Genomic DNA, 243,433 nt, shown 5'->3' on the forward strand with positions numbered 1-243,433 from the left:
GAGGCTCTGTGAGGGTAGAAACCTGTAGGGAGGCAGCTGACTGGAGAGGAGGGAGTCTTCTGGAGGAGAGACACTGAGGGAAGCTCTGGAGAGATTTAATGAAACTATTGCTAGTTTGAAACACTGAGACTGTGCAAACTTACTTCTATGTGTGCACTGGCTATCACAGTCTGAGCATCGATGGAAAGACATTTCAGAACAGCCAAAATGTCAGTGTCTACTGATTGGTTAGGACAACATCAAATCTTACAGCTACCGAAAATAAACAGAGAAAAAAATGTAATTTCAGACTGACTGGAATGATAACACAACAGCAGTTCAGTCTGAGCAGACTGTATGATGATTATTGTGTCCATTAAACTACATCAAATTATACACACATATGCACCCATATCCCAAACTACTTTTGAGTATTGTATGATTGTACCTGTTCTCAGCAGAAAGTTTCTCCCGTAGTCCACAAACTTCTTGAGCCACAATGGCAAAATCTGAGTAAGAGTAACCACAAAGTTGTGTCTTGAATGTTCATCAGCATTCTATATCAGTGTGACGTTGACAGCCTCAGGTCTTAGAGCGATCCATGTAAATGTCTTCAGATCCAATGCCATGAAGTCTTCTCCATCATAACAATACTGCATGAAACCTTTGACCTCTCCAGTCTCATCATCCCACTCAATTCCATCCACCACTTGTAAAACATGGACACCTGCAATTAACAATGATTTACAGATGAAACATTCAGTGGAAAGATTATCTTAAAAATATTGCATATTGTGTGATGGGCTGTTTATTATTATCAGCGCACTTCTCCGTATAGGCTAAACGATGAAACTTAATTTTATTTTACAGACTGAAAGTTACAATGGCTGCTATTATCTTAGGATTATTGTTAATTATGTTTAATATTATCAATATAAATGTGTCCACTATGTGGAACAGTGGGTGGTGCAGTGGCTGCACCCCCTACTTGGCATGTTCTGGGTGGGACTCTGATCAAACATCTGAAATTTTGGATAGATTGGACCATTTACACAGAAGTTCTAACAGCTTCCTGTTTACTGACGAATAATTCCTTGCTACTGCATCACTGTCAAATTAAAACTCTGAATATTCACTGTATACCATCATGAAGGCCTTGAGAATTTTCTCACCAAATTTGAGGTGGATTTGGTCAACCTGCTAGCAGGAGAACATAGAAGTAAAAGACATGTTATTTCCTGTTGACACTAGGAGGCGCAAGAAAAATTCGGCATGGTAATGTGTTCAGGCTGGGACTCTTGTCCAACGTGTAAACTTTGGGGCGGATTCGATCAATGCCCTTCTTTGAAAACTCACAGTCTTATATCTTTAATACTGTGGTGGAGATCAGTGTTTTCTCAACATGTTTGAGGCGGCTGAAGACGTCATTTTTTTGAAAATGTCATTTCCTGCTGCCACTAGGGGATGCTGTGACTGTAAGCAAATATTAGCATGTAAATGTTTTCAGAACTGGACACTTCAAGCTTTCAACCTCAAGCTTTTAAAAACTTTTCATCACAAAGGTGTCTAGATTGGAGTTTGTTAAAATTAAAACATGTGCAATTGGCACTAAATTACAAATGGCTGACTCTCTGTTGGGTTTAGGTCATCGTAACAACTGACGTTTTTGTAGCTCAACATGCGATACACATGTACCAAATTTCATTGATGTATGTGAGACTAGCCGTCGGGGCTGCTCTCTGGGGGGTGCTAGCACGCCCTTTTGCCCCACCCTTTGGCAAAACCCTGTAAACTTCACCACGTATGACACGTGTGCAAAGTTTCATGAATTTTTGTGAATATTTAGCCCTTGAAAAAAGCACTTGAGGTAAAGAAAGAAAGAAAGAAATAATTCCTTGCATTTCAAGAGGGTCGTCACACGGTTTGTGCTTGGACCCTGACTAACAGCTGATTTATGTTGACACAATGAATGACAGGTAGTGGCTGGACCACAGATGGCAAACTGATATGATGGTTTGCTTCACATGAATCTCTATTTCAGGTTATGTGTAAAATGATGTTAGAGTTTGAACTGATTGGTATCTTGAGGCCCTGGGTTACTTTACAACTAAGATGCAGAACAGTAAAAAGTTAAACAGGCCATAATATGTTACATACTGTACCTCCACTTTGGTTGAAGAGACTCATCAAACTGTTAGTGAAGGCTTTGAAGTTGTATGGCAAAACCTGGAAACACCTTTGTCTGTACTGCTCCAACACCTCAGGATTCTTTGCGAGGAATGCTTTAGCAATGTCCTGTTTTACATCAGCCCTGTTGTTGCTGTCACAGTACCCCATCAGAAGTTCATCAACTTCTAGTGTTGCCACAAACTCTGGGAGGTTTGGGATTCCAGTTGATGCAGTTGTGAAATGCTTTATGGAGTGTAGCACTGCAGGACAAACAAAGGAGCTTATAAATAACACTAATCATAAATATGATGCTAAGTGTGGGGACCCACAGATGAAGTCGTTCATTGTGGATTTCAAAATGGACTCTGAACTGAACTCAGTTTCCCAGAATTCTCCAGTCTTCGCACTTAGGTGCAAATTCAGCTTTGAGCTACTATTGGTTAGGGTGACAGACCCCCCACTGACCAAATAGTCAAAACTCCAGCTGCTTCCTTTTTTCTCCCTCTTCTCCACCTCTCTCCCCAGGGGCTGCCTGCCCTCAAGTTCTCTTCTCCTGGATTCTTCTGGGCCTAACAGCTGCTGAGAGTTGCCAGCTGCATTTCCAGCAGGCCCGAAGAACTTCTCCTTACTGCAGCAACACAAGGTCCTGCTAGTATTCCAGATCAGTTAGCATCAGCAGCTGCAATGCAAAGCTTACCAGCTAACAACACAATCCAAGGAACATCAAGCAAATTAGCACCGAGCTGCTACCCTTGCAAAGGAAAAGAGCGACCAGTTTTCTTCATCTGCTGTCTTTCATCAGATTTTGCACAGCAAGAACAGCATTGTTCAACATTGGCATTCCAACCTTCTCCTGCTTGGCTCATCAGCCAAGGAACCAACAGCACCTTTTCTTCAAAAACTGGTAATGTTGAACTGGGCCTAGATAGCACACAGCATAGCATAGCATAGCACGGCTAAGCACAGGACTTTTAACTCTGGTTGATGTGATGCACATGTGTTCAATCTATGTGTTTGTTCACTGTTTGGGTGTTAGTGTGATCTCTGTGTTGTCAGTTTATTGGTAGTTTGCTTTTGTACTTTCCCTTCGTCCAACGCACTCAACCCCTCTTTCCTTTATCCACCTACCTCGACCCCCTTCCCTACCCTCATCAAGCCTTCTATCAATTCAAATTAAATTACCTTTACGTTAAACGATGGCGTCATCTTTGTTCGTGAATTTATCTTTAATCAACTGTTCCTTGTCTCTCTGGTCCTCTTCCTTCATCTTTCTTCACCCACTTTGTCCTATTCCCTCGTTCTCCTCCACCTCTTCATCTTCTTCCTCATCCTCCTCTTTCTCATTCTTTTACTTCCACCTCCTCATCCTCCTCTCTGTAGATCATTAAATCCAGTTGATCCACTTTCTAGTTCTACTGCTTCTCTACATTTTATTTATTTAATCATTTTAAAGCCAGAAACTTCATTTAAATATTGTTCCCCAGCTTTTGATATAATATGAAATGTATTCAACTTTTCAGTCACATTCATAGTAATGAACTCTTTCCCACCCTTTGCCAACAGTGCAGGTTTATATTTTCATTTTTACAGGATAGTATTTATGATTCTTTATAATCTTCAGATGTGTTAGAGCCACCATTTCAGCTTTTCGACAAACCTTGTCGAACCTTGTCTTTCATATCATTCACACATTTATATTATTTCACTTTTTTACAGACACACACACACACAGAGAGAGAGAGAGAGAGAGAGAGAGAGAGAGAGAGTAAAACTTTAACTAAACTGGAATGTGAAGTTTAAACAGTTTAAAGGTTTAAAATGTAATCTTACCTGGTGATGAAACGTGACAGAGGAGAAGCAACAACAATAACGTTCTCATCTTGATTTGATGAAGACGAGTGACTGAAGGACTGAGCTGGACCAGCCGTTTACTGTTGTTTGTCCTCGCGGAGGGAGAGTAGAGTGTTTCTGTCCTGGGAAGAAAAATAGTCCAAACTTCCTACAAGTGATCCAGTCCTCACCAACACCCCTCACATACAGTAAAGTATTAACAGTGAATAAAAATTAACTGGGAAAATCCCTTATCTTCAAACAGACCCGACTACAGAGCCCAGAGATCAGCTTTTCCAGTGAACTCCCTCACTTAGTTTTAGTGATTACACAACTATAGTGATTTAAAAATAAAATAAAATAAAAACAGATCAAAATAGCTTCGATTCAGAGATTGGGTCAGACTGAAAGAGTTTTTTATTTTTTTCTGAGTCTTTCTTTGAGTTCAAGTGAGTGACACTTGATGGCAAGACTTGCATTCATGCTGGTATCTTTTAAAAGTGAATTAGTTATAAATCACCCTCATGCACAAACCATACATCAATAATTGTTTGATATTACACATCAACAATGATGATAAAGATACAGAGAAATAGAAATACATGACAAAAATAGAATACTGTCAGTATTTTAGAGACCCCCCAATTTCACACAAATCATGTTAAATGAAGCTCATGTCAAGTCAAGCTCCTCCACAGTTCACCTCCATAAGTTCATACGAGAGACGCACTGGCTCCACGATAGACCAAACTCCATATTCTCCCATCTATAGAGTGGTGCAGCAATAACATATTTTTGGAAGCTAACCCTGAAGTTCGCATCACTCCACAAAAAGTCTATGGGATTTTTTAATTGGATTTTAGAATATCGCTGAGAATAATTTCTGTGACAAACTCAAATTTATGTATTTAATAATATTATTCTATTTCCGTATGTTTTTTGTCCGGCTTCCCCTCCTACAAATGTTGAGCTACAGAAACCATTCAACTATCAAAATGTTCACCTTTTTAAGGACATTATGGCTTCCACTTTTGGAAATATTCATTTTTTTCTGCAAAATTTTGCCCATTCATTCTTATGGGGAATTTCTCCAATTTCATTTTGCTACTTCAGCATACGTTCAGCTAGAGAAACCGTTCAGCTATCAAAATGTTCAGCTTTTTAAGCCCTTTCAGCCTTGTACTTTTCAGCCTTTCTGTCTTTTCAAATATTCAGCATTTTCCAAAAAAAATTCTACAATGGAAGTGAATGGCAAATTCTTCAAATCCTCTTCAATCCGACGCAACTTTCAACCTCTTTTCCTTCTTCATAGTTTGATGTACAGACATCATTCCAACTTTGAAGAAGTTACAAGACTTTGAACGATTCACCATGTATTCAGCTGTTTAAAATCAGAAAAAAAAGGCATGAATGCGATCGTCTACTTGTCCTCTCACTCAAAATGTTAAAATATTACCAATAGCAGTAGTACTAGCAGCAGTTTTTCTGCCTTCTTTAAGTGGAGTTTTTTCCGTTTTTCTCCACATTTCTCTCTCAATGACTCAGTGATTTCCAGCCTGACCTGGGAATTCCGCTGGTTGCACGTACGTTGCGGAACGGCTTCGCTGCAGTTTTTCTCCGTGCTCCCTCGTCTGTCGAGTGAGCATGAGACCAGGGAGTTCCTGCGATAATTACACAAACACACACGACTGCAGCTATACGTATGTGTGTGTAAACACAATAAGAAAAGTCAAAAGGTTAGTGTTTCCACCCGAAGGATTGGAAGAAGTGCTTGAATTTGTCTCCTTTTTTTAATTATTGTGCTGGCGTCAACATGGACTGTTTTAATCAGAGAATTAACCGGATGTTATGTTGTTGTTTCCATGTCTGACTTCTTGTCTGGTCTGTGCTGAATTCAGCTGAATTGATGCGCCGTGCTCGGGCAGAAACAGAAGCCTTACATATCTGCTACGGAAGGGTCAAAGTGACCTCCACCCGGACTTCCGCCTCTCCAGACCCACAGTGGCCCATCTTGTCCACGTCCTCCGCTGTCTGTTTGACCATGGCTGGGGTCATGACCACGAGGTTCTCGTCTTCTTGTTTTGGCTGGCGAGTGCGACATCCTATCGTGTTATGTCCAGAGCGTTTGGCATCCTACGATCCACAGTACATGATGTCATTCACAGGGTTGCTGACAAATAATAAAAATAAAGAACAGAGTCATCTGCTTTCTGCTCCCTGATGACCTGCAACAACTTGGTGCTGGCTTCGCATGCCTGGCTGAATCACCAGCATTCGCCAGGGTTGTGGGCAGCACTGATGGCTGCCATGTTTGGATAAAGCCACCCAGTGCAGATGCTCAGTGTTATTACAATCGCAAATTGTTCTATTCCATCCAAATGCAAGCTGTGTGCGACCACCAGTGCCAATTTTTTTACATTTTTGTTGGGTATGCAGGCTCAGTGCATGAATCTAGAGTCCTGAAAAATAGCCCTCTTTATGTCTGCAGCCTGTATCCACCTGAGGGCTACTGCATTCTTGGGGATGGTGGATACCCCTGCATGTCCCAACCAGTTGCCCTTGTAACCCTCTACAGAGAGCCTGTGAGAGGTGTGGTTGCTGGAAGGTTTAACAGGCGCCATGCTCTGGAGGTGCGCCCTGCGTTTGCCGTCAAGGTGATTGTCTGTTGTGCCATTTTGCACAACCTCTGTATCAGGGATGGGGACATACTAGAGCCTGTGGAAGCGGTTCCAGATGATGGAGGTGAACAGCTTCAGCAGGACCTGCATTGTGGGGAACAGCTGCGTGGACTGTGACTCCTCCTGTGTCTCCCCATTGGTATGTTTGGATTTTGACTCCTTGATTCTTCATTTGATTGGTACTTTGCTTTTGTTGGACTTTGTTTAAGTTTTATGTTGCTACTTTGTTTTCGGGCCTTGTGACTCATTTTTGGTTTGTCTAGTTCACTTAGTTTTTGTATTTTCAGCTTTATTTAATTAAAGCATGCTTCTGGTTCCCCTATTTCCTGCCTCCTGTGTGTTGTCTGAGTTTGGGTCCTCACCTTGTTTAGACAAGTTGTAACAGAACAAACTGACCATAAAAATGGACCCAGCAGACTATGGCACACTTGTAGCCATTCAGGACACATGGTCTGGTGGAGGCACTTCAGGCCTTTTTAGCTTTTGAAAAAGTACTGGTTGATAGGCCCTTGTTGAGGGAGGTTCCGGGCACCACGGGACTTGTATCAGAGGCTAAGAGACTTAAAGGGCTGGTGGATGAGTGTGTCTCCCTCAGAGTCAGGGTGCTTGATAGTGTGACAGACCTGCTGTTGTTCTTGGGGAAGCTGCTGGTGGTCAGAGTTGTAGGTAAGAAGGACATCAGTGTATTAGGAATATGTTCAAAGTTTCAGGAGTTTCTTTGCATCAAATAGCTTATAGGCTACTTAAACTGTACGTGTTTTGGCTTCTCGTCATCAGCGGCTCAGAATCGATGTACTTGTTTCCTGTTGTGTTGCTTGAAGTGCTGCTTCTGGTGTCTGGAGAAGTCAATCAAGTTCCTCAACAAGAACACATACATCATGGTGAGCACAACATATTATTGTACAGTTGTTTAGTAGTGTTATTTTAGTTTTGCAGCTCTCATTTTTTGCAGCTCTCATCTTAAATCATAGACAATTCTATCAGAAGGGAAAACATGTGATTTGCTATAAATCATCATATAAGTCATCATGACACAGTTTATATAATGTCACCTGATTTGTCACTTGATTTTGTTTTTCTTGACAGATTGCCATTTTTTGGAAAAACTTCTGTGTCTCATCCAAAAATGCTCACATGCTGCTCATGAGTAGAGCTGAAATGATTACTCGAGTAACTCGAATAATTCCATTAAAAAAAATGGTCGAAGCAAAATCTCTGCCTTGAGGCTTCGTTTAATTCATATCACCCGCGTTATGTGGCCCGCTTAGCTCAGGGATCATTTTTCCACACGGACTGTTATTGCAGACACACACCACTACGTTCAGAATTGGCTGTGTCCGAAATCACCCCCTACTCACTATATAGTGCACTATATAGTGACTACGCCATTTTGTAGTGGTGTCCGAATGTTTAGTGATTATTGATATTCACTATATAGTGCAGTCATTGTGTCCCAAAATGCACTGCGAAATGTAGTGAACATCCGATGGTCACTAACCGAAGCAAGATATCCCATCATTGCCAGAAATTCTCTGGCATTGCGCTGATGGGAAAATCGCGGATGGGCGGGAGGAAAATTTAATGTATAAATGTAAGTATATTTCCGTTTAACGTTTGATTCCGAAGTTTAAAACAGTTTCTTAATATGCATTACTTTTAAATATTTAAAAATTTACTTGCGGCTGCGCATTAAGCCATTACGGCACCAATCATGGCTAGCAACCAAGCTCAGTACTACAGGTAATGCTATTTTTCATGTTAAGCTAGAGTAAAAATGGACTACAGCCTATGATAATTAATAAGTAATGTTAGCGAGAGCGACGGGAGAAGCTCGTCAATTTATTTTAATCTTGCAGGGACCGACAACGATGTGGCAGCCTTGATCCGGCTGAGGAAGGACAACGATCGCCTATTTTCAGTCAAACGTTTCGCCTCCGCAGCCAGTTGGGAGTGAGTTATGTCATATTCTTGTGAAGCAGTAACGTTATCTTATTAAGATGAAAACTGAGAACAACTGTAAAATGACACGGACTTTTGACTAAATTACTGTTTATCATCAGCATTTGATACTGACAGCATTAATGATAGGTTAATTGTTGTTGTTTTTATCATCCTGTACTTGTTATTGCATTTTGTAGAGCTGTACTGAAAGAAATGGGGCTGACTGGGGTGGTGACTCCTGCCCGGGCGGCAAAAAAATGGGAGCGCCTCAAGAAGACATACAAGGTTAGGATGCATCATAATTAACTACAGCTTTATTTTGTGAAAGCATAGACTGGGCATGTCCAAACTATTCCGAAGAGGGCCGAGTGGCCCTCTGTGGAGTAGTTTGGACATGCCCGACATAGATCAAAGTACAGTGACTTTTAACTTTGTATATTTTCTTTGCTGTGTTTAGCATTATAAACGAACACTACATTAATTGCACACATCAAATGTGTGTATATTGCAATGTGTGCAGGAGCTGAGGAAGCCACCAACTGGGAGTGGCACTGCCGGGACTTGGAAGTGGTTCTCCCTCATGGATGAGGCAATAGGTGGGAGGCCTTCTATTCATCCTCCTTGCCTCCTTGCCTCAGCCTGGAGGGAGAACCCTCCAGTCTCAGCATCAGCCTCCCCTGATTCAGTGCCACCAGAGCCAGAGGGTCAGGGTGCAGAGCAGGACTCGGAGTCTGAAGAGCCAGCTCCACCAAAGAGACAGCGGCGTGACCCTGTTTTAGAGCTGTTGGAGAGGCAGGAGAAGAGGGCAGAGGAGAGGGAGAAAAGGGAGGAGGACAGGTAGGAGAGGCTATTGAACCTCCTCGAAAAAATAATCGAGAAAATATAAATTAAATGAATAAATAACAGATAAGTAAATACATGTCTCACAAATTTGTTTTCAATTGAAATACAATTCTTTATCAAACATGGGTGAACACTGACTGGATGGAACTACTTGTAAATTATAAGATATGAACATTTCTTTCCACTGGGTTAAACAAAATTACAGAGAGCATATAAAACAGAGAGCATATAAAACAGATCAAAGGCTACATTATTAACTATCAACAACTACTGAAACTATTTACATGAATTGCAACTTGAACCAAGAGAAGAGAAGAGGGCAGAGGAGAGTGACAGGTGAAATTAGGTTAGAGAGAAGAGACTTAAATTTGTAAGAAGAGAGAGAGAGAACATCTAATCTATTCTAAGCTTAACCTATTAACACTTGTGATTTGATTTCTTTATGTCTTTATCTTTATCTCTCTTCAATAATCATGATCCTGCAGTGCTGCAGGGTTGTTGTTTGGTGCTGAAACTGCAGCAGCAATGCGACCACACAGCCGTTCTCCACATGCCAAATCTGGCTGGACCTGATTGCCACCATCATCTGGCCCCAGTGCCTCCTCCACACGCTCCAGAACATCACCGTCTTTGAGGCAGAGATTGTGTAAAATGGCACAACATGCAATGACTTTGACAGCAAAGTGCGGCTTCACTTCCAAGGCCTTGAAAAAAACTGAGCGCCACCTGGCTTTCATGATACCAAATGCCCTCTCAATTACAGAACGGGCCTTGGCATGATGCCTGTTAAACCTGGCCTCAACAGGATTCCTCACTGGCTCCCTGTACGGAGTGATGAGAGCGATGGGATGGGACGTACAGGGATAACCACCATCCCCCAGAATCTGGAAGCCTTCAGGTGGGTATAACTGCTGGACATAAAGGGGGCTGTTTTTTAAAACTCTAGCGTCATGGACAGAGCCAGGGTAGCCAACGAATATGTCCAGAAACTGGCACTGGTGGTCACACACCGCTTGAAGTTGAATGGAGTGGAATATTTTTCTGTTAAAATAGCACTGGGCATCTGCACTTGGCGGCTTAATCCGGATATGGCAGCCGTCAATACTGTCCACAACCCTGGCAAACGCTGCAGATCCAGCCAAACGTTCGAAGCCAGCACCGGTTGTCTCAAGCTGATCACGCGAGGGGAAACAGATGAGCCTGTTTTTCAGCCTGAGTACTTGTTCGGTGACCCTGTGAATTATGTCATGCACCGTGGATCGTGGGATGGCAAATGCTCGTGACACAACACGGTAAGATGTTGCGCTTGCCATCCAGAAGAGGAAGACCAGAACCTCCAGGTCATGACCCCAGCCATGGTCCAGTGGAGAGCGAAGGAGCCGGATGAGATGGGCGACAGTCGGTCTGGAAAGGCGGAAGTCTGGGCGCAGATCACTTTCACCATCAAAGTAAATGACCAAGACAGGCACGTGGCGGTTCAGTCGACAATACTGTGATGGGGGACCACGCTGTAAAGAATAATTAAATCTGATAACATGGTGTCATGAAATTAAGTGTATTAAAGCTATATGACAATATAATCACACTCATTTGGGTAACTGTTTATAATAACCATCATTAAAAATTATATTATATTGATAAAAGTGATGACAAAAGGCTTTCCTGTTTATCAATGATAATTGTTTTGTAAATCATCTATAAACATTATTTGGCTGCTTGTAGAAAGATGCAACTATCATTGATGAATAGTAAATTAATATTTAAACTTAAGTAATAGAGATGGTTGCAGCTTTATCTAGAAAATGTACATAGATCGTTCAATAAGTAAAGCTTAATTCGCCATTTATTAATGATGGCTAGTATAGTGCGTGACTAAAAGCTGAGTGAAAAGTGACATTACCACTGTTTTTGACAAAAGTACAGAAGCCCTAAAGGGCCATGCATTCATACATTTTAAATTTCCTCCGTTTTCCCGTGATAACGAGTTAATTTCATTTGTTTTCTCGAGATCTCGAGTTATTATCTCGAAATAACACCTGCTGTTTTCCCGAGATAATTTTCTCGAGATAACGAAACTTTGTTTTCCGAGATAACGATATAATTAATTTGAGATCTCCTCATTAACTACATAGCTGGTCAGCTGTGTAGTTAATGACGACATCAGGCTCACTTAGATTGCGCCGCCGATATAGCTGAAGCCTTGCTAACTGTCTTTTTAGATTATGCACACTAATGTGTATATTATCTGTAATAGCAAGGCATAATGCTATTTCAGCCTGTGTCAGGCCTTGATTGAAAAGATATGTGACGCGTTGATCGATATGCTCCTGCTCCTCTGACATTGCTACACTGAATGATATTTCCTGCAATGATTTAATATACTACACTATCGTTTCGTTATCTCAAGATCTCGAGAAAATTATCCCGTTATCTCGGGAAAACGGCAGTTATTATTTCGAGATAATAACTCGAGATCTCGAGAAAACAAAGAAATTAACTCGTTATCACAGGAAAACGGAGGAAATAAAATGTATGAATGCATGGCCCTTTAGGGCTTCCGTACAAAAGCACTGTGGTAGGCTATGAAAACCAATTATGCTGTGTGTAAAAGTTTTCGCCAGCAGGGGGTGTTGTTTGACGGAGGATAGTTTATTGTTCAGAGAATTCAAAAACGGTTTATATCTATTCTAAATAAAAAGGCACTAAAAAATGGGCTATCACTTACTATTTGACGACGTCTTGCTAGTCTTACAAGAGCAGCACGTCTTGTCCTTTCTCTCTCTCTCGCAATTCTAATTCTCCTCCGTATCATCAATAATTGAATTATTGTTAAAAGAAACATGGCCAGATTGATATTAGATGGCATATCGATAGAGCTACGGGAGCTGTTTTCTAAATAACGGTACGTTTTTTTCCAGTGAATTTGCTCGTAGTTAGCCGTTGGATGACAGGCGCGAGACAAATTCATGAGTTGTGGAGCAGTACAACAGTCACGAGGCAAGTTTATTCCATTGTTTATTTTATTAAACATTTCAAAATAAGGCAATTTAAATGGCTTCCTACATTCATTTAAAAAAATTAAGTGTAAAACGAACAGCATATAAATAAACATTCCAGTAGGTTACAATGTAATGTGCTGTTACTAAAGAGCCAAGAGAATAAAATATGAAAATATGCTTAAATAGAAAACAAAATACGAAAATAAAAATTAGAGGACAGTAATCAAAAGCCTCTAATTTAACAAAATGCAGTAGTAAACAGAAAAGTATTGTGTGAGACGACATTTATGTGGTACGTTTTAATTGTGCGACAGCGATGATGTAATTAACGGCGCCAAGAGTAGTGTCCGAAAGTGTCCGAAAGATTTTCAGTTGAGCTCACTATATAGTCCACTACATTTATCTCCCCATGTAGGGAGTAGGGAGTAGTGAATGAGTGAGTGATTTCGGACACAGCCCTAGACTACTGTGAAACCTGTCAGCTCTGCTGCCATGGCGGAGCAGAGATGGACCGAACACGGATCTGGTGGAATTTAGGGGTTCGACTGATCGTCCAATCATGTTGTTCCTCTGTTCTGATTGGTGGACTGATGTTAAGCTCTTTCTAGTGAGTTTACTGTTAATAAAGGCACTATAAGTTCCCACTGGATGCATGTCTGTTGCGTTCCGGCTCCAGTACGGTTTTGCTCCGTCATCCGGCAACCCCCACTGACTACGTTTTGAGTCCAGCACAGCGCAGCACTGCCGGACAGCTGGAGTTGCGAGACCGAGGAGTTCCCACGATAATCACAAAATCATGAGCGACCACAGTTATAGGTATGTGTTATAAACACAACAACAAGAAGTGTTCCCAACCAAAGGATTAGAAGAAGTGCTTGTATTTGTCTCTTTTTTTTTTTTTGTGCTGGCGTAAACGCGGAGTGTTTTATTACGAAAATTAACTGGATGTTATGTTGTTGTTTCCATGTCTGACTTCTTGTCTGCTCTGTGCTGAATTCAGCTGAATTGATGCGCCGTGCTCCAGCAGAAATTGAAGACCAGATGGCGATAGATGTCTTCTTCAAGGCTCTGGCGGTGCGCCCTGCGTTTGCCGTCAAGGTGATTGTCTGTTGTGCCATTTTGCACAACCTCTGTATGAGGGATGGGGACATACTAGAGCCTGTGGAAGCGGTTCCAGATGATGGAGGTGAACAGCTTCAGCAGGACCTGCATTGTGGGGAACAGCTGCGCGGGCGTCTTTGTTCTCCCTAATGTTTGTCAGTTCATTCCGTGTTGTTAGATGTTACTCTGTCTTGGTCAGTCTTCCCCTGTGTTGCCTCCAGTGTCTCCTCCTGTTTCTCCCCATTGGTATGTTTGGATTTTGACTCCTTGATTCTTCATTTCATTGGTACTTTGATTTTGTTGGACTTTGTTTAAGTTTTATGTTGCTACTTTATTTTCGGACCTTGTGACTCATTTTTGGTTTGTCTAGTTCTCTTGGTTTTTGTATTTTCAGCTTTATTTAATTAAAGCTCGCTTCTGGTTCCCCTATTTCCTGCCTCCTGTGTGTTGTCTGCGTTTGGGTCCTCACCTCGTGACTGACCATAAAAATGGACCCAGCAGACTATGGCACACTTGTAGCCATTCAGGACAGGTTCCGGGCACTATGGGACTTGTATCAGAGGCTAAGAGACTTAAGGGGCTGGTGGATGAGTTGCCCATTATTTACATCTTTTCTTCAGCCAAAATCTTAACTGTAGCTGCTCAGCTAAAAGAGTGACTCTTATTTTACCTCCAGTTCTGTTTTATTTCTGAAGTTTCAATACTGCGTACTCGTGGAAACATGTCTTCAGCGGCTCAGAATCGATGTACTCGAGAAGTCAATCAAGTTGCTCAACAAGAACGCTTAGACAGTTCTATCACAAGGGAAAAATGTGATTTGCTATAAATCATCATATAAGTCATCATGACACAGTTTATATAATGTCACCTGATTTGTCACTTTGTTTTTCTTGACAGATTGCCATTTTTGGGAAAAACTTCTGTGTCTCATCCAAAAATGCTCACATGCTGCTCATGAGAATTGTAGTGAGGTTTGTGTTGAAGTCATTTTTCCTATTTCAAGTACCTGTGTTCTCACTGCTTACCGATGACATGTTTTTATGCTTGTCCATGTCCTCATGGAATATATTTGCATGTGTTAGAGGGACTCGGTGAATAGTGTCATGTTTCTCTGACTGCGTGTCTCCCTCAGAGTCAGGGTGCTTGATAGTGTGACAGACCTGCTGTTGTTCTTGGGGAAGCTGCTGGTGGTCGGACTTGTAGGTAAGAAGGACATCAGTGTATTAGGAATATGTTAAAAGTTTCAGGACTGGTTAGCTGCACATTTACTGTGAATGTCTGCAGTGTGTTGTATTGGTAGATGAAGAGATACAGAGCAACGTGGCCATCTGGTGATTGGTCCAGTAGTCACTATATTTCAGCTCTGGTCTGCTCTAAACCAACTCCTGGGGGAAATATCTGGGTACGTTCAGTTATTATGAGTTATTTATGTTATTACCACAGAATAACAAATGTTTTTTCAAGAAAACACGATAATTTACGCGGGATCTTGAGAAAACAAAGGAAAACCAAAGAAATAATATGGTTTATTCATGACCGTTTAGGGCTTCTGAAAGAGTCATATCCCCCAATTCATCATTCATAAAGATGTGTTCTTACAGTGAAGCCCAACAAACATTTTTCATTAATGCAATGAAATCTGAATCTTCCTCCAGGCGTGTTGTCCTTCTTCTTCTCTGGTCGGATATTGCTACCAGGCAACACCTTCTGCTCTGAAACCCTCAACTATGACTGGACGCCAGTTATTGTGAGTAACAAATTGTCTTTCTCTGTTTTTGATGGAAGTCATTCAGATTAATCAGACTAATTGAAGTTTATCATAAATGTTATGTTTGTTTTGCCTTTGCAGACGGTGATGTTTGGCAGCTACCTCATTGCACATGGCTTCTTCAGTGTGTACAACATGTGTGTCGACACACTCTTCCTCTGCTTCTGTGAGTTGATGTTTACTGAGTGTTTAATGGTGTTGTGAAGACAGCTTTACTGAGAAAATATGATTTAATCTATAGTAGAATGATCACTGTGGACTGATCAGCTACACATTTCCCCATTTGATCACTTTACTCAATTTGTCTCTCACCCTTACAGTGGAGGACCTGGAGCGTAATGATGGATCTCTACAGAGGCCTTATTTTATGTCCAAAAACCTCATGAAGATCCTCAACAAAGAACCAAAAACAGATCAAACTGACGATCATGTTCATGCATGGAGTTCATGAAATTAAAACGGAGTCACATTGCAAGGAGCAAACAGAAAAATTCATCACCCTGAGAGGCCAGAACAACCACCTTTTTACAGGGGCAAAGCATACGGCGGCTGTTGGGTGGAGGTAAGGCAATAATAAATAGCCTATTTGTCAGTGTCCTGATGTCACTTTTGGTGGTGTCTGTAGCTCAAAGTATGAGGGACAAGAATAGGTTGAAAGTGGATGAGTTTTGAAGAGGATTTGAGGATTTTCCCATTTGTAGTTTTATTGAGTTTTTATTGTGTTATAGGCTTGTTTTTCCTTGTTAACTGTACACTGCGCTGTGATTTATACATTATCCATACATCAAGATGCTTTTTCAGCGGTTTGGATACCTTCTTTTAACTTTTTTTGTACTTGGGTCTCTCCTGATGACTTGAAGCCATGTTGATTGCCCTGAGGCCCCCAACCCTCTTAGCCAGGGAGAGACCCACAATACCGGAGGAGCTAAGGTGGAGGCTGCAGAGCAGGGGTTAAACGGAGAAGGAAGAGTGGGAAGTTTAAACCCTGCATTCCTGCAGTTATTACGGGAAATGTAAGGTCCCTGGCTAATGAGATGGACGAACTGGAAGCGCTCACCAGGACGCAGAGGGAGTACAGAGATTGTGTTTCAGGGAAACATGGCTACACAAGCAGATACCGGACTCCAACGCGAGCCGACAGAGACACCACTGCGACCCCAGGCACATCTCTGTGAAAGAGCGCACCTGCAGCCCGGACATCGAGCTCATCGCCATCGGACCTCGTCCATATTATCTGCCACAGGAGTTTACTTGTGTCATAGTCATCACTGTTTACATTCTGCCATTTGGGAATGCAGAAGCAGCGTATGACATCATCCATGCTGTGACTGCGGGACTTTAGACAAAATACCCCGGAGCCTTCATCACCATCACAGGTGACCTCAACCACGTCTCTCTCTCCAGACTCCAGCAACTCCCCCATTAGCCACAATGTTAGGGAAAAATCTTCAAATCCTCTTCAAACCCACCCAACTTTCAACCTCTTCACCTCCATCATAGTTTGACCTACAGACATCATTCCATCTTTGAAGAAGTTACAAGACTTTCAACTATTCAGCATGTATTCTCTCTCAATGACTCAGTGATTTCCAGTCTGACAGCCTGGAATTCCACTGGTTGCACGTACGTTGTTGCTCCGTGCTCCCTCATCTGTCGACCCCCACCAGCTGCGTTTTGAGTGCAGCACCGCGCAGCACTGCCAGACAGCTGGAGTTGCGACAGAGGAGTTCCCACGATAATCACAGAAACGTGCGACCGCAGCTATACGTATGTGTTATAAACACAATAAAAACAGACAAAAGGTTAGTGTTCCCAACCGAAGGATTAGAAGAAGGATTTGTCTCTTTTTTTATTAATTTTTGTGCTGGCGTCAACACGGAGTGTTTTATTATGAAAATTAACCGGATATTATGTTGTTGTTTCGGTGTGTGACTTCCTGTCTGCTCTGTGATGAATTCGGCTGAATTGCTGCGTCGTGCTCTGGCATCCGGCAGAAAAAGAAGCCTTACGTATCTGCTCTGGAAGGCTCCGGACTGCCGGAGCTGGGACAGAGCAGATACGCAACGCAGCGGAGCCAGTGGAAGTTAACAGATAGACTAGAGTGAAACCTATCAGCTCTGCTGCTGTGACTCAGCGGAGCCGGACCGGACACATAGCTGGTGGAATCTAGGGGTTACGTATCTGCTACGGAAAGTCCGGACTGCCGCAGCTGCAACAGAGTAGATATGCAATGCAGCCGAGCCAGTGGAAGTACACACATAAAGGCCCTTTCACACCGCGGACGTAACGAATAAACGACACGAAATTGCGAAATATTCGCTGCCGAATATTTCGTATCAAAGCCATTCAAACCGGCGGCGACGCAAATAAGCGACAGATGCGACAGACGCGCCGCGCCAGTTCATTCAGAAAATGATGGATTCAGCAACATCATCAAGTGACGATGAGCTTGTCCTCCGCCTCCTCACCTACAAAAAAAAGAGGAGATTTTGGATCCATCCACTCCTACAAGCCAGGGAAAGAGATGGGGAGTTCCATTGCCTTGTCCAAGAGCTCAAGCTGTATCATGGCCGGTTCCGGACATATTTTCGGATGTCCGTGGGACAATTTGAGACGCTTCTGGGGCTTCTAGCGCCGCACCTGAGGAAGCAGACTACTAATTACCGGGACCCTGTCAATCCCGAGCAGTGTCTGGCAGTGTGTCTAAGGTAAGGTACAAAGCTGTAGCTAAAATACTATAGTGTGCCATATTATATTGTATTATATATTATTATCAGGGTTTTTCCTGGGGTTTTTTTTTTGTGTTTGACACCGGCTTCCTTCTCCTTTCAAACGGGGCAGAGCTCCATGGGAAACATTACTAGAGACACAGCATTATATTATATTATATTACATTACGTTATATTTATTATATTATGGAGACGTAAATTATAAAGATGAGACAGGAGAGGGGGGTGAGTTGAGTTTACGCTCCACAACAATTGACACAAACAACTCTGGTAACTAGGCAACCGTACAGGCATATCCCATAAACCCTTGCTCTTAAAGGTATATGGATCCATAGACATATAGGCTGTGTCCAAATTCAGGGGCTGCATCCTTCGAAGTGCGCATTCGAAGGCCAGTTACGTCACAACGCTGCGCGAAGGCTGTCCAAATTCGAAGGCTGCTCCACATGCAGCCCACAAATGCAGCCTTCTTTTCCCTCTTTTTGGAGGACGGACCGCTACTATCCTTCGCGGCCTCCCATATCCCAAGATCCTTTGCGCGCCGCTGCTCAGTCCCGGGAAAAGAGAACAATGGCGACATCAAGTGGCGCGGACATGACATATAAATGTAAGTAATGGGTTTATACTCGGTTTTTACTCATTTGAACATCCAACGCCAGATATGTTAAACTTCAGATGTAACTTAAAACCTCCAAATTTTAACTTTCAGTTAAAATACGTGACGCTGGTAATGCATTAGCATACGGCATAAGTAAGGCCGGCAGAAGTAAGGCCTTAAAAGCCTTCACTTTCAAAATGTTAGACGTTCAGGTTGACTTATCTTATTGTGACGAGATTTTATTTTTACTTCGTGTACATAAATGGACCAAGATGAACAAATTTAGATTAGGCTGTGATCCCTGCTTTATTTCCAAACTGTAAAACTGTAAAGTCTAGTTAAACGTTTGGATTGAATGAAGAGCTAAGTTTAGGATCATCATCATCATCAATTATAATAATAATTATTATTATATTTTTGCTGTATCAGAACCCTTTTGTCTGTTGATATAACACAACACGTGTTTTACATGTCATTTTGTTTTAGGGAGCAAGGAGCAAACAGAGCAGTTTATAAGGGTCAGAAGTCAGAACGACCACTTGTTCACGGGAGCGAAGCACTCCGCTGCTGTTGGGTGGAGGTAAGGCAATAATAAATTGCCCATTTGTCAGTGTCCTGAAGTCACTTTTTTGTAAATCTTTGCATCCCTGTGTTAATGTGATTCTGTGTTGACCTTTTCTCTTGCTTCTCTCTGTGTTTAGAATAATTATAGAAAAAATGGGCCTGCAGGGAAAGGTCGAGCCCCTGCAGGCAAAAAAAAAATGGGATAATTTAAAGAAGAAATATAAGGTAGGTGCAGGTGTGAATGATGATGTGGAAACTACATTTTATTTGTTTTACCATACAATTTAATAAATACTTTGCTGAAAATTGCTGACGTGATTGATTTCCACTGCCTTAGGATTGCAAATATCCAGCGAGTGGAGAGGGGGTCGGCGGGAAGCCAACCGCTGCCACTTGGCCCTGGTTTGTCCTCATGGACGAGGTGTTGGGACAGAGGCCGTCCATTGCCCCCCCCCCCCCCCCGTCCTGATTGCCTCGTTGCCTGAGGACACACCAGGGCCAAGTGGAGTGGTTGAGCAGGAGGAGGATGAAGATGAGGAGGAGGAGAGTCAGCCTGGGCGGAGAAAGAGGAAGAGGGAGGATGACTTGTTAACCCTAGTGAGGGAGGACATGAGGCTGCAGAGGGAGGCAGAAGAGAGGAGTAGTGCCAGGATGGACAGGTTGCTCTCGCTCCTTGAGCGCTTGGCTGAGCGCTGATTTTTTTCTTTTGACGATCATTTATTCTGTTCATTTGTTCTAATTGTTCAATGTTCTAATTGTTTGTTATTTATTTTATTAATTAATTAAATATTGTCATTTTTCACACGTTGTCTATTCCATTTAGTATTCACAAGGTTTTTAAAACATCAAACCTTTCTTTCACTTTCTGTCCCATATTGCACCTTCAGCATACTAAATATAGTTGTTATTCGCCAATGGGTTAATGTTTATTTTGTAATGTTGATACAGAAATGAATGTACACAATAGATTCGAAACAAAACAGACTTTAATGCAACAAACATAAAAACATTAAACATTAATCGGCACTGGCCAACAAATATCTCATTTTGAGTGAGAGGGAATAGTCTGTCAAGGCAGTGTGGCACACAGGCACACTTCCAACAAAATCTCCTCACTGAGCAGGAGTCCCTGGCAGTGCTGCTGGGTTGGATGGGATGCCACAATAAAGACCCTGGTGTCAGTGGGACATCATCTGGGGTGGTATTCAGGGTGTTTGGGGGGTGTAGTCTCCACTGTCCACCGCATCATCCATCAACAGGGTTTGCAGGGCTGACTCGATCGACGGCTGCCATGTCACTAAGAATTTTTTAAGAAAGAGGAAAGAATTATGATTTCATAATGTGAGCATAATAATAATAAAGACTTACAACAAACAAATCTATCAACCAAACACTTTAAATTGGAATAATGCCTTTAAGATTATTTTACTTGCCAACTAAAGATAGTCGTGGTCGGGGATCACCTCCTCCAGGGCAGACACCTCCGCAGACAGCTGGTCCCGCCATGGAGCACCACTGGTTGCCTCCAACATCCCCTCCCCCTCATCCTCCGGCATGACGTCCTGCAGCTCATCCTCTGGGGGCATGATGTCACCTGCCCCCAGGCAGATGTTGTGCAGGACCGCACAAGCTGTTATGACCTGAAATGAAAAAAAAAATTCATTAATTTTCATTTACTCTGCTTCAGTACTCAAAGAAACAAAAAAAGACTCCTGTTGTGTTATGACGTACCTGAGGTACAAAGGTGTGGTGCACCTCCAGCGCTTGCAGGAAGATGGACCTGAACCTGGTCTTCATCATTCCAAAGGCACGCTCAATGATAGAGCGTGCCCTGGAATGATGGACATTAAAGCGCTGGGGTCCCACACCTTGTACAGGCCGCTTGTAGGGAGTGATGAGGGGGAGGGGATGTTGGAGGCACGGGTACCCGCCGTCTGCGAGGATGAAGTGCCCTGGAGGAGGGTAGATAGCCTGCCTGTACAGTGGGCTGTGCCGGAGTACTCTGGAGTCGTGCACCGACCCCGGCCAGCCCACGTACGTGTCCATGAAGCGGCCCTGATGGTCACATACTGCCTGCAGGATGATGGAGGAGAACAGTTTTCTGTTCTTGTAGCAGTGACCATCAGGGCCGCTTGGTGGCTTGATCCTCACATGGCAGCCGTCGATCGCTCCAGCAGCTTTTAAAAAAGCTCTATGTCTTGCCAGCCCTGCAAACCCCCGAGTTACTGCAGCCAGGTCTTCAGCGGTCTTTGGGAGGTGGATGACCTTGTGGCGAATGGCCACCACCTCCCCAGTAACTCGGTGGACGATCCAGTGGATGGTGGAGCGAGGCATCCCAAACACCCTTGAGACCACCCTGTATGACGCCCCACTCGCCAGCCAGAAGAGGAACACCAAGGTCTCTATTGTGGCACCCCATCCGTGTCTCCGATCCTGCTGGAGAAGGTTCAGCAGCACTGCCAGGGACTCTCTGCTCAGCCGGAAATCCTGCCTGGTGTCCCCGTCCTCGAAAAACCTGTCGAGGACGGGAACAGCCAGGTTGACCCTGCAGTACAGGGGTCTGGTCTGGATTGGGAAGGGAGAGGCAGAACAGGGGAAGAAAAATGGTTAATTAGACAATAACTACATAATTTTAGTTAATAAGATAATTCTAGTTCATTTTAGAGCTTTGGTAGATAATGCTGAATCTGTTTATCAATCCACTTATCAGTCTATCTTCTCAATCTGGTTTTGATGATTCATGACAAAATATTTAATATTAAATTAAGCTCAGGGTTCTTTAACTATTAATCAATTGTCAAGGTTATATGGCATTAACCATATGTGCCGTTCTACAGTTTATATGTCTAGCATTAACGTAATGTATTGGTATGTTAATGACCCCAAACTGTTAGCTAGCTAATAATGATAATAATAACATTACCATTACTCAGCCGGAGATACACCAGCCGCCGGCGGCGCCGACGGAGCCGACGGACCCGCATCACCTCTTCCTCCAACATGAGGAAGATTAAAAAGATTAAAAAGAAATGTAAAACATCTAAAGCCTCAAACATCTTCGTCTCCAACTCTTCTGTCTTTGTTAATTATCTGTCTTTCGCGGGCCTGGGCTGCAGAAATCGTGACGTAAGGGTAAGGGCGGGAACATCTGGTGACGCAACCAGGAAATACTCCGAAGGCTAGACCGTCCAATTTAACAACAGTTGACGCGGCCGTCGAAGGACTCTCCGAAGGACCCGGCCTTCGGAGTCCACAAAGGCTGGGTCCTTCGAAGGATGCAGCCCCTGAATTTGGACACAGCTGCAGTCTTTTCCTGCTCTGACTGCAGCTGGGAGGGACTGTTGCGCGAGGACTGGGCCACCTGTGAGTGCTTTGGGACGGTCCCACGGCAGCACCCACTGCTCGTTGAACGATACATGCTTTCACGTTAGAGTCTCCATAAGTCTCCAAATACACCAGAAAAAGTCGCTAGATTTGTCGCTAGTCGCTTCAGAGCCACAGTCTGCTCGGTGTCCCTATTCATACATTTCACCACCATTCGAAAGTAGTCCCGTGTCAGAACTTCCAGGAACTTATATTCACTGGGCATGTTACATTGAGGTTGGGTCGTAGGACCCAAATGCAGAGAACGGAGACATGAAGTTAGTGAGTAAGGATTTATTGGTACAAACTAGTTCTACTTGAGGGAAACGTAAACAAGAAGACCAGGTTTGCAGGCAGGCAGGCAAGCAGGGTTGAATGGATTCGGCGTAGAGGAACTCAGGAGAGCAGGTGAGCAGGAAGCAGAGCAGAAAGGCGCTAGAGGTTTCTGCAGATGAGCCGACAAGGATAAAAGCATTAACACAAAAGCAAACACAGAAACAAGAAATACTTAGGGCTATCTAGAAATAATAACGAGTGGCACAACGTAGTCACCATACGGGACGTGATAATCTAAATTTGAAAATTTCCCCATAAGAATGAATGGGAAAACACCTCCCAAACTCCTGCAAGTCTAGAAAAAAGTATAATGTTTCTGGCCAAAATATAACAGGAGTAACAGTAACAGGAGACATTGCTGAACTCTGCGATGTGTTTTTTATTTCTGTAGAGTGAAAAATGAGGGAGCTAGAGCGAGAGACAAAACAGGTACCATCTGCTCTCCTCCAGAAATTTAGGCTCAAAATTAACATTGCGGCTTATGGGGGAGTTGCTAGAGTGCTTGTCGCTCTAGGGCTTCTACAGCCAAAAGTGTAAGTCCTACATCTGAAATAAGACCTTCAACTGAAAGCCAACAACATTTCTTACATGTCTATGTATATATTGTTTATGTGAAGTAAAAGATGTGGGACCCAAATCAAGCTGAAGAGAATTTTTTCAAGTTTTTCCAGCTGCTCTCCACTCTAGCAATCATGTGACCCACTCTAGCTCACGCAATACACACCCACTATAAAATCTGAAGATGAGCTAACAAACCTTAAAACTAAAACTGTGGTGATTTCAAAACCGTAAGAGATTTCAAAAAGCTGAATACATGCCGAATAGTTCAAAGTCTTGTAACTTGGAGAAACTAGAAATTATGTCTGTAGCTCAAAGTATGAGGGACGAGAAGAGATTGAAAGACGGGTGGTTTTGAAGAGGATTTGAAGGTTTTCCCATTCACTTCCATTGTAAAATTTATTTATTTATTTATTAAAAGCTGAACAGTTACAACGCTGAAAATTACAAGGCTGAAAGAGCTTCAATAGCTGAACAGTTTCTCTAGCTGAACGTATGCTGAAGTAGTAGCAGAATGAAATCTGAAAAATTCCCCAGAAGAATGAATGGGAAAAATTTTGCAGAAAAAGCTGAATATATCCAAAAGTATAATAGATAGAAACGCCAAACATAACCAGCCAACAAAAAGCTGAACATTTTGATGATTGAGTGGTTTCCGTAGCTCAAAATTTGTAGGAGGAGAAGCGAGCTGAAAAACGTACGTTAGAAGAATAATAAAAAAAACTTTAATACATTTTTTTTTAAAAACTGGAACAGTCTCTAACTGTGTCTGTCTGCTGTTTGGTGCAGAGCAGGTAGTGTACAGTGTTTCTCTGTGAGCTTGTCTCTACAACGGACACATTTCACATGATTTGATCCACCTGCTCTGCACCAAACAGCAGACAGACACAGTTGGAGACTAGCTGGTGAACATAGCGGAGCATTCAAACATCAACATGATTACAGTCCATCACTAGCTCATATCTGAAACTACATTATTTGTGAACAAGAACTTCAATTTATTTTGAGTTTAGCAAAGACCAAAGACCACAGAAAAAACCTTTTGAAGAACTTTTACCCCTGTCTAAACCTCTCATCCCCACTGGGAGGAGCTAAAGACAGTGAGGGAAGGCAGGAGGCGTGTTATCCAAAAACAGCTCTTCCCTTTATTCACTCCACTGACTCAACTCAGCTGTTAAGTGGATGAAACTTACTTCTCATCAAAACATGAAGATCCTTATTCTCTTGCTTCTCTCGTGCCACTTTGCATTCTCAGGTAAGATAACTTTCCTTGAATTACTTCCTGAAAGCAGTTTATGAAACACAAAACAGTTCACCAGTAAACTAGTGACCTGAAGCTGGAGGCTGCCTATCTTTATATTTCAGATCAACGAGTCTGCCCAGCTCAGGGTTCAGATAATATGAAAATGTATTAGGATGTGCCTCTATAGTTCCTAAGAAACTTTGATTTGTGTTTAACTTTGGAACAAGCACAGATCCAAGTCTATTGTCAGGAACATACTATAGTCCTAAAGCCTGTATTACTGTGCTGTGTTACTGGAGGCTGTATGTTGTAAGTATGGGGTTAAACATAGGGGACAGAGGACTTCAGGCATCATACCAGCATTTTTCTACAGTTTTGATATCTGTATATGTAGAATATGTCACAAACACGAACACATGTGGTCAGTTTATTTCCAGTGCACTCTCTTTCTTTTACTTTCACTTTCTCTTTGTTGAACCCTCTCGTTCCCCCTCCAGCTTCCTCACTCTTTCAGCAGGGAAAAAATAAATTACGTCATCATGTGTTTCTAGAATTATCTAGAAAGTCAAACTCCATGTAAACAGACACGGCAGGCATGAGCAACGCAGCTGCCACGCAGTATACAGGCATCCAGTGTGTACAGCCTGTTCAGGTCGATGTGGACTGACATTGTTGTCACAGAATTGTTCTTTGTTTTTTATGGGGTGCAGGAAGAAAAAAAGCTTCTTTATGACGAGGCAGTTATAGAAGACGATCAGTTTTATTGCCCTGTCATAGGATCGGAGCAAATGTCATGAACAGTAGAGACAGTATTCACAGCATATCTGTATATACATATTAACCGTGTAATCTCTACTGAAGGTCACATATTATATTAAAATGTGGATACTATTTTTATACCACTTAACCAGCACCACCACAATCATCCTCACTCAGAAATAGTCATGGATATAGACCAAGTCATGAAGTGAAGTCACTGGTAACGGCAATATCCCAGACACCCTTACAAATCGTGTGATATTAAGAGTTGTTGCATCATGAGGAGAAACTTAATCAACCTTGTGAAATGGTTATGGTAAATTTTGAATCACTGCTGCCTTCTTGTAAATTCCGCATTAAGTACAATACATTAAGATGTTTCTTTCTTTGTCAGAATCTCAGATTTTTAGATTAAATAAATATTTAAGAGACCCATGGGAATGAGTAAAAATATCATTAAATCTCATGCATAGATTATTAGATGGTCTTTAGAATCATTTACCAAAAAGTGTCCCAATTCAGCTGATTCTACCATCACACAGTTTAACCACAAAACCCAGGGTGTGAACTGTGGAGGAGCTTGACTTGACATTAGACAATTATTGATGTATGGTTCATTCATGAGGGTGATTTATAACAAACTCACTTTTGAAAGATAGTGATGAAGTGATGAAGACAAAACCAAACAGCAGAGAAGGTGTTAACATGCTGCATGACATAGCATACATCAGACAGAAATCACACATGTAACATATCCCTTTGCATTCATTACAGTTACTGTAGCTTCAGCATTGATCAGCTCAGCTGTTTACACAAATGAGCAGTGGTTGTGGTTAATCATAATGTACACCTGCGTTAACAGTAGGATGACAGATTTTTAATGAAATAAATCAAAATCAATTTTATTTATATAGCCCAAAATCACAATCACAGTCAGTGGACTTTACAATCTGTACAGTGAACAACCTCCTCTGTCCTTAAATCCTCATATCAGTATCAGCTGTTCTGTTAGCTTCATAGCTTGTTCAAGATCACACTCTAAATCATCTCTCGAGCATGGCTCTCTTTTAGTCCCTCAATAAGGTCTTTGCACTCAGACACTGATAATGTTGGGCTTTGTAAACCCTGTGTGTCAAAAATCGTTCGTCTGAAAGAATTCCCCTAATGTTGACGAGTAAAAATCTAAACTTTGTTTGTCCTGGATGGAGCTCTTTTTGCACTTCCACAAACCTTGTGTGTCTGCTGCTGCCTCTAATGAAACTGTGTATATTGTTCACTGTATCAAAGAATGTGCTAACGTGCTGAGACACCTTTGATGCTGTACAAAGTCCCAAATTCAGTCTGTGAGAGTTACAGTGGACATTCACGGCTCGAGGAAAAGATTGTTTTAGAATCACATGCACACCTCCCTTTTTCCCTGACATAACGGAGGTGCCATCAAAACTAAAGCCAACGCACAAAGATGGGTCAAGTTGGAGTGGATCAATCACCTGTAATATCTTCTCTGAAACACTTGTGTCCATGAACGTGTCCATGATGAGAAGCACCTTGATTTTCCATTCTTGACAGTGTGGGCAAATACCTCCAAATTTGGCTGTGAAGGTGGTTCATCAATTGCAGATAAATTGGCTGGTAAACCTGCATCAGGCTCTGGCTCAGGGGAGCAAACGGCTGGGCCAACCATCTTGTGAGTGATTTAGGCTGAAGAACTGGGCTGGGTGGACTCGGTCGATGGAGGCAGGGGAGTGTTTGTTCTCATTAAAGAACTTTGTTGTGGCAGTAACGTTACATCAGCTGAATTCCAGCTACCTAGCTGGCCGAGGGCAGCCCAGAGAGGCCAGTCAGAATCATAGCGACCAATTTCTTTCCTGATCAGAGGCTTCCTTCAACTTGTTTCAACAAATTAAACACACACAAGTCAACAAAAAGTGTATATATTTTTTTCATTTTTGTATTTTCTGTAATAAAATGTATTTTGATCAAACTTGGCTGGGTGGGCAGGTCACCTGGTATCATATTTATGATTAGTGTTATTTATAAGCTCCTTTGTTTGTCCTGCAGTGCTACACTCCCTGAAGCATTTCATAACTGCATCAACTGGAATCCCAAATCTCCCAGAACTTGTGGTGACAGTAGAAGTTGATGAACTTCTGGTGGGGTACTGTGACAGCAACAAAAGGATGGATGTAAAACAGGACATTGCTAAATCATTCTTCACAAAGAATCCTGAGCGGTTGGAGCAGTACAGACAAAGATGTTTCCAGGTTTTGCCAAACTTCTACAAAGCCTACACGAACATTTTGATGCGTCTCTTCAACCAAAGTGGAGGTACAGTATGTAACATGTTATGGCCTGTTTAACTTTTTATTGTTCTGCATCTTAGTTGTAAAGTGACCCAGGGCCTCAAGATACCAATCAGTTCAAACTCTAACATCATTTTACACACAACCTGAAATAGAAATTTCAAAATCAGTATCAGTCTGTCACTGAAGGAGCTGCCCAGTGCTGTGATAGTGAGCTGCAGGGGGTGAGACTCCTTCACCAGCAGCGATGACGGCTTATCCATCATCCTGCTCAATCCCACCACCTGCACTGGGTCAAGAGGGCATCCCAGGATGGAGCTGGCCTTCTTGATAAGTTTTTCATGTCTTTTCCTATCTGCTGCCGAGATGCTGCTGCCCCAGCAGACTACTCCATAGAAAATGGCTGATGCCACCACAGAGTCATAGAAAGTCCTCAGGAGTGCCCCCTGTACTCCAAAGGACCTGAGCTTCCTCAGCAGATGGAGTCTGCTCTGACCTTTCTTATATGTTGCTGCAGTGTGATCAGTACATGAGATTCATGTAAAGCATACCATCATAGCAGTTTGCCTTCAGTGGTCCAGCCACTAGCTGTCATTCATCATGCCAACATCAACCAGCTGCTAGTTTGACTTGTTGCTGAAGCTGTTAAACACAAACTACTGATAATAATCTGATGATTCATGAACGCACACAACTCAAAAAATAGCAGTCATCACACAATGTGCAATGTTTTTAAGATCATCTTATCACTGAATGTTTCATCTGTGAATCAGTGTTAATTACAGTCTCTGTGTCTGTCTCAGGTGTCCATGTTTTACAAGAGATGGAGGGCCTTGAGTGGGATGATGAGACTGGAGAAGTCAAAGAATACACTCAGTGTGGTTATGATGGAGAAGACCTCTTGTCATTGGATCCAAATACATTTACATGGATCGCTCTAAGACCTGAAGCTGTCAACATCACACTGAGATGGGACGCCAATAAAGATTTAACAGAAAACTATAAGATTTTTTTTACTCAGATTTATCCAGAGTGGCTGAAGGAGTATGTGGAGTATGGGAGGAGCGTTCTGCTGAGAACAGGTAGAATCACCTGACCTGATGTAGTTTATTAGACACAATGATCTTCATATAGGCTGCTCAGACTGAACGGTCATTATTAATTAACTAATTATTAATCCAACCTGTCTGACATCACCTTTTTTTGTAGTGGTTACATTTGTTTGAGTCCAAACCAATCACAGACATCTTTGGGTGACATTACTCATCATCAAAGCTCAGACTGTGATGCCACAGTTAGCTTAAGGAAAAGTGATTTTACAGTTTCAGTGTTTCAAATAGAAATAGTTCCACTGAACATTGACACTGTGATTGACGACCTTACTGTGATTCATCAGAACAGACAGACATTGTTTTTGTCTGACTGTAGTGAGTGTCTTTAGAGGTGGTGTAGTTCCCTCCTCTGTCTGTATACAAATCATGTGGAGGCTGTGTAGCAGATGTGTTGTTATGTACCTGTCATTATTACACTGTGGTCTGTATACATAGATCACATTACTGTCCTCCTGCTTTTCAAAAAATTAATATTTAGTCGGCCGACGGATACTATTACAAACTGTCACAATCATTTTTAATGTTTTAAAAAGTTTGCAGATGTTTCTTAAGGAACAAAATGCATCCATTACATTTGTTCGACATCTGCTTGGAAGCACTTTCACACCTTCTGTTTTTGATTCCAAATATAATTTCTTCATCTTTCTTATACCTTGTTTATTTTCCTCTCTCTCCCCTCTTTAATATCTCTCTCTTTACTCTCCAGAGCTTCCCTCAGTGTCTCTCCTCCAGAAGACTCCCTCCTCTCCAGTCAGCTGCCTCGCTACAGGTTTCTACCCTCACAGAGCCTCACTCGTCTGGAGGAAAGATGGAGAGGAGCTTCATGAGGAGGTGGACCAAGGAGAGATCCTCCCCAACCACGATGGAACCTTCCAGATGAGTGTTGACCTGAACCTTTCATCAGTCACACCTGAAGACTGGACGAGGTACGACTGTGTGTTTCAGCTCGATGGTGCGAAGGACGACATCACCAAACTTGAAAAATATAGGATCAGGACCAACTGGGGTAAGAGTGAGATCATCTTGGGGGAAAAAACAGCGATAATAAACTAATTAAATGTTTTAATTTGTTCTGACCTGCTTCATTTGCACCAGACTTATTGTATTTTATTCAACAGTGAAGCCCAGTGACATGACCGTCCTCGTCACTGCTGCAGTGGTTGTTCTTGCTCTCATCAGTGCTGCTGGATTCATCTTTTACAAAAAGAAGAAAGGTGAGAGAGAAAAAGGAAAGATTTCAGTACTTTGATTTCAGTCTTTCAGTTGATTTTTTGACTCAAAAAATTCTCAGGTCAAAAAATTAAAACAAGCATCAGAGAAAGGAAATACAGTCAGCACTAAACAGACTCAGTATAAACAGATACTCAGTTTGAGTGAGTAGAAGTACTACTACTGTTTCCTGTATTTATTGTTTATAAAAGTTGAATACAGAATGTTTGTTTCTGACCTACAGGTCCTGACAACAGCGTAGAGCTCTCTGAACAGCTGAATCCAGAGACCTGAATGACAAACACACTCAGTGACTCTCCGGGTGTCACTTTATTTAGCTTTGCAGAACTAAAAGACAGTAAAAGATGGCTTTTTGCAATTACAGCGAAGTAATATATGAAACTGTTTTCTTTCCGTTACAAATAGTTTGTTTTTAAGGAGTTGTTAATGACCAATTAAGCTAAAAAGAGATGCCCATCCAACCGTTTCATTCGACCTGTATGAAATGATCAGACAGGCTACATCGGGCCTCTTCAACTACCTTTTTAGGACATTGAAATGAAGTATTTTTGTGACTAGCAACGGAAAAAACTAATGAATGGGCTAATTAGCCACCAAAGAAAATGATCAAATGGCTGGAATGAGGTTGTTAAAGGGCCACATCTGGCCCACGGGCCACCAGTTCAATAGGTCTGGGCTACATGTTTATCTACCCACTGCTAAAGCTATAAGCAAGCTAACAAGAATGGCAAAGAAGAAGCAGCCAGAATTTCCCAATGCTAACATGCTAGCTTGACAGTGGTGAGTACTGACATTAGCCATGTTTGTTATGTTACGGTCATCTAACTGTAGAGCAAGGAATATCTGTCTGTTTGTCTGTCTGTTTGTATGTAGGCTAGGCTATATGTTATTCGCATCATCTACTTCATACTCAGCAGGTTTGTTGCTGGGGACTGAACGAAGTGCAGTGTCAAAGTTGTAGAAATTTGGACAAACGACATGTTCAATATCAAAACATTTTGAATAAACTGCAAACATCGCTGTGTGCAGCAGCGGGGGCGAGGATTCAGATCTCTGGCTTCATGGTTCTGCAGACTGAGCAGTTACAGTGTAGATATAAGGCTGGGTCATACTGCAGAGTTTCTGCTGTTTCTTTGTTTCTTTGTCTGTTTGTTTGTTGTTTGATTGGCTGAGTGAAGGATTTAAAGGCAGCTTAAAGATGCTTAGGTCAGGGTTAGAGAATAGTGTCTCCCGTCAGAGGGCTCAGTAGATTTGTAGTGGCACAGTCTGATACCCACTGAAGTTCAATGATGGGTCAAAACATCATTTAACATGAATTCTGTGCAACCAACTGTTGGCACATTTTATTGTGTATTGATTGTTGATGAATTTTCGTTCTGATCTGATTAACCCAGGTGAGGAAGGAGATTCAGGAGACGTGATGCCTCACGTTGAAGTATTTGATGAAACTCACTAGTCTGTCTTTAAAGGCCGACATTAGTTACAAACTATTCTAACTCTAACTTTACAACTTATACACTGATCAGTTTATAGAAAACATGTATAGTAATTGTGTAGTAAGACATTTAGTGATGGTCGACGTTTAAGTCATGTGACCGTGATGTAGTCTCTTTATAGCTTAACATTAGTTTTTTACTAATAGAGATTTAATTTAGGCTTTGGAAATCACAAAATGTGTGTTCATCTGTGAATATTATCTTGATGAACAAAACATGTAAGAATCATAAACTTGTGTTTGTCACTGAGATTATTTTCTGCGATATTCTAAAATCAAATTAAAAAATCCCGTAGACTTCTTGTGGAGGGAATCAGGACAATACTAACTTCAGGGTTAGCTTCCAAAAATATGTTATTGCTGCAGCACTCTATAGATGGGAGAATATGGAGTTTGGTCTATCATGGAGCCAGTGCGTCTCTCGTATGAGCGGTGAGCAGAGTGGGAGATGTATATGGACAAATTTACAACTATGAATTTATGAGACTAAACATGTAAATTCCTTTACATTGATGAACATGAATGAATGTTAAACTCAAATGTGGTGTTCTTTCTTTTTGTGCTGATGTGTGTCTTTTCAATAAAGTCCTCAAATTTTTAAAAAGTTTGGTTCACATGCTCATTTGTGACGACACTTCAATATATTACCTGAACATTCAGTATTCTCACAGAGGATTTGAATGAGAAGATTGATATCAATGTTACATTTTGTCTAGGGGAAGGAAGCTGCATGTTATCTTGTTGTTGGTAAGTCAGAAAGTAATTGTAAATCCAGTGTTTAGGCATTCTGTGAGTAGGGTTAGTTGAAATATTTAATCTTGTCTACATACCTTTTGTGTAAATTCTTGGGAAATTGTTGATGCTGAGTGGCCATTAGTCAGTTTTGGCCAACTCAGCTGTGGCGAATAGGCTTGATTGCAGGGAGGAGCTAACCCTGCATGAGGTAAATCTAGCACATAAGGGCTAGTCACTACAGCGTCAGCTGCAGCGTCCGGACAGCTGAACGAAGACTTAGGGAGTCTCTCTGTGGAATTCCAGCAAGGGAGTCCAAGTAATTCACTGTTCACCATCCATCGCAGCCATGAGTCCAACCCAATCCCAGTTAGGACATCAAACCGGGGAAGATTCCCCGGAGACCCATTGCTTGAGGCTGTAACCCAGCCAATCTCTGTTACCCAACATTCTCCACCGGTACTGAACTCAAAGTACTAGGGGGGCTATGGAGCTGCCAGTCTGCAGTCAAGAAGGCGGACACCATTTCAGCCTATGCCTCCCTGCAGACTCTCCACTTCCTGGCCCTTACGGAGACCTGGATCACCCCAGAAAACACTGCCACTCCAGCTGCCCTCTCAACTGCCTACTCATTCTCACACTCCCCAAGACAAACAGGTCGAGGAGGAGGAACTGGACTCCTCATCACTTCCATGTGGTCCAACCAGGTCCTTCCCCGTGGACCACCTACTGAGATCTGCATTTGATTTCCATGTTGTCTCTGTCACTCTTCCTTTCAAGTTCAACATTGTGGTGATCTGTCACCCTCCCAGTCCTAAGCTGCTCCCCTGATGATGGCACACCACTCGTTGTCCTGGGTGACTTCAGTATCCCCCCAGAGAAGCTGCACTCATCTGAATTCATTGACGACTTCTCCACATTTGACCTCACACTCTCCCCCTCTCCACCCACCCATCGGGCTGGGAACCGACTTCACTTTGTCTTCACAAGGTCCTGTAGTACCTCGGCACTCTCTGTTACCCCGCTCACTGTGTCCGGCCACCACTTTGTCACTTTCTCTCTACCCTTGAAGTCCACCACCTTCCTCGCCCCTACACCTCACACGGTCACCACCCGCCGCAACCTGAAATCCCTCTCTCCTTCCACTCTCTCCTCAACTGTTCTTTTCTCACTACCATCCACAGAACAATTCTCTCTAATGTCCACCGAGGAAGCCTCCTCCACTCTGTTATACTCACTCATCACGTCATGCTGATGACCTTGCTCACTACCACCACCTCCTCTCTGACATCACCTCAACTGTATCAGCAGCCAAATCTGCCTTCTACCTATCAAAGATCAACTCCTCCCCCATGTTCAACGTCAATACATTTTGACTAAACAGAATTATATTAGAAAGAACAAGAACTTTCACCTCATAATGAAATAAAACAGGGATGGATTTATGGGAGCTCCCATTAAAGCAGTAAAGTCACACACATGTGGCGGTCTCTAATACATCACCAACAACCATTATTTAATCACAAATAATGAATTTCTCAATTTTATGACTCTTTTTACATTAATGATATAAATAGATAAGTGTGGTGAAAGACATGGAGCAAGTAATTAAGTGAAGTCACTGGTTTACGGCAACATGCCAGACTCTCTTACAAATGGAGTGATTTTAAGAGTTGTTGCATCATGAGGAGAAACTTAATAAACAGCTGCGGCAAATTTGAAATCATTAAGGAATACATTAAGATGTTTCTTTCCTTGTAAAAAGTGTCATCATCGCTGTAAAAGCCTGTTACTTCTCTGGAGACAGAAGAAAGCGGAGAAAGTCGCCGGACTCCCTTTAAAAAAGCTCAATTTTGAAACATGTTGCATTGGGAGAAACTGTATACATTTTGTGAAAAGCCGTATACAACACATTCTTGAATATTTGAGCGTACTTGTTAATTAGGCAAATGTAATACATGAAGATATTTCTTTCTTTGTGTAGAAAAAGGTTCATATCCATTTGTTCTAATGAGCACTGGTGACTCAAGACAAAGCTAGAACACCTGATGAGCCAACAGTGACAATGGGCTCAACTTCACCAATAAGACACATTAAAATTTCATGTCAGCAATTTTTCACAGGCTTCTTGGACATTTATTCATTATTTTATTGTAACAAATCACACAATAATATCTACATGTAATGCAAAAGTATGACAGATTTGATGATAACACACAGGCTTCTTGGACTTTTATTGCTCAAACCGTTCAAATCAAAGAGTTGTTGTGGTGTTTAGACTCCAGTCATAAAGGGCTGCTGTATCTTTTCAAGCCACCAGATGTCAATATGCTGCAGCGTGTGAAGCCCAAAAGCTCCATAAGGCTTCATCCGCCTATCTCTAGTTCAGACTCAACTGAATTAGTGACTGTACACAGGGGCGGTTCCTCGTATGGACAATATGGGCAGCCGCCCAGGGCGCCATTTGTGGAGGGGCGGCATGAGCGCCAGCAAACCCAAGGTGGCAATTTAGATGTAAGTGTGGTATCAAATGTAAAGTACTGGAAGAATTTCATAAAGCCTATCATATCATCTACAGTGCTGTAGAACTGTGCTTGTCTATCATGTTCAAGCTTTTTGACACGTTCAACAGAATCATATTAAACAAAGGAGGTCATTTCATATTACTGTGAGAGCTACAGGTTACCACCTACGTCATTGATTTTTCACACAACCCACCACACTTGTTCTCCCTCTCCACTTCATGACATCAAGGTTGAGTTTGTTGTGTCTGCTGTCATGAGGAAGAAGCGTTTCAACAAGTGCTTTTAGCAATGTATTATTGCTGTGTAGTGGCATCATTTAACTTAATCATACAGATTTACTGTCTTTTCTGTAACTATACAGCTTATAAATTCAGACAGCCTGGATCATCCTCGTAAACATGTACAGAGGCTTAGTCCTCAGCAGTGGCCTGGGTTTAATTTCAACCTGTGGCCGTTTGCTGCATGTCACCCTCTCTCTCTCTGTCCCCCTTATTTCCTGTCAAAACTCTAAGCTATACCATCTGAATAAAGGTTAAAAGTCAAAAACAGAACATGTCTATGTATTTTTAGCGTTGGTACACCTTAACCAAATGTATTCCAACATAAACTCTCCGAGCCTGACCTTTCCATAGAACAATCACTCTCTGTCAGGAGTAAGCAAATCAGTAGTATGACTTTGCATAAGAGAAAAACAACATTAAACACCAAGTTGGATGGCAGTATCAAAACCTGACTGCAGAAAGTAGTATATAAAGTAGTATATAGAGTATATAAATATAAATATATATATATGTATAAATATATATTCTCTGATCAAGCTCAAAAATATAAATAATAATTGTTTATTTTTTATCAATTTACAAAATGCAAAGTGAGCGAACAAAAGAAAAATCTAAAACAAATCAATATTTGGTGTTACTACCCTTTGCCTTCAAACCAGCATCAGTTCTTACACTTGCACAGTCAGGTCTATGATCAACCAATTATACCAAAAAGGTGCTAAAGATCATCAGTTTCACATATAGGTTGAAACACAGTCATTCACTGAAACAGACACAGCTGTGTAGGAGGCTTAAAACTGGTTGAGGAACAGCCAAACTCTGCTACCAAGGTGAAGTTGTGGAAGACAGTTTCATGTCACAGGTCATACACCATGGCAAGACTGAGCACAGCAACAAGACACAAGGTTGTTATACATCAACAAGGTCTCTCCCAGACAAAGATTTCAAAGCAGACTGGGGTTTCAAGATGTGTTGTTCAAGCTCTTTTAAAGAAGCAAAAAGAAATGGGCAATGTTGAGGATCGTAGATGCAGTGGTCAGCCAAGGAAACCTAGTGCAGCAGATGAAGAACACATCAAGCTTATTTCCCTTCGAAATCAGAAGATTTCCAGCAGTGCCATCAGCTCAGAACTGGCAGAAACCAGTGGGACCCAGGTACACCCATCTACTGTCCGGAGAAGTCTGGCCGGAGAAAAAGCGATACCTCTGATATGGAAACAAGGCCAAGCGACTCAACTATGCACGAAAACATAGGAACTGGGGTGCAGAGAAATGGCAGTAGGTGCTCTGGACTGACGAGTCAAAATTTGAAATTATTGGCTGTAGCAGAAGGCAGTTTGTTCACCGAAGGGCTGGAGAGCGGTACAGTAATGAGTGTTCGCAGTCAACAGTGAAGCATGGTGGAGGTTCCTTGCAAGTTTGGGGCTGAATTTCTGAAAATGGAGTTGGAGATTTGGTCAGGATTAATGGTGACCTCAATGCTTAGAAATACAGGCAGATACTTATCCATCATGCAATACCATCAGGGAGGCGTATGAAACATACAGCCAATGTCATTAAGAACTATCTTCAGCGTAAAGAAGAACAAGAAGTCCTGGAAGTGATGGTATGGCCCCCACAGAGCCCTGATCTCAACATCATCAAGTCTGTCTGGGATTACATGAAGAGACAGAAGGATTTGAGGAAGCCCACATCCACAGTGTCCACATGTGGCTGTGGTTAGTTCCCCAAGATGTTTGGAACAACCTACCAGCCGAGTTCCTTCAAAAACTATGTGCAAGTGTACCTAGAATGATTGATGCTGTTTTGAAGGCACAGGGTGGTCACACCAAATATTGATTTGATTTAGATTTCTCTTCTGTTCATTCACTGCATTTTGTTAATTGATGAAATAAACTATCAACACTTCCATTTTTGAAAGCATTCTTAGTTTACAGCCTTTTTTCACACCTGCCTAAACCTTTTGCACAGTACTGTATATACAGTATATATTTATATATAGGTATATATAAATAAAGTGCATATAGTAGAGTAGAAATATGAACACCCTCAAACATACTAAATTCTGGTCACAAGCAACTTCTAGAACAACTAAGCCTCTAATGATGATGAGACAAAAGTTTCTTTGGTTTGCTGCCTACATCCCTGATTTCTCTCTCTCTCTGTCCCCCTCATTTCCTGTCAAAACTCTAAGCTGTCCCATCTGAATAAAGGCTGTAAGTCAAAAATAGGACATTTCTATGTATTTTTAGCATTGGTACACCTTAACCAAATGTATTCCAACATAAACTCTCTGAGCCTGACCTTTCCATAGAACAGACACTCTCTGTCAGGAGTAAGCAAATCAGTAGTATGACTTTGCATAAGAGAAAAACAACATTAAACACCTAGTTGGATGGCAGTATCAAAACCTGACTGCAGAAAGATCAGAGTATACATATATATATATATATATATATATATATATATATATATATATATATATATATATATATATATATATACATATATACATACTGTATATATATGAGTAGAAATAAAGTCTAGAGTAGAAATATGTACACACTCAAACGTAATCATTCTGTACGTACAAAATATCAACGTGAGGTGACTATGTTCATGGTGGCGTTGTACAATTACAGCAGAGTTAAGCAATTCAATTGAACTGAAACTTGCCCCATGTAAAGATAAAGATCAAATTTTCTTTCATGTCCTTCTGAGATCCTGCATCCTCATATGGGGGAATTACATTGTGGGTTTTATGCACCTTAAGCTTCAGTCTGCTAGACTTTGACCTATCGTCCCCATTCCTGTACACCTCTTTCTGTCACATGGTGGTAGTGAAAGCATAATAGATTAATCAGTGCAAAAACAAGATAGCTGCCATCTCAGCTAGGACTTTCAACAAGCAATGCCAAGAGAAAAGTGGTACAAAATTTCATCAAATGTTTTGGCTGATACTTGTTAATTTATGCCAAATAACAACTGTATTTTGATCAATCTTAATAGAAGGTAGTTGTTTAAGGACATTGGGATTTTATTATCATTCATGTAAAGAAAAAGTGAAGGAAAATCAACAGCTTGAGAAGATTTGTGAAGAAATCAACAGTTTCCAAGAGTATAAATAGTTTTTGCATGTACTACAAAATAGTCTATATTGATTGTTATTCTTATATTGCTACGATACATTTACATGGCATATTTCTTTATCAAGAGCAGAAAGATTGTTGAATGCATTAGTTAGACAAAACTCTGAGGTGAAGGATTTGTCTGATGTGATGCTGATGATCCTGGAGTGGAACAACTAGGCTGGACACACTGGATGCGTCTCGCCTATTTCTACCGCTATACGCGACCACCATAAGACCTGGTGAAAAAGCAAAATAAAACAAATATTTTAATTACACACATATACATGAAACCTCTCTTTTTTAACCCTTTTAACTTAGATTATTACTGGCAATCTCCCTACTAGAGTGCTTTATGTTATTAAGTATGTAACTTTACATATTTATTTGCGTTTTAAAACTTTAATTATAGAAAAAGGCGGCATTAATATACAAGAAACACATTTTATAGTTAAGCTTCTTTCATATTACATCTACTGCAATAATTGCAAATTAAGTATCTCTCAGGTAAAAATGTTAATGATAACACCAAACTCTGTATAGTCACGTAATGCTAAAGCAAGGGCTAATCAAGAAGAAGAAGCACCACTCAAACCCATCATCAGCAGCATTAACTCAGTTACCTATAACATATCCAAGCATCTAGCCAGTATCCTAGCTCCTTTGGTCTGTAACACTCAACACCACATCTAAAACTCAAGGATTTCGCCAACAAGGTGAGAGAAATAACACACACGAGAAATAACAAGAAGAGGTTAAGATGGGGAAGAAATGCCTGCTACAGGACAGCACTTTGTCCGGCAGAACCAACTTCACCCGAGATCACATTTGTGCCTTACTTGACCTCTGTCTGATGACCACCTACTTCCAGTGAAGTGAAGGTTTCTACAGACAGAAGCATGGCTGTGCCGTGGGCTCACCAGTGTCCCCAATAGTGGCCAACCTCTACATGGAAGAAGTTGAGAGCAAAGCTCCTTCACAGGAACTGCTCCTAGCCACTGGTTCAGGTATGTGGACGACACCTGGGTCAAAATCAGAGCAATGGAAGTGGAAGCCTTCACAGAACATATAGATACTGTGGACAATAACATCAAGTTCACACAGGAAGATGTCAGAGGAGACAGTCGGCCCTTGTTGGACTGTACAGTACACATTGAAGAAGACAGAAGCCTCAACATTGAGCACATCAGGGGATCACTTAAAACCTGTGGCTACCCAAACTGGACCTTTGTCAAAACCGCTAAAAGATCCAGAGCACACAGAGAGGAGGAGATGGACAAACATAACAACATCGTCGTTCCCTATGTTGCAGTAACATCTTAGAAACTCAGGAGGATCTTTAATAGACATCATATCCTAGTTCACTTCAAACCCACCAACACGCTGAGGCAGAAACTTGTCCATCCTAAGGACAAAACACCAAGGTATAAACAGAGTAATGTAGTTTATGCTGTTCAATGCAGCCAGGACTGCACAGATTTGTTCATTGGGGAGACAAAACAACATCTTCATAAACAAATGGCACAACACAGGAGGGCCAACTCCTCAGGTCAAGACTCTGCTGTCCACTTACATCTTAAGGAGAAAAATCATTCCTTTGAGGAGAACAATGTAAACATCTTGGCCAGAGAAGACAGATGGTTTGAAAGAGGAGTAAAGAAATCCATCTATGTCAAACTGGAACGAACGTCTTTGAACAGAGGAGGTGGCCTAAGACATTACTTATCACCCACCTACAATGCTGTACTGAATTCTCTCCCCAGACAGCTTAACAACCATTCACGGGTTAAGTCAAAGACCCACAAGTGGCCCTAATAACTCTGAAACTCAGAGCTCACACGTGTCCTTAACGACTCTGTAAGGACACTCCCACACAGAGTTTAAAAGCCTGCAACTCCCCTCCAGTTAGTTAGAACTGAAGAAGCCTCTTGGATGAGAGGTGAAACGTCTTCAAGGAACTGAAACAAGTCCAGTTGCCTACGATACAGCACTTAGAAACACTCAGTCAAAACTACTAAGACACACATTATGCAGTAACTCAAAACACACACAACATTGACAACCCGTGTGCTAGGGTTGGGCGGTATCCAAATTTTCATACCGTGATACCTTCTCCACATTTTACCGGGGTATACGGTAATATACCCCCCCCCCCCCCCCCCCCCCCCCCCCGCAACTCGAAAATCATTTGTTGTTGGTAACTCAATATTATAAAAGCTATGACTTAATATATGTATTCAAAAAACATTATGCTTTCAAAATTAAATAAGTGTTCAATACAAAAACCTCAAAACAGCAGCACCACACTGTTGTGTTTTTACCTTCCTTTTTTTCACCTCAGAATGTTTTTGTTTTTTTTAAATAGCCGATCCTATTCGAATTTATAATCTTCCAATTTAGAGCTACAATTTTAAATAAACGAACACAAATAACATAGGCCTACACTTTGATTAAATAAGCTTTAATTTATTTCCCCAAACCGCAAGGAGCGAATAAAAGAGCGATGCGGCTCCGGAGCTGCGGTTGCCATAAAAATGCCGGCTTGCGCTTATATGTTCAGAAACAGAATAACAAGCATTATATAGGGCTAAGAATATTGAAAAATAACAACAATCCATGTATAACATTAACAACTTTTATTAACAAATATTTAAAAAGTGCAAATGCAGCAGTGAATAAAATATCAAATAGTATAACGGGCTTAAATCCACTTACAGTGCAGTAAGACACAACACGGACCTATCATCCAGCAGCCTACTTATTGGCCGATCAAATAATAAAAAAGAAAAGGAAATGCTGCTTTTTGGTTTATTTTAGTAGTGTACCTTCAGTTTGAAAAGTTAAAAGTCCACTGTTGTCGCAGAACACGCTAGCCTACTCCCTGAAAATGGAAAAAACTAACTATAGCAGCATCCTATGCTCCGAGTCCACATCAAGGTTTTTCGCCAGAAAAACCAACATGTTAACTTTCTCCGGCTTCAGCTGGGCACGCAGCGGATTTACTACATGACCCGCGGTGCTGAAAACACGCTCTGACGGAGAGCTTGTCGCACAAATACACAAGTATTTACGGGCTACCCTCGACATCAGAGGGAACCGCTTCGCTCCGTCACTTTTCCACCAAAGAAGCGGGTTTTCATCTCCCTGAACTGGTTCGCGACAATAAGCAATTGTTTCTGCTCCTGCTCGCTCCTCTGGGGTGCCGACTGGACCTGCCGACGCAACAGCTTTTCTCTGAAGGAGGCTACCCAGTGTCATCTTTTTTTTTGGTGGTCTGGGTTGCACTTCCCGCTCCTCCACTCTGCTGGACACTGGGTCTGCTGCTGCCTGGCCCTCCAGTGCCACCATCTCTGCCTCTAACGCGGCTCTTGTTTCAGCCAACGCGGAGTCGTCATCCTCACATCCCCCGCGGTATCGAGGGTCAAGAAAGGTGCATTTGCGCATCAATTTGCGCACTGAATCGCTCTCATTTTTTTTTATTGACGGTAATGAAAATGATACCGTTGCTATTTTTGGATACCGTGGTATACCTTATTACCTTATTACCGCCCAACCCTACCGTGTGCCCTCGTCAGCCAGGTGCTAAATAAGACAAAAATATGACGTTTAAATTAGTTTAGCAATTGTAACTTGCATACCCTCTATCTTATTTATGTCCTGTTTTGAACTACTGGTTTCCGGGTCACTTACAGACTATGCTATATCAATACATCAGTACTTGTGGATGCTCCATCTACTTGCAAAGTGTATTTCTGTTCTTAATAATAATACATATATGACTGCATTTATTACAAAAATTGTAAGTAACTGCTGCTTAAAACATGACGATAGCTTATACAGAATAAAATGATGGTGATGGAAGCTTTGATTTTTTTCTCTCCTGCAACTAAAGAAGTAATTATCTAAATTAGTTAATTAATGCATGTAATAGTTCACAACCCCCCATATGGGATAAGATCTCCAACTCTAAAATAAATCATTGATGTAATTATTATGTACTGTAGTTAATGGCAAGCAACAAATACTTTTGAATTGTGCCATGAATCACACATATGATGTTTCTCAATTTAAAAGATCATTTTTCAACTTGAGAAAGTCGGTTTGTCATAAAATTAATGAAGTTAAAGACTGAAAATAAGTAATTACAATATCTCATTTTACACTAACTGAAAACCACGACTATATTAGCTACCTCACTGTAGTGCTTCGTGCAACATTAATAATGAGTTTTGGGTTAAATTTGGCTGTCAAAAATAATGATTATCAGGGATATTTATTACTTATGATAAATAATAAGATCCAATTTACATTAGAACACCTCGGGGCACCTTGAAGAAGGGAAAAGATAGCTAATTCACCAAATCGGTCTCATAAAAAAGGTACTAAACTATCACTTGGCGACTCTGATTAGTAATTAACTAGCAACAACTAGTAATGGTTGAAGAGTTTTGGAGTCCTTGACAGAGTAGTGGTTGGCTACATTCACTCTTGCACAATATTAAATAGACAGCATGAAGGTTCATAAGTCTTTTATTTAACACAAAGATGAAACCACACAAACTAACTAACATGTACTATATACAGGCGTGTGTGTGTGTGTGTGTGTGTGTGTGTGTGTGTGTCTGGAAAAACAAAAGCAAAATGGTGGCTAGGATTCAAAGGACAACACCGCACGGCATGGACAAAGGATGACTTCAAACAAAACGGCTGATCAAAAGGTTGGATGGTGGTGGTTCACCACTTGTTTGATAAGAGAGAACAAAAAAACAATGGTAGTGCTCACATCATGTGCTCACTGATATAACATGTGTGATATGCTCCAGGCTGAAGGAGTGTGTGTGTCATGTGATGCCAAGTTAGAGAAGATGGTTAGTTGCATGCAAAGACCCTGAGTCTGTGTGAAGCACTTTTGAACTAACGTCAAATTAGCTGTGTAGCAAAGCAAACTACTAATAACCTGACGTGAGATCACAATAACACCAAAACAGTGAACTAACGCATAGATTGAACAGATTTGCATTACATCAACCAGAGTTAAAAGTCCTGTGCTTAGCTGTGCTATGCTTTGCTATGTGCTATCTAGGCCCAGTTCAATGTTACCAGTCTTTAAAGAAAAGGTGCTGGTGTTTTCTTGGCTGATGAGCCAAGCAGGAAAAGAGACAGAACAAAGGAAGCAGTTAGAGTGTTGACTATTTGGTCAGTGGGGGGTCTGTCACCCTGACCAATAGTAGCTCAAAGCTGAATTTGCGCCTAGGTGTGAAGACTGGAGAATTCTGGGAAACTGAGTTCAGTTCAGAGTCCGTTTTGAAATCCACAGTGAAATACTTCATCTGTGGGTCCCAACATCAAAGAACCACCCAACTCTCCTTTTGTGTAAATGCATCTGTCAATATGGCTAGAATTATATAGTGCTTTTACACAAAACTAAATGGTGTTTTGCTATCTTTACAACATACTGTGACTTTCTTGACTTGCAAAATTATCTTTTTAATCGACAAACATCATGTGTGATTCATGGTACAATTCAAACGGGATCAAAAAAATTACTTGTGTCTCCCTATTAACCATCATATATACAGTATTTTTTCAGTAATAGAGTGCTGTAGGGATTACTTATTTTTGTAGGCCAACCTGGAAGTTATCATCGCCCTAGTTCCCTCGACAAAAAGCCTATGGGATTTCTGAATTGGATTTTGGATTATTGCAGAAAATAAGCTCTGTGGCAAACACAAGTTTATGATACTGACACATTTTGCAAGATAATCTTCACAGATGAACACCACTATGTGATTTTCGAAGCGGGGAAATTAGATTGCTAAAAGTAAAAAGCTAATGTTAAATAAAATCCATACCAAGTCTATAGTGTGTATTTAATATGAATCATCATAGAATACTATTTTAGCAGAATAGAAAAATATCCACATAATTTAGCATTTTATATTAGCAGAAAATCATAAGTCTATAGCACGTGTGGTGACAGATGTCAACTGACAATTCAACTTGACAAAAGACATGTATAAATTTAGCTCTGAATTCCTCCTCCAATTCTTTTACACCTCGCCTTGCGGGAGAAGAGTGTGCAGTCAGCACTCACAAGACATCATAGTTGAGTTTGGTGTGACCTGTTCCACTGAGGGAGGGTTTCAATTACTCTTTGTAGCAACATGCTTGTTTAGTGGCGTCACTTTTAGCTTCACTCCGAATCATACAGATGGCCTGTCATTTCCACAAGAGTACCAATAATGCTTCAAACAAAACAACATCATACAAACACAGCACCTACAGTGTACAGGCACATTAGAATCATAATCAGTGCACAGAAAGATCTGGGTATGATTGATATAAAGAAGTGCACAATGCTCAATGCTAATACAGATTTGTATTTTGTATTGTAGATGTATTATGTAACCATTTTCTCTGATCAGGATCATTTTTGGAGTTGACTGTTTATCAGTCTGGAAAAGCTCCTGAGGCAGCATTTATTAACATGATCTTGGCACACAAAATTATGGGAGTAATAATCCCACATTACAATTATAAAACATGTTAAGCACAGCTCAACATAATATACTACAGTATTTTAGCAGTTAGTGTACAAAGTATCAGCATGCTCTATTATTACAGGAAATCTTACAAAATGTGTGATTGTGGATGTGAAAGTGAAACTTTGGAAAGCTGCTGATTCTGATGTGCTGAATCTTTTGATAAATGTACCAAACACAAGAAGTCTGATGAAAAAGCTTCATTCTAGAGGTCATGGTAGCTTAAAAATAATTCAAACAATTCAAGTTTCCGTCTCTGAACAGGTTAGTTTTGGTCCCACACACATATCACCATCACCTCACTTAAACTGGCAATAGACGTAGTTTTCTGCTTCAATTACTTCATTAAACTGCAATAGTCCAACACCACCATGAAAAACAGCATCTTACCCCAGAGCTGTCAGTCAACACTCATCTTGGTAACACACACACCGATTTTATTGATGCTTTGTTGCTTTGCTGCTTTGCTTTTTATTGATGTATATATATTTCTACTCTGCCTCAGTGTTTAATGGGATTTTGCTCTCATGCAAAGTCATACTACTGATTTGCTTACTCCTGACAGAGAGTTTCAGGTCTTTGGAAAGGTCAGGCTCGGAGTGTTTACATTTGAATACATTTGGTTAAGGTGTGCCGATATTAAAACAAGTACAAAGACACGTAAGGTTCTATTGTTTGCTTTTAGCCTTTATTCAGATGGGACAGCTTAGAGTTTTGACCGGAAATGGGTAAGAGAGAGAGAGAGAGAGAGAGAGAATCCAGGCCACTGCTGAGAACCAGCCTCTATACATGGGTACGAGGGCGCCCCAGGCCCTCTGAACTTAAAAGCTGTATAGCTACAGTGTTTTTTTTCTCTTGTGGAAATGACAGTAAGTCTGTATGATTCAGCTGATTAAACAGCACCAAATACATTGCTGAAAGCAGTTTCTTCTTTGTGAAAGCAGTCACAATAAACTCAACCCTGATGTCATTAAAAGGCTCAAGGTTGACACAAAGGACAGAGAAGACACATGTGGTTTGAAGTAAAAGTGGAAATAATTTATTAAGATTAATGATTTACTAAATAAAACATTGGCATTAGAAAAATCATGTTGTGGGGGTACACAGAAGCAAACCATGAACTAAGAAACATTTGTCTCATAAAAACGAATAAGATAACTGATATTGTCCACGGCAATAGAGCAACAAAGTCCAAGAGGGGCGGAGATCACGGTTGAGTGTTGGGTCATACAAAGGACCCTCACAAAGGAGACTGTGGCTCATATTCTGTGTGAAACCAAACATCAACAATGTTTTCCCAAAGTTTACCAAGTCATTTCAGTGCCTAAACCTGAACAAACTTTAAAATTTCACATTAACCAGGTGTCATAAAGGCTATTAAAGGGTAGCTTGTGTGTCTGTATCAGATGACCAGAGGTGTGACAAAGTGGCGTTGCTACTTGACGACTTCAATGAGAACTTTTTGGCTGTAGATTGTTTTTCAAGAAATACCCTGATCAATCTTTGCAAAGGAAAGAACAATGTGGCTTACTTCCACCTCCTTTTTTAAATATGATTCTGATTAATGTGTCAAAGGCCTTAAGCATGATTGACAGGCACAGTTCTAATGGATTGGACATGAGATGGTTGGTTGTATTAAGCTCTTCGAATACTTTACATTTGGTCCCACACTTGTAATTACCCTGATGTCCCTCTCTATAGCTGCTCCATCTCCACCTCGAGAACCTGAGTTCCCATCACCATCATTTTATTGTGAAAAACATGAATATATTGATAGAAATAAAAATGAATACCTCTACTTTTGCATCTTCTGCATGCTTCATTCAAACACTTGACAATCTCCCAATTTTTGCCATGAATCAACAATATGTGATGATTACATATATGATATATTGACAGCTCTGAACTTTCCCCCAAAAGTAGCATTTTCAGTGCCAAGAGGCTTACAATGAAATACATTCTGGAAGTTTTTACTGATAAAGAATCATATCAAAAGAGATCACGTTATAATTAGGGACCATAAGAAATGTACCTAGAAAGTTTTAATATGCAATCGTTTCTGCTCTTTAGAATCGAACTTGTGGGTTGTAGAAATGATTATTCCACTGAAATCCCACCTCGCGCAGACAACGCCTAAGCTCTGCGCGGACACACCTTATAGCTCTCTCTCTCTGTTTGCATCTGTGCATGTCTCAGATGTTTTTTCTACCTGTTCTCTCACTTGTTTGTCATTTACATTTGTTGTCAAACCAAACAAATTCCCACATGATCTGCAAGGAGCCACTGGTGTTCCTCTTCTGAGGCTAAACGACCGACACCTGACCCGCTTTGGAAGTCTGATGGTTCCATCAAAATGTGTCTTCTTCTTCGTAGATGGATAGTCAGTTGGATAATCTGGAAGCAATCACAAATGTTAACAAGCTTACTGAGTCATACTTTGTGTTTACAGAGTGAATTGATGGACATTTATCATAAACGCAGGTGTCATTTAACCTTCAGTGGGGATGCTAGGGATCTGGTCCCCACCACTTCTTGTAATGTAAAGACTAGATCATTTGATGCATCCAGTGTCGTGATGAGCTGTTGAAGCCGGAGTAACAGTCAACTGACAGCCAGCAGGTTGTTATTGAATTCATTAAATTTGAAGAGAGGAATAATGCTGGGTTGTCAATAAATATGCAATAACCGCAGAACCCACTCAACTGACACTTTTTGCATGCTCTTAGTCACGTGTTTTTTTTTTTTTTCATGTTGTAAAAAACTAATTTCTATCTGGTAACAGCATGTTAAGAGAACACTGACGGTGCACAGACAGATGAGGGTCTTCTGGACACAGTGTGTCTCATTCTCCTTACACGCTGTGCACAGGCAGGCTAGGGTGACCAAACGTCCTCATCTCAGGGGACAGACACCATTTTTGGCAACCTTTCCCTAGCTGGAAATTAACCTGTTTTTAAACTGATGATGAAAAACAGACCGCTGTGGAAAAGTAGGCCTGCAGCTACCAGTGGTCTCTTGGGTTATCAGTAAAATGCATTGACACAGAGCTGAAAACAGACTGTTTCTCTCTCTGTGTCGGTAATGTCACAGAAGGCCTACTCCTAAAATGCACTGACTTCACTGATACCAAATATAACTCTAAACTAAATTTAAGAGTAACTATCTCTAGCTAGAGTTGCCTCCGGGCTGTGCTGTGCTTTCAGTGTCCTCTCTTTGTGCTGTTATCAGTTCTACATTTGATTTTCAAATGAGAAAAGTGACGTGTGACTTGTGACTTGTGGTAGGTAGGTAGGTAGGTAGGTAGATGGATAGATAGATAGATAGATAGATAGATAGATAGATAGATAGATAGATAGATAGATAGATAGATAGATAGATTATATATTCTGCTATATTCTTCTACCACCTTCACCTCTGACAGGCCAAACTGCTTTTTTCAGTCCATACAAAGACAGGAAACATGCTGAGGTCCACAGAATAATTTCCCATATTTTAAAGGAAAAACAGGAATCAAAGTGCAACAGGAAGAGCAAATAATTCATATTCATCGGTCATAAGGCCTATTCAGTGCTCATGAAAATACACTTTCTGTCTTCAATTTAATGATTTAAAAACACTTGGAAAAATGATAAAATACCACTGTAGGGGCAATACAGATCGTTTTGGCCATGTGTGCTCAGGAAGAGTAAAATGAGAGCCCTCCCTCAGATTCAAGAGCATTTCCCACAATTCTATATTTATATATGCAAATTCGTACATTTAGAGCATAGTTCAGGGCTGACAACTTTTCAGTTTAGTTTTGTGTGAGATTGGGTATGGGGGAAGTCAGTGTATTTTATGAGTCGTCTGTATATTTGGATGAAAAAACACCATTATCTTAAAAAATAAATTATGAAGTAGCAGAAAAGAAGGTGGTCTTGAGGTTTTGGATTTAACTATCTTGAATAATAATTTTAAGATTAAGTGGGTTATATCATTTTTCAAGAATCCCAAAAGTATTTTGAGTAGTATTTCAGCTCCTGATCATATTTAGTAAATTCTTCATCCATTCAAACTGCCCCCAAACCCTGCTTTCATCGGTTCATTGTTAAATTACTCTGATTGAATATGTGGAGAATAAAAAAGCTTCACATTTCAGTTGTATTTCAAAAGGAAGTACATTTGTATGTACTGTACTAAGTATGAACTGTGTGAATTTTATCCGTATTTTTTAATTTTTAATTTTGTTTTCTTTTTTGTATGACAGTTGTTACAGGCCTACCTCTTTGTTGTAAATAAAGTACGTATGGAGGAAAACGCACTTCGGGCATGAACTGAGACGATCTGCAAATATTTATAGTGCGACCCACACTGTGAAAACACAGGTACAGGGTGTGGCAGACTGAAGGCTTTTATATGGAAACTGTGGTGTGAGTTTCTATTCTTTCCCTTGAGGACATGATGGCGACAGTCTGCCCTTCAACTGAGGTAGCTACTATTATTTGCATTTGTGTAATAAAAGTTAATGGTGAAGGGTTTTATCCCACTTTGAATTTATATATCAGATTTAATTTCTGTTAAAAACATTTAACAACATTGACGGTGATGATGGGAAAAAAACTTACATTGTTTTGTGCCTGTTGTGTAGCTTAACGTTAACAGGATTGTGCCAAAATGTGATTAGTTTTTACATTTGAGATTATTAGAAAAAAACAGGTTGACGTCGTAGCTGTTGTTAGTGGTTTAACAGGAAAGGGGGAGGGGGAATATTTGTATGCTGACTACTTGTTGTTAACTTACACCACAGAGCCGATACAGTATTGTACTTTTACACTAAAGTTTTGGGGGTTTCCATTCAGATTCATACAGCCTCAATGTTATTATGCTTGTGAAAACATAAAAAGGTTCATCTACAGTCATCTACAATCTCGGCAGCTGCTGTTCTGTGGGAGAAGAATTAGACTGAAGTAATTATAATTTCCAGGAAAAGTTGCATTTCAAATACACATTTTACAACTAGTAACAAATGATACTGAATTAATGCCACTTGAAAGTTGCAGAACGAAATCGTTCCTAAAAGCTTGTGGTTGGCAACATAGGTTGGTTGTGGTTGGCAACTAGTAACAAATGATACTGAATTAATGCCACTTGAAAGTTGCAGAACGAAATCGTTCCTAAAAGCTTGTGGTTGGCAACATGCAGCCTACAAATTGTGAAATGAGAGAGGAGGAGAAATTGTGGTTTCCTAAATGTTGCGTTTTCACCAGCAGAAAATAAATAAGGCTCCAGGAACAGCTGAAAGACTGAAACACAGCAGATGTTTGAAAGTAGCCTATTAACAGGACGAGAGAAGCTAAAAGGATTCAGTTAGAAGCAACAGTAGTACTGAGAGCTGATCACAGATTTTAAGAAGTCTGTCTCTCAGGTTTCTTGTACAGACATGTGCAATGTCAAACCAATTTTAACCCGATTTAAACCTGTGTACCATTAAGACTTCTTATCAGTGCAGAATTGCTCAGCGGGTCTCACAGCTCTGTTGCTCTAGGTTTATATGTTTTGTTTCTTTTAATTTTGAATTAAAACATCTCTGTTCATCTGTTTAAATTAAAGATTTCAGCACAGAGTAATGCCACATCTGCTCTCAAAATGGATAACGGTCCAAGCAACAGAAAAGTAAGCAGCTCCTGTTGGTTTGCTATTTTCAGTGCTTTGATATTCAGAACAAATCTAAATGTTTTAATTTAGTAATTGGTCAAATGTTTAACAATGGACTGTACCTTTTAAATGTTTTATAAACAGATCATTTTTAACATTTCACAACAGGTATTTTTATTTAAACATTGAAATGTCATTAGGTCAGCAACATTATTTTTGGTATTTTTTATAAACACTTGGACAAAAATGGCAAAGGGTGTGACATGCAATAAATGCATCTATGTGGAACCTATACATGGCTATGGCACACATTTTAACTGTAGGCCAACTGGACACCAATACATTACAGTATTACTGTAAACTGTAATATAGTATTTTGTTGTATTTCTATTATAATGTACTTGAAAAAACATGCCTACGCTTTTCCAGCCATTAAGGCCTTCATCAGGGCAGTACAATATCGCTGCCTTTGTGCTCTTGAACTTATTGGTTAGCAGACAGTCACATGATCAGTACAGCAGGCAAGTAATAACATAATTGGTTAGTCACATAGTCAGTGAAGACAGATGAGCAGTAACATGATTGGTCTAGACAACCACATGACAGACTATGCAGGTAGGTAAAATGTCACATGATCCGTTTGAGCAGGTTGGTAGTCACATAATTAAGCAGTTAAAATAAAAAAAACTAGGCATGTTTAGCAGAAATCACAAACAGTAAGCAAGATGATAGGAAAATATACATGCACAAAATCTAAACTAAATATTTCATTATATCCAAAAAAGCATCAATTAGTCATATGCTGGCAGTCTGGCTGAGAGAGGAGAGCCCACAGGAACTGGGAAGAGCCGGCCTTAAACTCCTGGCTTCGAGGCAGGAACCAATCAGCTCCATGGACAACCTACAATCACTCAAACACGCCTGCAACCAATCACACACACACTCAGGTAACAGAGAGGGTTATTTAAGCAGAGAGACAAAAGAAACATATACGACCTCTGGGGTCGTAACACCTCCCCCCTTAAAACTGAACATTTCTCCCCCAAAGAAATGTTCAATTTCAGGAATGCAATAGGGTGTTCAGCTATCACAAGTCCGTCACTCTGTCGTGCTGAACCACACAGTCTACATAAAAGCGAGATTTCAATCAGTGAGTGCCACTCCCACTAACAAAATGGCTACCACCATGAGGAGGTGGTAGGAACAGGTGACCAACACAACAGTGGAGTGCAACAGCCACAAAATGAAAGGGTCACCTCGCAGTCACCACTACACACAAGTGTCGCCAGCCTACACCTAAGCTGCAACCCCAAGTGACCCAACAAAAGCAAACTGCCACTACCACGACACAAAATGGACACCCCGTGGTCTCCAACCACACGTTACTGTAATGGAGATCGTAATAAAAGAAACAAATTGGGAAGCCACACCCACCACTCAAGATCCACTGATCTGTGGAGTACCTCCATCCCAAACACACTAAATGTAATTAAATAAACTAAAGCAGTAACACCTACATGACCACACCAAAAGTGGACTGCAACAACCACCACACAAGAAGGCGTCACTGTGTAGTCAGTACTACACACAAATGTTGCCAGCTTACACCTAAGCTGCAACCACAAGTGACCCAACAAAAGTGGAGCACAGCCACCATAAAGGTCACAAACCACCAGTTACTGCACAAAAGTATTAACCACAGCCACACATCACAACGTGACTAAAGTAACCAAAACAAAAGCAGCCATCTCACAAAAAAAAACAAGTTGCTGTGCAAAGTATAGAACGAAGGAAAACAAACTGCAGAGACACCCAAACTTTACCTGCCTACCAAGATGGCTAACTCACCTAGCTAGTCTTCAGTGGCTTGCCGAGCTCGAGGCATCTTTACACGCTGAACTCAGTGCATCACCGAAGACCAGGATTGTTGTCAACTGCGATACACTGAAGCGTGGCCCCACTCAGGATTACCACCAAAAATAAGAAAGGCAAAATAATAAGGTGGCAAATTCTTGAATTTGCCCAGCAGCTATCTAGTTAGGGTGCTCAGTCAAAAACACAACTTGACATGCAGCAACAATGACAATATCTAACAAACGAGATGACCACTACACTTAACTAAAAGCCACTAATACAGACAAAAACTGAACCACATTTACCTCACCTCATGGGCATTCAGATCCTGGATGAGCCCCCAATTGTTACGACCAGGGCCAAGTGGAAAACCCTGGCGCAACATGAAAATGAGACTCTCCTCTCTCAGCCAGACAGCCAGCATGTCTGTTTGTGTGTGAGATGTGTTTTTAAATAAAACCTTTAAAAATGCTTCTCTGCTGGTGGTGCTTGGGTGATGGGAAGAGGGGAGTCTCATTTTCATGTTGCGCCAGGGTTTTCCCGTAGGCCCTGGTCGTAACACCTGCATAGTCTGTCATGTGGTTGCTTAGACCAGTCATTTTACTGTCTTTACTGACTATGTGACTAACCAGAGCTGGCCCTTGGCATAAGCTGTATAGGCAAATGCTAAGGGCGCCGTCATCCACGGGAGGCGCCACAAACGGGGATAAAAAAAAAAAATTACTATCTATTGCCAGTGCTGTTACTACTATTATTTCGAAATATTATATACGCCCACAGCAACATGACTTCATAACAAAGCCAATTAAATAATGGAGAGGTCTTTTTTGGGGGGTTCCTGGCTGGCTCATTGCACTGTACCTGCCCTCTGCGAGGGTAGGGGGCAGGGTCGATAGGCGAGTTGCCTGAATCTGACCGGACCGTGACCCCAAGACCAAGAGAGACATTTATTGATACTGTAGCGGAACCACATTGTCCAAAATACTGACACCATCCGACGCCCAGGGAAGGAAAAGAAGGAAAGAAGAGGACGAAAAACATGATTAAGATAGAGGTACAGTAACGTCAATGTGATTAAGTGAATTAAATTAATAGTTTAATGCATCCCGTTGTTGGAGCACAGTGTTAACTTGCTAGCTTACTTCGGACGATAGTAGCATTGTTTAATAATCAGTAAATAGCTAGAGTCGACATAATTTAATGTTACTCCCGCCTTAAATTCATCAGCACACACCAAGCATCTGTTTTTTTATTAAAATGTAACATGCAGTGGTCACATATACTTCTCTTCTCTCTTCAGATGCACTTTTAAAATATATCACCACCACCCCCAGTGACACAGCATCAGGTGCTGTTTGTGCAATGCCTTATTTATATTGGATTCTTAATTTATCACTTGTTTCTTCCTTCAGTTTTTATTTGGTGTGATATTTTTGACTTAAAAGAAATAAAATCTTGAATACATACATGCAGTTTCTGTGTGAGTGTATGAAAATTGATTGTGAAATTGACTGCGATACAAGGGGGCGCCAGCTAAATCTTGCCTAGGGCACGAGATTGGTCAGGGCTGGCACTGTGACTAACCAATCATGTTATTACTTGCCTGGCTGTACTGATCATGTGACTGCTAACCTATAAATGTAAGAGCCCATAGGTAGCCATTTTGTGCTGCCCTGATGAAGGCCTAAATGGCTGAAACACGTAGGCATGTTTTTACTGATGTTGTGATTCAACAGCCATGTTTAATTAAAGGCTTTTTAACTCATTACCCTCATTCTCATTGACAGAAAGCCAAAATGGCGAATGGTCCGGAGAATAACACTAGGTAAGAACCAATTTTCTGATCAGTACAGCTTACTATTACTATTGCTATTAAGTAATACATCCCTTTCCCAGGTATCTTGTTACAGTGCATTTAGTGACTAGTTTGAATATTTGAACGAGTTTAAATGTAAAGCAATGGTTAGATGCTCCCAACGTGCCATCATCATGGATTTCATCACCCCCCTGCATCCCCCAAAACTCAAACGCAACATTACCTTCAGGAACATTAAATCCATCTCCCCCTCAGCTTTTTCTGACTTGCTGGCCAACACTCTGTCCACCCCCCCTTTAACTTTTAACCCCACTGACCTGGTCAACCATTACAACGACACACTGTCCCTCTGCCTCAATAACCTGGCCCCCTTAAAAACCAAATCAGTCTCTTTCACCCACTCAGCTCCCTGGTATACTCCCCAACTCCGTCAAATGAAAATCCGTAAGCGCCAGCTTGAAAGACTCTACAAGAAAACCAGTCTCACAGTCCATCTCAACACTTACACAGACCACCTCTCAGACTACAAAAACGCCCTCACTGCTGCACGGTCCACCTACTACTCTCAGCTTATACACTCTGGCTCCAACAACCCCAAGACTCTCTTCTCCACCATCAACAAACTCCTCAAACCCTGCGACAACACCCTCACCTCCTTCACAGTCAACAAATGCAACTCCTTCCTGGCATCCTTTCAGTCTAAGATTGACACTATCTACAATCAACTTAGCACTTCCCCCCATTACAGCCTCTCCACCAGCCTTCGACACCATCAACCACTCCATCCTCCTGTCCCGCCTACAAACATTTCTCAACATCACCGGCTCCGCTCTTTCCTGGCTCAAATCCTACCTCTCAGACAGACAACAGTTCATCCATGTCAACAACTGCTCCTCTTCCACTGTCCCCCTGCTTCAAGGCGTCCCCCAGGGCTCAGTGCTTGGTCCTCTCCTCTTCATCATTTATCTACTCCCCCTTGGCTCCATCATCCGTCGTCATGGTCTCCGTTTTCACTGCTATGCCGACGACATCCAACTCTACATCTCCACAAAATCCATCACCCCTGCCACCCACTCTACCCTCACAAACTGCCTGTCAGAACTACAATCATGGCTGCAAAAAAACTTTCTCAAACTAAACTGTGACAAATCTGAAATCATAATCATCGGCCCAAAACCCCTCACCACATCGACCCAGAACTTCTCCCTCAGCTTTGACAACATCACCCTGTTTCCCTCTCCCTCCATCCGTAACCTTGGCATTATCCTGGACAGTACTATTTCATTCGAACAGCACATCAGCCGCCTCACCCAAACTGCCTTCTTCCATCTAAAAAATATTGCCCGCCTCCGCCCACTACTCTCCTTCTCTGCGACATTTTACGACAGACTAATTGTAATATAATTTTTTTTATCATACATCATTTCAATGAGGTGTCCAGAACAACATACTAAGAGTCCTAAGAAATCCTAGTTGGGGAAATATGTTTAATTCTCATCAATCCAAGATGTGTGCCAATAAGGCCGGACAACAGTACACCCCAATGGGGCTATTTTTTTTTCCTTTTAGTCCTATCACAATGAAACTTTACACAATGAAAGTATCCATGAAAAGTAAAATTTTTTGTATTACAAGTTTCTTTGAAAATGAATTTGAATATGCAAATGAGCTATACACTAATCAAATAGGCTTATTTTTTTCCTTTACTTCTACCACAATGAAACATAAGCAAATTAGCTCAACACTAATTTAATATGATCAAATTTCATAACACGAAAACTGTCTTTCCACAAAATGTATTGTAATTAAAATGTTTTTGTTGTGTGATATCAAACACTGATCAGATTTTCATGAACAATTTCATCAAAATATTGTTGTTTTATGGAATTATGTCAAAAAGTTAGCAACAACAGGGGAGGTTTTTTTAAGGTTTTGTATTTTTAAGATTTTTAAAAAAAAAGTTTTTTAAGTTTTTTTTTTAGGATCCTCTGGTCCTTCTCTGTATCTCTTGGTTCTGGCACCCCCTGGTGCTCCGTCCCCTTGCCCCAGGCTTATTTCCCCTCCCCAGATCCTTGCCCTCTGGTACCCCTGCACCTCCCTGTTCCCTCTCTTCTCCTAAATGTTCCTTAATTGTTGTCCTTTTATATGTAAGCCCTCATGTTCCCTTTGTCTTTGTGGGCTTATTTTGTGTGCTATGCATTTCTTTGTTCTACTCTAGAGTACTTCCCTGTTCTTGTTCCCCTGCATTTTGCCCACATCTCTCCTAGTGTTAGCCCCTGCAAGTCCTTGTCTGGCCTTATGTGTTTAGTGTGTTAATTATCATTTATGTTTATCATTGGTTTATTTGTAGTTCATTTTAGTACTTGCCCATGCTTTCTGTTCATGTCTATCCTCCCCCGTCTGTTTATTATTTACTATTATATCTCAGTTTAGTATTATGGTATGTTTCGGTTGCTGGATTCTTCTTTGGTTCTTAGTCCCGCTCATAGCCCTCTGATAAATCAGGCAACTGGGAGTTTGTACAGCTAGTACCACGACATTCTCCGCATATGGCAGTGCAAGCGAGTCCATATTTTGAGTACGCGTGGACGTCCATGGAGTCAATTACGCTCGAGTATGTGGGGGCCTTTAGTTGGCAATAATGACTTCTGCCATCTTGTAATCTTACCAACAATCTACTAACCAACAATTTGTAAATTTACCAGCACAAAATGTAATCTCACCACGTTACTAACGACTGTGATGTATTCTGACTTTCTTCTGATGTTCTCTGCAAATTGGGCATATTCCACTAGTGTATTGCTCATTTGCATATTCAAATTCATTTTCAAAGAAACTTGTAATACAAAAAATGTTACTTTTCATGTATCCTTCATTGTGTAAAGTTTCATTGTGGTAGAAGTAAAGGAAAAAATTAAGCCTATTCGGGTGTATTTTGGGCATATTTCGAGTAGTGTATAGCTAATTTGCATATTTAAATTTGTTTTCAAAGAAACTTGTAATACAAAAAATTTTACTTTTCATGGATACTTTCATTGTGCAAAGTTTCATTGTGATAGGAGTAAAGGAAAAAAATAGCCCCATTGGGGTGTACTGTTGTCCGGCCTTATTGGCACACATCTTGGATTGATGAGAATTAAACATATTTCCCCAACTAGGATTTCTTAGGACTTTTAGTATGTTGTTCTGGACACGTCATTGAAATGATGTATGATGAAAAAAATTCTATTACTATTTTTGGGTCCAAAATGAGCTAGATTGCCTGGACTAAGAGTGATAAATTGCGAGAGATGGTCTCGCTAGGAACAGGGACCATTATGAAAAACAGAATCCCTGCACTGTGCAAGTCAAAGATGTCAGATGACACCAAGCTACAAAAGCAAGGAGGTTGTCAAAATGGCAAAATGGTTGTCAGGAAACCATCAGAGGTTGCCGTGACAAAGTGGCAGGACAATAATACTGTTCTGATGGCCTCCAGTGTCCATGGGATAGCGCCCAAGGACAGCTGCATGAGATGGTCATCAAAAGAGAAGCGCCATTTTACTGTGCCTAGAGCTGCTGTTGTGACTGAGTACAACAAAAACATGAGTGGAGTTGATTTGTGCGACCGCATGATCAGCTTTTACCCAATGTCAAGCCGCACAAGAAAATGGACCATCCGTATGGTTATGCAGTTGTTTGACCTGTCTGCCACAAACAGCCAGATCGAGTACAGGTCAGACCACCAGGTCTCTGGGCCACCAGAGAATGAGTGGCTGCAGTACTTTGACTTCAAGCTGCTGCTGGCTGAAGAAATGATTGCTCAGGCTCAGGGTGGTCGAGGTCAACAGGTTGACAGGGTGGCCAATGATGATGAGATGAGCACTGAAGACGAAGAGTACATCCAGACAAAGAAGAGGAGGCCTGTTGAACCACAGCCCAATGGCAATGTTAAAAAAAACGGGGCGCTCCATTTGCCAAAGATGGTGGAGGCAGTTCATGCAGCACGGTGCAGGAGAGAAGGATGCTAAGGGAAAACATTTGTCAAGCGTATTAAATGTAACATGTTTTTGAGTGTTTCAAAGACCAAAAAACTGCTTCCTGTTGTACCATGCATGATCTGTTGTTGGGGCTATGTGTGATGTGACCTAACATCCCAGCTTTAAGTGACTATCAAGAATGCAGTTAAATCAAAAAGCACCACTATGAGATGTTTCTTAAAATAATGTTTTAGTGTTCAGATGTGTTTCCTACATCTAACTGTTTTACTGTTCATGAAATGAAAAGAAATGTTAACAGAAATCCACAGGAAAATGAATGCAATATCATTACATTGCATCATTACATTTTGTGATCAGACAAGACCCGATGTCCACTACATGGGACAGATGATAAAAAATCAATAAATAGCATTTTTGAATTTTTTTTTTTAATGTGACATCTTTCTTTCAACCATGATACTTAAATTATCTGAAAAAATCCAAATATCAAATCCAAATATTTTTTCTTTTGTTTAAAAATGTTTATTCAACTCTTTATAACTTGTTTATATGGTTGTATTTCACTCTATGAAAGGACATATTGAGAGATGATTATGTAGTTATTGTCAAGGTGAGGAAACCAAATAAAGAAAAAAATGTTTAAAAAAAAAAAAAAAAAGATTTTGAGAAATCCAAATGTTTGGAGTAAAGAATGTGCATCAAAGAGCCACAACACCTGGACTAAAACTTCCCTCTGTACCATGAAGACCTCAGAAGAAGACAGGAGGACTATACTTCCACAAAGGAGAGAACACTCAACAATATTATTCACACAGAGGGAGAAGAGACAAGAAGAATCGGATGAAATGGTATTGACCGACAAAGTATGATGTTAACAGCAATGGAGCCAACACTGGCTGAGTGTTAATTAGATGTTGTTGGATAATTTAACTTAATTTGTGTAGTGTATTCTTCTGGTAATTAAGTCTAAGTTAGTCTAAGTTACATTGTGACTCTTAAATTTCGCTTCTGCTTGTAGAAACTTTGAAGTCTTGGTTTAAAAGTAATATTTGATCTTGGTTTACAATTATATTAGTTTTGTCACTAGTATGCCATGGTAATGGTCATACTGAAGAGGAATTTCAACTCTAATACAATGCCTGCTGGGATAGCTTTGTTATTTGGTGAGGTGTCAGGATTTCACAAACAAATCTTATATTACCATCATGCAAAGAAATTGGAATTTGTTGAATTTATTGAAATGAAACATCTAAAAGTGTTTGGAATGAAGAATGGGGATTAAAGAAGATGTTGTCAAGCATTGACAGGACACACAAGCTTGTGCGCTCATTTGTTAATGTCTGTTGAACACACAAAGAAAGTTTGGGTGGTGCTGTGATTTTCAGAATGTTAATAAGAATTCTCTTGACGTGAAATGTAATTACTTTGGCATTCGGTACTGTATATAACCAAGAGCAGAGATCAACCTGTGGGAAGGTTAATGGTAACAAAGGTAACGGAAGTTCTTGTCACCATAAAAATAAAAAAAACTGAGAGTAAAAGAGTAAAAAGATGGGTTCATATTTGAAGGATTTAGCTGATGCCACCAGGGAGATCATTCTTAAACTGAGCCAAGTCACCACTTTGCCACTTTTGCATGTATATTTTGTCTTATGGTCATCATCACTATGGCATATTCTTCGTACAGTGCCAAAGTAAATATTGCTGAGAGTATCAGCACTTCTCTAATCTCTTTTTTGTAAACTCTATCACTTTTCTTCTTTCCAGGCAAACACCTCATATACTGCAGAGCATGATAAAACCAGGTACACATATATTTGCCTCATACATCATAAAACCTTGCTATGATATTTTTTTTCCATCTCCATCAAAGTCCTTTTACATGGTATGTGTCGCAGGTCCAGATTACCTGAAAAATGTGTCTAACCTTGTGGTCAAGGAGAAAGGCCAGTCTTACAGCTTAAAGAATCCAGTTGGTGCCAAATGGAAGGTCGGAGACCTGCATGACACCATTTATAGTGAGGAAGATGATGAGGTAAATGAGTGGGGGGAATTCTACCTTCCCAAGGAAGTGAGCATGCAGGTTGTAGGTGTTGTGGAGGGGACGTCATGTCCGTGCGACCAGCTCGTTCTGATGACCTGTGAGGACAGAAAGATCTATGCTTACGATGGAGAGGAGCTGCATGTGGTGGCTTCAAACCTGGCGCAGCTGTGGGAGAGGGGAATAGAGTATCCAGCAACCGAGAGCTATTACAACGGGGAGGCCTTCAAAGATATGGTGAGAAGTTACATTTAAGTTGCTGGGGAAAAGCGGAGCTTTGTTGATTGATCACTTGGTACTGACAGCAATTTTTTTTGTTACATTTTCTGTTTTTGTAGACCAAGGAGGACTGGGCAGTAGTGAGAAACGATGCTGTGGGGAAGAACTTGGAGGAAGAGCATCATAAACTGGAGTCCACAATCCTGGAGAATCTCAAATCCACCAGACAAGCCATGAGAGTATGGGTGTCATGATTCAGTGTCTCGTTTCAGGTCACTTGCCCTTCCTCATGTGTCACCGATCTGATTGTCTCACCTGATCCCTGATTGTGTCCACCTGTTCCCCATTACCCTCATGTGCTTATAGTCTGCGTCTTCCCTTTGTCTTGTGCCTAAGTGTTTCGTCCTGGTCCGTGCACCCAAGCCCTTTACCATAGTCATAGTCAGTTTTGCCAAGAGTGTTGATTCGCCACGTAAGTTGTTTTCTGTTTCCTCCTTTGAGAGTGATTTTTCGTTTGTTAAAGTTTTCAAATTTAGTGTCTGTTTTGTATTGTTTTGTAAACTGTTTTCTGTCCTCCCTTTTGGAGTGATCTTTTGTTTAGATAGTATTAGATAGTTGTAGAGCCTCCTGTTTAGGTGAGCCTTTTTCTTTTGTCCCGTTCATCAGTAGTTTTGGTTTTCCTCCTTCGGGAGCGTTTTGATTTGTTATCTAGCCTTTTGTTTTCCTCCTTCGGGAGCGATTTATGTTTTAGGGTTTTTCCTGATTCTAGTGGTTTTTTTGTCTCTCCTTTTTGGAGATTTCCCTTATTAGGAAGTTTTCTTCCGTGAGTCATCTTGCCAGGCCTTAGTCTAGTTGAGTGAGTTTTTCATAGCCCAATTGTTTGTCACTCCTCAAAGAAGGATCTGAAATCAATAAAGTGTGCTTGTACGTGATATCATCTGCATCTGAGTCCTCATTTTAGTCCAGGCCTGACACTAAAAGTGTGTTCATATGAATGAAAATTAAATAATTTCAATAAATTATTTAATTTATCCAAGATTTCTTTTTTTCAACATAAGTAATGTGGCCTGTTGTAATACCTGTCTTAGTACAAGAGATTTAAATAAAAAAAAACTGATTTAACAAAATAACTATTACAGTAAACTTAATCAATGGCTTTAGCAAGTTTGTTTCAATGGGAAATATGGCACCACCACTTACAATGCGACCAGTAATACATTTATTGACATATTTTGTAAGTCAAGACTTCAAACTCCTTGAAATACAAAGACAGCACTTTGAAATCAAATACAGAATACAGAAAAAAGATGGACCAAAGACTTTACTGCACTTAGTATGTATCAAAGCTCATTTCTTAAAGTATAAGAAAAAAAATTATCCCCATAGTAAGACGTTATGAGCTTCTTAAAAAAAAAAAGTGTCAATATTAGAATAGACATTTGAAATGTCATAACCTCAACTTTTTCTCTCATTTAACTTTTTTTTAATCTAATTTGACTTTTTATCTTATAATTAATTAGTAATAACTAATTTAGACTTTATCCCACAACTGAAGTTCTATCTCATAATTTTGATTTGGTTTTTTTTAACTCATAATTTCGATCTCATAATTAAGACTTTGCATGGGGAACTTGAAATGGGCTTCCATATGTCCACAAGTGCTTATTTAGTAATGTACAAAACACAAAAACGAGCATTTGAATAAATTGTGCAAAACTTGAACTTCAACAGCAAACTTTAGAGTTTTAACTTCAATATGTGAAGTTTTAAACACTCCAGGACAAGATGAGACATCTGAACACAACCTTTTAAGGTTTTTTCCGCAGGAGTTTATTTCTTAAACCATGCACAAGTGAGGAACACTGTCCTCCACCAATGTTCATCAGGACCTTCTGAATGACTTCAAATGTGTACTTTTGTTCCTTCGGATAGTCTATGTTGACTGCAAAAAGAAGACCCATCAGCAAGGCAATGGCATGCGGGATGTCCTTCAGGTCAGGCAGGATCACTCTTTCTTCAAGGACCACTGACGTGTCAATGATGTCTTCTCCATCTTTCACCATCACAACACCAACTTTCATCCCCCGAGTGAATGCGTTTTCATCATCTGTGGCCTACACAAGATATCAAAGACAGCAAAAATATCTTACCATCTTTATTTGTTCTTGCAGTAATGTCTATATGATGGTATCTACAAGGGCCACAGAACAAAGTGAGTTCCATTTGCTGTTTAAACCAGCTGATAGATCAAACATGGTGTCAAATTTGGATCAATTTTGGACAGATGGACTGAGCTTTTCAAAGTAGCTTTTTGTTATGGAATGGAATGCATATTTGTGTCTAACATCTACAGACAGCACATTTATTAGTTTATAAGGTATGTTTGCGAGGGCATCACTTTGCAGGACCTACAGACCATTTTAAATTAACTTACTTATTCTTGACCACTGTAACAACACATTAAACTATGCTTACCTCGACAGTCTTAAAAAAACGTGAGGAGTCCTCCTTAAGGAAGTGAGGAAGGCCCAGCAGAAGAACTGTCCTCTTCCTTTCTGTGCAGCTCTGATTAAAAAGGAAAAAATAAATAAATACCAGTTGTTTATTGAGCATTATCAGCCTGTAGACAGTTAAAATATTACTAAACTGTGTTTCAGCATTCCATCAAAATATAATCAAAGGAATATCAAAAACCAGAACTAGGCCAGTCTTTTAATATGCTAAATATTACCATTTGGTCACGCGAATTAGAACCTGCAAACAGCAAATGGTATCCATTCTACAACAAATTCTAGAAATGATAAAATACTGTAATCCTTGAAAGCTTAGTGGTAGGCAACTGGACTTGCTTGTTTTCTTGAAGACATTTCAGAACTGACACAGTCTCTTGGATGAGAGGTGAAACCTTAATCTCTGCAGCGTTTTTAGAAGTGGAACATAACAACATCTTTGAAATGGGACAACCTTTTTTGTTCTGATCCCAGACACCCACTCTGAGAAATGGAGCTGAGTGGACTAAGGCTGTGTAAGGCATCTGTTACCAAAGTTATAGTGTTTTCATCAATGTTACAACTGTGCTGCCTTAACACCTTTTTTACTGTGTACTCATTTAGTTCACCGATCAACACACCAATGTCATAAAACTCACAGACTATTTCTTGAGTGGCTAATTTGGAAACATGCAAGACTGCTTGCATTCGCAGAAGTAATGATGCAAGCCTTTCCTGAATTTTTTGAGGGGCGTCATGGTACTCTGGTTCAACATCAGAATTATCAAGTGGCACATAAAAATCATTGTTATCGATGTCTGTTTGTGATTCAGCTGTTTCACATTCTGCCAATTCCTCAGTTTCTTGGACAATAATCAGTCTTCAAGTCTTTTAAAGTACATTGTTGGTGACAACGAGATTTATTCGATGTCAAACTAGAGTAAACGTTTGATTTGAAAAGACAGTGATTAAAAGGACAGGTAACAGTTTCCCCATTCCTCAGATGCTTCCCAAGATGAGCAATATATTGTTTAAGACTAACAGCCTCTTTAAGTCACACAACAAGCATTTTACTTTAAAGCCAACAAGTCCACAACTCTGTTCTATGAGTCCATGATCTCTCAAGTGGACCTGTAGGGATTTTTTAGATCTGAAATACTGTGCACAGTCTTTGTATATACAAGGTAGAGGACAATTTCTTCCATAATGTCTGTGGCTACTCTGGTAATGTTCAATTATTCTCTTACGATTTCCACAGAAAAAAGTACAACGTTTACAAGTCCACTTCATTCAACAAAAAGAAGCAAGAAACAGGGAGGAGAAAAAAGGCTACAGTTGTCATCATGTATACCTATGGAATAAAATATGAAAAGGAAAGACTCAGTTATGAATACTATCACAACCACATGCAATGCTAAGCCATATTCAATATCCAACTTTTTTCCTTCATCACATTTCATGTTCTGACTTTTTTCTTTAAAAACAATATTGTTCTACAGTTTCATTTCATAGTACTTATTTTAACACCCTTTTTTTTATAGCCCCCTATGATGCCCTCACAACAACCACTTAATAACTTTACAGCCACAACTACTACTTTAGACAAGTTAGCAGAACCAAATATCTGGACAGTCACCTGACTTTGTTTGCTTCTTCCATCATCCAACTTCCATCTATGAAACTTTCCTTTATGTATATGTTAGTTTTTTTTCTTACATTAGTACATCCAAAAGTAGCACAAACGCCTGGTATTTTCTACTATTTTAAAAGTCTACAGACATGCGAGAGCTCCTGAACTTGCTGTTGGAGGGAGGGAGGGGGTCGGAGCTAGAGTTTAGTTTCTCTGCCCGAGCCCGAACTTGGGTCGGGTCGGGTCGATATTCCCCGCCACTGTCCTCTGGGCTGGGCCCTTGACCAAGCATTTGTGTTTTCTTTTGTTTTTTTAATCATGACTTTATTAATTTGCGATCCATTCTGTTCTGAATAAACAAACAGCGCAGTTGACATGCTTCGTCCTTGTTGCATTATTCATTAAGATAATTGTTAACAGATTTCTGTAGTTAAAACACCTCGGAATTGTAGTTGAGAACGTCAGTTATAACAGCCCCACTATAGCGTGGGCTGGTGAAGGGGAAGGTGATGGTCCACTTTAGTGCGGGTAGCTCCGGTTACTCAAGAGACGGCTGGCAGCACGGCAGTTTTATTCATAATACTGACCATACCATGCTCTACGACACTAGATGTTACAGGCATACATGCAAACGAACACAGGCCGAGGTTCTTGCACCAACACTTTACAAAATAAAGACAAAATAAAAAGGGGAGTCTTCGCTCTGTCGACGGCATCCTTCCTCATGGGGAGCAAGTGTACACCTGCTCTTCTTCATCATACAGGCTACATTACCCACTAAACAAAAGGAGGCGCCACCTAATGGCGCTACATTGAATAACTCTGACAGTTACACCACGTATTTTAAAATTGTCGGGTTTAAATCGGGGTCGGTCTCATAATTACAGTTAGTGTGTCGGGCCGGGAGAGGCACCTGGCTGCAGGCCTCCACTGTGAAGTCGTTTCCGGTGCAGGCTCCACTGTCAGGACACCTCCACTGTCAGGACGGGAAGTGACGACATTTAAATCTGGATTTCACCTGCATTTTCATTCGAGAGAGACCAGCGAGTGAGCATGTGTTCCGAGTAGCGGTGAGTTGCTGATTTTTATTATCCACAGAAAGTAAATGCATGGTTTCTTGTGTTCTTCGTCAATATAGGTGCCGTAAAATAATAACGTTATAGAAGTCATTAATGATGCAAATTACAAGATGTTACATGTCGGCTTGGGTTGTTGTTTTGAAGCTAAGTTAGATAACGTCAAAGTTAACTTTCACCAGTGGTGGTTAGCATCAACACCGTAAATTATCAGGGATTATTAACTGTATAGTGCATAACGTAAAGTAACTGTTCGCATTTGGTTGTATGTAACGTTATAAAACATTTTTGTAAACTCTCCTTGCATTAGCTGGGCATCGTCACAAAGTTGAAAACGTGTCTTTCTGAACTCAAACGTGATATGTGAGACAGCCAAGCTACCAACACGATGCAACACACCACGATGTTTTGCCAGAGGTCGACTAGCTAATTAGTGATATCACCTGTTTAAGTGCACAAGTGGAATCAAAATGTGGCAGGACTACATGGCACATTTTTACTTTTTTATTTTTCCACCTCTGTTGTAAACTACAGTATATAAACAAAACGAATAGTAACTGAAATACTGAGAAGTAGCATGCTTCAGCACTTTTATTTTTGATACTGAGGAAGGAAATACACATTTAGAGTGACGTCTGAGAAGGGCCCTCTGACCTCCAGACTGACTGATGGGATCTTTTCTTTTTCTTTTTGGAGCTTGTGTTTTGAATATAACAACTGATCATTTTGCTTATCTATATATTTTCAGGAAGAAGAGCAGCAGGCTGAGGTCTCAGTCAGACCTGCCGATGTGGACACACCAGTGGAAGGGGTAAGCTTTTTCACAGTATCTATTGGTCAGATACTGTTGGTGCAGCAGCTATGAACAGACATCTTTCTTTCTGTCTTTTCCATAGGACTCAGTTGCAGATGGCATTCTTCACGATTGCAGACATGCAGCAGAGTGGGTTGAGGCCAACAGACAACTGTTGTCTGCTCAAGTGGACCTGCCTGATGTTCTGTGCATGGGGGAGGACAAACAGGCTGAGGCTGCTCTGCAATATGGGAGGGTGTGGAAAGAAGAGGTGGATGAGCATGAAAAGGAAGCAATCTTGGAGCCCTTCAAGTTCACGTTTTACAATACTGAGGACATGTGGAAATTCTGTGAAGAAATAATGGACAGAAGAAATTATTTGGCCTATTGTGAATGTCACACAGATGAGTGAGTTTGTGTTCAAGAATAAAGGGCTACAGAACATTTAATCATGTTGTGACTTAGTGTGTTTTTGTTTTTCTCATTGATCCCTTAATAATTCACTTGGATTATACTGTAGATATCAAGAGTAAGTGTAGTATTCAGTGGTACTTGGGTGTTCCAGCAGCACAAGAACATAATTAGCATAGACATAGAACCAAACATGAAATGTATGGTGGTTAAGAATAAAAATACAGAATAATACAAATCTTTTTTGAAAAAATATATAGAAAGAGCAGTGCAATAAAGTCAAAGTTAAATGATAATGAAAAGGCAGTGAAGTACTGTATATACTGTATAGTACACAATAAAATGTATAGGCAAATGACATCTTATGAGATGTTGGCTTATGAATATGAGTAATAACTCATACTTAAAAGACAATTTGTGCACTGAGCAATGTTATTCCTGCCCTCCATTGTTTTCATTTATCAACTATTTGACCTCTTTTTATTTGGCTGTAAAAATAATTTCAACTTTGAAGAAAGCCTCCTGGTAGCCGCTGAGAAAGAGATAGGCGGGGCCAAGCGCAAAAACGTGATGACGCAGGCGTTTTAAGCCACGCAGCCGCCTAACTGACCTCCACGGTCAAGTTGACATACATTACTGATTCAGCTGGACATGCAATTTCAATTTAACATTTATTTTGTAGTTGAGACGTTTTTAACTAGAAATTTTATGTTATTACAATAACTTCAGTAATCATTAGTCAAACTGATATAAAATTATACGCTGACATAACAAACAGGCAAAATCACATTTTACAGTGCACCTGTTCCTCTTCCCTCCTCACTCCACCACATGATTCCTCGTTCTGTGTCCTGTGTAAATCCGTGAGTTTCGTGTTGTTAAAGGAACTTGGGGCAGGATTTGTGAAAAAATAATCATGCACTTTAAGTTCAATTGCTAATGGCTGGTGAAGCATGTAAAGTCGAAAACTTTTGATGGTTTCAACCTTTGTTTGTGCGCTCATTACCAGACTTATAAGATTAATTTAACAAGCTTTGTGGCAAAAGAATAACAGGTTTATTACCTTGTAACTTTTTTGCTCAAAGGGTTTTGTAAAGATGGAATGTCTGATAAAAAATGAGGTGGCTGTACATCCAGCGTCTGACAAAATAGTCTCCCAGGAACCACATGTCTGTCATATGACACTGACTCACTACAACTGTAGGAAATTGTCAACCTGGTTGTCTAAGTATAATGGCTTCACAGCAAGGATGAAATTTTGATTTCAGAGGTGGGGGGGACACAAGTATTTTTAATAAAACTCTAACTCATTCAGTTCACTTTGTTTTCTAGTAGTTCTTCTAGTTTTCTATTGCTACTTTTAAGTTTACTGTTCCCTTTTTTGGTTTGACTGGTTGTAAAGCATGTAGCAAAACATTATCACCCAATTCTGTGTTTCACCTTGTTAGTCAACTTCACTCCAACTCAGTACCACCAATTTTACACTTATTTTTGGAATATATGGTAAACAGACCTCATTTACATAACACCACCCAGTGGTGGGCAGGTCAAACTGGCAGGAATATCACAGGTGGGGAGAAATTGAATAAAATGTCCATAATTCAGTGTAAGTAGTCAAGTAATCAGTTTTATTTGAAATGAGTGTAACAGAGAACCACTGTCATTTTTAGGCAGGAAGAAAATCCTATTTTTGATGTAAATGAAAAGTGAACAAGGGTCAATTTGACCCAAAGACCACAGAAGGGTCAACATAATCAACTCATCCAAAGCTTCCAAACACATGTTGTCTTCGATCATTGGCAGAGATAAATTCCTGGCAGAGTTTCTTCCTGTCCAAGACATAAACACTTTCTTGGTGTATGTGACAAACTGCCACATTGTTCAGGCGGTTCTGCTTCATGCAGTTGCGAAGCCAGGTCTTTAACCTCCTCGGTGCGCTGAACCTTTCTCAGCTTCAGCAGACGATGTTGGAACAACCAACAACAGCCTCACAAGGACCTCCACCTGATCAAAAAGACCTCTGACTTCAGGCAGCATACCTCTCAGGATGTCTGCAGCTTCTGTGCTTGATATGTAGGTGTTCTTTGACTTGAACATGGCTAACTGCACATCCAACATCCTCCTGTTAATCTCTGGATACTGGTCCACAATGGCATTAGTTTTTCCAGTTACAAGCACATTCTCCAACTTCTGAAGAACTTCAAGGCTTGTTTGATGAAACTGCTCTCTGAATTGCACATCTGCTGTGTCAAGCATCTTGAAGAACTCCCTTCTGAAGTAGTCAACAGAAGCTGCTGGGGCATGTGCTGCAGCTTCACCAGCTAGGCGTTTCGGTGGCCTGCAGATACGAGGCATTTCAATTGGGCTGATGTTTAGTGAGGTAACCAGCTCTGTTGCACTGTCAAAGATCTGTTGGTATCTTCCCTCTGTTCTTTTCTCTTGCAGAGCTGTCTTGACATAATCTACTGCAGCCTGCATGCCTGCAACTGTGATGGTTCTCTTTTGTAATGATTTGTTGAGGCATTCCATTTCCTCAAGAACTTCCAAAGCAAGATGGAGTCCCAGCACTGTGTTCCCTTTCTGGAATCTGTCAAGGAGACCATTTGCCTTCGTAGCTGTTTCGGAAACACCGGCTAAAGCCATCTCCTCCAAACTGAGCAGCACTGCCTCATACTGTTTTAGGACTGAATGGACTGCTGCGACTCGCACAGTCCACCGTGTAGGACACAGTGGCTTCAGTGTGGTAAATGATCCATTTTCAGATGTGGCAATGTTGCAGAAGATGGTCTTGAACTTTTCTGAAAGTCCAAACAGATGCTCCAATTCATGGACCCACTGCAGTGCATCACGGACGACAGATGAGGCTGCACAAGTTGCCTGTGTTATCAAATTAACACAGTGAGGACCACAGTGTACGAACAGTGCCAGTGGTTGTGCTTGTGTAAGATAGGCCTGTGCACCAGCATATTTTCCGGACATATTTGCTGCTCCATCATATGTCTGTCCCCGGAGCCCATCGAGAGACAAATTGAGATGAAGCAGCACATCTTTGGCTACATTTGCTAGGTTTTGTCCAGTTGTGAGCAACACTTCATATAAACCAACAAATACTTTATGAGGCATTAGGTCATAGTCAACGTAGCGAAGACAGATTGATTCCTGTTCGGTCCCAGTAATGTCCTGTGTTCCATCAATAATAATGGAGAATTGCAACTGTGGTTGTGATCTGATTTCAGTATATCTCTGACAATGTAGTTTGCCATTATGCTCAACATCTCATTTTGGATTTTGGGGCTTGTGTAATCATGAGAACGGGAATTAAGCCACTCGAACAGCATGGAGTCATCATCTGATCTCAACCTGAGTGACTGAGAAAGATTTCCTTCCTCAGGTTCATTGCCTCTGAGAGCAAGGCCTTGTCTGCCTAGGAATTACTTACTAGAGGATGTACCTCCTGCGTCAGCTCAGGAAGTTCAACCTTTCCCAGGAGCTGCTGATCCAGTTCTACACAGCAATAGTCCAGTCTGTTCTCTGCACCTCCATCATCGTCTGGTTTGGATCAGCCACCAAACAGGACAGGAACAGACTGAAACGGACAATCAGGACTGCAGAAAAAATAATTGGTGCTAAACTGCCCACAATCCAGGACCTATACTCATCCAGAGTCAGGAAACGGGCAGGAAACATCTCTGCAGACCCATCACACCCTGGACTCCCCCCCTCCGGCAGGCGCTACAGAACACTGTACACCAAAACAACCAGACACAAGAACAGTTTCTTCCCCCAGGCCATCACACTGATGAACACTTGATCAGTCACCCAGTGTCAGTAACCCCCTGACTCCAAAATCATCCACTTTGCACTTTATATGTGTATATATATATATATATATATATATATATATATATATATATATATATATATATATATATATATATATATATATATATATACGTATATTTACTACCTGTACATAATTGAACAACATAAATCCTCACTGTAAATAGTATAATATATATACTTAAATATATATTTAAAATAGACCAGACCTTTGAACGTTTTTTTAACTTACTGTTCTTTGTTGTTCTTGTTCTTTCTAGTTGAATGTTTGTTATGTTATGTTCATGTTTATGTTCATGTTTACGTCTATGTACTCCGTGTGCGAAAAAAACCCAAAGTGAATTCCTTGTATTTCATATACTTGGCCAATAAAGCTGATTCTGATTCTGATTCTGAATTGCACACAGCTCATGATCTTCATCAAGCATGCCCTTGCCTTTTGCTGTGATGCTGCCAATGCACTAGAAAGCTGAGAATTAATTGGATTTGCTTTTTGACAATGTGTAGTAACTGCAAGCTTATGAGACTTGCTTTTTGTATGATCTGTAAATTTCTCCACAGCCTTTTTCCAGTTTCTGAACCCAGCAGAGACAAATGCTGAATCAGTGTTTTTCGCCAGTGAAGACTTGTCAAGTTGAAATGCTTTTACACAGTAAAAGCACAGGACTCCATTCACACTATGACTGTAATGAATCCAAGGAAATTCTTTAAACCATTTCTCTTGGAAATGTAGGGTTCTGTTTGCAAGTTTTTGAACTGCTATTTCTTTTGGATTGGGCTGATATGGCTCAGTTATCTGATCTGGCCCTGTTCTTCCATCTTGTGCTCCTTTACTGCCTGAGCATCCACTGACCCCTGGCTGCTGCTGATCCAGCTAAGATAAACATAACAAAAGGTGGAATATCTATGAGCAACTTATAATTTAATTAAACAATAATGACAAAATATATTGAGAAATAAACTAGTTTATGTCACTCCCTCCCTACTGTGGGTTCCTGACCCAGCTCATGAACTCACTGCTTAGTCGCTACTATTTCTTACCAATAAAATAATACATTTACACATTTACACAGACTTTTTAGTACACCGGCCTCAATATAAAACTGTACCTGGCCAGTTTGCTTCTTTCATCTGACAAAATATATAGATGCACGGTGTTTGAACTTTGAAAGCTCTGATACAGATTATCATCACCCTAACATTTGTCACAATGCTTAATCTCATGACTAACATATGTTTATTTTTTCAACCTCACCTGTGAGCCTCCAGCCTCTCCTCCTACATCTCCTCCAGCTTCTCCTCCTCTCCTCCTCCAGCCTCTCCTCCTCTATCTCCTCCAGCTTCTCCTCCTCTACCTCCTCCAGCCTCTTCTCCTCCATCTCCTCCAGCCTCTCCTGCTCTCCCTCCTCCAGCCTCTGGGACAATTTGGGGTGCAACAATCATCAATTTTGATGATACAGTTAACAGTCAACATAAAAATAATACATGAAAATAAGTGTATCCCTTTGGCATTAAATATAAGCTTTTTAAAAATCTGTGCATTGTTGAGGCTCTACAGTTATAATAATAATAATAACAATAATAATAATAATAATACATTTTATTTATCAGCACTTTCACTAAAACTCAAAGACACTTTACAAGATTATTGAGAGCTAAAGGGCTAAGGGCTTGTCTCACAAAACAAGTCCAACTTGCACAGGCTGTTTTTTGAGGTATCTATGAGCTCATGCATGTCAAAGAGGCAGGGTTTGTAACAAGTATCCAATCATTATGCTACATCAATAAATCTACAGTAACTTTTAACCTAATGGATAGTTTACTTGTTTGGCTATGTTAAAGAAGCAATTTGCAAGATACAGCCAGAGTTTTAGTTGGAAACATTGAAAAAAATGAACAGTGTAAACTTGAAGATTGGAAGACATTGCAGCAGCTGTCAAGAAGGGAAGCTGCTATCCTTTGACTTTAGAAAATAGTTTCAAACTGCACATCAAAGTTTGTAGGTTCCTTTGTCTCTCCCAGTGATGACTCATTTCTTCTTCTGTGATTTGCCAACACGCTAGCATATTGCTAACATGTTAAGGTTTTCTTTTAATGATATCCTCAACATTTCTCAAGCAAAAATACCAAAGTGTTGATAATTCAACAATGCAACAGGTTGATGTAATGGCCATGATTTCTCATTATACCTGCGCAAATGATGAGATTCTTCGATAGCAGAAGGATAAATTAATCATGATCTTCAGCCAGTTCTTCTTGCCTTTTCAGTTACTTGCATATTTTATTCTGTTTTTACATGGCCACAGGACAATCTCACAATTTTAGAGCTATTATTGTGAAACTAATACTTCTCGCGCTGTGGACCGATAGCCACTTAGCTCAGTTATGAACCGCATTCTGATTATTAAACATGTAAAGCACAACTCAGAGTTTCTTAACCCATGGTTAAAGTAGTTGTTGTTATATTACCAGAGTTGTCCATTGCTGCTGACAGTAGGTCAGCAATTTTTTACCACTATTTCCTGGAATTATGTTTAGCCCCCCCAAGTACATTGACAGCACCTATTTTCTCCAGCAATTTATCTGCTCTACATTCTTGTATGCTATGTAGTACTCAAATTTTAATTTTCAATCACATCTGAAATGAAAGAAGGTGTGGTAGAGTGAGTCAGTGGGCAGGGCTTCATTTTCTTCCGTCTCATTTTCATTGACTTACGATGGTGAGTAGCTGCCTTTAAGTTGTTTCCTTTGCCAATATTTCATATCATTATATTAAACTCATTTAACTATTTAAACTCACACATTGCTGATTTCATTTCTGTTTTTGGTGTAATGTGTGCAGTTGAACCAGGCTGCTGCACATGAGACAAAATGAGTCAACTGATTTAATGATACAAGTGGTTACTGCTGCATTCTGCTTTATAATTCCATAAAAAAAATTATCTGATTTGATTTTCATTACTTTAGAGGGAAGGGAAAAAGCAACACTTCCAAACAAATGCTGGCAAAATTATTGACCGGGTGTTGATACTGCATAATTCCCCTATACCTGAGGCAACGTCGTTAGTGGATGAGGTATGTCTGATGGAGACTGTGATCAACTTAATCCCACATGTTTGTTTGTTTTAATATTATTTTTTGTTGACATATTTTGAAAATAAGATATAAACCACACAAACATCAATACCCACAGCCGAACTTAAACATACCCACACACACACTTCCAGAAGTAATACAAATAACCAAGTGCAATTCATCTTAGCCATGTGTCAAGGGCACTAAGGCTCACAGTTACGTGCCATCATTGTGTGATTGTTTAATACAAGTTGTATTAAACTTGTTGTTTTATTATGTTGCATTATACAACATTTAGAAACAAAATCAGAAAAAGAAAACAGAAAAAGACCTGATCCATATATCAATACAAATGGAGTCAAATTGAGTCCAAATGTTGCAGTAAGGGACCCCAGGATTCCTCCCATTTAAATGACATTTTAAATTGTGTATAACTGAAATAAGTTCATGCAACCTTTTCTAAAGCACAACACAAACAATTTTCTGTTTTGGACATGTTGCACAACTTTGTCATTGTTTATTTTCTGCAAATAATGCTTGTCAAAACAGAAAGTGATATCTCTTGAAATTTGTTTTCGACTTTGCAGATTCTTCATAGCATCTTCTTTTGGGGAAACATCCACGATCCACAATGTAGCCCAGAAGAAATTGTAGATAATCCCAACACATTGAAAGAACTGAAGAACACTTACCCTCGACCTTTTCAATACTATTCCTGCCAACTGCCTAAACGGAGTCCAATTTCATGTGTGCTAGACATGGTAAGATCATAATTTGTCAAAAGATAATACATTTCAAATCAAATCAATTTTATTTATATAGCCCAAAATTCCAATCACATTGCCTCAGTGGGCTTTACAATCTGTACAGTGGATGACATCCTCTGTCCTAAGACCCTCGATTCAAGTGAGGAAAACCCTTTTAACATGGGAAATAAAGATGGAAGAAACCTCAGGAAGAGCCACAGAGGAGGGATCCCTCTCCCAGGACGGACAGACATGCAATAGATGTCGCCTGTACAGAACAGAATGACAAAATCACAGTTTACAAATTGGAATCAAAGAATGCATACTGTAATATTTCCTTGTAGCAATTCATGTCAGTCAGGCACTATGTCCCTGACTAACCATGTTAACTAGGCTAGTAGACTCCACACCAGCATTGACTGTATCACTAGCAGGCTCTCTAGTCACCTGCGACCTGCCGAGTGCTACAACCGTAGTGTCAAACCTGCTTCAAACACCTGTCTATATTGCTAGACAAAAGAGCAGCGCCAACTCCAGTAGGATGAAGGCCGTCTGCTCTCAGCAGGTGGGGGCGACCCCAGAAAGAGGGCCAGTTATCCACGAACCTGTATCCCTGCTCCCTACAGTGACGCGCCAGCCAGCAGTTCATAGCTGCTGTACGTCTCATCATTACCCCGCTGGGGTAAGGGACCAGAGACAATTAATCGATGCCGACACATCTTTCTAGCAGCCTGGAAAGTCCTGGCTAGGCTATCTTTAGTGATCCCCTACTGCTTCTGACAAATATTGTTGGCGCCAGCATGAATTACAATGTTGCTGTAGCTTGTGGTGCTGTGTGCCTGAGTTCCGTTTCTCCCTGCGTGATGCCAGCACCCTAAGATTAGCCTCTATGTCAGAAGCTCTGGCCCCAGGTAAATAGTAAACAGTAAACAGTGGCTGATGACGCTAACTTAACGTTGCGGGTAATGGAGTCTCCTAACACTAGCGTGTGGAGTTTAGCCCCGTCAGCAGGGGCTGGGGAGGCACGCGAGCCAGCAGGACTTAGAACTGAGCTAGCGAGGACAGAAAACTGGTTAGCAGTTGGGAGAGGTGACTGCTGACCAGGCCACACAACCGGTGACCTGCTCCTGCGCCCTCTCCCACGCTGCGACCGAGCGGGGACAAACTCCACAGCAGCTGCCGACGAGACTGAGCTAGTGTTAAGGCTAGCAGACCTGCTATCAGGCCAACACTATCTGCAGTGCCCGTGTTTCTAACTGAGAGAAGCTGCTCTAGCTCACGGACATGTCTCTCTAATAGAGACACCCTGTCTGCAACTGCAGAACAGTCAGCACAAGCCATCATAACACTTGTTTATCGAGGCTGTGTTGACTGCGTTGAAAGGCAAAAACAGTGAGCTAGGCTAGGTTGAGGAAAGCTAACCGGGCAGTAACAGACTACCCAGTAACAGAAGAGTGATTCGACAAAATACGTACAAGTTATAAAGTCTAACGTTAGCTGCGGTACAAAGCCAGTGTGACTATGAAATACTCAGAAATCGAAGAATAAACAGCTAAGATAGATAGAGAAGGAGAGAGACACAGTTAACAACAGCTTTCGATGTCACGGAAGTCCCGGTATGCGTCACAGGCAGCGTCACCGCGTATGAGATAGGGGGGACAGCCTTCCATCCCGAAACACCCCCGTTCCAAAACACCGCTGTTCCGACCCTCCCCCAAAAACACAGCTGTTCCGTCTTTCAAGTTCAAATTACTTCCCAATAGGGTTAGGGTTAGGGTTAGGGTTTCCCCTAAACATGTAAACATGGCCGTAGCAAGCTTTGAGGTCACCAAGGTCAATATTTCCTAAATATTAAAATTTAAAAAATGGCGCTATATAACTGTATAATCAGGAGTTGAAACGTCTGATCAGTCCTTTAAGTGCCTGTGTGGCAGCTATACTTTTATTAATCTATTATTTTGTGTAGCCTGATGAAGGGAAAAGCAGAGACCAAGTTATGCACACGAAAAAAAGACAAACTAGTGATATAATGTTTCAACCACAGAGGGTCTTCAGGTAACAGTGAGGACATGAAGTCAGATGAGTCATCTGGTATGAAACAATTTTCAGAAAGATAACAGACTGAAATAGCCACATCTCTAAACTAACTGTCTTCATGTGATTGGACAGACCAGATGTGGGGGGTCACGCTGGGACTTGGGACACCTCTACTGGATTTATCAAAGTTTAAGTACACTGTAACATTTTGACACTCTTTATATTTATTTATTTAGTTATGTATTTATTTATTTATTTATTTATTTATTTATTTATTTATTTATTTATTTATTTATTCATTTATTCATTTATTTATTCATTTATTTATTTTGGCATAACAGACATGGTCTAATATGCACATACACACAATTTGCTAATTTATTTTCCGGATCATAATATAATATAGGAGACAACAAGCAAACAATATCATTTTAACTTCATAGAGTTTAATAATAATGTAATATTTTGTTCACACTTGAGAGATACAAACTGGGAATATTGTCCTGGTGTATATGTGGCATTTGATCCAACCAGGGGATGATCATTTGTCATTTCATCACAAATAAATGCAGACGTCTTTTCACCTCTTTACCTTTACCCAAAGAAGACCATCTGTGGTTGAATTCATCAGATCAGTCAGATTCACATCAAATAAAAGACAGTATTTTTGAAGTTACTCACAACTCAAGTCATTTTTGATACTTTCATACACTAGTTGAAGGAGCGACTTTGATCACCACCTTTATTTCTACTTGGGTAGGCCTATTTGTTTTTGTAAAGTAACAAATAGTAACTAATACTTAAGTAAATTTTTTGGCTACTCTACTCCACTGTCTCTGTATATTTAATTGACAATTCTCAATTAGACAGCTAACTGTGCGGGAGAGACTGAATGTATAACAGAGACAAGGAAAGAGGAAGGAAAGAGAGTCTTAACAGGTATTAACAGATAACAGCTCCATTTAAAAAACAAAAAACAGCTTCATTAAGAAATAATTTCTAAACCCCAGCTCAACACTGACTGTACATATTAGGTCCTGGGTTGAAGTTTTGTCATAATTTCACACCAGAATCAGCAGCAGCCAGTTTCAACATACTAATGTAGATGTGCTTTATTTGTTAGTTAACATTTAGTGGTTCAGGCAAAAAAAACAACATTTTTAACAATTTATGCCTTTTAAAGTGATGGGGACAAAATCACATAACAAGAAGTGATGGGGACCAGATCCCTAGCATCCCCATTGTAGGTTAAATGATACCTGTGTTTATGATAAATGTCCATCATTTCACTCTGTAAACACAAAGTATGACTCAGTAAGCTTGTTAACATTTGTGATTGCTTCCAGATTGTCCAACTGACTGGAGAAAAAAATGAACAGAAAATAAAAGAGGAGCTGCAAGAGTTTCAACTGACGCTGAGTAAAAAGTTTATCTCCTCCACCATCTGTGTCTCTCAGAGGAACGCTGCAGAAGATTCAGTCAGGTACTACGGAGTCTCCATGTCCACTTCTGGCCGTAATCCTGGGCGAATCATTCTTGCTGCATCCTGTCTCAGCAACTGGGACAGTTATGTAGCTGATGCAGTGATGACCTACTATCCAGCAGAGAAGGAGAAGAAGGAATATTTTGATGGAACCATCAGACTTACAGAGGAGGTCAGGTGTCAGGCGTTTAACCTCAGTGATGGAACTGAAAAGGCCCCTTGCATATCATGTGGGAATATGTTTGGTTTGACAACAACTGGAACAAAGAAGTGGGCCTACGGCAACTGTGCTGAAGCTGAAAGTCTGAGCAACTTGCTCAAAAATGAGAAAGAAATAAGAAAGCAGGTAAAGCAACCATCTAACACAGATGCAAACAGGAAGAAGGCTGTAGAGGATGTAGAGAAACTGCTTAAGGGTTATCTGCGCATGCTGCATTTTAAATGGGATAATCATTATTACACCCCAAAAAAGTATGTTGTGGACTAGTAATGGAGAATACTAGTTCACATCCTGGGCATTGCCGAGGTGCCCTTGAGCAAGGCACCGACCCCTAACACTGCTCGTTGGGCGCCGTTGCAGGTGGCAGCCCTTTCACTCATTCTCCTCTATACACTGTGTGTGTGTGCATGCGTTTGTAATGTGAGTGATAAAAAGAATTTCCCCTTGTGGGATTAAAATAGTATAATAAATTAAATTAAAATGAACTGATGGTATATTAAGTACTGATGAGTACAATTTATTATAAAGTGACCAGATCGATCTCAGTGGTTTTGATTATCAGTAGAAACTTCTCTGTACCCCTCTCAGCACTGAAATTACCTGTTTGTGGACACGATATTCATGTGATCAGAGCTGTAAATATGTTTTGCTTTATCATCGCATGTATCATCATTTATTATTTTGTTTATGCTTCAGCTATTGCTACTGTAACAAAATAAGATACAATGACATTAATTGCAAAAACTGTTTGAATGAAACATGCAAAAGATGCAAAGGTTGATGTATTGATCATGTTATTCACACTAAAATTATGATTATGTAAACTTTACAATTTATTTTCCTACACAAAGTTGTTTTCCCTACACATATGGGGTGTTGTGCCCTGTAGGCAATATAAGTGGGGATGCCCTCCCCTTTGTTAGCAAAATGACCAAAATGTATCCCCCTTGTTAATCTGGCTCTGAAACCAGAAGAATAGTCGATAGTTGTGGGTAAATGAAATGCATCTGGTCCAGTCCCTGTTAAAATTGACAAAAATCACCTAGTGGATTCACCTACGTTTGTAGATTAAATTACATAAGTAACATACTTAATTTAACCCAAACCATTAACATTACCAGGTAGTTTTGTTGTCTGAACCCAAACTGTGACTGTACAACAAAGGTTTGGTCAGCCTGTCGCTGTTCCGCTGCAATAATCATGTTGTCTTGGAAATGGTAATATATGTGGTTTTGACAGTCTTTAGGTATGAGGATGTGTTGAAACAATGTGGGGCATGTTCACAGTGTACTATCATGCCCTCATTCCCCCTACAATCCAGTTTCGCACAACAGGTTTTCTGTGCATGGTGGAATTTAACTGGGATAATAACTTCTACACCCCACAACAGGTTTGATTTTAAAAAGGGGACGCCAAGTACGATTCTTATGGTCCTTAATAAACTAACCACATATATCTTGCTTGTTTACATTCTTGATCAGTAAAATCTTCTCTTTAACCCTCACAGTACTGAAATTACTACTTTTTTGTGTGCCTGGAATTCATGTGGTTAGAGCTGTAATATAGCCAAACGTGTTTCAACTGTTTGAACATACTATGCAAAAGATGCAAAAGATGATGTCTTCTTGATGATCTTATTCACAATAAAATGATGGTGGGGTAAAATCAGGTTCAAAATCTGGTAATTTTATCTCCTGAAACCTCGTCTTAAGAACTGTAACAACCCTCCATCTATCAGTAACACCTCCAGTTCAGAGATTAGTCAGTAATGGGCTGTTGGGGAGGAGGTTCAGCAGCAAAAGAGAGGGACATCAGAGGATAATTAAAATGACTATCTTCAATAGACAAAGACTGAGAACATAAAACTGTTAACTTTTACCAGTACGCTTCTTGAGAATACAGTGTTACAGTTTTTAGTGATTGGAGTGTGGGACCAAGTTTGAGAATGATCAAGCAATAAATCCAGTTCTTAAGAACAGTCAAATCTCCACAGCTTGTTGCAGTAGCGACAGCTCATATTTCAACATGTCTCAACTTGACCAATCAGTGAATTGAATCATGTGAATGTAATGAAAGGAAGCAATCACACAACACGTTAATGAATAAGTGGCAGTACTTAACTACAGTCCCCGATTACTTATTTTATGACTTTCAGTTTTGATTTACAAATATAACATCTGTACTGTAAAAAAAGAAAAGAAAAGAAGACTTCCAATTTGAAACAAAACTATCCCAGTTTTCAACAGAATAATATAAGCTTCACTACAACCTGTAACAATGTAGAATTTTAACTTAAGCTTCATCCTTACATTCTACGAGCTCCCGCAGGCTTCATCCCATAGAGATTTGTCATTATGTAACCAATTCTCTTTCCCAAACACCTTAAAGGGATGCAGCATTTCAATATTTTAAGAAGACATATTCTGCTTATGTTCAGGATCATACTTTATCTTGGGTCACTACTTGTGTACTACCTGTCTCTTAAAGGCCCTCTGCCCAAAAAGCCCAGTTGGCTCTGATTGGTCAGCTCACACAGGCCTAAGCCAGCACCGCTTACTGTCATTGTTGCCAACTTGGAGATTTTGTCTCTAGATTTAATGACATTTAAAACTGTCTTAGTGCTTTATTTCTAAAAATTGACTAGCCACAAATTTAGTGATCTATTTATACCATCCTGGTTCCGAGTTGACCATCTCAGTCGACACCTTGCCAGAACACCCTGAATTGGCATCGGCCTGAACCTCAGTCAATTCAAACTTTTTTTAACGGCAGACTGCTGAGGAGGAATTGGGGGGGTCTCACAACCTGAGGAGAGAAGCTGCTCTGTAGTCTGGTGGTACGGCACTAAAATAAATTTTGCTTTGCTTCACCATCATCATATTACAGTTCCTAATCTTACATAATCATATAGACAGATGAATTACCTTTACGCCATGCAACTGTGTTTAAAAAAAAAAGAAAATGTGTTGCTTCTTTCTTTCACTCGTTTCAAATCAAATGCATGCGCCAGCAGAAAGATCTTAGGACATAAGCCCCGGTCTCCTGTGTGAAGGTCCTGTGTGTGACCCACCGCCCGATTTCATCCTCTGCCCTTCTTGGGATCTTTTGCTCTATTTACAAAGTTCAGTGGAGCAGTTGGTCTGATTGTCTCATATTGCCGTGGACACTACATGTTACCTTCTGCATCCATACGAGACGGTGATGGACGTGACAAAATGAGCTTGACCTGCACAAAAAACAACCATATTCAGTATGCATTGTGGTTTGAGTACATTCTGTTTTGTCACTTTTCCAGTGTGAGTACGTTGCATACTAAGAAGCTGCTTAGTCATGTATTATGGATTTGGCACATAGCGAGGTTTACTCGGGCCGAAGTCGGCCTGTTCAGTCTCTCTGTCAGCTCTTGCATGGTCTCCAGTGTTTCAAGTGTCGCATACAACATCTTTCACTTATCTCCCCCATCACAATTTTTTCACATACCCTTGCTTTATTGTTGTAAAAAGCTTTTTTTTTTTTTTTAAATGTGAAACGTGAACATGTTATAATCTAATTGCAAGATGGCTTCTGGTAATAAAATATTTTCAATCTGACTTCAAATCGTGTGTTCTCCATCTTTTGTCTGAACCTTGAGCCTCTTCATGACATCAGGGTTGAGTTTGGTCTGGTGAGGGGTTTCAACTGCTGTCAGCAATGTTTCTGTTTATTGGTATCATCCTCATCTCCACCCTAAACCATACAGATGGCCTGTCATTTCCACAGGAGAGCGATGAAACTGTCATAGTTTAGCTTTTAATTGCAGAGAGTAACGCCGGCTGACTCAGAGGGTTTAGCATCTGACAGTTGTGTCTATGCCCTTATTAGAGCATTGGCACACCTTTAACGATAGCATTCCATTGACAACATCCTGTGCCTCACCTTTGAAAAGAACAGACACTCCCTGTTAGACGTAAGCAACCGGTAGTACATTGCATAAAACCAAGACGACAAAATGATAACATTAAACACCTACAGTGTATGGGCACACGAGAACCTGATCGTACTGAAAGATCTGAGTATGATTGTTCAATTGTTTGTACTATGTGTGTGTTTTCTGAGATAAGATACTATCAAATAAGAAGATATTACAATCCATTCTTACACAGCTGCTATAAAGTTACATTTTAATGACTGTGTTTAAGATATTAGAATGGAGAAAACACAGTGTGTGCTTACTTCAGACACTGTCTGCCACTGAAATGGCTACAGTCTGTATCACAACTACAGTGTGAGGTATCTTCATTAGCCCAATGTGACAAAAAAGGCCCAGAGACATTAAATATAATCATATCAAGCTGTTGCTCTTCTTCTATTTACTAAACATAACCTTATGATTAACACTGAAACGTTGCTTTGGCATGTGATGTCATCTTAGATCCCTCCTCCAATGTCTCAGTGGCAAAGATACGGCACTAGATGGCAGCACCACCATGTCAAGTTAAAATCTGCTATGAGCTCCAAGTCAAAGTCATGATTTCAATATCTGTCAAACAATTCAGTCCAGAAACCTAATCTAATAACAGCAGCATCTTCCCATCACATGCTGGAGTTGACTGGAAATGTAAAATGGAGTCACAGTGAGCCTATGACTACACTGTACCAGCTGTTTTGGTGTGATCCTATACGACTCATCCTCATAGGTGATCTCCTCTCTCTACCACCTTCACCTTCACCTCTGACAGGCCAGGCTGCTTCTTTCAGTCCACACAAAGACAGGAAACATGCTGTGGTCCAAGCAATGATTTCCTATATTTTAAAGTAAAGACAGGAACCAAAGTGCAACAGGAAGAGCCAATAATTCACATGCATCTGTCATTAGGGAACAGTAGCTTGGGCCGTTTCAGAGCTTGTGGAAAATATACTTTCTGACTTCAAATTAATTATTTGACCAAGAACACTGATTTAAAAAAAATACGCAAACAGCATAAAATACCACTGTAGGTGCATACACATTATTTTGGCTAAGTTTGGTCAGGAAGAAATTCAATAAGGACAAATTTGGATTATATTGCTAATACCCGCTGCTTCATTAAAGCCAAATGTCGTCAAACTAATGTATCATTACGTAGGCAAGTCTGTACTTGCTGATTTTTGCCAAGAAGGTCATTTCTGAATCATAAGTCTTGAGATCCAAACAAAATGCCATTCTTCAGGAAACGTCTGCTAAGTGATGTGAAATGCGATTTATTTTCAGTTGCCACGTCACAGGCGCTTTGTCTGGCTTTTCCTGTGGCCCTCACTCCAATAACATGTTTGTTTTCAGGTCTATACTTGTGTAGCCAACTGCTACCGATGGGGGGAAATCCTGTCTGACCTCTCGGCCTGTTCTGATGAAAACACTGGCACTTGGTGACGTCCAGGAGACGGAATGTTAATTTTTCTTTAAATCTTATGTAATTCAAGGCTCTAATCTTTGTTTGAACAGGCAGTCCTCGCTGCCTCACAGAATGTAAGGTCCTAGCCTGGATGCTGGTGCCTTGGTTGGACTCTCAAACATTCTTTACTATGAGAGCACACACAGTACGCACACAGATGATGAATGCTGCATCCCACTTGCGTGCACACACACTAACACACACAGATGGTTGCAGTTAGACTGTAATATTTTCAGTGAAGTTGCCCTTGGTGTTTCATGTCTGGAAAATCTGAGTAATGCTTGTTTGACAAATCATCTCTGATCTAATGTAGGCTTTGTTTAATCACCCCATAATGCATTAAAGCATGTTTGTAAGTGAAACAGATGCTCGGATAAATTAACACACATCGTCATCACTACGCTCACATGTGAGGGTGTGGTTACAGTGTGATTAATTGTCCAGTACACAATCATTCTCTCACAAAATGGTCATTCATTCATAGTAATTCCCAAATGTGTAGAGAGAATTTAGACTCGATTAGATGACAACTGAATGAAGCTAGTAGGTAGACCTAGCTAAATCTAGTACAGACCATGAAACAGACTTGCGCTAAATCCTACCTTCATGAAGCTTATGATGCGTAATATTGGAGAAACACTGAGTGAATCCAATGCCAGAGTGAGACATGATACAATGCCCCCCACCATAACATCTGTGGTTGATATATTAGCATGCTAACACAAGAGTTACAGACTGTAGGTAGTTACCTTAAATGCCTTGAAGTGAGCTTCAGCGATGTAATGCCTGGAGTGTACGGGCATGACATATGTTGCTGTGACAATGATTATTAATCATGGCCAAGAAGTTGCAAAAAGTAGCTAGTGTTAGCCTCCAAAAATACATCATTGCTACACCACTCTATAAGAGCATGCTCCAAAAAATAAAAGGTATTGGGATGTTTATTTTGTCAGAATTTCACATCCCACAAAAAGAACCAATATGATTCATCCTCAATAGTTTTTTGGGGTTTTTTTTGTTATTTTATTTCATTCGGCCTGTTGAAGTACAGTCTCTGCTGTTTGCTTGCAATCTCACAGAAATAGCAAGACTCCAGTCCAGGAAGTCATTTTTCCAGGCCAGGATGTACCCTATCCAGGACAACGGACAGTATTTTGTATGGATTAGGCTAATGATACATATAATGTTGATAATAAGCTATAGAGGTGCTATTAGGTGGATTTTAAAAGGTTCAGCCTATGTTGGACAGAGCCACACTGGCTTACAGACATGAGGGTGGTATCAATCTAAATCTTTGCATGTCTACTCACTATTCTATAAGACTGATGTGTATCAAACAAACCAAACACTCAATGATTAACCTTACCATATGCCCCCATGTTGACATAAATCTTTTGAATATGTATTTTAAAAATGGTTTCTATAGACCAGCTGAATGACTTCAGATCCTGTCTGCTTAGAAATATACTTTATGCAGGTCAGAGCAGTCGATTATTCTGCTACTCTGTGTACAGTACCTTTTGTTGCTTTAATGCTAAGCTCTTCCTGGTATGTACCAATCCCTCCGACCACCCAATCAACAGTATGTTTGTTTGGGCGTAAACACTGAGAACTAGAGAACTGTGTTTTGTGTATTTTGTGTGTTTTGTGTGTGTGTGTGTGTGACAAAAATAGTATCGAAGTAAGTTATTTGTTGTTGGGACAAACTGAAACAGGCCAGTGCTTGGTACACACATCCGGTGTGTTTAACAATAGCTTTTGTGAATGAATATATGTGCTTGTGTGTGTTTGTGTGTCGTGTTGTTGCGTCTGTCTGCAACCACTGATCCAGGCTGCCAGGCAGGCAGTCCCAGGCCAGGCAGCAGCGCAGCAGGGGGCCACTGCCATCAGACCACCACTTCCCATCATGCCGTTCAGTATGGCCAGTTCTGAATGGGTGACTCAGCAAGCACTTGATGGACATTTTCATGTCGCTGCTCTGTAACAAAGAAAGGAAAATAGCACAATGCTCCCCAGTGTATGTGTGTGTGTGTGTGTGGAAGAAGCCAGGTCTTCCCCACCAATCAGAGTCCAGCTGTTGCTTTTATGGTCTCTAATGAAGACTGAGTGTTTCTTGTGTATTCGGCTGTGATTGTGTTTGTTTTCCTGCACTGATGTATTTGTATGTGTGCCACCGCATGAATACCATTCTCAAGCTCATTCATTGTGGCACCACAGAGACGCTGATGGAGTTTTGTTTCCCGAGCAAAATCCTTATTTTTTTCCATGCGTCACGGTTGGTCAGCCTTCCCTGTAGGGACAACTTCATTCTTGTCACCGGCAAAAACACAAATAAAAAGTGACAATGTGAGGCATGAGTGTGACTGTAGCCAGAATGGGAGGACTTTCTCCTCTCTTGCACATAAAACCTGACATGAAATCATTTATAAAGTGTTGCTGCTGAAAAAATACAGCAAACGAACCAGCGTCAGTGCCGGTCTTATATAACAGGCCATATACAGAGCAAATGGGCCCCAGCCCTAGTGAAGCTGTCATCTGCTGGAGTAGTAAAACAATAGAAGTGAAGGGTGAGAGATAACAGAGCACCACCCCTGCTGTGATAATAACACTGTGCAATGGCTATATTTAGGGGCTCACTTTGACAAAATTGCTTGGTGTGTGTGTATGTGTCTGTCTGTGTGTGTGTGTGTGTGTGTGTGTGTGTGTGTGTGTGTGTGTGTGTGTGTGTGTGTGTGTTCGTGGCAGTGTAAATTTGGCTGCCCAGAGCTCAGCACTATGCAGCTCCACAACAGCGTTACCAGTTAATTCACCCTAAAAAAAAAAAGATAGGTGAGTATTTTCATTTTACAGCAAGGAATTAATTTGTATGTTCGTCCCTTTTGAAACTTCCTCATATACTATATAATATAATGTCTACTGTGAGTTTTCCTCGTAACAATTCATGTCAAATCGAGGCTTCAGGTATGGTTGTGTTCACTATCAGGTCCAAACAGATACACTCACAGTTTTAAATTTGACCTTTTCGTAAAGGGACATTGTGGCCTTTCCCCTACATTCTCAGACCGAAGCACACCACTCATTAAACCGGCACCAGAGCTTGCTACCAAGCCCTTACCTCCAATAAAAACAGCTCAGGCCTGGACAGCAGAATAATGACTTTTCACTAGTTTTTTACTCGGGTTTGAGGCCAGCTGATGCATTTACAGGAGAGCTGCTTTCCTCTCTCCTCTTGTGCTCTAAAGTAACCCACACTACTGTTGGCTTTTTTTTGTTTTACACTCAGACTAAATAACCACGATAGATTTTTCTTCTTCAGGTGTATTAATAATTGGTGAAATCCATTTAGGTGCTACCTGGTATTGTGTATGCTGGCTCACTGTCATGGCATAATGGGACAGTTCAAAGGGAAATAATGTTATTAGTGACTCCTGCCCTTTTCCTGTTACATGTCAAAATGTCCACTATAAAAAGGGTCTATAGACTATATTCACGCAGCAGCCATTGGGAAGCATGTTGTACTGCTGTATTCTGGCTGCAGTATAAACATAGGCAATCTGACAATTTGTTATCATTTCACTGTTTCCTGATCGATTAGCAGCTCCAAAGGTATCGGATAGTTTAATCTGAAGGGACCATATTTCAAAGTGAAACCACAGGTCTGATGTCCAATAAGCTTCCATTAGCCAACAGCTAACATTAGCATACAACCACATTCTAGCTAACCTTACTGTTTGACACTCTACTGTTTTGACGTGATACGATTAGGAAAAGTGTAAACTAATTCAGAAATATCAACACACATCTTGGAGACATTTGTCTAAAACCTGCAAGTGAACCACAAAGGATGTAGAGGCCTAATCATACGGTAATGTTAGCGAGGAAGTTTTTGAATGAAGACAACAGTAAACAAGTTATCAAGTATGTAGTTTACTTTGAAATGTGGTCGAATCTGCCTCCAGATTTTCACTATCCATCATTTTTTAGTTGCTGATCAACTGGGAAGCTGTAAATTGACAACAATTTGTCACATTACCTACGTTAATACTGCTTGTAACCTGAAACACAGCAGCATAACATTATTCCAGCATTCAAGTTTCGAGACGTAGGAAAATGGCCGCCGTGTGGATAAGGTCTATTGACAATTTAGGTATAACTTGGTCGCAGTAATTTAGAAGCAGTTATATCTAAAGGCTCAACACACCCGTGGTACACTCCCACAGGTGTTTCACTTGTGGCTGATTAAAGCTCTACTCTGTGCTTGATTGACATCTCCCTCAATCTCATAGGGTTTGTCCAATATCCACTAATTCTCATTTTAGTAAATTGAGAATACAGTTGGTACAAAACATAATTTTGCGTCAGCGATGACAGATGCACGATCTGAGGTTTTGGACATTTTGGTGACCTCTTATAACACAGAGCATAACGTTAGCTCTGTACAGCCTCAGCTTGAGTGAGGTCTCATCAGATAACTGAGAACACCTGTGTGGATGTGCAGGGCCTTCACTTCACTCCTCCTTAACTGTTTTCAATACCCCACCAGGTAAGTGATGTGCATTTATCTCCTATTTTGAATTAATCTAGCTTGTTTAACCCTCTGTCTCAGCTAACTAGCATTAGTAAGCTAGCTAGCAGCTACTGTGGTAAAGCCTGCATTAATCGATTTTTGGCAAATTTTTGGGGGGCAGTGCAACAAGCCATAAACAACTTTGACATATTATCACTTGGTAAAGCCATGAGTTAATGCGAACGCTAGTTGCTTACTTTGTCTGTCTGCCTTTTGGCTATCGTTGGCTAAAGTAGAGTCCATTTTTTCTGAGCTTTCCTGCTTAAAATGGCTGCCAAACTACTGTATGAGAGCCATTAAACCAAAACCATGAGCTGAAATACGCTAAAAAGCTACTACTCACACCTTTAAAGGTTGAATCTATGATATTTTGAACAATTATATAGCTGCAAACAAATATTTCTTATGTTAAGATAGAGGAGTAATGGTGCCCAACAGAAAATTACATCACGCTCCCTTTGTGCTCCTTATAACCTGAGCTTCTCTGTTCTTTTTTATTTTATTTGTTTTGGTAGCTGTGATGTCTGAGCGTACATGGATGTGAATCCCTCTATTTCTGCCTTGTCCATTTCAACATGGCAGCCTGGTAAAACTACTAGAATATGTTTCTGAAACATTGGAGGTGAGAAATTGGCTATACAGCGACTGAATCTTGATTCATATTTAATCAGCACTGTCTAATTTTACATTTATCCAAGTTTTGTAAGAAGTGTGTGTTCAAATCAAAGTTTTTTAGTGTAAACTTGTAGTTAGCAGTCTGACAAATTTTATACAGACCTGGGATTTTTAATAACGACAGTGGTGTTGTACTCAAAAACTGTGGAGGGCGCCAAATCGCACAAAATGCCAATTTCTACATAATGTTGCATTAAACATGTATGTAACACTGTGATCCTACCCTCTCACTGAAGTTACATAATGCAGAAACAAGTGATAGGGGGGCGGAGTGGCTGAGACAGAGACACCATTCACCCTGTTACAAGACACTGTACCATCAAAATGATTTTGAAGCTGGGATTTTACGGTAAAAAGTTACATACAGTTGTGTTGCTTTAACCTTTAGCTTTCTTCAGAAGATAAACAATATTAGGATACTAATAATCCAATCAGTATTTGGTGATTACATCATTACATTGTCCTAATTGGTTTGGTTTAGTTGCCCAGAAGCTTCAGACATGCTGGTTAATTATTTGAACCTATTTCTGATGATTGTAACATGCATTATCCCAACATTTGATTAAGACAGCAAAAATGCACGTGAATAACCTCTGCAGGGAGTGAATAGGTCTAGCATGTACTTTCAGACAGGCCAAATCTAGCCCTACTATACAGTGACCAAGACCTCAAGATGTCACTCCTCACGGGTTCACTCCTTTCCTGTGTCTCAGCACAACATGTTTTCTTGCCATTGATTGGGGCAGACTGTTCCCTGCCCTGTTTCTGTTGGCTGGCAGCCAGGGTTTTTGAAGCCATCATGAAGAGATAAACCAATCAGAGTGGCCAGGGTAACGTCAGGGTTATCAACGCTACTGTTTACTTAACCCTGTTCACCGAAGATACTCCACACGTGTGGATGTGTGTGCATGTTAGCAGCTCGCTTTGTGCAGTAGTGTTTTAATTGTTATTATATGAAACAAACCATCACAGGAGCAGAGGTATCACAGGATGTCCCTACTTATTAGATACTTATTCATCTAGACACCCAACACACACACACACTTGCACACTCTCCCCCTCCTCCCCTCTCCCTCCTTTCTGTCTTCAGATTCTGGACAGATGTGTCAGGGTTTGGGCGAATGCCAGTTCCAGAGATACTAGAAGTTCAGACACAGCCCTGCAGAACAGACTCTCTGTCATGCACACACATGAATGCACACACATACCCCCCCCCCCTTCCTGTTGGATTTTGTTCCCGCTGTTCTGAGAAAAATGAGGCTTGACTTTTAAAAGGGAATGTTCTGGACCTTGTCAGCAGGGTTTGGTACCGGTCATCCAGTCATGGTCGGCTGGGACAAGTTCACAGTCTTACATGTTACATCATGTTCTCCAGGTTTGCTCCTGTTTGACCTTTCCCTGCCACCTTAAACGGAAAGTCCTGCTGTGCTCAGACAAAGTAATAATCTGGACTTCTCTGAAATTACTCAAAGAAGTGACGGTTGGGCTGCTTTGCAAAGTGTGGAAGCAGAGTTTATTTTACTTTGCTGTATGTCCTCCTCATGGTTAAGGTGTGTGCCATTCCTGGCAAGATTCTCTGCACAATCCTTCACTCACCAGGCCAACAGTTTGCACCAGAGCCAGATCAGCTCAGAGTAGAAACTTCAGAAAGCAACTGCCACCAAAACTGACTTGACTGAGATTGTTGATGTAAATGAAACTGGATATGCACAAAATCTGATTAATTTTTCATGTCTGCTGAGGCCTGTGCACTAGATGTCACTGTTTTACGTAGAGACACCCTTTACATGCACCACCCCTCTTACTATAATTTGATTTATAAGCTTACAGCAACAACTTTTTCAGCATAAACGCAGTCAGTTTACACACTATAAAGAATAACATGTACTCTTTTTGTTGGATGGATTTGACACTGAAAACTGACATTAAAAGAGCTGTAACTTAAATCTAGTTCAAAATAATAAATGTCTCTGATCTAAACGGGTCGTTGGAGATTAAATGGCTCAAAAAGCTTTTGGCTTCTCGGTCTTACAGTTGATCTTTGTGCTGCAAGGCAACCCTCACTCCGGCTTGGCTGGTGTTCAGCAGCGAGACTCCAAGTTGCTGGCTGACGCATGTACAGTTCACTCGCCGTCACCAAGTTTAAATGATTAACCTCTTCAATCGAGTTTTCCATCCGAAGCAGTTAGAACATCGGAGATCTGTTTAGTTTATCTCTCATTCCTCTTCTTTTCGCTGCCAGAGTCATTTGAGTTTCTCTGTGCTGTTTAATGGACGCTGAGCTCAGCCTTGACCTAAACAAATGTGGTTTAGATTCTGGGAGTGTTGCTATTAATATCCAGTCAGTCTTTTGGCAGCAGATAGCTGATACTTAAAGAGGGAGACAGGGCATGATGGGAGGGAACTGCCTGCCTGCATGGTGCACAGGGGAAAGTCTTTGCATAACCTAAGAACACTTAGTTTAAATCTGTTTCACAGTCAGTAGCTTAATATATCAGGAATCTGCAATTACACGGCAGCATTTCCAGCAGTACGGCAGGTTTTAGTCACAGTTGGAGTTGATAAGCACTGACTGGAGAGCAGTTTCTCCACTTGTTTAGGGACAGGCAGTGTTAAATGATTGTGTAGTCTTCAGTCAGCTCTGGCAATGTGTTGATTTTTATCCAATATCACTGGTCATTTGGCAGTTATGATTGTAATCCAGACACTTGAGATATGATTGCAATCTATGTTGTAATCATAGACATTCATTGTCTAAGAATGTGAGCACTTAATGACAAGCTGAAAAATAGCTTCAGCTTATCACTCCTAAAATCTCATTTACACTGCTCACAGAGTGTTTGTTGTTGTATTTCTCTTTTCACTCAAAAAGACTGATTATTCATGCCAGCCTCACTCTCTGGATTCATTTGCCCGGCTCATAATGAAAATCCCTGGTGCCGGCACAGACTCAGTTTCTGAGGTGCAATGCAAACATTCCAAGTGATTTAGCCGAGGCAAAATTAAATTCCTCGAATGATTATTGCTCAAGTCTTTTTTTTTTTCTTTTTTCTTTTTTCTGATGCGCTCATAAAAGAAAAGACTTGCAGGTGCAGGAAGAACATTCCTCTATCATGCTATCGCTATTGAAAGGGGGAGTTGTGTTCCCTGCTTTCTCAGTACTCTATTCCTGTAGCCTACGGAGCCCGAGCCAGATGGAAGGGTGGCGTTCCACCACACGGCGATCCAACCCAAACATCTGCCTGGCAACGGCCGAGGCCTTTTCACTGAGACAAAACACAGGCCCGCTCTGTGCGATACCATTACAAATGATTTCTCTGTTTGATAGGGAATAGCTGCTGTGCACTGCTTCCGGCAGGGAGATGTTAGGTTGGAAATCTATGGGTCTCAGAGTGAAACTCAAAGTAGGACTGAATGTTTCACCTCACCCTGCCTTCATCCAGCTAATGTAGCCTTCAGTCAGTCCTTATCAACCTTTACCCACTTCACCCAGCCCTTGCCACAGACTGTAAAAAGGCATGAAAGTAGTAGCACAGCAGAGGTGTGTTCTCAAGTTGTATTATTCAGGTAATGATTCTGATTACTTTGGACGTTACAAACCTGAATTTGATTTTTGACACCAATGACTTTACTTGGACCTTGGCCTTATTACTTAGAAATGACTCAATATCCTCCATAAGTTGTAAAAAAAAAAGTGTGCAACCCAAATCTGCAAATCTTCAAACTCTTGACAATGGATATCCAATGAACCAACCTGGAAAGGTGCATTGGCTATTACAGAGCAGCAAGATAATACCTCGGATTATCACATTCATATGAAAAAGACTCTGTGGTCAACAAAAAAAAAAAAGGACTGCGCTGTGCAAAGCACACGGCTCATAAATTTCATGTGATTGTAATTGTGTCACAAGAATAACATACCATGGCACATGGACTAATGGATCAGATGACTACACCCAATGTTAAATAGGTCACTCATAGTGATAAATCCAGAGAGAATTATCACTCATGTCTGCAATTCCACTCAGCTCGAGGAAGCATTTAGCCATTTTAGCTCATGGGTTTGCTTTAAGACCAGCAAATTCTTTTTCTTTTCCAGCAGCAGCAGCAAGCAGCCGCTTCCAGAAAACAAGCTCTAAAAACTCAGCACACTTTCTGATTAACAACAAACAGATACAGTCGGTCACTAGTTGATAGAAATAGTGGAATGCTCAGCAGCTAAAGAGCCAGATACGTATACGCCTCGGGAGTACAAACAACAGCTGTTTTTGTTCGGGAGAGAACAAAAACAGCTAAAGGAGAGTGAAATTTGAGCTCACATTGGCAGGTGGTGAGAAACAAAGTTTCAGGTGAATGCTATTGTTGCTCCATAACTGCTGTTTGTGTAAATAAGTATTTTTTTTGTTTGAGTATCAACACAGTGTGAAGAAACAACAGTGTTGACGTTATGTTGTGTCTATTGTGTTTCAAAGATGTCTACTGAAGTTAGCAAGCTAACCAGCTAGGCCCAGCTCATCCTGTCTCGTAAAACCAATTCGTACCTCAAGAGGCGATAGTCTGATAGGTCGTGGTCCAGGCAGCCAATAGAGCCACTTAGCTCCATGGCTAAGGGAACAAATAAACTAACTATACGTTGATGAAGGTTCTTAGTCATCCAGGTCATTGTAATTCTAAGTGCTGTATTGTAGGCAACTGGACTTGTTTTCATTTCAAGAAAATGAAAACAAGTCTAGTTGCCTACGATATAGCTATTAGAATTAACTAACTGTAGCTAGCTACAGCCAAGGATTGCTACTGTAGCAAAGAGCAGCCGCCTGATACTCTGTGATCTTCACTTATAGTTGATTTGAAAGTAATAAATACGAACAAAGTGCTCATTCCTTCAGTACTTTTACTCTAATAACTGTCTGGAAATTTGAAAAACCATCAGATTTGGTGAAGGGCATATAAACCTTTGTTTGGAAGTCCCTTCGGGACAAAAGCTTGAATTGAGACCTGTTGACTTGTAATCTGAATCAGAACTCCATACCCAAGACTATTTGTGACTTGCAACAAAAAGCAATCCACCCCTGCCGCTCACCACCATCTGTGTCATTTACTGGATCCAGAAAGTCCAAATTTTCCCAGCATGATGGACCCTGGGTGCAGCTGACCCTGTCAATCAAGCACAAGAACTCCCAAACATACCTCTCTAAAAGCCAAAATATCCACAAAACCTCACACTTATAATATTTTCCATCAAAACATGAGCTATTGAGAGCCTAACATCTTGTGTAAGATATTGATTGGCTTTGGAGAACTTGCAGGTTATCATAAGCAGAGACGGAGTCGTTGCCAGTTTGAGGAAATTGTTGAAAACTTGAGATGTTACATATTTTAATGGGAAACTTAGTACAAATCTCTTATATTTGTCGGGCAATTCCACGCAAATAAAGGTGATAATTGGGAATTTGCTATAATCACAACATGGAGCTCCTTCTTTGTCTGTGATTGCCATTTGATTTAAGTAATGTCTTTTACCTTTAAAGGCAGACAAAACATCATTATAGTAAACTTGCTTGAATAATGCACATGTCACACAAGGGTGAGACACATGAAAGCTCTCTGAAATAATACTTTAACTTTTTTATATTCACCACTCCGTCAAGTGCAACAGAAAAGTCCCGGTTGTGTAGACATTCGATGTTTTGTAGCTGTGTTTGAACTTAATTTTCCAGTGATCAGGTTTGAGGTCCATGCTGGTGTGACTGTAGAGGCTCGGTGGCACTGACGTACCAGGCAGCCGGAGTGAAAAGAATGTTCTGTTATTAGTGGAAAAGCTCCTGTTATGTGGATTAATCTACAGCTTCGACTTTGATCTCCTGACTCACACTAAGCGACTTTGGAGGGGAGTTGGGGCCAGCGCACATTTTAGACACACACACACACACACACGCACACACACACACACACACACACACACACACACACACACACAGTGTACTGCAAATGCTGCAAATAATGTCCATCATGAGTCACATAATCTTGGTTGAAAATGTCATTAAGTCTTTCAAAACAAGTCAAAATAGTCCGTGAAGTTTCACACTGTTTCACACTCCAAGATGTTGAATAATCTATTGAAGTTTTCTGATCAAGCAAATAAAAGTCTTGACCCAATTAGAAGAAAGGGTCCCATGTTTTTGCGCTGCCAAAATTGAATGTAGATTTACTGTAAATAATGAGCAATTAAAATGTACTTGCCTGCATGTGTGTGTGAGCACATGCAGTTCAGGGCTTATCACGCCCAAAAGAACCAAAATCTCTGAATGCCAGCACAGTGTTCCAAGCTCTTAATAAGATTTAAGTTTGTAATGTAGATGCCTAATTATATCCAAATCCCATGTGGAGGCCAATGACAGACCAAAATTATTTTGTTACTAATTTAGATTTAATGATTACTAAGGTGTTAAGGGATTAATGATGCTTGACAATATAACAGCAACGACTGTAACCACAGTTTTAATCCAACAGTAAAGTCCAGTCTTGGGAAGTAATGAATCTTATATCGCTGGCTGACTTGGGGAAACATATAGGATACAATATAACTTTGGTTAGGGACAGAAATTTAGAAATGGACACTGATTGTCAGTATCAGATAAAAATAATTAGGTATTCTAAAAAAAATGTTTTAGCATAGCATACATGACTTAAAATTGCTTTTATGGTTGTAGAAACACAATAAAAGCATCACCAAGACTAGAGGAGTGTTCAGACAGGGCAAAGTGCAGAAGTTTAGATATGGTGTGATTGCATGTAAAGTCAATGGAAAGATTTACCAAGGCTGTTGGCACTGACTTTATGTCTTAAGTGATTTTAGCTCTCAGGATGCATCAAAATGCATAGATTTGCACTATAGTCATAAACATGACTATGACCTCATACTCTGACGCCTGACCTCAGTATTTTTAAAATACTGGCTACAGCCCTGAATTTGCCCCAAGGGGGACATGAATACCTGTACAAAATTTTACACCAAGTGGTGGACTGACAGCTGAATAGAGCAGCATCACGAGCACGACTAAAACAGAACTAATCATCCCTACTACCTTACTTCACACAGGTGCTCTCTCAACCATTTCTACCATGTCTGCACCAAACCCCAACTCTGTATTATGCTTGGAGGAGTAGCAGCATTCCAGCTCGGATGTGAACATCAATAAAAACCAGTAGGTTGTCAACAATAGGTCTCAGACCACCCAACCACAGACACGTTGTCCACACAGACACACCCACAAACACAGACGCACACGGTGAATCACCTACAAACCATGCCATGCGCACACAGTCAGGATGACCCAGTTCCATGTGGCTGGACTCAGCTTTGTTTACGCTCAGAGGTTTCAAAACGGTCACAACACACTGAGTCTGTGACCCAACCATTTATGGCATTTTAATTGTCTCACACATCAAAACACACACTCAGACAGGGAAGCGCTTTGATGTCACTCTTTAGCCTGTTATGCATGCAAGCACACTGTACACTGTATTTACAACTGGAGACAACTGAGCCTATGGTGTTTCATGCGTGTGACTTGACCTCCTAAGGCCTTGACAGACTCAGATTCCACCACATCTGGGATGCCTAACTATTTCCCAACGAGGATCAGTGGAATTTTTATGTAACAGCCATGCTTCTCCTGTGTTTTCAAAACACTGCGAGTCCATGTGTTTGTGCGGCTGACCCATTTCAGTGGGAAGCATCAAGCTGTTTCTGTTGTCGATTGCGTAACTCTATTAGACTTAACCTATGAATGCAAACAAACAGAGCAGTGGGACTCACTGGTCATCGGACCAAGCCGGGCCTGAGCCTTTAAAGTTTGTTGGCTTTCTTAGAAGGCACTGTGCTTTGAAGTGTTTCCACCAGCTCACATTGTTTTATGTGTAAAGCCATATTCCAAGGTGAAACCTGAGATATTTCTAAAATGTATTCTAATTTAGCCTGTTATAACTTTATTTGCCAGTTGGAGCTACTTTCAATTGCTTCCCAACACACATAGCTTCTTTAAAAATAATGTTGAATGAAGGAACAATATCTTGGATTGGCTATATACTGCATTCTTTCATGATACTGACCCCTATCTTTAGACATTTATTGAAACAGATGATGGTGCAGTATACACCAAACAGCATATGTCCTTTAGATGACTCAAACCAGAGGTCCATAATTTAAAGTGGAATTCTGCTATTTTTAAATCTGGGTCTTATATTTATATGTTTTGGTCTTAAAATGGTTCATACTTGCAGTTTTGGGATTGGTCCAGTAGATCAGCTCAGCTGGCAGCCCCAACACTGCTGTAATGGCTGCGACGTAATCCTTTGGGGCAACTCCGACTGCCAAAGTTACATCCATTAAAAGTGTTTATTTTGTCACTGACAGGCTGAGGTTGTTATTCTACGTTATTCTACGTCTGGCAACGTTACTAAAATTATTTCTATGGGGTCTGACCTGTCTCTTTAATAATAGAATCCTTATTGCAACCAGAAATCAAGGTATCGCTTAAGGAGAACAACGGTGGAAACGTGACACAGTGGACGTAACTTAGAGGCGTAACTTTGACGGTCAGAATTGTTCTTTGTTTCCCAACCATATTTAAGTTGATCCAGTCTACTGCTTCACATTTTCCAAATAGTGGTGATACATCAGTGTAAACAGGTGCAGGATTTTGTCCATGATTTAATGGAAAATCCAGAAAAAATGGTTTTGCTTTGTTGTGTTGTACAGTATGAATTGTATTATAATGTATGACAGTCACTCTGCCCAAGTAAACTTGAAGGTAGTTGTACAATAACAATAAGGTTTTGCAATGTTTGTGTTTTCCTCACTGGTAGAGATCAGCAGCTATCATCAACTTGACGTAACAATTCCTTTTAGACTTCCCTCGACTGGGTTTTAGGTCGCTGATGATGCCGTCTCCATTTGCTCCTTCGGGTGAAGACAGTCGCTGCTCCAGCTGCTTTAAACACAAAGCTACTGCAAGTGTAATCTAACCTAAAAAGATCATCATACAGTGATTTAAATGTTCGATTTGACATGGAATCACAGTCTGTACTTTACTGAGTACAAATGCTAAAAAGGTGTAAGGGATGTCAGAGATGCTCCGCCAAGTTCTGTAACTGAGTATAAACACTCCCATGTTGTATTTCCAATGTACCTCCTTGTGTTCCTTTTGTAAACAAAGCACATTCTGGAAATTGCCTGCACCTTTAACCTAGTAGACTTTTTCCTGAAAAACTGGTGATGCCTGACATGCATGTGGCCTTGGGCTCATGCATGTCCAGGCTCATTTTTGGCTTTGGCAGCCTTACACATGTGTCCAAGCTGGATCTGCCCTGTCGCTTGTCTGTGCTACAGAGGAGGCGCCACTTTAGGTTTCCATTGACGTCTAACCTTGAAATGAGTGAATGTTGTGCTGTTACATGAATAGCTGGGTTCAAATAAAGTATCCTCTCTCCTTACTGGATCCACTTGGCCAAGCTTCCTCCTTATCTGCTGTCAGCCCCAACATGTGTCCTCATACGGCAGGTCTGAAAGCAGATAAGGTGAAGGGTTGAGTTAACCTGTGAGTGGGTGAAACCTGAGTTTGTGAATGGCTGCTGGATGATGGATAGGTGAAAGGGGAGGAGGTGTCAAGGAATATCTAACACAGTACAGACAATTTATGGCCTGTAAAAGAAGTTAAACTGTAGTAGAGCCAGCATGTGTCCATAGTATTGGTGGGAGCTATGAAATTGTACAGGCACTGCTATAACCTTTATCATGATTAGTGGTTTGGGGTATGTGATAATGGTTAGCTACTTAGGCCAAATATTAAAACTGCAGAATTCATAACATAATACATTTTATTTTATTTATAGTAGAAACAATCAACAAGAGGCTAGTCTACAGCCAGGCTAGTGTATCTGTGAAGCTGTATTTAGACACAGTGGCAGTGACAGTGCTAACATGTGTGCAATGTTTGCCATGTGGGAAATGTTTACCATGGTCACCATCTTAGTTCAGTGTGTTAGCATGCTAACACAAATGTTAGCTTACTAATCAGGACTTAACAAAGTAAAGTAGCTGCAGGAATGTCTTCAGCTTTGTAGGCAACCCATCATTAGAACTAGAACCAAAGAACAAGACACATTTTGACAAACTTTTAACCTGATGTTGGCAATACATGAAAAGTCAGGGGGTCACTTCATGATTGAAAAGTATACTATGGTGAACATGTCTGTACCACATGGCAATTCATCCAATAGTTGTCAAGACAATTTCACTCAAAAGCACAAACTTCAACCCCATTTTGGCTCTAAATGAAAAGTCGGGAGACCACCAAAATCAATTTAATTGATCCTCTGGGGACCATGAAATTTCATAGCATCCAATAGTTAGTTGCCATTAAAAAGGGTATGCCGAAACACTGGGTATATTTAATGGGCAGATTCCAGTACTCTTTGTACTTGCAAAAGAAAAAATTGCATTATTTTGATATATATATTTATATTACAATTTATATACAATTATATTTATATTGTTATGTACGGTTTATGATGCTCAGTAGAGCATTACTGGTACTTCTTTTTATACCTTTATGGTTTTAGGTCAAATATTTCTATAGTGCTCACTACCGTACTCACAGTTTTGAATATCCTATTACGGTCTGTTTATGGTTCTCAGTCGGCTAGTAAGAAAGTGACCTTAACCTGCTATATTTTTAACCCCTATGGTATGGCTGTTATATGCCTCGAGGAACTTGTGAGTTTGGCTGTTTTTCAGCCTGTTGGTGTAAATGTGTGATTAGATTTGACATAAAGGACATATGCTGCAGGCTTCGGTGCATGCACATACTGTACACCTGCAGTGCTGACACCAGATGGATGGATGACACTAATGACTGTGTCACTTCAGCTCACAGAGGAGGCCTCCCTCTACTCGAAGGGTTAAAGTCAGGTCTTGAACACACTGCAAAAAATGTCAACCTTACAGTTATTTGAGTGGTAAAAACAAAATCAAACAAATGTCAAACAAATCGACAATGACAACTTTAGAAGGTGAGTGAAAACCCTCAGAGGACAGGTAGTCATTTTCTTACGTGTTTCGCGTATCATGAGATTTGTGTCCTGGAAATCTGGCTGTAAAAAAAAGTTCATTTTTTGCAGTGTGCTAATGTGTACAGGCCGGGGCGGAGAGAGGAGGTTTCCTTCAGAGAGAGAGAGAGAGAGTGTGTGTGTGTGTGTGTGTGTGTGTGTGTGTGTGTGTCTGAGGGAGGGGGGGGAAGCATGTGTGGAGAGAGAGCGAGGAGAGTCAGCTGGTCGAGAAGTGCAGGTTGAGATCAGTGCATGTGTGCGTGTGTTTTGCGAGCGTGTGTGTGCGTTTACGTGTGCGTACGTGTGCAAGGAAAGCTCCTCGGGGGGGTGGGGGTGGGGGTGTGGGGGGGGGGAACAAGGTGAAGACAACAGAACAGCGGACGGAGTTTTTTGGGGGGAAGCAGTTTGTGTGGAGATCCAGACGAGGACAGTCGAAGCGCCGGCTGCTGCTCTGCCGCGCGTCCTGGACACGATTCCTGAGCCGCGTCCTGCGCTTTGATTACCGTAAGCACTTGGGTTACTTGTTTGGAAACTCAGTATAGCGCGCATATGGTTGAACTGAGCGTCAAACATTGTTCTTTTAGAAGGTTATTGCTCATGCACAGGGATGCAGGGTAGACGCTTGTCTTCTTACTTTTCCAACGTTTTTTATCGGCAGAAATAAGACTTTACTGACATTTTTTTATGATATGATGTTGAATAAGCTCTAAAAGTCACTGTTCTTCTCTAAAAGTCTGTCAAACCACTGCAGGTAATGTAATCCATAATGAGATTGACATTTAAAGGGTACAAAACATGCGTCTCAGGGGAAAAAAAAAAAGATGTTACGGTGAGGATCATCAGGTGCAGGTGGAGCACAAATGTTCATTTCTATCACTTCATGCTCAGACTGTATTATGGTGGAAGGCTGCTTGAGTTTTTCCAAGACCAAAAATGACAACTTGTCCTCAGTACTCCAGTCAGCCTGGATGCTTCATCAGTGTCAAAACCTCTCTGCAGTGACTGTTTCATCTCCTCACTCTAACTGTACTTTGCTTCCACTAATTGCTACTTTGTAAGGGAGTTATCTGAACCCACAGCACATAGAGGCATGGCTGCATCAAGGAGGATAAGCTGGCTGAGTGTGTACAGTGTGCGCGCGCATGTGTGTCTGTGTGTGTGTGTTGATGGTCTGTCATAAAGCTCCATTAGCTGTGACTTAATGTAGGCTAATCTCTGCATGCTGCTAAACTTCCTCCTTCCTTCCTTCCTGGTGTATAAAGAAGACGACATGTCTGTCGAGGATCAGGTAACATTAAGGCCCATAAGAGGCTCTGAATGGCAGTTGTACTACGGTGTGTAAGGTGCAGGTGCAAATGGATAGTATATCATCAGAGACTGTCGCTAGTGAGGTTGCAATGCAATTCACTCATAATCACTAAAAACCTGTGACTGAAATGCACTCAATGTCAGCATCTGAGCTAATTTGTACTTGGAAAGATGTAGGAGTGTGGTGTTTTATATCCACACATGCACACACACACACACACACACACACACACACACACACTCGAACATACGTGTGGCATTATTAAGTTACTCCCTGCCCCTTTTTAATTCTCTAGATCTCCTTGATGACCAGTAAAGCTGAATTACTCCCTTTCTCTGCAGGAGGAACCACAAATGTCAGCAAATGTCAAGCAGTTGGAGCTTTGGCTTTGCTTTCAGGCTTATTAGCCACACATACAATCAGCCCCGCTTGCCCTTTTGGCCAGCAGTTTATGTTGTAAACACAGACATAAGCCTATGCAAGAAGGTGTGAGATATAAAACTGGGCACAGTAAAAAAAAAAACAGAAAAAAGAAAAAAAGTGCAATTATCAGGAACGGAGAGGCTGTCTTGTGCAACTGTGCACACACATTTAGACACAGATTCTCAGTCAGCAGAGCGACCTAAAGATAGCAGAGCCCCAGTGGAAACAGTAATTAGTGGGGTGAAAAGAGAGGGAGAGGAGAGAGGGGGAGGAGGAGGTGGAGGAGGAGGAGGAGGAGGAAGAGATATTGTTTGAACCATCTGATATCTGTTATATAATGACCTGTACAATGGAGACATGCTGGGAGAGAAAGTGAAGAGAAACGAGCAGAGTCAAAGAGTGAGAGGAGCTATTTAGTGAGAGAGACGCAGAGTTCAGTGTGTGTGTGTGTGTGTGTGTGTGTGTGTGTGTGTGTGTGTGTGTGTGTGTGTGTGTGTGTGTGTGTGTGTGTGTGTGTGTGTGTGTGTGTGTGTGTGTGTGTGTGTGTGTGTGTGTGTGGATTCAGTTTGCCGAACCTTTGTTGGAAGCCGTATCGGTTGCAGCACTTCCCTGAAATTTGTATGTGGGCTGCAGAAGTATCTTAACAAATCATGTCTTCCTGTGTGCAGCATTCATAATTTTCTTGAATTGAGAGAAAAATCCAGTTTCTGAGGTTGACATGTCTAAAATGTTGTTGCAGCCGTCTAGGAAACTGGGTGGGCAGATAGGACTTGTTAAAGGGAACAGTTGATTAGATTTCGATGGTGATCTGGGATTTCCACCAACAGGCGAGGATAGGACGTTCTAGCCAAAACAATGAAACAAATGCAGATAGAAATCTGATTCTGAAATGACTTCACGTTGGCCCCAGGAACCCATTTATCTTCATAATGAAGTGGCTGTAACGGTTTTGGGGTGTAACTGCAAGTTTGATGATTGTTTTTGGAAAGCAACAGAACTGTCCCTCTCTTCGACAATGCAGCAAAATAAATTGATTTGCATTGACATTTTATGCTCCGTAACATAACACTTATAAACAGCCTGAAATGGAAATTTATTGCGGTGTGTGTGTGTGTGTGTGTGTGTGTGTGTGTGTGTGTCTCTTTCCAAACACAAACACACACATATGCACAAGTTCCCCCTGCTTACTCACAGCAGATAATGCTGCACAATGCTGTGGCAAGAGCCGACTCCTATTTCAAGTTCCTTCAGAAAGCCTCTCCCCCTCTTCCCCACTTTTGCCTTCCCCAGCAGTCTGCAGGTGGTGAGTGGTCATGTGTTGCAAGCTTGGAGAGGGTCTCTTATTTAGTCTTAAGCCCCAGGCTTTGTTTGGGAACTGACTTGTGTGTGTGTGTGTGTGTGTGTGTGTGTGTGTGTGTGTGTGTGTGTGTGTGTGTGTGTGTGTGTGTGTGTGTGTGTGTGTGTGTGTGTGTGTGTGTGTGTGTGTGTGTGTGTGTTGTACACAATGGCTGTGTTTACATTGGATTCAATGTGCACATGTTCATCCATGCATGCACATTCACTCGCACATGCAGGCTTTGTTTTCTCCTGAGCAGAGAGAGGGGTGTAGGGTTTTTGTCTTTAGGCATACCAAATAGATACCGGTTTACAAAGTTGTTGCTTGGTGTTAAGCACTGGTCCCAACACCCAGTCAGTTTTGTTAATTCACACTTTGTGAGCTGCCTCATTACTTTTCCGTCTTTAATTCAGCTCTCGGCTCATTTTTGTGAATTTGTGTTTTTCTCCTGTAACCTCTGTTCAGTTGGTTTAGTGATAAGTGCTTTGTTTCCTCGTTTTCATTCAGTCTGTTTTGTGTGCTGTGTCCTTCCTTCATGTGCAGGGTGCTAGTGAGACCAGAGGGTGCCATTCCCTACAGAGGGAACACTGAAGGTACATCATGGCCTTAGCGGGATGTCCTGACTACTTCTTACGTCACTCAAACTACCAGGTAAATATCATTTGTGTTGTACAGTATGTGCGCTGGTTGGATGGGAGCATATTAATCAGTGTTACAGTAATCTTACTCTATTTTCTTATTAAAATGAGTGTTAATAGCTCTATATTCCAACAGTCATCAGTTATAGAGTTTGTTTAGCCACCCACATCTCTCCTCCCCCGCTCATGCAGTTAAAGAGGAAAGAAATGTTCTGGTATCCCTGCACACTTTATCCAATCAGGACAGAGAACCCCATAAAGAGGCGGTCCTGTGTGCTTGTGGACAGTCAGAGCAGGATCCTCCTGTTCTGGTACCAACACCAGCAATGTTGGAACAGAGCAAGCTAACAATTCCAGCACTCCCTGTGGCAGCTTATACTACTAAACAGACCAAGTGATGACAAATGCTTGAAGAAAAGAAAGAGGCAAAGAGAGCTGCCTCGAGAAAAATAAAGGAGTCGTGCAAGTGTGGTAACGTGGAGAAGAGGGAGGGGAATGCTAACTGCAAAATGGACAGGAAGTTAGCTAAAATGACCACAACGCTTGCAGCAGCTTTAAGTTTTCATGAAACAGAAAAGCTCATGACCTTTCTGCTCTGGATTTTTTTGTCAAAGCAGGACAAGGACAGGTGTAACTCATAACTCAAACAAAGGCTTCATCTTCTTTAGCTTTGGAGCTAGCATATATAGTGCCAATGCTCCCATTATTAATGTGATTAAATCGCACCTGTGATTGACAAGTTGGTTCAGATAACAGCCCACTGATGATAAAAGCAAAATACCTTGACTATATATGTCCCCGTTGTTCACAATGGACAACAAACAACAATGGAAAATGAGTCAGAAGCTATTGTAGCTAACAAATGACAACAGAAAGTCATGCAAAGGTTAACTGTGTTGATATTAGAAGAATTTGACTATGTTTTGTACTAAATGTCAGTTCAAGGCTTAGGGTTGGGTTAAACATCTATCCTAACTTTTTAGGAGTTTGCCTACTTTTCATTTTAGCCCAGCATCCATCTGTGTTTGAGGTGCTGTCCTGTGCTCATGTTAAAGCGTACTTTGTGTTAGAAGTAATTAGAGGTGATAGGGATTATCCACAGTGGTACCTTTGGTCAACAAATGTTGGTACCTTTATTTGACAGCATTTATAGTCTGTAAACAAACTGGTGCTTATTATGGTCTCACATTACACTTGTAATCTCAGCTGAGTTACTGTGTAATTAGGAAGCTAAATTAGCTGATAGCTAATCGTGTACTTTCTACATTGAGCCTCGCAAGTCATCGCAATGTCACCTTTTTCCTCACATCTAAGCAATTAAGTTGGTGAGTAATATATTATCATAATCAATATAAATGATGGCAATTTCTACAAAAATAAATAAATTAGGTAGAACTATCTGAAAAACAATCAAAAAACAACGCTGACATACTGCCATGGTAAAAAGGTGTTAGGACTACCATATTAGCAAACAGTCTATTCACCTACTCAGCAGACACAGAGCTAAATTAGCATTCATTTAGAATATTTCTTGTCTTGTTTCTTGGCCACAGAGGCATATAAGTCCAATATTTTCTTTCTTTTAGCTCTGTTTGAAAGAAACTATGGTTCTTTAGCTGCTAGATGCTTCTGTGTTTACAAGCTAGTTACTAACTTTGTCTGTTGTTTTGCGCTAAGTTTTTAGCATACAGTGGGGTTCATTGTTATCAATCAATGTTTTTGCTATAAAAAGAAGCAGCTGCCTGCTGAGCAGTGTGAAACAAACATTAATTTCGGGGGCTGTTAAAGCAAAACAACGGGCTAAAAGATGCTAAAACGCTTTATAGAGCTGACTGGAGTAACACTGTTTGCACACATACTGTATATATCTGCAGCCTTGGGTTACATTTATGTTACATTTTGTTTATGGGTGTCGTAAAAACTAGTTCTGACAAGTATAGTAATACAAACCTCTCTGTTTGTATCAACATGTGTACCTTTGCTCTGTAAGTGTACTTTCTTCATAGTGAATGACTACCGGCCTAGTTAGGTGAAATATGGTGTCTCTGCAACACAACAGACCCACTTCCACTGTCCAACTCCTGCAGAATGAGCCCTTTGTTTCACTGCTTGGATTTTCTCCTCTCCAACCCTGCAGAAACCTAAAGAATTTGGCTAAAGAGCATCATGGAGGTCTATAAATAGAGCTCTAAACAAACAACAATAACAAACTGTGGGCTTTGTTGTGTGGCAGGCCTGAAAGCATGGGATTGATGGTATGACGTCTTCTTGGGACCAATGGGATGATGGAGGTGACGTAGCCTCAGCTGCCTTATTCCTCTTAGTGGAGGCACAAAAATGCAGATCTCTGCTAACCCAAACCGTGGGACCGCTTGAGCTGACATGAAGTTGGATTGGTTCACGTTAGCTTCCAGGAAAGGGTTTTGCACCAGTAAGACTGCAGTGAATAGTGAATTGAATCCCCATAGAAAACAACATTCCTCCACCCTGCATCTAGCGGAGAAAAAACAGAGTTTGATAGTTAGAGGGAGAGAAGTGGGTTACAACATTGCTGTGTGTGTGTATGTGTGTATGTGTGTGTGTGTGTGTGTGTGTGTGTGTGTGTGTGTGTTATGTAAAGCTTGTCAGTTGACATGACACAGCATGGCACACACACACACACACACACACCCCATGGAGTCTCTCTGTAGGCAGTGACTGTAGGTTTAGTGTGTATAGATAAGGTGCAAATGAGCCCTCTTTTCTGCATACTTGCATAACGCTATACATAACGCTGGGCATGTTTGGGAATCTGGGCAGAGTTCCAGGCCTGTCTCTCTCTCTCTCTCTGTGTGTGTATGTGTGTGTGTGTGTGTGTGTGTGTGTGTGTGTGTGTGTGTGTGTGTGTGTGTGTGTGTGTGTGTGTGTGTGTGTGTGTGTGTGTGTGTGTGTGTGTGTGTGTGTGTGTGTGTGTGTGTGTGTGTGTGTGTGCGTCTGTCTATCTTAGTGGATCTGTGCCAGAGATGTCTCAGAGAAAGCAGCCAGCAACTCTTGCTTTCTTTCTCTCTTTTCCCTTCCATCTTCTCATGTATGAGTGTGTATTTGTTAATGTGTATACACATGAACTGCAGCGCACTAAAAAAACCACAGTCCACAGACTCAAAGCTCAGCTGAGTTATGACTTTAAGCGGTCAGAAGAGCCGAATGAATGAAGCATTTATCAGATTCTGTCCTCTGAACCTCAGTATTTGGGCCAGCAATCCTGAACATGTCTGTTCTGTATGAGAACATGGACTACAGTTCGTTTCTTTCTTTATGTTCTGAGAGGTCAGAGGTCAGCGGCTGCAGGCAGCGGTCACCACGTCACTGGGCACGCTCAGTCTTGTGCTTGTGCTTTCGAGGAAGCGTAACCTTTGATGCTCTGAGAGAAAGTGTGTTGAAATGCGTACGTGTAGATGTTAATGCTGTGGGCTAAAAAGAGGAAGTGGAGAAGTTTGGTAATGATGAAAGGGATGTCAAGAGTTGTCATGACTACTCGTGGACAAGAGAAACCCAAGTGTTTCAAGTTAAAAAAAAAACTCTAGGCCAAAGATTTCCTCGAATATTTTGTGGACTCTAAGAAACATGACATTGGTCCAAACAAGTGAATCAAGACTCCAAAAATCCAGGACGAGAAATAACTCACTAAAAACCAAGAAAAGCACAGGAAATTACTACAGTGCTACAGCAGAGAAGTAAAGGTCCTCGCAAAGAGAAAAGAACAAGCAGGAGACATCATTTAAAGCCAGCAACCTTGAGCAAAATCTTCCTGCACTCCCTCCAACAACCACTTTAATTAGCCTGTTAAGGTTTTAGGGAGATGTAATTTTGAAGGACTGTTCAAAGATGGTTTTTAGCACAGACCTATCCCTAACCACATTAGTCCACCAAGAGGACCAGCAGTGTCGGGTTTGTGTGGTCTCACAGGGGAAAATAAGTTTTGTCAACCATTTTATAAAGCAGTTTGTCCCCAACTTATATTTTTATGGTAAATACAATATTCACCCTCTTGTGTTATGTAGAACTTTAAGCAATGTGAGCGTCTCTAGTTGGTCAGTCAAGATTCAAAATATCTGAAATATCTCAACAACTCTTGGATGAATTGCCACAGGGCTCCAGTTCAACTGTTTCCACCACCATCCTGGAAGAGTCCCAAAAAACTATCCTTATGTCCCGAAGTGAATGTAATCTGTCCCTAAATTCAAGTTTTGCTTCTATACCTATAAACTTTACTCAGCTGAGGTAATCCAGTACATTTATTTAATGTAAACTTGCTTCACATTCCTCTGAACAGAAACACTCAGTCCTGCTGTGTGTTTAGCTTTTAGCTCCATAGCTCTTAGCTCCTTTAGCCAAACATGCTGCAGAACTCAGCTACCTAGCTCTCCTCCTGCCGACTTCAACGCGGGTTTATTGTTCACAATGAAGCATTATCAGGAAAAAGACAAGGTGCATCCCCCATCGATAGTGAGTTTACTGCATCTTTCAGATTTTAATGCTTCATATTTTTCATACACGCTAAGTAGCCAGACACTTATTGTGATGATTGATGCAGTTTGTCATTTTCTAAGCATACTCTTAATCTAGTTCGATCAGCTAAAGAATCATCTTCAAGCTTAGTTATAGATATGATTATACATATTTATGTTACAGCTCATTTTTTGGTAAGTAGAACAATAAGGACACATGTTTAAAGGTTTGAAGAACCTTACCTTTAAATAAATGATGGAAATATATTTTTGTCATGTTACTTATGAAGATACATTGACTATTAGGTAAAAATGTTCAATGACCTCAGTTAATTGTAATGAAAACAAGTCAAATAAGTTCATTCACAGATGATAAACAAAGTAGGTCGAATGATGCCGTTGTGTAACTTAAACAAAAGAATAAAATGTTGACTCACAAGCTATAAAAGTTTAAGAAGAAAACCTCCCTTCATGTACTCTACCACTTGTACCCTGAAGACTAGTAATATAAAGAATGTTGTTTTGAACCATTGGCTCATTGTGCAAAACAATCCACATCTGGAGAATGCTTCACTGAGAAAACAATGACTACTTTTAAGTGAACCATGTCTTTTACATTTGTCATTTCAGGATCTAGCTGACCATTGGGGCAGCATCAGTAAGCTGTCTTCAGACTATAGAGTTAGAGAAAGTGCATTATTGGGGATTCACAGTGAGGTTTTTATGAGATATGTAGCCGTTAAAGCTGACTCTTTTACTGCACAAGTGCTGCTGAGGGGAGGGGATTTTCCCTGGGTTTACTTGTAGCTATATATTAACACTGGTGCAACTAATATATGTTACGGGAACTAGGACACCGCCCCGCCTCCAGCTCCACTCAGCATATACACGTACCCTTGTATTTCTAGGAAAAGGCAATCCCAAACCTGACGGTGCTGAAAGAAGAGTTACAAACACACAAGTCTTGTGGCTGCAGTGTTTATCAAAAATGAATGTAAACCCTTTTAAAGTGTATGTTCAATGTTATGTATGCAGAAAAAACAAGCATAAGCATTCTGTATTTGCTTGGACCAACTCTTCATTATAGCTACGATTTTAGAAGCTAAGTGAATTACGAAGATGCTGTATCTTTATGGCTGCAGCATTACATTTAATATTAGTACAGTATGTCTTTGCATCATTTCATCCACATTTTCCCATAATACAGCCTGACATATATGGTATCTTCTAGTCATCATTAGATGAGCACTTAGACCTATTTGCTTTCTTGCTGAGAGTTGTATGAGAAGATCTGTACCACTCTGATGTCTGTCAAATTAGGCTCCAACCAGAAGCCAGTTATTTTTGCTTAGCACAGAGACTGGAAACGGGAACAGGAACAAAATCTCCCTACCACTGCCTCTAACGCTCACGTTTTAGATCTCTTTACTTTAATCTGTAGAAAAGCAAAAGTTTAAAAACGAAAAAGACAATTCACCATTTAAGGGGCTTCATGTCCAGGACTATTTCTTAGGTTTGAGCAGTTTCCAGGCAACCAGCAGAGACTTGATGAAGTCACCTATTTTCGACAAGTTTTTACATTCCAGTTTTTTTTTTTTTTTTTTTTTGTTTGTTTTTTCAGCCTTATAGGTGCTGGTAGCTGCATTGCTTTTTGTTTCCAGTCTCTGTGCTAAGCTAAGCTAACTGGTCACCAACTAGCTACGTACTCAGTGGATGAATATGTGCATGTCATCGATCTTCTCATCCTAATTGTCTACATGAGACAATAACAGAGCAGCCGAAGCAGCTTCAGTGGTCCATCTGTAGCTACACAGGATGCGCGTTTAGACACAGTACTAAGCATCGGTCATGTGTGTTCTGGCAGTGCTTGGAGGACGATACACAATCACTGTAGTTGTGCACGTAAAATAGAACAAAATAGGCTTGAAGCATAAAAATACGCTTCAGGTCGTGTTTTTGTGTATAGTGAAAATACAACGCGGGCCATCAGGCGACAATCTAAACAGCTGAATTGTTTGAAATGCAAGCAAAACTGTTCCATCAGACATGTCGACTGAAAAACGTGGCTCAAATCCTTTTCTGGGCTTGAATGGTGTTTCAACATTAGTTTGTAAGGATGGACCTACCAGTGGATGCAGCAGAGTTTATGAGGTTAATGTGAATTACTTTGTCTGTTTGAGCTTTTCTACTGTTCTGTGCACTTGGCGTAATGCTCATTGTTATTTGCATGTTGGCTTGTATTTCTCTGACATGCTGAGTAAGATATACTGTGTATCGGGGAGTGTTTAGTGGACAAGTTGTTTTATCTCTAGCTAGTCAGCTCTAGCTGAAGCCTGCAGGCTTTCTTTGTCAGCCCACAGGCCCTGCAGCCAAGTTGCCTTCCTTGGAAAGCTTTTGGCTGCTGCTTCTCAGAGCTATAAATCTTACTCTGGGCATTCATGGGTGTTTTCGAAGCACCGAGGGGAGCTGGGAGTGTGTGTGTGTATGTGCATACATGCACAACAGGACCCCTGGCCACGAGCAGTTCCTGGAAGCAATGCTTCCGCGTTCTCCGTTTTCCTGGAAAAGGGAAGATTGAAACTTTCTTTGGCTTTTTTCCCCATCTTTCTCCTCTGCAGCTTTCTTGCCTCGAGGCTGCATCAAATTAGACAACGTGTGAGGAACTTGGCAGTGTGTGCGTGCATCTCCAGACGTGTGAGATTGTATAAGTGTGCCTGAGCTGGTATGTTTGCCCTGTAAAAATGATTGATGTGTTTTTTTTTTGTTTTGTTTTTTTTAAATCAGCACACCTGATGTAAGTTCCACAAGTGTGAGTTGGAAACAAGTAAGTGTGTCTGAGAGAGAGAGAGAGAGAGAGAGAGAGAGAGAGAGAGAGAGAGAGAGAGAGAGAGAGAGAGAGAGAGAGAGAGAGAGAGAGAGAGAGAGAGAGAGAGAGAGAGAGAGAGAGAGAGAGAGAGAGAGAGAGAGAGAGAGAGAGAAGGGTCAAAGTGTCACAGCTCTCTGAACTTGAGGCTTGATGTTCCTCGACAGCAGAGGCATGAAGCCTCCCTTTGTCTGACCCTCTGAACTCTGTGGAAAAAAACACGTCGTCTTACCCTTCACTAACATTTCTAGAGTTTGAAACACTGCATGGTTTTTACTGCATGGTCTTTGGTCTTCACCTTTTTAAAAAAAAAAAAAAAAACTCTTTCTTTTCTCTGCCCTTTTCAACAGGAAAACATGGACCGCACTTCCTCTCGCAGGCCCGAGGAGCTGATTGTTCCAGGCTTTCAGCGCCCGGCCAATCAAAATTTGCCACATCACCATGGTAACTTTCCTCTGCTCTCCTCATCCTGCCCATGTCAGATGTATTCAGGGGTTTGAATTAGAAAATACAGGCTTTATACACATATCTTTATCTCCTCTTTATGTTGTAAAGGTTGAATGACACAGTTCAATCTCTATTTTTTACCTTTCTTTATGGGATCTCTCCACCGCCAAAACCTATTTGTTGGCCCACCGAATGTTCTTCCTGTCTTCCTAGAAACCCCCCCTCCCCTTCTCCTTCTCTATCATCTCCATCTAGGACATTTTCTCCCCTCATCACTGCGGGCTCTGCTCTCCAGATGGAGAGGTTATAGACAAGTATAGACAAAATGCCCCCCAGTTTTTTTGTACTTCTCAGCACTTTTTTATAACCCTCCCTGTATACATACACACACACACATGCGCTAGCCTTCTCTCAATATATTCCCAGAAATCCCTTCTACAGCCATCGTGGAAAATCTTGGGAATCCTTTTGGAAAGCGGCCAACTTGAGGAGAGGAGAGGTTGTAAATTCCCCCTCCCTTGGCCTCTTTCCTCTTTTTCTCTCTTTGGTTGGTGGTTTAGTTGTCTGCCCTGCTGATGTGTGGTGGTCATGCTCTGTGAGTGCATTAAATATGGCTTCACGTGAATGGGGTGAGTGGATGGGGTGTTTATATAGGCCTGTAGGTCACCCAGTGCCGGGCACAGGGGAGTTCATAGTAAGTAGGCCATAGGTCTGTGGGGCAGGGGTGATAGATAGTAGAACGTATGCAGGTTCAGACCCCAATACAGGCAGTGACACCACAGTCTGTCCATTATGGTTCATCCTGCACAGACTTTTGTTTTTAAAGCTTACATGATATAGCATCAGGTTGTGTAATTACCGCTGCAGAAGCAATGGAGTCTAATAGCAACAACAGGTTCAAGTGATCTAAAACATCTGGTTTGTGCTTCTTTAAGGAGCTAACTGATATTTAACAATTGGAGAAGAAGACATTGTGACTTTTTTCTCATATTCATGAGACAAATATACAAACTAATCACAATCACTGAAGCCTCAATATATCAGAATGCAATGGAGGCATTTTTTTTTACAAGCACTAATATTACTCCTGATCTTTTCACCAACACACATAAATGTTCTGAGAAATTTCATATCCACTTTGTGGTAGATGTAAAGGAAATTGTAAGACATGAAAGAGCATCAACTAAGGCAGAAGCTGATGTGGAAATTTAACAATTCTTTATCTTCAAAAATTCACAGACCACACTGCATTAAACCACAAATTGATGATAAGGGTATTACCCAAGTCCTTTTAGTCAGGTCTCACAACTCAGCAGTCATCTTAGCAACAGCACCAGGCAGCTATTTCAGGCTAACAAGAATAAAGGGGCATGATATGTGTGGTACAATCTCTGGTGTGAAGGACTTTCCTATTTAAAATGCTTTAGGTGGTTTGTCTCCTTTCTAATAATTTATAACTTCTTTATTAAAGCAACATTATGTAGAAATTGGCATTTTGTGTGATTTGGTGCCACCTCCACAGCTTCTGAGTGCAACACCACTGTCGTAAACACAAATTACGACAGTGGTGTTCTAACAATTTGTCAGATGCTATTTAGGTGCTAACTACAAAACTCATTACGTCACAACAATGTTATGTCTTGAAAACTTGTATTACGAGTAGTGAGTTAGTAGTTTAGTTTCAAATTTGGTGAGTAGACAGTGATCAATAGATTACGATGAAAACTATATCTGTATAAATGAATGAGATGTCTGATTGATGACTTCAGTGAAAAAGCCAGCAGCTGCTGTTTCATTCTGATTTTGCTCTCCAGAGAAACATCCCATCAACCTCACTGACGGACGTGCTGTATATTTAGATCATGCCCGGCTCAGGTTTCTTGCCCTTCATTTATGCTAGCCATGTCTTTTTGATGATCTGATGACATGTGTCTTGATACATACCACAGGGCTGACTGCATGTAAGCCAGCCTGTGTACCGACAATGTACCAGAGGTTATGTTTCGCTCATAATATTTATAATGAATTTGTTCTCCTCCAGAGTCGCCCTGCCTCACTTTAACAGAGTTAATCCGATGCTGGTTATGACTAAAAGTTTAGTAACCTGCAACACAGTAATGACACTTGATCAATCCACATTTACACATCATCTGTGGTGATTGAAATCCGAGATCTTACTTGTTTCACTTTCACTTTATCGTCCAGAAATAAAAACCATGAGCTTCCTCCAATGCAAAATGTGAATACACCGACAACAAAAAACAAAACGTTCTCGGTACAGAAAAAAACAAAATGTACCGCACTCTATTTTATGGCATATATAACTTGAGTATTTTTATGGCTTTATAATGGCTCTCAATTGCACTTTGCCCTTGAACATTCAGCTCTTGTCTCTGACCTCTTCACTGTTGTCAGGGATCGATGATTGCAGGTTGTTGTGGCCAGGGACCGAGTGCACTCACTCAGTGTATTCTGGGATCTTACAGGAATGAATTTGCCACAGTCTTATGGCGGGTTTTGTCGTCGGATGCTATAGCTAGAGTGCTGCAGCAGTTAATCTACATTCAGTTATAGTTCGCAGAAGATAGGGAGGAGAAGACATTTCATGCTATATGTCCTCTGGATTTCCAGAAGCTGAAGCCAACAGTGCAGTGAGGGCCAAGCCAGCAGCGGGAGGAGGGAGAGGAATGCCAATGATACCATCATTACCCTCTTAAAGCCGCACTAGGCTACATTTTTATGTAAAACTGCAGCCGGCTTATCAGCCTTAATCACAAAGTGGCAACAGAGAAGAGCTGCAGAGAGAAAACCTTCCCACTCCCAAAATGAAGAGCATATATTTGGCCTTGATTACATTTTGGTTTCAAGTGTAACCATTGAAGGAAATGTTATCTGTGCATAGAAAATGACAAACTGGAAGTCTGTGGCCTGTTCAAAGAAAGATAGACTCTCTAATGACAACTTTTAACCATTAACCAATGATTCTTTACTATCTCCTCAAAGTGAATTTTCCCACAGGGACATTTCGACCTAGAGCCGCAGTGTTAACATCTCAAACAAATCAGCTGTTTTTAATAAAATAAAAAGTATTCTTTAGAAAACAAATAAAATCCACACCGAGGGGAAAATGGATGTCTGTACCAAATTTCATGGCGATCCATCCAATATTTGTTGAGACATTTTACTAAAAACAACAAATGTCAATCTCATGATGGCACAAGATGAAAAATTAGAGAGAGAGTCAGCAAAAATTTCACTGAACTCCTTCCAGTAGTTGTTGAGATATTTCAATCTGGCCCATAGCGGTGGACCAGCAGACTTTGCCATCCATACAGCTTTGCCTCCAGCATGAAGCATATAAAGCCCTTGTTGACTCTCAGTACCTTCCTGGAATCTGTTTTTTATTTTTCCACATTCATCTTTTTATGATTTCTGGAACAACTGAAAGAATAAAATTTAGGCCCCAAACTCTGAGAAAATAGATTTTTGTTTTTCAGAAATGTCACATCACAAGATGTCTGCATATTGAGGTTATGAGTTAAATTAAATTTACTGCTCCCCCTGTGGACATCAGTGTGAAATAGACCCGTGTGCAAAGAGACATTTTGACATGGTACAGTAAGGAAAAGCACAGGTGAAAATAATACAAGTAAGTGATGTCTGAATTTAATTTCCTGTTATTGTTCATGCTGGCACACTGTCACATTGTTAATACTTACTGACACTTGTATAGGACAGAGAGCCATGGTTAAAGTTATCAGTAACACCTGTGTTTTTCCTACTACAGTCAGATAAGTCCAAATGTCTGCTGTGAGAAAGGTCTTCAGTATATTGCAGCTTTACATAAAAAACAACTCTGGCTGTCCTCATGTGCTCTCTTGCTCTTTTCCAACTGTGTGCGTGTCCCCCCTGTGTCACCCCGACCTCTGTCCCACTTATGAACTCCGACATCACATGACCCTGTGTCCCAGACTGTCCTTTATGTGTGCTTATGTGTGTGCACGTGTGTCATGCATACCGCTTTGTGATCTGAGTTCAGACGGGGCAACTCCTGCTGCCTGTGGTACAGCGGCTTCTTTTTCTCTCAGCAGGATCATTGTGTATGCTCACTGTGCGTGTGTGTGTGTGTGTGTGTGTGTGTGTGTGTGTGTGTGTGTGTGTGTGTGTGTGTGTGTGTGTGCATGCAGTACAATGTGCTTTTTCTTCAAATTCTCCTGTATAATTACATACACATGCTCATCAGCACTGCATAGCGTACATGGTGTCCCAGGCTCTTCTGTGTGTGTTTTGGTGCCCTACTTTGTCCTGATCATTTGGCCACCATATGCCATGAACAGGCTGGTGAACGTTCCCAGAGTGCTGTAATTTCTTCCTACAGGAATGTCAGGAATTCTGTGTGTGGTGTTGGGGTGGGACGTTGGACCAAAGGGTTTTGGACACACATATGTACACACACGTACAGAAACACATGGACACATACTGCACTACTAAGTCTTGCACTTATTCACTTATTCTGCCCTTAACCTGAAACTGGCTTTATTAGAAAAAATCTATACCGATAGTACACTTTACCCCACTAGCTGGTAGTACACATTAGCTTGTAAGTTGTGTAGATCTAGAAAATTAATTCCTGTAGGCCAGGAAAATGGTAAATAATTAGTGCAGTTTAGGCCGTCTAACAAATTTGCAGATGACGACGCGGCGGACTCGGGGTGTGCTACAATGTATTAAAAAAAAACGCTACTAAAGCGCCCCCTATGGTAGATAAAACATGATAAGGTTACCCTTCCAGAGGACACACCTCTTTTCACTATGAATGTATCACGACTTTCTGCACGCTTCTTTCCTCAATTTTGAAATGCACTGTAAATTATTGCCAGACTTGAAACAGCCAATCAATGTGCACAAGTAAAAGTACATTTTGAACAATTTAGTGGCATCTAGCAGTGAGGTAGGCAGCACAGTGAGTAGCACTGTTGCCTCATTGCAAGAAAGTCCTGGGTTCTGGGACAGGGCCTTTCTGTGTGAAGATTGCACGTTCTACCCGTGCCTGCTTGGGTTCTCTACGGGTACTCTGGCTTCCTCCCACAGTCCGAAGAATAATCGGTCACACTAAAATGGCCATAGGTGCAAATGTGAGCGTGAATGGTTGTGTGTCTCTACATGTCAGCGCTGTGATGAACTGTCGACTTGTCCAGGGTGTTCCAAAGTCAGCTGGGATCAGCTATCCTGCAAAGGATATGGATAGTGAATGAATGAATAGCAGTGAGGTTGCAGATTGCAAAAAATGAAATACCGTACATCTCAAAAACATGAAAGACCCTCTCAAGAGTCAGTGTTTGGTTTGTCCGTTCTGGGTAAAAGCTCATTCTGAGGTCAAGAAAACGCAGTGACTCTTAGTTTTACTTGATTATACATGAATGAAAACATATTTTTGATTATTATATTCTATTTCTCCCACAATACTGCATTAAAGATTCTTCTTTTTTGGCACTAGCTCCTCATCCACCATGCTGCTAGCTACCACATTGCATTTTTTATAATACATCACACAAGGAAAAGCCTCTTAAAGTAATTTGTCCAAACAGCCATCTAGTTGGCTACATCGCTCCATTGGTTTGTTCACATAGCGCAGATCGCCTAGTCAATGAGGTTGTGTGAAGTTTGGAAAGAGAAATAAGAGGACATTAAATTCTGCGATCTCAATGATCCACCTGAAAAGTAGATTGTGGACACCTTCAAGATTGATCACCACTAAGTAAAGTCTGTGAGTTCATATCATATATATATATTGTCCCTGAAGGGTAATTGACTTTGCAGTTTTAAGTACTATAAAAGGTCTACTGATTCAACGCTGAAGAAAACACTAGGTCTTCCAAATCCTGGGCCGACATCAGTTAATTAATAACAGGCAGGTTAAAAGCCAAGCACTGACTGGCAACCGTGTTATTGACTGTCCTTAGACCCTTTAAGGCGGGTTTGGTTTGGTTGGTTGCGGGCGACTGTCGGTTCCAACTTCCAGTGCTTGATAGACAACTCTGCCCTGTGAATGACAGGTTTCACATAACCTGACCAATGGCAAGCCAGTGAGTTAGTGTACTACACAGCCATTGGAAGAGATCCAAGCCAAAGTGAAATCCAACACGAGGAGGAGTGAAAACCTCAAAACAAGGCTGTCTGCTCTCTCTGCTCTCATGCTCGATGGTTCAGGGCCACGATGTACTTCTGGCAATATTTCACTGGTGACCATGTTAAAGTACAACTAATTAAAGTTGCTAGTCAGAATGCTGTGTCGTTGTCACAGTGTGCAGGCTGGGAGCCGTGTGTTCAAAGGAAAGCAGGATATCTGGTCATCCTTTATGAAGCTTCCATAGTATTCACTCTTTATTACAGAAATACACATCACATCACTTCATCGGAATGTCCATAATCAGACTTCATAGTTTGTCTTGTTTTACCTTTATTAAGCCTTTAAATTCAGCTGTGAAGACTGCTGAGAGAAAGCATGAATAACTGCAGTCACTCTGCTTCTTCTTTAGCTGTGTTATTCATGATTTGCTAATGTTTCATATCATTTGCCGAGAGTTAGCACCACAATCTACGAAGGATGATTTTTAAGAACGATTAGCTGGTTTTTAAGATAATCTGTCAAACCCACTGAGGCGACACCTAGTGGATCTCTGCTGTCCTGCAACCTTTACTGTTACTGTCACTCATTTTCTTCTTCCACCCTTCTCCACCTCTCCCTCCACAGACGATGATGTGGACCTGGAGCAGCTGGTGAATGACATGAACTCCTCCATGGAGAGTGTGTACTCTACGCAGGCGGACACAGCTCTGCTCCTGAACAACGGCCACGTGCACACTCCACACCACCACCACCACCATCAACACCACATGCATCCTGCCTACCCGGGACACAGCCAGGCCCACCGTCGTCACACCCCACCCCTGCCCTCTTCCTCCCCCTCCAGGGAGAGGCTGAGGCACTCTCAGCCCATGCACATCCGGGCCGTCAGGTAGAGCCACACATAACTTGCGCTGTGCATTGATTTTTCCATTAAGATAAAGACAGCTGGAAGCACTGTTCTTACTAAAATTTAATTATGTTTACAAAAAAAGACAGCATTGCCTGGGGAAGAACAGTTGGTAATGTTTTCAGTTTGTGAGTCATCATGGCAAATTGTGGCCCTTGAGACTCCTTTTGTAGCCGGAGCTTACAAAGAAGCGATTTTTTTAATCTTGTGGCAGATATTAATATGTCTCTCTGTCTGTGGACAGATTTTGTCAATACATCAGCATCACAACTGTGCACAAAATCATGTGGCTTGCCCCCTTACACTTACCCTTACACTGGCCCACATGTGTAGTTGAGATCAAAATGAGTACAAGCGTAATAATGAAATAATGACTACTGAGCACTCAGGTTCAGAAAGTCAACATGTTGATGGGTGACGTGGCTGATGTGATCCCATTGCAAGTAGTCTCTAGTTTTCTGTGTGCTTTTGTCAGATTGTTTGCATCAGAAGCTTTGAATATTATTTTTTTGCACCTAAGCTACTTTCAGCTGTCGGGGTATAGATTTCACATAATGACTGCACGTATTGCTAAATACTGCTGAAAAATGTAAATTAAGAGACTTTGAAGATCACATAGATTAGAAATTTGTGATTATTTGTGATGTTACAGATCGTCAGTTTCCTAAATCATGATGTTGTTGTCAAGTTTCATCATTTAAAAAGTCACTCGGCAACAAATCCCCTTAACTTTGAAGACTTCTCTTTATCTTTGTGATTAAATATTATTTTACATGGTAGCAGCAGCGAATTTAGGTCAAAATTGAAACAATATTACATAAATTGTCGACTGTATGTTAATAAAAAAAACTTAACAAGACTTTGCTATTCAATGTGAAACGTTTAACTTAAACCAAAAATGTACCCGGCATCACACGGTATGTGTACAGTAATGTCAGTCTTTCATTGGTCAGTGAGGACTGTGACTAGAGTGTGTGTGTCTCCCTCTGCAGGTGCCTGCAGGAAGAGCAGCAGCTGCGTCCAGCCTCCCTGCCAGCCATCCCAAACCCTTTCCCTGAGCTCTGCAGCCCAGCAGGCTCCCCTGTGCTCAGCCCCATACAGACCTCTGAAAACCACGTAAGTACACCTACACCACCTCACCTGCACTCATACAAACTCTCTAAAAACTTTACAAAGAAACTGCCTGGAGGAGGCAGGTGCTGTTGAAAGGTTGCTGACTGATGGGCTGCCTTTCAGTGCTTGTTTTAGGGGGAAAAAATGTCAGCAACTTTCTGGTATATTTGAATAAAGATAAATAATTACATGGACATGTCATTATATGTTCCATGTTGACTTCTTTCTGTCCTTTACTTGACCACTCTCACCTGTGTGTGTATCTGTCTGCCTGTGTGTGTGTGTGTGTGTGTTTTGAAACCAGCTGACTGGCCTGTTATGTTCAGGTCAGAGCAGCATGTGTTGACTTTGGCTGCGTACAGCCTTTCCTTCCATTACACAACAGCTCACCCTGGGTTATCTGACTGTATGTGTGTGTGTGTGATTGTAGAAGCATCATTATCAGTCACATGTGCAGACACACACACAAACACACACACAGTGACAGACATGTTTTGCTGTGGAGAGAGGTGAGCGATGTCTCCAGGATGCTGCAGACAGAGTGCAGACTTCCGTAGTCAAGCTGGGAATACGGCTGGGAACGTCTGCAGGTCGGATCCCTCTGAACCTTCTGAATCCGTCTGCCAGCTCCGGCAAGACAGGCGCCCATTTCCGGTTCACACGCTTCAACCCTGGCTCTTAGCGTATGTGTGTGTGTGTCATAGCCTTGCCTTTCCTTCCCCCGGTAGAGCCTCCTGTCCCAGGAATGTTCCACCCCTCTCAAAGATGTTTTCAGGATGCCCACCCTGAACAATACAAGTTATTTTTGATGCTCACCCTTTTTTGAGCTCCCATCCACACACACGCATACACACACACTGATACACACATGGTTGGTATTATTCAGTTCACACACACACAAACGCATGTGATAAGGCAAAGCATTATATTTGCATTTGGTTGACATCATCTCACAAGGTTTCGAGTCAGAGAGCAAGTTTGCAGTTTGTACAAAGGAGCTTTTGTGTGTGAGAGAGCTGACTGGATGTTGCATCGTGTCCTTTTCCCAGAACGTCTTCGTTCGGCCCCGTTCATTTAACTATTGTCATGTGTGTCCGAAAAGGCAAATAATCACTCTTGTTCTAGCGAGGGAACGCATTTGTGTTTTGTTGTAATAAGTAGATTTAGACCGTTTTGACCGCAGTTTTTTTAAGCTGCTTTGCATATGCCTTGTATCTGACATTGATGACCCATTCCTGCTCTCATTTTTTAAAAACAGATGATGGGTCAGAGGTCTGGCAGCATTTTGCTTCTTCTTTACTGCATTTTTCATGGCATGTCACCAGGTTAGGGTGGGCAGGAAATTCTTTGCGGCTGCTTAATGGCACAAAAACAGGAAGATGGTAGTATTCTTCCAGCACGAACAGCGATAAAGCCTGAGCTGGAAGGAGAGTAAAAAGCACATGGAAAAATCACTTCCAACATTCCATCATGTTTATCATCGTCAGCAAAAAAACTTTTTGGCTGAAGAAAGCAGAGGAGGTGGCTAGGAGACTGATGAATGTGTGACTGGAGGTGATGGGGATCATGGGAAACCAAACCACCAGTGTAGACAAACATCTCCACTGTAATTTGATTAGTGCACCGTCATTAATTAATATGACAGTGATACATTAATTCTTAACAATGTTACACAACTTTGTGGCAGTGGCGTGGTTTGAGGGACGATAACGTTGGTCCAGGCTGAAATATACCAATAACTATTGGATGGAATACCTTGAAATTTTGTGTAGAAGTTCATGATGTATCAAGGTTCATTTATTTGTTATTCTACAACACAGGGTTGTACAATGAAATGGAAGTTCAGGAGTCTCACAGCCTGAGGAGAGAAGCTGCTCTGTAGTCTGGGGGTAGGGCCGCAGATACTTCTGTATTTTTTGTTAGATGTCAGCAGGGTGAACAGACTGTGGCTGGGGTGGGTGGTGTCTTTTAGTATCCCTTATGCTCTGTGCAGACGTCTCACTCATATCACTGAGCTACTTGGTAGATGGGTACCAATGATGCTCTGGGTGGTTTTAATTACCTCACCACAGAGCCTTCCTGTCCTGGGCCGTGATGAATCATCTCTTACTCTAGTGCCACCACAAGGTGCACATTTGTGGTTTTGAGTAAAATTGCTCAAAAACTACTGGAATGATTGCCATGAATTTTGGTGCAGAATATAAGGATAGATTTTAAAACATTCAAAATGTTCAATTTGTCCAATACTTTGATGTCTGATCAAATAAACTAATGACATTCCCATCAGATCCAGCTGCATGTTGGTTATTATCATGAAAACACATTAAACTGAGATGGTGAACATGGTAAACATTACCTGCTTAACTTAAGCATGTTAGCAATCGTCACTGTGAACATGCTGATGTTAGCATAGACTGCTGGAGGGGTGATGCATTTTTGTAGGCTAACCCAGAAGTTAGCATCATCCTGGTTCCCTCGACAAAAAGCCTACTGGATTTTGGATTATTGCAGAAAATAATGTCTAACACAAGTGTATGATACTTACACAAACGTAAAAGCAATCGGCATATGTAAAAAACTAACTAATCTGACTAGACAATCAATCTACAAGTTGGAGAGTTAGACTGCTTTCAACTAAAGTCCGTCTCTAAACACGGACGAGTGAGTTGATGAGTCTCTGTGTTCGGCATGATGATATTAAATGTCCCGACAACTTCTGTAATCTCATTTAGCCACTTGTTAGCAACTGACTTTTTGCAAGACACTTAAATGCTTTAAAATTCAAAAGTTTGATATAAACCAATGTAATTTATGTTGTAGAACAAAATGCAAACATCTCTTTAGACCTTGTTTCAAGCATCTAACAGAAAACCCATTGAGTTCACGGCAAAGAGGAACCAGAAGTGCAAAAATGCTAACTTATTTCCGGGTTTCAGGGCTCATTTCTGAAAGCACCACAGAGCTGCCAGCATGGCTGTTGACTTTTAGTCTTATTTATAAAGTTATATGACTGTGTAACATCTCTCCTAACCAGCCCCTGTATTAACTTGCCTCTTTCAATGGATGCGTGTAGAGCCGTCATTTACTTTAATCCGCTCTGATACTTAAAATGAGACATGGCGAGCCGTCAGCTGATTGAATGAAACCTTCACTGATCGTATCACTTAAGTTCAGCAAGCGCAGCGGCAAAATGGCCTTTCGCTCCAGACGTCAGTGCTTTTGTTGGCATGCAATGTTGTGTAACGTCATATGTAAGCTAACAGGAAGGCTATTTATCTAGGTGTTGAAGATGTTATATGTATGGATGGAAGTGTGCAGGCCAGTTTAGTTATCCTGTCTGAAAAGCATTGAGGATGACTTACACAACAATGCAGACGAGACTCTCAGACGTGCCGTGCGTTGGTCTACAGACATAGTTGCATTGTATTTGCATTGGCATGGTTTTATCAGAGGATCTCTCTCCCTGCAGCTGTAGAGTTGGAATCTGAACATTCTTTACTAAGCTTCAGTCTTTTTCAAAGGGATACACAGCTTATATTATGAGCTAGTAAAACTGTGTATGTGCGTGACATGACAGGTTTATGGCCTGCGTTGCCTTTAATAAGATAAATGGATTTGTCCTCAGGGTATCATGAACAGGCTACCATGAGCAGATAACATGACGCTGCATCTCCATCCGATTTAAGAAACAAGCGTAGGGGAATGCCCATGTCATGGTAAGTCCTGTTTAACTCTTTACATGGGTACCGATAGCTGCTAATGTTAAAGCTAATTTAGTAGTCTGAGCAGTTTCCCACGCAATTTGTGGCAGTCTTACACCATACGGTTCAGTGTTGTTACCCCAGCTTTCACAATGATTTTGTCAGATCTGTCTGTCATCACTGGCTGAATGGGTTTGCTTTGGCATCATGACTGCGGCTGTAACGCAACTCCTGCTTTTATGTGTGGCCAGAGACACAGCATTACTAACATCAGGGATAGCAGGGAGCCCCAGTGGTTAGAGAGAGCATCTCTCAAGCAAAGGTCTTGGGTTCAAGCCCCCTGTGTTGGCAGGCATCCACCCTGCTGAAGAAGCTTTGAGCAAGACACTGAACTCCTTCCAGCTCTGGGTTCACTGTTCTTTAAATGACCCTGACCTCTTACCTCCCTGTGGAAAAAAGGCAAGAGAAAAGGGGGTTTTAATGAAAAAAATGTGATGTGAAAAAGTCTATTTCTCATGGTTTGTTATTCTGTGCCGGGTCTGATTACTGAAATATTCGGTGCTTGAGAAATTTTACACAAATTCATCATAATTTATCATACTTGCTGTCTACAGTTTAGACGATGGGGTGTTTTTCTTTTTTAGGCATGCCAGTAGCTCAATAGGGATAGGTCAGTTTGGTCGGTTCACCACTTTGATCCAGACTGACATACCTCAGCAACTATTGGATGAGCTGCCATGAAATTTTGTAAAAACATTTATGTTCCCTAGAAGATGAATCCTGATGACTCCTGACTGTCTTGTGCCAACATGAGGTTCACATTTGTGTTTGTTAGTGAAATGTCTCAACAACTATCGGATGGAGTACCATAACATCGGCACAGGTGTTACTGGTGACCAGAGGATGAATTGTCCTTACTTTTGTGATTTGACTTTTCATCTAATGTCATCATCAGATTTGGACGATATGGCCAGAATTTTATTTTAAAACATTTGAAAAAATGAACGAATATTATAAAAAGAGTGTAAAGAAACAACAGTGTTGACATTATGTCAAAGATATCTATGTACTGTGTTACTGTGTTGCAGAGATATCTACTGAAGTTTGCATGCTAACCAGCTAGCCCTGGCCCGTACTGGCTCATAAAACCACTTTGTCTGCGTCACGCCTCTCCTGTCCCCGCCTGCTGTGTCTTCTTGTCTCCGGAGTTATAGTCCTGGTCAGAGCCATTGTAAATCACCATGGTACTGTCTTCAGTCCTCAGGTCTCAGAGGCTGTGTTCAGTTCCAGTCTGGTGTCCAGCCGCGTTCACTGGGAGGCTAGTTTACTGAGCCCCTTTGACTGCAGTAACTTCCCCTGTCATCAGAGGTAGTGGTGCAGACTCCCATCCGCTAATAAAGTCATTTAGCTACACGGCTACCTAAGCTACTTGCTAACGGCAGCAAGTCGCTACAGCCAAAGGTAGTTCCAGCAAAGAGGAGCATTACATAGTGAGCAGCATTAAATGGTTGTGCTAAAAATACTTGCAAAAATTAGCTGCGTCAGCTGCACTTTATAATTTGGTCTAATTAGCAAAAGTTAGTATGCTAAAACAGATGGTGAACATAGTAAACATTACAGCTGCTACACATGAGGATGTTAACATAGTGCTTGTGAGCATGTTAGCATACTGTTTTTCGCCTTTAGCTCAAATCACACTGTCATAAGACACCCTCACAGAACAGATAGCACTGCTATCTGTAGGCTCTTGTTTTCAGATTCTCTGATGTCTGATCCATGTTCATGACCTGTTTGTCATACTAAACTTTACATTAAACAAGATTTGTCCCCCTGATTTTGGCATTAACCCCTTCTGGATGTGTTTATATTTATAATATACTTTCACAACTGTTCTCAATAATTCTGAAAACAACAGCGTTGTGTGTTTAGTGGTTTGATAATACTGTTTGATTTTAACTATGTATAATAATGGTGTCACTAATTGCTTGAACAAAGTTTTAATAGCTGACAAACTATTTATTTTGCATGATCTTCAGCTGTTCATACTGTAGCAGTGTCATTAAAAACAAATTGAAGACTGAAGCTCTGAGTCACACACACTCTCTGTTTAGGACTCCTACCTCCCCCTCTGTCTGTGGTCAGCTGATGTACTTCTGCACGCAATGGTCTGCTGAACCACTGCAAATCAGGTGCATGTGCGCGTGTGTGTGTGTGTGTGTGTGTGTGTGTGTGTGTGTGTGTGTGTGTGTGTGTGTGTGTGTGTGTGTGTGTGTGTGTGTGTGTGTGTGTGTGTGTGTGTGTGTGTGTGTGTGTGTGAAGATGGCAGTGAAAGTCTGTTCAACAGAGTAGACTTATAATGACATGGGTATATATGTTCTGTTGTTAGATAGATACTAGGTCACTGTGATTTTTAATGTGGATATAGATGCATTATGTTTAATTTAATTTGTGTGTGTGTGTGTGGTGAAGATATACAGGACTTTTGAGTTTCTGCCAAGCAGTTAATGTTTAAATGCTGGCAATGTGATGACACAACTTTTTCTCAGGGAACACAGGCTTCACACACACACACACACACACACACACACACACACACACACACACACACACACACACACACACACATATTTTGAAGCGTTATCTGCGGATTACATGTGTCTTTACTGCCAAACAAAAAAATGCAGTTTTCCTATACAAATTATAAAAATGCAGCCAGATAATGATTAAAGCTGATCATTAAGGGAAGTCAGAACTTTGATGTAATATTTTCTCAGTTTAGGAGCCAGAAATGGTAATTGTCAGGTTCTGATTGCAACACTGATAAAGCCATTTTTATAACAAAGCTTCTGGAACAGACATGAGATGAAATTTTAATTCCTGAAAAGGGAGTTTAGACACAGTCTTTGTTTCTTGGGATTGTATCAGATAAGATGAATGATATCCTGTACATGGCCAAACTATGCAGCAGGCATTCATTTTGCTGTGGAATTGGGGCTGGAGAGCTTTGTCCTTTCTGCTCAGACAAATTAGATGAAAGATGATGGATGAGTGGATGGGATCTTTGCATGGAAAAATAAATCCCTGTGTAAACTTTTCTGCCAAATCTACCCAAGTTCTTTATTTTTTTTAAATTTTAATATCTACCAGATCAAAATTGGATTTATCTTCTGTTTTACAGGATAGATTTCAACAACGCCCACATGACTTTATTTAGCAAACCTCTGGATGACACTAACCCGTGAAGGGATTCCTAGAACTGACAGGTGGAGGTCTTCTTAGAGGCTTTCTATCTGTGTGTGTGTGTGTGTGTGTGTGTGTGTGTGTGTGTGTGTGTGTGTGTGTGTGTGTGTGTGTGTGTGTGTGTGTGTGTGTGTGTGTGTGTGTGTGTGTGTGTGTGTGTGTGTGTGTGTGTGTGTGTGTGTGTGAGAGAGAGAGAGAGAGAGAGACGGTGTCGTGTCAGTGTTGGGTCGTGGGGAGGTGGGGAGGTGAAGCCACTCAGTGAAGCTTTGTCGTGGCGCTCCAGCGAGGTGAAATTAAGTTTGGCCTGTCTGCAGAGCTAATCAGCTCTGTCTGGCTTGAAACCCGACCACTCACAGACATGAAAGACAACTGATGCTGTAATAGACCGGGGTTGGGAAGTCACCACTAACCAGTATTCAAATGCTGACATTAGTGAAGGGTGTGTTAGTCTATGAAGGAAGCCTCCACCAGACGGCCTGCTATCATTTGGAGGTTTGCGGCTGGTATTATAATTTCTACAGTTGTAGGATAATGTAAGAATCGGATGCTAATTTAATATCTTTATCCATTAACACATGAGTCAAGTTAAAAGGTCACCCCATTGACAATTGAAGAACTGGCACTTCATATAACCCTTTACTATATCATCGGGAAAAAAGTAACTAATCAGATTTATTTTATTGATCTGTCTCAAAGTCTTAGGTATAAAAGATTTAGATTGATAATGGAAAAAAATTAATAAACAAAATTATCATGAGAGTCCTCCCTTATGGCCCACTTTGTTTCAGTTTCACCACTCAAGTTCTGATAAGTCTGCCGTACCCCACCTGCTCAGCACCAAACGGCAGACAGATAAAGTTAGCGATTAGCTGGTGACCAACCTTTATTAGCTAAAGAGGTGGTGGTTGGGAGCAAAACATAACATCTGTCACTTTGACTCTGTCCCCAGAAGTGGCCAAAAAAATCAATCAATGTACACACTGTGTACATTTCCACTTTGTAGTTTTAGTGGCATCTAACGGTAAAGGTTCAGATTGCAACCAACTGAATACCCCTCATCTCACCCTCCACTACAGTGGTTGCTAAGAACTCGGAAGGCCCTCCCTAAAACCAGTGTTTGGTTTGGTTGTTCTTGGCTACTGTAGAAACATGTCATGTACATAAACCTGATTGCTCTGTGGTAACTCATTTTATATATATTATGTTAAAAGATATAAAACTGACTAGTGTCTTATACTGTATATGTTCTTGTGCATGTAAAAGATCTTGAAAGTGAAAAAGATCAAAGTCCGACATGGAACACAGCTCCTTAAATGCCTCATCAGTAGTTCCGCCTTTTAGTTCTGTGACTTTGTGGCGTCACATTACGTCAACATGTCGGACATTTGCCTTAGTTTATGCCTAGCAGCTAGTCTGGCACGTAAGACTTGATGTAGCACAGCTGCTCTGTTGTTGGGTGCAGTGCTGTCTCAGGCGTGTGTGAGCTGACCAATCAGAGCAGACTGGGTATTCGGGAGGGTGGGGCCTTAAAGAGACAGGAGCTAAAATAGAGCGTTTCAGACAGAAGGGGAGCACAGTGCTGCAGCACTGGACAGTATGAGAACACTGATTTGTTTTTTGAGCATTAAAGCATGTAAACCTACTCTAGTAGTAACCCAAAATCTAATTATGAACCTGATAATGAACATAATATGTCTCCTTTAAAGGTGTTCAGTGATGCAAGATCATTAAACTAAGAAGCGCTGGGCAGCACATAACCACCACTCACTGTACTTTAAGTCCTGGTCATGTCAACGTGGTTTTGAGTGGAATTTCGCAGTGAGATGTGTCACTTCCTTGTTGTTTTTTTTATCACAGGGTCGCCATCCTTGGCCACCTAAAAAGATTAATCAACATGCATGTTAAAGTTAGCAGGAAGCACATGAACTAATAATCCGCCAGAAACACATGCTTCTTTTCCCGACACTACATTCAGCATATTTGTAGCTAACTACAAGTCATTATTTTTGAAAACATACCATATTTTTATATTCTTAAATTTTACACCTAAGTAGTCATTAATTTTCATTCATTTTGCTTTGGTACAACAAAAAAATTGACATTTTAAGATTTTTGAATGCAGTATTGCACTCAAAGGAAGCGTTCACATCTTCAAAACGTGTTTCCTATCAGTAAGTAGCCAGTAGTCAGCATAACTAGCATTTACCTTTAAAAAAAACAGAACAGTTAGATCCATGTTATCCTTTTCTTTACATTACATGTTAAATTAAGTTGTTAAGACGTATGATGTTTAAAAAAAAAGATAGTGGCCATCACTCCCTCTGCCCCCACTGCCCCCTCCACTCTGAATGAATCAAGATTGCTTTTACAATCAGCGGGTCGTATTACTCTGGAATAGATCTGCTCTGGCTTAGAACAACCAGATCACTTGTGTGCGTGCGTGTGTGCGTGCATGTGTGGTGTGTGTGTGTGTTTGCGTATAGCCTGATAGGTTTAGGGGCCCATAAACCTCTTGGTCAAGTGGGTCTGACCCTGGCACAGATTATTGTGTTTGACCTCTGACCCTGCCCTGTACATACTGTGCGTATGTGTGTGCATGCATGTGCGCCTTTCTTTGTTTATAGGCATGCAGGTGCCTGCCCATGACCCTTCAATCCAATATGCTGCGGCTCCAAGTCCTCTCAATGTGTGTGTGTGTGTGTATGTGTGTGTCGCTATAAGCAGCATAGGAGACCAATAACCCTGTACATTTCCACCCCTCACCCTCCTCTGGTGGAGAGAAAAAGGAGGAAGTGGGGGAGGGGAAGACAGAGGGGGGAGCAACAAGCCAAGGTGAGTTGAATTTCATCATGTAAAGATAAAACTTGGTAAAAAAAAAATAAAGAGACATTGGCCGACAATTTAAAGGAGTGTGACATTAAAGGAGGAAAAGTTGGTGCGCAAAGTGAGCTTGTCATCTGTCCCTGCACCCACCCTGTCTTTCACATATGCTCATCACATACATGAATGTGCATTATCCTCACACACACACACACACACACACACACACACACACACACACACACACACACATAAACTCACTAAGAGCCCAGCGGTACACTGCTCCCGAGACGGCTACAAAACTGCTGCGTGCGACTGGAGGAAAAAGTCCAGCAGTAAAGTCAAAAAACTGCTGGAGCTGGTTGTCATAGTTAACATTTTGTCTTCTTCTTCTGAGTGTGTGTGTGTGTGTGTGTGTGTGTGTGTGTGTGTGTGTGTACAGCTCATAGTTCTCATGCACACTGTATTAGGGGCCAGCTGGGTTGGCCTGCGCTCTACACATGAGCCTGATTATGACTCAGTATTGCATTACTGACATTCCTCCATAGCTCTCCCTCTTTTTTCTTTCTCTATTCATCTCACCCTTACCCTCCCCTCTTTTTCTTTATCTCCTTCTCCCTCTCCCTCTCTCCGTCTACCTCTCCCGAGGCTGGGCAGATTTGCTGAGCAACCACCTCCCCCCCTGTCGCTCCCTGCCCTCCCCTCCCCTCCCTCACTACCCCTCCCTTGACCCCCTCAGCAAAGCCCAAACTCCCGACACGTGATCCATACAGCTTCAGATCGAATCACCCCACTGTTTTCTTTCAACTTCCTTTGCAAACCCTGAAGCCACCAGTGTGCGTTACACATGTTGCTCTGGTCCTAACACTCTCGAATAGTATTTCACATGCAGCTGAGGAGGAGGAGGAGGAAGAGGAAGAGGAGAAGGAGAAGAGGGAGGGGGTAGAAATTAAAACCGTCAGGCAGCTCAAAGAAAATGTCAGTGGATGCATAAGAATAAGGGATGTTTGTGTGCATGTGTGTGTGTATGTGTGTGTGTATGTGTGTGTGGGGGGGAGTTGTGGGCGTGTTTTAGGGAGAAAGACTGTTACTTTTGGTGCGGTGCCATCAGTAAAAGGAGCTGTTGGTGATCTTTTTTTTGGGGAGGTGGGGGTAAGGGGATTTGAATGCAGCCCTGAAGATAAGAGTGTAGAGTACGTGACAGGTAGCAGCTCACCGTTTAAAAATCCCACACTGGGTTAATCCAGTGTGAGGAGGAGGGGGGAGGAGGGAGGAGAGGAGAGGAAAGAAGAGGAGAGGAGCGGTGGCTCATACCACTCCTCGCAGCTCAGCCTTTATGCTGCCCAGCACGAGAAGAAGGGGCAGACTGTCTCTCTCTCTCTCTCGCTCCGTCTCTCTTTCACTCTCGTCCTTCCTCTGTCACTTCCTCCCTCCTCCCCCCCTTCTTCCCTCTTACCTCTCTTGCATTCTCCTTGCCAATCTGTCCCTCCCTCTCTCCCTTCCTGACTTCCTTCCCTCCTCCTCCTCCTCCTCCTCCCTCTCCCTCTCCCTCTCTCTCTCCCTGTCTCTCTGTGTCACTGGAGAGCGTCTCAGTGTGAAAATGCCATCCTGCTCTCCAGACTGTTGCCTCTTTCAGGCTGTGGAGGTAAGAGACTTGTGTGTGCGTGTGTGTTCCTTTCTTTTCTGGATGTGCTTTGTGAGCTGTGTGTGTGTGTGTGTGTGTGTTTGTAGGTGTGTGTGTGCGCGTGCGGTTATCAGTCTGCAGGGCTGAGGATCTTTGCATTTTTAGCCCTCGATGTTTCCAAAACTTTTCTCAAACAAACCTCATGCGTCACGAAATTACTTTTTTCTTTTACGGGGGCGTGTGGGAAGAGAGGAGGGAGTCTTGGGGCTCTGCAGGGCACTGAGCGCTGTGACGTTGTTTCTGGTTGGATTTCGTAGTCGCTGTGCTGGTGCTTCTGGTGTTTTGTGTCATTTCTAGGCCAGCGCTGCTGTCGTATTTTCGGTCTTTGGTGTGTTGCCACCTCGCAGTGCCATTGTTCGACTTAATTTTCCGTACCCCCCACCCTCCAGCTCTCGCCCATCACCAGCTTTGTGTTTCATGTAATTTTCAACAGTTGCTCCCTGGTGGTTTTGTGTGAAGTACAGGGCAGCAGAATCCCAGCTGTGGAGAGGGGTGTGTGAGGATACATACAAACATACACATACATACAATTTCTCCCTGGTATATGGAAGATCGGAGATCGGAGTCTGAGTCTTTGTGGTTTGCAGCCACTTTCCGATGTTCATTTTGTCATATCCATGCGTCTTTGTGTGTTACACTGCATGTAAGAGTGACCTCTCCATGTTGTGTGTGTGTGGTTGTGTGAATGTGCTCATACAGTGGTGTGAAGCAGCTGGTCCGCGGTTATCTCTGCAGCAACACTCCCAGAGAAGGCAAAATTACACCCAGTTTAAATGTCGCTTTGGGCACTTGGCTAAACTGGTTCAAAATGGCGCAACAACGGGAGGTCCTCCGGCTTTGAACCGTACCCGCGTGCTGCTCCAGGCGCTGACATTTTTAAGGACAAAATGCAACATGTGTAAATGCGCGGGGTTATTTCGCTGTCCAAGTGTGAATATGTGGTACTTTTCCGAATGTGGATTTTCTTGCATGTGACAGGAAACGTGTCATTTTGGTCTGTGTGCAAGCAGGTTTACATGCGTACTCGTGGATGTGCGTGTAAGTAAGTTTGGTTGAGCTGTGGACAAAAGGGTTGAACTGAGAGCGCAGGGGCCAGCCGACCTTTCATGGACGTCATCCTTTTTTTTTTTTTTTTTTAAAGCGCTTCCCATGTTGGAGTGATAATGTGAACAGGACTTTTTAAGAGTGGACTTGACAAAGCACCTGGTTATGGAGGTAAATGTAGCTACTGATCTGTTACATTCTCCCTTTTCTCGGGCCGATTCAGATCTCCGAACGTGAGTCAGGAGGAGTCTCGCCTTCGACTGTTCTTAGACTTTCCCCAGCCTGAGAAAACATGACCATCACTGCTTTTATGAACATACCCTCATCATTACCCCCGTTGTGTTTTCAGATAGTGAAGGTGTGGAGCGAAGATGGGGCCGGTAAAGTGGTGGAGATCCCCGCGGACATGACGGCCAGAGACGTCTGCCAGCTCCTGGTCTACAAGAGCCACTGTCTAGACGACAACGCCTGGACACTGGTGGAGCACCACCCCATCCTTGGCCTTGGTAAGGTTGTGTTTTGTGTGTGTACAATCTTGCACGGATTTGGCACACACTCGTGTCTATGTTGATGCTATTCATTCACTGAAAGATTCTACTTTTGTGCATTGGTCATATGCAGCGATGGAGCAATTTATTAAAGAGTGGTAAACAGCAGTATGACTTCCTGTAAGGCTAACCTACACTAATGTGAGAAAAATCATTACATTATCAGTTATATTTTCCAATAAGAGCATATATTTTTGCTCTTGAAACTTGTCTTGCTCTGTCATGTCTTTCTTTAGCAAACATGATTTTTACACCACACGCTGTTATACATACCAAGAAAATATGTCATGAAGATTCATATTAGCTTTGAGAAAGTGCATAAAAGACATTCTGCAGGTGAAAAGAAGAGTAAAATGCAGACTTCCTCTACATCACTATATGGTTTTCTGTCGTGGGGTTTTAGGAGTATATGTCAGTTGTATATGTGTGTCTGTGTCTGTACCTCTTTTGTGTGTCTCTGCATGGCTGGCTATACTCTCTTGTGTATACCCTCAGTGTGTATGTTCACTTGGGCATGGCACGAGTGCTTGTATGCCTTCTATACAGCTCCGGGAGGGAGGTGTGGTGGTCGTAGGATTAACCATTTTCCATGTTCTGCTCGCATGCCTGTTCCCTCCCAATAATTCACTTGGGGGGGGGGGGAGAAAAAAAAAAGAAAAACACAAGACTCGTGCTTTGTTTCTTCACTTTTGCCGTGTCTCCCTTTGAAGCTTTATTTATTTCTTAATTTTTTTTCTCCCTGGGTCCGTCTTTGTCCTCGATGAGGCTTTCCTACTCCTGAGTCGTATTTTTAGAGTCAAAGGATCGCTTTGTGCTTTGCTGCTTGATCTGCGTTTCTGGAAAAAAGTGCACTGGAGAGATGGAATGTGAGGTGAGGAGAGGGAGGGAGGGAAAGAGAGAGAGATGAAGGGAGAGGGAAAGAGAGACAGAGGGGGGAGAGATCGAGGGGGGGGGGGAGGGCGGAGAGAGAGGCCTGGACTAAAGCGTCATACCAGAGCTGAGGGGAACCAATCGTGGTTCTCCGTCGGACGAGCCCCTAGCCTTGCTAGCCAATCAATCTTTCCTTAACCCTCCACAGGAAATTCCCCTGCTGGCAGCCAGCGCGTGCACACACACACACACACACACACTCAAAAAAGTCTGTCCACCCCGAAACTGCAGCCAGAATACATTTTTAGCAAGAAAAGTGACCACAGTTTCACCAAAATATATTTGTATATATAGAGTTTCTTCCTGTCTGTGTGTGTGTGTCTGTGTGTGTGTGTCTGTGTGTGTGTGTGTGTGTGTGTGTGTGCATGCGTGTTAATAAAACCAGACTTTGTGAGTTAATCTGAAAGGCAGAATTAGTACTAAAACCTTCGTTGCTCTTATTTCACGTGTGTGTGTGTCCATTCACGCAGAACATCCTGTCACTATCAATTTCTAATCGGCCTTACTCTGAGATCATATGCCTTCAACTTCAAGAAAGAGGAGAACACAGACGCACACACACAGACACACAGACACACACACACACACACACACACACACACAGAGAAAGTCATCGGTCCTGGTCCAGGTTAGGCCTGTGTGAGCTCTTAATGTGTGGTTGTGTGTTTGTCTGTGGCTTGTACTTTGCTTATGGCTTCGCCGCTCTCAGCAATCAGCCTAAATACATGACATCATCTTCCTGCAATGCCCCCACCACCACCTCCTCCTTCTCCTCCTCCCCTCCTCTCCATCTCATACCACTTCTCCTCTCCACCTTCACCTCCCTCCTCCCTGCCTCACTGTGCTTCTTCTTTTCACAGCCCCTCCTCAGTTAACCTCTTACTCCCATGCTCGTCTCTTAGTAACAGGCGATTTATTCTTGCTGTGTCATTGTATTACAGTAGTGGAACCGGTTGATGCAGGGGTAAATGAAGGAAGAGGGTGAACTATTACCTCCAGCTATTACCTCCAGTAATGATTTTAATAAATGAATGCCAAAAATCAAATAAACACAAATCTGCTTATGCTTCATTTTAATGTTCATGCAATTATCTATTAGGTATACACTGCTAAATATGACTTCTACTATTTACTGTCTGAATTTAGCTGGAGGTGATAAACTGTGTACTAGACAGCATTTTTCAGATTTATACCAATATCCTTTGAAAAATATCCACATTTATAAAGTAGATAAGGACTAGATAACATTCAACTGATTTTTATTTGGACTTTATGTCCTAACACATCAAAAAGTTGTTGTGTCCTGTTGTTAGAGGACACCGTTCGAACAGTTTACATTGAACAAGGTCCTCTGTTGACAAGGACATCTCAGAATATGCTTGCAATATTAAAAAGAGAAGAAAAAATGAAGAGAGAGAGGAAATGCATGCCAAAGAGCTGCTTGTTATGCAGCAGATCAGCCCTAAAAAAAGAACAATGAACAGTGGAACTATAATTAGCATGTAAATTGTATTTTTGAAATGCTTACATTTGGATTTCTGAATAGATTCTTTGAACCCAGTTTCAATCAAAAATCCAAATGAATTCCAATTTTTAACGCGTGAATAAGCCTTTAAGCAGTCGACATTGATTTAAAAATCTGATGTGTTTTTGCCTCCAGCTACAGTACATCCCTGAGGACCATACAAAGATAACCCTGTGACTAACACTGTGTGTCTGTGTCCTCATACAGAGAGATGTCTGGAGGACCACGAGCTGGTGGTTCAGGTTCAAGCCTCCATGAGCAGCGACAGTAAATTCCTCTTCAGGAAGAACTATGCCAAATATGAATTCTTCAGGAACCCCCTGGTGAGTCTCTCGCATCCCTTAAAACAAATTTCTGCGCCTGCTTCGTTTTAGCACGCAGACCCACACACCCACACACTGTTTGCCATACACACACACAAACACACACAGCTGGGGTTCAGCCTTGATATTTTTGGACTGGAGCTGCTGATAGCTGAAATTTCATGTTGACATTCAAGACCTAAATATTTGATTGTTTTTAGCCAAAAATTACAGCTGCTCAGTGTTTCCACCAGAATATTTTTTCTAGGTGAAGTGGCGAACTCTGTGTAGCACTCCAAAAATTACTTTTCCCTCTAAATATTAGTTATTTTTAGTCACAAAGACTAAGAGTCTACAGCCACGCTAGCAGCTGTTTGAGGCTCTGTTTGGCACAATGGTTCTTTGAGCTAAATGCTAATGTCCTGCTCAATGGCAATGCTAACATGCTAATGGTTGGCAGGTATGTTCACCATGCTCGTTATCTGTGTTTAGTAATTGTTAGGTGAAGCCATTAGTCAGCTAGTTGCTCACAGTTATGACATTAAGTAAATTATTTAAATGTATATCTTTTGAGGCGCACTGTGGAAGTGCCCCGCCTGTTAACAGCAATGCTAACGGCAAAAGTGGTAATGATTCTGTGTGTGTCATACAACCAGCAAGAAGACAGTGGCCCAAAGCTCCTGTGCTAGTGGTGTAAACACAAACAATCCCCTTGGTTAGCTGCATGGCTAACTAAGCTAACTAGCAGCTAGAGTTAGCAGTAGTTAGCAACATCCCTCTGATACTTTTGTCCAGCCTTGACGACAAGGCACAGCTCCTGAATGCCCAATGAAACTAGCTAGCATTTTGCAAATTGCTGGCATCCTGTGTTCATTGTCATAAAGCTTTGTAGTTGTGTTGGTGGCAGTGAGGGAGATTTTACTTTAAGCCATATAACAGGAAGGCCAAATACACAAATCTTTAGCCGGATCACCACTAACTCACTACAGGGGAATTATATATTAGAAATAATAAAAAATCTGCAAAAGTGTCAGAGTGAGAACGTCAACGTAACCTAGAAAGTCACGATAACTTAACTCCCACTCCTGCAGTGTCCTCCTGCCACACCTACTGACAGCCTTGGTGCAGGAGGGGAGGGAGAGACCCCGCTATTGTCGGCAGAGGAGCCGTGGCCTGCTTTCTCTCTGCTCACTCTGAGCAGCATTCATGCGAGTGAATAACAATAATATCTTAGAATGTATTTCTTGCATTTTCCCCCGATGGTCTGAATATGTCACTAAAATTGTCGCTAGTCGCTTTTTAGAAAAAAAGTTGCTGAGAAGGTTAGAAAAGTCGCTAAATCTTGCAAGAAAGTCACCAATTTGACAACACTGGTTAGAGAGTTTTCTTTTGGTTTTCCGTGACTAAGCGTCTCAATGAAAACTTGGGCGGCAGCCCAAGCTTAGGTCAATGTGAATGTTGTATGTTGAAATGCTGAAATTTGATCATAAACTAATAAGTTAGTTTTAGGGACTGATCATCAAAAACAATATTTAAAGACTATTGTTAACTTTGAGTAAATTATTATCCAACTGTAAAACAGTATACATGTTTATACATGTTTAGTATGTTTGTTCATTTCTTTCATCTTTCTGGTGTTGTGGAAGCTGAAGCTCATTTTGCACTCACTCTAAGTCTCTTTGGATAACAGCGTGAGCTAAAATCTCAAATGTAAAGCTGTCATCATTTTAAGGACACAAACCTGCCTGTGACAGCCAGCGAGTCAGCGATAGCCGGTTTGCGTGGCATCTTTTGCTGATGTGGACTCAGCATGGGGCTCTGCCGTTACGTGCTGGCCCGGTATAGGGTGACATTATTGCCGCGGTGATTTAGGTGTGTGTCAGAGCCAGCAGGTGACCTCAGCGCTGTGGTAATGAGCACAGTAAAACACCAGAGTGCTGGCCGCGGCCTGTCAATCACGCTAAGAGTAGCGCTGCTGGCTAAAGGGGATTACATCAGCGGGTGAGATCATACTGCATCTACTCCCAGGCTGGAGTGCCCTCTCTCTTACTCTCTCTCTCTACCTCTCTCGCCCCCACCACTTTGTCTCAGAGTCCTTGTGCTCATCAGACTCACACACACACACACACACACACACACACACACACACACACACACACACACACACAGAAAGAGAGACGTATTCTGCATAGAGAAACACTACCCCACTCTGAGCTTGCATATGCACTAAGTGGTTTCTAGTGCCTCTCTCTCTCTCACTCATTGTCGGCCTCTCTCGCTCTCTCTGTGTTTTTCCATTCAGAACTTTTTTCCGGAGCAGATGGTGGCTTGGTGTCAGGAGTCTGATGGCTCAATCCCTCAGTCACAGCTCTTACAGGTGAGACGATGACTCAGTGTAGGGACACATGCATTCATTCAATCATTCCTCAATTCTTAATGTAAAGACTTATTTAATCCTGCATCCTAACTCTAAAGTAGCCACCCTGAAAGATAGAGAAACAGAGCGAAAATGCTCTCACTAAGGATTTTTTTTTTTATCGTTGTGAGGACATCTGTTCGTCCAAAAATATGCATGCACACACACACACTTCCTGAAGTCTGCTAATTACATTCGCTCAGTGTTGTTACTGCGATCTCCGGACACGTTTTTTAAAAATGGGTTTTACAACATCTATGAGCGTATAGTTCCCAGGATGTTGGATGCAGAAACACAAACACTTATGTTATGTACATTCAGTTCCCCTGTAGCACTGTTCCCTATAGATGCTGTTTGTGTGTTTTTGCAGAACTTTCTGAACTCCAGCAGCTGTCCAGAGATTCAGGGCTATTTGTACTTGAAGGAGCCTGGACGCAAGTCCTGGAAGAAACTCTACATGTTCCTGCGACGCTCCGGGCTCTACTACTCTACTAAAGGAACGTCCAAGGTGATGAATTACTGCTGCATTGATTTTGAAACCGGCACGAAGGAGATCAAATGTGGTGTGTCAGATGACACATTTCATGATTGACAAGCTTTTTGTGTAAAATATGTGTCTGTTCATTTCAAAAGCCCTCAAATGTAATATTGCATTTGCTTAAGTGAAAGAAACATTTAAAACAAGTTACATTATTAAAAGTAGTCTGTCATTCTTTTCTGCATGCTCTTGCTGATATCCTTTTCCCTTTGCCTCCCCACAACTTAACAGGAGCCCAGACACCTGCAGCTACTGTCAGATCTGGAGGACAGTAACATCTTCACCATCATCACGGGCAGAAAACTCCACAACGCTCCCACAGATTACCAGTTCTGCATCAAGGTAACACTGCAACCCGAGCAAGTAATCCATGCTGGAGATTGCCTCAAATTTACTTAAGCATTTTCCTTTATTTTAGTGTCTGGTGACTCCCTCAAACCCCATCAAGAAACTGTATCACCCAGCCATTCTATCAGAGGTGGATGACTGGGTGTTTTGTGATCTTCCATAAAAGCTGCTTCCCCTCTGCGTATGTTGTGTGTGTGTATCAGAGGACACGAGGGTTAAAACCACCCAGCGGGGGTTCAAACACACATTCAGCACTGTGTGTCCCACTCCAGGAGTTATCTGTGGTGGGTCACCTGCTGATCTGGGATAAACCCAGTGGGATAAGCCGGGATGGTACAGGGAATCTGGCCCGCCTAACCCCCTCACCTCTCTCTTACACACATACACACACACACACACACACACACACACACACACACACACACACACACACACACACACACACACACACTAGACGGCCGGCGTGTCAGATGCTGTCAGCGGGGGTGACAGTGCAGGATTTGGTAAAGGGGTTTTACTTGGCAGCTGGGGGGTGGCTGGATTGTTGCTATGGTGACATGAATAAATTTATCGGTGAGGGGTTGCATCTGAGGAGCAGTGTGTGTAACGTCCTTGTTACTGATGGAGGGAAAAGGAGAAAGTCTTTGCTGTGATGCTGGTAAAGTCCTTGCTAGTAGGACTTTAGTATAATATATAAAATGTCATTAATTGACTGTCAGAGCAGCTGACGAGCTTATAGTCTTAAAAATAATGTCTGAAAAGCTGCTCATGTGAAGATGTTTAAAATGGGGTCATGGCCTAATCCAGACATTTTCTCTTTATTGTTATGAGGACATTCTCATTTAGACATTTTTATTATCGACAATAGTTTCATGTAGATGGAAAAAAAGCTTATAATTTAAGAGATTCCATTTCGTGCACTTATTGTACAACAATAACTTTTTAAAAAGTAAGGATGGTGAAGCTTTAAAACACACTTTTTGCACTTTTTATGCCAGAGGAAGAGTAAATACAGAAATCACTGCTGACACAACGGTATTGTCAAAACACCTCAAGTGGAAGACCGATTTATTTAATGCAGTCATATTAACATGGTTACAGTCAGCATGTCATTGAGCCTTTTTAAGCCATGTAACATTTTAAAGTAGAAATAACACATTCTTCCTTTTTCAAATGAAAAGCCTAATTCATAAGCAGTAAAATGCACCCTTGTTCAGTTTAATACACTTAGAGGTTTTGCAGCTGTAGCTGTATTTGGTCTGGTATGACCAGTAGCTTATGGTGGCTAAAAAGGTTCTCATGATACCAGAATTTAAAACTTCAGTACAACGTGAGCATCAAAAAACGATACTTGATACCTCTTTTGATACCAAGGAAAAAAGAACAAACAAGGAAGGAAGATGGTTAGCAAGCCTACGACATTACTTATCACCCACCTACAATGCAGTACTGAGTTCCCTCCCCAGACAGCTTAACAACCATTCACACCTGGGCTCACCTAGCCCTAACGACCTACATGATGCCGGTTGGGTCAACAACCCACAAGTGGCCCTTAGACTCTGAAACTCAGAGCTCACAGTGTCCTTAACAACTCTGTAAGGACACTCCCACACAGAGTTTAAAAGCCTGCAGCTCCCCTCCAGTTAGTTAGAACTGAAGAAGCCTCTTGGATGAGAGGTGAAACGTCTTCAAGGAACTGAAACAAGTCCAGTTGCCTACGATACAGCACTTAAAATAAGGAAGGAAGATTTTTATTTTTATTTTTTTAACAACCTGCACACAGAGCTGGTACAGAACACATACCAACACTCAGTACCCAAAAGTCCTACTTGAGTATAAGAAAAGATGTTAAAATATTACTTTGGTAAAACTGAAAGTCACCCATATGAATAGTACTTGAGTAAAAGTTAAAGTATCTGATATTAAATGTAGTTAAGTATCAAGTACAAGTAAGAGTAAATAATACATATATCACATGTGTGTATATATATGCTGTATACTATGGTTTGACTGATAATTGGATCAATTTTCAGCATTTTATTTGTCCAGTTGTTGATGAAATTAACTAAATTAAAACTATGTTTTTTTGGGCTCTGATGCAGCATGTAATCTGTAACTAGTATCTAAAGTTACCTAAGAATTGTACATTTGTGCATTAATTGAATAAATCTACTTAGTTTCTTTCCGTAACTGCCAACACATTTGTACTAATGTTTATATGTGTGCCGCCTTGGGTTGGAAATATGATTGTGATTTGTTTTTTTTTGACAGCTTCAGTACTTTTGATGTCATCAAAAGTGGAGATTGTATCATTTCAAACATGTGGTATAAAGAAAATATCAAATTATCGACACTTTTTAATGCTAGCTTACAGTAGCAAACTATATCGAGATAATAAAGTGTAACTGACGTTAGAGTGAATCTCTTTGATCTGTGCATCTCATTAAATAAGTGTTGTGCTGTGTTTGATTGACAGCCCAGTAAAGTGAGGAGTGACTGTAAGGAGCTAAAGATGCTGTGTGCTGAGGACGAACAGAGCAGGACCTGCTGGATGACTGCCTTCAGACTGCTCAAAGTACTTCCTTTACTTTCAATTGTTGTCACCATGAATTGATCTGTCAGCTCATGGAGTCACGAGTTGATGCCATCTCTCCTCTCTTGTGTCCTCACAGTATGGGATAGTACTGTATCAGAGCTACAACGTTCCCCAGCAGAGGAAGTCTAACCTCTCACCTTTCACGGCGCCTGTGGTGAGGATCTACTCTCTGACATCATCACCTTCTTACAACCCTGCTCTAATGCCCCCACTCAGCGGAGACCAATCCAGATTGATCCATTAATTAGCTGATGGTGAATTGGGGACCAGTTCACTTTGTGGCCACCTTGTGCCTCGCTCCTCTTAAGAGGAAACACATCCATGGGCTAGACTACTTTTCCATTGAACATATGAAGGATTTGTTAAATACTGAAATGAATTTCTATTCAAACAATCATTGCTGCGGTTGACCGTTAGTTAATGAGGTAGAAGTGGTGCCCTGTAGTGAAAGCTTATGGTCCAGATTCAGGTCAGACACAAAAGTACATCCGACACAGAATGTCTTATCCCAGAGTTTATTAAAGAGTGAACGTTTACATAAAGCTCAGCGAACAGGAAAATGCATACTTGTGTGTTACACTTCACACTAATCACCTCACACCAGGAGGTGTTTAATGTAGCATGTCATGTGTGTTTAGTCCAGTTTTTACTTGAACTTTTTGAATATTACGGATTTAAAGAGCGGGTTAAGTTCAAGGACTTATGGTCATATAACTGTACCTTACTTTAGAACTTTGTAGCATATACTCACAAAATCAGCATGTCTGAAGTAATTAAATGAGGGCTACCACTAACAGTTATGTTTACTATCACTTAATGTAATTAAGTTATTATTTTGATTGATTAGTCTGAAAAATAGCCCCAGAAGGACCCATGGTTTCAATAGCAATACAAAACACAAATATTTTTGTACAGTTCAACATTGAATTGTTATATGTTATATGTTGTTATGATATATGTTATATATCATGCAAATTGTGTTCAAAAAGAGGCTTTTTTCAAATAGTTTTCAAATAATTGAAATTGTTGACTTAACTCTCAGATGAGGGGAACACATTGATAATTAATTTGAGCAGGAGACTAAGGAGAGGCTTGTGCTTTTCGTCAGAGGGGCATGTGTGGATTGAAGTGGGTCTCTGTGCAGACAGGATTTGTCATGCCTCAGTGACTGTGTCTGGCTTGTTTGACCTTTGACCCTTGTCCACCCCCCCTCCACCAACCTTACGTACCCCCTCCCCCTGCTCACCACCCTCCACCTACCCTCCCACCCTGCCACGTCTCCTTACAGCGGAGCGTATCTGAGAACTCCCTGGTTGCCATGGACTTCTCCGGACGGACCGGTCGCGTCATCGACAACCCAGTCGAGGCCCAGAGCGCTGCCCTGGAGGAAGGACAGACCTGGAGGGTAAGAAGGGGGATGGATAGATCTTCAGGAAGTTATCCAAACATGAATAGATTCAACACAGGAGATTTATCATGAACTCTCCCTTGGTTTAGTTTTGTATTGGACCCCTCCCGTACTGGATGTATCCAGATCACAGCTTTTTGTTTCACAAATATTGTTGACCAAAATCTTTTGCATGTTTGAGCAATCTGTAATTTCTTTCATGGAAATGTTGTGCAGAACCCTTTTTCCATTTAAACTCATTTGTCATTCCCGGGCATCCCTTTTCTGAGTAAATTCAAGTGTGCAGCAGCTCCACTTATCTGTTGCTGAGATCATTGCTCTGACAGGGCTGAAGAAGAAAAGCTGCTCACTTCCATGTTTCTGGTTGAGGGTGACTGCAGTGCATTACAGTGTTTGTTCACTGTACTAAAAAGAACCAAGTTCAACGAAATTCATTGTGTTTTGGTTCCAATGAATGTTTAAGCTTATTTCAGTATGAAGGTATTATGAGTCAAATAGTAGGTCAAGGCTCACAGGTGGGAAGCTGATTTAAGGAATTTAATTTGACACCTCGTGGTAAATACTGCACATGTTTCTTCCACATAGAAACGGAGCCAGCGTATGAATGTCCTGGGCAGTCCCAGCCCCCTGCACCCGTCGTCTCTGAGCACAGGTACACCCACTTCAAACCACCAACAAATGCAACATTAATCACCTTGTACATACTGTGGCTATGGTCCAGCAACAACTGAAAAGCTGAACTATATGTCTTGGAGGGAATTCAGACCTGGTATCAACACGTCCTGAGTGATCTAATTACAAGTTGTCAGCTTTAAGCCCATCAAATCACAGATGACGACATGCAACTTGACATGCGTCTGGATCTCACTTCCCCACAATGTATGCAAATAAACGTGTACATCACTGGAACGAATGAACACAATGTTTTCTGCACAAAGAAAGAAATATCTTCATGTATAACATATGCCAAATGAACAAGAAGCCTCAAATAGTTAAGAATTTGTTGTAGATAGCATTTAACAAAGTTTGTCCGATAACTTGTAATCCATTACAACATTGGTTTTTGATCACCAAGGACGCATGTTGAAGTGTGAACAGCCTCCCAGTGTGTATTTTTGGTTTTTTTTTTGCTTGTCCAGAGTTGGTAAAAAAATTCTCAAAGACTGAGTCAAAGATGTCTGTCTTCCAGTGATACACAGGACACAGGTGTGGTTCCACGGTCGCATCATGAGAGAGGAAGCCCACAAAATGATCATACAACAAGGCCAAGTAGACGGGTAAGACCAGCTGTATGTTGAGCCTAATTTAGGAGTTCTGGTTTGATGTTATCTTGTGGTAAATGTCGCTCATTTGAAATTCAGTAGAAAGCCTCAGAAAAGCGAGTCAAGTGAAGATTATTTTATCCAACTAGAACTACATGAATAAAAAATGTGAAAAATGTAGACATCACTGCTGCCAAGATAAGCTTAGATCTGGAAAATGTCGGTGTCTAAAAATGGCCTTTTGGCTCTTACACAGTGGATTAAGATAAGGTTGTCACAGCTGCTTCAACTCATGCAACAGCATATCATCATACATTTAGAATGTAATATGATAAAAACAAACAAACAAACAAACATAGGGATGTATTGTATAATTGGTTAGTTTCATGAAACAGTTGATTCATCTCTCTCTTAATGTTCTGTGTTTTCAGGTTATTCCTGTTGCGGGACAGTCAGAGTAATCCCAAGGCGTTCGTGCTCACCTTGTGCCACCACCAGAAGATCAAGCACTTCCAGATCCTACCGGTGAGTCACATAACACATTACAGTAACATCCTGCTAATGAAATATCCTCAAATAAGGCACAGTGAGGTTGCTTTTCTCTTACAAATTATACAACTCAAAAACTGTGCTGACAAATAGATTTCTTCAGGTTGATAAAATTACATTCTGTTACATTTCATGCTGTATCCCAATTACTAAACTGCAGTCAAAGTCTTAAAACCAGCTGTTGTGGCTCGTTGGCATGGCCTGCAGAGACACAGCTTAAATACAACATAATCTTATAATGAAACCTACAAGATTCATCTGGCCTGCTACACTCACTTAACGTCACTACCAACCATTTTCCAAAGCATGCCTTGCTTTTTTAAAAAGATTTTTTAAACATGTTTTTCCTTCCTCCCAGGCAGCCATCTGTTTTAATTTATTTTGTTACAGTACAGGAATCAACTTGAGCTGGTTTAAAGGGCCTCTTCACTCAAATTACAACAGACACATACTTTTTCACTTGTCGCTAGAGGTCTTTAGCCATGCAGAAAGTGAGGTTTTGAGAAAAATTGCGAGAAATACAAGACTGCTGACAACGTAAGACGATACTGCAGAGACTCTCTGCTCTGACCTCTCTGATGATGTCACATGTTCTCTCAGTAGTTATAACACGTCTTTGTCACCTGATGATCAGCTGTCCTCTCTCCTCTCTCTGGTTGTTAGTGTGAGGAGGACGGTCAGGTGTTCTTCAGCCTCGACGACGGCGCCACCAAGTTCACCGACCTCATCCACCTGGTGGAGTTTTATCAGCTCAACAGAGGAGTGCTGCCCTGCAAGCTCAAACACCCCTGCACCGCCGTGGCCTTGTGACACTCCACACCCCCAACACCACCACCCCCTTTTTTGCACACCTCTCACCCTGAGATCCCACCCCCCCTATCTGCCCCTCCCTCACCAGCGCAATGAGGTCGAGGAAAAAAGTTAAGTCAAGTTTCGGGGATGTGAACAACTCAGCAGGAGCCGGCGTTAATGCGCCCGTGCATTTCTCCGCCTTACAGCTGTTTGGATGTTTGAATAGCAACCGTTCGGACAGTTCAAGCGTTGCAGATTGTGGACCCAGCAGCCGCCCGGCTCCTGCCACGTTAGCATGGAGACTCGGTTGTTTTGTCATTGCCATTTTGACCCTGGAGAGAGACCATATGTTAGTGACAACACAAGACAGCTAAGGTCTGTCCTCCGATGGATCCCTTCCTCAGAGTCCCTCACCCTTCAGCCCCCGACCTCCCTCATCCTCCAGGCCTGATAAGCTGTGGTGCCCGCCCCACCCACACCCCTTCGCTGGCGAGGTGGGCGGGGAGCGCCACCCTCTGACTTCCTCATCGATCATCAGGGATGGACGGGAGACTCTCTGGGTCTTATCAAACTCGATCCAGGAGTTTTCTCAACCTGTGCAGTCCAGTCTGGATAAGCTGACACCCTGCCCACCCCCCTCACCGCCACCACCTCCACCTTCACCTTCACCGCCACCTCCACCTGAGCGGACTAGATGCAGCCTCTCTGCTGCGTCCCATCCCGCAATTCCCTGGTGCAACACCGATCCCCCCTCTCCTCCTCCACAAAAGCTCAGAGAAAAGTCGGGAGAGAAAAGAGAAGTAGCTGAAGGCCAGATAAGCAGAGCAGTGGCGAGGGTTTGCTGAAAGGACAGAGGAATGTTTATCAGGAAGGCTGAAACAAGCCTCTCTTGTAGAGTTGATTACTTGATGTCATTTTAATGCTGTTTTATTACTGTTGATTCAATGCAGAACTAGTTTTGCACTCCCGGGCGGACAGACGACAGCTGTTCTCTTTAGCTAAATGAAGCTGCCTGCTCTCCGTTCGTCGTCCTTCTCCTCCTCCTCCTCCACCGCCCCCCACCGCCCCCCACCCCCGCCGAAAAGCATGCATGTGAATTTCCACCAGTTCTGATTGGATTACAGTGGCGTGGGAGCAAAGAGAGTCACGGCTGATTATGCAGTGCCTTTCAGACAGGTTTGGGAACATCTTGGACCTCTGTGGCTTGAAGCAACGTAACCATGCTTTGGTTAAAAACGAATGTGCTCTTGTGTCTCAAGAGCATGAGGAAGAGGAGAAAGACTGTTAAGTAGACTCCTGAAAAAAAGTGTCCGCCCCCAAGCTTCTACCATTTCAGTCTTTTTTTTTTTCTTTTTTCTTTTAATCGAAAGGGTTAAATCTGTTGGTGAATTTATCTTTGAATGTCATTTTCTTCTCCGAAGTCTGTTCTGAGCTCACTGCTTGCACATTTGAATTATCACATTCAGATTCTGACCACTGTTCATTCACATTCACTCCAGAAGAGACAAATCAACAAAAGCACTCCCATTATGTTTTTTTTTGTTTTGTTTTAATGTGGAATTGAACAAATAACTTGAAATGTGAGCTCAGGTGACTGTGTACCAACACAGTCGAATGAGATTCACTCGCCTTAAGTGATAATTGTGAGCCTAAGCTATGTTAAAATGCACATACAGTAACACATTATAGATGTTAAGAGGATGGTATAACATCAATACTGTTAATGATTATGTTAAATGGATAGTTTAACATTTTTGGGAAAACTCTTCACTTTCTCACCAACAGTAAAATGGGAAGATCCAATACCACTCTCACTACTGTACTGTAAATATGAAGTTACAGCCGGCAGCCTGTTAGCTTAGCTTAGCACAAAGACTAGAAACAGAAGGAAACAGCTAGCCTGGCTCTGTCCAAGGTAACAAAATCCACCTACCAGCACTTTTAAAGCTCACTAAGTAACACATTATATCATGCTGTTTGTAGTTTTATCAGGGGTTAGGAAGTTACCATTAGCTTCCTAAGCTAAGCTAACCAGCTGCTGTACATTAGCTTCCTATTTGTATATACCACAGTGGAGATAAGTCTTTATTGTGTTATCTATATGTGTCACCTTGGGTCCTCTCTCTCATTGAGTCAAACTAAACAACAGACACAACGGTATCAATCTTCTCATCTTGACAAGGAAGCACAGAAGTCTGTTTCCCAAAATGTCAAACTATTTTTTAATAGCAAAAATCCACTTGAACACACTTCAGGAAAAAGGTACAGCTGATGCCGACTTGCATCCCTGGGCCTATTTTCTCGTTGGGTGCTGTATTTATCTTATTTTTGCAGATTACTGGCTGAAATGTAACATCATGTCCGGATATTTCTACAAGATATATGGGAGTTTGCTAGCACCAGTGGTGAACATCATGATGTGGTGTCAGTCCCTCACAATCAAACAGTAAGGACTCCTTTCTTCGACAGCCATTTTGTAACAATCACACGAAGAGAAATTCATCTCCACACCAGCAGCAGCCACAGTAGACCAGAATGCTTTGCAGCCATCAGGTGTGTGGTCCAGAGGGAGCATTACTAGTGTTACTGAATCATTTTAGAGCTGAAATGAATATTGATTAATCAACACAAAATTAATTGGCAACTATTTGAATAGTCAGTAATCATGGCTCCAGCTTTCAAATGTGAGCATATGCTGCTTTTCATGATATTCAGTTCATAATAATTTAAGTAAAGGCTTTTACACTATAGCAAACTAAATATCGTTGGGTTTTGGACTGTTGCTTAGACAAAAAATAAATCATTTTTCACAATTTTTCTGACATTTTATAGACCAAATGAGTCTCAGATTAATCAAGAAAATCAACAGATCTATCATCATTTGGCTAGCTAGCGCAATTTCTGTGGCTATAGGCCAATAATACATTGAAAACAACATGGGTATGTTTATTCTGGTGGTTGCTGAAAAGCATTCTGGGAGATGAAGTGGAAGGAAGGTATATTAGGGAAAGTTTATCCACCAAAAAAGTAGACATTAATACTTAAATCACTAAAAAAGAAAATCTGTCTGTGAGCATGTTGAACTTTGTTGCCCCCTTGTGGTAGCATTGAAAAACACAACCACATGCTATATTCATTTAAAAATGCCATACATTGTGGCTTTCAGAGATCATCTGAGTCGATGTTTTCTCTCTAAATTTGTCCCTGACTGCCCTCTTATCATCCCAAAAAAAGTGACGACCATATTGTAGGAATATACAACAGGAAAGAGGTTAGAGAAGAAGTCCTTTTCCTGCCCTGTCCTACTGTCGCGTGACCAGCGAATGAAAAGCTGCAGTGACATAACACCTGCTTAGCTTCGCCCTCCTGTTCTCACCTGCACCTCCCCTCTGTCCTGTGCCAGATTCACAGTCATCAGGGTTAGCATGAGGCCATCAGACTCCCCGCCAGGCTAACTAAACTCTCTCCAAGTACTGTCATCGACTCACAAGCCACTGCCACACCATTCGACCAATCATGGGACTTGACTGACTCACCAGCTCTGCGCTCCACCAATCAGGCCTTTTTTAGTCAGCCAGGGCAGACACTCTCTCTCTCTCTCTCTCTCTCTCTCTCTCTCTCTCTCTCTGTCTGTGTCCCTCTCTCTCTCCCGGGATTGGATAATGCTTGAACCCCCCGCCCCCCTTTCCCACCTGTGTCCAGCCTGTAAGCTATGACCCTGTGGTGAATATTTGTATGTGGATCGTGTGTGTGTGTGTGGATGGCCAGACTGTTATATTCACTATTCAGGATTGCTAAGTCTGCTGGTTATCATAACTTGCTTGTTGGTCGGGTGAAGTCAAGCTAAGCCGTGGATTTAGAGGAGTTGGGAGTTTAGCTGGACGTATCCCAGCATTCCCAGTAGTCAGTGGAGGTTCTTTCCTGTCTGTCAGAGAGGGACGCGAAGCCACACCGCTATGGGTCAGCGGGGACGAACCACCGTCCTCTCCTCCTCCCTCCATTTTTAATCACTGTGCTACAATGCAATCCTATACACAAGCCCAAGTATATGAATATACCAGTATACAGTATCATTTGTTTTCTAAGTATGTGAAGCTATGGAGAAGATGTAGATCTAACACTGTACCTAGGTCACAGATCACTATGTATGGGGCGTTATGCTTTTGCTCATAACTCCGTGTAAAATGAAGAATGATTTATTTTGTCCTTTTTTTCCATTATTTGATTGTGTGTATATTGACATTATTGTGTATTTTCTTTGGTTTGCCACAAAATTACCTTTTATATATATAAAAAAAGAATATACCACAGTATATACAGTATTAAATTAAGCTGTTTTTTTATTTTAAGAGATCAAACTGGATTTTTGGCATGTGTCAAATTTCTGAACATCAGTTGTGTGTATAAGCTGACAGGCTGACAGAGTCCTCAACTCTGCCAGCGTTCAATTCTGATGCCATTTTGTTTTAAAACCACGTTGAATATCCCCTCTCAGTCTGTCACATCTGATTCCACCCATTTACTTTAAGTTTCAAGACAGTAAATGTTTAGATAGTCACCTTACACACACACACATACACACACATACACACACACACACACACACATACACACACACACACACACACACACACACCATTGGTTTTCATCGAGAGCGCACACACACACCAACGCTTAACCCTCGGGGATATTCTTAGCAGCTTTCATCGCAAGTAGTGCAATTATACGCTGTAGCTCAAGAGGGTTGTGCATTTCATTATGTCCATTTACTCTGATTTTAAAGGTGCATAACAAAGTTTTTTAAATTCCTTTTTCTTGACTAAGCCTATTCTTGCAGCAGGTGCCTCTTGTTTGTAACAGTATCAAGTCCTTAGTTGCCATCCGTCCACTCACTGCGCTCATTTACTGTTAGCTGTAAATGTGAAACATAATCCTACTGGAACTAAATCCTAATATCAGGTCAGCATCGCATACAAGTCCCATCGACACTGGTGACTCACAGTGTAGGTGCACGTGAAGCTGACTCAGCGTCGGCTGTGTTTTAATTTTTGGGTTGAAGTCGTCATAAGCTGAAGTCAAATCAACATTTCAGGGAAAGAAACAAAAAAGAGCAAATGAACCGTAATCAGTTTTTCAGAGAACCCCACTGTGCTTTGCTTCATTCTGTCTGTACGGCTCCTGGATCTACATTGTATCCTGTTCAGGTATTTTTGTACAAATAAGGGACTGATATATTCTCTGTTTATTGGAAATTAGAATAAAAGACAACATTGCTATAAACCAAAAATCCATGGCCTGGTGCTGTTTTTTTCTCCTCTTCCTTCTTTTTCTTAAACTTAATTAAAGCATAGTGAGTACATTTACAAACTGTAACCAGTGCATTACAGGCTCTTGTTGCATGAGTTGTAAGTAGCAAAACAGGAACATTAAACAATTCATACAAAACATTAATTCAAGTCAAATAATTCAGTAATTATGCTAAAATAACCCTACACAAATCAAATAAAATGAACTGTTCCTCAATTTAATTTTTTATGTTTTATACATGAACAGCTCATTAGTCTTTAAATTCAAAATACCATGATTTAGGTTAATAGAGCATTGAAGTGCTCTGGAGAGGGATGGTTGATTGTTGATTCCAAAGTAGTCAAATACCAACGCTTTGGGTTAGTGAGTTGTGCCAGCCACAAACCCATAGTATCAGTATTTGACGACCTGGGAATGAGACTCAACAAAGAACTGTCTTACCTACTGCACCCTGGTGGGTGCTGTTTTCATACATTTGTATTTGTCAGTTGGTGAAAGAAACTCAGATCGTTGACTAAAGTAAACCCCCACAACATAATAATATTCACTTACAAGTAAAAGTCCCGCAGTTAAGATCCTAAAGAATAAATTCAAGCAAAAAAATGTAACTCACTTTTTTTGTCATTGCCTCATCCTCGTGTTAATGGAAAGCTTCACAGCAAAGCAGTGTTGCAGCATTCTCCTGAACAACTGAAGAAGATGGGGACTTGTTTTGTTTTGCTCCATACAGCTCGTCCCGGCGTAAACAAAGTCACTGGAAACCCAGAGATCCCAAACTGATTTGAAGACATTATTTACACCCATCTGGACTGTGCACTGACTTCAGACGGGGCACTCGCTGTGCCTTTAGCATGGTAGCTACAGAAAAGATTTTGGCTTTAAAAGGGTGTGAGTGAAGTCTTTTCAAATCAATTTTGGATCTTGGGGCGTCCAGAAAACCTGGATTACGAGGTTACCAGACGAGCTGTACGGAACCATCTTAAGTTCTACTTCAGTTGTTTAGGAGAATGCTGCAACACTGTTTTGCTTTGAAACCCCCAAAATGTTTTTTGGACTACAAAATTTGACCTGACTTTCTATCAGCATCGAGGTGAGTAGATAAAGACTGGTTTTTCATTTTTGGGTGAACTGTTCCTTTAAGTAAAGGTAAATAAGTATTATCAGCAAAATGCAATTAAAGTATTGCTCTTTTTGCAGAAAATGTTTCATGTGACTGATATATTATTATTTATGACATCAGCTTGTAAATACAGATGCATGAATGCATAAGTAGCATTTTACTGCTGTAGCTGCTCGAGGTGGAGCTAGTTGTAACCACTTTAAGTACAGTTAGATAGTTTAGTAAAGTGGTTCCCAACCAACGGGTCAGGCCCCCGCAAAGGGTCACAAGATAAGTCTGAGGGGTTATGAGAGGGAAAAAAAAGTTCTGCTACACAAATTGGTATCCATTTTTTGGACTTTTCTCTAATCTTTGCTTTTACTTATTTATTTTCACTTTGGGTTTCAGACTTTTGAAATGTATCTGAGAAGATTAGAGGGGGGATGTCTCTAATAACTAAAACTAAAAAAAAATTTACAAGACAGAAAGGTTTGGAAAACCTGGTTTAATCTCTGAAAATTGATTTTTATCACAGCAGGAAACCCACAGGTGGAATAAATGACCTTAATGATGGCTCGGTTCCATTTAGTGTACCAGGAGGTCTGTTCAGTGAGTTCAGCACCAAACCCTCAGACTGACTCAGGTACAGTAATGGAATACAGCCATTGTTATTGTTAGTTATTCCACCTGTGGTTTTCCTGCCTCTCTTCTGAACACCTGCCTCTTTAGCACCATGAAAAAGGTCTGTTGTGTATCTTTTATAAGCGTTTTTATTTAAATTAGCCAAGTGTGAACTAGTTACTCAGAATGTAGTGGAATAGAAATGACATATTTAACTGTAACATGTTATAGAGTAGAAGTTTAAAGTAGCATGAAATCGAAATTGTGGAGTAAAGCACAAGTAGCCTACATCTACACTGCTCCTGTGAGCGCCAGCTGTACACATTTCCCAGCAGCCCTCTACAGCATGGCGGCGTGTTTAAAACGCGTCACACTCAGCCGGGTCGCTCTGCACACCTGAGACCTCCGTCATTAATCACCTCATGTCACTCCCGCTACTCTGCCACTGTTCATTTAAATGCATGTTAGCCCATGAGTTAGCTAGCTCGGTGTAAACATGTCAAACTACAAACAGTCACTTTAATGCGATGTTGGAGCTGTCCTGTCCTCTGACACTGAAGTCTTCACCTCACTCAGGTAAATATTTACCACTTGTGTCCCTGTCTGCTCTTAAACTGACGCTAACTATGAGCCGTGTCGTGTATTTATGTTGCTGCAGTGCACTCATTTGTTTTGGTGATTGTTTGGCACATATTTTTTTTTATAAAATATGGCAAATCTGGTCTATATTGAAGAGTAACACTGTACTGGCTTTAGGGATGTCTTGTACTGTAACACAGCCTAATTAGCTGATTGTTTTTATTATGTAAGTTAATGACCAATAACATTGTTTTTTATTCAACAGTATGAAGCTCTCCTTGAGTTAGTGGCATGACCAGATTCACTTCTAAAGGGTTAAAAAAAAGAAAAGGCCAAAATGTGTTGACATTTTAATGTGCTTAGTGTCATTTTGTCTGAACTAGTACAAAGAGGATTATTATCTCTCTTATGGGGATAATTTAGTCTCAATTTTGATAATAGATGCCAGTTTAGTGAAAAACAAATAAAAACAAGATTTACAAATGTGTATGATCTGCTCTTCTCAAATGCACTGTCCAGTGTGCACAAATGTTCAAAAGGTTTTTTTTTTGTGGATCATGAAACAAACTTGAGACAAAATTGAGACTTAATTCTCCCTGTTTACATTTTCCTTCAAACTAAGAGAAAGTGTTTTGTCCAAAAGAGAGACCTGAGGCATTTTCAGTGTGTGTTGGATGCAAATGAACGAGAGACAGATGCATTAACAGCAAGAAGCGTTTGTGCAGACTTGCAACAGTGTGAGAATTTCTGGTTCATAACAATTATTAAGATCAATTGCAATGACCCTTTTAAAGAAGACAGTTTTTTTGTTGATCAAACGCACTATAATTTCAGAAAATACTTGAAATGTATATATTTTTAATAACACATATATGGAAGAATTCAATACTGTCGATAAGTAAATTTGTTGGAAGGGCAGATGTTCTAGGTGGCACAAGCAAAGTCAAAACACTGGAACTTCCCATTGCACTTGAATGCTTCAGTAGCAGAAAAGTGAGTTCAGTTCCTGGACTGGATGCAACAAACTGCTAATGACTTATCACATCTTTATAGTTAGTATAGTGTTTAAAAGTAGAATGTGTGTAAAGTGTAATGAATATTTCAAAGTTTGAAACACAATACATTTGAAATATCCCAATTTCAAACAGGCTGCACTGAAACTGCTGGGTTTTTTTTCTCTACCCAGAAACACATGAGATCTAAGTATCAGTGTGTCTGTTCTGAGACATGTGAAGGAGGTGTTTCAAGAGGGAAACCAAACAGACTTCAAGGATTGTGGAAAACAAGGAACGCAGCAAGTCCCATGGAGTCAGAAGAAGCTCAATGCAAGGTTAGAAAAAAACATTTTTTTGTCTCTGGTGTCTGACTGGTATGTTAAATATAACAACATAAAATTAAATATATATAAAAACATTCCTGATTATGCCCATACAATATCATTTTATAGCTCATCTTCTTTGAGACATGTAAAGTAATCTCTTCTCACTGTGAGCAAAGAGCCACTTGAGGGCACTGCAGACCATATTTTTGACTCAAACCAAATCACTAGATAACAGAAAGCAACTTTTCAATGCCTATTTTAAATACTTATGTAATTTAATTGGAAAACTTTGCTAACTGCTTTACAACCACCTGTCAAAGATATTGATGTTTGAGAGTTTAAGAAAATGTGATAATGATATAATGGCTGTCATTATGTTTTTGAAATGAACATATAATATAAATAATCATCCCTTTAAACATGTTAATAACAGAAAAACAAAGAGCAGCAGAGCATAATGGGCTCACTTAACAGTTTGAATGCTACAACACAGGAGCCAAGACAAAACACAAAAACATAATTTGAAGGATTGTCGGAGGTGCTGCACAGTGCACATCTAACAGAGGGGGCTTTGCACTACTGCATCACAGGTGTCAGAAGTTTGTTTTCAGTGAGTCTGACCAAACTTGCACAAGGTGAATTGACTTGACCGATCAGCTCTGGGTTTTTGATAAACAGCAGCGTGTGTTGTGTTTGGTTGGAATGAAAAACAAACAAATGCCCATTTTAACTGTGTGAGATGAAGACTTTAAAAGTGAAGTGAGACCTTTTGAATCCAGCGGGCATCGCTGAGTTGAGGCCCACTGGCATTAACGTCTTGACATTCTTACTCTTAGTGGAGTTAATGTTGAATTTGACATAATCTACAGTTCTGTAAATGCATCATAATATTGAAAGGCCTGTTTTATTGTTAGGAGATTGTATGATGTAAAAATGTCTTGATCAACATTGACTATGTAGTAGGTTGAGCTAGATGCTGTGACTACAATATTTACTTGGCACAATTTTTGAATAATCAAATTTAACAGAGCTTTAAGAGAAGTTTGTTAAACCTGACTTTACTGTATTCTGTTGTCACAACACTCATTTTATTGAAAAATCCAGTGTTACCTGTGATGATTGAGTAGAGCCATTGTCACGGAAGAGACTTATCCTTCGTTACATAATCTTTCTGACTTAAATACAATTATATCGCTTCATAGAAATGAAGTGATGACAACCACAGCCCTCCTCCTTATTTAAACCAAGCTACAGTAATGTTACTTTACAGATTGTCAGCACATTGAAATGTCATCCACTCATGAAATATGTCGGTGGGGAAACTGCTTATATCTACTCTCATCAGAACTCACATTAATGTTTATGCTCGTTTTCCATTTTAGCTTGAATTGAATCACTATAAAATGTAGCTGTCCAAATAATATAACTCGAAAACAAATAATAAAACAATATTTAAAAGAACAAAATGTAAAACAGGGTACGTGTTCATTATGTTTAATTTCCAAATAACTGATGGCAAAATGAGAATATTTACAAGAGAAAATATGTATGATCTGTACAAAGAAATATACATGCAAAGATAAAAAACATAAAAACAAACAGCAAACATGAGACAAATGAAACTGGAAACAAACATGACAAAAAAGACAAACAACAATGGAGGAAAAAAAAAAAAAACCTAAACTGAGGTATCCAGTCCAAGTTTCCTTGTTTTTAATGGCCTGTGCACACCTTTCAAATAAATAAAAAGGTAACGGAGGACGACTGATTTCTGTTCCCGGTAGGATCAGTTTAAACGTGACACATCCTAACCCCATATTGGATTAATGTATAGTTAAGTGTTATAGCATTGCCATCCTGTTTATTGTTTTAATATGAAAGCAAATCAAAAGCTATTTGTTAGTTGCCGTATTAGGGTAGTTGTGTTTTTTTGTGTTTTTTTTTTTTTTTTTAAAGGAAGAGGAAATAATGGAAGAAATATTTTGGCAGCAAGTATCTGTACATAAAGTTAGAACACCATTTAACAAACGATGTACAAAATCTTCCATTTAACTCTTGAAATGAAACTGCGATGCTCCACAATCTGTGAGAAGTACACTTCTCTCTTTAATCCCCTGCACAGGTGACTAAATAAACTGTTCTTCCAACATAGTGTTAACTAGTGTAAACAGTCATTTCACATGGTCATAGATAACCTAACTCAAGTGAAAAATAATCACAATAAAACATTTTACAAGTACTATAAAGCTAGAGCAACTTTGGTGTACCAATACTACCGAGGCATACAGTACAAAACTTGTTAAATTATTTTTGTTCAAACCATAATGATTGTAGATTGTGACCTCTAACCTGGCCTGGCCTGGAAGTCCCAACACTCAGAGATCAAATAAAACACAAACTACCAGCAGTGCTTGCAGTACCAAGTACATGCTTTTCTCTAGATTTATTACAGATACAACAGATGTCTTCATAAATAGTTGCATAAAATGTTAAAGCCGCAACATTGCACATGATAATCAAACATAACATACAATGAGTGCATTTACAGTAATTTGTCTTCCTCCGCCTCCACATTCACTCCCGTCCGATTGGCAATCACTGCTGCCACTAAGCTCCGACAGTCTCATGTCCAGAGTCCACTGTGAATGTGAGAGGGAAGAAGGCAGAAGTCTATATACAAGGTAAGGCTTAAACATCTCATATCTGCGCAACACAAGTTTTGTTCTAGGAAAAGCAAACGATGGATGTCTATTGTTTCTTCTCAGATTGGACAGTGCAGCATTGTTACTCGCGACATGGTCATCATGGTATCTTAGATTAGGTACATTATATAAGCGCAGCCATCAAAAAGCTCTGATCAGACGTATAAATGTCTCAATAAAGTCAAGAACCTCAGTCACTGTCTCCAGGTGTCTACAGAGTCCAAAGTAGCACAGCAACTTTTAACTGATGAGCATTTTCTACAATTATTCTTTTTTTCTTGGAAATGTAGAGACAGTACTTTTGTTTGTATACATTGTTTCTATAAGAAAGGGCTGCTTCTCAAAAGTCTTTGAGTTACAGTTTTAGTGTAAAAGAGCAAAAACACGCAACGTCTGTGTCCCTCGAGCAACACGAGGGAGGGCAGTTTGCTCTGAGCGCTATCACTAGCTTTGTGGGCATCACTTTCTCCTGAAAGCTCTGCGCCTGTGCAGTGGTGTCAAGGCTCGATCAATTAGCTCCTCTGATCAGCTTTAACTCTTGCAAAGGAAAATAAATTACTTCATGTTTTTTTTCTTTTTTTAGATTTTTGTTCGCTTAACTACAAAATCTGTTTTGAGTTGAAACCAGCAAGCAGCAGTAGACAAAGGGCATCCATTAATTTAGGTGATTGGTGAGAACTCTGTTCTCAAGGGCTCTGATTGGCTGAAGACCCTCAACAGGTCTCTGGTTAATTGGTGAAAGGACTACAGGACTTTAGTAAATCAGCATTCTGTGAAAGAGGATAAGATCTGCATTCATTATTTCTCCTTTTACATCTAGACCACCAAGATGCTCAACTCCAGAGGAGCCTGCAGCCCCTCCAGCCTCAGCACTGATCACAAACTGAAGTCTGTCCAGTTCTTCAGCTTTTGTTTGCCATGATCCGACTGGAGGCAGTAGGGAGTGAGGGTTGTTTGGACTTGTGTATCCCATCCTTTAAACTTGGGGCTGAAGGCGACTTTGGATGAAGCTCCTGACTCCTCCGATGGCCCGGGCATCAGTCTGATGTTTCCTCCTGTCTATGAAGGAGATGAGGCGGGAGGTGTCCAGGCAACCATCTGCTCTGGCCCGGCCGTCAGCCGGCCCGGCCTGCAGCCACGGCTCCTGAAGGCAGAGCCCGGCTGGAGGCCTCCTGCCTGGGTCGGTCCTCAGGAGCAGGCAGATGAAGTCCCGGGCTGCCTGGCTGACGCCCTGAAAGTAATCCCTGGGGAAGCTGAAGTCTAGCCGGCAGATGTTCAGGCACGTCTCCTCTGCGCTCTCATCGAGGAAGGGGGAGGCGCCGCTCAGCAGCACATAGGTCACCACGCCAAGGCTCCACAGGTCAGAGGTCAGCGACACCGGCTCTCCAAGGACCATCTCTGGGGAGGCAAACTCAGGGCTGCCCAGCAGAGGGTGACTGTAGTGGGCACTGTTGAGCTGGACAGCGTCACCAAAGTCTGTGACTTTGACCGTTGGCTGACCACTGGAGCTGTGAGCAACCAGGAGGTTCTCAGGCTGGGAAAAGAGATCAAAGTGTCACCATTAGTCTTAAATACACATATACTACATGACAACCAACTCAAGATCAGGTAAGTGTTGTAGGTGTTCTGAAGGTAAAATCTGTAACGTGTAAAGGTAAAAAAGTTTAGCTTCAGACCACTCATTATTTCAGTATATTAAGGTTTCAGGCCTGGCTACATCTTAATGGAATAGCCTGATATTTAAGGAAATGTGCTTCTTTGCTATATTGCACAGAGTTGGATTGAAGGACAAAATCTAAAGTGTAAAAAAAAAAAGATTGAAGTTTTACTGGGTGATGCTCCAGGCTCTTTGTGCTAAGCTAACCAGCTGCTGGCAGTAGCTCCATATCTGACACACAGATATGAGAGTGGTATTGAAGGGAGTTTCTAAGATTTGAGGACTTTTGGGGCTTAGACCAGTTGTAGTGGTTTCCAGGGGGATACTCTCATTCAAAATATGTGTCTTAATCAAAAATTGAAATGTGTATCTCAAAAAATGTTGCTATGCTAACTTTGCTGTCAATGTGTAATGATCTAAACAAAATGGGATTGGTCATAAAACTTGGCTTGGGTGTTTGTAGCACTACGAGACTGAGAGTAACATGAAACTAGGTTTGGTGTCTCAAGCCTGCTTCTGCTTCAAACCTTTACCAGTTTAAAAAAAAAAAAAAAGAATCTGTATATATTCATTTTTTCCTCACATTGACTGACTGTGAGCTAGCTAGTGTTTGGAATAGTAACCCCATTAACTGAAAAATGGACAGAGACCTGTCAGTCAATAAGACATAAGTATTTCCAAAATTTTACTTTTAAACCCGCTCTGATTGGTCCTGTGCCTCTTCTTCATTCTATGGAGATAAAAAACTACAACACTCGCCTTCTTTAGTGACAAATTGCTCAAAATGCAGAAATATTCAAGGCTAAATAAAAACGTTTTCAGAGTCCCCGGATGCCCCAGTCAGCTGATGCTCTTGTTGGTATGGATTGCATACTGTAGCAGCAAATGATTCTGTTTTTACCGAAACTGACAGCTCTGGTCAGTGATGTACAGTTCTCCTGTGCTGCTGAATGCAATATCAAGGAAAATAATAAAAAAACAACATTAAGGTGGAAGTCCTTACTTTTATGTCCAAATGTACTATTCTGCTGTTGTGAAGGTAATGTAAAGCTTCTAAAATGTCCCGAAGGTAGCAGGCCACTTTCTCCTCCGTCAGATTCCCCCAGCTAACAATGTAGTCCAGCAGACGACCTTGGTCCGCCCTGAAACGTAAACACCACAAACACAGAGGTAAAACTTCAGATGAAGAAAATGCAGGTTTATCAATGCTGATCAAGCTAATAAGTTTAATTCCCATCTAATTAAATTGTGTTTGATTTGTTCTGTACTCACATCTCCAGGACGAGGGCGTAGCTGCTGGTGGTTTCATACGTGTCTATCAGGCTGACTATGTGAGGGTGTTGGAGCCTCTGGAGCAGATTAAGTTCCTGAGTCACCCGGTCCCTCCTCATCAGCTTCTTGTTGACGTGTTTGACTGCCACCGTACGCTTGGTGCCCCGCTGGTCACAACGCTTGACAACAGAGAAACGACCCCTGGTGAAGAAAGAGGATTGATGTTCAGAGGTCAGTTACTTCACTTCAGACAGTTGTTTTGGTTGTTGGATTGTTTTCATTATACGAGTCAGATTACACCTCATAAAAAGCCAAATAAATGTCTTTCAATCATATCAGGAAGAAAACAGTGATTGTTTAATTCATAGCAAGAGGCTGCAGTGTTGTTGCAAAACCTGTACATTGGTGTAACCATGGGGATAATAAGGAGTCTATTACCTGCCCAGTTCGACCACCTCGGTGTAGTGAGCCTCGAAGTTGTCCTTCCAGCTCACTCTCACCCCGTCAGTGGACACAGCTGAGACAAGTAACAACACATACAATTAATCCATGTCCAGACTTGTCAAATAATCTCTGTGGAGCAGTTGATACAGTGTATTGTTCTCTTACCTAACACTCTGAGGCTAGCTGATGACGTTACGCTGCCAAGCTCATTTGTGGCAACACAAGTGTAAATGCCATCATCCTCAGAGGCCACGCCGATTATCCGCAGCGTTGCTTCGCCTGTATCACTGAAATAAATGCACACATGTTAATATGCTGTACATCTGATTTCAACACTAAACTTCTTCACTTTTAAGCACCAATTTTCTTTTGTACTACAACAAGTGTTATAGTAAACAGTCGGGCAGTGATACTCAGATTGTGTTTTCTCACCTGTAGGCGATGCTGAAGTGTCCATTGTTGGTGAGATTGCTCTGGTTGGGTCCCTTCCAGGTGACAGCAGCCCGCGGTCGACCGCAGACCTTACACCTGAGGGTGACGCTCTCTCCGTTGTCACAGGTCACATCACTCAGAGGTACAAGGAATTCTGGGGGAACTGAAAGAGGGGGGTAAAGTTAGAGGTTTAATGCTGACATCTTCAAAAATCATCCTCAAACACAATTTGACAAAGTAGCACTTACCATCATAGATGTAGTTTGGATTTAGAAGCTGAAAAGAAAAAACAAAAAGCACGTCAGTGAAAAATGCACTTCAGAGGACTAGAGGCAGGACTTAATAGCAGCACTACAGTGTCCTCAGATGTACTGATGAACTTACCTTTACAGAAACTTTATTGGCCAGGCCATCTCTGGACTTCCTGTAACCGTTTTCCAGCTTGGTCTCTTTCTTTGCCTCCTTCTCCTTCTTCTCAGACTTTTTACGAATGCGCAGGGACGTGTGCCAGGATGATGACTTCCTACTAGGACAAGAAAATCAAACTGTTTAACTAAACAAGTAGGTGAAAGTGTGACTTTAAGGCCGACACTGAGGGTAGACAGCTGAAATGAATCAAACACTGGAATTCCTTTGTAAAAATATACGAGTATGTTGAACTGATGTTGGCTGATGTTATTTTTAAAAATCAGTTCAGGACAACATCCTTCAAAGAGTGTGGATGAAGGTTTGATTAATATGAGACAGTAAAAATAATGTATTCTTGAAAAAACTTCTCAGAGCTCTTACTTGATGGGTCCCTCTGGGCAGTCGGGGGCGATGGCCGAGGTGTGTCCCAGCACAAATCCGGGGATCCAGCCCTCGGCGGCGGGGCCCTGCTCGGTGGCCGCCCTGAACACCAGGAACATGTTTTGCTGGTTGCTGGCCAAGATCTGGACCACCTCGCCCTGAATGACACTGATCTCATCCTCCTTCACTGCCATGTAGTCCTGGGTCACCAACATGGTGGATACGCTACTGCTGCTGCTACTTTCACTCTGCACCATGGGAAGGAAACAATGTGGAAAATCGTTAAGTACAAACTTGTATGGTTCATTGTAGTAAAATCATGAATTACAAACAGTTTTACCAGAAATCGGCTTATATAAAAGTTGACGCTATCATCAAATTTTTTTAAGAAATCCGATACTTTTGGTGAGGAAAAAGTAAGAGAAAAGTTTGAAGCAGAGGACAAACACTGGAAATAGATGTTCGACTACTGTCCACTTGATAAAGTCTTCAGAAAGAATTAGGGTAAAGTGCAAGAAAGACTTAATAACAGCATTTCATTATTTTTGTCTTGGAAAAACAAAGAACTGGATGAAGAAAAGGCAGGAATAAGATGATTTCCATTTCACTCGTCTTTGCTCTGCAGCTCCAGGCAAAGACGAAAGGAGGAAGGTTAGATTGAATGAGAGGATCTCTGTTGAGTACGTTTGCAGGTGAACCACAAACGCCAGAGGTTAGTTGCAGGAAAAGTACATTTCAGTAACACACCATGAAGACAGCAGGAGGTGAAGGACGGCCAAGAGGAAGTCAGGTGTTAGTATAAGCTTTGTAAGACTTAAGACATCTACAGACACCCTTGAAAGGAAATCACTGGAGAGCTGATTGAGGTCCAATAGAGAAATTCTGAACCTGAAAACACGTAGAAAGTGGGAACTTGTGCTAGAGATTGTCTTGAGAAATGTTCTAAAGCTAGAGAAGATGACGTTGGAGAGCAGTGAAGGTTGTCAGAGATGTGTAGTAGGGGACAGATTAGTAGAGCTGGCTGCAGCAGGACAGGAGACAGCAGGCAGACAGGACAGACCAGGCCTCCCTCTGCCTCGGTGTTAGTCGGTGCAACACTGCGCAGCAGCTAGTAGTCTTACCCCGTTACTCTGGGTGGACTGGATGGACTGCTCGCTGGCCGATGAGCACGTACTCATGCGGTCGGCTTCCTTGCTGTGCGTGGAGTGTCTGTGGGTTTGGCTCCCAGATCCAGAGCCAGTCTGGATCTGGTTTGAGTTCTGACGGACCGGAGTCTCTCCTGCCTCGCCAGGGAAGGTGAACGAGCCAGGCCTGCTGGCTGGTGAGCCCGGCATGGAGCTCCAGAATCCAGATCCGGACTTGTGGCCTGGGCTAGGAGGGGGAGGAGGCAGGCCGTCCTTGCCAAAGGCAGGAGTGGCCAGGGGCGGGGCCATAGGGGACACGGCTCCTGGCCGTGGTTTGGAAGTGGGTGTAGAGGGCAGGGGCCCAACTGTGGCACGGGGAATAGGGGCTACAGCGCTGGCAGGAGTGGGGGTCTGTGTTTGGTCCTCTGGGGTCTGGATAGGGCGCTTGCCCTGTGGGCTACCCCCTGGAGGGAGTAGGGAAGGAGGGACAGGACAAGGGGACGAACCTGGATCATAAGTGAACCAAATTCATTCCTCAGTCACATCTTTTATTTTGCCAATCAAACAAAATTTCACAAATACAGATAAATGTTCCATACCTGACATCTTGTTGGGGCCGTCGGGGTCGCCGCCCGGATGGTGGCGTAGGGGCTGGGGCAGGCGGGATGGCTGGGGGATCCTGGAGGGCCGACGAGAGCTGCCCTGGGGCCCTGAAGGGATGGCGCTACCCTGGGAGATTCCACCTCCGACTCCAGGCGGCACACTGGACCCACTGCTGCCTCCAGCTGGAGCTCCCATGCTGGGCACACATGACCCACCACTCGCCCCAACATGGTTCCTCTGATACTCTATAGGTGAGGTCAGAGCTGTGACAATGTACAAAAAAGACGAGTGTAGCCATGAAGCAGAAAACCTATAAACCTACCCTGTGTGTGTGTGTGTACGTATGTGTACGTGTGTGTGTACGTACCATTGAGGAAATTGCGTTGGCTCTCGAGTATCTGGCTGATCTGAAGGGTCCAGACCTCACGCACCCCTGGATGGGCGGAGTGAAGCACAAAGGACTCCATGGTGCTGTTGGTCAATCTTGAGGTAAGAATGAACTTACAGGGATCGCCTTCCACGTTCTCCTCTAGACCCAAACAGCTGACCTACAGAGTGCAAAAGGAAACAACAGAGAGGGAGTCATACTGTTGCATATCATACTGGTTTTAATACTAACCTTTAATTGTTTTGTTGTCACATTCACATCTTAATTATTTTTAATGATTTACATCTTATTTTGTTTTAAAAAGTACAACAAAAGAAGAAATAAATAAAAATATATTAAACAAATAAAAACTCCCATAAACAGCAGTGGAGATTCTCTCCCCATTGCACACCATGTCTTGTGTCTGACTTACCCAAACAAGTTTACACAACCTATTTGTTGGTTTCAGCTTGTTAAATGTAAGATTTGCTGCTTTTATTCATTCATTCATCAAAGTGCTGAAAAAACATTAACAAAACAAAAATGGGTTTATAGACTAAATTACCTGCAAATTAAGGCTACGACAAATGTTTATGTACAATATCAATTAATATACTGATGAGTTTCACAATAAATGATTGCTATTTTTAAGAGTGCAAAGCCTGTAATTCTGAGAAACTGATTTTTCATAGACTTCTCCACCAGAGGGAGCTGTAAGCCCTCTAAATGACAACCATTCACTCATCCTATATACTGCTGGCCTTTCCTGATAATGTGGTAATGCACACCCTTGCCAGACTTTGACATCTGTTACCTTGATGCTGTTCTTGTAGAGGAAGCCTGGCAAGGAGAAACCTTTCTTCTTGTCAAGGGGCTCGCTAAAGATGACCAGCTGCTCAAAGAGGAAGACTCTCCTCTCCTTCATTCGGCCGAGCACACTGCCCTCTGGGTCAGACACCATGAACGTGTCTTGCAGTAAAAGGCGGCCCTGAGCCACAATCTTCCCCTGGAGAGAGAGACGGGCAAAGATGCAAGATGGAGAAGGTGATAAAGTTTTTGTTTGTACAGTTACAGGTTGTTAATGTGAAGTATTGCTTCAATTCGTAAGTCAGTTTGATTTCTTACATCAAATCCCTGAAGTCGACCAACATTCATCATATCATTGCACCTTTTTGGCACAATGCACATGACCTCCACAGCTTTCTATAAGACACAAATGACCACAAGGTTGATAACTGCACATGTTTGGCTTGATGTTAGGTGATTAAGAAGTGGTCTCATTATCTTACCTCCAGCTCCATAGACTCCAGCCCAGCCTTTTTAGAGTGTTTCAGGAAATCCTAAAACAGGAAAAGAAATTGTCAGAAAATATTAATGCAACAATTTAAACTTTTAAGTATCAGTGTACATTATTGGTAGCTATGATTTATAGAAAGCAGGTGACAATATGGTTGCCAGGTGTTACGATGACTCGTTAAAGGGGAGCAGACGCAGCAGCTGAAGCTCTGGCGCCCTCTGCTGTATTGCAACAGACCAACCTTAAGCAGCAGCTGGTACTTCATGATCCTCTGGACTGGCTTGATGAGCAGGTCTGAGATCTGTAGCCTGTGTCCCAGCCGCTGCTTCAGGTCCTGCAAATTCAGAGGTCACTTGAGATGCTGATGGCTAGATGGAGGTTTGAATTATCTGACGTGTGTCAGAGGGTAAAGTGCTCAAAATAATGGGCTCATACCTCAAAGTAGGTATCAATGTACTCTGAGACGATGTGTTCCGACTTGGGCTTGTTTTGACAGTAAACTACATACATGTTGAGTCTCCGTTCCTGGATACAAAAAGCATAAAACTTACAACATGATCAAATGTATAGCAAGCATGTACAATTTAAAGTAGAATTTGGAAATCCACTGAACCTGTTTGAGAAAGAGTGGTCCCAGTCGGTCAGGGTCCTCCAAACATTTCTCCAACTCCCCAAGAAAGAAGCTAAGAGAAACATGAGAGTGGGAAGTAAGCTACTGAACCGGTGAACCTGAACAGAAAAGGGTCTATATTCTCCGTATCTGTCACATACTCCTTGTGCCAGTCGTAGATCTGGTGGATGTTGCCAAACACGATTTTGTCTTTTCCCTTCATATCATCAGGGACACCCTCCTCCTTCATCCGACTCATGTAGCCCTTATGATGAGACACACAAACACATTAACACAAATTCACACCAGGGAGTCTGTGAAGGTCAGCAAATTAATTCTAATACTTTCAGTGACATTTTAAAATGATAATCTTGCCACCTTATTATTTTTGGATCCATCACACAGCACAGTAATGTATGACTAATGAAGCAGCTGGTACGACTAATGAAGCAGCTGGTAAAGCATGAACTTACCTCCACCACCAGGCCAAGGTCTCTAACATAGTCTCTCTCCGTCTCCACCAACTCCAACAGAACGTAACTACAGCAAAGAAGAAACGGACTCAAAATTTAAGAAATAAGGAAAAGTCACAAAAGATTTGCTAAACCAAATCAACGTGTGTCTGTGATACAGATGAATGAAGCAGACGTACTGTCTTTTCTTTAGGACGCTGGTCCTGCGTTCGTCCATCTCTTCGATGGGGGAGGAGGAGGAGAGGAGGGAGTTGTCAGAGGGGTTGAAGGATGGAGAGCTGCTGTCTCCCTGTTCTACCGACAGTGAGCTGGGTCTGTCCTCCAGAGCCTGCACCAGAGAGACACACAAGGTAAACTAAAGAGTGTGAAACACAGCACAATATACAACAAATGTTTATGTCTGTTTAAAGAGAAGAGCAGCATGAATACTGCAGTTAATCATGCTAAGTCCAGGACATATGTACAAGTTATATTCACATCCTCTCCTGATGCCATAATCCACATGCCCATGTATCACCACAGGGGCACATTGTTTGAAACGTTTAATGCTTATAAAATGTAATATAACATTTAAAATGTTTAATTTTACTGCAATAAATATCACTGACGGCCCTAAATTGATCTATGACAAATTCTGACAAATGAAGCTTAGTGTGTTCTTGTTTTCCTCTGTCATCCTACCATCTTGCTTTTGACCAGCTCCTCGATGGCGCTCACCAACTCGGCAGCACTGGGCGTCTCTGAACTGGATGGACGGACCGACAGACGAGAGGAGCTCTGGGTAAAAATGGAGAGATGAGAGCATTGAGAAAAGAAAAAGAGAGCATTAGAACATTATAAAACCTTCAATTTAAAACCTATTTCTGCGAACTCTAACTCTGCTCTTTGGCTGATGTTGATACAAGTCTTCTAATTGCTGTGATGAGTAATTTTGTCATCACTAAAACAGACAATAAATATTTTATCTGTTTTCTGCGAACATTTCCATGTGAACCTACGTGTACTGAGTTGTAATCGTCCACAAATGGACAGCAAATGAAACCGATTATCTTATTTGAAGATAAGCTTTTGTTGAGCTTATTTCTTTGATAGTTTTATCATTAGTGAATGTTTTGTTTTTGTTATCTGAGTGAGCAATGACTGAGTGAAAATGTCTGTTAAATGTTCAATGCTGTAATCTGAAGAGAGATCCAAAGAGATGTTTCCACAAGTGAAACCCCAATGCTCGGGGTTAACTGTATATCTGAAGGTTCAAAGAAAGTGAAAAGGAAAAGTATATGAAATTTAAATGAAAAGGAATAAACATGAGGCTGAAAGTGGGAATGACCAAAAGAAGATATGAGGAAAAAGTGAAAATGTCAGAAAATGGTGATGGGGAGAAGGTCTGGTAAATAATAAAAAGGGGGGGTGATGTCTGAATGGAAGATGTTCCGGTTGCTTTCTCAGGTGATGATAAACAGCCTTTGAAATAAAGTAAGGATGCTAACAGAGCGAGAATGAAAGAAGGAACATGTATGTATGTATATATAGTTGAGGAGACTCTCACCCTTGCTGTGCTGTGCTTCAAGACTTTCCCCAATTAGGTTTTCTGGGTGAGGCTGTGTGCCCTTCTGGCCTCGCCAGCGTTTAAAGATGCCAATTACTCGCATGGGTAATGAGGTTAACGCACAGAGGGTAAAAGGGAGATGAGGACGAGCGGGCAGGGCGGGTGAGGGAGGGGGTTGGAGGATGATGGGAACAGAGGGGCTTTTGAATTTTCACCTCAGTGTTGGGTCATATTTAGATAATTATCCAGGAGGGCTGACGGGAATCTTACCGACTTTCCTCTTTGCGTTCACATTCACATCTACTCGTTTCTTTTAAACCTCACTTAGCCACCAAACTTTTCACAAACTATGAATGATAAACATGCAGAAAAAAAGCTGCTGTCCTTAGTTATTCCAATAGACTCAGGGGATTACAAAATGTCCCCAAAATGTGAAGAAGTTGACGCAAATTAGTCCTTTAAGCCTTCTGACCTGCAGCCAAACCAACGAGAGAAAACCTCCACATTGCTTTCACATTGATTTAGAGTAAAGAGCTACATGCATCCTCTCTTCATCTACATGATCCCGTAGTGCCTTTGCTCATCTGCCAGATAACTCTGCGTTAAAGTTGTGTGTTGTAGAAACAGGGCAGAAAATAAAATAAAAGATAAACTAAAAAAAGAAGGAAGGAAAAATTCTGCTCTAAAGAAATTCAGGAATGTTTCAGAGTTCAGAAAAATACAAAAATTAGGAAGAATGACGTTTAGGGGACAGAGAAAGGTGTATTTTATAAAGAGGGAAGTTTAAAAGTCTAAAAAAGCTGCTAGCTTCATTTCCTTTCATCTATAAACTGCTGTAGAAACCAAAGAAAAGACTTTAGCGAGTAGCATTTAAAGCTGAAGAGAGGGAAAAAAAGAGATATTTGAAGAATTGACTGAGGTAAAGAGACAGAGGGGGGAAGAGCGGGGCATTTCAGATGGACAGGTATGGAAACTGAGACAAAGCAAAGACAGGACATAAATCAAGGTAATGCTACAGCATGGCAAACAGCAAACGATACAACCAGGAAACAAAACAAAAGAGAAACAGAAATTAGTGTCAGAGGGGTCTCCACTTTAGTCGAAGAGGAGACTTGGAGTGCCTGAAACTTGTCATTGATTTCTGCTTTAGAAGAGAGGGGAGAATATGATGCAACATGCCAAGATAAAATGTTATGCATAACAAAAACTAAGGAGTCACTTAAAACTGTGTCAGGAAATGCCCTTTTTCAGGAGGAAAGTGGGAGACTGAAATGAGCGAAAATGTAACCTGCAAGAACTAAAAATCATAACAATGAGGAGAAAAAGAGCCTGTATAAAAAGTGTTCAAGAATATGTATCTTTTTTTTTGGGAGGAAAACTAGTTAATTTTTGAATCCCAACCCCAGGTCTCCGAATATTGATGCTTTGGGATGATCGCCCAAGCAAACAATCTATCTTCCTCCAGAATCACTTAAAGTTACAAAGCGTTGCCTTAAGATCAAAATAGAGAGTACTTAGATTAGCTTACATTGTTACCCAGTCCCTATTGTCTAATGCAAGTTGCCCCCTTACAGTATAGCTACTTCAATCTTGGACCAAATGTGATTTAGTTTCAGTCACTGATTTGATTTTTAAAAACTGAATTATACCTACTCATTAGATATGGAGCTGTGAAAGTCGTCTCCCATGTTTACTTTTTGTATATTTTCTGGTAACAAAGAGCCTCTTAAGTTGATGGTATGATCAAAGTTGGTGACAGTATGCAGAAATCACTGTACACCCCAACATGTTAGCTATTAAAGAACCAGAGATATTACAGAATACTTCTGTCAACTTTAAACAAAATATATATCGAAAATACAGATTGGAGCTTTTGAAGGCTTATTAGTTACAAGCACACCCTGAGAAACACTACATCTGGTATGTGAAAATAAACCGGTAGAGTTGGTGAATGTGCATCCTATTTAGATTAAAAATTGACAAATATGTTCACTGTGTCACTGATCTGTAATTAAAGGGGCACTATGTAGATTTAGAGAAGAAATTCAAACTCAGAATTTTAATATTTACAATATTAATGAGGTAATAATACAAAAAAAAGAGATTTCTTTTTTCCAAAACTGAATAAACAAGCTATTCTCCGAGGAAAATAAGGTCCACAGGACACTGTTTGGAGCTAGAAAGGTGGCAGGGTCTGCCAAATATAAACAAAGTAAAACAGTTTGAAATTGTTTTGTCCTTTTAAGGTCAGTTTGTTTATTCAGTCATGAAAATGAAGAGTGATGGTTATTTAGTTTGTTCAGACATATAAAGAAAATCAGTCGATGAAGATCTTTCTATTCTGATTAAAATTTCTTCCCACTGAACACTAAATCTGTGTTGCCATATTGAGATAAAGAAAAACCTCTGATAGCATCCAGACTCATGTCACTATATACAGATTCTCCCAGCTCTAATTCCACAAGTACATGTATAACATATGTCTTCTCTTGACCTAAAATTTTGCATGTGTGAGCAAATTTTTTGGCACCAGAAAATGTTAAAAGTCAAAGTTGAATAGCTGAAAGTGTCCCCTCTGTTTCACCTGTTCATCACCTTTGCCTGTCTGCCTCCCCCCTTCCTTTCTGACCCCCTCTCTTCTGTTCCCACTCTGACGTCCCCCCTTTCCTCACCTTGTCATCCTGGGAGTCTGGCTGCAGCAGGCTGTGCTGCTGGATGGCCATAGGTGGAGGCAGAGGTACTGAGTCAACGCCCTCCTCGCCCTCCTCCTCTCCGCAGCTCTGCATGCCAGAAGAACTAGACTTGGACAACGTGCCGCTGGACAAGCCCTCGTTACGAACTCTCTGCAACACACACGAATGGCAAAGTAGAATTAATATTGCAATACTTTATTGAGAGAGAATGAATTTGAGACTGAAGCACTGTGTATACACCCACCTCCTCCACAGTCTCATCCTGAGGTGTAGCGGCACTGTCGTCTGAGTCTTTCTGGGAGCCCATCGTCATCTCCCCGCTCTTCCTCACCTCGCGGCTCTTTTTGTGCTTGTGGGCCATTTTCTTCACGTGGGTGTCGGCCTTGCCGCTACTTAGCCGACGCACGGGGCTGGTGAGCCACTTCCGCAGGGTGTTACCTAGGAAACAAACCCAACAGACCAAACTCAGTAAGCTGCTAAAAGTATCACAGTAGAATAACAGAGGGATGTTAAACCATAACCTTTTATTTTAAAAAGATTTAATCCAAATAGAATTATTTTAGTAACACACAGCACAAGAAGTCTCAAGAAGTAGTTTTACACAAGTTAACTACTGCTCTTGTGGGAGTTCCCTCTGTGTTATGTTGGACATATGACATACCTGGTCTTTTAGGCCCTGGTGAGGTATGGGAGCTCATGCCGTGACCAGGCTGCAGCGTAGCGGACGACCCTGGCATGATGGAGTCATTGCTGCACACTGACAGAGTGTCTGTGGAAGAGGGAGTGATGTTTACAATTTGTTTTATGAAGCAGACATACACAAATCATCCAAATCAGTTTTTGTTTCAGCCCCATTGTGTAAAAATTAAAAACAGAACATGTTTCCTTTCCACACTCTGTCAAAACTGTACCTTTGTGGTTGAAGATGCCCTCCATCTCCATGGAGGACCTGGAGTGGGCAATGCAGAGCATGGAGCAGGGCACCAGACCCTCCAGAGCAGGGGAGCGGTCTGTGGTCCTTACCAAACACCAGTCTGGCCTTTCATGGCAGCGCTCCAGGACCTCCACCGTCTGACCTCTCCGCACAGTCAGCTCGTTGTTGTTGCTGGCCATGAAGTCGTGTATCACCACAGTCAGCTCACAGCCACCGGACAGCTGAAGGAGAAAAGGTGATCACTATAGGAAACAAGCTGAGCTGACAGTGTTCGTCTAACTGCAGAAGATGTGCAGTTAGTTAGGATGTCATTTCTGGTCATTATGTCTATCACTTACCTTGTCGCTGTCCAGTGTGTTCTGTGAAGTGCGGGATGCCAGAGAGATGGTGTCTGGTTGGCTGCTGCCTTCACCCTGACTGTCCAGGTCCTCTCCATCCCTAAAAGACACACACATGATTAATAAGAGATGTGAGTGTTTCCGAAAGTGAGCGTAAATGAACTTCAGAGTGTGTGTGACGATTTGGATCATAAATCTGTTTCTCATCTGCATTTCAAACATTTTCAATAGTATAGTAGGTGTCACATGTTTACCTTCGGCCCTTGTGGTGCTTGGCTGTAGTGGCTTTGGGAATGTGAATGGGCTCCTTTAGTGCTCCTCTCAGGTGAATAGTGCGCTCCTGAATCACCTCCCTGATGTGCTTGATCCAGTCCTGCTTGTTCTCTATGCTTGATGCCTGTTTTTGGTCAACAATGGAAGGAGTCAAACATTGACAGGAAAAGAACTTCCTTTGGAATTCTTGTTTCACTCTGTTTCACACAAGTCTGAACTGACCTCTTGTCATCTCTTATCAACTCAAGAGTTTGACAAATTATTTATTTTCTCTAATTGTTGACCCCTAGAACAGTGATTTCCAACCTTTAGTCCAAGATGAACTCAAATAACACTTAAGACCACCAACATGTTCCAAATGTGTTCATTTGAATTGATTTTTAACTGGATGTTTACTGGATAACAGTTGTATTAAAGTGGAAACTATAATGTTTTCCTACATTTGAACTGTCAGTGTTCAGGTCAGTTTGGTAAAGTTTGCATAACTACAACTTGTAGCAGAGGCTGGACGTCTGAACCATTTATCCATTAGCCTACTTATAGCTAGCTTTAACTATTGAAACCATTTGGCCTACTTGTAACTACATTTTTATAAATTACCTTTAGCCAACTATTTCAACTGTTTATCCTTTAATTTTAGCAAACTATTTTATAACTTCATCACTTTTTGCTTACTATTGCTACTGATTAGTATAACTTGTAACTAATTTTACTTTTTACAATTACCTTTAGCCAACTATTTCAACTCTTCATCCATGAATTTTATTTATTAACAATTTCAACAGTTTATTACTTTCAGCTATCTATTTCAAGTTAATGTTATTTATATAGTCAACTTTTACAGCTTTTTATCCATTATTTCAAGCAAACAATTTCAAAAGCTTCTTGACATTTACTTTTAGCCATTTCAAACATGTATATGTTAATACCTTATTCATATGTTAAACTCTCAGCTTTTAAATCCATTACTTTAAGCTATTGTCATCCATCCTTTACTTTTTTCGAACTATTTTAATGGCTATAGCTATTTTAGGTATCGAGTTCAACCACTGATCTTTATCTTTTAGCTACCCTAGCTAACTGTTTAGACCTCTCTGTTCATTTGCTAACTAGTAATCATGGACTCTAAATTACAACACAGTGTTCAGTTGATGTGTGTCAGTTAATTAGGTGAGTGATGTACAGTCTTTCCACATACTTCTTCGCAACTGTTGACCTTCTGTGCTACAAGTACGGCTAGTTGGGAATCACTGCCCTAGAATAATTTATGCTACAGTCTTGCAGCCCCCAAGCTATGACCCTAGGTTAAAGTGTGTTTCTGCTATGGGTCACATGTACTGTTTCTGCCCATGTGTGTGGTTTTCAAGAGGAAAAGTGAGAATAAGAAGTGCTAAGAGTTTGTGTTTCAGACTTGTGAGAGGTGGCTGAGGGCTGTGTTGTGGGATAGTTTGTACTCACCATGGCTCCATGTTTGGATCCCTGACTTAGCTTTGAATTTAAAATATAAAATAGAGAATTTCACTGTTTTGGTTTGAGAACATGACATTTTTTATGCTGACAAAATGGTTTGACATGATAGAAACGTACAACACTGATAATTTGCCTTGACAGTGGACTAAAGGCCAATCAAATGTGTAGCAGATTGTTGTGGTGTGTGTGTGTGTGTGTGTGTGTATGTGTGTGTGAACATGTGTAGTTAGTAATGAGACACACTTCATTTACAATGCACATAGCACATGACTGCTTCTCAGTGGTTAGTTTGCTAGTCAACATGTATTATAGAGTTGTTACGCTCAGAATTAGACGTGTTAGGATTTTGGCTTCATGCTGTTCCAACGGCTGACACAAATTATAATCCATCTGTGACACTATTTGACAGGCAAACACACAGACTTTTGAACATTGGGCCTTTAAAATACACTCAGAGTACTAAGTAAATTGAATTTAAATAAACCAAAGAGTCTTATCTTACTTCCACATTGGCGTACAAATCATTAAAGAGCTTATTTTTCTGGTAGAGAAAGATGGCAACTCGTCACTTTGACAAAGTGGCATAGAGCCAGGATGGAAGATTGTGGGCGTTAAGGGGTTGAATCAGTGTCAGTGGCGTTGGTGGAAGCATGTCAACCCACAGAGAGAGAATTAGAGATACAAACATCCACAGAAAACACAGCCCCAGATATACAGATGTGCCTGTGTTTGTTAACAGATGGAACAAAGCAGAATATAACCAGAGGACAGAGACGGACAGAGAGAAAGAAGAAAGAAAACAAGGGGACAGAAGAGGAGTTTGTGACTACAGAAAGCCTCTTGGGCCACCTTGAAGCTGCTCATGCAATCAAACAAAACATCAGAGGATGAGACTATAGGAAGAAAGTAGGAGAGGGTTGAATACAAAGAGAAGAGAGAGAAAACTAGGTTAGACCGATATAATGACTTTTTGACACATTTGGCCTTTTTTTCCCGAATCAGATACTGGAGTGGAATCCAACATGCTGATATGGAAGTTAGTTTGATTACACATTTATTATTAAACTTGTAATCTAAAATGTTTGAATTTTCATATGGACACTTTCAGTCCCCAGTGATTTCAGGGTTCTGCTTTGTAAACCCATATCGGTCGAACCCTTTAAGGAGATTTTAGAAGAAGCAGATGAGAGGAAGTGTGTTTTACCTTGAGCACAATCTTGTTGTCATTAGTCGGGGTGCGCCCCACCCATAGAGCAAACTTACAGGGGTCTCCTTCAACATGCTCTGTCACCCCCAACTCTGATGTCTGAGAACAGAAGAATATTGAGTCATCAGAAATGTCACAGGTGAGTCAGGCTTTTGTCACTGCAGTGTAATTCCTATTTGACATACTCTCGTTTCAAATATAGTGATTTTTTTTGAGACAGTTGAGACTTGAGACTGTCTCAAGTGATTCAAGTAGTGCCAATTAGATTTACTCCTATCTTATAAAGTACAAGTACTGCAGTCGAACAAATGAAACATTAAAAATGATAATTATATCATCTACTAGTCAAACTTTTCGAGTACTTCTATAACACTCAAAAGCCTGATTGGCTCCTTCAATACGCTGTTCTAAATTCAGTTAAAGAGAAACATCTCATCCAAACATCTGTCATAACGTACATTCAATCATCATCTACTTACAAATAGTTTGCTCTTGTAGATGTACTTGCTCCTGCCGTTGGAGTCCTTGACCTCCTTGCTGAAGACAAGAGACATTTCAAAGAGGAAGAGGTGGCGTTCTCGCCCCTTACGGATCAGAGTCTTTGGATCCCAAACCTGGAATGACTCCTGGAGGATGAGCTCACCCTGGGACTCGATGTTTTCATCAAATCCTGACAGAGGTAGGATGACATCAGCGTGAAAATTCTTTTTAAAAAATGCTGCCTGATTTATGAGGAGGTGTAATTTGAAGGTCGGCTTGCTACAAATACAACTATCACAGCAAGATAAATAATGAGCAGTGTGTATTAATCACCTTCCAGCATAGAGAGGTGCATGGCATCGTTGGCTTTCTTTGGAACACTGAGCATCACCTCCAGGCCGTCCTTGATCTCTCCTTTCCCTTCTTCGCAGCAAGTCAGCAGCTCCTAAACAGACACAGACAGTAACCATGACAACAAGAAACTATGCTGACAGTCACCACAGCAGTTAGATTTGGTATGATGCATCACCTTCAGCAGGAGCTGATACTTGGTGATTCTCTGCACGGGCTTGATCAGATAGGAAGAGATGGAGTTGGCCAGTCGGTGCCTCTGTTGAATTTCCTGCATAGACAAGAAGAGTCATGTGATCAGATGTAACTGACAAGGACCTTACAATCTCATTTTAACAGCCACAGGCGATACTCACATCAAAGTAGTTCCCAGCATGCTCTAGGATGAGCTGAGTGGAGTCTGGTTTGTTCTTACAGTAGTTCACATACATCTGGAACTTATCAGCCTGGACAAAGAGAGGAAGATGATACAGTACATGAGAGCTTAATATGCGAGATAATTTTGCTTGATTTCTGAAACATTAAGGATTTAAGTATCTCAATGTCCATTGGTACAGTACAAGATATATATGTGTGTGTGTGTGCTCAAATCTACCATTCAATATATAAATTATATATATATATATAATTTATATATTGAATGGTAGATTTGAGCACACACAGCAAGTGCTGGTGAACAAATGATACATACCCATGTGACAAAGCAATGCCCAACATCCTCTGGAAGCTGCTCATATTTCTCCAACTCTTTGAGAAAGATGCTGACAAAATGAGGAATGAGAGATCGAAACGTGAGAGACGGCAAAGGCACGCTTGATTAAATGAAAAGTGATATTCCCAAATGAAAAATAGAACAACATCTGTATATATAGGATAGAGGAATTGTGGCATAAGAAGCTGCCTTAACATACTAAACTCTGTTTGAATGTCGTACTATTAATATTCATGTAAAACTTGAATATACTTTAACCAGGATATGAATTACATCAGGTTGCTTGGACTAGAGCTGCAACAATTATTCGATTATTTCAGTTATTTGTCAAACAAAAGTGTCAAACATTTGCTGGTTCTAGCTTCTTTACTGTATGTAATGGCTGCTTTTTTGTGTAATTTATGATGGTAAATGAAGAGCCTTTCGGTTTTGGACTGTTGGTTGGACAAAATTAGCAATTTAAAGACGTCACTTTGGGATCTGGGTAATTGCGATGAGCATTTTTAAAAAAAAAATGTGTGTGTATATTTTCTAGACTAAATGATTCATTGATTAACAGCGAAAAATAATAATAATCTACTTGCTTTTAAGTCAAATTTAAAATGAGATTTCTTACTTATGGTGGAATTCATAGAGGTCCTGCATGTTGCCAAAGATTATGTGCTCCTTATTGATGATTCCTGGAGGAATCTCCTCAACTCCACTGGTCATCTCCCACAGGTAGGTCTGCAAGGAGAGAAAAAGACAAAACCAGCCAAACTCTTTAACAGGGTTCTGATACATTTCCAAATTTTATGTGAAAAGTTGTTGCACAACTGTGGCATCAACAGTGGTGGGCTGTGAAGATGGACTTACATCCATGCACTCCCGCAGGTCTCGCACGTAGGCTTTCTCTGTCTGAATCAGCTCTGCCATGATGAACCTAGACACACACACAAGCACAAAATTAGCAGTTGTCATACTGTCCTCATCCACAGAGTGATAAATCACCAAAAGCTCTCTTTCATCCTGTCTGCTTCATCCATTTACGCTAATGAATAATGAAAGAGTTACGGGCCATAAAACTTGGTCATAAAGCAGTCACGAGTGACTGAAATCATGCTCATGATTTGTGCTGCTCATATGAAATGACGCAGTCTCCTTTTCCCGTGTACTACATATGTATATTCATTCGTTCTCTTGTGGGGCTTCACTGATGTGTCTGCAGCAAAGTAGATTAGTAAGTTTAAACCATGAAAATCCATCATGTACATACATTTACATTAAACTGAATCTCTTAGAACCACTTACAACTATTGAGCTAGTAGAGGTTGACCGTTGACAAGGAGAATGATGGGTGCGATTATAGAACCTGTGACCTTCTTATAATGTACCATCTTAGTAAGCATCGGGTTGCTCTGCTGCGTATTTTAGGCACCAAGCCAGTAATTTAATTACTCGTCCTTTGGGGTAATGAAATATATTTCCAACGGGAGGAAAAATGCAGTGAAAATGCTGACTAGCTACTATTTGTTTAGTTTGTAGGCATAGCACGTACTGTTCAGAAATGGGGCTTTTAGCTCTGCAGGCTAAATGCTGAACAGTTTTAAAAGGCATGACCCAGTGCACTTCAATCTGCTAAATTATTCTCAACTACTAATGTTATAACCCGTTCTAAAAAGCTGTTATTTATTAAAAAATCTGCTCTCAGTTTATCTTAAAGTACGACATAAACAGAAAGTGGTGACATACTCCTTTCGGCGTGCCGACTTGCGTTTCTCCTCGTTAAGCTCATGAGCGGCATCCCGCAGCTTGACCTCTGACCCTGGAGCTGTAGCTGGGATGATGTCCAGCTGGAGATCCTTACTCTGACAAAGACAGAGACAGAGATTTAAGTAAGAGACAGATTTAAGAGACAGATTGTGATTTAGCTGATTTTCTACACCTGTAATCCTCTACCAAAACACATGTCTACTTACTGCCTTGTTAGAGTCCGAGGAGATGCCCAGGGCTTTCTCCAGGCTGCAGCGATACTTGTCCATGCGCAGGGAGAAGTCACGATAGCGTTTGTCCACAGCTGTCACCCATTTTTTGATCTCCCCAGCATGACTGTGGCCTTTCTCGCAGAAGCCGTCAGCCAGCTGGATCAGCAGCTTCACACGCTCTTTAGTTTGCTGATGGAGAGTGGGAAAAAGAGTGTTAATGCACATACACAAGCATACACAGAGTTACATGTTTGTTTGTGTGTGTGATGCCAACCTTGGCTGTGATGTGGAAGTCCTCATGCTCTTTCAACAGCTCCTGTGTGTGGTGGATACTTGAGCCAGTGGAGGTGTGTGTGGACAGGTAAAACTCTCCAGTGTCATGAATCCACTCCAGAGCCTTAAAACACACAATCACACAAGATATACGTACTTTCAGATCACATGACAACAGAGAGCGGTGTATGTGCGGAAGTGTGTTGCTATGTATTTCATGTACCTGTTTGGCACTGCGTTCAAACACCACATACTGCTGACACTGGTCCAGCCGTCGTTTCCTCATGGTCCAGAAGTGGAGAACGCGATTTTCTCTCTGTAGCAGCTCATTGAGGATGTCTTAACACAACAAAAACACGGAAAACAATCACAATTCAGGCATTCAGCACCCCAACCTTACTCAGAAGATTTCAAACCACACTGCATACTGGCAATACACAAGAAGAACCCTGATGTGTTAAAGATATCATGTTTTTTTTAGCTAGCATTTAGAATGATTTTGAAGCTAACTATTCCTACTGTTTATCCATTACTTTTAGCTATTTTTTCAACCAACTACCCAACAGACACCCTCATTAGTATCATTCACTGTTCAGGTGTTACAGCCTACAGGTAGGCAATGTTCAATGATATACCGATGATTCTGATACTGACTTTTAACCTGCTGTTCTGGTGCTTTGACATGGCTCAACATCCCAGGCATGTTGACGCTGTTCCTGTGCATGTACTTGAGGAAGACGTCTGCGTTTCTTCTGGCCAAAGTGCATGCCTGATAGAATATCAACACACACACACAAAGATCAGAGATGTAACTTACCACTATGTTTGGGTTGTTTTGATTCTGTTATACGTTACCTTGAGGAAGGCCTCCTTCTGCTCCAGGTGTTTACTGATCATGGGGGTGACATGGTCTGTTTCAGAGTTGGGTCCCAGTTTGTCGGCTCCTCCACACCAGTCCTCTTCTCTCTTATACTCCTGCTCCAGGCTTTCCAGCACACTGCAGACCTGTGGAGACATACACATGTAGTTTGTTGTCTGAGGAGAACACTAAATTGTTGTTTTTTTTGTTTTGTTTGTTTTTTGAAACAAAGAAATAGTCAAATTGAATGCTGTGTGGATCTCCTACCTGTTCAGAGGTCTTGTAGAAGGCCACTGAGGCATTGACCAGCTTGAGTCGGTCCTCCATTTTCAGCATGAGCTGCTGCCAGTGGGAGGCCACGCTCTCTGCACAGTCTCTGATCAGGTCCATGTCATAGTGGTTTGCCTGAAGCAAAGCCTCCGCCTTCTGCTGAACCTGCAGGGCACTCTGGTGGGTTTTCTACAGTAAGGGAACAGGTGGAGAAAGGATGGGGTTAGAATGATCAAAACAATGAGCAATTAACCAGGTAAAATCTTGTTTCTTTCTTGACTTTGAACAGGAAACATTATAGAGGGAGACACTTGGGTGTTAAAACAACTACCATCTCACCTCAATGGCATGTTGAAACTGTTCATGTTCTCTCTGCAGTTGTTCAGCTTCCTGCAGGGAGCTGGCTGTTATAAGTCCAGCGTTCAACATTGACTCGCCATTACGAATCCAACCAAGAACCTGAAAAAAAATTAGGAACGCTGTGATCAAATGTCACCAGTCCAACACTTAGTTTTATTCGATCTCTATTTAAGAACTTGCAGATAATCCTAGTATTCTATAGCTGCAAGATCTTGGCCTACAGATGGCGCCTTCTCTAAGTTGTGGGACTGTATATCCTACCTGCTTGACTTCAGCCTGCAGGTGTCTCAGCTGGACGCACTGCTCCAGGTGCCTGCGGTGCTGCTCAGCTGCCAAGTCCAGTTCTTGCTGCTTCTCATGGAGAAACTCCAGCAGGTCCTGAACCCGTGTAGCCATGTCGACGTCTCGATCACACAGCAGCTCAACACCTAGGAGCAAGACACACAGTGACATGAGCTTCAAATACTTATTAACAACCGTCTGAAATTAGTTCCATTCTCATAACTTCTCTATGAATGTTATCAGTATGTTCAGTACACGTGACATGATGTAACTATTCTTCGTGCAGTTTTAGAGAGCACCTATTAGCATGTGAGATCACAGGTGAGTTATTATGGTTAGTGAGTGGGTGCCTCTCATCACAAACGCTGACCGAAACTGACCCGCGACACCTACACAGTATCAATATTTAACTAATGTAGCCAACACAAAAATCTGTGCAGCAACAGTGAACACGAGCTGTATCCTGCTTTAACCCTCTACTGTGTGATGACTGATGTCTGAAGCGGCAACCAGGTGACAGTCAAACATCTCTTCTCTTCTACTTCACGGCATTTGAGATATAATAGCTCATGATGGCAGGATCGCAGGGGGACGGATACAGAACAGTCAAGTATCTGCATATTTCAGAAGACTTTCTAAGACCTTTTAATGCCTGGAGACAATTTAAGGAAATGTAAATAACAACAAAAGGCGGCTTAAAAAATAGCTTATTTACAACTGAAGTAAAGTTAATGAAAGATGCCAAGGAAGCTAATAATATAAAGCAAATGAACACAAGGAAAGGATTGTCTATATTATCTACAGACCTGAGTTTCATAGTACAATATTTTGTGTTCTTTCAAGGACTAATGGCCAACCTGCATGGTGTATAAAGTACTGTCTGGGTGGTGTACTCACCAGATGCCTGGACTTCGTTGACGTACTGCAGCAGCTCCTGTCCCTGGTGGATGACATCGAAGGTGAGGTTGTTCATGGTCAGGGCCTTGTCAGCGTGGTGCTGCAGCCTCTGCTCTGCCAGTGTCAGGTCCTCCGTGTCGAAATCATTCATCTGACCTGTCAGCTCCTCGTTCCACGACTCCAGGTCAGAAATGATCTGAGGACAGAGAATAAGATTCCACTTTTTAGAGGCACTATACACCTTGAGTGTTTATTGACACTGGTTCTGCTTCTTTTTTAAATAGTGTATATAGTCATTACTCGGTAGCATTTGACTGTCCCAAACTAAGAATGCATAAGAAGAAAAAATAACACAGATTTCAACTGTAAATACAGCAAACACACACATGACCCCCCCCCCCCCCTCCTCTTCCTCCCAAGCAGACTCACATCAATGGCGTCCCTCTCGAAGATGCGGAGCTGCAGGAAGAGCTCCAGTTTTATCTTCCTCTCCTGGAACAGCTCCTCCATCTGGGCCTGGGCCTCGTCCAGCTGCTGCAGGACGCTCTCGATGTGGTTGATGGAGCTGTTGTGTGGCGTCTTGTTGCTGGAGATGGCCGAGTCCCTGGAACAGAAACGCACAATTAAGCAATAAGCAGTGAGAGGCAGCACCGCGCACTTAAAAAAAAAAAAAAACAGCAATAAAGACACAGTTGGGCACAGCGCCAAGCAAATTTATCTGCTCTAGAAACTGCTGCATAGCATAGCCTGCAGTGGCTTATTCAGTTGTAATAGAGCAAAGCAATAGATTTAGAAAATGGAGCTGATGTTCATTTAATTTAAAGTGTGAAAAGTTGTGCCTGAAGAAAGCAAACATAATTTAATCTCTTGAAACTGAAATTTAAGATTGAATTTTGTGGATGTTTTAGGCTTTTAGTATAATTTCTATCAATAAATAAATAAATGAATAATTGACGTACTGAGATTAGGCATAAACATACAAAAAAAACACCTAGTTTGTGTCTAGACTTAAAATATGCTGAAATGTATTAAATACATTATTACTGCACACATGCATGACGCACAAACACGCAGACACCAGTGAGCTACCAAGAGGCAAAAGTGAGTAAGCAAAGACATCGGAGGTCACACGGATTTCGATTGGCTGAGAGGTTGATTAATCAGCGTGTCAGATGCACTCCCAAACTCAAACGCACATTCATGATCGCACGTGTGCACACATACAGCACAGTCTCATACAAACACACACACAGGCGGAAGGTGTGTAGAGTTACAGTTGCCTCCTGGGGAGACTGCCTTTATGAGCGCTTGTCTAATTGTGTGGCAGACTTATGTAAGAATTCACTGTGGAGCCAAATACACAGGGGAGAGAGGGATGGAGAGAATGAGAGAAACAGAGAGAGAAAGACAGAACAAAGGGGGTGGAAGAAGAGGGACTGGAACATCCTCTGTGTAAAAATAGAGTTGGAGAATGAGGGTCAACTGCATCCACCTCTACAACACCTCCTTCTGTCCTCTCAGCTTTCTTTTTTTGGTGTCCGCGTACATCGCTGTTGTCTTTTCAAAATTAAACTGACAGACTAGTTCATTACACATCCATACAAATTTTAATTCCAAATCGCCCATGTCTAAATTATCCTGCCAACGCTTTGACACAAAGACCAGAAGAGGTCCATTATGTAAGAAGTGTTTTTGTGTTTTTTAAAAAAAAAACATTTTTATTGTTACCAATCAGATAGTTATTGCATCATCATCATCTTGCTTTCTTTCACGTCTGGTGTATTCTCTCTCTTAACTAGTGGTTTAAAGGATTGTTTGGCGTCAAGTTTATTGTTTTTACTCCATAACTGCCTGATTCAGCTGACACTAGCTTTGTTTTGGACTGCCTTTTGATTCACATTAAGAAAGAAAGTTTAAATTTAGGCTGATGTCAAGAATGTAATTTTTAGTTTTGTTTCACTTTCCATGTCCACTAATGTAGGTTGCCGGTTTTGATGTAGTTCCAGTTGGAGTTTTAGAAAAGACAACATGGTTGCTGAACAGATAATAAGAACACATCCATAGTTGACTTGCATGTAAAAATACAGCACCATATAGTTAAAGAATCACCGTAGGACCTTCATTAAAGAGTTAGAGTTAAAGTTGTGACACTGACTATTTGCTGAAGAGATTTCTCTCTTAACACTCTTCATTTGATTTTTACAGTACATCTAAGCATTTCAGCCTGTCTGGTTTCTTTTTCAGTCAGGTGTGTTGATCTGTACCTGAGCTGCTGGATGAGATCCTCTCCCTCCTTGATGACGTTGACGGTGACCTGCAGCGTGGTCTGCTGCTGCTGGCCGAAGCGTTTGATCAGATCCTGGACGGCCTCCACTGACTCAGCATAAACATCATCCAGCAGCTCCTTCTGGAGCTCCTCCAGCCATGTCCACAGCTACAGGAAGACATTTATTAGCATCTGTATGTATATTGTTTTAAAGCAAAGAGCATTCAGAACTTTTCTGGTAATTGTCATATAAATCTACACATCGTTTGATGGACTTGGAGGCTCACACTGGTCTACACTTCTCAAAACTCTCACTCTGTTCACAGAATACACACTCATCACACACTCTGTGACCACACCCGGACAAGCAACTGACACATGATTGCAATTGTTTTTGCAATTAAGAAAGCTGGTTAATGACACTAACAGAGGACCTTGCTTGAATTTTATGGTCAAGGCCAACCTTGATTATTGACCCTCATCTTAACCTGATCCTAATAATACATTTATCCCAAAACTATGTTTGTTTATAAGGCAAGGACTGGAGATAGAAAAAAAAAAAAAAGAAAATGTCCACCTCAGTGTGACTAACTGGATAAAACCAAAAAATACATATTCCATTTTATCTGTTAATTACTTCTCTCTTGTTCAGAGAGCACTGAAAGCTCTCATCCACACAAACACGCAGCCCACCATCCACTTCAGCATTACGTCATCCTGCCTACCTCTTTGACGTGCGTGTGGAAGGCGACAGACATGTCCAGCAGGACTTTGCGCTGCTCCACACGGCGAACAAAGTCTTGGATCCTGTCTTCGAGCTGGTGGGCGGCCTGGTAAATCTCCTCTGGGTCGCACTCTCCCGTCTGGGCCAGCTGCTCGGCCGCCTCCAACAGCTTGTCTGCATTAGTGTATGTATTCTACACCGAGGCCAGAGGATAGGGGGAGAGAGGGATGGATTAACCCAGGAAGACGATATAATGAAAGCAAAACATATTTTGAACACGAGCAGAGAGAGAAAGAGCAGAGGCAGAGAGAAAATGACAAACAGGATATGCAGGAGACGTGTGCACTGATAACAGTCAGTGATATTAGAGCTGCGAAGAGATAACTAGTGAGAGGAAATAGAGACTGAGAGTGGGTGAAGGTGCTATAAAGAGGAAGAGAAAGATGCTACGGAAACAAATGGGTACATTAAGGTGGGGTATCAGATGGCTGATATTTATTTGTTCTGTTTAAAGCTGATCAGAGCTGACATTCTGGGCTAGTATTTGACAAAACAATACTGCAGTACAGAAGAAATCCATTCCAAGCAAAAATCCAGCATTGAAAAGGTCACTGATGTAAAAGTGGGCAAGTTATTTTATCATTTTAAATGTATTTTAAGTATCAGAAGTAAAATTAATCATTCAGAAAATGCCCCTGTGAGTGTTAGTGTTATATTACATATTATATTATTGAATTATTTATTTCTAATGTATTGAAGAGTAAGTACTAGTAAGTTGTAAGTAAACTCGTATGGTTTGATAATAATCTGTAAAGTAACTAGTGACTATAATTATCAAATAAATGTAGCAAAGAAAAAGTACAATATGTTCCTCTGAATGACGTGCACAGAAAGTACTAAGTAAAAAAGTGTATGTAATTAGTACCATTACAGTCCAGGCTACACTATCCCCTAAAATGTGTTAGGGATAAATATTAATGCCTCATTTAGACCATTATGTGAAACTCAAAACTAAAAAGTCGTGATATGAGCCGGCAGGTATTTAAGGTACATTTAGAGGAAACAGCTGCACACAGTCTCATAGTGAGAATATGTAGTGTATGTTTCTTGAACAGAAACTGGCACATGTGCTAAAACATACAATAAAACAGTAGCATAAATGAAAAGAGTCAGTGACCTGGCTCACAAATGTCTGTTAAACTCAGCAATATATATGTAATTTAGCAGACATTAGCTAACTGTAGCTAATTATTTTGGTTAACATCAGCCAACACAAACCACTTAAGCTACTGCTCATACCAGACCAAAACAGGTTGCAGCAAGCAAGTCCCCGTATGTAATGAATTCAGCAAGAGTGTTTTATTGCTAATGAATTAACCTTTTCTTTTATAGGAAAAATAATTCATTATTCTTCTTTCAAAAGTTTCATAGTTTCAATTTGAAATTCAACTACCTAAACCGTTACTCTACAATTAAATAAGTAAATAAAATAACACAGGAAAACACAATATCATGAAGATTTTACAGTTGCTTTCTTGTAGCTGATGACCGTATTAGTGGTGGATAGGACTGGTGACGAGTTTAACATGAGAAAATAACCCTGTCAACACAGTGATATTTGGCTTAAACTTAGTAGAGAGTGAGAGTATTGAAACAAAACCAAGCTACCTGTGCCACTTCCTCAAAGTCCTCGTGGCGTTTCTGCAGAGCTCGGGCTCGGTGGAGGGACTTTCCCACACCTGTGTGTTTACTGAGGAAGGCCTCGCCATGGTTTTCTATCCAGTCCAGTACCTGTGCACAGAGACCACATGCCCACAAAGTCAGACAAACACTAGGAAAGAAGCAGCCACAAGGGGGCGCTCTAAGGTGATAGATGATCCACACGTGTTGATAATAATCAAAGGAGTGTGCAAGTGAAGAGGAATGACAGAATAGATGATCAGTTTTGTAAGAGACATTGCACCAAGCCTTTAATTTTCACACTCCTCTTCCTGAACTCTGTCCTTCAAAGTGTTAACGGATGAACAGCATCTGCATGGACATATGACCCAATTCAGTTGCCATAGCAACAGTTGCCATGTCAACACACTCAGGAATGCCCGTGATTTTTGGACAGCGTGCAACTGTATTATCATTTTGGACCACTTGCATGCTCACTGTACTTGTTTTCAAGCCTTTATTCTGCAGAAAGCATTTAGACTGCAGGCTTTTATCCAATGTTCCTTCCCACTAAAATGCATGATGAGTGAAGACGCAAGGTTTCACCAACTTGCTCAAGGACATTTTGATAGGAAACATGGCTGCTGCTGGGATCAAACCGTCTATTAGGAGTGGAATCCCTCTAACCAGTAGGCTACCCTGCTATTTTCAAATTACTGTCTAACCCTCTCATGTTATACTGAAAAAACTGGCAATTAAGTTTGATCCTGGAATTACCACGTACTCAAACCAATGTGCACATGCATATAAAGAAAAAAACATATACAGTATATAAGTGTGTGTGTGTGTGTGTACCTGTTGGACATCCTGTTGAAAGACGCAAAGCTGCAGGCGTTGGTGCAGCCGCACTTTGCGGTGTTGCCAAATGTTTTCCAGCTGTCTCTGGTGATGCAGCACCTCGTGGATGATGTCCAGGACGTGGTGCACTGCCTTGGAGTAGTTTGCTGATGCTGTCAGTGAATCAGCACTGCCCGGGGTCAAAGGTCGCTGCAGCTTGTCCAACAGGGCTTTGCCATCTTGGCTCACCTGAGGAACAGTTAGAAAATAAGTTGTTGTGGTGTTTATTTTAATCCCAACTACTGCACAAATGCACAGGAGTGAAAAGTACTGGCGGAATGGAAAGTATACTGGCATTAATATGTTTTGTATTTGACTGAACTTAGAAATAAAACATCATCCAAATAACACCAGCCAGTAAACTGTGTGGACATTTGCCTGGGAAAGCACACGCTTTCTATAATTAGAAACTCAAACAGAGAAATAATAAATAAAAAAGCCACACAAAGGAGGAATTGGTGAGAATGAAAAGTCATTTTTGGCACTGGAGAAATTCAATTCCTTTAATGTGGTCGGTGTAACAGTATTCTTTTCTTTGAAATTTAATTTGAAATAAAGAGTTTTTCTGTGGAGAAGTTGGTTAGAAAAAGCTTTAATTTTGACTTTATCCTAAAAAAACAATTCTCCCCAAAAACAAGATGAGAGGTGCATTTTACAGAGTTAAGAGTGTAAATTCCATTTTAAAAGCCTATTTTCCACTAATAGAGAAAAGCTACCAGTTATTGTATGTGAATTATGTTTCAATAACACCTTAAACCTAATTGTGACTCTTAAAAGTGCGTTGAGGTTTTAATAAACAGTGTATTGCTGCAAATTAAACCATGAACATGACATAGTGATATAATTTTTTTTATTTTCTACTCTATGATAACGCTATAATTTAATGGTTTTACACATGATAAATGCACATAAGGTGTGATGTTACCTCAGAGTAGGCAGCCGTGATGTGTTCATACAGGCCTTGGTGGTGGTGGATGGCGTCCTCAAGGTCTTGCAGCTCGGAGGGCAAATCCACCTCGCCGCATGCCTTGCACCAAGAGTCTACGTTACTCATGTACTGCAGGGGAAGACAAGCACGCTCACATTTACACAAACTGTCACTCAGATATAAAGCATTTCACATGAGACACAACATGAGACAGTGGTGTATACATCCTTTTTACTCTTCCCAGGAGTCACATGTTAGTCAGAGTGCGCAAGAAATCGCCTGAGGAGCATTTTTCTTTACCATCACTGAGCTTAAACATGCAGAAATGTCCTTTCATATGGTTATGAGCTCTCTGAAGACTTTATCAGAAGAATTATTCATGGCTGAGTGTGCTGTTCATTGGCCTGTGGTGACTTCCTGGAACTTTCTGTACCCCCACGTGGGAGGGGAGGAAAAACAAACCAATCAGGGAGGCTGGCCTCAAAGAAATATCAGAAAGTTGGTGGTTTCATTACTGCTGATAACTGGAAGAAGATACATGAAAAGTACAACGATTTACAATGAGTTTCTCAGTATGTGTGGAGGAGAAAAGGTTGGGGCGAAACCTCTGGAAAAAAAAAGCTGTTTCTATTTCAGCACACAAACATGAAAGGCTGGTCTGATGACGGCAATATTCCAGGTCGGAAAAGTCGTACCACCCATGTTCCCCGTGTGCTTTTTCAGGCAATGAATCATTCCATAGTGTCCCGACTAATGAGCGACGACAGAAATAACAGGAGATAACAAATACTCTACTTACAAGCTGCATTGTGTATGTAAATATATGTTAATGCAATGCAATGTTGGGCTTTATAGATTTAATGAAGCCAAATGGGTATTTCACAACCCAGAAAGTGTGTGCATATGTGCCTGTGTGCATCCATTAAGATGGTGAAGGTCAACACCTGAGCTGCTTCCAAAGGTACATCAATAAGAGAATCAAACATGATAAAAAAACCTGTTAATTAAGGAGCTTAACACGTGCTGGAAGGCAGGTTTTATCATCTTTGGAGTAAGGCTAGCTTTTCTTTATGCTAAGCTAACTGTCTCAAGCTTAAAGCAACATCATGTAACTTTTTACTTTAAAATAACAGCTTGAAAATCATGTTGATAGTAATGTCTTGTAATAGGGTCTCTGCCCCCCCATCACTTGTTTCTGCACTATGTGACTTCAGTGAGAGGGTAGGATCGCAGCGTTACATACATGTTTACTTCAACATACAAGTTGTCAACACATGACATTGTTATGATGAGTTTTGTTTGTAGTTAGCACCTACATTACGTCTGACAAACTGTTACAGACCTGGGATTTGTATTTAGGAGAGGGTTGTTCCACTCAAAAACCACTCTCATGGTTAGTATCCAAATATGAAAGTCCTATCAATCTTCTCATCTAACTCTTTGAAACCGGGGACAATTTGTTTCTGCAGCCCTGTACATGAAATTGTTAACTGGATTTGACCACTTTGATATAATATTGAAAACTAATATCCAGGTTGTAGGATTTTGTCACAAATAGATGCGGCACCCAACGTAATAACCCCATGCCTCACACTCTCTTACAGTGGTGGCCAAGTCAACAAGAAAAACACAAAGGGACCGCTGAAGAGTCAGTGTTTGGTTTGTCCATTCTGGGCTACTGTAAAACATGGCGGTGATTATTATATTCCATTTCAGCAGATAGATCCCCCTAAATTCAACATACAGGACCTTAAGGGCTAGAAATGATTTTTTCTATGTTCTTGCAAACTTTGAGGCACTGAAGACAAAACATGAGCTGAAACATTCCTCAAATTAATCAGCAAAAAAAGGTTCAGTAATTTTTAAAGGGAAATAGCAAACATTAGCTGGTTCCAACCTCTCAAACGTTAAACACTTCCTGCACTTCTTTTATTTTATATGACTTCAAACTGAATATCTTTCAGTTCAGAACAGCTATGCACACAAATCAAGCATCCTGAAAATATCACCCTGGGCTCTGAGAACTTGTTATTGACATCACTATGTACTGACTTTTAATAGAATTAAATGATTAATCGATGAAATACAAAATATTCACCACATAAATCTTAAAATAATCTTAAATTGCAGCCCTAAATCTTGTTTCTGACTCACCTGATCACATTTTTGGTGGAAGCTCGCCGACATCTCCAACAGAGTGCTGCGTTCATCCAGTGCGGCAGCGAAGGCCTTCCACTCCTTCTCCAGCTGACCTGAGATCTGCTTGATCTGCTGGGAGGCGTAGTGACCCGACTCCAGTAGCCGGTTTCCCACTGACATGATACGGTTGATGTTCACGTACACGTTCTGCACAGCAGGACGGGGAGAGAGGGAAAGAGACAGTTGAACAGAGGAGGCTGTGGGTAGGTTAAGCACCTGACATTGGGTGAGACTTAAATGAAAGAAGAGATATAGAAAAAGAATAACTAGACAGACGAGGAGATAGACTTGAGGAAAGAGTAAATGAAGTGCTGCAAGTAAAAGAGGAGCAGAGTCTGAGTTGATGGCTATTGAACTGGTGGCATCACTTCTCATCCGTTAACAGAAACTCTAGTGGCTAGATTTATTCCTTCTCTCCACAGTTTCATAATGGTTACATAAGGCTGACTGTGGATAAATAATAGGATTACTCAATACCTGGTTGTGCTGCTGCTAACATGCAGAAAATTTGCAAGTGCACACAAGCACAAGCTTCTCCAAACAAACACTCAAACACAGTACTAGAGGTTGACGCTAAGTGCAATAACTATATGATTATACAGTGCGGGGCACGGACTCGATACTCCAACTGGGCGGAAAAGCATTACCTCCTGCTGCGGATCAGTGGGTGCGTGTGTTTGTGTGTGTGTGTGTGTGTGTGTGTGTGTGTGTGTGTGTGTGTGTGTGTGTGTGTGTGTGTGTGTGTGTGTGTGTGTGTGTGTGTGTGTGTGTGTGTGTGTGTGTGTGTGTGTGTGTGTGTGTGTGTGTGTGTGTGTGTGTGTGTGTCTTACCATGCAGTTCATAGCGAAGTGGTTGTGCTGGGTTTGCAGCTCTATGGCGTGGGGGTGGTTGTTGCCAATCTCTGTGTAGCCTGCCAGGAACAAACCCTTGTTGTGCATGATCCAGTCAAACATCTGAGGCATGGGAAATTACAGAACAGACACATAGACAAAAAAATAAACATGTAAGGCAAATGAAAACATATACACAAAAGGTACGGGTTCATCATTAACTTCCACAGATCAATGCCAAAGCAGGTGAACAGCTGGCACTTAGCCTGAGTGTGTTTGTGTACTGCTGCAGTTTGCAGATACTTGTCATCTTTTCCAGGCCAGAATACAGAGAAACGGACTGCCTCGATTAAGAGTATCCTCTCAGGCTCTCCAAGAGAACAACTCGTGGCCTGTGGTGTCCTAGCAACAAGCTCCTACTACTGCAGTGTATCCAAGACTGCAGCTCTCTCCCTGTTGCTGCAACCTGCTATTTTATTCTACTCACTCAAACATGGATCTCTGAATTTTCTCTGCCTGTCTCCTTCTGTTTTGTGCCGCAGCTGTCATCACCTGAGCTGTCAGAGTAGCTGCTATCCTCCATCTCCCTGCCTGTTATCCTGGGAGGTGGTGGAGGGGTAAAGCCATTTGGATTATACCTGCCGTTTTATTTGTGGAATAAAGTTTAAGCTGCTGTTTTAGGGCCAAAATAAAAAGAGCATGAATTCATGAGCTCTGCAATCACAGCAGAAATCAATGCTTCTCTGTGGGTGTAATTAAGTTTTTGTTTGTATTGGCAGTTGTCAACCCCACAGTGATTAACAGCTGATCTTATAGATTACCACTACATCGCTGCTCATGCTGAATGACCCCCCTCCCGCGTTCCACAGACCTTCTCTGCGTCCTGTTCGAACAGCCGGAGCTGGAAGCACTGGTCAAGCTGGAGCTTGCGGACATGCCAGGCCTGGTGGAGGTGCTGTCGGGTGGAGTGAAGCTTATCCAGCAGCTGGGTGATCCGTGGCACCAGGCCCTGTGTGTCGGTGTTACACATCCCACCACTGCTGCTGCTGCTGCTGCCACCGCTGCCCCCACCTCCGCCGTTACGGTTAGAGAAGGACTCGCTGCTCTGGATTCGCTGGAGCAACCTGGAGATGGATTTAATGTGCGTTGATGCATTACTCATGCTTGTGATTTGCTGTAATTGCTTTAGTGAGCAAAGCTTTGCATTTGTGTTGAAAGAGAAGTGGTTGAAGGGACTAGCATGGATAGATATCACATCAGCAGATGTAAGAACATTACATTTATTTTTTATTCTACCTTTATTCTAAGGGAGGACATTGGGAAAATGTACATTTGCAATTATTGTGAACCATTAAGTGTATTAAACATAATGTTGACTTATATAACTTTCTATGGAGAGCAGCAGATTAGCGGTGTATGATTGATACGGCAAGGCGAGTTGACGGACCAGTTGCTGTATCCAAATTTACATAATCATGACTTCGTCCAGAATGACGCACCGGGTTCATGAAAATCAGATCAAACTGTCAAACTAGGCAGTGCTGATAAGATATGGATCAAGACTAAATACATATGTACTGTTTAGCTGTAATTTGAGAGAGCTTGTGACCCGGTTGCCATGTTAAAAACGGACAAGCCAAATCCAAGGATCTAACTAGCTGTTACGTAACCCATCAGCCACGGCTCCTAGTGCACCGGTACATTCAGATGCATCTCTCACCAAGTGTCTCTACCATAAGGGCCGCAGTATACTAAATTAATACTATTTCGTCAGAAATAGAAAGTGCTTATAGTTGAGAAAACACAAAGGGAGTCATAGATATGGGGTAGATGCTACATCACTTAAATATGGGGATAATCGTGCATATTTTTAAGGCTGTCTCTCCTGGATGACATTCATACTGTTGCACTTGGTTGTCATCAATGAGAGAAAAAAGAGAGCTGAGAGAGAAGTTCCAACACTGACTCATTTCTCACCTCCACACAGCTGGCTAATCAGGGCATGAAGAAATCTGACAGAAATGCGTGGACACAACCACCCCCTCATCTAATATCAGAGTAGTGTAGGGAGGAAGATGTCTTGATGCTGTATACTGGCCCCGTTAAAGGTGCAACAGAATTCAACAGAATGTGAAGAAATAAGAGCTTTGAGTTTATCTCAAAAGACGTCTACGTATTGTGTTGCGGAGATACCTACTTAAGTTGGCATGCTAACTAGCTAGCGCCGACCTTTCTTGTCTCGTAAAACCACTCCGAGCTCTCAGTCCGGACCGCTTTCTGCACAGCTAACTGAGCTAAAGACCTAACGACATGAGTAATTATTGTTTACTCTGGTGATGTGCTGCCCCCTTTTTGAGTATGAATGATGTGACTTTTCTTACATATAACACCTTTAAGCTTTACATACAGAGAAAAACACTGCCCATGTGGCAACCTGTGGCATGTGGGAGCAAACAAGTTTTTCTTCCTGATGCTATTGACGTTTGCATCTTTTTACTTTCATATCTCTCAGTTTTTACACAAACCCCAAAACAGTCGCCCACATGATTGACAAAGGCTATTTTTTGATACGACCGAGCAGATGGGAAAACATTTGGAAGGTGATGTGAGCCTTCCAGCCTCTGCCCTACTGTTTAGTCCTACACGAAAGAAAAGTCACAACTGATGTATTTCTACGTGCTTACCTCTGTCCCTCAGTGTCCAGCTCCTCTATCGGGGCTTTTATGACTTTCTTCTTCAGCGTGGCGTGTTCTTCTATCATCCGCCTGGCTCCTTCTAGATCCTGGGGAAAGTCTTTTCTCGACACCGTTTCTTGCATCTCCTCTAATCGGGACAACATCTGGGTGGCGTGACCAGAGAACTCCTCAAAGGCCACACGCACCTGGATAAAAACAGAGAAAAACATCAGAGTAAGGGGCTGTAAGTTTATGAAAATGACAGAATATGACTATGTTTACAGCTGCAAACAGCCAAAGCCACTTTCTTATTTTTAATACAATTCATCCACGTTTCTGCTTATTTCATTTGGTACAACTGGAATTTTAAGATTTCCTCAGTGACAGGATGGGCGGGCCACTCTTACCTCTATCCACTCTTCATGGTTGTAGTCAAGGCTGCCATCAAAGTCCGCCGTCAGTTGGGAGGGGTCGACGACCTTCGTCAGGCCCTCTAGCGACACCATGGTGGTCTATAGAGCAACGGTAGAGGAAAAGTAGTCGAGAGAGAAAGAGGGATTGAATAGGTTTTAGGTTAAATTCAGTCAATTGAGAGTATTACACCTCTAATCTCTCCTCTTCTCCTCCCACTGCATTTCTTTTTCTGCCTTCTTGTGCGGTTGAAAATTTTTGTTACTTCGCAAAGACATGAACAACCCTCGTTCGCAAAATATATCAACACAGGATGTTTTGATGACGGCAGAGTTGCAGCGATGTAATTTTCAGCAGAAAGCCATGTAATTAATTACTTAACACATCAATGACATGACTCAAGCCCGTTTTATCCTCTTTATCCTGCCAATTTAGCATGCTGCTGCTTCATTTCTTTTAAAAGCAGTCACCAAAAAACACCTTTTAAAGCATCTACAAATCTATCACAGACGGAAAAGCTCAGAAGTAAACACTTGAAACACCTTGGCACAATTTCTCTTTGATCCCCTCAGGTCGTCCTTCACTTTGGAGCTAAGTGAAATTAAAATCCTTTCCACACAACAATCGCATATTACAATATCGATTTCAGAGAAGCAGCAAGGAAATGTCTCCCTGTTTGGTTTCAGTGCCTCTGTGTTTCTGCAAAGCCACCTCCGCACAACACCCCCACACACATGGCCAGAGATGGATGGAGACAGAACGGTAGCGAGATAGCTTTGTGTAGGCCAAACAATGCAGAAACACACTGTTGTTGTCCTTGGGTAAAAAAGCACAGTGACACTCATCAGGGGAAAATACTGATACCACCATGTTCGCCATTGTTGTTTGAGTTAATTGATTTGTACTCTGTTGAATTGTGAGAGGGAGAATTGGTCAGGGCTGGTACGGTTTTTCTCCCCTGCCGAACCACACGATTTATCAGCAGGCAAAATTGAGGTTGCAGGCGGCTCTCTGCACCCCGGCTCGCTGCTTCCATTCTTTCCGTTTCAGTTCAACACAAAAGGATGAGAGAGGAGTGACATGTCCTACCTCCTCTTCTAGCTTTCATTTTACCAAGCCAGGAGAAAATCCTTGAGAAAAACACACACACACACTTGCCACAGTTACACTCAATAATGCGCATGCTGGGAGCCAATTGGTGGTGTGAATACTGGGCGTAGAAGACCGGATACTCAGGCTTGGAAAACTTTGCAAGTTTTTCACTCGTGCAAAGTTGTTATTGATTACTTGTCAACTATTAAATTAATTGCCAGCCATTTTGGTAAGCAACTGATCAGTTTGAGTCATTTCTTTAAGGGAAAAAAACGAATTCTAAATTCTCTGATTCCAGCTTCTTAAATATGAATGCTTTCCGGTATCTTTACTTCTGACTGAAAACAAGACATGAGAGGTTGCCATCTTCGGCTTTGGGAAACACTGATCAACTTTTTTCACCATTTTCTGAATTTTATAGACACCTAATTGATTAATCAAATAATTGTGGAAAAATAATCACTAGTTGCAGCCTTAATTTGCTTGATGAAATCCTTCTCTAGAAAGCTCATAAGGTCAGGTGGATATACATGAAGGCAGGCACACATACAAATCAACATGCAATGAGTCCGATCAATGCCCGTATGGCCTGGCAGAGCGTCCTTCAATAACCACAACCTGCCCTGTGGCATCTGCCTGTTCTTCCACTCAAACAGTCAATACGGTGTCATCAGACCACAGTGGACCTGTGTGTGCATGGGCATGGGAACAATCAGAGCCATTTCCACACCAGTGCATCCACACACACACAGATAGTCAGATGCTCACATATCAGAAACACACTGCACAGAAATCGAAGCACATACTGTACAAAGACGATCATTATCATAGCAAGGAAGGTTCTTTAATGACGGATCAAACAGGAGGGTGGGAAATCATTAGCTAGTCCTCATTAGAGGGAATTTACTGAACAGGCTTCAAATCAGACGAAGGCATTTTTTTACAACTTGAAACGCAGAAAGCCCACACTTATTAACCCGTGCAGTGGTGTTTTCAGTATTTATCCCACTGGTGCACACTGTGGTGCCAGTTTATAACTACGAAACGGTCCCAGCATCAAAATAAGCCTGTTCTTGTGAATATATCATTAAATTAGCTGTGAAAAAGGCTTCTAACGCATGACTGACAGCATCACAAACACTGCTCCTCGTGATCCGCTGTGTGCTGTTTTGTGTTGAATGTGTGGAAATGTTTTCCTCTGGTTAACTGCTGGTGAAGTGCGCACCCAAAGCAGCGGGGAGAGGAAAAAAACGAAATGTGTCGACAATGAGCGACTCAGCTGGCCATTATCGCAACTCAGCTGATGGGGAATTAAAGAGAAATGGTTGACTTTTTCTACTTTTATAACTCATTACTTCAAAATGGCAAATATAAGATTAAGGTACTAAATCTCTCTTTATCTGGGTGCTTACACAATTCATTACAGCATGCTAAAAATATAATATAGCCAAGTCTATCCTTAACTGAGCAGCACTTTAATTACATAATTAAAGTGACGTTGTTGCTTTTCCAAGTGGCAGCTCACTTTGCAGTTCCCATAATTCTCCCCTGGTTTTAACTGTAATGACATTGTTTGTTATCTATAAGTTTACATTTACTGCTGTCATGCATGGCAATATATGACAATTCAAAACATAACATATTCTGGCATTTTAAATCAATATTATTGTTTAAGTTTTCAAATAATTTTGCAGGTTAAAATGCATGTTTCAGATTATAAGATAAGCAGCCAGCGAGTTGAGATGAAGTTAAAATAATGTGTTATTGTAGATCCATCCTACCTCAAATTCGAACTTAGAGCTGCCGAAGTTGGTCCTCTGCTTCTGCCAGAAGTTGTCTGGTTTGATGATGAGGGCGACGTGGATGCAGGATGGAAACGATTCCTGCAGGATCTTCAGCAGAGGCTTGATGCTGTCCCATTTGGAGCCGCGCATATCAACGATGACCGTGAAGCCATGTTTACACACCTCCTCGCTGGGATGGATGGAGGTCGGCGGGAGTGGGAGGAATTAAAGAGAAGAGAGAGGAGGGGAGGAGGATGTGAGGGAGGGAGGGGCGGCGAGAGAGTATAATCCAGAGAGAGAGGAGACAGATGACAGGCGTGGGAAAGGATGAGAGAGGGATGGAGAGAAAAACGAGAAGAGAAGAGGGGAGATGGAGATTGAAAAAGGAAAAGAGAGAAAAAAGGGGAGGTAAAGAATCAAAACAAACAGTGAGATGACGCATTTTCTATAACGTGAGAAGCCTACGCAGCAAACATACATCCCACGCACACATACATCCGCCCACACACACATACACCCGCCCACACACACACACACACACACTCCCACACCCACACAGAAACCTGCGACGAATGAGTCATAAATGTGTGCATATATATAAAAACACAAATCAGCACATTTGTGCATCAGCAGCCTCGTCTCCCTGGGGCGCTGAGTTCTGGACGAAATCATTATTGCATATCCTCATGTGCACACATACACACACCTGAAACTAAAATCTGCTCTAATTATGCAAGATCTTTCCAAAAATACATATTTGACTTCAAGATGCAAGGAAAAAACACGTAGCTCATTTGGCTTCATGTATCTTATCACAATTACTTATTTTATTTAACAACCCTGGACTGCTTCTTCCCCTACTGGTAATTTTATGCATTTTAAAATTGTCCCTCCATCCAAATATTTTTGCAATATCCTTCTATTCTTGCATCTCTATACCTCCATCCTCATCCAAACCTCTCCCTCTCCCTCTGGAACAGCCTGTCAGTAGATAGCCAGTGTGCAGCAGTGTGCAGATGTTGCCTTTCCTAAAATAGAACACCTTTGGTCACCAAAAACCAAACACTTGAGAGAGAGTACGAAGATGTGCAAAACATGACATGACGACAGCGTGGTCGCAAATGTCTTAAAGACACCACTGAAGTAAAAAAGGATCACTGACAGTGAATTTACTCGCATTTTTAACCGTGCAGAGATAGTACACAGCAGTAAAGCAGACACAGAGAGGATGGATGGATTAAGGCGGGTGGAGGGTGGAGACGAGCGGCAGATTAAAGAGACGGAGAGGTAAACAGAGAACTGGAGAGATGTTTTACCTGCGAGGCGAGGAGCTACTCGTCCACAGTAACTACTGCTGCTGCTGCTGCTGCACTGCCTCAGCTACTGCGACACTTTGTTTTGCTTTCACACACACACACTCGCTCGCTCTCTCTCTTGCTCACACACACCTCCTCACACATGCGCTCTCCGTCTCCGTCAGTTTTAATCCCCCCCACACCGCCTCCCCACCCCTCTCTCCCTGTCTCTCCACTGCTTTCTCTCTGCTGATCCCTCCTTCCTGCCATCATTTGTTGTGTGTTGTACATCCCTCTCAGCTCAGGCTTTCCCCTCTCTGTCTCAGCATCTCACAGTGTCTCTAGAACGGATTTTTGGCAGCCGAGAAGCTGCGGCAAGCTAACTGGTCTTGAATTATTTCTCTCTCCGTTCCTCCCTCACATGCTCATCTCAGCTCTCTCACGTGTTTCCTTCGCAGAGTCTTCTCCACTTGCTCCGGGTGTTTGCTTCGTTTCAAGGCATTGCTTCTCTTTAAATATGAGACACACGCAGATACTGCAATCACGCACACACCATGGAGCAAATGTAATGAATGTGTAACCTGGGGATGCCAGCGAGGTAGGCAATCAGTCTCCTCAGGTCGTCCGTTCGTATTCTATCGTGGTTGCTGCGTGATGGAAACGTTAACACCGGACCACCGCGTCTGTCTCTGCCACCTGAGGGGACACACACACACACACGCACACACAAAGACAGAGTCAGATTAAAGTAAGAACATTGACAGAAAATACAGGAATATATCTAAAAGACCATAATGAATTGTTGGATCTAAATATCAGTTTAGTGCATTACATCATTGCTAACAAAATTGATTTAAACAGTGAAAGCTATTCCAAATCACCTGAGTGTATATTTGTGTCACTAAATCAGCAAAAATCTGACTGGAGTATAACAGGCATGACAGTGACAAGTAAGCTCATTCCATAAATGAGTCACGGGTTCAACAAATATACAAGATGCTGAGCCTGCTAAATTGAACGCCCTTGGCAACTGATTTACAATTGATTTGAATCACTATTTGCTCTGCTAGAAACTAGAAACTCAAAACTAATGGAGCATTCTTATAATACAGGGCACACACTGAGAAACCATTACCAGAAATTTGTAGAAAAGGCATCACAAGAGAGGAATTTTTATATTCATATTCACAGTGAAGAAAATGCTACTTCTTTTAACATACGCCACAAGCTTAACTGTATATTTTATCCTTGTATATGTTCTTGTTAATACAAAAGACAGGCTCATTTCTATTTGTGATCTATGATGATAAACGCAATATGTTAATGTTAATGAACACAATGCATTCATTAGAAGAAAGGGTTACAGCAATCCTAGCTATTCTATGAGGCTGTACTGAGGAACGGCAGTGCTTGGAGCTAAATACTGCTCACATGAAAGCAAGCTCATAGTGAGAAGTCAAATTGAATTTCCCCAGCAGGATCAATAAAGGTACATCTTTTCTTATCTTATCTTAAAGCAGGTAAAATGTTCATTTCATTATCTATGTTTAGTGTGTTAGCATGCTAACATTTCCTAATTGGCACAAAACACAAGGTAAGGCTGAGGCTGATGATGATGTCTATATGTTGGCAGTTATTTTGTGATAAATCAAACCCAAACCAAAAAAGATCAAATTAAAATTTTGACCTGATTGTGTTGCTAGATGAGATGTGAGGGGATCACTGAAGTCATTACAATTTATCCCGAGGAGGACACATATGTCTCTACTAACGTTAATGGCAATCGATCAAATAGTTGTTGAGATATTTCACTCAGAAGTAAGGCTGCACGAGATAAAATATTTTGAATATTTTGACAGGAATTACGAGTTGCGTTATGATTATGATAAGGATTAGTGGGAGTGATTACTATTGCATCACAATCTCCATTTTCACTGAAAAAAGTATTCAGTCCATGATGATGTGACATTTGTTGGGGTCTGTACCAAACGTACATTTTTTTCTTACATCTGAAGAACAAGATTTTTAGACCAGAGTATCTCTGCAGCACTACAGTACTTCATTATAATGTTGTAACATTAAACCGTTATTAAAAAATTGCTGCTTCTTGCAATTTGGATATTACACTTGCCCATTTTGCGATTCCAGTAATATTCTAATCAATTGCGCAGCCCTACTCAAAACCATATACATCAAGCTCATTTTGGCACTAGAAGTAAAGTCAGAGCATCTCCAAAGTCAGTAGGATATGTCATCTGGGGAACATGCATGTGTGTTTAAAATGTTGTGCTAATACATCAAGATGATGTTGATATATTTCCCAGGATATGTGAAAACTTTGACATGTTGGTGGTGTTGGAAGAAAGTCCAGAGGATCAGTTAAGTCAGTAGGATTCATCCTCTGGGTACAGTACGGTCTCAACATAATGTCTGGTAGTTGTTGAATTATTCAGTCTGAACTGAATGAGCAACCAGATATTACTGTTCCTAGAGCTATGACACTAGCATAGCTAGAAATACATATAAATCAAATTATAAAAAGGTTTGGTTATTCCAAACACATGTCTGTATTGTATGCAGTATTCCGACACAGTGTGCATTTTTTGCATACCTGACATTTTGTGTGTTTACAGTATTACAGCCTTCAAGAGCCTTGAGCCTGAATCCAAGTTTTTGAATTTATTTTTGTCATTTTAATTGGTAGTTGGGGAGCACTTGCTGTTTACAATACATAGTCATTAGACTGAATTATGAATATCTGGTACAATAATAACAACAATATTTTGCCTCTAGTTCCTGACCACTTTCAGAAGCTGAGCGCTGCTCCAGTCACGTGGGAACTTGTAAACACAGGCTGGCTGCGCACAGCCCACAAATTAGTGAGTTCAGGCGGGTTGCTGTGCGCCTGTAGGCTCGACCCGGCCGCTCAGAGGAGAAAATCAAACGCTCACGTGGCGAACAGGCAAACATGAGTGAGCACGAACATGGCCGATTTATTAAGGGGCCAGATTCGGGATAATAGGCTTAGCTCATTTACCCTCCTTTTCACAAGCGGTCCCTCCTCTACCTCCCTCCCTCCTTCATTTCAAAGCCAATTACTCCGCGAGCGACTACTATGGGATGCGGTAGCTGAGAGTAAGTCATCTCCATGGCAACGGTGCCCTGTCTCTCCCTCTCTCAATTTCAATGTGTTTGTCTGAGTCATCGTCCTCATCATTGTGTTTCTGCCTGTGACCTTCGCTGCATGCACGGCAACAAGTAGACCAAAGAGGAGTGTGCACACAACACACACACACACACACACACACACACACACACACACACACACACACACACACACACACACACACACACACACACACACACACACACACACACACACACACACACACACACACACACACACACTCATACTATAACCCTACATTTCACTTGAATATTCCACTTGAAATCTACTGTATCATAGTGTTTTTCCACTGGCATCTGCAAGCACATTGATGCATGTAACGATAATACACACACTCTCTCACACACAGACACACACACATGCACAAGCTGAATAATGTTTTTGTGTCTTGTACAAATAATCCTGCTGGATGTTCTTGGCAGTCCTTATGTCCAACTCGGCCTCCTGTGAGTTTTCCCTGGCAAGACTCAAGTGTGTGTGTGTGTGTGTGTGTGTGTGTGTGTGTGTGTGTGTGTGTGTGTCTGTCAGTATGTGTGTGTTTGTGTCAGACATGGTTGAGCTTTCCTTAGAGGGAGTAAAGACACAGCTGTAGCTGTCTATCCTGTAGTCCTGCTCATACTGACTAAACAATAGATGTCTGTGTGTGTCAGTGTGTGTATTTAGTGTAGTCTGTGTGTGCACGTATGTCTGTGAAGTAGGGTCGAGGGGTAAGTGTCTGGGCCTCAGCCTGACCCCGTGAGTTTTTGCAGGCAGAGTGCATGGTTCGTTATTATGTCCAGACTGTGTGTGTGTGTGTGTGTGTGTGTGTGTGTGTGTGTGTGAGAGAGAGAGTGAGCGAGAGAGAGACAGAGAGAGAGAACGAGAGAGAGAGAGAGCGAGAGAGAGAGAGAGCGAGAGAGTGTACATACCTGGGAGCTGTGAGTATATGCAAACTAAGGACTCTACTTCATGTTTCATTAGCCTTGTCTACCATGATCACAAACCCGAGGTTGGTAGACCTGTCAGACTAGACACGCGCACGCACGCACACAAACACACGCACACGTGCACACACACGCACACACACTTAATCTTACCTGACAAAAAGGCAACTTTTTCTTTGAGGATGGGAAGTACCTCCATTGCTCTCATCTCCTCATTTCTCCTGAAACCTGCATGAAGAGAAAGGGAAGACAATGAGGTTTGAATGTAAAAACTGAACAAAGCACATCTCCTTGTTCTTTCCCAGTTGATCAGATGTGATTTTTTGTCATGAGGGCAGATTATGTAGGACAGAGAAGATTAGCGCCGTCACATTTTCTTTGAAATTCGGTCATTCATTTGAGCCTGGTGGAAAAGTCGATATTCGAACTATAACAACCTGTTCATATTCAGACATCCTAAAAATTCACTTTCAGTTTGACCTATTTCATACCCTGTATCAGTAAACTAAGCTTGTGGCAGTGCTGTAGTAATGAGTCCTAAACCCCAAAATAAGTTAGCAGTTTTGCACTTCTGGTTCCTTCGTCGTGAATTCAGTGGGTTTTTTTTAAATGGGTTTTCAGTTAGATGCCTGTAATAAAGTCTGTGGTTAGAGATTTTCAAGTCTTATTCTACGACATTAAATATGTCAGTAAATTCCCCACATGGGAATTATAAAGCGTTTATATATCTTAAAAAAAGGTGTTAACATGTGGCTAAATGAGACTACATAGGCTGAATTGATCAATTTATAGAAAAGTGTGTATATTATAGTGTAGTAGGAAGCTTAATTTCCGCGGTTAGCCTGTAAGAATACGTCATCGATACCACTCTCTATGTTATGTTGTTTGCTATGGAAATGGACGACACTAGCGAGCAAAGCTGTCCTGACCTAACAATCACGACACCAAAGCATCTGAGAGGCAGTAGATAAAAAGTATTTCAGGTTCCACACACACATTACAATTACGTGTTAATACAGCTGTTAAAAAAAGTTTCAATTTCCGGAAGGATACGTGTCAGACAGGTGTAATGTAAAGTTAGTACAATAGTACAATTATTATTAGTACAACAACGAAAATAATGTTGGGGGTGAGGGTATGCCCATTTAAATTCATTCATTTAATTGTGTGCCAATTGCAATGTGTCCAAACTTGACTTTTGGAAAAAATGACAGCCCTAGAGCAGATTTTGTCCACTTGTAATCTGTAGATCCGCAGCTTTTAAACACTGGGGATTGAGTCCAATTTCAGATTGCTTGCATCATGAGGAAAAAGCTAGTAAGACACACACACACATACACACACCAAGAGGAAGCATAGAGGCTGTGGTCGGAGAAACAGTAGTGGTTAGAGTTAAGTGTGCCAAACTGAGGGGAAGTTGAGGAGAAACAAAGAGCTGTTGTAACTCTTACTGTAACAGAGGTGAAATGGGGTAAAGTAACACTAAATACCACCGGCCACTTCAGTTCCCATCAGCTACAGTTAAAGCACAACACAATTGCATTTTAGTACCTGGTGTATTTTACATCTGCCAGTAAGTGTTCAGTTGAAGAAAAAAAACTGAATGCTAATGTCAGCATGCTAACATGCTCACAACACGAATGCTAACATGGGAGGGAGGCTGATGGGAATGTCACTAGTTATGATGGTACTACATCATAAACTACTGAAACTTTGACCAGATAAAGGCATGAGATGTAAAGACAAAGGATCAACAAAGTTACCAAATGTTCCGTAATAGCTTGTTGTGGCGCAATCTGCAGATGGAGGGCAAGTGATTTATGATACACTGTGTAGTGATTCATAGAAAGCACCATCACAAACTTTAAACATGCGTTGTTTACTGTTACCTACACCTTCATCATAGGGAGGAGTGGAATTGGATGTTTTCATTTGTGCGGTGACCGCTTCGTCAAAGGTGAATTTGTAACAATTTCATGGCCATCCATCCAATAACTGTTGAGACGTTTCAGACACAAACCCACAAATGTCAGCACCATGGTTGCAAGAGTTGTAAAGTCGTGATCGTACTCTTGAGACCACCAATGCCTGTGCAGAATTTTATGGCAATCCATCCAGTAGTTGCTGAGATATGTTAGTCTGGACCAAAGTGGCGCACTAGCCAACCTATCAACAGACCAACACTGCCATCCACAGAGCCATGTTCAAAAGTTATTGCCCCAATTACCCTATTTAACAATTTTTATAAACCTTATAAATCCTGGGCATCATCAACTAACTGCATGTTTCCAATTTAAAATTGAGACATCTCAGCTTTCAAAATTTCCCTCCACCTTCTGTACAAACCGCAGTCAGGAGATTTTCTAAATGGCACTAATAGAGAAGGCCAACAAGCTGTCAGCTGAGAAAAATGAATATAAATATAGTTACTATACCCACTTCAACTCTGTTTGCCTTCTGTTAGACTACTAATCTCTGTCCTTTTCCTATAAATAAATGGCTGCTAGTACTTGCTATAATTCAGTGATGAATCACACAATTGTGGCTGAACCTTTGCTTCATAAAAGCTTGAACATTTTCTCAACACTGGTTCTCTAATAACCGTGACTCTTTCTTGGGAAAAAAAAATCCTCTGGCACATCACAGAAGGGCTGATGCGTTTTACATACTAGTTTGTCTGGAATAAATGGAAGAACTGGAAGGTTAGCATGAGAATTAATTTGTAAAATGAAAAAAAACCCACAGCAATGATCTGTGCTATAAATTGACACCCTATAAATGTCAGACTGGATCTCGTGGGTGTGATGGAGCCAAAGATCCCCTCGCTGTGCTGCTAATATTCTGTCAGAGGTGAATGAATGACTGTCAGGAGATATTCAATAAGTGAAAACCTGTTCAAACAACCACTATATATAGACACACTATTCCCCTACGTGATTAAACTCACATCTCACCTTCAAAATACACAAACACACACACACACACACACACACACACACACACACACACACACACACACACACACACACACACACACACACACACACACACACACACACACACACACACACACACACACACACACACACACGTGGACAGAATGGGTCCAGATTTTGTCCTTCAGACACAGCAGAGGTGTAGTTTGTGATTGATGGCACAGAGAGTCATTTTGTCTTTTATGAGTCGGGGTGTGGATCTTTAGGCACCCCTTGATTTGATTAAATTCTGATCCAGAGGGCTACGCAATTATAAAACAAGTATTGATCCATCGTGATGCATCAAAATGTTTGATTTCTACACTTCTTGCTCAGTTATATATAATATGTCATATTTATAATGATCCATAATGAAAATACACAGGTGAACTGCTTGAATTTACCATAATCTTTGCTCATGCTTAGCCACCCTCAACAAAAATGTATATCACTACTAATTTTCAACCAAATTTTGATTCTGTGAAGCATTAATATAGTTAGAAGAAGAATCTATAGTAGTCACATACAATCATACAATGTACAATGTAGTAAAAATGGCTATCTGCATTTAACCTATCCCTGGAGTGCAGTGGGTAGCCAACGTACAGCACCTGAGGACTAACTCCAAATTCTAAGCGAGTGCCTTGGTCAAGAGCACTGACAGGAGAAATAACCAAATATACATGTCTTGATGGTGGGGGAAAACCCACACAAGCACAGGGAGAACATGCAGGCCCAAGAGCTATCACATCTAGAAGTTGTCTGGTCCTGCATAAAAAAAATGATTGCCACAGAATTTGCTAAGGACCTTCACAGCTACAGTAAAAGAAAAATCCTTTTTAAACATATTTGTATTTTGTATTCTGTATAGGGCCTAGGTAAGCTGATTGGAATGACCACTATCACACTTAATATATAAACATGGTGCACATGTCCACATTCGTTACATTTCACCATCCATTTGGTTTAGCCGTAAGAAATGTACGTGTGTGTTAAATTTTCCATTATTGGATTTTCTGCATCAAGATGTAACCTTTCAAGAGAGATTTGCAAGGCAGCTACAATTGTTAAATTTTTTCACAACACCTAATTATGAGGGCCATTCATTATTAAAGTGTCTTTCCCCCTGGTTCTGTGGGTCTTTTACATTCTGTCTGCGTAAACCTTTCAAAAAACATCATAAGACACACACACACACACACACACACACACACACACACACACACACACACACACACACACACACACACACACACACACACACACACACACACACACACACACACAAATTGTTACCATGTATTACATAATGGGTACAACGTAAACGGAACGAATGATTTCTCCTCTGGCTTTCTGTTGTTGATGTAGACCCACACACATGCGCGCGCACACACACACACACACACACACACCCCTCTTGGGCACTCGTAGTGAATTGTACTCCAGTCTCTGCTCTCAGCATGCCGTCGTATTTATGATTGCATGCTAATAAGATGCTAATTCTTTTTCCGCCACCGGAGGAGATGGATGAGAATCAGGACTTGTCTCTATTTTTACTCGTCTTTCCTCCTCTCATTTGTCTCCTGACTTCCCACAGGGTGCCACAAAAAACAAATTATCATGATCAACTACATTTCCCACTGTGCTCCTGTAGAGTGTGAGCTTTATAGATGATGCATTAGAGAAGGTTGATGCAGACAGAGGGCTTTGCTGTGCCGCTTGTCCACACATGGACTAGAATTCACTCTCTCTGCAGAGAGCAGGGGAGTCAAATTAGGCTGCCACTAATAATTGCATACTAATTTGACACCATTTTTTGCTTCATCATTTGTCAGTAATCTGTCAAAGATAGTATTAAATGCCTGTCACATGTTTCTAAAGCCCAATAATATCTTCAATTTGACAGACAAGCATTTCGAAGGCCAAAGCTACTTTAAATTCAGCAACTACTCACTTTCAGAAGTTATGACCATTAAGTCTTTGGCAGTTTTGCTTGTGTTCTTCAATCATGACCCTGGCCCCCCTGCCCTGCATGTTTTAGCTGTTTCCCTTCTCCAACACACCTGATTCAAATGATCAGCTCATCATCAAGCTCTGGGACATTTAAACGTATTTAATTTAGTATCATATAAAACAGAGAAAAGCAGCCAGTCCTGAAATATAAGAACTGGAATCAGAGATTATGTAGCACATTTGCATGATTAATAATTTAAACGATTTGTCAATTCTAAAAACAGTTGCTGATTATTTTTCCAATTGTCGTTGCAGCTCTACACAGGCGACCAAACATTACTGGTTCACCGTGTCATCGTTGCATCTTATTTACAGTGGTAACACCTCAACTTTGGCTGTGTTAGAGTCTTTTCTTACCATGGAGTGAATCATCTCCTTATGCAAAGACAATCTTTGATGTTTCCCACAAACTTGCCGTCTGATTGGCCGGCTGCCATCATGCAGCAGGATAATCAAAGGTAAGTGAAAGACCGAATGTTGACGAGATGACAAGCAGTAAACCACTACGTGTGTGTGTGAGACAGAGAGTGTGTGTAGAGGAGGGAGTACACACAGTGAGTGCTTTGTAGCTCTGTGTGAATTCACTAATGTACAGTCAAATTTAACGGTCTGCCTGGACACACACTGTCCTCTGTAAACAAGCACGCACACACTTTTAACCCACAAATCCTTAGAAACACTGTTAGATATCATCAAATTGATTCTGGGAATTCAAGCAACAATTATTTCTTTCCGAAAAGCTCCTTCATCAACCTCTACTTTGGTCAGTGATTTCCTCCATCTTCCAGACTGAATTCAACATGCTCCAGAAAGGTGTAGGGAAGTTGTTCCAGCAAAAAGGGCTCTGGATTGTTGATGTAACTGCTAGCGGAGAAACATTTCCTTCTGTGATGAGAATATGTTTGTGATTTCATCCTTTGAGACTGATGTGTAATCGCTTCTCTACACAGCATCACCTGTTAGGATGATTACTTGATGATTAGAGTTCATTACCTAGAACCCTGAAACGTTTCATGAAACGCAATGAAAATGAACAGCACAAACTCCAGTGGAGGATTTAAACCGTGCTGAAGTATTTCTGGGGGTGGATTATTTTTTTCTTCTACCAAACACAAAAGGGAAGTTTAACCACAAACACATCACCTCCCTGTGCTCTGCAAGTGTTTTGGGACTGGAGAAAGTGGCACAGCAGCTAAATATAGAGTGGCCGGGTCACACTCTCTCACACACACAAAAACACACACACACACACACACACACACTAGAGAAGGAGGCCTTTCTGGACGAATGATGAGCATAAAATAAGAAAGAAGAGGAGAAGAGAAACTATGAAATGTGTGAGATTATGAGAGGGCGAAGGGAGGGAATGAGTTGAGAATCCAGAACCAGTTCCAAATTGTTCAATCCATAAGGATCGTAGACCTCCAAGCTTATCAATTCCTTTAATCAATGCTGCATGTTTTTCTAACAGCTGTAAATCGCAAAACAATGATGTCAAACAAGGACTGCACATTTAATCTAATCGACCATATTGTGCAGCCCTATGCCAAACTCATGCGTCTTTGCTGCTATAAACAGGGGGTCATGGCAGAGGGAGTGCGAACTGGGTTTAATTGCACTACTTGTCTAAATGTAAATTTTAAGTAAGGATGGAAACGCCAGCAATATGGTGAAACATCATAACATGTGATCAAGAGTGAGGGAAGTGATCAAAAAGAGGGGAGTGATCAAGAGTGACAAAATTGTGCCAGAGTGAGGAAAAGAAATGGAGGGGGGCACACAAACAGAAGGAGGGGGCAAAAGACCGAGACAGCAATGACAGGCCATCCTGTCTCTGTCTCTTTATTTGCTGTTCTATTTCTTCCAGCCTACTTTCCCTTTACTTGGTTTCTCAGCTTTAAAGCTGATATAAAAGGGGAGACAAAGTTAAATTCACTTGACATTAGTGTTGGGCAATATGTTGATATTATATCATCATCATGATATGAGATTTGTATTTTGGATATTGTTATATCATAAAATTGCATAAGCGTGGTCTCTTCCTGGTTTTAAAGGCTGCATTACAGTAAAGTGATGAAATTTGCAAAACTTACCGGACTTGCCTTACCCACTTCATTATCCTTCATCAACAGTGTATATCATATTATCAAAAATCCCATAGAGTTATTGTTCTCTGAAAGTACTGATGATCACCGCTGCAATATTGTAGCAATATCGATATTGAGGTAATTGGTCACAAATATTGTGATATTTGATTTTGTCACCCAAGTCAAAGCATTTTTTCTGAGTATTGATATGATGATCATGAAATAGCCTTAAAAAAAAAATCACAATATTGTTTAAGGTCACATCGCCCAGCCCTACTTCCTATCTGGGCGACAGAGTAGAAAAAGGAGAGAAGGGTGATGAGCTCATGGTAGATGTATAACCACCCACCCACCAGACGTAGCATTGTACCTGTCAGCGGGATGAGGGCGGAGCCTGTCTGGGCAAACTTCCATTTGTGATTGGTAGCCCAGCAAGTCATGCTGGTTAATTCTTCCACAAATTGTAAAAAAAAAAAAAAAAATCATAAATTGCTGCGGCTTTGGCTTTGTTTGCAGATGGGGGGGGGAGACGTAGTCCACTGCTACCATCAGCTAATGATAGACTGACTGGCCGATGTGCTGAAAGGATCCCAATCCAGTGTGGGCACAGTCGGAGCAGCTGAGACTAATCCTGGGATTCCTGAGGGGAGATATTCCAATCCAGCAGACAACCAAAACCGCCCGTTTTGGTGTCGTCTACGCGTCCACACGGAAAAGCTGTTGTAAACATTTCCAAGCAGAAACGTGTCTGTCAGAGTGCTGTGTGGATGCACAGCCAGTGTGCACTTCATGTGGCATTAGGTGAGCTGCTAATCTGCCTGTCTTTTGGAAAGGCAGGTTCCTGGAGGTAATCCCATTGTGTAGGAGGGGCAATAATTATAATATGCCTGCCCTGCATTTAGGCACCTGAAGAAGCTGCTTAGCATCAAGAGGGAGATTGATGGGGGAAACCCTTAAAGCGCAGGAGAGGGTTGGATAACACCACATCCCTGTGGTCTCTCCAGTGGAGCCGCTCAGGGACAAACAGCATCAGATCGTATTTGTACAACAGATCTGTAAGGGTCTGCATTTATCAGTGTCTCCTAATTTACCCCAGAATACATCATAAAGGTTACAAAGTGCATTGTGTATGATTATGTGGCTTTACCTGAGCTATAAACCAGTTATTGAGCCTTTTTTTGTGATGAATATACATCAATAGAAAAATCAAGACAAACACTGTCATATGAGTAACAACAGTATGAATGCCTTATATAAACCCCATTATAACAGAAAAGATGAGAGATGGAAAATAACTAATTGTGGGGGGGAAAAACTATAACTGATTTTAATTGCTAATAAAAGAAAAAGGAGGAACATGCTAAATAGAATTCTGAACATAAGTCTTGAAAGGAATGTAAACCCTGGTCTCCACAGATGTCCCCAAGCGTGCAGATGCCCTTCTTTCTCCGACAGGGCTATGTGCTCAAGCCTGAGTATAATGAAAGCCCCAAACGGCCGTAGTTGCTCATAATTTTTTCAGCCCATTATCTAGAGGTCACAACTTTATTAACTTATTATCTTCTAGTGATTTAATGATCTCATTATTAGAGATAATTAATAGTTTATGGAGCACACCTTCTGTTTTTTTCAAGGCTGTAATCCTGAGAGAACAATTTATTTTGTTATGAAAGATTCTAATTATTTTAATGAAATGTCTCCAATAAGTCAATTTATGATTTTGCTTAGTTTCCTTCCCTTGCTTAGGAGATCTATAGTCTACCTATAAAAATTCATGAGTAACTATTTATTGATTAAATATTTCCGTAAATCAACGACTACACTGATTCTCTGGTTCCAGGTTGTCAAATGTAGGGATTTTCTGTTTTGATTAATTTTATATCAATTTAATCTGGCTATTTTTGGGTTGTGGGTGGCTGGTCGGACAAGATAAGACATCTCAAGACATAGCCTTGGAAATTATAACAGGCAATTTTTATTCTATTTTCTAAGAATAGAGAAAACAATCGACTGATTCCAAAAATAATCAGCACGTACTGAAAATAATAGCCATAACTTTGTTGGATATAATCTGTATCATCATTTATCAGAGTTGATGAACATATATGCTTCTACTGTAATACTGCAACTAATTATTATTTCCATTGTCAACTATTTTTGCCACTAATCAATACATTGTTCGGTCTATAAAATGTCAGAAAAGGGCGAAAAATCACGTTATCAAATGTCTTTTGTTTGTTCATAGCCCAAAAGCATTCAGTTTAATGGCATAGAAGAGTAAAAAAAACACGAACATATTCACATTTCAAAGCTGGAATCAGAGAATTTTGACTTTTTCTTTTACTCTCTCAAAGCAATTAATTGATTATCACAATAGCCAGCAATGTTTATTATAATGTTTAATGCAACTCTATTCTACTGTAATCAATGGCTGGGTACATCTACTATAAAGATCATATGAATAGATCCACCAAGATGCTGTGACACGAGAAAAACATATTTGATAATTTAGGAAAACAGCCTAATTTCATCACAAAACTAATTTGTTATCTTAAAAACAAAGACTTGATCAAACTAGAATGACATTCAGTAGAGTGCATACCTCTGCCAGGGTCCAACAGTCTCCTGATTTTTTTCATCAAGATCCATGCACTATTCCCTGAGAAATTAACTAAAATGTGGAAAAACGCCCTGTCTCACAATATTAAAGAAAGCGAGAAAAAATTCCCTGGATCCGTCCCTTTATCGGGATCTGCACCAAATGTTAATGGGGGCTATTCTTGGCCCAGACCCATCCTCCATCCAAGTTTCATGGAAATCCAGTCAGTGGTTTTTGACTAATCCTGCTGACAAACGGACGCGGGTGAAAACATGACCTCCTTGGCGGAGTTAATTATGAGGTTGAAATAATGGAACTAAAAAAGTAACTGCAACCACAGACATGCTGGGTTACATTTCCCACACATTGTCAGTAATAGGGCAGCCCACGCAGGTAAAATAGTTCTATGAGGAACTTTCTGTTTTGAATTCCTTCTGAGTGCGGTCATGCATGAGGTTGCTGGACTCGCTAAATGAAAAGTAAATAACAAGTAGTCAATGTTTACCCATGAGGAAGTACAATGACATATTATGGGGAAAACACCAGAATATGTAATTTCATAACATTCCTCATTTTATTTATAATAAATATGCTATTAGATACAGCTGAAGAGGTTATTATTACCTTGTTGTTGAGGGCTAATTTCAGGAATTCATCATCCATTGCCAAGCTCCACAAGACGAATTTACTCTCCAAAGGCTGAGGTAACAGCACTTTTCAGGAAGGTCGTCTATCCCATACAACAAAGTAACTAGAACAACAGTCTCTCCCAATACTTCCTGGGCCACTTGTCCTGTGCGGAGTGTGTAGTGTGTACTGTTGAAACGCAGTAACCACTGATTAAGCTACACCCCTGGGCAGGGGATGAGAGGGAAATGCCAAAAACGTCATTCATCTATTGCTGTATGTAAACTACCACAACACAGTCAGTTCATCATTCAGGTCAAGGCTGTTACTGGGTCGTGTGTGTGTGTGTCAGAATGTCAACACTCAGCGCACACCTCAGAGGCTTGAGACTTGTAGGGGCCTCCAAGAGGTCAAGTGGGCATTAGGCTGGCTGATGCAACAAAGCAGTTTACTCGACAACACCACTACAAGACTGCCCCACAGAGATGTGTGACAAATAGCTCAGGGAGGGGTCAGGCTGTGTGTGTTTCTGTGTTTAAAAAAAAGAGAGAGAGAATGCAACAGCTGCCTGGATCGGGACAGATGGGACGGGTGGTACGGTCAGCCAGCGGAGGGAGGGGAAAAGTTGTCCACATACCACAAAAACAGCACGCACATTCGCAGCATCTTCCCTATCTGATTAAAGTGCAGTTACACGCGTAATCTCATAATGGCTCCCCTGCAGCTGACTTGAGCCCATCGTTTCTAAACCAGCTGTTATGGGTCGAGAGAAACCAGAACCGCGCACATGTGTGTGCATCCGTGCATAACTGCGGACTTCCCACATTCACAGCGTGCCAGGAATTCCTCGCTGAGGGATGTGTGGGAATGGCAGGAATTCCTCGAGGCCGAGGGAGTGGACAGGAATAGGGCGTCCGTGACCTGGACCCCTGAACTACACCCTGATCAGAAGCTCTGAGGAGCCGGGTTAGAGACAGAAGCATACTAAGAAGAGCAGTTTTACTTGACTGCATGCTTATTTTATGAAGGGTTCACTGTGGGAAACTCTTAAAGGGAATTAATTTGATTTTGACACTTTATATTGATTTCACTCGAGTATGCATGAACATGTTTTATTTTTCCCATGGCCTAAAAGTTATTTCAGAGGCATTTCCCTCCCTACAACAACAACAATTCTACTATGGAACACACTCTACTATGTGGTCCAAATTAAGAATATTCACTGTCATGATCTCCCAGATAGATTAATCCTGTGTAAATCCAAAATTGGGCCAAAGGGAAGCGGCAAATGGACTGTTTGCTGAAGGCCCGCAATTCTTAGATTCTGTTGCTACGCCTGTTAAGCCTTCCGTGCTCTCACGGCACAGATGTAGCTTACAATAACAGTGGCAGATCTATTTGTATTCTGTATTTCGAATTAATATTAATGTTGGAACCAATGGATCCTTAATTTGGTTTCAAGCCAACTCATTTTAAAATGAGACGTCCCTGTTAACTGGTCTTAAATGTGCACATGATGGCTACACACAGTACATGATATTGTGCTAAAAGGCTCAAGCTACATGTCCCAGGCAGAAAGTCAGCATCTTTATCTCTTTCGTTTGTGTATCGCATTAATTTGTCCCGACATTCTAAGTATGATAAAGAACATTTTTAGATCACAGATGTTAGATTTATGCACTCTTTAACCCCTTATAGCAATGCATGAAATGCTCCTTGGACAAGCTAATGTTTGTGGATTAGGTTATAGCAAATAAACACAACGAAAACACCTTACTCTTCTGATGTTCTGTGGGAAACTCCATCCTAACTCTATAAATGCTGACGATTGATCTTACCACAGCTCAATGCACACCACTTAACCATGTGGAGAAATAAAAAGCTTGATGGTCACTGTGATTTAGGCTGTGATTTGACAATCACTGCTTGAGGTTTAGCTAACCTGGATGTCTTTTACTAGATACAAAGCAATGTGGTACTACAGTGCCCAAATGCATATGTGTAGTTGGTGCTGTGTAATTTTCCAGCCATCACAGACTTTTCCTGACACCCGCTCCCACTCAAAAGAAGTTAGCTAAAGGTGACTGCTAAATGTGTGTATGTGACTGATGCAGGCGCCACTCTTCCTCTGTCTGAAACAGACACTGACACACAGAGGATGTTAAGAGACAAGAGCAATTTCATTCTCTTATTATGTTTCCTTTTTCATCTTACTCTTGCCAATCATGTTCACATCTGCTTCCCTTGTTTAACTCTTTTTCCATCTTCTCTCTCATCTGTTACATTGCTATTTTGTACTTTGTGTATTTATTCACAGCCAGCAACACTGTCTGTGATTAGCCTACTTTACTTCTAACTGGCAGCTGTTGGCCCGCCTCCCCGTCCTAGTAGAGCAGCTTTGATTGGCTGCTGCAAAGGGGTGTTGCGATTGAACAAGAGGGGCTGATCTGATTGGCTGTTGTGATCAGACACAGCTGTGCTACTCTAACAATGCACCTACTGTGGGGTACAGCTGGCACTCGCCCTGCCACTGTACACACAGAAACAAGTGGGTAACTAGTTAGGAACGTGGAATTACAGCCTATTGTTTCATTTGATGGAGCAATATATACACAGACATTATAATATATAAGTAATTCATAAATATTCAGTGTTCACACCCACATAATTTAAGTCTTATTGACATTGGCAAATCCTGCACTGCAATATGAGACACTAAAGCTCTCTGCTAGCAGAGGGAGGATTTCACTACACTTTTTACAGCCTGATCGTTGAGAAAAATCCTCCTTGACACCACTGGAATCATTTCTCTAGCCAAGCGTCTGGTCTGATCCAAGATAGACAGCGTGGAATAAAAGGTGCAATTTTTTAAAAAGAGATATTTCTGTAGCACTTATTTCATGCTACATTGAATATCAGGCCCCGTCGATGAAAATGGGGTATCATTATCTTGAAACACCGAGCTGACAGTGTAAGCGATTAAGCAGCAGAGCCAGGGTGTTTGTTTCCAGTCCATTCTACTCAAACACTCCGTGTCCTGCCCCATTTTCCTCTTTTTGTCCCCAAATCTGGCCTGGGAGAGAGCGCACCATCTTTCCTCTACCTCCGCCTCTTTCTGTTCTCTCCATCCGTCCAGACCTCTAATAGCAGGGTAGGCTAACCGAGCAAGAAACAGGGCCAGGGTTACCCCAGCGACCCAAACACAGCAGGGGAGGAGGGGAGAGGGAGGAGGAGGGAGAAAAGAAAGACAGAGAGAGAAAAGACAGCTTGTTATTGGTGCCAACGGTTCATTCGTTCGGGTCTTTTAATGTCACCTGATCTCATTCTGACAAATTGTGACGAAACAGAGAGAGATCGCACAACTGGCAGCATTAAGCTTTATATATAAAAATCTGATAGACAGATGAAAACAACTACTGTACTTTATTTATATATTTTTCCACTGTTGTAAATACTTCCCTCCTCTCACCAGCCGAGATTCAGTCCAACACACACTGAACAGTTTGACACTGTATTCTTGTTTTCAGCTGTTGACTCCTGCTGCAGTTCACAGTCAACAGCCACCGTCAGATCTGCCTGCTGCAACCCTCTTTCTGCTTCCAATCTGCACAAATACGCCATCTGGAGGTGACTATGAAATCAGCTTGGAGAGCTGATCACTGAGGATTAACATAAATTCAGTTTTATTGGAGTAATTCTACATTTTTACCAAACTACCAGGGAGACAGAGAGGGAGACAGTGATGGAGTGAACCACACTCCCTTCTTGCAAAGTACTTTTCAGCACATCTGTCAAGTCCAAAGGCATTAACATTATTACATAACAGCACTGCCTCCGCCTCCCCCTCCCCTTGCAACCCACTCTTCAGCCGCCCAGTCAGACCAGTGGCTGAGGCGGCCAGGCCAGCAGATGGACGGGCCTAATCCCCCAACACACCCCCTATAAACCCGAAAGTGATAACTGGCAACCACCAGGAAGCTCTAAGAAAAACACTCCAGGCCAAACAGTCACAATGAAGCCAAGTATTGTCTACATATAATTGCATTTGTGTTGTTTTCATTGCCTTTTTCTGCAGGCTCGAGAGCTGTCTCCATCAGGACCCCACGGGCATCTGAGCAACCTGCCAAATCACTGTCCTCCTTTATATGTAGGGTTTGAGGCTGATACTGCTGATAGTTTTGGAATAAAGCTACTCAAATTCAATCATTTGTGCGTGTCTCCTTTTGGGTCTAAAAAGTCTAGTCCATGAAATTACAACTTCCCACTGAAGCGCAGGGGAGTAATAATGTTAAATATCAAAGACATATGTCTCTTCAAAATGTCACATCAGAGGAAGACAACAGTGACTAGCAGATATCAGCCCTTTTACATGCAGGAACAAAGCATCATAACATTCTTCTGTGCTTTGGTCTATACTGCATTAATAACTAGAATTACCAGACTATTTTTACAGAAGAGTACAGACGACTGATAGAGAGCTTTGTCACATGGTACAATGACAGTCACTTGAAACTCAATATCCTCAAAACCAGTGAGCTTGTTAAGGACTGCAATGCTTCAAATGTGGATGTTGCTCCAAAGAAGCTACATATTGTAAAACACAGATGCTTATGACATGTTCAACGCAGCAGCACAGAAGATTTATCCAGTCACCACCCAAGATTAGTACAACCATTTCAGTGTCCAACCAAATGTGAAATATGGTCACAATCTCCCCTTCTGATCCCGAGTTACAGTGTTGAATAATGGCCAGAAAAGTGTTTCTACAGACATTATGATGTCACAGGGAGGTTGACCTTTGACCTTTAGGATATAAAATGCCATCACTTTATTCATAATTTTATCCTATGAGACATTTGTGCAAAATGTTGTCATAATTAGCGTCTGAATTCTTGGGTTAAGGCCCAAATGAGGTTTGTGAGATGACCTTTGATCACTGTATTCTAATCAGGTCATCCCTGAGTTAAAGTAGACATTTGTGCCAAATTTGGGAAATTCCCTCAAGGCATTCTTGAGAGATCATGTTCACGATAATGGGATGATAGACAAACGGACAACCCAAAAACATAATGCCTTCAGCGAGGGCTGTCGCCAGTGCAGAGGAATAAAAACAACAGGAAAATCAAATCTGAAATGAAATAATACGGCTGGAGAAAAACAGAGAATGAAAGCTACAGACATCGTCCATCTCAACTCAGAGAAGCTGCTGTCACTACGGAGACCGGTGCTAGGCACAGGTAGCCAATCACAGGTGTGATGGGAGAACATGGCATGTGATGGCGGCAGGAGAGGGAGGAGATGGAGGGGCGCAGATGAGGATAGAAGGGGAGTTAGGGAGATGTGAAAAATGATGGTGACAATGACCTGTCTTTGTGACTGGGAACACTGAAATATTAATCGCGTGTGTGTGTGTGTGTGTGTGTATGTGTGTGTGAGACAATGTTATTTCCATTATGATAAAAAACACACTACACCTCCATCATCACCACTCGCACACAAACGGCGATGATGGAAAAAAAAGCTGCACTATTTTGTGTGACTTGTGTTTATGTTTACCTGCTATCTGACTCGATACATCTCCTTTTGGCTCTTTAGGGAGGGATCCATCTGTAGGCACACACACACACACGAAAAAAAATATTACCAACAGTGAAACAGGACTGATTTTGTTTGATGTTCTGAGTCACAATGTGATCTACAGCAAATCCAACAATGGAAAGGAGGATGAATAGGACAATATAACAGGCCAATATTGACATGTTGGCTTTTTCAACAAGCATGAAATAGGTTTGATTATGAAGCTGTACAATGTATTGATCATTGTGCCAGAAAAGGAATTTACCCAACACAAGTCCCCAACTTTGCTGACACATTCAAAGCAAACCTTCAAAAATTAATTGGCCACAATAACAATGCTATCTTGATAAAGCAAATCTTTGATAATCAATACATTGCAAGACAATCATCAAACAATACATCACAATATCTGTCTAACTGAAGAATACAAAATGTGCATGAATTATTTATTTATTCACTGCTTTGTGGTGTCAGTTTCAAAGGATCTGACATGAACTCAGATAAAACAATGTATAAAAAGTGCATAGTCTTTACAAAGTGCCCCTTTATCAACACACACTGACTGCAACTTGTCCATGTGTGCCATCATTCTAATGTAAAATACCCATAAACTGGTGAAAGGCTGAACTACCAGAAGCAGAACAGTTCTGGAGTTAAAATGTTGAAAGGAAGGCTACAACTATGACTCACTCAATTCTATTCAATCTGTGTAAATTAAGTTCACAGAGGTTTATACCACAAGGAGTCATGACGTACTAACTCTTTGTCTCACTTTGAAATATTACATCATCAGAGTTGCAGCCCAACCTATATATCAGTTAGCGGACATTATTTGCCATAACTGATAATGATTGATATTAGCCTCTCACAGATAAATGTTGGATATGTTGCCTGATCTGCACCAATAGCAAAACGTTTTAGTGATTAAAATGCAAAAAGGTGCTTGGGATATATCATAATCAAATTCCCAGTGAGGTTTAATGTTTCCAAACACTAGTGTCATTTTACACAAATTTACTCTTATATACTGCCCCTATTATGTGTGTATCTCTGTCACAAGTATAAAATAAACACATTTGACAGATCATTACATTTGTGTGTATATTGGCCAAAATATATATAATATTATATTGGTGCCAGTACCAAAAATTGAGCATCGGTCAATGCCATGACAACAGCAAGCTATAAGATAACATGGTTAAGATTATACAGCCATGCTAGCAGCTGTGAGTGGCTGACATCAGTATGCCAACATGCTCACAACAGCAATGCTAACACGTTGTTAAGACGGTGTATGGTTTACCCTGTTTTACATTTTAGTTTACATTTGCTAATTAGCACTGAAGGGAACGCCATTAGTTTTGCAGGTATGTGGTCCTAAAACAAAGTTTTGGACAAATTAAAATTTTGGTCTGATGTTGGCACGACAGAGAAAGTCAGGGGCTCATCAAAGTCATTACAGTTGATCCTCAGGGGAACATGAATGTCTGTAACAAATTTCATGGCCATTCATCCAATAGTTGTTGAAACTTTTTTCCAAACCACGCACAAACCAAACCGACTGTCAGTTTGACATTGCCATCAGTACTGGCTTGGTTAAAAAGAAAGACTGGCAGTCTGTACACAAGACAGTCTTTGTAGTGATCTAATGTGCCACAATGTTGAAAACAGAAATCTGCTGGATTGCTTTGAGCAAAAAGTAAAGGAAGGAGGTACAGTTTGTTCAACACAAACACAACAGAGGCTTTCAGAATGAGGTTTTAGCATTAGCTAAAGGTTGATAGAAAACTCTACAACATTAGCTTGTTTACTTAACCAAAAAAATGAAGTATTAACATGGTCTCTTGGTCACAGGCTTCATTTTCAGTAATATGAATACACTGCTGTGAGAAAAATGAGCTGCCGTGGAATCCTTTGTTTACAATTATGATACCAGGGTCCCACAAACGTGTCAGTTTCCCATGTTCTTAAACAGCATGTTCTGCTTACACTGGACCAGTGCATGCAGGAGTCGTCTTCTCATCACCCTATACCTCATGACCGAGGCACACTGGTTTCTCAGCCAATACAAACAATCGGCCCATTGATCCAGCCTATAGCCTGTGTGTGAGAGTGGCTGCTGCTGTGACTGAGGGGAAGATACAGTCAGTGTCATGTGCTGTCAACATGTAAACAGGCTGGACGCTCCACTGGCTGACTCAGTAACACATGCTCCCTCTGTTCTGACTCAGACTTACGCCTTCCTGTTTAACCTTACAGATGGCTGAAGCTGGTGGCTGTACTGAATATATGATCTGTGCTGTCAAGTATCCAGCAATATGGACTGGGATATAGTTAGATATTTATATTTAACAGACTTAAGATAAGACCTAAAATACATGGTACATGCAGTATATGAGTGATACACTGAACGGACACAGACTATTGTGTCGAGTGTGTCTTTTTGATTTTGTCACTCAAAAACAAAATTTGTCAACATTTTCTTTCCTCTACACACAACATAAGACTTCCATAAACTGAAGTGCACTGAAGCAAGAGGAATATGTAAACACACAAAAAATTGCTGGCATCCTCTCGTACATGTATCCAAGTCAATATTGTTTTCATACGATTTTCTTTACTAGGAAGTCCTTTGTTTCTGGATTGCACTCAAACATCTGTGTTGTGAATTTCAGAACTGGCCCTGTTATTACTGTGCCACTGTTACTACTAAAACAGGATCTCATGGCAGTAAACATTACAGTTCCAATGAAGTAATGGCCTGAGTCACACCTAAAAAAGCAAATTTATTTAAAACAACAGTGAAACCTGCTCTTCAGTTTTTACTTGACTCTGGATCAGACAACAAAAACGACCCCGACGCTCACATGTTTACACTTGCAATCACACAGGACAATAATCCAAGTAATAAGTAACTTGTTCATGTCATATTGGAGGAGTCATCTTCTCATCGCCGTACAAGACAGCAGAGCTGGTTGTATGAGGATTACAATACTGTGGATTTACAAAATAGAACCAGATCCATTGAATAATGGCATCACTTGGCATTCAGACTAGGTCTGTGTTGGTGGAGCGTAACGTTTACGGTATCGGTGAGACAATGACATACAATCCAGGAAGTCCAGCTGGTGTAACAACAACAAGATGCTACATAATGGTTTATAATACTAGAAGATAGAGTCCATAAAGTTGGCAACATGGCAACCATTTTATTTTTCACCGCAACAATTGTGAGGTATACAGTAGAAATGTGGCTTTGCTTATGTGAACACCGTAGGCAAACATTGTTCAGGCATACACCAAGTACAAACTGATTATATTACTCCTTGCTTTTTATTGGAATAAGGCCCATTTTTATTCTTGTTTTTTGTGCATCAGTGACCACATTCACCAAATTAAAAGCCTCCACAATGAGCTTTGAGCTTTACATCAGTCATTTGCTAGTTGTTGAAGTCAGTGAAATAATGTACAACACTTTGCACCTTATCCAGACTTACATTACATACATCCAGACACTACAATTATAAACTGAAAGTGTCTGCCCTGTACAGCAGCAGCAGAGTCGCAGCAAAGAGTAGCTAGCAGGAGTCAGATTTCAAATGTACCTTAAAAAGGAAGTAATCACAGCCTGACATGAGGGTGCTTGACAAATGGATATGGTTGTACAGACTGAAATCCGCTGGAAGGGCAATTATACAGAGCACCAAACAGTTGTGAGGTGTGGGCAGACATAAAAGTGAGTATTCTGTTGTTCAACACATTACCATGAAGGCATTGCCTTATGCTAATTTGTGTAAACCAAGCTAGCCTCGACAAGGAGCTACCAATACAATTGGTGTGTACTTAGCCTCAGTGTTACTTTACAATTCTTCCTTGGATGAATGTTTGATAGACCTGGCCTGACTTTGAAAGTAAGGGGAAAGATTTAAAGATGTAACATTAAAGATCGAAGTAATTGCTTTACAGATATTGAGCGTCATCAACAAGAAATTTTATCTTTTATCTAAATGTCCTGTGTAATCAGTATTAACAAAAGTTGGAATCTTTAAATTATGCTTATACTGATATGACGTGAATGTATCAGCAGGTCTGATATATTCTAGAAATAGGGTCCAGGTTCAACACATGTTACCAGAAAGTATCTGCCTTGCTAAAGGGCCCTTGAGGAAGAAACTTGACGCATTCTAGCTTCTTATATAACAGACTGTGACCTCTGCCCTTCAGAGGCAAGAGAGAAGAGTTTCCCTGCAAGGACCAATATCCCTATGTCACATTAAATCACCCTGCTCTTTCCATTTCTCAGTTAAGTCAGTCTTCATGATATAATGCCTCTCTACGTGACAGCTGGTTCCCTTCTATAGTGGCTGCTAGAGTAAACTATCCCACCTGACAGCTGCGATTTAGCAATATTTTGCTGGTAGCAGTTTCCATTAATGAACATACAGCAGCACGGTACACATACTCTACACATGAGCAAACTTGCAGGCAACAACTGCCAATGCCACAGGGGCTTGTGTTCATAAGAAAAAGCTCTCAAACACATAAACATGGCATGGGAAGAGAAGCACAAAGATCTCAAGGGAATTTTCTTTAAAGCTGTGTACCTGGGAGAACTTAACAGAGAATGAATGGGATGAAGAAGAAAAGAAGGGGGAAAAAAAGGAAGGCAAGAGAAAGACCAAACACCCACATAGTTCACATATTTGCAATGCCAAAGATGTCCACTTAAGCCGCAGTGTGCAACAATGTAATACCAGACTGCAGTATTGGTTGCCCACATCTTATCACAATCTAAACAATAAAAGTTGTAGCCGAGCCAGAAGTCAAACATGCATGGACAAAAAGGAGATAAAACACAATAAATGTATGTTGAGAGAGAGAGAGAGAGAGACACACACACACACACACACACACACACACACACACACACGTGCAGTTGTGAACGGAGGCTTTTCCTCTGAGATGTGGCTGTTGAAGCAGTGGAATAATCCAACCACACACACACACACACACACAGCCATGCATGTACACCAAGCCAACTCTGTTGCAGACCATAGTAGGATAAACCCACTGCTTAAACGTTAGCCAAGTATTTGGACAAAATTAAACAGATCACACAAACATCTTATGGCCGTTGAGGAAATGACAAAGCAAAAAAATCAGCGGGCCAGATCCCATAAAACACCCATCTCTCTGAAACATGCAAACCCTCAGGTACAGTAACCTCACCTGGACCTCAGCTCTGTTGAACACAGGCTATACTGTATCCTTAACTAAGCTCCCTTCCACAGACAGCTCTCTCTTGTCCTGACACACACTGTTTCTGTCTCTGAGCCCACATTAACACAAGACCACCCTTTCTGTGGGCCCCTGCCTTCCCCTTCTCGGCAGGCACACTCATCGTTTGACTCATACACGAAAAGGAAAGACCCCTTTTCATTTAAAAATACCTATTGTCTGGCTCACACAGACTAGAATGAGGTGTGAGGCTCAAAAACAATGAGCAATACCCTGCTGTCAAAGCTGTCTTGGAGAGTGTAGCGTTAGGGGTTTAGCAAACATTTAAATGTCAAGGGCCATGGACAACACATTTAACAAAATAATCCCAAAGGGATCACGCATCTGAGAGGATTTTTGTTGCTTGGCACAGAGCTGTGGGTGGTGAGATACCGATGGAGAGAGTGAAACTTGTGATGTCAACCTGTGAAACTCATGATCAAAATAGTTAAGCGGTAGGTAATACTGAACTTCAAGTGAAAATGAAAGAGTTTGGTGCTTTTGTTATCTTGGTCTCAGCTTTCGGAGCCAAATGCTCATTGCTGTGGTATTTATGCATTGCACTTCCCAGAGATAACCTCTTAGTCAAACAAGGTGATCTGTACTGTGACATTGTTTTCTGCAGATTTCTGTAGAAGCCTGAGTTTCTGCAGCTGGTGCTCCTTTCTTTGTTAGTTCAACAATAACTTGTTTAGTCCAACTTTGCTACACGTAAAGACATAGTTCCTTTCAGATTCTTAAAACAGTACTTCAATTTAGCATTGTACTCGCGTAACATTGTCAAACTCACCTGACTCAACCTTGCCATTAACCACAATGCAACTTGAACACCAACAGTTCAGCAGGATATTCAGCCATGCTATGCTAGTAGCGGCTAATGTAGTCTCAAGCTGCTGTTTCTTCACTTCCATATTTTCAGCCTCAAATCCTATTCAACGCCGACTCAAGTGACATCACTTATGGAAAGTTATCAAGTTTTGCAGAACTATCACTGGAGCCACAAGACTTTTGCAATATTACTCCCCAAGACCCACATATGGACTCAAAATTGGAGGAGTTATCCAAATCAAAGGATTGCGATAAACTTGCTTTTTACCAAATGTTTGGCAAGCAGATATGATGCAAGTCGTATTACCCACATACTTGCTAGGGAAGCACTAAATCGATACCCTGCATCCTTATTTCTGATAATGATCTTAATTTAGCAGACCAGGCACCAGCCAGAGGTGACAAATTCACGTTAAATACAGTTTGTCTGTCAGTGTCATTTTAAAATGAGTTTTTCTGCTAGTCACATTCAGTCAGTCACAGATGTCTGTTGCCACAGTATGCCACATTATCCCAATATGCACAGGTTGATGTGGTATGCAGATTTTCTGCCAGAGAGCACCAGTATAGGATCATGCCTTGTGGTGGCAGATACCTTAATTTGAGCTTTTGAGTCAAGGTCGGGAGAGAAAAGGTTTGACTGGTTTATGATGCTTGTGTAGTTTGTGTGTACTTGGAGGATTCAATATTATATACACTTGGGGGCAGATCAGGGCCGAAAGTTAGCTAGCCAACACCTGAACATCTTCCTTGAGAAGTTTGTTTTCTGCACAATAAAAACATAGCTAAACATGGAAACACACTGGGAGTTTACTGTATTTTCAATACACAGCACCCTCACCATTAATATGTTGATTGCATTCTGCGGAAAAGAAGTGTGAACCTCCTGAAGACACACCAACAGGCAAAAGAGACACAGGATTCTCAAGCTGGCCTTCATATGTGATTGCGTAGTTTAAGCAAAGCAAATCAAAGTTTTAGCCTTTTCTGAATTCACCCTAACAATTGTAAATTTAATGTATATTTTTTTAGGCAATGGTTTTGTATGCGCTATATTTCATCCTTAAAACCAGCTTCTTGTTGGGTTTGACAGTCACGGTGCTTGTATCTGTATCCCTGAAGGGATCAATTATGTGAGCTACTGAGCCAGTTCTTCTTTATTACAAAGTTAAAACATTAGACACATCACTAGTTGAACACCAAGTACTTTTATCAGGAAATACACATCAGACAGCCGACTAAATCCAAACTATGTCCACTTCGCTTCATTAAACCAGTGCTCCTCAGTCCTGATGCTCAAGAACGACATTTTTCTATCCAAACATGTAGTTATCTGATCTCACCTCAGATCCCAGGTGCAAAATAGTCCCCATTAGATACAAAAGCATGGTTCGGCCCTAAAGACCACTTCTTTAAACTGTTCCTCATTTTGCCTGAGGGCCTCTGGGAAAACTCTCAAGGACCTCAGCGGTCCATAGTGTTTGCTTGAAGACACAAATGGCCACTGGCTGTGATGTTTACAGTGGATCAATTTCTCTCGGTTACTGGCCCTTATCAGGAGAGAAACAGGGTGAAAAGTAGTGAGAGGAAGAGACAGAAAGAGAAAGTGAGCGAGATGGGGAGGGCAACAGTGAGATAGCAGTTTTGAATGCACTGGAGACCCGAAGAAAAAAGGAGTACAATGGTCTTTCAGGACTTGTCCTAGTTTGGTTCACTCGCTCTCTCTGTCTCTTTCTACTCTCAAAATAGGAGCAGAGACCATTCTGGCAAATCTTTCACACTGATCCTAATCAATTGCAAGCCAATTCAATTCCTTTACTGACCTCTTTTATTAACCAGGAGAAACTCTCTTAAAACAGCTTGGCACACACATCTATACTTCTTGTCTCTTCATTATCTTTCCAAGGTCTAGTTCTCTCTCTCCCCCCTCCTTTGAATTTTGCAGCTCCTTGCTTGTCCACCTGCTCTGAATAGACTTCCTTATTTCCTTCTAACAGCACAATAAAAATCATTCACTCTCTCCAAGGCTTTTTGTTTATGTTCATCTTACAAGAATGCGTAAAGAAAATGGTTATCTGCACACGTGATTTCACGGCTGCTCGCAACCTGCGCACCCCGCCTCCCCTAAAAACCTACCTCCTATCTTCTCCTCCTTTTCCATCTTCTCTCCATTTTTCTCTTTGCCCCCTCGACTCTTTTCCCTCTCTCGTTCCAGATTGTTTCAAGAAGGCAGCGGCTGCGGGGCGTCAAATTTTCCCCGAGCTCACACCAATTAGCTATCACGCCGGAGAAATTACCGAACGAGAGCACGGCAGATGAGAGGGAAAAGTGGGACAAGCTCCTTTTTATAAACACACAGAGAGGCGAGAGGTTTGCATGTGTGCATGTGTGTGTGTCTACTTGTGTGTGTGTGTGTGTGTGTGTTGGTATGTGCATGTGTTTCACTTGTTCCTAAGAGGGGATTTAAACAAGCCAAAAAGTGTTTCATTTACACATCTGACACACACTAATTCTTCAATTCCCTGGTTAATGGATTAACATATAACTAATATTTGACATTATTCTATTAAATAACTCTTATCCAGCAGTGCAAATCAGTACTAGCCAAAGCCAACTGCAACACAACAGCCCTATTCTCACTTCTCATTACCTACTTAGAAACCGGCTGTAAATACCTTGCTCTGCTTGCCCTGATTCACAAGTATTTTTGATTGACAGCTATTTTACCAGGCGAGCAAACTTCTGCTTTTGAGTTTCGGTTTATTTTTGTAAGTGCTTCAGAGTGGCACCACAGGTAGAACTTTGTTTTTAATGTATCCAAATGCTGCAAGTGATCCACCCTTGGACCTAACGGCCCACAACAAGAGCATAGAAACCGACCGTCATAATTAGCTCTTATCTGTCGGCCTTTGGTCTTATCTTGTCCGTATCTGGGCGGTGACCTGTGTGAATTTGTGTGAGTGGTAAAAGCTCACTGATAGCACAGGCTTCCCGACCTGCCGTTTACATAGACCTGTTAGTAAAGACATAGTATGGGTCAGGCAGACAGACATAGTTGCTGTTGTTACTATGGTGACAGACTGCTAGCCTGGCCTTGTTTGGTAGACATGAAAACAGGATAAAACATGCACCTATAGTGCATAAAGTTGCTTTACTTTGTTTATTTCTTGTGTTAAAATGTCCTCCTTCTCTCATTTGCACAGTCATATTTATTCTTTGCTTAGATAAATATTCATTTAAATCAAAGTTTTGCCAATTGTATACTCTATTTTGTAAATTCGATGTTGTTAGGATGTTTGTCTGTAGACAACAGTTAAAGAAATAGTTCACCATTTTAGCATATTTACTTTCTTGAAAGTGAAAGAGCAACAGTGACACCACCAGCACCTTTCAGAATTTTTTTAACTAGAAGCGTTAGAAGCTAGGTGGACAAATGGCATATCAGCATCGGCCCTAAAAATGGAGTGTCGGTGGGGCTCTACATCTGTCCATTAAAAAAAAAGCTACAGCCAAGAGAAGGTTAGTTTATCTTAACATAAAGACAGACAGCTGAGTTAAACAGCTTGCCTGGCTCTGTCGGAAGGTACCATAGCCCAACTACCAGTACTTCTAAAACTCACTGATTAACACATTTTGTCTTGTTTGAAAATGTTTAAATAGAGGAATTGTGGTTTTAAAGGGGATTAGGAGAATAATCCAGCACATAATCCCCCACGAAACCACAACTTCTTGTTCCATTTTTGGGGTTTTGTACAGATTTTGGAACTTTGTTACAGCCGGACAGAGCAAGGTTATCTATTTCCCCCTGTTCTAAGTCTTTAAACTAGACTGACCCCAGCATCATATTCATAGAAAGACTCAGGAGCGGTAACAAACTACTCATCTGATGTTTGGCAAGAAAGAATATAAGCATATTTTCTAAAATGTCAAGCAATTGTGTGTGTGTGCGCATTTAAGCATGTGTACTGACGCATCACAAATCAACCTTCCTACCTCCCGCCTCCCTCTCTCCACCTCCATGCCTACATATTAAAACACACACGCACACACAGTAATCCCAGAGAATAAACACCAGATTAGATTAGGTCAGCGTGTGTAATCCAATGAACTCTCACCTCTAACATGCCTAATGCTGTTAGAGCTGGCAACATCACACCGTCAAACACACACACACACCAACAGGGACAGGGACTTGTACTGCTGCCACATAGCTCTGCTCTCAAACACATCATATATTCCTGTTTTAAGCAAGCAGATTTGTTGTTAAAACAGTTCTTGGCCAGTCTGCTTTCCCACACACTCCATACCCTTTCTGAGAGGAACTGCAATCTGCTCACTATATTATTAATAACATACTGACTTTCTGGTATCAAAAAACATATATATTCTTACAGCGTTTTACTATCAACATGTACATCTATGGCAATCTTATAAAATCTTTTCTGTAATGATTCCATTGCAGCATACTAGACATACAGGGTCAATGTTATTCATCACCCTTTTCAAATCACTCCCCAAACTACCTCATTTGTAGGCTGTGACGGGCCACACTTCACATTGCCATGTACAGCACATCCAGAGAAAGACGAAAGTTGTTTACAAGCATCTAACTATCAGGAAAGTGAACCATACTCGCTCTGAAATGCAATCCGGTGCTTTTTGTTCTGGTTTAGGTTTGTATTACTGTGGTGCAAGTTCACGCTGACATCACACATGCTTTGGGCTACAAACAACTCCAGTGCTGCCATTCATTTTGACTCCATAGCTCTCGATGGCTTCGCTCTCCGTGTTCTGATTGAAAAATTAGAGTGTTTAGTCTAGCCAGGCATCTGTGAGCCGGGTTTTCCGACCAGTTCTGCTGTGTGGACCCCAATCTGTGAGATGAAAACATATTTTCACTAAAAAAACTGAATTTAGCACCAGTGCTTTCTCCATTTGCATCAATAACGGCTGGCAGATTCTACCTTCATTTACATGGTCCAAGATAGCTTTGCAACTCCTGGTTTGCTTTTGTAAGTGTGCTTATCATTTATTAACTCCTCATAAAGACCTTTTAATTTATTTCTGTCTGATTGGTTCCAACCACTAAACCTAGTGTGGTTCAGACAGGAAACTCTTACTGCCATACCGCCAACATGAGAAATTTACCCCATGACATTAATTTGACATCACATTGAAAGAAAAGGAAAAAAAAAACAAACTTAGCAGGAAAAGCCAGACTCTGCATACTGAAATACGTCACTATAACGCCAAGGTAAACCTGACCCAGATAACCAGTCTTTACAAACCTGTGATATGATACACAGATCAGCAACAAAGGCCTTGAGCGAGATAATGTATTGTGCCAGCTTAGCATCAGGTTTACCTAAGAAATTGTTAAACTAAAACTTTTCCAGAGAAAGTTAACTGAGCCTCTTTCTGAGCAATACATATCTTAACATTTGAAGCTGCTATAAACAATATTTTTATGTTACCAATGAATCACATGATTAACCTTTATGTGAAAACATTTGTGGGTAATGTTGAATCCACAGAGAATCCCCTGACTCTGCAATTCCCACCAGCTTAACAGAGAATTTTAGTGTCTCTCAGCACAATGTTTTAGTTTTCAGCTCATCCTCTCTGCCATGTTTTCTCTATACTATGGTGTGTACGTGATGTGTCAAACATAGCCTTAGTTGTTTTCCTTCCTTTCTGGCACAAACACAAGCATGTCACAGGCAAAGTGCACCAATCCTGATCTGCCAGGTCATTCTTCTCATTGAACCGAGAGACTGGCAGCTCTCTGCGTTTGAATGCTAATGATTTACCAAAACGTTGATCGTACTGCCATGGCCTCCAAAACATGATAACTCAAACAAGAAAAACAAAAAACAAAAATCCACTCCCACTCAAACTGACCTCACAGCACACTGAGGGGCTTTGGCTCGTTCTGCTAGCTGTAATCTGCCTTTAAATTTTAATGTACCTGCACCTGTTATTGGGGATGAGAAAGATTCTGTGTTTACACAGCTACTCATGGGGAAATGAGAGCAAATTAAATTATTTACTCTTTACTAACCAACTGATATTGCCAGTATGTTTCTGCTATTTTCTCTGCAAATTAAAGAGTGTATGACAAAAATAGGTTGTTATTCAGGACGTGACGGTCTGTGCCACTAATGGTTTCCAAGTGCCTGCGTTGCTCTTCTTGTTACCATGTGTTTAGTTTTGTATTTGTGCTTCATTTTAAGGGATGAATGTTTCTAACTGAAACATTGCATTGATAATGCCACAATAAAGGGAACAGTTTGAGTAAAAGGACAGTTTTTTATCCCCAGGTTTTAGCTTAATCTCCAGCCCTTTCTAGAAAGCTTTTTACCCAGCCATCCATTTGCTCGTAATTGAGGCTGCCTGGCTAAATAAAAAGCTAAAATCTCATAACCGACATCTTCCCCTCCAGCTGGCTTCCATTTATTATGTACACTCCTCTCTGTTGCACAATAGTACAGTTACTTAGAGGTGTGTGAGGTACCTGATATCTTGCAGCTGAGCATGTGTGTATGAGTAAAGATGGCCACTCGCCGTGGATGTGACAGTACGCTGTGATCTTAACAATACACAGACAGGGAGGAGACGACATGGAGGAGACAGAGACGGGGTCAGTGGAGAGTGGCAAATCGGAGAAAGTGCTTGTGTGAGTGTGAGTAAGTGTGAAAAGCAATTGAGAGAGAACAGCGGCTGCCTATCACGGAGCCCCTCGTACTGTGAACCACATGATGCCACATGAGTGTCGAACAGAGTTACCCACAGCCTGAGCCTTCTAAAAATGTGTCTTTCCAATGCACTGATTTCTGTGTTCTGGGGCCTTTCTGAAGCTAAATTCTGCTCATTGTTCTTTATGAAGGTAACTGCAACCAGGCTAATAATTAAGACATTTGGAGTAAAGGATGGCAATAAGACAATATATATTGTGAAATTGTTTATCAGCATTTTACCAGGACTATCATGCAAACTTTATTTGTTCTGGGTTTCTGCCATGAAGATTTCAATGTCCTGGATAAATGGGAGAAATTCTTGTCAAATATTAACTGCGTTTATTAGACTTGAAAACAATTCATTAAGACCGCTGATGGCGTAAATTACCAGCCCAAAGCATCGGCCTCTGATGACCTGGGAAAGAGACTCAAGAATCAACCTTCCCTAGGATTGCCTGTTCCACCTTTAATGCAATTCAAATTGTGCTTAGAGGGATTTATTTTTACTGTACATTATGACTGGCAGTGGTGGGAAGAGTACTGAAAATCTGTACTCACGTACAAGTACTTACATTACCGCAATAATACTTTACAAGTAAAACTGCTTGTGACTCCCAACACCTGCTCTGTTCTGCTCAGTGGTCATGGTCACCTCTCCAATCTCCAAACATGCGTCTGCTGCGGAGTTTATTTATTCATTTATTTATTTTTAGCCTTTTTGACTTAGATCTAGTTCAGATATCAATTCAAATTGTACTCAGTACTCAATTATGGTTTTAAAGAGATGAGCTGAGATGCATACTTAAGTACAAGTAAAATTACAGACTTGAAGAAATACTCATGAAAGTACAAACCCAAAAAATAACCTAATTACAGTAATTTGAGTAGAAGTAATTAGTTACTTCCACCTCTGTTGACTGGAGAGATTTAATAATGTCAGACTTCAACAGATTTTCCTGGTAAAATATTAATAATATCACTAGGTGTATTAGAAAATGTGGACAATTTTGCAAATAATTATGGCTACGTTATGATTTTTGGTTGTACACATGAAGTTAATTTTACTTGTCATGAGGAGTACTATAAAGTCAGTGAAAACAACCATCTCCTGAAGGGAGCTTTCTAAAGGCTGATAACATAACCCTGATGATGTCATCAGGGGCTATCAAGTTGCACTGTGGGAAATGTAGGATCCAGTGTTTTGGGAGGTGTGGCTCATACTCTCTCTCTCTCACAAGTCCCTGACTTTAACAAATACAATGTTTAATACTCGTTTAGTTTCTTTATTAATACAGGTTCTGAACTATCTCTCAAGTAATTAAGTAAAAAATGTATGTTATCAAGAAAGAAGCACCCAAAATGACGTCAAACCTAACCTTCACTTATCCATTTGTATAAATCTATCATGCACAGATGCTCTGTTTACTTCCATCCCATAAACACAGGGATGGTAAAAGAAATCTGCTTTGTGTAGCATTAGGCGTTAGCCTCTGCTCTGTGTCTGACTTGGCAGCTTTAAGCCTGGAGGAAACCTTTACTGAGGGACCTCAATCAGTCTCCATCTCCTGGATCAATATCCATTAGTCTCAGAGTGTGTGTGTGTGTGTGTGTGTGTGTGTGTGTGTGTGTGTGCAGCCCTCATCCTGGGTGAATGGGCCTGAGTCATAAATGCATGCTCTGGATCACATTTCTCGCTCTCTCTCCTGCTTGTCTGTTTCACTCTCTCTTGCACAAACACACGTACACACTGATGCTCATTCAAACATACAGACCAACCTTGTGAACGGCATGCTGTAGCCTCTAAACATTCATTCATGAAGGCCCACCAGTGCGGACTGCAGATTTTTTTTCTTCTCCCTCCATGAATAATACCCTACACTAGCAACAAGTAATAACTGTATGAAATCAACACTAAATCGGCATGTTAGTCATCAGTGCAGCCAAATATATGTTTGGAGTGGAATAACTTGATGATTGACAACATGCCACAACAAAACTCCCCCTTTCACAGCTCTGAGGCCTAGGTATTAATTCCAGTCTAGAAGACAGGGGAGAGAGACAAGGGGAAGCTCGTTTTTTTTTTTTATTGGTTGTCATTTTGCATCAGGACGGAGAGGCCCGACACGACGCAACTAGAATGAAGGAGGGAGGAAAACGTGAAACAGACCCTGGCGAATGAATGCTCAGACGGCAGGCAAGCAGGCAGACAGACAGTAGGGCAGAAAGCGAAGAGGGACGACATGGGAAAGACAAAGACACTTAATGCCGTAGGATGGAAAAAGAGATGAGGATGGAGTTGGGGATGGAGGGGGGGAAAGCATAGCCTGTGGCAAGACACTCAAACCTGTGCATGTCAAAACAAGACTCCCAGATCTACGAGGAGGAAGTTCATGGGCAAAACAAAGAGGAGGGGAGCCCGAACATGAAACTCAAACCTTCCAACCAGCTTCTTGTACAAATGTGTTCGTAGACTGTCTATACTGAGAGAGGCCTATAGTGGTTTCACTACTGCTTTCACTACTGAGATGATTCTGAACAAAACCTTTAACAAGTATGCTCCACTTTGACCTGTTTCTGAGGCAATAACCATACTTAAAGAAGTAGAGTTTATGTACAAAATTAACCAGACACAGTGCTCAGAAACATGCAAAAAAGTTACTAAATGCATTTCTGATGTGCCTGGTAGCTTCACATTGTTTGGAGAGCAAAAACGATGCATATGACTTACATTTTTCAACCAAAATCTCATGTTTACAGTAAATATCTGTCCATAGTTATTATCTCATACAGTGGGTGGTTTTGTCGATCACTGTCCCGTTGTGCTCAGAGAAATCAGCACATTAACTGAAGGTGTCAGGCACTCTCAAGGGGGTACAACAACACTGAAGCAGCATCAACAACAAGCACAACTGAAGAGTACCACCTGAGAAAAAACTGGGTCATATTTAACCTAAAGACCAGCTGTTTGTGACTGCTGCACAATCAGTCACATATACCTCACAATCAGTGTTAAGTATACCTTTAGAGGTGTGTTCAATGAGGTGTGTGACAAAAACAAAAACGCACGCTCCTTAGGGATCTTCATACAACATGGTAGTTAGACTAAGGAAGCAGCTAATGGTAGCAGTTTGTTAATAAAACGACAATAATTGTACTTAAGTGCCAGAAAATTGTAGATGCCAGTAAGATAAACTGGGTTAGGAAACCATCACGTTTAAGTTTAGATCTTGGTTCACACAAAGGTTTGTTGTGGTTAAAGTTGGTGCTTGAATGTATGCAGGACTTTATTCTCTGTCTATGTGCTGATTAAGGGTTAAAATATTCTTAGCATTTTTATGCCAGTGGCAGGCAGTGGCATGAAATGTGTTTTTGTCAAAACAAACAAAGGTTAGTTTTTAGGCAGCCCCACAGCTGATAGAAAAACGTAAGTGCAACAAAAACTAATTACGTGTGTCACTGCTTCTCTCAAACAAAGTGAATATAGGATTTAAGTGCAGTATTGGTAAATAAAGAGCAATTACTAAATTACAAACTAAAGCTGCAGCAGATGGACTTGTGGTAATATGAAAAGGAGGCATATCTAAACATTTTTAATTATACAGCAAATTAGCAACAGATCTGATTAACGATGAAGCAGAATGGCGGCAGCTGTTCACCATCAACAAAACATACAAAAGTGTGGCTGCAAGTGAGTTAAAGGATGCCTCTCTCTCCCTAAGAGGAAGCCATCAGATGAGCTCAATCCAGATACTGAACTTCCCTCTGTGCTTATTATCTCGCTAGACACAAAACCACAGGAGCCAGAGGCTGGCTGTCAATATGCTGCATTTTCATTGTTTACACCCCTTCTAACGGTACTTCAGAATCTCACTTCTGCCACAGAGGTCCTACACATGACAGTGCACTAGAACAGCCAGTGATTTGAGCTTTTGAACAGCACACATAGTGCATTACTATTCTTGTATGCCACCATTTAATATTTGAGTGTCACACACTTATGGACAGATCACCAGGAAAACATAACTTGCAACTACAACTACACTACAAACGCAGGTATTGGTTCATGGAGACACTACATAGAAAGCTAGTGGAGTCAGTGGCAGACATGACACCAGGCACTGGATCTAATTCACTGCTTGCAGTCAGAGAACTAGAGGATTAATCTGGCATAGGCAAGTGCAGCCTATACCTAACCTATACTCATCAGCTTTCTCAAGCATTTGCTCATGCATAACCATTTCATTCAACTGTATAAAATTTACCATGACCATATATTTCTCTGGCCCCCTAAATCGCTGCTAGGACCACTAGAATTCAGTTTATGAGCCATTGTTGCAGCCCATGGATTCACTGTAGGCCCGTGTTAGGACTTCAAGTCTCAGTCCTTTCTGGATAATTAGCCTATTTAGCTAATGTTAACAATCTGTACATGCTAGCTGGTAACATGTCTAAAGAAATAATCTGGTTGTGTATGAATAAATCAGTGTCACTGACATTCCGTGGTTTTTATCACAACCAGCAGACCGTGATATTGATAACAGGCAGCCTCTTGGCCTTGATAGCTATGTTCCACAGCTAGCCTCCCCAGTACAGTGCACACCCAGGCTGTCTGTGCCACGCCATGTATTGTTTACATAGCTTGAACGGTTGTGCTATTTTTTGACAGCACAAAAAACCGCAAACAACGAGCTAGCGGAATAGTGAATTTAACACAGCCACACGTTGTATATGTTTGCGCTTACCACCTCAATAAGCTGCTTAGAAACACACCAGCTCTGTCAACTCACAGGCAAGCTAGCGAGGCTACACTAGCTAGCATTTGTTAGCTTACCAAGCAGACAGGATTCACCGAATCTGATACAGGATTCACTAGCTTACAGGCTAACACTGGAAGCTAATAAGGAAAGCAGTTGGTTAAAACGCCGGTCCATTATCGGACATCCGTGACCTGCTTCTTTTCTGGCTTCAGAAACATGTACAGTCCCTCCACTGGATTGAAGAAAAAAATATTTTTTCATATCCCATTTTAATTATGTATTTATTTTTATAACAAAAAGTCGCTCTGATCTAATTATGTCGGGCTTGCTAGACGGGGAACATACATCTGCGGTCTCTGTGTTTTCCTTTCTCCTGACGCTTACTGGGTCAAACTTAGCTACATTCCACATCCTCATTTTGACAGCAGTCCGAAGTGTAACTTAAGCGAGTTTAATTAATGTCATGGAAAGGGTAAAACAGGATTACGTGTCTTTAACAAAAGTACACGGAGAGCTAACTAGCCAAGCTCTCCTAAATCTGGAAGAGTTGTCCGAAGATGGAACCCTGACGGTTAGCGCTCTAGCTAACGTTGCCTGGCTACACAGTCCGGATGGGCTATCTGATGTAGTTGGAAAAATGCATTTAAGAAACACATTTTCAGATACTTCCACAATTGTGTTGTTCCTCGCTATTTGTTGTACACTTCGTTTATAACAACTGTGATGAAATTCATCGGATAAAGCCTTCCCTATCCTTCACTGTCTGAGCCCCAAAACAGTCAACACGGACGGGAACAATGTCCCTCACATAGCTGGAGCAAAGGGAGCAGCTCTCGGTGGAGCTCAGTCCGACCTCTTCCACTCATTTTTGGGCTTACCGGTCTTGAAGAACGCCGCTATGTCGCTAGCGTCCTTCGCCGTCTCCTCCGCTCCTTCCCCGGAGCTCATGGCTGCCACAACCCGGAGCTCAGTATCTCCCAAGTAGATCCCCCAAAAAATCGACAAAAAGGTGGCACAAAAATCACTTCTGTCCCGGCAAAAGCGTCATTAAAGACACACGGGCGGTTGCGGTGACTCGTAGACGCTAGCAGTGCCATCTGCAGACCTCCATCTTGGGGTAACGTAATTGGAAACGATCAGCCGGGGGCACCGGGTTCCTCCTCGGAGTGAAGCCGAGGGGAGAGTAGCTGAAGCGCGGAGGAGGGGGGCGGGAGGGGCCGGGTCGCTGCTCGGTGAATCTCCGTAAGCTTTCGGAAATGAGCAGACGGTGGGTCATCAAGGAACGACGGCGGTCACCGTGTGCGCGTGTGCATGCGCGTGTTTGTCCGACATACAGTGAAATGTAGGACATTTCAAACCGACGAGGACTGAAAACTACCACAAAACAATCATAGACACATGCAGGCGGTGGTGATACTGATGGGAATGACGAGCATATAGGCTGTGTGTGACCTGAGCTGTCTGATTATGCGACTCTCTGTTGGGAAATGACCGAGTTTTGGGGAGTTTAACAGACTGTGAGTCATTGGAGCCTGCTGTTGGTTCTTTCTGTGATGTTTCCGTAAAAAGTGGGTGAATGTTTAGTTACTCATACTTAAAGGGAGGAGTAGAGTGATTGTTAAAGTCTCCCGGATACAAACAGTAGAAGGTCCGCTGTTGTGATTGTGTATCTATCCTGGTTTTCTCTCCTCTGTGAGCTGTGTCACTGGCGCCATCTGCTGGCTGAGGCATGAACTGATGCTCCTGCTCAAAGGCCTCCTCCAGTGGGAATATAAGGAACTTGTGTTGATCATATTAATGCTTATTGAGAATGATTTAACTCCACAATTTCTCCATCACTGAATGACAGACAGTTTCTAGGAAAATCATCCTACACCCTCTATTAGAAACAATTCAGTCTTCTGGAGAAAGACACAGTCACTGAAACCCTATGGAGACCCAAACAAGCAGCATGAAATCAATATTTGAAAATTAAATGCAAATATATTACACAGTATAGCCCAACAATGAAACTGAAATTATCCAATCAATGTTAAAATGTCACCTTAAATAAAGCCTGGGCAATATGGCCTGAAAGGATAAGTTCACCCAAAAATGAAATTTGAGTCTACCCACCCTCATGCCGATGGAAAGTTTCATAGTTACCAAAACATTTCTGGAGCTTCACAACACAACAGCATTGCAGCATTGTCCTAAACAGCTAAAGTAGATGGGAACTTGTTTTGAAACTTCAAAAAACAAAACAAAAAGAAGCATCACATTATTTCATAGGCTATATCATGATATTTTGAAATCTCCTCAACAGCACTGAAGAAATGCTAAGACTGAATGACATATTCAAATAGCCTATTTATTTTAATGAGGGTAGACTAAATAATAGATTAACCTCTCAGTATAACACAAAATAATTGAAAGAAAATTCGCCTAAAGCTGAGTCAACATTATAATAATTAACTATGCTGAAAACTATACAGTACCCAATTAAACTAGCAACTGAGTGTACTTTTTTTTATAAAGTAGAAATAGAAACAGACTATGGGAAAATGACATCTTTGAATAAAACAGCTGGAGTTAAGTAAGGTAGGTTAGGTAAGGTATTTTATTGTGAAAAGAAGATGGGTGAAATTACATTTCATAATACTGTGCTGTGGTTTAAACATTTATTGGATTATTTCACAAAATGTTTCCATCCCCCTGTTGGACACCCAGGCTCAAGATTATCAGAATGATGCTGCCGCTTGCTTGTGAATTATTACATTCTGATATTCCACCACCAGCGGGTCGAATATGACTAAGTGACATTTAGGGCCTTCTGCAATTAATTTGAAATAAATATTTTTGGGGACAGAACAGAAGGTCGTTCTAGAAGTGAGAGCATCACAGCATGACTGCCTGCTTCTAGTGCTTCGACACACAACACACACACACACACACACACACACACACACACACACACACACACACACAACACACACAACACACACACACACACTGCACAAAATGCTCCAAATGATTTCCTGTGAGTGAAAATGTTCATATTGATGAACTGTTGTGGAAATGCAGCAGCAGATAGTGGAGTGACTTATCGATGAGATGACATTATATTGTCCTTTTATAAGTGGGGCTCAACATGGAAAATGACCTTTAGCTGTAATGCATTCATTACAGTCAGTGGAGGACTGCAGATCAGCTTAATTTCTGTTATCTTTCCTATGAAGCAGCTGTTTAACTGTTTATGTTCAGCAGAGAGCTTGTTTGACTGCTGATCTAGTTTTTTTCTCTGGAAAATGAGAAAAAAACTTGTGTTTTAACCATATTAATACTGATGCTGAATAATACAGATCTATCTATTGATCTATAGAGAATGCTGAGTTAAACTGATTCGTAAGTATACATGTACACTAAGAAATAATTGCTTTTTTAAAAGTGCAATTAATTCTTGCTGTTTCATACTGGTCGTCATTTGCCTTCTGTTGATCACCAACAATGTGCTTAGATGTGCAAAGAAGTAGCATATTTCAGTAGCCTATATAGGGACGTCCTCAACAGACAGATGAACACCATTCAAAGTGACTCAAAGTCAAAAGAAGATCAAACTTTAAATCGACACTATTTAACTTTTCAACAACGGCCACTATGGACACAAGTGTCGATAATAGAATAATAACTAGGAGAGTTTAACAGTAGGACAACTAGAGAAGAGTCACTGAGCTAGAAAAGTCACTCTAATGTCAGTTCAATGATCGCTTTGAAGAACTACAGCGGTTCGGACCAATCAGATTGCTCTGAGGAACTACTGGTGTGGTTAAAACTGTTTTGTTTTAAAGGGGCAATATGTAAGAATTGGCCACCTCTCAAACTCATACTCCAAACAAATAGGGGGCAGCATATCATCAGAGTAACCACTAATTTCTGCTAATGGTAGCTGCCGTTAGTGGGTAAGTTCAGTTAACCAGGCAGCTAGCAGCTATATTAGCTGACTCTGCCCCAGCTGGGAGCTCAGAGCACCAGAGAAGTGTTGGTGTTGTTTCCTGTTTGACTATCCCCTCTTAAAGTGGTTAGGGGCTAGCTGGTTAGCATGGTAGCTCTATTAGATCGCTGCACCACAGTACATAGGCGTCCTTGATATAATGTCAAAACTGTGATTTCTTCACATTCTGTTGATAATTTTAGTTAATTTTCTTTTTAAACGTACATATTGCACCTTTAAAACAACAACGGCAGCTCCTCAAGAGTTTAGCGTAGCCGCTTCAGCATCAGTTATATCAGAAATGGAGAGTATATTACATTGAAAGATGTAAAAAAAAAAGAAGCAAAAAAAACCAGCACTGTTTTCTCTTGACTGACTTCATTAAGAGTTTGATTCACCAAACGGCTCCACTGGTGGTAGCACTCACCTACTGTTGATCCGACTGGCTTAAGTTAGCCTGTGATAGATGGATGTTTCATCCAATCACCTGCCAAGTATTTTTGAAAGTGCCTGCCCTATTCCAAACAGTTTCCAAGGAGGACTTCTCAGATGGTTCTGAATAACAGACCATCTGTCGTGCAACTGACCTTTAAATTTGTAATAGGAAGAATGTGTTATTTCTTCTTTAAAAAGTTACACAGTCTTGCTCCAAAGCATCTGCGCCGAGTTAATGGCCTAATGTGCTCCGACTGGAGTTAGTATCTCATTATTCCTAGGCTCTTGCCTTGCGAAGGCATCCCAGTTGAGTTTTTTAGAAGGATATAGATTTTGCTCATTGGTGAAGGACCCTAAACTTGATTGTCTTTACTTGTGCCAAAGCTGTTATATAGGAGCACTTCCAATGGAATGAAGGCTCCTATTTGCAGTTAGTGTTCTGCATGACAGTGTCGAGTTAATATGAAAATACAGCTTTAAGTTTAAGAAGTTTGATTTCATTGACCTTTTCATTGTTTATTAAGATTCAAATTGAACGACCACAAGTTTATTAGAAAGAAACTCTTTTTAAATTGACATATAATATTTGATTTATTGCTTCTACTGTTCATGGTGTTTTGGTTGAAAAGAGTGGTGTATGTAGATGTTGATGTATTACTTGCCGTGCCCAGCAGGGGGGAGGCTGATACTAGTGATCACCTGGCTTTCATCCACAGAAAGATATTACTGCTGGGTGGTGAAGGAATGAGAAGAATCTCCCTCCTGCTCTCCTCTCTCCTCACAGCTAGAGAAACAACATCCTTAGACGTAATCTATTGTTTTCAGGTAATCTGCTTCTTCAGGGCGGTGTAGGTGTGGTTTAATCAGGTTGATTAACACATGGTGGCAACACAAACAAACAGCCTCTCAACTGTCATCACGTCTTGACTGAAGCATTCTTAAACTCTGACTGGTGCACATCACGTTTTTCTCACTGAACCCGCCCACCTAGAACTCACATGTAGAAATGTGTCATTATAGGAGGCCCTTTGCTCAAAATGTGCTGCTTTTCATATGAGAGTGCTCCATTTTATTTACACCCAGAACATGGATACTGTCTGAATATCAATGTTATTTTTGAATATTATTTACAAGTCACTTGTTGTCTGGCTCTGGTTTTGTTGTTGAATAATCGCAACCTTTATTATGCTTTGTTTTTTGTACAATTAAATCTTCATGATTTGCTTAAACAGTGTGCCTGGGCAGGGGATTCATACTGACGACGACTTCTTCCTGTGTAACTTCAGTGAGGATCAACATATTTACTTCAAGATACAAGTTTTCAACACGTAACATTGTTATGTTGTTACAGCTGACAAATTGTTACAGACCTGGGATTTGTGTTTACGACAAATGTGTTGCACTCAGAAACTTTGGGGGCACACAAAATGCAAATTTCTACGTAACTGTCACAGTTACACTAAAAGTATAACTGCAGACACACAGAGGCAGGCAGGTCGAGGACAAAAAGTGAGCTTTAATGAGCTGATGTTTAGTATTCAAAAATCCAAAATCCAAACAACAAAAAGGCTGCTGACAAAAACTGGCAACAAAAAGGCAGGCAAAGAAAAATACCAAAGTAATAAAAAAAAACGGAAGGCAAAGCCATAAAACCATGAGGAGCACAAGAAGGACACACAAGGAACGGGAAACAGGCACAGATTTAAATACAAACTAAACTAACGAGGGGATAAGATGCTGGTGGAGAGACACTGGTAACAGGGCATTGCTAACGAGGCTGATGTGAGACAGGTGTGGGGGGTCTGGGGAGGAGCACTGGAACACAGGAGGCAAACAGAACACTAGGAACACAGGTGAGCAGGAAGTGGAAAGTAACAACAAGACACAAGAGGATAGAACTACAAAATAAAGCAGGAAATAACTAACCAAAACTCCAAACCATGACGGTAATGTTGCTTTAAAAACAAACTGATACCTTTTGGCTTCAAACCTTAGTCAGGGAGTCAAAATGGCAAAGACGAGCCTTGATGCCAAAACAAGAGTTTTTACATGTTAATAGTTTAAAAGAGAGTGATTTGGGCTTTTCTTGGAATTTTTATGTCAAAATGTATACATTTTCAAAGAGCACCGCTAATAAACGTAATTTATTAATAGTCCGGGAAGTGCTCCAACCCTTACATTTTTTGATGAGGACTTCTCCCGCAAAGAGGCCAGCGTAACATTCAATCCTTCATTAATAAAACATCATCTGAAATAGTAGAAAAAACACACAGATGGAAATAAGGCTCAGTAACACTCATACCTTCCTTTAATAACTCAATGAATGAGTGAACCCTGCCCTCAGGTGGTTTCATTCCCACAGTGAATCTTGCCAAATAGCAATATATCCCTCTGAAATGTCACCAGTAATTACTTGTGTCCTCTGAGACAACCTCTAAAATGAAAGAAAGCAGGTGTGAGCATGCTCTGTCTCCCTCTCTCTGTCTGTCTCTCTTTTCTCGTCCACCCATCCCGACTGTCCTCGACTACGTCACTGTTGTTGGAAGCCTCTTGTACCGCAGAATTGTTGGCAGTTTCATCAAAATTTGTGTTGCCCTGCTCTCAGAGCGGTTCATGGCTTTGCATTGTGGTTCTGTGTGTGTTTGTGTGTGTTGCAGTCTGGGCCAGCAGCACAGTGAGTGGCGTCCTCTTATTGGTCACCCCCTGCTGCGTCGTCGTAATTACGTGGAGGGAGAGAACAATAACAGCAGGTGGGACAGACTGACACACACAAACACACATGCACGCACACACGAAATAAGGTGTATGTCACGACTGTAATCTCCTAAATGGAAAAAGCTTAGAGGTTAACTGTCCCTCTAGATTACGTGGCAATGTAAGCTTTCTCTAATGTAAGGCACACACACTCTGTGAGGTGTAAGGTTAGAGAATGTTTGTGCCTGTCTGTGAGAGATTGATTGAGACAGTATTTTGTTTGTTTTTTGAAAAATGAGGAGATATAAGGACGTTTTGGAAAATTGACTTATTCCCTTTTTTGCCAAGAGTAAGATGTGAAGATTGATACCACTCTCACATCTGTGTGTTAAAGATAATGTGTAACAATTCTGCATTAAAATGTCTACAAACTGCTAGACCTTTGTTACTTACATTATCCCAAATGTTTCCTCAATCCCTCAAGTTTACTCAAGGTAACAGTGCGTCTCACTTGGTCACCTGTCGCTATTGCCGGGATAGGGACGTCAGGGAATCAGACTAAACTTATAGTGAACAAAACATGACCTCATCTATGAGCATTTGTGCCTGAGTCACATCAGATAGATTTTTAGTTTTAAGTGTAAAATGTTTATTAACCCAAAACCGCCAGATTGCTTTACTGTTATTAGCCATAAACCGTTTGTTTAAATTCAGGTCAACTCTCACTCAGTTCAGCACTCACCAGAGACTTCAGTTCTCTCTCTTCTTTCCCCCTCAACTCAACTCAAACTCAAAAAGTGATCTCTGAGGTACCCTAACAACCATAAACAGCTAGTGATCAGAGTAGGATCTCTGGCTGACAGTAACACAATGACGACACAAGCACCTGATGTAAAGAAAATACATTATAAATTGGTCATACCTACAAAAGTTGTTTTGTAACTTTCCCAATTGGACTTGGATTAACTTGAGGTGCACCATCTGTACTGCTGACGGACTGGGAGAGTATTTATACTTTATCTGAAGTCCTGGCAATTGGACTTTAATGTGACCCATAACCAAACCAAATATTCCACACGGTGCTTGAGGCAGAGTCTGTCCAATGTTATAAATT

At 41.2% G+C, this 243,433-nt stretch overlaps 5 protein-coding genes across 12 annotated transcripts in view; 3 read left to right on the forward strand and 2 right to left on the reverse strand.

Moving 5' to 3' along the window:
• The window catches only part of LOC140993678 (uncharacterized), a 5,973-nt gene extending 1,875 nt beyond the window's left edge, over positions 1-4,098 (reverse strand). Inside the window, exons 1-4 of one of the 2 annotated variants that reach the window (XR_012178677.1) lie at positions 3,979-4,098; positions 2,142-2,408; positions 428-706; positions 1-85 (exon numbers count right to left, since the gene is read on the reverse strand). The exon at positions 1-85 is cut by the window's left edge and continues 218 nt beyond it. The gene's annotated coding sequence lies outside the window, so the exon portion shown is untranslated. The remainder of the gene's footprint in view (positions 86-427; positions 707-2,141; positions 2,409-3,978) is intronic. The other variant, XM_073463187.1, reaches the window with a different exon arrangement.
• Positions 4,099-6,597: 2,499 nt separating this feature from the next.
• LOC140993387 (choline transporter-like protein 4) lies at positions 6,598-16,650 on the forward strand. The gene is made up of 9 exons (XM_073462808.1): positions 6,598-6,632; positions 7,252-7,322; positions 7,434-7,537; positions 14,438-14,511; positions 14,673-14,743; positions 15,196-15,287; positions 15,390-15,474; positions 15,629-15,738; positions 16,423-16,650. The coding sequence occupies exons 1-9, from the start codon at positions 6,598-6,600 to the stop codon at positions 16,648-16,650; spliced, it is 870 nt and encodes a 289-aa protein (XP_073318909.1).
• Positions 16,651-24,606: 7,956 nt separating this feature from the next.
• On the forward strand, positions 24,607-32,183 carry LOC140994057 (class I histocompatibility antigen, F10 alpha chain-like). The gene is made up of 6 exons (XM_073463643.1): positions 24,607-24,711; positions 27,520-27,786; positions 28,565-28,843; positions 29,580-29,879; positions 29,992-30,087; positions 30,327-32,183. The coding sequence occupies exons 1-6, from the start codon at positions 24,639-24,641 to the stop codon at positions 30,374-30,376; spliced, it is 1,065 nt and encodes a 354-aa protein (XP_073319744.1). The 5' UTR covers positions 24,607-24,638; the 3' UTR covers positions 30,377-32,183.
• A 68,126-nt stretch (positions 32,184-100,309) lies between these two features.
• LOC140994014 (growth factor receptor-bound protein 10-like) lies at positions 100,310-150,554 on the forward strand. Of its 3 annotated transcripts, XM_073463581.1 has the most exons (18): positions 100,310-100,415; positions 103,523-103,630; positions 111,318-111,411; positions 118,169-118,433; positions 119,444-119,567; positions 132,403-132,559; positions 135,264-135,379; positions 137,661-137,735; positions 138,145-138,282; positions 138,544-138,654; positions 138,731-138,790; positions 141,137-141,235; positions 141,333-141,410; positions 142,545-142,661; positions 143,250-143,316; positions 143,854-143,941; positions 144,358-144,451; positions 145,139-150,554. In XM_073463581.1, exons 2-18 carry the CDS (start codon positions 103,580-103,582, stop codon positions 145,283-145,285), a joined length of 1,881 nt encoding a protein of 626 aa, XP_073319682.1. In that variant the 5' UTR covers positions 100,310-100,415; positions 103,523-103,579; the 3' UTR covers positions 145,286-150,554. The 3 variants fall into 3 exon arrangements, with proteins under 3 accessions (XP_073319682.1, XP_073319683.1, XP_073319684.1); XM_073463582.1 differs by lacking the exon at positions 138,731-138,790; XM_073463583.1 differs by lacking the exons at positions 100,310-100,415; positions 111,318-111,411 and having other exon boundaries at positions 103,565-103,630.
• Positions 150,555-155,672: 5,118 nt separating this feature from the next.
• On the reverse strand, positions 155,673-236,393 carry trioa (trio Rho guanine nucleotide exchange factor a). Of its 5 annotated transcripts, none has more exons than XM_073463544.1 (63): positions 236,099-236,393; positions 217,601-217,651; positions 201,897-201,971; positions 198,215-198,329; positions 196,336-196,528; positions 193,459-193,563; positions 193,061-193,257; positions 191,248-191,500; positions 190,377-190,499; positions 189,502-189,693; positions 187,345-187,476; positions 186,378-186,608; positions 185,532-185,654; positions 183,865-184,056; positions 183,138-183,307; positions 181,303-181,477; positions 180,874-181,069; positions 179,956-180,122; positions 179,674-179,793; positions 179,332-179,523; positions 179,061-179,210; positions 178,860-178,974; positions 178,429-178,544; positions 178,207-178,329; positions 177,927-178,121; positions 177,700-177,815; positions 176,824-176,890; positions 176,585-176,694; positions 175,948-176,017; positions 175,613-175,702; positions 175,435-175,527; positions 175,239-175,350; positions 174,905-175,095; positions 174,423-174,524; positions 173,207-173,236; positions 171,730-171,872; positions 171,476-171,575; positions 171,115-171,358; positions 170,865-170,972; positions 170,448-170,641; positions 170,183-170,353; positions 166,646-166,741; positions 166,144-166,292; positions 165,965-166,031; positions 165,653-165,756; positions 165,495-165,564; positions 165,317-165,406; positions 165,123-165,215; positions 164,874-164,924; positions 164,710-164,787; positions 164,399-164,590; positions 163,585-163,765; positions 163,214-163,480; positions 162,612-163,120; positions 161,491-161,738; positions 161,086-161,224; positions 160,950-160,977; positions 160,702-160,864; positions 160,435-160,556; positions 160,264-160,342; positions 159,826-160,026; positions 159,557-159,695; positions 155,673-158,430 (listed from the first exon to the last, which is right to left on the reverse strand). In XM_073463544.1, exons 1-63 carry the CDS (start codon positions 236,166-236,168, stop codon positions 157,873-157,875), a joined length of 9,336 nt encoding a protein of 3,111 aa, XP_073319645.1. In that variant the 5' UTR covers positions 236,169-236,393; the 3' UTR covers positions 155,673-157,872. The 5 variants fall into 5 exon arrangements, with proteins under 5 accessions (XP_073319645.1, XP_073319644.1, XP_073319646.1 ...); XM_073463543.1 differs by having other exon boundaries at positions 161,086-161,227; XM_073463545.1 differs by having other exon boundaries at positions 161,086-161,227; positions 163,214-163,462; positions 236,099-236,392.
• Between the last annotated feature and the right edge of the window lie 7,040 nt (positions 236,394-243,433).

The sequence above is a fragment of the Pagrus major genome, chromosome 3 (assembly GCF_040436345.1).
Source record: "Pagrus major chromosome 3, Pma_NU_1.0".
Taxonomy (NCBI): Eukaryota; Metazoa; Chordata; class Actinopteri; order Spariformes; family Sparidae; genus Pagrus; species Pagrus major.

Coding starts and splice junctions, on each gene's coding strand:
- LOC140994014 (XM_073463581.1), top strand. CDS start 103,580: ATGGCCTTAGCGGGATGTCCTGACTACTTCTTACGTCACTCAAACTAC. Junction 138,791..141,136: donor ACCCAGCCATTCTATCAGAG/GTGGATGACTGG, acceptor TTTGATTGACAG/CCCAGTAAAGTGAGGAGTGA. Junction 142,662..143,249: donor AGGAAGGACAGACCTGGAGG/GTAAGAAGGGGG, acceptor TCTTCCACATAG/AAACGGAGCCAGCGTATGAA.
- LOC140994057 (XM_073463643.1), top strand. CDS start 24,639: ATGAAACTTACTTCTCATCAAAACATGAAGATCCTTATTCTCTTGCTT. Junction 28,844..29,579: donor GAGCGTTCTGCTGAGAACAG/GTAGAATCACCT, acceptor TTTACTCTCCAG/AGCTTCCCTCAGTGTCTCTC. Junction 29,880..29,991: donor TAGGATCAGGACCAACTGGG/GTAAGAGTGAGA, acceptor TTTATTCAACAG/TGAAGCCCAGTGACATGACC.
- trioa (XM_073463543.1), bottom strand. CDS start 236,168: ATGAGCTCCGGGGAAGGAGCGGAGGAGACGGCGAAGGACGCTAGCGAC. Junction 217,652..236,098: donor AGCGGCGTTCTTCAAGACCG/GTAAGCCCAAAA, acceptor GTGTGCCTACAG/ATGGATCCCTCCCTAAAGAG. Junction 164,591..164,709: donor GTCGACTTCAGGGATTTGAT/GTAAGAAATCAA, acceptor CTCTCTCTCCAG/GGGAAGATTGTGGCTCAGGG.
- LOC140993387 (XM_073462808.1), top strand. CDS start 6,598: ATGCTCTGGAGGTGCGCCCTGCGTTTGCCGTCAAG. Junction 14,512..14,672: donor CTCATGAGAATTGTAGTGAG/GTTTGTGTTGAA, acceptor TGTCTCCCTCAG/AGTCAGGGTGCTTGATAGTG. Junction 15,288..15,389: donor ATGACTGGACGCCAGTTATT/GTGAGTAACAAA, acceptor TTGCCTTTGCAG/ACGGTGATGTTTGGCAGCTA.